This window comes from Rattus rattus, chromosome 1 (assembly GCF_011064425.1).
Source record: "Rattus rattus isolate New Zealand chromosome 1, Rrattus_CSIRO_v1, whole genome shotgun sequence".
Lineage (NCBI taxonomy): Eukaryota > Metazoa > Chordata > Mammalia > Rodentia > Muridae > Rattus > Rattus rattus.
The window spans coordinates 249,419,135-249,707,492 of record NC_046154.1 but is presented as its reverse complement, the minus strand read 5'-3'; the positions used below and the strand labels follow the sequence as shown (position 1 = coordinate 249,707,492).

The 288,358-nt window shown below is 44.2% G+C and overlaps 1 protein-coding gene and 1 non-coding gene across 26 annotated transcripts; both read left to right on the top strand.

Moving 5' to 3' along the window:
• The first annotated feature begins 45,312 nt into the window (after positions 1 to 45,312).
• Positions 45,313 to 286,800, top strand: Rbfox2 (RNA binding fox-1 homolog 2). 25 transcript variants are annotated; one of them, XM_032917914.1, is made up of 16 exons: positions 107,600 to 108,227; positions 126,719 to 126,769; positions 131,603 to 131,723; positions 230,970 to 231,194; positions 248,287 to 248,433; positions 251,588 to 251,641; positions 259,855 to 259,947; positions 262,581 to 262,641; positions 265,510 to 265,563; positions 265,680 to 265,772; positions 266,931 to 267,075; positions 270,548 to 270,587; positions 275,201 to 275,232; positions 279,786 to 279,874; positions 280,259 to 280,331; positions 281,604 to 286,800. In XM_032917914.1, exons 4-16 carry the CDS (start codon positions 231,003 to 231,005, stop codon positions 281,656 to 281,658), a joined length of 1,128 nt encoding a protein of 375 aa, XP_032773805.1. In that variant the 5' UTR covers positions 107,600 to 108,227; positions 126,719 to 126,769; positions 131,603 to 131,723; positions 230,970 to 231,002; the 3' UTR covers positions 281,659 to 286,800. The 25 variants fall into 25 exon arrangements, 24 of the variants coding, with proteins under 24 accessions (XP_032773773.1, XP_032773790.1, XP_032773658.1 ...); XM_032917767.1 differs by lacking the exons at positions 107,600 to 108,227; positions 131,603 to 131,723 and adding an exon at positions 45,315 to 46,017 and having other exon boundaries at positions 248,290 to 248,433; XM_032917783.1 differs by lacking the exons at positions 107,600 to 108,227; positions 131,603 to 131,723 and adding an exon at positions 45,316 to 46,017 and having other exon boundaries at positions 248,290 to 248,433; positions 266,943 to 267,075.
• LOC116890613 lies at positions 110,770 to 110,927 on the top strand. The gene has a single exon (XR_004386764.1). It is a non-coding gene; the product is annotated as a U1 spliceosomal RNA (small nuclear RNA).
• Positions 286,801 to 288,358: the final 1,558 nt, after the last annotated feature.

The window sequence follows — 288,358 nt, the reverse complement described above, 5'->3', positions numbered from 1 at the left end:
ACAGAACATGGTGACTTGCAGAGGCTGGCTCTGCTCTCCTCCCTCCCTCCCTCCCTCCCTCCTCCCTCCTTCCCTCCCTCCACTGCTGCCTGCCTGTGCCTCAGCCCAGAGATGGGTGGCAAGAGCTGCAGTCCGGCTGCAAAGCCAGTTTTCTCCAAGGGATGCTAACTGGCCCATGACCTTGGCCTCATTAGCTTAGAACTCTCCACCTGAGCTGCCTGGATCAGGGCCAGCCAGAGAAATTAGCTCAGCCCACAAGCCCCCGGGAGAGGTAGCAGGCAAAAATAGATCAGAGAGAACCAGAGACTCCTTGTGCAGCAGGGCCCACGGAGCCTATGGGCTCTGGCAATGTCCTACCTCTGCAGATGGAAGCTGAAGTCCGGGAGAGGAAGGTCATATTGTCCTCAGTGCAGGCCTGGGTGAGCATGGTCTCCAGACGGCCAAAGTCACATTCCTCCCTCACCTGGGCATCCCATCAAGCCATGCTAAGGGAGAGATGAAAACTACCAGAAGACAAGACTCTCAGACAACGGGATCATTAATTACGAGCCATTTGTTGGTTTTGCTTTTATTTATGAGCCTGTACACGCGTACACACACACACACACACACCACATACACATACACACACATACACACACCACACCACACACACACACATACACACACACACCACACACACACACACATACACACACACACACACACACACACACACACCACACATACACACACAGACACACACCACCACACATACACACACATACACACATCACACACACACACACATACACACACCACACACACATACCACACATACACAAACACACATACACACACCACACACACACAAACACATACACAACACACACACACACACACACACACACACCACATATAAAGAAGTGAAACCAAAAATGCCCTGTAAGAAAATGGCTGTTGGTTATTAAATATATAAAGAGAGGCGGTGAACTTGATATGCCAAGGCAGGCTGATATCCTCGGGAGGCTTCCCCTTCTCTGAGGAGAAACGGAGAGGTATGGGAGGAGAGGGGGAAGGGAAGCTTCGATCAGGAAGTAAAGTGAATAAATTAATTAATTAGTAAAATTAAAATAAGAGAGGCAGTGTCATTGTGCTAGCTAAAGGGGACCTCCACCTCCACGGCCTGCCTTAAAGCCCCAACCTCCTCCGTGCTTTCCCTGAACAATGGGGAGAAGAGCGGAGCCTGCTGAGGCTGAGAGGGAGTGGGAGGCAGAGCTCCCCCAACCCCCACCTGCATAGAACACTAGAAGCCTGCACCGGGTCAAGGTTTGCCAGGAATGCCAATGCCACAGACGGTAATCAAAAGAGGAGTAAATTTGCTAACCCAGACCGCAGGCTCGAAGGCAATCAGCATTGGCTGCTCTCTTGGAGCCTTAGAGGAAACAAGCTGTGCAAGTGTGCGTGCAAGTATGTGTGTGCGTGGGTGTATGCGTGTGCGGGACCATATGTGAGTGTTTGTATGTATGTGTGTGTGTGAGCGTGTGCATGTGTGCATGCGGTTGTGTGTTATGAGCATGTGTGCATGCGTGTGTGTGTGTGTGTGTGTGTGTGTGTGTGTGTGTGTGTGTGTGTGTGTGTTGAGAAGTATCCTCTTTAGGGTAGTGTCAGAGCATCTGCTTTATCCCGCTCCTGCATCCTGCCTCATCCCAAGGGTACCACATCCAGGTATTTTTCCTCTTCTTCCAGTTCTGGAGCATTCAGTTTAAAGGCTCCACAGAACTCAGCCTGTTATTGGCTCTGTGTACCCAGCTAGACCCCAGGAGAAGAGGCTTGCAGCACAGGGGAGCTCTGCGCAGCTGAGGCAGAGGAGTGCGCTGCACAGAAGCGGGTGGAGGGAGAAAATGCTGTGGCTTCGAGGCTCAGCTACGCAGCTTGGCGCGAATGAAGAACTTTGCTCCTGGACGGACACCACTCACCTAGCTCACGGCAACTGCCTATCGTTAGAATCTCACTTGTGGTGACGACTAGGGCTGAAGTCAGTTCTCCTGGATCACACCTTAGCAGAGCCAGAGCGGAACAGTCACCCCAGCAGTGGGCCGTGGACTAATGTCTGCACTTGATCCTATAGGAAGTGACACCCCCCCCCAAGCTGCCTGCTCTGATGGGCCCTCTTGTCAGATCCTTTTCTGCCCCTAGCTGCAGCTAATGCAGTGGTTCTGGGGTCAGGGATGAGAGAGGTCCTCTGAGCAGTCTGAGTGTGCTCAGGGCCATGAGGAGGCAGGCTTGTGGGGCCAAGGGCAAGGCTAGGCTTCAATGAGAGCTGGCAGTAGAGAGCTTGGGTCCTGCTCAGCCCCCAGTCATTGTCCAGTCTGATTTCAGACCTCCTTTGGAAAGAAGCTCAACTCATCAGCTGTGTATCTATAGGACCACTGTGAGATCACCATGGTTACCAAACATCCCTTTCCTTAATAAGGTCCCTCTTCCCACCCTGCAGCCTCACCTAAGGGTTCTCTCCTGCTTGATCAAACCTACTGTTGGATCAAGTGTGTGGGGTGGGACACTAGCCCTGGACCATGCTCAATTTTTGAGTAACCCCTCCCCTGCACAGCTTGTCACAGCCCACCCAGATCTCTAACTTAGGTGTATTTGTCAACCTGCTAGGTGTGGATCCAGAGGGGAAAACGGAAGCAGATTCCCTACCTCACATTGCACAGACCCGTTCCAGGCAGAAACCTGAAAGACAAACCCTGTAGCCTCCTAGAGGAAAAATAATGTAAAATAAACACTCCGTGACTGGACCATGGGACAGGGACAGATTTCTTGGCCCTTTTCTTCATGGGTTGTGTTGTTGTGGTCATTGAGAAAAGATCTCCCTAAGTGTCTCAGATTGGCCTTGAACTTGCGGTCCTCTCACCTCAGCCTCTAGAGTACTGAGACAAAGCTAGAATTTCACTTGTTTGTTTTTTATCCATTTATTTCTTTATCTACTTTTAGGGCACTGGGGATTGAACCTACGGTTTTGCACATGATAGGTACTGGTTAAGTACTCTGACACTGAGCTATGTTCCCATCCAGTAGGGAAGAACTCTCGAGGGGAAAAAAAGAGGCATAATTCATTCAATACAAAAGCTTAACAGGAGGCAGAGAGATGGCCCAGCAGGTAAAGGCACTTGATGCACAAACATGGCAACCTGAGTTCAACCCCAGGACCCACAAAAAAAAAAAAAAAAAAGAAAGAAAAAGGACAAACAGACAGATAGACAGAGAAAAGAATCATCAGTAAGTGTCCTGTGCTCATTCAAACCGCCTCCTTCCTCAGCAGTCTCCATTCCGCCTCCCCTGTGTGCTGCAGAAAAGCTCTCGCACTGGCCGGCTCTGGGCGTACTCGTCCACACACCTAGTCTGTTCACTGGCACAGGGGCAATTTAAGCACAACCTGCTCTGGGCAGGAACTTTTAATTTTTTAATGTACATGGGTATTTGGTCTGCATGTATGTGTGTGCACCTCATGCTTGCTTGTACTCATAGACAGCAGAAGAGGGAATTTAATCTCCTAGGGACAGTTACAGCCTGTTGGGAGCAGTCGTGTGGGTCCTGGGAACCGAACCCAGGTCCTCTGAAAAAGCAGCCAATGCTCTTAGACCCTGAGCCATTTTCCTGCCCTTTAGTAGCTTTTGTTCGACCCCTGTGCCCTGCTGCTTGGATGTAAGTTTCTTTCTCAGCTCCCTAACTTACTTTTTCTCTTTTCTCAAAAATCTTCATTTAGAGCTGGGCAGTGGTGGTGCACACCTTTAATTCCAGTACTTGGAAGGCAGAGGCAGACTGATCTCTGTGAGTTCAAGGCTAGCCTGGTCTACAGCAAGTTCCAGGACAGCCAGGGCTACACAGAGAAAACCTGTCTTAAAAAAAATATATTCACTTGCATTCAAAAGAATAATACAATAAAGGTTGGGCCTTGGAGTCATCATTGCCTGACATTTGTCCCCATTTCCTTTGTCCCTTCTTGTTATTAGTCTTATTATCATCATCAAAACAGGCTTTTTGACCCTTCACCCATGGACACTTCCCTGTGTGTCTCCTGGGAAAGTGGCTTACATGCATTGGATATCTGTAAGACTGCAGTGTACGACACTGATAGTACAGAGAACTTTGGTGTGTAATCTGCTCAGTATACACACTTGTGTAGCACGTTAATCAACACCACCAGGATACAGCACACTCAGCATTTGCTCAGGAGATGTTCAGGATGCAGCTCTCTCCTCCAGCAGCAACATCTTCGGGGTAGGGAGTGGAAACCACTGTCTAAGCTAGCCTTCTAGGGGAGTGCAGAGGAAACATCTCTTCAAAGTGAACCAACCCCAGCCTCTGACAGCGGCTTCCAGCACAGGCAGACAACAGTAAGAAAACCATGCCAATGTGGTCATTGGGGCTGTTCTGAGGTGGGTCAGCCTCTGTTAAACACACAGCCCCAATGACCACATTAGCACCACACCATGAAACCATCTCACCAAGGCAGGCAAAAATTAATGTATTTTTTTTTTAAATTTTGCACTTATATGGGTGTGTGGAGTGGTTATATGTATGCATGCATGCGTGTGTGTGTGTGTGTGTGTGTGAGTGTGTGTGTGTGTACATGCATCTGGAGGCTAGAGGTTAATGTCTGGTGTCTTCTCTGATTGATTCCGTTTTACTTACTGAAGCAGAGTCTCTCCTGTGGATTAATTAGTGTTCTTTAGAGAGGCACCAGAGAGGTGACCTTTCCCTCAGCCATGTGAGGTTAAAGCAAGAAGCAAACGGAAGCCTTCACTTCATTCCTTCAGGAACTAAATTAGCCAGCTCCTTGACCTGGGTTGTCTGCCTTCAGAGTTCTAAGAACTGCATGCGTGTCATTTAAGCTGCTTGGACTGTGTGACTGTAGGCTGTGTCACATTCTGAGCTGCCTGGGACAATGGTGACTAAATTCAAGGGCTGTGGAGAGGAGCTGATATTTTTTCACTACTAGGATAGTCAGACCATAGCTTAGGAGAGTCTGTGGAGCGGAACTAGAGTCCACAGGATGCTAAAGCAGGCTGAGCACCATCCCTGTGGATCATTGCTGACCAGAGGAAATCTAGAAAACATACTCTCACTCACACACACTCACACTCACTCACACTCACTCATACACACACATACACACATTCATGCACACACATTTACACACTCACACACACATACACACTTACATTCATGCACACACACCTGTACACACATTTACACACTCACTCACACACATACACACTTACATTCATGCACACACGCCTGTACACACATTTACACACACTCACTCACACACACATACACACTCACACTCACTCATACACCCACATACACACTTACATTCACACACATGCATATACATACTCACACTCACACACACTCACACACCTGCTCACACATTTACACACACTCATACTCACACACATCACACACTCATACTCTCTCACACACATACATACATTCACTCATACACACTCACATTCACCCATATACACACACATTCACTCATACACACACACACACTCACTCACTCTCATACACCCACATACACACATTTACACACACGCACACTCACTCATACGCACACACTCACTCACTCTCATACACCCACATTTACACACACACACACACACACACACACTCATACTCACAGTCTTTTTTTCCCATACTTGCTGCATTCTTAACTGATCTCACAGAGGTTGGCCTGTAGCTGAGAGAACAGGTTTCAAACCCAGATCTGCAGCCCAGAGCCTAATCACCCAAACCCATCAATTTAACTAAATGATCCACTTAGGCACAGCCAAGGTATAAAGAAGCAGCCAGCATTCAAGGGAAGCTGCAGACGCTGTACCTGCATCTGGGAAGTGACATTCCCTGGGGCCGCTGGGATTTGAGCTGTTTTCAAAGGCAGAAAAATCTATAAGGTCAGAGCCCTGCAAACTTGAGAAGAACTCCCTGAGCCAGTGGGAGGATCAGGGTCCCAGAGCTCCAGTCAACTGTGGTTGCGACTTTGGTGAGGTCACTTGGCCTCTCTGGCCCTCAGTGTCTTCATTGGAAAAATAGGAATGATAATGTGTTCCATGTGCCCTGGATCCACACTGTCCTTAGTCTAGCAAACTCACAAGATGCCTGGAGTCATCCAGCCAACCAGAGAGAGGATAATACCAATACATGGCACAGGATGAGGCCCAGCCTAGTGTGCGCGCGCGCGCACACACACACACACACACACACACACACACACACACACACACACACACACACACACGTCCCTGACTTTTAAAGACCCGCCCAACCTAGTATTCAGGATACGGGCACACATAAAGGCTGGAGTCACACAGTGATCTCTAATCTTTGTCCTCAAGCATGAGCCCAGGGAAGACAGTGGCTCCATTCCATCTTGGTGACACTAAAGAAGGCCTGGGAACAATTATAAAACTGGACCAAGAAGGCGGGCCCAGCTCTGTCCTCCAGCCCCTTTGGCCCCTCCTCCTTCCCACGGGTGTCTCTGCCTTCGGTCAGGCCTGCCTCTTTTGGGTCTGTTTCAGGAATGCTGGTAACTGGAGATTCTCCACCTTGATCCTGGCTCCAAAACGCACTCAAAAAGAAACAGGCCCGCTGCCATAATATCCCAGTCTAGTAGGAAGCTGCCCGCGTGGACAGAGATTGGGGGGCGGGGTGGGGGAGAAGAAAAGCAGGCTATCCGGGTCCCAGCTCCCTTCTCTGAGCCTGTCCGGCTTCCCTGCCCTTCCAGACCTTCCCAGATCTTTCCTTTGGCTCTCAGCTACAGGGAGGGAAGTGTGGAGAGCGAATCCTCTGTTCTCTTAACCCTTTCCTCCCTCCCTTCCTGGGGCCTCTGCTTCCTCAGCACTTGGGTCAGGCACAAAGCCAGGACAGCCCAGAGCCCTGACAGCTCAGAGTCCTGAGCCCCGCACCCTCTTGCTCTGTCTCCACACGACCTAGGGAGCTCATCTGGCCACACTGGGGGCATGAAAAAGCTGTGGGGTTACCCATCAAGGGAGGGGCAAGTTTCAGCCGCTCAGGGAATCCTGACAGAGGCTGTCAAAGGGGCTCTGGGTAAGGGAAGATGGGCGTGTCCGCTGGCAGAGCGCCCCCAGCAGTGCTCTCCTTCTGAGGTTCCAGCCGCACCCACCGCTTTCCTTTTGTGGGGTCCTTGCCCCAACCCAGAGGAGGAACTACGCTGAAGTGTGCTTGAGGTGTTGCCTTCAAACTCCAGTAAGCTGCAGGCCACTGTTTTCCCTACCGCCTCTCTGTGGTTCCAGTGTCAGCTTAGTTCTTGCCGTGCTCTCTGCAAGTCTTCCCATCCCTACCCTGACAGCCTGGAGACCAGGAGACCAGGAGAGGCAGAGTATCATGGCCGTGGGATATTGAGGGGAGACCGTCACTCCTACAGCGTGGAAAAGCCAAGCATCCCCATCTCCAGAAGCATCTCCTCCCATGCACCTTCTTTTCCTGTCCCTCATCCGCTCCAAAAGTGGGCCCAGCAAGAATCGCAGACAACTGCATGAACAGGATTGACTGACTGGATTTGCCCTATCGGGACAGGAAGTCCCTAGACAGACACACAATGGGTCTCTGTAAAGAAGGCAGACAATGGAGGTATTAATAGAAGCACGTTCTGTCGCCACTGCTGACGGGCATCGCTTAAGCACCGACTGGCATTTGCTCTCCCACTCAGTGCCATGAGCTCAAGTTATGAACGCCTGGAATCAAGCAGTAAAAGTGACTGAATGCCTTGCCTTGCCCTGGGCTGTGCGATCTTAAGGTAGTAACTTAACCTCTCTGAGTCTCAGGCTAAATATCTATAAAATGGGGAGGAAAGAAAAAAAGATTCCCTTCCAGCCTTCCTCAAAATATCGCTGCCAGGATAAAGTAAAATAGGTGCAGACATCCACTATAAACTCTGTGAGTACGGACATCGCACATGCACTCTGTAAACTCCGTGGCCACAAACCTCACATCACTACGTGCTTCCTTTTCCAGTGTCTCCTTTGTCCCCAGCTAATTCTCATCCTATGACTCCAGTTCTGTTCTAGGGCTTTCTCCTCTGTGGCCTGAATTGCAGATGGGAGGAGGGGAGCAGAGGATACGGGACAGGACTGGGGGCGAGGGAAGACACAGGACCGGACGGAGGAAGGAGTTGGGGGCCTCTGAGGTCACAGCCCTTGGTTTGCTGGCTCCGTTGCTTCTGCCTATACAGAGGCAGAGAGCATCATGGTGGAGGATACAGTGATGTACTTTCTGACGGTCTGTTAGGATGCTGAAACCCCTTTCCTGGACACGCCCCCAGGGATTCCTTCTAGTTCCTGCCACTTCCCAGTGACACCATGAGGGCTCCTGGGTTTAACAGTACAAATCAGGAGAAGAGTAGAGAGGACCCTCTGGGAAAGCCACTTGGGCCAATGGGTGGGGCAGAGGAGGGATGGTAAGAGAAACCGTAGGAGTCCAGCAGGGGGCACTCTGTCTACGGGCAATTCTCAAAAGGGCTTAGAGCCTTTGTCAACACCCTCTTTGTGGTCCAGGGACACTTTCACAGAGGTCCCATCTCAGACATCCTGCATAACAGATATTTACATCATGATTTATAACAGTGGCAAAATTACAGTTATGAAGTAGCAATGGAATAATCTTACGGTTGGGGATCGTCACAACATGCGGAACTGTATTAGTAAGGCTGAGAACCGCTGGTGTAGGGTGACTTAGTTGGGGCAGAAGAAGGGGCAGTTCACCACACCATCGTGCTCTGAGAAGAGGGGAACTTGATTGTTTTAAAGCTTGGTGGATGTGTGACTGTGTACCGTTCTCCAACGTCTGCCATCTGCTCAAGGGAACTCAAGGGAAGGGTAAAACCTAGCAGCTTTTTGTGGTAAGCCATGCTATTGAACACATTTTAAAATTGATTTTTAATATTGATTCCAGATAGGCCCTCACATATTTCTAAATGCCTTTATTTGCCGCCTTGCATACTGTCTTTGACTGGGCATAGCATTTTAAGTTCCAAACGTGTCTAGGAGAACTTTGAAGAGATGGTCTTTCTTCCCTGAATGCCCATGAATTCTGTCAGAAGAATGATGCCTGCCTAAAAGAAGGAATTTAAAGGAAGAAATCTTCTACAAAATAACAGAAGAAAATAAGACTGTTTGTCCTTTTACTTGATGTCATGTAACTTTCCTGCTTTTTTTTTTTTTTTTTTAAGATTTATTTTTTTACTTTATGTATGTGAGCACACTGTAGCTGTTTTCAGACGCACCAGAAGAGGGCATCAGATCCCATTACAGATGGTTGTGAGCCACCATGTGGTTGCTGGATATGAACTCAGGACCTCTGGAAGAGCAGACAGTGCTCTTAACCACTGAGTCATCTCTCCAGCCCCAACTTTACTGTTTTCTACATTCACTTCACTGTTTTGTTTTGTTTTTTTTCCCTACATCTATGCTCATCGAGCTATTCACTCTGCTTGACCCAATTCTTTTCTCGAACCTGCCTGTTTGGGGAAATGGAGAGATGGTTCAGTGGTTAAGAGAATTGACTGCTCTTCCAGAGGTCCTGAGTTCAATTCCCAGCAACCACATGGTGGCTCACAACCATCTGTAATGTGATCTGATGCCTTCTTCTGGTGTGTCTGAAGACAGCTGTATACTTATATACTTACATATAATAAATAAATCTTAAAAAAAAAAACAAAAAACAGTTTCTGTGCAAAAGAGCATTTGGAACCTGATACCAGGCAATACCTGCAGGGCAACTGGGGCAGTAAGAGGAGGAAGGGAGGTACCAAGGAAGTATGTGTTGTCAAGTCAACAGCCGCAGTCAGTCAACCGTGCTAGGAAATGCCAGGATGGGACGTGATCGGACTTATTCCGGCCAAGGTGTGGGAGAACTGAGGTGTCTATTCCAGGTCTTGTCAACCATTGGCTGAGGGCTACTTCCAGAAGAGGAAGTCTTAATTTTTTGATGCATCAGACAGGTACACAGTTGGTAAAAGGAACCCTGAAGATGACTGAGGAAAAAAGTCAAGTAAAGAAATAACAGCGGCTCCCGGCTGTAATAGGGTCATTGTGAGCCAGAGTGGGCAAGGACTCATGAGCTAGCAATCTATACAATTGAATTAATGGCTTCATGGTTGTCTCTTAAGACTCTGAAGACAGTTAATGACTCCCATTATAGTCCTTCCTCTTTCCTTAAGTGCTGACCCATATGTTATGGGGCTTGGTGCTTGCTTCTCTTTAATGGTTTTGTCTTTTATTGCTTTGAGAGGCTTTTGTCACTTGCCTGGAGCCAGGGAGAGGATGAGACAAAGTGTGGCACTCTGCTATCAAGGCTGCCTCTGGGACAATGGCGTCCCTCAGGTCCCTCAACGCCAGTACATTTCCTATTTCTTCCATCCACCTCCGAGACTTGCCCCTAGGGTTTGGAATCAAGAGCCATTGCTCACTGCTTCCTTGCAGAGAGGGGAAAGGAAGGGGTTAACAAATCGAGAAGTTTCTCAAACAACTGCCTTCCCCTCAGATGCACTGTCGGATTTGGAAAACTCCAGGGACCCCCCCACAGTCCCCAGCCCAGCCCTCCTGTACACATTCTAAACCCCAGCCTTCTCCATGTTTCTGCTTGTATCTCCTTCAGGCATCTCTTTCTGCTCTCTGATGATATTCCTTTCTACCCGCCTCCCCCCCCCCCCCCACACATGTGTCTGAGTCTATCTTTTTTTTTTTTTTTTTTTTTTTACAGGAGCTGAGGGGACGGAACCCAGGGCCTTGTGTTTGCTAGGCAAGCGCTCTACCACTGAGCTAAATCCCAACCCTGAGTCTGTCTTTTGAAAGTATCTCTTTTCTGTCTTTGTTACAAAGTAGAGATGGATGTAGCTATAAAAACATGTGCTTGTCCTATTATCTTTAGCCAAATTCCAAGCATATATATAGAGAGAGAGTATGGATGAATAGATGAGTGTTATAAATGTGGGTGTCAGCCCAGTGTGGTAGCCACACCTGCAATCCCAGCACACAGGAGACTAAAGTTGAAGGGGCAAAGAGCTTGAAGCCAGCCCAGGTTACAGAGATCTCAAACAAACAAACAAACAAACAAGGAAACAAGGAAACAAGATTAGGATGTCCTCAGACTTGTGCTTCCTTTGAAGGAAGTATATTGGTGATATGGCTGGAACAGCTACATTTGCCAGCCACGCCACTCCTGCCGAGGGCTGGATCTCTGTATTTTCCTGTGAAGCTTCACGGGTCACACCAGATGTTCCAGGAATTAGGATCAGAGTCTCAGTTCCAAGGAGGGTCCATCAAGAGGGTCAAATAACATGGCGCTTAGGATATATTGTTTAATTTTTTTAATTTTTGACACGGGATCTCCCTTCACCCAGGCTGATGGATAACTTTGAACTTCTCATCTCTCTTTCATTTCCCAAATGCTAGAATTACAGGCATGGGTCAACATGCCTGACTTTTATGGCTTTATGTGGTGCTAAGGACCAAACCCAGGGCTGTGTGCATGTTAGGTAAGCATGCTGCCCTCTGCACCAAATCCCCGGCTTGTTTATTTAATGCTCTATGTATTGTATGGAGCATGTTAGCATGGTTAGCCAAATTCCATTTGGCTGAAGATGATAAAAATTATTTATTCGCTTGAAATTCAAAGTTAGCTAAGAATCCTGCATTTTATCTGGATACCATGTTGAGAACTGAGGTGCGGGAGACTCCCATGTGCCCAGGATAAACCAGTCCCTTAGTGGAGGTCTTTGTTCTCAGGATTCTTAGTTGTTTGTTTTGAAAAGGTCTCCAGCAGGGCCATAGGATATGCTGGGCATGCAGAAGAAGCACAGTAAATATTTACAGATTGATAGTAAGAGCTGGGTGCTAAGCACCCTGCCTCACAGAGGTCAGAGTCCACAGAGTGTGGAAGAAGAGGCATAAACCACACACCTTGTGCCTCCTGGGTTTCATGGCCAGGGCGGGAAAGGCTTCTAGGGTGAAGTCAGGCCTGACCTAGGAGTAGAAGGAACAGCCGAAGCTTCTGGAAGGTGGTGAGACCTGAGCTGCAGGCAGGGAGCAAAAGCAGGGAGCTGAGATTTTCCTGAGCTGCAGGAGACTAAAGGGAGTGTCAGGAGAGGGGTGAACTTGGAATCAGAGGGTTGGTAGAGCCAGTCAGGCCCGGAGGATGAGGTCAGAGAGTGTCACCCTGTGGGAGACAGCAGAAGGGCTGTGCACAGGCTCAGAGGAGGAGGATGTGATTCTCTCATCCTGAGGCAGGATTCTTAGTTGTTTGTGGGGTGGGGAGCCTAGCACTTGGGGTTAATAAGTCGATCTCTATGTGACATTTCTTTTATAAGCTCTCCTTTCCCACAACAACCTTCAGAGACTCTGGTACCCACAATCATTTTGTTTCAGGGAGGCAGATGCCCAGTGGGATCACAGCTGCTACCTTCTGGTACTGTTCATTAGGACACCCTGTGGATGCTACCCAAGCCTACCTTGTTGCTAGCATGGAGATGGTGGTGGTGATGGTGGTGGTGGTGGTGATGGTGGTGGTGGTGGTGATGGTGGTGGTGGTGGTGATGGTGGTGGTGGTGGTGGTACTGGTGATAGTGATGGTGGTGGTGGTGATGGTGATGGTGGTGGTGGTGGTGTTGGTGGTGGTGGTGGTGGTGATGGTGGTGGTGGTGATGGTGGTAGTGGTGATGGTGGTGTGCAGGAAGAGGCCCCGAATAAGAGCAAGGGACTTTATACTCCACATACTGCTGTGCTGTCACTCCACTTAAGCCATCCTCCTTACTTAACTGATGAAGAAAGTGTCTCTGGGGTTGGAGATTTAGCTCAGTGGTAAAGCGCTTGCCTAGCAAGCGCAAGGCCCTGGGTTCGGTCCCCAGCTCCGGAAAAGAAAGAAAGAAAGAAAGAAAGAAAGAAAGAAAGAAAGAAAGAAAGAAAGAAAGAAAGAAAGAAAGAAAGTGTCTCTGGCTCTAGGACAACCAGCCAGCAGGCACGGTTGCCACGCTCTGGTCCAGAACTAAGCTACCCCTGGTCTCGTTCGTTCACACAGTGAAAGACTAAGGGCAGGCTGAAATGTGGGCAGACCCCTGGAGAGCAGAAACCTAGAGGGGGCTACTGGTCACAAAGGACCCAGCCGACCATGCTCTGAGTGAGCAGTGAGTCTCAGAACCCAGGGAGAGTCTCATGAGGAAAGAAAAGCCCGAACTGCCGGGTGCAACGGACGCCATGCTGGGGCTGCTCTTCCTGATGCCAGCATGGTCATACCACTGCCTCGCCAGAGGAAGTCCCGCTGGCCCGGATAGATGCAACCCCTACTAAAAACGTAGATTCCGTTTGATTTTATATTTTACGGAGATGACCAGAGAAAAGAGAATGTGGTGGTTGGTCCAGGTCCTATTGGTAGGACAGGGGAACTTGGAGGGGGCCATACACATGTGTGAGATTATTGTAAGAAATGGGTTTATGTGCTTATCGGGGCTGACTGGATAAGTTCAAAACCTGGAGGGCAGGGGTTGGAAGGGCTGGAAGAGTGAGCATGTGCGAGCACTGCTGTTCACAGCAGAATTCCCTCTGCTCAGCTATTCTTAGATGATTCTTCCATTAATGAACTAACCTCCACCCCACCCCCCCGACTAGGTGTCTTAAAAGTAAAGGTACCGTAAGCCGAGAACAAAGCCGGCAAGTACCCCCAGAATAACAAAAAGAACGCATAAAGCCTGGGCGTGTGGAGACTGCAGCCTAGCAGACTTCACATGCAACACAGGCCTCTGGAGTGGCTTAGGCCTACACCCTGTTGGGAGGAGCCTGGGGTCCCACAGAAGTCCTGGGTTTGGGCGGAGCCTAGACGAAATGCCAACAGCTTGGATCTGCTCTGCTACCACTAGCCTTGCGATGCTGTTCCTTCTTGGTGAGCTCTCTCTGTCTCAGTTTGCCAGACTGAGAAATGGAGAGGGTTATAGTGCTGTCTGTGGGACGGCTGTGATGGAAATCAAAAGCACAAGAACGTGAAAGGGGCTTGAAACTAGACAACATAAGCTCATTGTACGACGTTGCTACTCTGAGCTCCTCACAAGCCGGCAGGCCAGGCTGCTCAAAACTGGTCCTGGACGTGCGTGTGCTCCCTAGAGGAAAAAGAGAAGCAAGAAGGGAACTCTGGTAGCTTTGCTGTGAGGCTTTGCAGCGCGGGCAGAGGGTTTCTTTTCTCCATCAATTCTGGGATACTTATGGGAGGCTTGTGATGAATCACCATGCTCTCAAAACAGAGGTGGAGGCAAGCCAGCACTCTCGCACCAGGAGGCAGGAGCCAGAGGAGAGCCGCCTCCAGGGGGCGCAGTAGAACTTCTGCTGCGGTCGCGGGCTGGAGGCGCGGCTCGCCCCAGCGGGCTTCTGGGCGTTCTTGGAAAACCCTTGGAAAACACTGGACTTCCTGCCACGAAATGGGTGGGGACCGCAAGCATTTGCAATCCCGGGTAACACTGCGCCTGTAACTCCATTAGCACTGCCAGATTGGGGGACACCCATCACGTGGCCTGTCTACTTTACAGGCCAGCCTGAATTTCTTGGAGCCAGGCTGGTTTCTCTTAGGTCCCTAGATGACCCAGGCTCTCGTTTTGGTCTATTTGAATGTGCCTGCTGATTTCCTCCCCCACACCACCACCCCCTCCCCCGCGGTAGCCCAGGCGCACTCCTTTAACTCAGCAAACCACACAGTGTTGCAGGACAGAAAGGGGGTCCTTTAGAGCTCGTAGGCGGTGGGAACATTGTTAGATGCCTCAGTGACTGACCTTGGCACAGCAGGCTAAAGGAAGGAAGGGGCTGAAGCAAAGGATCTTTGGTAAGACTTCCCAGTTAGGTAGCTGAACCAAAGCTGGTGCCCTTGGACTCTGAGCCCTGCGTGGGCGCAGACGAGGCAGCTCTCATCCTGGACTCTTTAAAAGCCATCGGAACCTCATGCACACAGATCCTCCAAAACTAGAAAAGAAGCAGGCTGGGGTCAGGAATGGAACTGGAGTTCTAGAAGCGAGCAGAATGAAACCAGGTCTTCCTGTTTCTGTGAAGGCCTCTTTGATCAGTTCCATGACCCTCAGTCTCCTCATTACAAAATGGGCATCATAATTCCTACTTAGGAAAAGGAGATGAGGGCTGGAGAGATGGCTCAACGGTTAAGAGCACAGGCTGCTCTTCCAGAGGTCCTGAGTTCAATTCCCGGCAACCACATGGTGGCTCACAACCATCCGTAATGAAATTGGTTGCCCTCTTCTGGTGTGTCTGAAGACAGTGACAGTGTACTCATACATAAGATAAATAAATCTTAAAAAAAAAAAAAAAAAGGGGGGGGATTTAGCTCAGTGGTAGAGCGCTTGCCTAGGAAGCGCAAAGCCCTGGGTTCGGTCCCCAGCTCCGAAAAAAAGAACCAAAAAAAAAAAAAAGGGGGGGGGGTTAGGGATTTAGCCCAGCGGTAGAGCGCTTGCCTAGCGAGTGCAAGGCCCTGGGTTCGGTCCCCAGCTCCGGGAAAAAAAAAAAAAAAGGAAAAAGAGATGATACTAGATAAAAATTTCGAGCTCCAGGCCCTACAGGATTGGTTGCTCAAAGCCTTCCGAAACCTCTCATCTCTATTGATCATGGTGAATGTAGCCTGTGAGGCCAAGTTCCCATTCTCATTATGACATAGATGCTGAGTCCTGGGGGCCTGCTTCCTACGTTACTAGACAGGTCAGGAGAGGATATGTGAAATGCTGCCCAGGATGGTACCATACAGACACCGTCCCCGGAGCGGTTGGTGATTTCTCAACCACTCAGGTCCCAAGCATTTGCCCACCTGCTCAGCAAACAAACACGGAGTGTCTACTGCGGCCTAGGTCCTGTTGTAGCCATGGGGGATCCGACTTCAACCGTCTCTGCTCTGTCTCAGAGAGTTTGTGTATGGCTGGAGGGAAGATGAAGGGTACCAAGCAGACAGAGGATGCTCTGGAATACACTGCTTGGTGCTCAGGATCCACAGCATGGGAGGGGGGTGATGCAGAGATGCGGAAAGCAATGTAGTCTGTGGGCTCAGGGAGTTCTCCCCCCCCCCCCCCCCCCACCCCCCCCCCCCCCCCGGAGCTGGGGACCGAACCCAGAGCCTAGGCAAGCCTCTACCACTGAGCTAAATCCCCAATCCAGGGGAGGTCTCTTAGATAAGGATGCCTTGGAGCAAAGATCAAAAACAAGAGGGCCAGTAAACAATGTAGATGGGGGGAGCTGCAGATTCCGGACGCCATGATGCTGAGGGGACAGCCAGTGTGAAGGCCCGGAGGTGGCAAAGATTAGCATGGTTAGAGGTCAACAAAGTTGGAAAGCAGGCTGAGGAGAGCAAGGATGGTAGAGAAGGTCAGGGGGTGGCAGAGGATGGTGAGATGTGCTTAGCTTAAGCAACTAGAAGGAAGGAGGGCTTTGGTTTTGTTTGTTGGTGGTGATAGTAGGCTTTTTAATTTGGTTGGTTTGGTTTTTTTTGTCTGTTTGTTTGTTTTGTATACAGAAAACTTCAAGAAGCACAAATCTAGAACCCACAGGGGAAGTACTGTACTGTAAGCTATGTGTCTGTTACAGGGCAGGCAAGACTACAGATTGAAGGTAGTGGTGGGGCGAAACTGTGGGGACGCAGTGGCAGGGAAAGGCAGGCTGACGGTCGGCACATCCTGTCATGTCCACTGCTGGGATTTCTTGCAAACACTCTCCTTGGCTGGTGTGACGGTTTGTATATGCTCCGCCTAGGGAGTGGCACTATTAGAAGGTGTGGCCCTGTTGGAGTAGGTGTGGCCTTGTGGATATGAGCTTTAAGACCCTCATCCTAGCTGCCTGGGAGCCAGTACTCTGCTAGCAGCCTTCAGATGAAGATGGATAACTCTCAGCTCCTCCTGCACCATGCCTGCCTGGACGCTGCCATGCTCCCGCCTTGATGATAATGGACTGAACCTCTGAACCTGTAAGCCAACCCTACTTAAATGTTGTCCTTATGAGAGTTGCCTTGGTCATGGTGTCTGTTCACAGCAGTAGATCCTGACTAGGACGGCTGGAATGTAACTCCGTCGTAAGGGGCTGCTTGTGTAGCATGCACGAAGCCCTGGGTTGGATGTCTGCACCACATAAACTGGGAATGCCCATGCTCCCCTGAAATCCCAGCATGTGAGAGGTGGAGGCAGGAGGTTCAACATTAGTCTCAGCTACATATCAAGACCAACTGTGCTACAGGAGACGCTGTTTACAGAAACAAATTCTCTTTCCCATCACTGTCCCTTTCATTTTCTTGTCTCAGTATATCACACCCCTTACTGCCTTAGCGGGGCATCTATTTCTTTGTTTACAGCAATAGCGCTCTTGCGCTCTCTCTCTCTCTCTCTCTCTCTCTCTCTCTCTCTCTCTCTCTCTCTCCCTCTTTCTCCTCTCAGCCTCTTTGTGATCTTAAAAATTATCAAAAACAAAACAGAACAAAAAACCACCACCACAACAGAAACAAAAAAAAACCCAAACAAACAAAAACCTCCAAGAGCTTGGTTTGTGTGATTTACATTTGCCAAAGGTTACAGTATCAGGCTGGGCATGTTCAACATGCGCTTTTAATTCCATCATTGAGGAGGCAGTGGCAGGCAGACCTCTGTGAGTTCAAAGCCAGCCTAATCTACATAGCAAAGCCCTGTTGTTGCTGCTGCTGCTGCTGCTGCTGTTTTAAATAACTATGCTATAAGTAAAAAGTGAGAGTATTTTTTACTTGTTTATTGATTTAAAAAGCAAAGAGTAGGGAGGGGCTGGAGAGATAGCTCAGTGGTTAAGAGCACTGACTGCTCTTCCCAAGGTCCAGAGTTCAAATCCCAGCAACCACATCGTGGCTCACAACCATCTGCAATGAGATCTGATGCCCTCTTCTGGTGTGTCTGAAGACAACTACAGTGTACTCATATATAATAAATAAATAAAATATTTAAAAAAAAAAAAAGCAAAATAGAGGCTGGAGAGATGGCTTCGCAGTCATGAGCACTTGCTGTTCTTATGGGGACGTGCACTGACCTCCTAACAGGCACTTGGGCGGTTCACAGTTATTTATCTGTAACTCCAACTCCATGGAACTCAGTACCATCTACCGGTGCAGGCATAGGTGTGGGCACACACACAAAATTCATTTTCTTTGACCTTTAAAAATGAAATGAAAACAGTGAATCCAGCACGTGTGCTATTTTTGTGAAGAAGTAAAAAGGCTCTGGTTGAGATTCATGGAGGAATGGGATCCACTCGTGCTTCACAGAGCCTCGTCCCTGGGTAAGAAGGAGGGCTTTAAAAGCCTCCCAGGTCACTGTAAACCAGTCTTACACTTCACCAGAGCTCAACAAGTGGCCGTTTCTACTTTGCTTAACTTTGTCTTAACTGTTTATATCGGTGTCTTGCCTGCGTGTATCTGTGCGCTCCACGTGTGTTCTTGGTACCTTTGGAAACCAGAAGAAGGTGTCAGAGCCCTTGAAACTTGAGTTACAGGTAGCTGTGAGTCGCCTTGAAGATGTTGGGAATAGAACCGTGTCCTTCGCAAAAGCAGTCAGTGTTCTTAACCACTGAGTCATCTCTCCACCCCTGTGGTAAGGTTTGTTTATTTGTTCATTCATTTCTATGTACTTATTTGTATGTTTATGGGTGTTTTGCCTGCATGTTTATCTGTGTACCACATGCATGCCTTGTGCCCAAGGAGGCCAGAAGAGGTTGTTGGATCCCCTGAGACTAGCGTCACAGGCAGCCATGAGTCACCATGTGGGTCACCGGCAATTGAACCTGAGACATGAAAAAGAGCAGTCAGCATTGGTCGGTGCTGGGCAATCTCTCCAGACCCCCAAGTGGTAATTTCATTTATTTATTTATTTATTTATTTATTTATTTATTTATTTATTTATTTATTTATTTATTGTATATGAGTACACTGTAGCTGTCTTCAGACACACCAGATCTCCTTACAGATGGTTGTGAGCCACCATGTGGTTGCTGGGGCTTGAACTCAGAACCTCTGGAAGAGCAGTCGGAGCTCTTAACCGCTGAGCCATCTCTCCAGCCCCAAATGGTAGTTTCTTAAGGATTGGTTGCAATGTGGACTGTGGCTCCAGTGTCACTGGCCCTTTCTTAGTGTACTACGTGATTCATTTATTTTGCAGTTTTGAGTTGAGGTTTGACACATGCATGGACTTACAACACTGATTCTCTGGAAAATACCGAGTGATCGGACCTCGCTACCACTGACAGAATTCATCACATGACTGAACGGCGAATCATATCTTCAGCTCCCATAACAATGGTTTCTATTGATTCTTTACCGGCAAGACCTCACATAGCCCAGGCTAGCCTCCAATTCCAAACTCTTTATGTAATACACAATGACTGAACTTCTGAATCTCCTGCCTCAATCTCCCAAGTGCTAGGATAGCGGGCGTGCCCCGCCACAGCGGGTTTATACAATGCTGGTGAACAAACCCAGGGCCCCAGGAGTGAAGAGCAAGCCCTCGACAAACTGAACCACACCCTTGGCCCTTAAAGTCCCTTCCATCAGGAAAGCAAAATGAAATCTCCCAGGGTCTTAGGGTTACTATCACTGTGATAAGTCACCATGATCAAAAGCAACTCTGGGAGGAAAGGTTTATATAACATGAATCAAAGTCCACTGAGGGAAGCCGAGGCAGAAACTCAAACCCAGCAGGAAACTAGAGGTAGGAGCTGATGCAGAAGCCATGGAAGGATGCTGCTGACTGGCTTGTTCCCCATGGCTTGCTCAGTCTGTCTTTTTGTAGAAGGCGGGATGACCAACTCACAGCGGCCACACCATAATGTGCTGTGCGCCCCCCCCCCCGTCCCAATCAATCACTAACATTTTAACTTTTGCTCAAAAGCACGGATTTTATCAGTGTCAATCGATTCTGACCGTCGCTTTGCCGGCAGCGCACCACATTATACAGGCTTGTCTGTTTATAGTATGATTTTATGGAGGCTCTTTTAGCCAGGTTCTCTAGAGCAGCAGTTCTCAGCCTTCCTGATGTGACCCTTTAATATAGTTCCTCAGGTTGTTGCTGCTTAATAGCTATAATTTTGCTACTGAGCAGTGTCTCAGTTCCTAAGACCTGAAAGGTGGGGCAGGGATAGATAGATAGATAGATAGATAGATAGATAGATAGATAGTAGATAGATAGATAGATAGATAGATAGATAGATAGATAGATAGGATTTATTAGAATATCTTACAAGTTGTGGTCCAGCTAGTCCAACAATGGCTGTCTACCAATAGCAAGTCTAAGGATCCAGTAGTTGTTCAATCCATGATGCTGGAAGTCTCAGTCAGTCTTCAGTACATGCGAGAATCCCACAAGTCGGCCCTAATGCCAGTTATGGGATGGCTTTGCTGTGGAGAATGAGTACAAAGAGCAAACCCTTCCTTTTTGCATGGCCTTATAATGAATGGGCTGCTGCCAGCTGTGGTCGATATGAAGATGAATCTTTCTACCTCCAAAGATCCAGAGAAGATGGGTCTTCCTACTGCAAGTGATTTAATTACAAAAAAAAAAAAAAAAGTACACCCAGCTTGAGTTTTAGTTCGTTCCAGATGTAGTTTGGCTGACAACCAAGAATGGCTCCCACTGAGGCATTGTCTCCAATGAGGCTCCCTCTTTCCAATGACTATAGCGTGTGTCAAGTTGAAATAAATTCTCCAACACAACTAGGTTTAGGGTTCTGTCAAATCGTCACAGTAGAAAATTGTCTAGCATTTTAACTTTTGCTCAAAAGCATGGATTTTATCAGTGTCGCTCGACTCTGACAGTCGCTTTGCCGGCAGCGCACCGCATTGCTTTAGAAGAAAGCCCCTGCCAAATACTCGTGTCTCAAGAAACAAGAGGGTTTGCTTGCTGCCCCTGACACTCAACACCTCCACGGACTCTCCCTGGCAGCAAGCAGTAAGCCCCATGGCTCCCCGTGTACCTCCCTTTCCATCCCACAGAAACATTGGGCTTCTTCTGGGCAGGGATCCTTGACTCTAGATTTCAAGCTACCTAGTGGCTCATTTTCTCAGGGAGAGAGGCACAGAGTGACATTGTTTTATGACCTCTGGAGTCTTGCCCGTGCAAGGTTCCTCCACCTAGACCTCCTCAAAGATGACCTCCAAACGGGGAGCCACGTGCTTACTCGGATCTGTGAGCCTAGGGGAAAACGTTCTCATTCAAATCACTCTACCATCCTGCTTAACCAATGCTGGGGTCAAGACCCATGCATCCTCTATTCCAACAGCAGCAGGGTTTACAGAATCAGTTGAATTTATAGGGGAATCTCCCATGCCACATTTTAAGAAGCAGGACTACAGCTTAGAACTTTCTGGAAATGATCCGATCCCAACGACTGGTTGAACATGGTAGTAATGGTATTAAACATTTTGGCATGGGGTTTCATCCCGTCTTTGACCCCGGATGTTTCTGGATGAAACACACACACATAGCCTTTATATATATATATATATATATATATATATATATATATTTTTTTTTTTTTTGGTTCTTTTTTTCGGAGCTGGGGACTGAACCCAGGGCCTTGCACTTCCTAGGCAAGCGCTCTACCACTGAGCTAAATCCCCAACCCCGCCTTTATATTTTTAAATATGTCTTATGTACCACGATAGCTGGGCAGTTGCCTACCCTCCACGTTGTTAGAATTTATATCTCTATATCTCTATGTATCTATATATCTACATATCTATATATCCATATATCTATATATCTACATATCTTCATATCTATATATCTATATATCCAACTATATAGCTATATATCCATATATCTATAGCCTGAGTTATTCTGCGTTATGTTTCATCTGGACTGCTCTTAGCTCTAATTGGTCAGTCCACCCGGCCCATGTTTTTATGGCTCAGCTCACCCATGAAGGCTCTCCTTCCTCCTCTCCTGCTTGTTCTCCTTCCCTGGCAGCCTCCCTCTCTCCTCGCCTCGTGGTCTCAATGCCTCCCACCCCCTACGGGGTACTAAACCCCACCTATGTCTCTTGTCCTCAGCTATTGGCTGTCAGCATCTTTATTCACCAATCAGAATTAACTTGAGGGCAGGGTCCTGCACTTAGCATTACAATTGACAGTAAAAGACAGAACCTCACACCAGATTTTGCCTTCTCCTGAAAGTTCACCAGAGTTTCTAGAAGGAAAAAGAAAAAAAAAATCAGCATTGAGAAAAACAGGATGGGGAGCCGCAGCTGTGAGAGTGGGTGGTGACTAAGCTGGAGGCCGGGGAAAGCCAAGTCCAGGGTGGTGGTGTGAAGAAGGTGGTGACTTACACAGTGGAGTCTGCCAGAGACAAAGTGGCTGGCCGCCAGGGTCCCTCTACAGTTGGGGTGGAGCTAAAATAAGGCCTGGCAGGGGAGCTAGGCAGGAATCAGTCAGATTCCTAAGTTTCTCTCCCAGTATCCACCCCACCTTCCTGTTCTATAAAACAACTGTAAGATTAATCTCCGACCTGGGAAGCATGAGGTCCTCTAGATGTGGCCATAATCCCAGCACCTGAGCAAGTGGGGGCAGGAGGCTAACCTGGGCTACACAGCAAGGCCCTGTCTCAAACACCAACAAAACAACCCCCCCAACTTCAAAGTTTAAAAATAATTTAAAAAAGAAAAAGAATGAACCAGATGTGGTGTCATGTGTCTGGAATCTGAGCACTTGAGAAACTGAAGCAGGAGGATTGCTGTGAATTCGAGGCTAGTTTGAACTCTCATAGAACCTTGTCTTAAAAAAAAAATAAAATAAAATAAAGAGGCTGGAGAGATGGATTAGCGCTTAGGAGCATTGCGGTTCTTTCAAGGACTCAGGTTTGTTTCCTGAAGTTCACGACTGCCTACAACTCTAGTTTCAGAGGATCTTTCCTGTCCTCTGAGGGCCCTGGACATGCATGTAACGCACACACATACATGCAGGCACTCTCACATATGCGGAAAGTTAAATTGGGAAAAGAGAAGAAGCAAGGTGTTTTAATTGCTGAGTAAGAAATCCGGACATTCGAATTGCCCCACCTCGCAGTTAGTGTGACCTCACCCTGCAGGGAAGGCAGTGGGGGGTAACCAGCTTAATGAGACTCAGAAGACAGGCACTCTCAGTTCCCAGAAAATAGCCACCCAGACCACCCTGTGGTGAAGCTCTAAGTGGACAGCCCATATGCTCTCAGAGCTGCCAAAAAGCCTCCAGGCGCTGCCCTGAGGAGAGAACCAGGGAACACCTCACAGCCTGGGGAAACCTGAGAGTCAGAGAGACCAGAACAAATACAACAGGCAACCTGGAAGGAACAGATGACGTGCTGGGAGGGAGAAGGGTGTGTGTGTGTGTGTGTGTGTGTGTGTGTGTGTGTGTGTGAGAGAGAGAGAAATGAAAGAGAGAATGTGTGTATGTGTATATGAGAGAGAAAGTATCTGTGTGTATGTGTGTGAGAAAATGTGTGTATGTGGGAGAGAGAGAATGTATGTATGACTGTGAGACAAAGTGTGTGTACATGCGTGTGTGTGCGTGTGTCTTTAGTTCCAGCACACAGAAGGCAGAGGTGGGCAGATCTCTATGTGTTCAAAGCCAGACTGAGCCACATGTCGAATTCCTGGCTAACCAAGGCTACACAGTGAAACCCTGTTATGCTCTTTGCCACTGAAAAAAGTAAAGATCTGAGTAGAGGGTGGGGTACAGCTCTGTAATTCCAACACTAAAGGATATGAGCAAGAAGATCAGGAGTTCAAGGTCAAGACCCTACCTCCAAAAAAAAAAAAAAAAAAAAAAAAAAAAAAAAAAAAAGGAAGGAAGGAAGGAAGAGGGGAGGGGGGAGGGAGGGAGGCATGATCATTTAAAAAAGTAAAATAATACTAAAAGTTTGGAAGAGCAAACTGAGTGAAGAAAGGAGCAAAAAAAAGCCAGAGACTGGAAGAAGGAGAGGGAAGGAAGTGGAAGGTGAGTCGAGGGGACCTGATGCTAGGTCATCTGCATTCTAGAAGAAAGCAGACCAGAGAGGGCCATGGATGAAACAGACTAACAAAACAATACAAAACCCTACAGACTGGAGTCCAACAAGGGCTGAGCATGATGGGTAAAAACTAGTTCACACGGAGGCCTGCCACGGTAAAGCTTCAGAACAGTGAGGGATGGAGATGAAGGGAGATGGGGAGTGAGGAGGAAGAGGAGGGAGAGGAGAGAGGAAGAAAGGGAGGAGGAGGAGGAAGAGGAGGAGGGAGGGGTAAGAGAAGGAAGAAGGGAGAGGAGGAGAAGGAAGAGGAGGAGGAGGAAGGGGAGAAGGAGGAGGAGTAGAAAAAAGAAGAGGGGGAGGAAGAGGAGGAGGAGGGTTCTCTAAGCAACCAGAGAGAAAATGGAAAACTGAAACAAGATCACTTCAGACACAGGATAACACTGCCAATCGGGAATGGCACTGTGCCTTTAAAGGTCTGAGAAGAACCATTTGCAAAATGTTTGGACAAAGACACCACAGAGCTGAGGCTCGAGTGACTGTTGTGCCTGACTGTCCAGAGGGCAGACAAGCAGTTCAGAGGGCAGACCAACAGTTCACCTAGTCCAGAGTCCTGAGAGTCCCCAGGTGGACACGGGTTTGGTTGTTATCTCGGGATCCTAGCTTGAGAAAGACACTGTGCAGATGAGCATGCTGGCCCTTCCTGGTCCAACTAGCCTGGGGCAGGAGCTCCTGGAGGCCCTGTTCTGCCTACACTCAGCACACTTCAGCTCTGTCCTACCTCATGGCCCAGAGATAGGCACTCAGCTAGGAAGCAAAGCAAACAAATCAGCGAAGACAAGAACTTCCCTACTCAAGCAAGAGCTTGGTCTGCCGGTCTGCACCTCGTTCTCCAGATGCCCTGTCCTGTGGATGGTCCTGGTTCAGAGCAGCTGAGCCAGCCTGTAACCGCTCTGTCCAGCCCACTCTGCTAGGTGACTTCGTCTATTTGTACTGTATTACCACTCCCTCACCACAAGTACAGATGGCTTCTTGGGTTTCCAGAATGACGAAGTGTGTCACTTCTGGAGACTCGAGTAGGTGGTGAAAACACAATGCAGTATGGGGAACGAGAACAGAGGGCTGCAGCCCGGTATTAGCGTGAGTCTGGCAGATAAGAGGACCTGGTTTCCACTCTCAGAGCCCCTCAAGGAGAGGAACGTCCTTTAAAAGAGTCAGAACAGAGGTCTTTTTTGTAGAAGCGGGAGATGAAATTCCAAGTAGACTCTCAAAGAATTGGAAGAATGTTTCTTTTTTTTTAAAGTGATAAAATCTTATACATTTATATATATATATCACAATAAAACATGATAAGGTAGGGTACATGAGAACATTTTGATTTCTTTCTTTCTGTTTTATTTCATTTTGAGTTTAAATGACATGTGAATATGTATAGGGCAAAGAAATATCAGATATTTGATTTATGCTTATCTATTCTCCCCACCCCCACCCCCATAGGGGGTTCTCTGTGTAATGCTGGCTGTCCTGGATCTCACTCTGGAGACTGAAAAAAAAAAAAACAAAAAGGAAGGACATGTCTGCTCCTAGGTATGGTGGTGGAAAAGGTTTATTGTAGATAAAAGGGAGAGCACAGTCAGAGGCAGACACATCTGGGAGAGTCCAGAGTGGACACGGCCCTGAGCCACATGAGGAAGGGGAGAGGGAAGAAGAAAGGGGAGGGAGGCAAACCAGGTTGCAGCATCCAAGAGGGCAAAAGGTGAAAGAGAGATAGGTAACCAAACTACCTGGATTATATAGGAAAAAGCCTCTGGGAGAAGGATAGCCCAGTCCCTGAGCTGAGGAGTTTGAGGTAGAGCAAAGGCTAGCCCAGCCACATCCTTAACCTGCAACAGGTAGAGACTAAAAATTGCCTCTGACTCCCAAGTGCACAATTAAAGGCCTGTGCCACCTTCACCAACTTAAAACTTCTTTTCCTAAAGATGTATTCTTATTATTTTTATTACGTGTATGTGTGTGGGTGTGTGCACCTGAATGCAAGTGCCCACAGAGGTCCAAAATGTCAGAGACCCCCAGGAGCTGGGGTTACACACAGTCGTAAGTTGCCGATGTGGGTGCTGAGAATCGAACTCAGGTCCTCAGAAGAGTAGCTTGTGCTCTTAACCACTGAGCCGTCTCTACAGCCTTATTCAATATGTATAGATCCTTACTTAACACTGCATGCCGCCTCTCCTCTCCGTCCCACACGGCCCCTGCAGCCCTTCTCTCTTTCTTCTCCACCTTCTCATGCTTCTCCTGAACTTCGTACAGTATCTACAATAACAAGGATCTCAAAGTTTTAGCCGCCCAAACACATTATGTTCTTAAACCTGATGGAAAGCCACAAAGACTTCATTACAGGGGTTCTTATCTGTGGCTACTTACCGGGTTAGAAATAAAGCCAGCTGAGCCCGAGCCTCTCACTCGCCATCCCGGCAGTCAGGAGGCCGAGGGAGTAAGTTAAAGTGAATGGAGTCTTATCTTAAAAACAAATAAACAGTGTTTTCTAAAGGCCAGTGAGGTACTCAGTAAGTAAAGACACTTCTGGCCAAGCCTGACAAGAGTTTGGTTCCTGGGACCCACGTAGTAGAAGGAGAGAACTGACTTCTCACATTGTCCTCTGAGTTCTGTACACGCCGTGGCACACGTATGCCCCCAAACCGTAACATATACACCTACACAAAATAAATGAGTGTAACGGAAATCATTAAAAGGGGGCTGGAGAGTTGGCTCAGCAGTTAAAAGCCTGCAGAGGACCTAGGTTTAATTCTCAGCACCTATGTTGGGGCTCACAACAGTCTGTGACCCCAGTTCCAGAGGCTCTGGTGCCCTCTTCTGACTTCTCAGGGTGCAGAAACACATTCAGACAAAACATCCATACACATAAAATAATGAAGTAATAATGTGAAAATCCTTAAGAGATTAAAAAAAAAAAAAAAAACCCAAAACCGAAATAAAACAAAATTCAAAGACTTGGGAAGCAAAGCCTCAGAGACATTCAGTCTGTGATCTGTTTTGTCAACTCCCTCAGAGCTGTCAAGTGTCTTGTGGCTTTTGGAAGTTCTGCTGTGACTGAGGAGACAAGAATGCAAAGACGGGCAAAGTTTGGCATGTCTCTAAAACTCCTTTCATCTCAACAACCCTCTGAAGGGGTGTTAAAAACTCTTTCAGGGGCCTGGACAGTACTCTGAGGGCCTTTGTTTAGACCTGTGCCTGGCTCGTGGTGGGCGCAGGAAGCCCTAGGCCAGGTCTTATAGATGTTTCTCACATAGAAAAGACCCCCCAACCCCCGCCCAACTCACACCCCACTGTCACCTTCTGAGGTCCCTGGTAGAGGACAGTATGTCAGTCTTCCCTTCCTTCCTAGTTTTCTTTATCTGTGGATTCAGCCAACCACGAATTTAAAATATCTGAATAAAAGATTGCATTAACATGTACGGTACCCCCCCCCCAATAGCTCTCATTACAGCTATGTACACACCACTCACTTGGCACTAGGCAGTGCAGGTTAGCAGAGAAGACTTGAAGTGTATGGGAGGAGCTGGACCGGGTGGCGCATGCCTTAAATTCCAGGTCTGTAACACCAAAGCGGAAGGATTGCCAGCCAGCCTTCTACAAGGCGCTGTCACACCATCTTTTTGTGTGAGGGTCTTAAGAGTCCCTTGTGTTTGAGTGTCCCTGTAGAGTCGGAGAACTATGGACACCAAGGGCGGCCATATTTGTGTTCAAATTCTGTTTCTGGAGAAACCCCGTCGGGGCTGCAAAGCTGGTGTTAGAGAGTCTACAGCGTCAAGGCTGCTAAAATGGCCCAGCTAGGAGCCGTACTTCCGCATGAGACCGGCGACCTGGGTTAGAAGCCCCAGACTCATAGAATATAAAGACGGAAGAAGACAGCTGACCCCGCATCCAGCCTTCGCTGTTCCCATCTGCGAGGGAGGCTTTGTAGCATTTACAGGTACTGCTCACAAAGACCCGTCTCTGCTCTACAGATGGCTAGAGCTGTGTTCACTCCTGCTGAGAGATGGGGAAAGAGAAGCCACACAGGATCAAGAGTCCGAAGGCGTTAGGGAGAAGGTCTCCTGCCAGTCAGTTTCTCCCTCTGCTAATTAAAGCTTCAGACTTGTTCCTTGGTGACAGACACTCGGGCCTGTTTCCTGGGTACATAACCTACTGTTCTAGCAGTGCCAACAGTGTTACACTTAGACAAGTCTGTCTCATGACAGCTCGATGCAGCTGAGCCTCCTGGGGAAATTAGTCTGTTTTGGAGACATTCGATCTCCTGACCAGAAAGCCCCCGGGCCACTCAAGTCATTTGAGACTGTGGTGTCGTGAAGAAAACACTGAACCCCGTCTCGTAAATCTTGTACAAGATAACAAAGCCTGTACTCTGTCCCATTGGAATCCAAACTTGGCCAAATGACACTGATTTAAGTCTTAGACCCCGTTGAAATGAGCTGGCGAGATTCATTCTTGGGTGTGGAATATGTTTCCTTTTTTTTTTTTTTTTTTTTTTAAAGGGGGTTGGGGATTTAGCTCAGTGGTAGGCGCTTGCCTAGGAAGCGCAAGGCCCTGTTGGTCCTCAGCTGGGGGGGTATTCATTCATTTAACAAACAGTGTTTAGCGGCTACGGTCTCTCATTAATTATGTGACATACTGTGCTGCTTTGAATGAGAAACACCTTCCATAGGCTCATGTATTTGAACACTTGGTCCACAGAGGGTGGTAATTTTTGGGAAGGTTATGGGACCTTTAAGAGGTGGGGCTTGCTAAAGGAAGGGTTTCACTGGAGATGAGCTTTGATCCTGGCTCAACTTCTTCCTGGTTCTCTGCTTCCTGTGTGAGAATGAAAGCTTGATCCGCCTGCTTCAGCTCCCCGCCGCCATGCCGTCCCTGCCGTGATGGACTTTCCTTCTGGACCCATAAGCTGGAACAAGCCTTTTCCTTGCTCCAGGGAAAGGGTTTATGTGCTGGAAGCCTGGGCAGCAGTGAGGCGGCAAAACCTTTATGGAAGGTTCATTGTGGGTGCTGCCCAGGATGGCATTCGTGCCAACCTCCTCTCAAGTGGTTGTAATTAGAGGGGCCAGATGAGTACTGCAGTACTCTGGCTGCCATCTTGCCGAGCGATCCCTCACCATTGTGATGGCATCGGCTATCATGTGCTCACCAGAGATCTTAGATTTCAGCTTCCAAACTGTGAGGGTCAGGCTTGCCAGATGGCACAGGAGGAAAGTGTGCTTGCCGCCAAGCCTGAGGACCCGAGTTCAATTCCCAGAGCCCACTTGGTGGGAGGAGGGAACAGGCTCCTGCAAGTTGTCCTCTCACCACAACACATGCTCCTGTACCCTCCCACCCCCCCACCAAAAATCCAAATAAGTGTAAACTTTCTCTCTCTCTTTTGGATATAGCAACAGAAAACGAACTCGAGAGCACACTTAACCCTTCAAAGTACTTAACTAATTCTAACACTTTTTTCATACTCCTAGTGTAATACTAACACTTTACTATCTGGAGAGTTCACACACACGCAAACATCCAGCTTCGTAGATGAGAATCGAGTTGATGCTAACCAGCTTCCCTCATGAGTTACACGTACCCCATCCGACAGACTTTCCTCCATCTGGTCCTCGCTGTACAGAGAGGAAGCGTGTTAACGACAAAGATTGTGTGCCATGCATACGCTCAAGAAGCCCTTCAGTCTGCATTTCTCTGCATACCTGTTATGTGTTCAACATTTTCCTAAAAGAGGGACAAGAAAGAGTGATTTTAGCTCCTATAAAGCCCCAGGTACTTCCCTGAGCCTTCCAGCATGGGGTTCTCTTTCTGTGGCATGTACCCTCTCTCTGTTTTACAGTAGTTAACACCGACTTGTATTCTGCCTTATCCTAAAGGCAACCCTCACAGAGAAGACTTCTGTGGGCTTCCCATCAAAAACAAGCCAATTTCCACCAGTCTTCCAGCCTGTCTCATGCCCTGAATAGTACTCACCTAGAACCTAGATCCCACGTCTTCTCTCTCTCTCTCTCTCTCTCTCTCTCTCTCTCTCTCTCTCTCTCTCTCTCTCTCTCTCCTCAGTAGTAAAATATTCTCCTGAGAGCAGGGCCTCTTTCTTCCTCATGGTCATGTTCCCAGTGAGGACCCACTCAACCTCGGCTGAATGGATACGAAGGGACAGTTGACAAATCCTAAATTTCATGCTGGAAAGAAAGCAGGGAATCAAGATGTTTAAGTCGGGTTGGGGAAAACAAAAAAGATGTTTAAGGCAAGACTGGCTGGCACCAGCACAGATGGCTCTGAGGTCACAGTGGTTTGACAGGAAACCAGACGTTTTCTCAAGAGTGTCCACAGTGAACTGGAGTCAGATGCTTCTTGGCTACAGAGACCAGGGTCAGGCGTACGTGGCCAAAGAGACAGAACGTTTCCTGCTGAATGACATGAGTTTTTGTTTTTTTTAAAAGGCCTTTTAAAAGTTTGTGTTTATTTTTTAAATGAACAGATAAAGTTATACATATGTGTGGTATACAGTATGGTGTTTTGATGTGTGTATATTGGGAAATGATTAGAGAAAGCTAATTAACATATATTCCTCTACTACTGTGTGTGTGTGTGTGTGTGTGTGTGTATGTGTGTGTGTGTGTGTGATAAACACTTCAAATCTGTTTTCTGAGCAATATTCAAGTCTCGGAGACAGCAAAACCACATGGTGCTGTGCAGAAGATCTCCAGACTCATTCCTCCAGTCTACCTCAAACCCTCAGCCCTGACACCAACAATCTCCGGTCCATCCGCTCGGCCTATGGAAGCCAGCGTTCTGCATTCTGCTTCTGCTGGTCCCGTTTTCTAGACTCTAAGTGCTCCTAGTCTCCCCGGGCCTGACTTGCTTCACTCAACACAATGTCTTCCAGATTCATCCATGTGGTTCAAGCGGCAGGATTTCTTTCTTTCTTAAGACAGACATGAACCTGTCAGAGGTGCTGTATGCCTTTAATCCTAGCACTCAGCAGGCAGATTTCTGAGTTTGAGGCCAGCCTGGTCTCCAGAGTAAGTTCCAAGACAGCCAGAGCTACACAGAGGAACCCTGTCTATGAGGTGGGGTGGGTAGAGACAGGCATGAGACTGGAGAGATGGCTCAGAAGTTAAGAGCAAAGAAATTTGATGCCCTCTTCTGCTTGTGCAGTCATTGCATGTACATGGTGCACTTACGTGCTGGCAAAACACTCAGACACATAAGATAAAATTAATTCACTAAAACAGGGGGACATGTATACTGACATATTGTTTCTTTTGTTTTCAATCCGCATAAAGAACAATAGGTTTCCCCGGGGCATTTTCATACATATTTACATACATACTTAGATTTGGTTGATTCTGCCCATCCCTGTTCTTCTTTCTCCCCATCTCCTCCCTCTTCCCCACTTAAAATTACCTCCCCCAATATTCACCTTTCTACTTTTATGTCATCTGTTTATTACCCTCTTGACAACCACCCCTTAAGACCTCTTTTTCCTATCTCATGAGCCCCTTTCTAGTTTCTTGACATCTACCCACAGTCAAATACACATACTTAAAATGAGAAGCAAGGTCTGAATACGGAAGAAGACACAGTATTTATCCTTCTGAGCCGCACTCAGTCACTTCACATAATATTTCCAGTTGTTGACTATTTTGTTTTCAACGTCATAATTTCATTTCCTCGCAGACAAACAAGATTCCACGGTGCAAACCTACTGCATTTCCCATCATCCCCTCACCTGCTGATGACATCTAGGCTGGGTCCACATCTTTGCAATTGTGAGTAGAGCAGCAATAGACATAGATGGGCAAGTGTCTCTGTGGTAGCACATGGAGCCCTTTTGGAATATGCTCAGGAATGGTATAGCTGGGCTCTTAGTAATTCTGTTTTTAGTGTTCAGAGGGGCCTCTAACACCCCACTTTCTTTTTCCTTTGTCCAGGAGCTAGGAAACATCCTTCCTTGTTCAGTTGGGTTTCTTTAAAATTTCCCTGGAGTCAACAATGTGGGTGCCACCGTGGTTTATTTGGTGGTAGCACCATGGGGCAGGAAGATAGAAGGGAGGGGAGGAAGGAAAAACTATTTCCAGTACGAGCCATTTATATACTCAGAAACTCCTCACAATGTTTCCTAACCAAGGAGGGAAGGAGCTGGGAACTTCATACAGAATTCTCTCTGCGTGTGATCCAGTATGGTTGCCGGCATGGTTGACCCCAGCACACATACCCAACAGGCCCCACAGTCACAGATTTGCCAGGTTATGACAGTAAATGACATATGTGGAACATGTGGGTGTTGCCTACAGAGCAGCAGGAGACTTCACAGTAGGGCTAGAGGGTGTGTGTGGGGGACAAGACCAGCTGCTGCTTCTCTTTGGCTCTCCGCTTATGAATTGGGAGAAGCAAGCCACATCTTTATTCCTCCACCCATCCAGGTGAAAAAGGTGTGTAAGCCTGTTCCCTCAGAAGAACTAAACACCCAGTCTTGGTTTCGGTTTTATTGCTGTGAAGGAACATCGTGAACAAGGCAACTCTTATAAAGGACAACATTTAATTGGGGCTGGCTTACTGGTTTAGTCCATTATTGTCACAATGGGTCGCAGGGCAGCTTGAAAGCAGACATGATGCTGGAGAAGGAGCTGACAGCTCTACACCTTGATCTACAGGTAACCAGGGAGGAGACTGTGTTCTACACTGGGTGGAGCTTGAGCTTATATGACCTCAAAGCGACAAAGGAAGTGACACACTTCCTCCAACAAGACCACACCTACTCCAACAAGACCACACCTCCTAACAGTGCTACTCCCTATGGTCAAGCATTCAAACACACGAGTCTCTGGGAACTATACCTATTCAAACCACCACACGCCCTACCCCATAGAAGACAGACTCGACCAGTGGAACAAAGGCAGAATCATAGTGCCTCCTGTCAGCAGAGTTGAGTGAAGATGACAGATAGCCAATCACAGTGCCTACAGGAACAAGAAGCCTTAGAGGCTGCCAGTCGATGCTACTGTTCTTTGGTGCACAGAAGCAGTGATTTATTGGATTTCTGACTTTGGAAGAAGAAACTGGACAAGGCCAGGCTCAGTTCTTTCTTGACCCTTTTCTTCAAGTCTACATGACAGTTGAGAGGGGGAAATTCCAGCTAGCTTTTTGCTCTGCTGTAAGGGACCAGTCTCTGTTGGGGACAGCTTGCAAGTCACCAGCTGTGCCGACAGGTTGGTGGTTGGGTCTGTTTAGATGGAGGACCTAGCTATTCTATTTGGTTACACACTAGGTCTAACTACACAGAACTTACCCCCACTGCTTATCCATAACACGTCGGATGCTCTGACTTCCTCTCTCCTCCTCTGTGGCAACGTCTAAGGCAGTTCCTGATGTAACATGAAAGGGAAGTGTGTATGGAATTCCTTCAACGCTCCAAAATCTCCTGAGCGGGTTTTGTTTGGTGCTATTGTTGTTGTTTACTTCTTATTGATTCTTTGTGAGTTTCATATCATATACCCCAATCTCAGTCATCTCCCTGCCCCTTCATATTCATCCTATACCCTTGCAATCTTCCCCCCAAAATAAAATAAAATAAAATAAAATAAAATAAAACACCAACCAGATAAACAAACAAGACAAAAAAACCCATCTTGCCCTGGGAGTGTGTCATGCAGTATATCTTTTCGTCTGAACAGCTTTGTTCATTCATTGCTGCGAGTCATCTAGTTCAAAGCCTTGGGCTGCCGCAATGCCATCAATACTCACCAAGACTCCTCTCGACATCCTCTTGTTGCTCTGTGTTGTCTGGAGATCCCTCAGCCTTGGTTCTACAGGACTGGCCCCTTCATGCACTCTAGTGGTTCATACATGGGGTAGATGCTGGAATGGGGCAACTCAGAGTCCTGAATCTGGGCCTGGGTGGAGGCCGAGTTGGTCAGCATGCCAGCTCTCCCACTTTTCCCAGGCAAGGGGCAAGGCCATGGGGCTGGCTCGCCTGAACCCCTGCCACCAGTGCCAGCTCTACTGTGCTGCCCAGGTGAGGTTCAGGGTCCACTCTCCCATGTGCTGCAGCTGGTGAAGGGCATGCCTAAGGCCTGAACATCCGTAAAACCCTTGGACCTCAGCATGGCCCTAGGAAGCAGCTCAAACCAGGGATGTCTGTCTGACTTTTGGTGGTAACATAGGCCATGGACATCAACACAGGCCCCTGCTGCTGCAGGGTCACTGACCCAGACATGGCCCTCGATGGCAGCCCAGGCCAGGATGTTGCCATGGTGTCAGGTGACAGCACAGGCTGCTCACATCTGGTTGTTCCTCAACACCCACCTGTCTCCTGTTCTGCTTCTCCTCATTGTAGTGGCTCAGGCTACAGGTGGGGCACACGAGGGCCTCTCTGTTTTGTTTTTTAATGACAGGGTTTTGTTACATATCCAGGCTGGCTTTGTATTTTGACAGTCTTCCTTCTTCAGTCTTCCAAGTGCTAGGATCCTGGCACGAGCCTTAGATGCCAGCACTTGAGAGACAGAGGCAAGTAGATCACTGAGTTCAAAGTCTGCTTTGTCTACAAAGGGAGCTCCAAGTCAGCCAGGGCTACACAGAGAAATCCTGTTTTGAAAAACAAACAAACAAACAAACAGAAAATAACCAGCTTCTGGTCCCTCATCTCTGATACATTGTAAATAGAATAAAATTTAAATATTTTGCTGGTGGACAATGTAAACTGGTGTAAAATAAAACAATAAAAAACAAACTTCTGGGCTGGAGAGATGGCTCAGTGGTTAGGAGCACTGACTGCTCTTCCAGAGGTCCTGAGTTCAATTTCCAGCAACCACATGGTGTCTCACAATCATCTGTAATGGGATCTGATGCCCTCCTCTTGTATATCTGAAGACAGCCACAGTATACTCACATACATAAAATGAATAAATAAATAAATAACCCCAAAACAAATTTCTGGGTTGGAGAGATGGCTCAGTGGTTAAGGACACTCCTTTTGCAAAGGACCCTGGGTTTGAGTCCCAGCACCCACATGACGGCTCACAACCATCTGTAATTCCAGTTCCAGGGATCCAGCTCTCTCTTCTGGTATCTGCTGGTCCTGCACAAGTTTGGGACACAGACATACATGCAGATAAGACACACAAATAAAAGTAAATAACTCTTGGGAGATAGAGAGCTAGTTCGTCTGTGGAGAGGAACACTTACTGTTCTCCCACAGGATGCCAGCTCAGCGGCCTTCACTCACACTGGGCAGCACATCACCATTTATAACTTCAGCTGCAAGCAATTCAACGCCTCTGGCCTCTGAAGGCACGGGCACTCACATGCACATACCCATATGCAAACACTTATATAAAAACTTAAAAATAAGTAAAAATTCAAAATAAATAAATCTGTTTCTATAAGTTAGACTTCAGCAGTTTAACCAAGCAAGAACTTATGTCTTGCTTCCTCCCAAAGTGTTATCCAGAGCTCCCTCCATTTGATGACTAAGGTTTGGGTCCCTTCCTCTTGTGGTGTTCCTGTCTTCAGATCCAGGTCTCCCCATCAACCGTGGAAGGAAGGGAGAGGGCAAGAGGCCTGGCAGGGGGATCTGGAAGAGCTTCCATCATTTTATCTACACTCTATCGGCCCGAGTTGTCACACATCCCCATCCTGACTCCAGGGGAAGCTGGGACTGTCACCTGGCATTCACAGGGGACATACCCAGAGTTGCCTTCTCTTTGCTATCCTAGGTATCTTTTGTCTTTCCCACCCTTCTACTTTTTGCCAATAAAACTGCTACGGTAGGGCTGGGGAGATGGCTCAGTTGGGAAAATGGCCACTGGAAGCAAGTAAGGACCTGAGGTTGGATCCCCAGGACTTGAAGAAAAGTCAGGTAGACTTTTCCATAACTCTAGAGCTAGGAGGGCAGAGACAAGAGCACCCTAGTGCAGCAGTTGATGGTCAGGCAGGGTAACTAAATCAATCTTTCCAGGTTCAGTAAGGGACTCTGTCTCAACCAAGCAAGCAAATAAGCAAGTAAGGTGGAGAGTGATTGAGGGTGACCCTGACATTAACATCTGGTCATTACACACACACGTGCATACATAGTCATACATTAATACATGTATGAATACACACGCATACACATACACACATATGCCACATGTGTATACACAGTCGCGACAATGAAAATGCGAAGAAAAATATTCAGGACCTAGCTTTTGTATCTCAAAACACACTTTTGTAATGATTGTTGAAAAAAAATCTATGTTTCAGAAACGCCTGGTCTTTTTCACTGGCCAACCTAACCCTGTATGACTCTGGACATGACGTCTATGCTCTGGAAAAGACAGAGGTTCAAAACAGTGAGAATCAGCTGGACCAGTCTGGCATCCCACTCAGAAGAGGCAAGTGCAGCCGGGGCTGCAGGGAACCAGGGCTAGGGCTGGTGAGGATGTCAGGAGGACCCTGATGCCTGTGTCCTCCTACGTGGAGCCTCAGAGAGGCCAGAGGGAGATTCAGCCCTCCAGGTCCCTGGGCCAGAGGAATCCTCTTTGTTCTTGGGATCCTGGGGGCAGCAGCTTAGCAGTTCCACTCCAGCAAGGCATTGGGAGCAGAGATGCCTAATTGTCTTCATAATAGGGCCTGAGTCAGCAGCTTGGAGTTCCAAGGTCCCAGAGCCTGTGCGGAGGCCATGATTTTTTTGGTGCCCTTGACTGAGGCAACCTGAAAGGATCAAGGACAGCCGATCAGATAGGCGGCTCGATGAAGGCAGATGAGATTGATACTGACAGCCAGACAGGAACCCAGAGAGGACATCTGAGTGGAGCCAGCAGCATCAGCGAAGGCAACAAAGACCTCGCACCTTGGCTCAAGTGTACAGGAGCCCACACCACCAACTCAAACTTGATAAAGACATGAACATTCTGTATCTGCGAGGAACATGTTAAGCCTCTTTTGGTCTCTTTTTCTCCTTGTAAGATTTGAACCTGCCCAAATGAAGACACACTTAAAGGTCCTCAAAGAGGGGTTTGCAAAATCCCAGCACTCGGGGAGCAGAGGTAGGTGGATCTCAGACTTTGAGGCCAGCCTGGTCTACAGAGCAAGTTCCAGGACAGCCAAGGCTACATGGAGAAACCCTGTCTCAAGAAGAGAGAGTCTGCAGACCTGGAGAGATGCTTCAGTCAGTGGGGAAGATCTGAGTTCAATCTCTAGAACCTGTATCAAGAACAAACAAAAGCCAGACGTGGGTTGTGCATAAGTATACACTTAACAATCCCTGCACTTGGGGGTATGGAGATAGGCCAGCACATTTGGCAAGGTCTGGGTGGGGCCTCGTGGCATATACTTGGTCCGAGGCAAACCTGGTCCTTGTAGCAAGTTCTAGGCCAACTAAGGCCACATAGTAATATGACTCTGGCTCACTACAAACAAACAAAGTTCCGGGAATTGAAGTCAAGATTGACCTCTGACACTCCACACTCTCACGGACGCACTTGCATATACTTGCCCGCACCACACACACACACACACACACACACACACACACACACACAGACAAAGACAGGGCTGCACTGGAAGGGACAGAAACGGAATAAAGGGACAGGAGCGTCTTCGTCATTTATTATCCCGTGTGACCTTGAACAGGCCATTTCATCTCTCTGGGTCTCCATTTCTTCACTTATGGAAGATGATGTAAAGCTACCTATGTCATGGGCCTTTTGTGAGAATTAAAAGCAAGAAGAAAAAGGAAAAGAAAACCAAGTACAAAACTAGTGCAGGGCTGCCATCCACGAGGGACTCGGTAAATGCCCCAGCTCCCCAGCCCTTCCCTTCTGAGGTCATTGCCAGTATTGAAAGCCCGCAATTCTCTTCAGGAAGGATGGGTATGTGAGGCTATGTATAGCTGCGCCTGGAAAATGAAATAAAATAAGGCTTCCCTCCATTCTGTGAGGAAGCAATAAAAACCTAGGGCCAGGCACAAGTCAGACAATGAGAACATGACTTCAGAGCAGGGCAGGGGGCAGGGGGCAGGGCGAGGGCGGAGACCGCACTAAATGAAAGACAACAGCTCAATACCCTGCCATCATCCTGCATCAAACTACAGAAATAGAAACCAGACAAACACATTATGTGAAGGGCGAAAGGGTTGGCAAGGTCCTGGCCTGCAGGAAAAACCCAGGTTCAATAATGCCACAAGCAGAGAGGGCTTAGGGAAGCAAGGTCAGAGTCAATAGCAGCGCTCGTGTGCAAATGGCTGCTTTTACAGTTCTAATGAGGGTTAAGCATCCTTTGGTCTTTCTTTCTTTTCTGAACTCAGTTTCTCATTAGACTCTGTATCTGCTCTGGGATCTGCCAGCCACACGGCAGGACAGGAATGCTTCCACTTCCTCTGGCCTCTGAATTACCAAGGGTATTCGCTGTCTTTCCTTATTTATTTATTTATTCATTCATTCATTCATTTATTCATTTATTTATTGAGGAAAACGAAAGCTTTGGCTTAGAAAGCAGTTTCTTCTATTTACATCACCCTCCCGTCTCTGATTAGAAAGATAGTCAGTTCTGGGGATGGTGTGGACTGGGCTTTGAGAACTCTGTTTAAAGGGGTGCATGGTGGGGGCTGCAGTCTAGGTGCACCTGCTCTGCTGGAGGTCTCCATCTGTTCTTGAGGGCGGGGATCTTTGACCTGACTGCGGAGCGGCATGTAGAAGACAGACCGAAAAGCTAGCCAGCTACTAGCCGGAAATGGGATGTGGCTCAGCTTGTGGGTTCAAGCAGTTGCACCAGGACTCTAGAGAAATCTGTGGAGTTTGGTAGTGTGATGATCACTGAGCTTACCTGTCCTTTTAAATATCTTAACTGTGGTTGAAAGTGCTATTTTTTTTTCATGGCGACCTCACAAAACCTATATCTTGTGTCCCTGCTAGGTGCTAGGGACACGGGAAACAAGAAGGGACTAAGTCAAGCTCTAATGTTCTCTAAGAGCTTATAAAGAGACAGCATCGGGTTGGAGAGATGGCTCAGTGGTTAAGAGCACTGACTGCTCTTCCAGAGGTCCTGAATTCAAATCCCAGCAACCACGTGGTGGCTCACAACCATCTGTAATGGGATCTAATGCTCTCTTCTGGTATATCTGAGGACAGCTACAGTATACTCAATAAATAAAATAAATGAATTTTTTTTTTAAAAAAGAGAAAGAGACAGCATCAGCTTGTGAACGGCTTTTGGTAACAGTCACTGGGTTAACTAGTTTGGACTTGCCTTATCCTATGATCTTTGATCTCCTAGGCGCCTTGTAATAGATTTGTGGATGGGTGCTCTGGTCCCCACTTCCAGAGAGGAAGGCTGCTTGCCTCTCATAGTCTTTGTTTATTTGAAGACCGGCTGCCATTGCTCCAGAGCCAAACTGATAACGTCTGATTTCCTGCTGAGGAAAGGCAGGCGCCAGGAATTTACTTGGAATTTACTTCTCTTTCATCCAGAAACCATAGCCTGGGGCTAGCAAGGTGGCTAAGTGAGTTAAGGTCCTTGTCTTCAAGCCTGATGACCTGAGTTTGGTCCCCTGGGCTGAAACCAACAGGCTGAAAACAAAAAACAAAAACTAAAACAATCCCCCCAAAACAAGACCTGTAGCCCACAAGTTGTCCTTTGACCTCCACACACACACAATGAACATATAAGAAACAAAGCAAAAACAAAATAACAACAGCCACAAAACCCAACCATAGTCTGGAAAATCGGTCATCCTTAAAGACCCAGGTTAAACGTGGCATTCTGCATGAAAACTGGTCTATGTCCTCCAGCCAGAGGGAGTAGCATCTCTCTCTGCAGCCCTCTTGGTTTGGACACATGCAATAATCACGTTACTAAGGACGAGAGCTGGAGTGACTGGTACAAAGGTCTTCAGTACTGTCCGCTCACAACGTCTCTATGAACCAGGTGTCACGCTCACGGCTTTACATGCATTATTTAATGCTCAAAAGAACCCCAGGAGAGACACTACCTTTATCCTTTATAGATTGTATCAGTTCGGACTTGAGTTGGGCTGACTGCATGTTGAAACCTATCCACAGTGGCTTAGCCAACTGGGAGCTTCCTTTTCTCAAATAACAATGAATTACAGGTAGATGGACTTGTGCGGATCTGGTGGTTCTCCAATACCACTCTTACAATGTAGCCTCTTTGTCCTCAGAGGGTGCACTAGATAATAAACTAAGTACCAGAACAAGTACTGCACTTGATACTAGCAGAAAGAGCAGATGTATTGCATATATTTATTAACTATATTAGTGTATGGTCAATAATAATTTAATTGATTAAACAAATTAATAACTTGATATTAACATTGAATATATTAACTATAATAAAAATGTTCTCCCCCCATGCATACATATGCGTATTTGGCATGTGAGCATTTGTATGTGTGAATGTGCATGTGTGTGTAAGGAGTCTTGAGGGTGTTCCTCAGTCACCCCACACCTCATTTATCGTGGCAGGGTCTTTCAGTGGAATTCAGAATTCACTGATAGTCTCATCTCTCTCGTCTCTGCCGCTGCAGTGCCGGAATTACTGTGGACTGTCATGCTCAGGTCTGAATTCTTGTCCTCAAGCTGGTGCAGCTGGTACTTTATCCATGGAGCCATCTCCCCATCTTGAGAACCTTCTTTAATGTTATTTTCTTCCATACTATTGCTTGCTTCGTTTTGTGACTTTTCCTGGGTGATGTGAATAAACGTGTATCCACCCCAGATAGGGCACCGAGGATAGAGCAAAGAAACAATTTCACCCAGGTCTAGTTTGCGAGCCGGCGAGTTTCTAAGTTTACAAGGGCTAGTTACAGCAGCGTGGACGAGGCGTTAGCGTCAACAGCTTGGATAACTCAAAGGCAGATGCATCAAAGAAAAACCCCTTCTGGCATGAGTGATGACTCACAAAATCTGCATCCCTGGGGTTCACTGCAGGGTTTATAGGCTGTTCCACTGGTCAGGTTATCTCCAGAGCTCCTACAGCTTATAAAGCCTTGGAGGAGGGGGCATCGTGAATCCTTTAAGTTTCAGGAACTTCCTGAGACCTGGAAGCTGTTTACTTCTTGATTTTGATCCTCTGGGACGAAATGTTTACATTCAGACTGTTACACAATGTATCTGTTTTCAGAAAAGTAGCTTCAGATTGTAAGAAACACAGAAAGAGCTATCTTTTTACAGTTATGGCCGTGTGATAGACCTGGCCAACTATCAGTTTCCTCCTCCCCCTACACCCCCTCTTCCTCTTTCTCCTCTTCTTACATTTATTTTCATTTTATTTATATAGGTGTTTCCGCCTGCACACGTGTGCAGGTCAGAAGAGAGTGTTGGATCCCTTGAAATTATAGTTACAGACACTTGCAAGCTGCCATGTGAGTGCTGAAGATGAACCTTGCGTCCTCTGCAAGAGCAGCAAGTGATGGTAGCTTCTGAGCCTCTCTCCAGCCCGGGACTGGGGTACTATCCAGGTAGCTATAATTTCAGTGACAAGCAGCTCTGTTCCCAAAATCTTCTTTCTCCAGGATCTGACATCATTTAGATGACAGAATTTCAGCAAAGCAGATAGGGAGGGGATAATTGTTCTAAAGATACCGGTTTAGCAAGAAAAGACTATAAAAGAAAACCTCCAACTATTTATGTGCTAAGTTATTGTTGCTTCATAGGTCAGCTCCAGAGACACCGAGATTTCTTTCGAGCTATCGGGGTCAGGTGGACAGGGTCAGGCTCCATCTGTTCATTGTAAGATGCTGCCAGTAGGAGACCCCTGACTTCAGGGAGGCTGCACGTTGAGCTGGTAGGCAGGTGTGCTCCCGCTTTGGTGGTGCAAACGATAATAGAAAGAAATGTCTGGGTTTCCATTCCCAGTCCCATGAGCTCTTGGCCAGTAGTTTACTGGCACTGTATAAATTAGATGACAAATAATTCCTGCCTATTAAGGAGTTACTAAGCTAGGCATTCTGTCAAGTGCTTTTGTTTAATGCTCAGAAAAACGCTGTAACTATTATTACTGTCATCCTACAAAGGAGAAACGTAAGGCTTAGTAAAAATGAATAATTGGCTTAGCATTAGTGGTTAGGCCCTTGGCTGACTTGTGAAGCTTTGTCCATTCCCATCTGAATCTTACATAGCCACATCCAAGCAACCTTATATAGCAACTTCAATAATAACGATTAACCCTTTTCTTTCCCTGGACCTCTGAAGGCAAGATGGGTTATGGGGGGGCTCTTCTAGAGTCACCCCTGAGATTTCAGCCAGCCTTCTCACTCTTACTGGGTCTGTTCAAACTACCACAGTCAGGTCCAGACATACTGATTAAGCACGAGCCAGCAGTGTTTCTGTTAGTATGGAAAGGACGTAGGCTCATTAAGTTGGACCGTGGCGTGTCCTTTCTTGAATGGATTATTCAAGACTATCTACCCAGTAAAATAGATCATGATAGATCGTTGCACACAAAACATTTAAAAACCTTAAAACAATAGTGTATTGGCTGGCTTTGTTTGCCAACTTGACACAAGCTGGAGTTATCACAGAGAAAGGAGACTCCCTTGAGGAAATGCCTCCATGAGATCCAGCTGTAGGGCATTTTCTCAATTAGTGATGGAGAGGGGGCAGGGCCCAGCCCATTGTGGCTGGTGTCTTGGGTTCTATAAGAGAGCAAGCTGAGCAAGCCAGGGGAAGCAAGGCCGTGAGTAACATCCCTCCATGGCCTCTGCATCAGCTCTTGCTTCCTGCCCTGCCTGAGCTCTGGTGTGCAGATGCCTACATTCACATGCCATTCATGTGCCTACCTCCACACATGCCTGTGAGCACACACAGACACACACACACAGACACACACACACAGACACACACACACACACAGAAATAAAAAAAACAATAAAACTCACAATGGCAATAATGTTAGTAACACACCTGTTGAGACAGGCCATCCTGCTCCTGTTGGCCAGTCTTTCTGTCTCTAGGACAAAGCACCTGAGAAAACAATGCAAGGGAGGAAGGGTTTATCTTAACTCATTGTTTCAAGTCAGGATCACTCTGTGGCTTCAGGGTCTGAGTGAAGGAGGTGAGGCATAATTAGCCCCACAGCAAGGATTTCGTGGTGGAGCAAACTTACTTCCAGGTAGACTGGAAATGGCAGATGGAGGAAGAGGCTGGGAACTAGAGGGACACTTTCAGACCGAGTCCCTAGCAGCCCGCTTCCTCCCATCTGTCCTCACCTTCCAGTTCTTACCATCCTCCAACTATGAACCAGTCGACTGCACAGGTCACTGGGCCCAGCAGTTAGGTTCTCACGATCCAAACACTCGCCCCAAGTCTGTCAGCTGTTACTGCATGGTCCTTTGGGGGGACATTTTCCGATTCGATTCAAGTCATAACATGATCAAAGTTCTTAATCCTGATAACTCATTTGATCTTCATAATAATAATTTTAAAAACAGTATTATTATGCTAATTTCAGGTGTTGAAGCTAAGCTGGGGGACAAGAGCCGTTAATCAACTTCCTTCCGTGAGATGTCAAGACTTGTAAATGGCTAAGCCATTGCAGCCTACAACCATACAAATACTCAGTAGGAAATCCCAGCTTCAGGCAAGAGCAGTCTTTTCCAACTAGCCTGCCTGCTCTGTCTGAAGGAACTCTTAACCACCCACCAGTGGTCCAGCATTTCATGGGCAGTAGGTGGCAAGGTCTCACTGGGGTTGGTCTGGGTCCGAAGCAGAGATCTTCACCACTCTGTCCATTTTTAGGTGCTTAACTCAAGTTCAAAGGCCAAGTCATAGACTGGTTGCAAGTAACCCTAGAAGTCACCTGACCTGGGGTTTCGAAATCTCTGAACTATTGACGTTCTGGCTTGGACAAGTCTGTCTCGCAGGGATTGCTCTATTCATGGTAGAGTTTTGAGAGTCTCAGCCCCTATTCACTAGAAGCCAGAGGCAGGTCTCCATTTGTGAAGAACAAAATTTACCGTGTGACAAATACGGAAGTGGGAGATGCTGAAAGGGTCTGAAAGTTTTCCTGGCTGGAAACCACTGACCCAAACGATTATTTCAGATACTGCAGTTGAGTTCCAAAGGGAAAAACTAACTTGTTTGAGGTAGCAAGCAAGGGTAAGGCTAGAAGCTAGGTTATTGCACAACATCCCTTTACCACGTACATGTCACAGTATGGAACCTTGAGAGGTAGAAGCAGTTTCTATTTATAATCAGGTAGAGAAAATCTACTGGACAGACCTAACTGCATGAAGCTGATAAGCTCTGAAAGGCTTCTCGGGCAGCAAGGAATGAAAACAAGAGATTGCCTTCTTGACTGCCCATGTCTTTCTGCTTCAGGACTTGAGCAAATTCAGGTTCATCCATTGGATTATAACCATGTTTTCTACTGTCAGGCTCAAAGTGGTTCCATAAATTAACGCATTGTGTAAACTGTGAAGCTTTTTTTTTTTTAAAAGATATTTATTTATGTATATGAGTACACTGTAACTGTCTTCAGACACATCAGAACAGGCATTGGGTTCCATTACAGATGGTTGTGAGCCACCATGTGGTTGCTGGGAATCGAACTCAGGACCTCCGGAAGAGCAGCCGGTGCTCTCAACTGCTGAGCCATCTCTCCAGCCCCCAAACTGTGAAGCTCTTAAAAACACCAAGCATTATTATTAGTTTTGATTTTTTTGAAACGGTTTCTCTACGTAGTCCCAGCTGTCCTGGAACTCACTGTGTAGCAGGCCGGCTTCGAACTCAGAGATAGGCCTGTCTCTGTCTCCTGAGTCCTGGGACTAAAGGTGTGCACCACCATGCCTGGCACCATCAGGAATTATTAATAGCATTAGAGATGCAACTATTCCATTCATAGCAAAATTTCTCAGAAAAGTTTCATAGGAGCCTTCATTCTTAGACTTCCCAGTTCTTGGGCTGGAGAGGAAGCAGGCAGAGAGACCTTCTCCTCTCAGGGCGCTCTCTGCTTCCCTAAATCCCAAGAAGCCAGATGAGAGAGATCAGGTCAGTACTTCGCACTAGAGCTACTAGCCACAGCTGCTCCCCCGTACTCCAGCCCTTCAAGCTCCGCCCTCCGGCCACCGCCCTAAAAGAGGCGGACCCTTCTCTCTCCTTGCCTCCCTGAGCATCCCGGAGATTCCCGAACTTTTCCGATCCCTTCCCGGCCTCCCGCGGGCGGCCCGCGCGGAGGCGGCGGAGATTGCCGAGGGGCGTAGCCACGCCCCCTCACCACAGCCTCCTCTCGCGCGGGCGGCCCGAGTCCCACACATCCAGGTTCCTCCCTCCTTCTCTCCTTTCTCTCTCCCCGCCTTCCCTGCGCTGCCACAGTGGCGGGACGGAGGATCCCGACCAGTCAGCTCGCTGCGGCCTCGCGCTCCTCCTCCTCCCAAATAAACAGCCCTCCCCACGCTGGGAGCCCAGGCCGTCCCCTTCTTCGCACAGCCGGCGAGTGGTGAGGGAGCGCGGGACCGAAGGACCAAGGGACAGAGGGATCGGCGCACGCGCGTGCGAGCGAGCGAGTGAGTGAGCGAGCGAGCGAGCGAGCGGCCGGCGCGAAGCCGGAGCAGAAGCCAGAGTCGGGGCCGAAGCCGGAGCCATAACCTGAGTCGGAGCGGTAGTGAAGCCGAAGCCGAAGCCCGGCTCCGGACCGGCGCGCACGCACACACGCACGCGGGGGGCGGGGCCGGCGCGCGCCCGCCTGTCGCGACTGTCCGCACCGAGGCCCAGGGGGAGGTGGCCTGTCGCGGGTCGCCCGGCTCCCGGTGGCGAAGGGGGCGCGGGCGGATGGCGGAAGGCGGCCAGGCACAGCAGCAGCCGCCTCAGCTCGGGCCCGGCGCTGCCGCCCGGGGCATGAAGCGGGAGTCGGAGGTGGAGCTGCCCGTGCCCGGAGCGGGGGCAGACGGACCCGAGCCCGGCCTGAGCAAGCGGCCACGCACAGAGGAGGCGGCCGACGAAGGGATGCAGGTGACCGCGCGGGACGGGCGCCCGGTTACGGAGGGCCGCGGTGGGCTCGGGCCTCGGGGCGCCGGGTGGGCCTGGCTGGAGAGTGGGCTTGGGGCCCGGTGCAGGGGCTGGGCTCCTAAGGGGGCCCGGAGGCAACGAGAGGGAGTGGGATTTTTCCCTTTGGAGTTGCGATTGAACAGGATCGGGATGCAGTCCATTTCTTAAACCCGTCCTCAGTTCCTTGAGAAGTTGGGGTATCTTTGTGTCTATTTGTCCAGAGGAGAGCTGTTGGGTCGAGCCGAGAGCGAGGGAAGCTGGTGGGAAAGCTCTGGAGAAGAAGGGCGCCTTTTGGTTTACCCTGGGCACACACTGGGATGAGGAAAGGGGGAGCGGCATGTGGAGGACAGACTGAAAAGCCAGCCAACTCCTGGAGAGAGCCCGAAAGGGGATGTGGCTTAGCTTGTGGGTTCAATCAGTTACTCGAGCAGTCTTGAGAAGTCCGCGGAGTTTGGTAGTGTGATGCTCAGTCTCAATTTTGTGCAGCATGTTATTAAGTCTGGAGAGAGACACCAGGCATGCTCCTCCAGTGCTTAAATCATTGCATCCTACATTCGTAGGCTGCAGAGTAGCTCCTTAGTGTCCTGGGGTAGAAAAGAAAATTTATAGGGCTGTTAGGAGACTGGTTTCTGAGTTGTGGCCTCAAGGGTAAGCTTGACTGATGAGGGTAGGAAATGGCAAAAGATTGATACTGGCGGTTACTACTTAGTTTGAAGAAGGGCATGAGTCGTTTTAGGCTTTAGGCTTTGGTCTCTTTAGAAAATATTGGCTACGAAATGGAGAGGCTCACAGCAGCAATGGGATGCTTTCTAATTCTTTTAGAACCATAGAATGTTAGAGATGGAAGGAGCCAGAGACACCTTATCATCTTTTCCATCAGTTCTCAGCACTTGGAAGAGTTATGCAGAATGGCTTATGTGCACTTTCTGTGAAGAGTCAATACTTTGTATCTTTTTTTTTTTTTTTTTTTTGGTGGTGGTGGTAGGGAAGGGTGTGTTCAAGTTTCAGCGTGTTTTAACAGCCTCATTTTTATAGATAGGGAGTTAGAAGTCCAGAGAAAACTAGTAACTTGCCTAAAGCCACCCAGTTAGCTGGTTCTAATTCCTATTCCTTTGTTCTCTCCATTACACCACTCTTGGAAATCTCGGCAGTGCTGAGATGAGAGACTTCCCGTGCTCTGTCTGACTTCCTGTGGCAGGGAAGGAGCTGTACTTAAAACCTGGCATGTTTGCTGTGTGCCTCCTGCCTCCTTTGCAGAATCCATTCTGTTACCTCTGTTGATTTGGGCAAAAGGGACTCCCTGGGTGTTTATTTTTGAATCCTTTTGTTTGCTGGCTTTTATTTCCCTTAGAAGTCTGTCAGGCAGAGGGATTGTTAGGTCAATCTGAAAGCCATAGGAAGAATGGGGAGACTTAGTGGATGATAAAGAGGGACCACTGGATTGAGGTGTTGTGTGTTCACTTGGAGTGTGCACACATCTGTGCACCTTTTCCCCCTATGTCAGTCTTAGTTAATCGTGGGTTCTCATTGTTTTCCCTTTCTTCTGCCTGGGGCCTATTATTTGCTGACTGCCTTCACGTTGGCTAAGGATAGTAAAACTTGGAAGTGGAGTGGTGCATAGGGACTTTGGGATGTGCAGAGGAAGGAGAGAATTAGGCCCTTGGGGTGCAATTGGATAACAGAAGTATCCCACAGAGAATTATTTTACTCTGTATATTTGTGGGTAGTCTTTATATTTCCCTTTCTACATTCTTATGATTGTACTTTTTGTTGTTGGCGGTGGTTTTTTTTGTTTTTGTTTTTGTTTTTGAGACATGGTCTTATTTGTAGCCCAGGTTGGTCTGAACTCCCTGTAGTAGCTGAGGATTACCTTGAACTCTTGGACCCCTGGTCTCCCTGTTTCTACCTTCCCAGTAGATTTCTGAGATTATATGGGCATGCACCACCATGCCCAGCTGTTACTGTAGGTGTCTTACTCCATGTCACTTAGGTATTTATGTCATCGTTGACTTAGCCCTCTGTTTTTAACTAGCCGTATTGTTCTGGGGAAAACCCGTATTTGGAGGCCTCTGCTTTCTTATTTAGAAAAGTATTTGTTTAAAATAATTCCTAGGTTGCTTTCTTAGAAATGTAAGTCAAGTTCCCTTTGCTTAACTGTGCATGTGACCTGGGCAGGGAGACACATGAATGAAAAGTTAAACAAAAAACCTGCAGGTGTTTAATACTTATTTAAGTAATGTTTATCAAGCAGCTGTGACACTGCTTTTTTTTTGGAGACAGGATCTCTCTTTTTAGTCCTGGCTTTCTCGGAGCTTGTTATGTAGACCAGCGTAGCTTTGAACTCTCTCAGATCTCTGCTTCTGCTTCTGGTGGTGTTTACGCACTGTTTTAACCCTACAGGATATATAAAGAAACCCTACTTTTATTGGATATTATTCTATGGACAGAGACAAATCAGCAGGTTTTGGTAGCCTGTGAGAAATTAAGCAGGGAAAGGGATAGAGAAGCTTAGAGGTGGCTCAGGAAGTTCTCTCTGTAGGTGACCTTTGAAGTGAAGATGAGGGTCTTCTAGAGGGTTTAGGGAAGGGGATTCAGGCCTTTCAGTGGTTTAGGGAAGAGGGTTGAGGCATTGGGAAACCAGTAGCTTGGTGTGCTGACCAGGTGGCCAGGGTAGTGGGGTCAGAATGTGCAGGCATGGGTCTTCTCAGGAGATGCCAGCAGCAAGTTAGAAGGGCTTGCAGGCTCTAGTCTGCAGCTAGCTTCTCTTCATATAGGCTTTTTAGTGGATTGGTCTTAAAGCGTGTATTTTTTTTCTCATCTCTGAAGACAGCTGGGGTTTTTCTGAAGTCATAGCTTGGTTCTTTAAACTTCCCCGACAGCATAATTGGTGCCAGTTAGACTCAGCTATGCTGGTTGGTATATTTATTTGTACTTAGGCTTCACCTTTTATTGTCACTAGAGGCTTTATTGTGCCTACTTCCTTAGACTGTAAACTTCCACAAGGAAGAAAATGTATTTCCTTTATTTATTCTTCATAGTACCTGGGTTTATAATGAATGTCCAATGTCTATTAAATTGAAGTTGAAATTTGCCACTTACAAAAAACTTAGGGATTAAATCAATCATGAGATTCCTGAGTGAAGGAAGCATCACAAAATTATTCAGTACCTTAAGAATGTAAAGGATTAATTTTTTTTTTTTAACAGAATACAGTAGTTGACAGATTGAATTCCCCAAGACTACTTACTAAATGGAACTACAACCCTAAATTAGGTTCCAAGGCTGAGTCTTGGTTGGGTCACTAAACTTTTGGATGTCATTACTTCCAAAGTGGAGTCCTGGGGCTCCAGAGAGTCTGGCTTGTGTTGTAAGCCTTAGGCTCAGAAGGAACTTGGGGGAGAGAGAGGAAGACTTAGTGCTTTTTAGAACATATCAGCCTCCCGAGGGGAGAAGAGTCTACCAGCTCGGAGAGAGTGGAGAGGTGGAGACTTGGACTGTGCAGTTGGAGGGAAGCAGGGGTTGAGAAATGGAGCCTGGAAATAGTTACTGTGCTGTGGGAAGCTAAGTGCATCTGACTTCATCAAGCTGAGACACATGACAATGGAGGGTCTACCAAACACACCACACGTGGATCCTGTCAGACAATGTCATTATCAGAAATTGTGTTCTTATGGAACTTTCTAGGAATTTGGCTGCTGTGTAAGGCGAGTCTTAATTATTACTTAGAACTTTAAGCAAAAGTCTTTATGGCAGTGAAGAGTTGGTATGTGGTGATTTTGTGGCGTGGTACCTGTTTCTGACCGTAGTCATCAGTCTAGAGTAGCTACGTGAGTTCAGCAGTGTGAACAAGTATGTACATGTACGTGTGTGTTAGTATGTGTGTAAACATAGGCATGCTGGAGAGTGAATCTAGTGCTTGCTTAGTAATTGCCCTACCACTGAGCTACTTGGTAGTCTGTGAGAGCTGTGCTGTTTTGTTTTGTCTCTAGTACTGGAGAGTCAATAGTGCCTTCAAGCATGCTAGGCAAGCACTCCACCATCGAGCTCTTTCCCCAGCCCCATTTTCACTCTGAACTTTGAGACAGTATCTTACTACTTTGCCTGGGCTGGCCTTGAACTTACACTATGGCCCAGGCAGGCCTGCTGTCTTGTCAGCCTCGTAGATCTTGGCCATCAGGTGTAGCTCACTTTTTAGTGACTCTAGTATTAGGGAAGTTTCGGGGAAGGGATTCCAGGTACCCTGTTGAATTCGGTATCTATCTTCTGTTGGCTCATTTTTGGGTTGATTTCTTTCTAGGAAGGTATTGGGACCCTCGTTTGGATTTTTGGTTCTGAAGCTGGGCATCGTGCTACTTTCAGTAATGTTCCTGAGTAATGTGCTTTCCTTCCAGATAGCTTCATGGGCAGTGCCTCACTTAAATGACTTAAACCTGATTTCTATTTGCCTTAGTTTTCTCAGGCTCCATAACCAAATGCCATGGACCGGTGGCTCAGTAGCAGGCATTTATATCTCACAGCTGTTAACGTCCAAGTTGGTACCAGAAAGTTCAAGGCCTGGTGAGGGTCTGCTTCTTTGCTTGCAGATAATACCCTCTGGCTATCTGACGAGGTGGCCATTGCATCAAGGGTGGAGAAAGTGAGAGCGATGTAATCGGTTTATCTCAGCAACCCCACCCTTACAACCTCATTCAATCCTCATACTTTCCAAAGACTGTTACATTGGGTGCTACAGTGTCCACTGATTTTTGTTTTGTTTTGTGTTGTTTTTAAGGATAGGTTTCTCTATGTAGCCCTGACTGTCCTGGAGCTCACTCTGCCTGCCTGTCTCCTGAGTGCTGGGATTAAAGCTGTACCATCATTGCCATATCCTCTGAATTTTGGGAGAACATTTTTAGGTGGAGAAAACTGAGGCGTAGAAAAAAATGACAGAATTTTCAAAAAATTTTATTTTAATATGTGACATGGGAACCCAGAAATATAAACCTGGGGATGTATTTGACTTACAAGTAGAATTGGAATTATTCTTCTGGGCGACTCAGGCTGAGGGGACTGTGCCTGGGCTCCCTCCCCTCTTCTAACCCTCTAGTGATTCTTTTCTCTATTACACTGACATCTGAATGCAACACTAAGCTCACTAGAGATCGAACTTTCATTTTGTTATAAGGCAGACTAGTGCAGACTGGCCTCAAGATTACAGGATGGGGGAAAGAAAAGCTGAATCCTTCATTAAACACACACTTTAATGGTGCTAGTGACGTGCTAGTCTGATATCTCTCCGGCCTTTAGTGTGTGTTGGGCTTTAATTACAGAAACAATTGTTTAGTAAGTGGATTTGCTTGAGTTTTGTTAAGTGTTTTACACAATATCATAAACACCTTTATTCTGGGGTGCGTGTAAACTTCCTGTAGAGGTAGGGAGGAAAGAGCCGTAGAGTTGTTGGGAAGGGTGTAGCGGCCCCTGGAGCATGAGCAGACAGATGGAGAGAGGCAGGCCAGTGCATGTGGTGTTTAGGTGGCCCTGCAAGTATTGAGTTTCTTACTCTTTTCCCCTGCTGCCCCAGCAGGAGCAGGCAGCTTACATGGCTAAGGTTTCATTATCTAATCCATCACAGATGAGCTTGAATAAGCCCATTGGCCGATGCTGATCTAGTTAGGAGGGTAGTGCAAAGCTGCTTGAGCCAGGATTGGGACAAATCGGATCAGAACTGCCATGTGAATCCTGAACATGTTTCTGCAATTTGGGTTGGCAAAATGGTTTGGGAAATCAACTGAGACAGGGAGGGAACAGCAGGGCATTTCCTACCCAGACATCTTAGGACCCCAAGGGTAGTGTGTATGGGGGTAAATTCCTATACAGTATGGCCAAGTTGTTTTGATTATTTGAGCCTGAACTTTAAATTTTTTTAAAAAAGATTTATTTTACTTTGAGTGTATGATTGTTTGTTATGTATGTATTCATACCACATGTGTGCCTGTTGGGTCTCCTGGAGCTGAGGATTGTGACCCACAATATGGGTGCTGGAAATGGAATTCTAGTCCTCTACAAGAGCAGCCAGTGCTCTTAATGTCTAAGTTGTTCCTATGCCTGGATGTTTTGGGTGTTAATGTTCGGGAGTGATCTTTTTAGCAGCATTTGGAGGTTCCATTTGTTGTCATCTAGTTGGGTCTTACCTTTATGAATGTTCCCTTATCTGAGACTTTAAAAGGGTTACCTCTTCTTTGAAGGGTTATTATCAAACTTGTTGTATAAACATTTGTTATCTATATACTTTACAGATGGTATAGTAAATGCCATTCAGAGTTTCCCCTGTTTGCATTTGAGACCTGGCTTCTCCATTTACTAATTCTTGGCAAGGTCCTGAGTTCTTGCACACACATCTGTAACCTGGGAGAATTAATGCTTATGAGCTACTACAATGAGTAACTGAGATTATTTAAAGTGCCTGTCAGTGCTAAATGTTGATTCCCAGCTCTCCTTATGTCCTGCTCTACAGCACTCAGTAAGTTCCTGCTTACTGCTTGATCAGCATGGAGTGGTTAATGTGTTTCCGATTGATTAAGTGCCAGAGTTGGGGACTGTTAGAGATGAGTGGTGTGTTGAACTGGGAAACCTCATTTGCTCAATATCCAGGGGGAGGAAGAGAATGAACCTGGCTGATGTCTCCTGTGAGGGGAAGTCTTCATTCTTTGTAACAAGCAAAGGCTACTGAAATACCTTGGTTCTTGCTGGTGCTAAGTGTAGTGTAGCTATTCTGTAGAGTCCGGGAAGCCTTCTGAGGAGGTTAGTGCGCTTCAGACAACCTGGGATCAGTGAACATATGTTTGTTGAATAACTATGTTGCACCAAGTAGATTGATTGCTGTCTAGTTTATTTTGTTGCCACTTGGGTCTGTGGAATTGAACAGGGTTTGCTCTGTTTTCTCAGTGCCTTCAAAGCAGCTTCCGACTGTTGATAGTGATTCCCCAAAAGCTCATCTGCTGTTAACTCAGCTTAAAATATTGCTGGAATCTGTGCTTGACCCAGGCTTAAGTCCATTCCCTGTTGGGCCTACCGGGGTCCTTCTGGTCTACACCGGCCCAGAGTTCCAGCCCCTTCTTTTTCTACACTCCATGTCCATGTTTAGAGACTTGTGGTTTCTGACTGCAATGTCCCTCCACTTTGTTCTGTTCTATTTCAGAAAACTCCCGCCTCTTTCTGTGCCTTTTTTCCCTGCTCCTTACCCCTTATTTGTAAGGCCCAGCCTTCAAGACTTGCTTGAGTGTTGATTATCCCATCTACCCAGTGTCTGTGGTTTTTGTAGTTGTGTTTTCTTGGTGTGCATACATGTGTATACATGTGTATGCGTGTATGTGTATGCTCATTGATGCACATGCTGGTTTGGAATCCTGAAATTGATGTCTGTGGTCTACCATGGTTGCTGTCCATTTTATATACTGAAGTAGGTCTTTTGCTGAACCCAGGACTTGCCTTTTCTGCTAGTCTAGTTAGTGAGCTTGTTGGGGTCTAGTTCCCCATCTCTGCCTCCTCAAGCTCAGATTACAGACTGGCTACCAGACCCACTGGCAATTACGTGGGTTCTAGAGATCTGAACTCCAGTCTTCACACTTGTGTGGCAAGCACTTTCCCCACTGAGTCATCTTCCCAGCCCCCCATTATAGGACTTTATATATTAACATTTGGTCACTGCCTGCCCCTCCTCTCCTGCCTAGACTGAGAAGTTCTTGGGGGTCATAGGATTTAATACTGTACCTGCCTCAAGTGGCCAAGCAACTGTGATCGTGTAGGAGTTAATATTTGTCTTGTTCTCAGTTGTGGATCACAGATGGCTTTAATTGTTTCCCCAGATTTTCCCTGAGGGTCTGGCCCTTGGTCTGCCTTGCAGCTCCTGTGAAGGCTGGGTGTTGCATGCTCTGTGTTACTGAATCTCTCTTTTGGTATCAGGGTTAGAGGGGAGAAAAGGCTTTCTAAGAACAGAAGCTGGGGTGGAATTGAACTGCCAAATGTGTCGGGTGGGCACAGCAACCTGATACTTGGTTTCCTGTGCTCAGATACTAATTCACAGCACGTGTGTAGTGTAAAAGCGCCTTTGTAAGAGTAGGTTAAGGAAAACGGTATTTTGGAACTACCATGTTGGGTTCATTGTAGCAGACAGTTGGCCTGTCTTCTTACCATGCTGCCCAGAGACTCTGGAGGGTTGTGGCTGAGTGACATCACCACCATTGCCACTGGAATTACCTGCTCATTTGTGGACCTTGACCTTCTCTCTAGCCGTGAGTGAGGGTTGGGAGGATGAGTAAGCAGAGGCATTTACACAGTGTGCTTGTTTTTCAGATCACTCAAGTTGGGGATGTTTGGAAGTAAGGAAGTTTGACACAGTTCTTTGAAATCTCAGCTTTGGGGATACATTCATAGATGAATTTTGCAAACATTTTTTTCTCTGGCCTTTGTTCTCCCCTCTGCTTTTAACTTCGAGCTACTTGTACTGGTTCCTGTTTAACCCTGGCCTGCTTTCTGGCTTCCAGCCTTCCCCAGTTAGTGTAGTAGGTGCTTCCTGAGGGCTAGTGGTCATGCTCCATGGTGCCTGGCTTTTTAGATGGAGTCGATGCAGCAAGTTCTAAGGGAAGGAGTGAGAGCAGCCACAGAGCCACCTTTGACTTGTCTTGTTCTGTGTGGCTTCTAAAAAGTTCAGTTGAGTATTCACGATAAACACCATCACAAAGTTGCTAATATTCTTGAATTAAGATAGTGATTGACTGACTTAAAAACTGTCTTTCCAAGGAAGTAAACTGAGTTTTTGAGCTGTGTATGTTAAACCAATTTTGTTCCTTTTTCTTTTTTTGGAGCTGAGGACTGAACCCAGGGCCTTGCGCTTGCTAGGCAAGCACTCTGCCACTGAACTAAATCCCCAACCCCTCTCCCCCTTTTTTTTTATAAGTTGACTTTTTAGAAGATTTATTTTATGTGAGTACACTGTTGCTCTTTTCAGACACAACAGAATCCCATTACAGATGGTTGTGAGCCATCATATGGTTGCTGGGAATTGAACTCAGGACCTCTGGAAGAGCAGCCAGTGCTCTTAACCGCTGAGCCATCTGTCCAGCCCCTCTCCCCTGCTTTTTTTTTTTTTAAAGGACCCAAGTACCTAGTAACATTCTTTTTTTTTTTTTTTTTTTTTTTTTTTTTTTTTAGATTCATTTTATTTTTGTGAGTAACTTGATGCTGTTTTTCAGACACACCAGAAAAGGGCATCAGATCTCATTACAGATGGTTGTGAGCCACCATGTGGTTGCTGGGAATTGAACTCAGGACCTCTGGACGAACTCAGGACCTCTGGAAGAGCAACTGGTGCTCTTAACTGCTGAGCCATCTCTCCAGCCCACCTAGTAACATTCTTGTATGTGCCTGGTTCCTAGGTTTATTCTAGGCATATGACTATTTTTGTTTGTTTTTGAGATAGGTTCGGGATTGCGCTCGTGCATGCTCTCCCCCCCACCCCCCTCTAGGCCTGGTTGTCTTGGAACTCTTTCTGTAGATCAGGTTGGCCTGAAACTTGTTTCTCTACATCCTGGGTGCTAGGACTTAAGGCTTGTGTTATAATTTATGGCTCAGGCAGTATGACTTTGTTGTTTAAGACAAGGTTTCATTGTGTAGCCCTGGCTGTCCTGGCGCTCACTCTGTATAGACCAGGTTGGCCTCGAACTCACAGAGATCCTCTACCTCCTGAGTGCAAGTGCTGGGATTAAAGGCATGTGTCACCACTGCCTGTTTGGCAATTTGGCTTTTAAAGGAGACATTCTGTTTATTTTTCTTTCTGGCTACATTGATTCTCCCTGACCCCCATCCTAACTGAAACACCACAAGCAAAGTGTGATCATTTTGAGGCATGGGTTGGTGGCATCTTGCTCTGGAGGTGATAGTGGTTGTGGGAAGAACAGGGGACAGAGCTGGTATTAGCAGAGAGCTAAAGGAACTACAGACAGGGCTGTGGGGACCCACTGTGGCCTCCAGCCACAGCTTAAGTTGGAACACTTAAGGAACAGAGAGGCTCATGGGAAGTTCTTCCAACTGCTTTATTTTGAGAGCCTTTTCCTCTGCATATTGGCAGATGTTTGGAGGAGGGGACATTAATTGCTGACAGTCAGAATGTTTTCCAAAGCGGGCCTATATGGGTCTCATTTAGGGATTAGTTTCTGGGGATGAGCAGAGACAGAGGACTTTGGTTCCATTTCCCAGGAACTTGGTGAGGTCCATAGAAAAGCAGCTGCCTCGGTGCATGGAGCTAGTTGCAGAGATCACCAACCATCTCCTGGGACTTTTACACTCATGCTTTCAGCCTTAACTTTGCTTTCTTGTTCTCTCTGTTTTCTTCCTGCAGTTCAGCGTGCTCCATAGAAATTCTTTAGAGGGTTGGAAATAATCTTGGTGGATACAGGGATTGTGGGTCTATGCTTAGCTTCTCCCTTTCCAAGTTTTCATCTCCTGTGCAAATAGGCTGGATGTGTAGCTCTGGCAACCTTTACTGCTTCAACTTGATTTCTATGGGATGGATGGTAGGATCTGTGACTTGAGAACAGTCTGGCAAAATCATGGTGGTTCTCAGCAGCACACCGCTTAACTCCTTGGCTTGCACTGTAGACACTAACAGGAGCACTGTCACTGTCAGTGGTGGGCAGAGTGGGTTTGACCAAGACTGTTGGAACTTCAGGAGATCTCCACAATGACTGCCTCTCACATGGGGAGCTTTGGCAAAGCTTGTTGGGAATTAGTAATCCTTCTCTCGAAAGTGCCACCGGGTTTTGTACGCACATCTCTCCAGGATCGAGGTAGAGAAGCAGCTGGTTACCAGAATGGGGTGGCGTGCTAGGCAGGTTTCATATATCTGGTGTTTGCCGTACTCAGGGGCTTTACTGAGTGGTTTATATGGTGTGTTGGAACTTGATGCCATAGGCTGATTCACGTCTCCTAATAAGCCAGTGAAGACTTTAATAGCAGTGAAGACTGTGAGGTAGGTATTGCTGGTCACATTCAGGTTTTGCATCTGACTTTAGGTATTCCTTTTTTTGGGGGTGGCGGGCACAAGGTCTCTTGTGGCCCAGAACCAGGTGTATAGCCAAGGGTGAACTTCCTGCCTCCTGAGAGCTGGGATAATAAGCACCCACCACTATGTTCCATTTAGGCAGTGCTGGGTATTGAACCGAGGGCTTCGTGATGCCTAGGCAAGCACTATACCAACTGAGCTACATCCTGTGCCCTAGACTTTAACATTTTGACCACCCCTGCCCATGTTACCCACTGCTTATTGTAAACATCTTTTGGCTCTCTGCTTGTGCATAGTCTGTAGCTGCCTCCTGAAATACTAGGGAGGTCTGTTTGCTGTAGCAGTTTGGCATGTGCTGGCTGTGTTAGAGACCAGTTGGTTTACTTGGCACTACCTGCCTTCAGGCTTTAGGTTTTAAGGTGTTACTGTATGTGGCAGCATCATTCAGAAAGGTACTTATTGGGGGCCATTAATGATTCCTGTCAACTGGCTGAAATGCTGTGATGATAGATGACCCTGTGTCTGTCTGTGCTTCCTGTTAACTTTATGTCACTCTAGGTTCAGTTTTAAAGTCTATTTTAAGACTGCCTTTGGGCTGGAGAGATGGCTCAGTGGTTAAGAGCACCTACTGCTCTTCCAGAGGTCCTGAGTTCAAATCCCAGCAACCACATGGTGGCTTACAACCATCTGTAATGGGATCTGATGCCCTCTTCTGGGGTGTCTGAAGACAGTGACAGTGTACTTATATATAATAAATAAATAAATCTTTAAAAAAAAAAGACTGCCTTTGATATTCCTGGGTTTAGTGGTGGGCTCATTTACTTCTTTTGGATTTTAGCTTTAGTGTTAGTTTTAGACAGTTAATAAAAACTTAGCTTTATTTTAACAATATCTTTCCAGAGTTTGAACAAACCTAAACCATTTGTCTGGTCTAACATTGTTCTAAGCAAAGCAAATTATTTAATTTGGAATATCCTAAGCTGTATTTTGTTGATCTTTGAGAAACATAATAAATATTCTGAAAAAAGAAGAATCAAATCACTTGGGACTTAGAGTTAAACAGTTACACTGTACATTTCCAAGCAGATGTTGTAACTGTGAAGTCCTGTTTTCTTTTTTCTTTTTCTTTTTCTTTTTTCTTTTGAATTAGGGTTTCTCAGTGCAACTCTGTCTATCCTAGAACAACTTCTGTAGACCTGGCTGGCCTCAGATTCAGAGATCTACCTGCCTTTGCCTCCCAAGTGACTGTGAAGTCTTACAGAGCATTTTCACACTAGCTTAACTGAATCCGGATTTGTGCCAGGCTTTCTACTTCTAAGTTTATTCTTCAGATTTAATGAAATGCCCCCTTCTGTAGTGAGTCCTATCTGTAAGGCCTGTGTGAGACCAGGTCTAGTTTCATAACAAGGGACTGAGAAAAGCACTTTGAGCATCACACCCTTCAAGACATATGTGTGTACATTGTAGTCACCACTTGTTCTGCATTTTCTTTTACTCTACCAGAATGCAAATGCTTTTATAAAGGACAGTGAAAGTGTTCATTAATGCTTTGAGGAGTGTGGTGCTCACAGATGCTTAGTCTCCAGTTACAAAACTAGACTGGACCTCACACAGTCCTTCGCTGGTGGCTGAGCTTTTCCCCTCTGCCGTGTGCTTGCCAGTGCCATGTGCCATGTGCCAGGGGGAATAGTCATAATTCAGTAAATGCTTGTTGAAAACAGGTAAAACTGTGTATATCCCTGAACATATCTCAGCGATCACATCTCTGAATCTGAAGCCTGTTGCCTAAAGAAGGCTGAAGTGGTCATGGAGTCCATGGAGTGAGGGTTTGAAAACGGCCTCAGCCATTCCTACAGCAGTTCCAAAGGGTGGGACTAGGGAGCTTCAAGACAAGACTCTTGCCCCAATCTAGAGGCTCTTTATCGAGGCCTTTAAAGTTTGTTCTTCCTCAGGAATTACTGGTATGACAGATGAAAATGGAGCACATAGGTACGTCATTGTCCTTGAATGCCACACAATACTTCTGTCAAAAGCATTCCTCCCTCTTGCTTCAGATTCCCAAATGCTGGGATTGAGAGTGTTTCCCACCAAGCCTGGCTCTCAAACATTTCCAGTGATATTTGAAGCCAGCACTGAACTCCAGTGTCTTTCTTAAGTTGGATATAGCCAGTGTGTGTCCAAGTGCCAAATGTATCAGGGTTTCATGTGTTTATCTTGGTTTCCTGTGGTTTAGATTTATCGGAAGCTACAGGAGAGCATTGGTTGTGGTATGTATGATGGGCTGGGGTTTTTGTTGTTGTTGTTTTGTCTCAGAATTTACCTCATTTCTAATTTTATTGTTGATTGAATGGTGGATTAACAACACATTAATCAATAGATTGATCATGGAAGACAGACTAAAATCATCAAGGCTGAGAGCATCTGAAGGTAGCTTTCTTTTTCAGCCCTTGGTTTACTTAGGGGAATGGTTGATGTCCTTAATAATTAACTTTAGGGCAAAGTCTCATTATGTAGCCCTGGCTGGCCTGGAATTCACTATGTAGACCAGGCTGGCCTGGAACTCAGAGATTTGTCTGCCTCTGACCACTGGGTGATAAGACTTTAAGTGTGTGCTGACATACTGGTTTTACATTTATTTTTTTTTTAAGATTTATTCATTTATTATATATAAGTACACTGTAGCTGTCTTCAGACACCAGAAGAGGGCATCAGATCTCTTTACAGATGGTTGTGAGCCACCATGTAGTTGCTGGGAATTGAACTCAGGTCTTCTGGAGGAGCAGTCGGGGCTCTTAACCGCTGAGCCATCTCTCCAGCCCTACATTTATTTTAAAACCTATAGTACATTTCTATGGTTAATATCAGAACACAAGAGATTAAGGAATAAAAAGTCTGCCTTCTGCCCTTTCCATTCTCTTCTTGGCTAACTGCGTGGAGGTGCTTGTGGTTTCTGTACCACAGAGACAGTTCCTATACGTTCCTTACCTCTTTAACAACGAACACTGTTGTCTGCTGCTTTTTTCTTTGGGTGTCCTCTCCTGTGAGTTTGGTCACCCCATCCCCTTTCTATTCATTAGCTTTCTAGAATTACGATTATTTTGTTTTGGTCCTCTGTCCAATGTGGATGAACGGTTAGTCCTGGGCCTCATTTGGTACACTGCCATGCTCTTCATGTGTCAACCTAAGGCCAGCAGGGCCACTGCATCTTTATTCTTTGACATGAGTATGGAACAAATTTTTGACTGGTGACACCCACAGAGTTGTTGGAGTAAAAGACAAGTACCATCAGCTTTCTCCCCTCCCAGCCTGCTGCTTCAGGTTGTTTGTCTGTACTAGTGGGGCAAGCTGTGGGTCAGATAGCCTGTTTGTCATTGAGCTAGTTACTCATGGTCCTCAGGATCTGCCTTGAGTCACTGCACATGCTATTTGACCACAGTGACTTTTATTTCATATGACATCTTTTGTAGATCAGACATCTCCCATGTGCCCAGGTTTATTATGATTGAATGTCACTGCCATGCAGTGAACAAAATCCATTGTTGACTTGTGAGAAAAGGAGGGCTTAATTGGTAGGAGGTGTTTGTTATCCCAGCAGTCATAATTGCCATTAGCTACATGTCACCCCTGTGTTCGTGAGCCCCAGGTTGATGATGTTCTTCCCTAGACTATGGGCTCCCTGTAACTGCAGCATGATGGGAAGTGAGATTCAATATACAGGAAACTCTAGCTCAGTTATCTTTACAGACTAGTGCATTTAAAGATGTGAAAGAACTGATTTTATACTTTGTTTACAGACAAGGTTTCTCTCTATGGTCCTGGAACTCACTATGTAGATCAGGCTAGCCTTAGCTCACAGATTCACCTGCTTCTGCCTCCTGAATGCTGGGATTAAAAGCATACACTACTGCACCTTACTTGAACTGTTTTTAGAGTTGGCTTCTGTAGTAGATTTTGTTCCTATGAGGAAGAATGCATGGAGGGTCAGCATCACAGACATCTGGGAATTGAGAAGGAGACCAGTGGAGGTATGCCTTCCTGTCTAGATGGATGTCCTGCTCCCTTCAGCCCCCCCCCCCCAAAGCTCAATGGGTGAATCAGGTTTGCTCTGTCTTAATGTCCTGAGTCTTTTGCCTGAACAGTGAATGAAAGCAGATGGGGCACCAGATGCTCTGTTGTTTCGCCTATTGCTCTTTCCTTCACACCCAGTGTAAGGTTTCCAGGCGTTTGTGCAACCTGATAGCGGAAAGCGCCTGCTGTAGCAGTCTAGAGATGGGGTGGCTGGTGGCTCAGGTTACTTTGGATCTTGATAAGAGCCATCGATCTAGGTTGGTGGCCACTGGGGGTGGGGGATAAACTGCCAGTGTTGTCTCCACTGGGAAAGGTGATGTGGGCCTCTGCAGGACCTGTAGAATATCCCCTAGTTAGGAAGGTCTAGTCATTATCTCTAGGGAAGCTGCACTCACTGCTATCTCTATCTTACCTTCCAGAGAATGTGGCTTAAGAAATGATGGCATCCGTGAGTAGTTACCAAGTAGGAACAGGGCCTAAGGGACAGGACAGTTATTTTAAAATTGTTTACCTCTTAACCTAAACCCAGTGGCAGAATTTATTTGAATCATGGAGTACTGAGCACAGTAGCTTGACTTTTTAGTGGGGCTGGATGTGTGCATAGACTCCTGTTGGAGGTAATGCTTTGGTGACACAATGTATTTCTGCATCTGAACAATATGACATTGTATTAAAATCCTAAGACTAGAGACTCATGCTGGTTTGAGATTGCCTGGGATCAAATGCTGTCTCCAGTGACTTATCTTAGTGTCTTATGGGCGAGTTACTTCTGGTTTTAGTTTTTCATTTATGAACTGAAGATGTTGGTTCCTGACTCACAGGTGATTGGGTTAAGTGAGTTAATAGGCGACTGTAGTGCTGTTGCAAGGACTATGTGTTGTTGCTAGGGGGCTGTGACACGTGAAGCCAGGATACAGGTGACCATAGCCAGCACAGCTGACAGGTGTGCAGGGCTGAGTTTCTGTGTTACTGACAGAATATCCAGAAACAAGAGAGCGAAGCCTTAATGTGACTACGTACAGAGTTGGGTGGGGTGGGGTGGGGTGGGGTGTCAGTGTTTTCACATGGAGCGCTCGCTGATGGTGCACTTTGGGTCCTGTGATTCTTTCAGAGTAAGAACCATACTGTTTTGTGGAATCTTATGGAACTTTTGAAGGACAGCCTTACATTCTTTTTCTATGTATAACCTCTTTTTGCCCTAGAATTTTAGAGTTTAAATAAAAAAATTAAAAACCATTTAGGTTGGAGAGATGGATCAGCAGTTAAGAACACTAGCTGTTCTTCTAGAGGATGGGCTTAATCCCTACCATCCACATGGTGGCTCACAACGTCATGGTGTCTCTATCTTCAGTCCTAGAGGATCCGATGCCCTCTTCTGACCTCTATGGGCAGTGCACACATGTAGTCCACAGACATACAAGCAGGTGAAACACTGATACACATGAAAAAAAATTAAAAAGGAGAGAACCTATCTAGTGTAACTACTCATGACACACATGTAGAGGAGGTAAGCAGTCAGTTCATTCATGGGTCCCAGGGATTGAACTCAGGTTGTCAGACTTGGTGGCAAGTATCCTTCCCCCCCTGAGCCATTTCACTGGCCCTAAATTTGTTTTTAGAGAATTCCATATATTATGCAGTGCACACCGACTACTATCATCCCCCAGCTTTCCCCCACAAATCTTTCTCACATTCGTGTCTATACGTGTGACAGGGTTTGGAGCTACCCGTTGGATCTGGTGGACTCAGCAGAAGGTACACAACTGAAGACAGTGATTTTGTCCTCTCCCAGAATGTGAAGGGTTCAGAGGTAGAGGGTGGGGCTAGTAAGCTCCTTCCTTTCCTTGAGTACTTGTTGATGGGGCCGACTTCGGTGCTCACATGTGTTCTGAGTGAATGCTTGTCTCGGTCCTGTCAATTCTAGAGAGCGGTACGGTGCAGCTCTTCCTTTCTTCAATTCTAGAGAGCGTGACGGTGCAGGTCTCCATTCTGTCTTCTGCCTCTTACACTCACGTGCCTCTTCCACAGTGTCCGCTGCGCCTTAGAGGGGTGGTATAAACGTCTCGTTTAGTGTTGTTCATGTACATCTCAGTAGCCATGAACGAGTCTCTGCATTCACCACCAGTAATTCTAAGGAGAACTTCTCTGATTAAGGTGGGAAACCGGCCGGTGCCTGTGGGTGTTAGAGGGCAGTTTGCTGTCATGTCAGCTTAGTTAAGTGTCTTCAGTAAGTTCCTCACCTGCACCCATAACCTTCTCAGATACAGGTTGTTAGCTGGGCTTGCTGTGTCAGATACTGTCATGTGCCTCTTGTTCCTCCCTATGGAATGGACTTCAAGTCTAGGCAGAGTGCAGACAGTTGATTATCTCCTCCCATCCCCCCACAGTCAAGCTGCTATTGCACATGATGAGGTGGGCGCACATAGCTTGCCTGGTAGGCTTGCCTTTTGGTTCATATAATCAGTCATGCCCTTTCTCCCCCAGGGCTGTGTCCCTCTTCACCTTCTGGTGGTTTGAGTGCCAGGCATCAGGAAGTTCCAACTCTCTTCAGCCTGCTTACATCTTCTCCTCTAGTTCTGGTTGCCCCAGAATTTTTCATACTATTCTGTTTTATGTATATAATTTGTACACGATGGAAACATTTACTGGTCATAAATCATAAAGCGGTTTCTTTTTGGAGAGATGTCTCAGTGGTTAAGAGACAGGGTCTTACTATTTAACCCTGGCTGTCCTGGAACTCAGAGATCCTCCTGCCTCTGCCTCTCAAGTGCTGGGATTAAAGGCATGTCACTATGCCCAGCTCATTGAATGATTTTTAAAAATGAAATGTCAGCAGCTCAAAAAAAATAAAATAAAACCAAATGTTCCAATAATACAATCCAGAGATGTATTAATTTGATATGTTCTGAAGAATGATGGTAGGGAACTTTTAAGTCTTCATGATTAAACCATTTCATTTCTATCAGAGCAGTAAAAACACTATCATTTGTAACATTAAACAGCTTCCGTCTGAACTGAGGTATTTCAGGCAGTGTCTGTTGACAGGCATGTTCATGTGCATGATGTATACTCAGAGCCAAGGCTGCAGTGACCTGGATGAACACGGTAGACACTGTGTTTATTACATGTTGGATTTTGAGTTAATCTTTTGGTTATTATATTTGAACACCTGTGTTGCTGGCAGCAAGCGGTTCTTTTTTTTTTTTTTCGGAGCTGGGGACCGAACCCAGGGCCTTGCGCTTCCTAGGCAAGCGCTCTAACCACTGAGCTAAATCCCCAACCCAGCAAGCGTTTCTTTTTTTTTTTTTTTTTTTTTTTTTTTTTTTTTTTTTTTCGAGCTGGGGACCGAACCCAGGGGCCTCAAGGGGCTGCAGGCAAGCGCTCTACCATTCAGCTAAATCCCCAACCCCCAGCAAGCGTTTCTTTATGACTATGGCCTCCTCACTCACACAGCACCATAAGTTGTTAGATCACCACTTGAGAGGTTCAGGTTTAAGGTAGGAAGACATTTGACTATCTCAGATAGGTGGTGTCAGAGATTATTATAAAAGATAGGGTTTAACTGGGCTTATGGTTTAGAGGGTTAAAGTTCATGATGGTAGAACAAAGACATAGCTGCAGAGCAATCGAGAGCTCCCGTCTGGATCCTTAAGCAGGAGGCAGAGAACACAGTAGGAATGGCAACCGTCTTTTGAAACCTGAAAGCCTGCAGCCAGAGTCACACCTATTCCAACAAGGCCATACCTTCCACCTTCTAATTCTTCCCGAATTGTTCCACTCACCGCAGGCTAAGTAGTCCAACATAGGAGCTGATGGTGGGCCATTCTATTTCAAATCTCTACAGGTGAGAATCTTTCCTGTTTTGAAAAATCCTTAAAAAGAGTCATTTAAAATAAAAATTTATTAATGCTTTTTTTCCTCTAAAAGAAAAATTGCCAATGTTTTAAGTACTTTTTTGTTCTTTGCTATATGAATATATCTCTTAGCCTAATGTGGTGCCGTATACCTTTAATTCCAGCAGTGGGACACAGGGGCGGTTGGATCTCTGAGATGAGTTCAAGGCTAGCCAGGTCTACGTTGTCTGGTGAAAAGACTTTAATAAAGTCCTATTTGGAGGGCTGGCTCAGTGGTTAAGAGAGCTCCTTCTGCTCTTGGAGAGGACGTAGGTCAACTACCACACTCACATGGCAGTTCACACCAGCTGTAACTCCAGCTGTAAGGACCAAGCGGGAAGGTGGACGGTTTGAAACCTCAGGTTTAACAGTTTCGATTATTTGCCCAAATACCTGAAACTCTGACGTGAAGCAGTATACGAAGGGGGCTGGTTGCATGCATTGGCTAGGTGTGACGCTTAGTGGTTGAGTATTTATGGAGCATTCATGAGGCTCATCCCACCACTGCAAACAAGAACATTTATTAAAATCCTATAGCACTAACTACAGGACTTCGGGTCTGTAAACCTGTGTGTGCTACAGAAAATAAGTGAAGTGATGTAGGATGTGTCAGAGCAGAGGCACAGCGGCACTGCCAGGACAGCCGAGAATGGAACTTGTAGTGTTTGGTGTCACACACTCAACTTAATTTTTTTTTTTTTTTTTTTTTTTCGAGCTGAGGACCCGACCCAGGGCCTTAAGCCTGCTAGGCAAGCGCTCTACCACTGAGCTAAATCCCCAGCCCCAGTCAACTTAATTTGATGAATAAAAGTTTTGTGAGACCATGGAGTATTTCCATGCTTATTTTGCATATTTATGGTCTGTATGCTTTTATGCATATTTCTGCATATATTGTTAATGCTTTTAGTGTTGAAGTGCTTATGTACAGGGGTGGACAAAGGCAGAGAGGATTAAAGTGGAAAGTAATGTTAGAAAATTGAATGTGCATGCAAACGAATCATTTCACAGTACAGTTATAAAAGGCCAAGTCCAGATCAGGAAATGAGCGGAGAAGAAACCAGGTGAGTCAGAACCCATGCGTAAGCCTCTGCAGGTATCTGCATCTTCATTGGTTGGTCTTCTTGTTGGCATTTATGGGCAGATGGACTTGGGAGCAGCCTTTGGTTCCCAAAGCTGAGCTGATGGTAGATAGAGGAGCTTCTGCGACCGACCAACAGACTGCATGGGAGAGAGCACGGTGCCTGCAGGAGGGAGGCGGAGAGTCCTCAAGATCGTTTTGCTGGAGCTGCTACTGAGCGTTGACAGGGAGAGGAAGAACAGTCCATTCCAGGCAGAAGCAATGGCGTGTTAATGGACAGGGCTTGCAAGGCTGAGAGTGGGGGTTTTCACAGTGTCCCAGGCACCCTCAAGACAGTCTTCCCCTGACCACATTGTGCCAGTTCACAAAGCTAACTGCGTGTGGTTGTCATATCTCTCAAGGACTATGTTCTATAATGGGGCTGGTGGCATGATGCTCTTTGTAGGTTATTAATACAATGTGAGGGCTGGCTGGGGAGCTCAGTAGTAAAGCACTTGCCTAGCACTTCCAAGGCCCTGGATTTCTTCCCCTGCACTGCAACTGGTGCTGATGGTGGGTGTTCTTGTGTAGCCTCCAGCAGACTCACCCATTTTCATTTTTCTCAGCTTTCCTTGTCATAGAAGAAACTTTCCCTCAGTTTGGAATCACAGTTTGCTGTGTAGAAACAGCTTGGACTTCGTCATGTTTTATTAATTCATACAAAGCCCTTGCTCCCATGCAGGTACAGGGTTTGCACTTCATAGCCCTGGATGCGTCAGCCTGGTTTATCCCGAGAAACTTGAGATGCTCCTGAGAGCTGAGTGCTTCATTGACGTAGCACAGAGTAGGTGCGCTGGGCGAGTGGCTCGCCCTGAGCCCTGAGCAGTTCATGGCTATGACTGCCTCTTTTAGGGGAAGCTGTTTCTTTGGAGCTGAATGTTCCCTGCTTTGAATCCACTCAGAGACAGACTATTCTGGAAAACAAAGCTTGAGCTGAACCTGGTCAAAGCCTCTGAGTTATGAGACAGGGATTGAAATCAGCTTTCCAGCTAAAAATAATTTTGCTCACATGTTACCAAAAATGGCTCACTAGAACTGCTTTAAGACACTTGTCTAAGCTTTTAGGCCAAGAAAAAGTTTAGAACACATTTAAGAAGGATTTGGCTCTAATTTGCTAATTTTTTTGCCAGGCTGCTTACCCCCATAATTACCTCAGGAGACAAAAGGTAATAAAAAAGTGTCTGTTTTGGTTTCAGTAGGGGTCAAGTGACTCTTTTTTGGGTGTTTGGTTTTTGAAATGGGCACTCAAGTAATCCAGGCTGGCATGTATGTATATGTGTGTGTGTGTGTGTGTGTGTGTGTGTGTGTGTGTGTGTGTGTGTATCCTTGTGAATGCGAGGTTGCTGGGTAGGAGGAATAGCTGATAGCTGCTCTATCCTGAGCAGTGGTGGACAGACACATATAACCTCATACTTGGGAGGGTATAAAGCAGGAGGATTGTTAGGAGTACAGGGTTATATAGTGAGACCCTGTCTCAGAAAAGTAAGAGCAGTGCTTGTGTGGGCAGCATATAACACTGAAACAAGACGATGCAGAGAAGGCCAGTTACCCATACTCCTCATGGGTAACGTGCAAATTTGTGAACCTTTCCATATATTTTAAAATTGTATTTATGTTTGTGGTGTTTTGCCTGCATGTAAGTCTTTGTACTACTTGTGTGCCTGGTGTCTGTGGAGGCCAGAAGAGTGCGCAGGTTTCCCTGGGACTGGACTTGTAGGTTGTTGTGAGCCACCATGTGGGTGCTAGATGATGAGCGCTCTGAAGCAGTGAGCATTTCAGGCTCTGTGTTGAGTATTTTTATGACATGAAAGAGAGAGATGGGGCAGGGAGGTTATAAGGGGATAAGGGGACAGGGGAGTTGCTGATGTGAGGGGAGAGGAGGATCTTCTAAAACATACTTTGTTTGGAATGTCATAATTATATCTAACTCTTTGTATGCTAATTAAAAATCAAAACTGGGGGTTTGGGGATTTAGCTCAATGGTAGAGTGCTTGCTTAGCAAGTACAAGGCCCTGGGTTTAGTCCTCAACTCTGGGAAAAAAAGGAAAAAGGCTGGGGGGTGGAGGTGGGGCAGAAAACTGAAGCAGAGCAACAATGAAAAACCCCAAACAGAACAAGACAAAAGAGTAGTTGCTCCTCTAGTGTAGTAAGGGTACATGGAGGACTCTGGCTTGGAGTCAGGCAGTCTGGATAAAAATTTCCTTTCTAAAATTTTTATAAAGTATATAAATAATTTGTATATATGTGAACGATATGTATGTGTAGATATACATGCCGTAGTGTAACCTGTGTTGGTTATGAGAACTTTGTGGAATTGGTTCTTTCCTTCCACCATTATGTGATTCTAGGGATCAAACTGAGGTTGCTAGGCCTTCATGGAGAGCTCCCTTATCTGCTGGGCCATCTTGCCAGCCTCAGGTTTCTAAGTTCCTCAGACGGACCTATAAGTCCATGAGTGTTGTCTAGTGCCCCTACTCAGGACCAAGAATTGATCGGCTGGTGAAGGAGGTCGGTTTGGACAGACTCAAAGCGCTAGAGAAGAGGATAGCAAGGAGCTTGTGATCTGAGGGTCTGAGGGTGACTGTGCAGGGGACCACTGGAAATAAGAACTTGGAGTCTAACGTGGATATATGTCCGTCACTTTGAGTGTTGAACAAACCAGACTCAAGAGTGAGATCACTGAACAAGCTGTAAGTAGAATGCTTCGTAAGCTGGAGGCTGAAGAGGTGAAGAGGATGGAGGGCTGAAAGTCGCTCTGTTCCTGGCTAGACTTCTAGCTGTACAGATACTTGCGTCTAGTGGGTACAGGGCAGAGCTGCTGCATGACGTCATAACTGGTCCTCCGGTCCCACAGTGAAGGACTGTCCTGCAGTTTGGCGGTTGAAGCTGTACTAATTTACAGAACAGTTGTTGAGTTGAAATAGTAATTTATAAAATACGATTTTCTCTTTTTCCAGTCGTCTTTGTAAACCTTGCCATATCATCTGGTGACTGGTGTGGAGCTCCAGTTACAACTGGACACTGTGTTCTTCAGACAGAAGGACTGTAAATTTACTAGACATCACTTTCTTGAAATTTTTTTTTACTTTCATTTTTAAAAATTTAATTTAGATATTAAAAAAAAAAGAACCTTGCTTTGTAGACCAGGTTGGTGTTGGACTTGTGATCCTTCCTCCTGCCTCAGCCTCCTGAATGCTGGAATTATAGGTGTGCACCACATCTGGCCTTTAAAGTCTGTTTTTAATTTAAAATTAACATGCAGATTTGTTCATACAAATATTCCTTGTCCGTTCTCCACCACCCCCACCCCCATACAAAGCTAGTGGCTGGCGATCTACTCTGCAGTTAGAGGTGCCCATGTCAACAGTCAGCTGTGTTTAGCAGCAAGTGCGTGTGACAGTTGCTTTTTCCATTCTCGTTCTCTTCCATTCTTCGTTTGCTTACTTGTTTGTTTGTTGAGACAGGATTTTTCTGTGTATCTCTGGCCATCCTGGAACTCCTTCTGTAGACTGGGCTGGTGGCATCCCCCTGTTTGTACCTCCTGAGTGCTGGGATTAAAGGTGTGTACTATCACCACTGACTTCTTTCACATTCTTATTTGCCACGATAAGAGGTTTAGGGTTGAAGAGTCCTCTAGGCTGCAATTTTTAAAGGTAGGGCCAGGAGCTAGCCTTCTTAGTTCCTCTTTTATATTGGAACACAGTAAACATAGTCACTTAGTAAACATTTCCTATATAGTAGATGAGATAAACTAGTAGAAGAACTGTCAGTGGGGAATGAAAAAATACCAAATCCCAGTAAGGGTCTTGAGGCCCTCCCTGCTGGCAGGAAGTGTGTGCTGGGATGTGTGGGGGTCCTGGTGGGCATAGCTGAAGATACAGGAGATGCAGGAGATCAAGGAGTCTTTCTCTGTTGTCTTTCCTTTTTGACATAGTTTCACTAAGTAGCCCAGGCTAATCTGGTACTTCTGATAATCCTCCTAGCAGTTCTGGGATTATGGGCCTGAGCCAGGGAACCCAAGGAATGTAGGAGCTTTTTAGGATTAAAAGAATCCAGAAAGATATTTTTTTTGAAGATTTATTTATTTTATGTATATGAGCATGCTGTAGCTGTCTTCAGACACACCAGAAGAGGGCATCGGCTCTCATTACAGATGATTGTGAGCCACCATGTGGTTGCTGGGAATTGAACTCAGGACTTTTGGAAGAGCAGTCAGTGCTCTTAACCACTGAGCCATCTCTCTAGCCTTGTATTAGTTCTTTTTTAAAAGGTCAGCTTAGGACCTGTAGAATGCCTCAGTGACTTAGACCACTGACTGGTCTTGCAGAAGACCTGAGTTTGGTTCCCAGCACCCACATGGTGGCTCACAGTCCTCTTTAACTCTAGTTCCGGGAGATCTAGTGCCTTTCTGATCTCTGTGGGCACTAGGTTCTTGAATACATACACAATAAATAAGGGGAAAAAAATCAACTGCTTTAAAGAAGGTTAGTTTGTACTTTGCCCTTAGGTTCTAACATGACTACCTTGTTATCTTGGCTGAAAACTAAAAAACAGTTGTAGGAAAGATATGCACACTTGAATTGTGTCCTCTGACTTCTCAGCTAATGGTAATTTCTTCCTACAAACTCTCCTTACCTTTCCTACTCTGCAGGCCCCTCTTTAGCTGGCCTGGGCCACTCTAATTTGTTGGCTTTCTCAAGTTACCCTCGAAAACAAGACTAGATATATTAAAATGATCTTTTTGTTGTTGTTGTTACTGTGGCATTGATTCTTCCAGCCTAATTGGAGGAATTTTCTGTCATCAGACATGCATAAGGAAAGAGGCGGGATGAACAGTCTCGGGCTGTAGCTCTGTTTTTGGTCCTTTGATTGTCATGTGAAGGTGGAGAGACCTCCCCTTCCCCACCACAGCTTCCATGATTGGTCAGAAATTTTCTCCTCCATCACTGGAGTGTGACCCAGTTTCATCTGTTCCTCGTTTAGATTCAGTCTGTCCATCTGAGCTCTGCACTTGTGTGTGAGATATAACCCAGTCAGAGGTGTTACTTGAGGCTCTGCTCTGTGTTGAGTTGGGTGTGTGTGATGTAGGGCCTCAATTGTTGTTTCGTTGATGAGAAAGATATGATTATATTACACAAAATTGAACTGGAATTTAATACATGATCTTAGCTTTGTTGACACTGAGAAATAGAGAAACAAAAGAAAGTGGGGAAAGATGCAGAATGTTATCTAAAGTTGGAAAAATTCTTGTACTTTTTTTGTTTTGAGACAGGATCTTCTTATGAAGACCAGGTTGGCCTCAGACTCACTAGCTAGCAGAAGGTTAGACTTTGTGCTGCTGACCTTCTGCCCCTCAGATGATGGGATTATTAAAGGATAGCCTTTAGAGTCTTCGGTGAGGCTGTCAATAAATGTGTCCTACCTAACTTCGTCTTGCTCTGGAAACAGCCCCTTTTCTGGTTTCCCTCTTCTCTACTTGCCATCCACTGCTTATAGGATTTCCTTGACTCTGTTACTGCGAAATGTTTCATAACATAGTGTCATAGTAAATAACATTTGTGGAAGAAATAACAATCTGTAGAGAAAGGAAGAAAACGGGGAAGAAGGAACATGTATTTGGAATCATGTGTCTTGCTTAGGGATAGTGTTACTGATGGCAGGTGATAGGAGAGAAGGGCCTTTTCCCTGGCTATTTATTTATTTATTTATTTATTTATTGGTTATTTGCTTTTTGAGATAGTCTTGCCTAGCCTAGGAACTGGCTAAGTAGATGAAACTGGTCTTAAACTTAGAGATATCCACTTGCTTCTCCTTCCTGGGTTAAAGTATGTGCCACCATGTCTGGCTTTATTGGCTTTTAATAATGACTCTACTCCTTGTTTGAAGGCAGCCTTCCTTCCATTCTCGTAAGGGTTTGACTGTTGTCTTGGGTTTGGCCTGCATCTATCATGTGACTATAGTGGCTGAAGAATGTCAGACTGACCACCCAAGGAAAGTGTGGTCAAATTCATCTGAGTTGTAAGCCCGAGGTTCTGAAGGATGGCCATCTGGGTATAGAGAACCAGTGGAAGTGACTGCCCATTAGTTCTCAGGTCTCCTGTCCTGTGCCCACCAAGTTACTGTTAGTGTGCATGATGCCAGGAAAGTCCCTCAGAAGCTCTCTTTGGAGCACTGCAGTTCATTTTGGTATTGTAGCAGGGCCTGTGTCAGCCACTTTCCTTTTAGGATTGACTTCTGGAATTAATGTGTGACCAGCTTGTGGCCATAATGGAAAATTGATCAATAGTACTGATTCTGGTTGCTTAGATTTGTTAAAACAAGACAAAACACCCAAAAAACTACTTCTGAGTCTTTTTTTTTTTTTTTTTAACCAACAGAGTGCTTGTAAGATCTTTGTCATTTGAGGTCCAAGCGAGGAGCCGCTCTGCTCTAGAACTGATTCTCTGGGTGTCAGTTTTTGTGGTGCCTTCTCGTCAGGCTCTTTTTTCTTTCCCCTGCTTTTTTTTTTTTTTTTTTGTAAGATACATGTGCGTTCATGTGTGTGGGTGTAGGTTAAGTGTGTGCCCATAGTATGCATGTAGTCAGTGTCTTGCTTATCAGTCTTCCCCATCCACCTTGTTTGAGGTAGGGCCTCTTTGCTGATTTTTTTTTTTTTTTTGCTGTTGCCAAAGCCAGGCTAGCTGGTCTACACGCTTCTGGGCGATTCTCCCGTCTCCAGCCTCCTGATTTGCCAATAGAAGTGCTGGGATTACATTCTTATGCTACCACACCCTGCCCTTGTGGGTTCTGGGAACTCTAATTTAGGTCCTTAAATTTGTGTAGCAAGCCCATTATTCGAAATGGATATTTTTCTTTTCAAAGTTTTAGTTAAGTCAGAGGTGTTTGGCTTTAGCAGATGCTATTAAATATTAAAACATTCGTTTCTTACTTGGTGGGTTTGGGTCTGCTGTGTACTGTGGAAGACTCACAGTGGCAGCGCTCTCCCTCACATATCGGCTAGAACTCTCATGGGGTCTTTGGTTGTGAATCTGTCTTCCTTCATTAGGAAAAGAATCATAAAAAGAAAGAAGAAACAGTGTTTGGCAGAAGAAAAGATCAGAAGCAACTTTTTTGCAGCCAGGTGGGATCATGTGTGACGCACTGAATTCACCCCCTTCCTCCTGCTCTCATCAAATGGGATCCATCCCCTTCCTTCTGCTCCCACTGCAGTCATCTCACTGCAGCTGTTTCCAGCTGGCTTCTTTGTTTTGCCTAGGCCCCTTGGGATGGCTGCTGTGACTAACACATCTGGGCTTTTTCTGTCATGATGAATGTAGAAATAGTAGAGGAGGAGGCAAAGGGTGAGTTGGGTACACTAGAGTGGACTTTTAGTGGGGAATCATTGTCTCTTTAAGGACTCTAGGTTTTTTGATCTTTCTTTAAGGATCTAAGAGGTAGCAGCATTCATTGGTATGAGCGGTGGGCGGCAAAGGAGCCAATTGGGGAAACCCAGATGTGCCTCCTCTGCCTTTTCCCGTCCTGCATCTGTCTGTCTGTCTGTTTATCTTTTGTTATATATGTATGGATATTTTGCTTGCATGTATGTTTGTGAACCATGTGTATGTAATACCTGGGAAGGCCAGAGAAGGTGCAACATATCCCCTGGAATAGGAGTTATAAATAGTTGTGAGTCGTTGGGTGGATGCTGGGAATTGAGCTCATGTGGTCTGGAAGGGTAGCCAGTGCTCTTAACTCCAGGCCCCACTTTTTATTTGAGACACAGTCTCTATAGTCCTGGCTGTCCTGGAACACTCTGTAAACTAGATGTAGACCAGACTAGTAGTGAAACTCACAGAGATCCACTGGATGCCTTTGCCCCAAGTGCTGGGGTTAAAGATGCTGAGCTACCATGCCTGTCTTCCTCCGATTTTTACCCCTCTATTCCCTTCACTGAGTGATGGCTGAGGGAAGCATCAGTTACTAAAACTCAGGTAGTGTTTTCTATGCCCTTGGTTTTGGTACTTGTAGGAAGAATTAATTTCTTTTGTTTCTTTTTTCCAAGGGGTCCTTCCTTTTCCTGGTAGTAGATAGGGAAGGACCGTCTGCTCCCCCTTAGGAACCTGTGTAATGAGGTAGCCGAGTCAAGAGAAGAGCAGTCCTGTGGGTTTTTGCTGTTTCGTGTATTATGCCACTTTCTGCAGGGGAAACGAGCTGCAGAGAAGACACCATGCTAGACCCACCAGCCACATCTTACTGTCAAGGACCTGAGTTAGCTGGTTTGCACTGTAAATTTATTAAACATAGGCTTTGAAGAACTACTACAAAAATTGTGTGAAATATTTCATTATGCTTTTAAAATACCATGTTTTTATATCAATATGAATTTCCAACATTTTAGATACATTAGAGTATTAATAAAATATATTATTAAATCAATCTCACTTCTTTTTAACCTTTTAAATGTGGTTGCTAGAAAGAGTTGACTTACAGATGTCTCATATTTTTGGTTCCCATGGTTTTTGAAAGCCCATTCTTTGATAGAAGACAGTGTAGTATAGGCAGTGGCCCCAAGATCCAGAACCTTTGTTAATGGTTTGGCATTCCTGACTGATCACAGTGTCACGGTGATATCAGCTGTCTAATGGTGCATAGCAAATGGCACCCGTACTGACTGGCTTCAAACAAGTTTCTTCCGCTCACAAATGTGGTTGGTAGCACCACGGGTTTCTCTTGAGGTTCAGGCCTTCAGTTGGCTGGACTCAGTCACATGAAGGCTTGTCTGTAACAGTGTATTTGCTTGTTCATGCCCTGTGCTGTTAGAAGTAAGTCTAGCTCCTCCCGGTGGGAGGAGACTGGGCACCATGTGTTGAATGGACCGAGTAGCAGAGTGTTTGTGATGTGGTTTCCAGCCTGCCTGAACTTCTCTGGCTGATGATTATGGTCAGTGTAATTGCTTTACCCTCACCTGTCAGTTCAGCAAGATTACTTGGAATAATTGTTTATTTTGAGCTCTCAAATTCCAGCCTATAATAAAAACAGATCTTTAGTTGAAGGGCAAAGGTGAACTTGGCTCCACCATCGAGCATGCACATGTGTGGTGTCTTCCCAGCACCTCAGCTGAGGCTCAGGAGTGCAGAAATGCTGTTGAGGCTTTGCACAGGAAATGTATTTAAGGTGCCTGGGAGTTACCTGTTTGTGTGTCATATTCCTTTATTTTTTTGTTTGTTTGTTTGTTGTTTGTTGTCATATTCCTTTAAAATGAGATTCGTGGTCTTTAAAAATGCAGCAGGATATCCTGCTTTCTACACTGTGACTGGGGATATGAAGTGTGTTCATTTCCATGTGAAGCTGAGTCAAGGTAGGTGCAGAACGTAGAAGCAGGTAAGGCAGAGGTGCAGTTGTAGTTGTTGTAGCTCAAGGTGGGTCATGTGTGCTTCCTCTCCTCGTAGCTGTTTGTTTTGGACTCAGCCCCACACTTCTGAAGCTTACATTGAGGCAAGAGCTATAGGTTAAGTGGTCCAGGAGAAGCAGTCTTGAGAATAGATTGCTGTCTGCTTGGGTCGGAAAAAGAGCTTTAGTATAAAGTTAATAGGGGTGTGAGGATGAGGGGTGGGAAGGTATGGGGGTTAGGATAAGTCCAAGATTCAGTAGAACAAAGTATTCAGTTCAAACCACTTGGTTTTATGCTTTTCTAGGGTACCTTACTTTAACCAGTTATTTCCTAAGAAATTCCTAGTGGACTGTGTAAGTTTGCTATCTTCAATGAGAGTTAAGACGCTGTTAACCTGGGGGTCCTCTGCGTCCTTGTTCTGTTCCTGTTTTGCTACTCAGATTGAGTTGCCTGCCCACTTTCTTCTTTTCAGTTTAGAGATGGTCTCACCCAGCCCAGGTTGCCTTCCGGCTTTCTGTGAAGTGAGGGTGGTCTTCAGCTGCTGACCTTGTTGCTGCCTACTAAGTGCAGAGATTGCAGGTGTGGCTGATGTGATGCTGGGGTTGAAACCAGGGCCTACTGTGTGTCAGGCAGGCACCCTGCCAGCTGAGCTGCAGCTCTAGACCTTTGGTCATTCGTTATCTTGTCACTCTCTTCAGACTTTATTTTCTTACACTAATGCCTTGATGTACTTGTTCTCCCTGAGTTGTGTGGGTGAGGGGATGTGCTTAAGAATGTGGATGGCTGCAGCCATTCATGCAGTTCAGTGAGTGTCAGGCAGACCTCTGTAGTGAAGTCTGAAGTTGCTGGGATGGTGTGCATGATCTACAGAGTGAGTTCCAGGACAGCCAGGGCTGCACAGAGAAACCCTGCCTCAAGCAAAGTTTAGAGCCACCTGGCTTTGCTCCTGAAGAGTTCTTCAGGCTCAGTGCTGTCTCCCTCTTGCCAGTGCCTCATAGGTCTGTGGAAATTAAAAATATGTGACAACTGCAGCCCGTGGTACAGGGGATCTCTGCATATTGTTAGGCTGGCAGCATTGACTAATTTACTTTATTATTCATTAAAGGCACCAAAGCTCTTTAGTCATGAAGTAATAAAGCCTTGTTTATCTGATAGTTACTGGTTACTCATTGCTGCTGAAGGTGTCAGAAGTCTAAATGTTATTAGGCTATAAGTGACTCCATTTAGAGAGTCGTCTGATCTGGCCAAATAGAGAGGAAAAAACCCCACACAAAACAGTCCTTAAGGACTTTGCAGTGCACACGGGTATAACTCTGCAGGCTCCTACCAGCCTACAGAAGGCCTGGCCCAGGTCCCCTTCTCAGGCCTTTTCTAATCTTCAGTGGCTCCATCTGTCCACTTTCCGCTGTGCAGAGGGAGTCTCTTTACTGGCTCAGACCTGCTCCTCTTTCACGAGCCCTGTTTCTTTCAGAGGGTCCTGTCCTTGCAGTGGGTGCTCCTATAAAGGGAGGTGAGGATCTGCCCCCCTGACCCCCTTCCTTTTCCACTAGACATCCCTGAGCCCTCTACCCTGGGGCAGAATCCACTTGTTTGTCTTACCAACCCTGCCCCCATTTAAAACACAAACAACTTGTAGCTCTTGGAGTTGGGGCATTATTTTAGGAGCCTCCAGTGCCTCTGGGAAGATTTATCATCTTACTGACTGTAGTCTCCTCTGCACCTATTTTAAGGCCTGGCTTTGTAGGCTGGAGCTATTTCATTTTTGAAAAGGTTACAGAGTCCTTTCATTAAGTCTGCTTCATCTTGGCTTCAGATACTTGAAGCCAGCAGCCATCGTGCCTCCAGGGTCTGAGAAACACCAGGCTTTGTTCTCCTCTCAGCATGTTCACATTGCCGGTCATCGCTCTTTGCTTACACAGCTCCTTGGTTGTATCCTGCAAATGCTGCCCAGGTCATATGTCCACCTGCCTCTGCCCTCATGGTTCCAGCCTTTCCTTGACCAGGACTCCTGCTGCTTTATCCCTTTTCACTTAGATCTTAGGTTTTGAGTTCTTGTCCTTGGAATTACCTCACAGCCCACACATGTGTCTTGTCCTCCTTCTTTTTGCCCCATTTCTCCTGCAGTAAATGCTCCTGGGTCTTCTGGATTTTTTTTTTGGCCTGTCTTTCTGTTTCATTAACTGAACAGAATGGATAAAATCCACCATGTTCTGTCTCATGACTGTTGTCACTTCAGCTCCTGTCGACCCTCTCCCTTCTACAGCCGCCTCCTTCACCTTCTTGCAGTGCCTGTTTGCCCATTTGAACTTGACACAGTCTTTGTTGTTGTTTACTTTTGAGACAGGGCTTCTCTGTGTAGCTCTGGCTATGCTGGAACTTGCTTTGTAGACCAGGTTGGCCTCAAACTTACAAAGAGAGGTCCTGCCTGCCTCTGCTGGGATAAAAGGCATGTGCCACCACCATGTGGCTGCTAGAGTCTCTGTGTTTTTAAACCTCAGCTACTACTGTTTTTCTCCAGTATCACCTGTTAGGGTTTAAATCTCTGCTCGAGTTCAGACAGAGCACACCAAGCCAACATGGTTCCATGTGGAAAGGTTTAATGAGAGAAGAGTAGAAGAAGTGAGGAAAGGCCAGCCATGGGCGTATGGGGGGAAAGAGGAGGATGGGGAGAGAAGGGACAGGGACAAAGAGGGCATGAGAAGAGGAAGAGCAAGAGAGGAGTAAGAGAGGAGTAAGAGGGAGAGGAGGGGGCACTGTTTACCCTGTGGCTAAGTCTAGTGAATTTCCCATTCTGATTGCCTTCTTGTCCTTGCAGTACCTCGCTTCCACTGACTGCTCTGGCACTGTCCTTTGAAATGTCCCCTGTCTGCCTGCCATTGCGCCTTCTCAGTTCTCTCAGGAAAAGTTCTACTCCAGGCCTTTCTCTGCATTATTACATATGCTCTGTTTGGGCAAACATATCTGTGTATAGCTTTATTTATCTGTATGACAACAATTTCCAAGTTGGTTTATTTTTGTGGCTTGCCTGTGTCCTGTGCACTAATATCTGTACTTCATTACTTTGTAGCCACTGCAGATCCTGCATTGTAGAACTAGATGCTCCTTGTCTGTTTTCAGTGGCAGAATCCTACCAGTGTGTAACTCAGGGACCAATGCCATTCTGTGTTCAGTTCGCAGTTACTGCTTTAAGCTTCAGCAATGATGCTTTTATTCCCTGTCATTGCACTGTAGAGTTGACCCTTCTGAAAAATAGCTGTGACCACTCCCCAGCCCTTAGTGTTTCAGTGGTGACTGTGTACCTCCTCTGACTCCCACACGGAATGCTTTAAACTCTCTCTGTAAGGGCTCTTCTGCCTTCCATGGCTGACTCTGATTTCTGAGCCTGCAGTTTACGGACCAGTTTTCATTGGGTCTTCTCAGCAATGGCCAAGGAAGCTGGGAACTCTCCTGATTAGTGCCATCGCACTTTGTACCCTTTCTGTCTAGCATCTGTTGCCCTGGTGTCAGCTTTCCATTATGAGGGCAAATTATCCAAGATAATCAGCTCTCAAAGGAGAAAAGATGTCAGGCATTTCAGTTCATGGCCCTTGGTCCTGCTGCTTTGGGCACGTGGTGGCCAGAACATTGTGCTGAGAGTGTGTGGTATAGGAGGCCTGTTCACTATGGCAATGAGATGAGAAAGAGAGAAAGGCAGGCCAAGGTCTACTCCCAGTGACCTTCCACTAGGGCCAGTTCTAGCACCTTCCAATAATGCTTCTTACTAGGGACCAAGCTCTGGACATGTGACTTGGGGACACTTAAGATCTAAACTAGAGCAAAGTATGCTATAAAATGCCTGCTTATTTTAATATAGTCCACACTGAGTTTCTTAGGGTAAATAGGCCCCCTGCTTGATCATTTTCCCTAGTATCCAGCATAGCACCCGGTGAACAGTCAGCCCTACTGTTAAATGGCTAATGGTTGGATAGACAAGAATTACTTTTGTATAGAACACATCCATTCCAGATCTTTGGGGTAAGTGGTATGTTGTATTTGGTTCCTGTGCTGGAGATAACCAGTTCAGTGTCAAAGGCCAAAGCTGCCTATTAATGTTCGCCTCAGACAAAGCACCTTGTTTCTATCGATGACTAGTTTGCTTTAAGGTTTGTTTTTCAATCAATGTTCCTCAAAATGGGAGGGCTTATTAGTGTTGTATAAAGAGCTTTAAAACATATTTTTCTGGGCTGGGTATGATGATACAACAGAGACAGGCTGATCGCTATGACTTTGAGGCCAACCTGCTCTACAAATTGAGTTCCAGGTCAGCCAGTGTTACATTTGAGGCTAGTCTGGAGTACATGAGAGCCTTTATTTAAAAAACCAAACTTTTGTCTCAGTGTCACCACATGAGTGACAGAGTCAATTTTGTTTTGTTTTGGGAAGGCTGTCAATCCATTTTCCAGTGTTTTGGAGGTCATCATCAGTGGTTTTGTTTTTGTTTTTTGTTTTTCCCCTGAAAGAAAGAGCAGGGGTTTCTAGGTGCAGCCGCCATTAAGCATTTGGAAGTTCCGGGATCTTTTCTGTTTAAGACTCTTAGGAGTTTGCTTTATAGATCTTGGGTGTTGATCTGCAACACTTTGAACAAGTTCCCATCCTTTGTCTTCTCTAAAGGGCTCTGAGGGTTGAGTCGCTGTGGTTGTGTTTTACACTCTGTATAATGGACTGGCAGATTCATTCCCTAGACGCTGGCCGGATGTAAATAGGACGATTGGTTATCATCAGAAAGCAGGTTTTATTTAATTACTTTTCCATTTTAATGCTCTTTCTTTGCTTTTAGGGCTGAACTATTTCCCAATCAGTCTTTGAATTTTGAGAAGTTCTTTATGTCCGTTGATAACTTTGGGGAATCAGGTTAATTTTCACAATGGTTTCAAAAAAGATGAGCTCACACTAAGTACATGTATTTGTGTCATTAGTTGCTTGACAAGATACATTTCTTGCCCTTGGCTAGTGCAGTGGTTAGGATCTGCTCTTTGCTATAGAACTCGATCTCTTTAGAGTCTCGGGATTTGAAGTGCACCCAGATTCATTCTTAGCCCTTGATTGCTGCAGCACTGTGACATTATTGTTGTGGCATTCAGAAGCCAAATGTTCTTGGTATGTTGTTTACAAGTAGCATTTCACATATGCAAGCTGGAAAGAGTTATCTGCATCAATCAGTATTACACCTTTGAGAAGTTGAAGCACTTGAACCATTTTGAATAGTCTCCTGTTGTCATTAACAAACAAAAGTGAAAGTTAAGATGCCAAAGTGATCACTGTCATGTAGAAATGGACTGCTCACCAGTTTTCTGCCCTATATCACTTATGTAGTGGGTTGTTTTTTTTTAATCTTTATATAACCCCACTCACCAGTCTAACACTGGTGACTAATGCTCCAGCTGTAACTGGATCTCTAGTCTCAACAGGCCTGGGGGTTTTGGTTAACAGTAGTTGGGGTGTTCATAAGCCAGGGGTGGGCCTTGCCAGCTTGCAGATAGATGTTAATGCTAGTACCTTGTTTGTGCCTCCTGATAGTGGAAAGTAACCCTTTGTGTCTAGGTTTGAAGAGCGATTCCCCTTGGAGGCATTCTTAGAAGATGGGTATGAGTGAAGTACACGCACTCTTTCTTTTTTACACAACGGAATGGGAACACTTCTTACTTTCAGGTTTGGTCATTTATGATGTTAGCATTCAGAAAAATACACTTCTCCCACTCCCACAGCAGCTGCAGTTGGCTGTCTATTAGAGGGCAGTTCTTTTGCTTTTCGCTGAGGGAGCTCACACTAGCCACGGTACTCAGCTTGTCATGACAAGACTTGGTTAAGTGAATCAGGAGTCTGAATTATTCATTCTTCTCCATCCCACTGTTCATATCACATTCCTGCTGTGCCTTTGGGACATTTGCCAGTCTGAAGTGTGATTGATTTCTTCCTTGTCCTGTGTGGTGCGTACTGTGTCTGTGTACATGGGTTGTGCCTGTTTGAGCACCTGATTACCTAGAGTAGATGCATGTTGAGCACAGGTGGGCAAAATTGGAACAGTCCATGGTCGACTTCCTTTTCTGGTGACAACTTTGTTGCCTACTGAGCAGTGACAGTGATTTTCCTGGGGCCTCATCAGACATTTGAGGGGGGTTTGGTCTTTTTTTGTTCTATAGCCCTGTTACTCCCTGTTGCTGATTTTTGTTGAAGACCTGTATAGACCTTGGACTCAGTACTAGAAAGACTTTAGGGATGATGTGGCTAGGGGCAGTCGACTCTATAGCAGTAGATTGACTCCTGCATGGGAGACTGACTAACCACTTTCATTTGTTTGTTTTTGGTTTTGCTTTTAGGATAGGTCTCATGTAGTTCATAATTATTTTGAACTCATTGTGTAGCTCCCAAGGATGACCTTGAAGTTCTCATCTTCCTGCCTCCACTTCCTGAGTGTTGGTATTACTACCAGACCACATTATGGAGTGTTGTGGATTAAGCCCAGGGCCACACACATCTCATGCTAGAGGAACACTCTATCAACTCAGCCACCTCCTCACTCAGCCTCAACTGATGTTTTAGACATTGGATTTGTCATTAAAGAACTGGGAAATGTGAAATGTGTGTGTGTGTGTGTGTGTGTGTGTGTGTGTGTGTGTGTGTGTGTGTGTGTGTGTGTGTGTGCATGTGTGCATGTGTGCATGTGTGCATGTGTGCGTGCACATGGAATATAGCTCATGTAGCCCAGGCTGGTCTTGAATTTACTATGTATCTGAGGCTGGCCCTGAAACTCCTGTTACTCTTGTCTTTATTCCCTGAATGCTGAGATTAAAGGAGTGTGCCTTCATGCCTGGTGAAATTGCATTTCTTGTTTTCTCCACACAGTAGTTCCCATTCTTACGAGGAACAATCTGCAGCTGTGTAGACAGTAACCTTTAACTTCAGTTTTATGAAGTCCCTGTCTGTGTACTTCATGGTACCTCTGTGTGATACCACATAATACCTTGTTGTGCCTCCTGATAGTGGAAAGTAACTCTTTCTACGAAAAGGAGGGACGTCTATCCTTTAGCCCTTTGGCTGATATTTCTTTTGTGGTTTGGCCGTTTGGTTGTTTTGTTTTTTTCCAGATGGACTTGAACTCGGATCCAATTGCCTCTCTGCCTCTTGTGTCTAGGTCTGCCTGTCTTACAGAGAAGGATTTGCCTACAATCCCATAGGTGACAGGAACAACTCTGCTTCATTGTTCTTGGCTTCTTAAGCTGGGGTTGTGATTACTGCTACCAATTAGGAATTTTTACTTTCTCATCCATATTTTAAAATTTAATTTATTAAAAAGTAGTCATTATGATCCAGGCCTGGTGGTGGTGCACTCCTTTAGTCCCATCACTTGGAAAGAGACATTCAGAACTGTGAATTCGAAGCCAGCATGGTCTACATAGTTCCAGTGCGCACAAGAGAGTGCTTCCCCGCCTTCTTCTACCCCCCTCCTTCTCTCTCTCCCTGCCTCTCTCCCTCCCTTTCTCCCTTTATTCATTCCTCAGTTTAGGGACATCTAGGTGGTTTCCAGTTTCTGGCTATTTTGAATAAAGCTGCTGTGAACATAGTTGAGCAAGTGTCCTTGTGGGATGGTGGGACGTCTTTCGGGTATATGCCCAGGAGTGGTGTATAGTAGCTGGGTCTTGAGATAGAAGACATTTGCCATTCAGAAGCTTTTCAGTTTCACGAGGTCCCATTTATCAGTTGTTGATCTTAGAGCCTGAGCCACTAGTGTTCTGTTCAGGAGTTGTCTCCTGTACCAGTGAGTTCGAGGCTACTCCCCTCTTTCTGTTCTATTAGACTTACTGTATGTGGTTTTATGTCGAGGTCCTTGATCCACTTGGACTTGAGTTTTGTGCAGGTGATAGATATGGATCCATTTGCAATCTTCTGCATGCAGACGTCCAGTTAGACCAGCACCGTTGGTTGGAGATGTTTTCTTTTTCCATTGTATGGTTTTGCCTTCTTTTGTCAAAAGTCAGCTATCCATAGGTGTGTGGGTTTATTTCAGGGTCTTCAGTTCAATTCTATTGATCAACGTGTCTGTTTCTATACCATTATGAGTGTGGTTTTAAACTTCAGTTCATACCTTCCATGTGGCAGATCTCAGTGGCTGTTGAATGGATCACTTAAAGGAAGTGGTTGAAGGGTTTTTGAAAGATGAATAGTTTTCTCTGGGGACAAGATAAAGCTATTGCAGACAGGAGTTAGCATGTATAGGAGATCACATGAATGCATGGCGTATTCCTGTGCCTTGTTGGGGTTGGGTTTGTACATGTACCACAAGAAGCTATTTTTTTTTTTTTTTCTTTTCTATTTTTCGGATCTGGGGACCGAACCCAGGGCCTTGCGCTTGCTAGGCAAGCGCTCTACCACTGAGCTAAATCCCCAATCCCAAGAAGCTATTTTTGATGCAGAAAGACCATTTGGGTTCTTGGTTTAAAAAAAAAAAGAAAAGAAAAGAAAAAGTAAAAACTAGATGTTTGAGTGAAAAACCTCCCTTGCGGCCCTTTCTCCTGATGTGTTCTTTCAGTTTGGTAGGATGCTGGCCATTTGTTATCAATGAGCTTTGGAACTCTACAGACAGACTTGCCCTAGCGCAGCAAGGCAGCGCGTCCAGTGGGCCTTCTGTCTGGAGCTCCTCTGCCTTACTTACAAGTGCAGAACAGCTGGTAATGTTAGTGTAGGTAATGACCGATGATGAACATCTGAGGTGTCGGTGGAGGGTTTCTGCCTTTGCTGGCTGTGCATTAGAGCCTCCTTAGGACCTTAAAAAATTACAGGCCTTAGGCCAGCTCTACCTCACCAGACCAGTGAAACCAACACTGTTTGGATGGGGCGTAGGAATATGCATTTCAAAACTTGGCTGGGTTTTATGATGCCATTAGCTTATGAGGCCACTAAAAAGGGGAAGGGTCAGGCTTCCTGATGGTTTTCTAAGTTACTCTTGGGAAAATTCCAGAAAGGATTGTCATTAAGTAAAGATTGGTTAATTTAAAAAGTATTGGAAGGGACTCTGAATGGACAAAGAGGGATGTTTTAATTTAAATTTAAAATTTCAGTGTTATTTTTAAAGGATTTCATAAGAGGACTGTATTTACCTCACCCACTTCCTCTCCATTGATTCATTCCAAGCCACCCCAACCCCCAGTTCATGGAAGAGGGAATATTTTTTTAAACTAGCTTTAAAAATGTATAGTTTTTAGAGTAGTTAGAAGTCATGCTGGGAACTCAAGGCTGGTGTCAGAGATGAAGTGTGCCTGGATATTGAAGCAGGATGTTGTGGGCCTTGGTTGCAGCTTTCCCATGAGGGGTTTGTGCTCACCTGGCTCAGTGCATGTCAGGGTGCTGAGCACTCTGGGCAAATCAGGTACAGCTTTGTCATTTCTGGTTATTTGTAGCCTCTGACTCTGTGACCTGTTTCCTGTCTGCTGTTCAGGGTTGGGGTTGTAGTCTTTGACTCTGAGACCTGTTCCCCACCTGCTGTGCAGGGTTGGAGGCTATTTCTGTGGTTGCTTTTAGCTCTGATGCCCTGTTACATAAAATTTGGTAAAGGTGCGTCCCCAAAGTAACAGCTGTGCCTTAGTTTGGAGGGAAAAGCATGTTAAGCAAAAGTGCGACTGAGGATGCAGACAGAGGCAGCCTCTGACCTCTGCACTAGTGTACTCAGTACTCAGTAGGGAAGGTTGTCTGGCACAGCATGGAGTTTAGAGCTGGTGGTGGTAGGGTTAGCTCTTCTCAGGTAGCACTCGCAGGCCAGGTGCTCTTGGTGAGGGTGAGGGGATCCCTGGAGCTGCTGGAACCAGAGCTGGATGGGAGGCCTGTCATTTTGTAGGACGCACACCTCTGCTTTGTGCTTGAGAATATAACAATATGAGTAGTTTTTTTTTAAAAGTAAGAAATGCTCTTAGCTTTATCTTTTATTCTAAAGTTCTTTGTCAAAGACTGTTAAGAGCCAATTTTCTTATATAAATATGCTCACCACAACAGTTTTTCAGTGTAGACTTGAGTTAACATGGTTTCTGTGCTGATAGTTCTGTACTCTAGCACCTCAGATTACTGCCAACCTTTTTCATTCCACAACCCATTTCCCTGCTTATTCAGCACTTTTTGCATTGCTCTAGCACATTTTTGTTTTGTACTGCTGCCCTTAGCACCATCTGTAGGTGCTCGTAAGGATCTGGGTGGAGGAGAGGACAACCCTGTCCTGTAGAGCGGGGATGCCAGTAGTGCTCACGCTGCAGTGAGGGACAAAGTATCTGAGGAATGGCGAAGGAAGGGGGTTTCTAAGGCATCCAGGGGCAGGGTAGATGTCAGAAAGGGCTAGGGAGGTGGGAAATGGCAGCTCATTCGGTTGGAGACTTAGGACCTTTGCTTTTTGGTCTTTTGTGTTCAGAAGTATAGTGGCTTTCTTTGCTTCTTGTTCCTGGCAGCAGATTGTCTTTTCCTTTGAACTTATGTGGGCTGGAAAAGAATGGAACGGAATTGGCCCACCTGCACGGAGGGAAGGAGAGGGTAGCATTAGGGATGTGGGTGTTTTAAAGCCCTTGGCATGCTTGGCTCTAAGTACGATGGCTATTTGTGTTGCCATTATTGTAGCTGTTATGCCTACATTCCCTTCGGTGTGCCTCTCTACAGGGATAATTGTAGGGCCCTAACGTATATCTCTTCCTGCTGCCAGATAAAATGGATGCTGAAGTGTTATGTGCTGCAGAATATACAGTGAACTCTGTGTGGGCTGTCTGCTGCTGCTCCCTTAATCTTCTGGGGCTCCTGGAACATAAGAGAAAAATGTTGCATTTTTATAGCCCACATTGTTGAAAACATAAAAACAAATATATTAGATTTTACTGATGGATCTGCCTCCAAACAGAGCCAAATTAGCTTTGTGAATGTTTGGGATTTAAAAGTGTTAAATATGAAGGAATTGAATATTTAGGGGAGAGATTTGTTAGTGGAATCCAAGCCTGTCAGGTCTGAGAATAACTCTGAGGATGATAGAGCAGGAGGATAGATATTCCAGTCAGGCATGCATATTCTCTCTCTCTGTCTCTGTCTCTGTCTCTCTGTCTCTGTCTCTCTGTCTCTCTCTCTCTCTCTCTCTCTCTGTATGTGCGCGTGCATGCGTATGTGCATGTGTGTGCATACATATGGAGGATTGCGGTCAGCCTTGAGTATTGTCTCTTAGGGGCTGTCCACATTGACTTTTTTAGCCATAGGTTCTCTCATTGGCCTGGAGCTCCCCAACTAGGCTAGGCCGACTGGCCAGTAAGCCCCAGGATCACCTGCCACAGTACAAATGTGGAGGTCAGATGATAAATTGCAGGGGTTGGTTCTTTCCTACTAAATGAATCTTGAGGTTGAAACTTAGGTCACTTAGGCTCTTTCACCCGCTGAGCCATCTCATTGGCCTGTGTCCTTGATATTTTTGAGGAATTTAGATTTGAGTTCTTCAGCTTCTTCCTGAGGATGGTTAGTTTATTTTGTCAGGAATAGGGAAGAGAAGGTTCTGTGTTCTTCTCGCTACCTTTGATCCATGTCTCCCCGTGTCTCCCCCAACCAGTAATAACATTAAGATTACCTTGTAAAGTTGAAATCTGCCAAGTGTTTCCACCTAAATTCATTGTTTCCTCTCTTATAGTTGGTTATTTTTTTTTTGTGGAAAGGTATTTTGAGATTATACATTATCATGTTCTATAACAGACTGTTCCCCGAGAGCCTTAGGGTTTTGTGTTGTGGTGTTTACAGTGCTGGGGATTGAACTGGGCCTTGGGGATGCTAGAGTGTTGTCACTGAGCTACAGCCTCAGCCCTTCTCTCAGTACTCTTGGCAGTTCCTGCCTGGGCTGCCCCTTCTGTGCTATTGAGTGATGAAATGATCCTGTTTCTCTTAGTTTGTGTTTATCAGTGCTGTTGTGTTTGTTATAAGAGCTATTCTCATTGATTTCTCTGTGTATCTTTTAAAGTGGGTTATAATGCAGTTATACAATTCTGCTACTCAACCTGTCTTGCATTTGGCCAGTGAGACCACCTTAATCTTCTTTGCCTTTGGTTTGTCTCTGTCACTCATGAGACAGTTCCTTGCTTCCTGTTGTAAGATCCTCCCATGTTGTTTTATTCTTGTCCAGGCCCTGGAACGAGTCATTTCCAAGGAGGCCCTGTTCTTTCATATGAAGGATGGTAGTTGGGGCAAGGTGTGGGGGATAGTAGTTAGAAGCTAAGGTCTGGGGGCAGCAGCTCTGCGCATTGCCAGGCTGATCATTGCCTTGAGGCTCTCAGCAGACAGAGAAATGCTACAAATACTCCATGTATGTCTTAGGGTTTATTGCTGTGACGAGACACCATGACCAAGGTGGCTCTTATAAAGGAAGACGTTTAATTGAGGTTGGCTAGAGTTTCAGAGGTTCAGTCCATTATCATGGCAGGAGGCATGGCAGCATCCAGGCTGACATAGTGCTGGAGGAGCTGAGAGTTCTACATCTTGATCCAAAGGCATTCAGGAGACTCTTGATTTCACACTGGGTGGGGCTTAAGCATAGGAGACTTCAAACCTGCCCCCACAGTGACACTTCCTCTACACCTACTCCAACAAGGCCACACCTCCTGATAGTGCCATTCCCCGTGAGACACATGAGTCTGTGGGGGCCAAACCTAGACAAACCTCCACATTCCATTTTCATAGAAGTGGCCCCCATAGGCTTGTAGCTTTAACATAATGCAAAATGCATTTAGTCCAACTTCAAAAGTCCCCATAGCCTATCACAGTCTCAACAATGTTTAAAAGACCAGAGTTCAGAGTCTGTTCTGAGATTCATGCAATCACTTAACTGTAATCACTTACAAAATAAAAATCAGGATCACATACCTCCAGTATCACAGTATCTACATTAGTCTTCTAAAACATCATAGTAAGGGAATGTTGCACCAAAGTGAGACCAAAAACTAGCTGGGCAAACTCCAAACTCTGCATCTCTGTGTCTGATGTCTAACTTCTTTCTGTTTTGTTCACTACAACACAATTCTTCCTCTTGGGCTGGTTCCACTCCCTGTTAGCAGCTTTCTTTGCCAGGTATCCCATGGCTCTGGCACCTCTATAACCTTTTGGGGTCTCCAAAGCAATCCTTGCTTCACCTTCACAGCTTTTAGAACACAGCTTCTGCTGCTGCGGTTCTTAGTGTTCATCCCACGGTACTGGCATCTCCAGAATGATGCTGTAACTGGGCTGCACTCTCACCAATAGCCTCTCATAGGCTCCATGACCCCTTCATGCCTTCAAAACCAGTGCCACCTGGGTGACTCTCACACATTACCAGATCCGGCTGCCAGTGTGATGTTTATCTCTAGAACACAGCTTCTTTGTACTCTGAGATAACATTTCCCAGAAGAGTTCACCTCAGTGATGCTGATATCTTCTTAATCACTGCTGATTTCTTAGCTCCAACTAAGCAGCATCAGCTGTCCCAGTGACCCCTTCTGTTCTTGACTCTAAAGCCAGAGGCACGTGGCAGAAGCTGCCAAGTAGCTCTGTTTGCTGGGGCTGGAACATGGCCCCTTTGTTCTATTACATCTTCACCAACTTTCTGTTTCTGATGATTTCCTTTACTGCCTAAGCTTGGCTATTCTGGAATTTGTTCTGTATAGACTGACTTGGACCTCACAGATCTGCATGCCTCTGTCTCCTGAGGGCAGGGATTAAAGGCATGTACCATGCCTGGACCTGAGCTTTTCTTCACCTGGGACTTGCTTTGTACCAGGATGGCCTTGAACTCAGAAACTGCTTGTTTCTGTCTCTTGGGATTAACAGCATGTACCGCCATGCCTGGACTTTTAAAAACTTCCTTTTCATTATAAGCATGTCACAGTGCCTTAAGATCTGAATTAAAGGCATGTGGTCTTCCTGGCTCAAGATAACAGGTGTGCCTTCCATTTCTGGATCATTCATTCCAGATAGAGTCAAATACAGAGAGTAGCCATTATAGTTCATCCCATGTCAACTTGACAGTCACATCTTCTTATGTCCAGATGAAAACAGTAACTACGTCATAATAATGCCCAACATGATATGTGTTTCTCACATGACCACAAACACATAGTATATTTAGGATAGTTGGCAGTGTCCCTTTTCCAACATTGTTTTCACATGATGGAAGCTTCGCTGGGTAGGATTTGACCCCAGGGTCTCCACTCATTTAATCCGTTTATCTTCTTGAACACAGGATTCAGCTCCATTCCACTTCCTGGTGCCCCTTTAATACTTGAACCTGTATCTTGCATTTTTCCTTTCTAAGTTTGCTACGCTTGATCAGAACGCTCTTCATAAGAGTGAACCATGGGTTATTATCTGTGCTCTGCTTTTTTTGAGATTTCCTTCCTCAGTGCAATTCTAAATCTCTTCATTGTAGCCTCAGGCAAAAAGCAGCCACATTATTCACCAAAATATCATAAGAACAATTTCTAGGCAACATACTAAAATTCTTTCACTCTGAAACTACTTGAGCCAGGCCCCCAGAGTTCAGACCATCCGCAGCACCAATGTCTTCCATATTCCCACGAGGATGGCCCATTGAGCCCCCACTTCTAACCCAATGTTCCCAAATCTATGTTCTTTCAAACAGAAGGCCTATCAGAGCAATACCCCAGTCCCCAGTACCAACTTCTGATTTAGTTAGGGTTTTATTACTGTGAAGAGACACCATTGCCAAGGCAGCTCTATAAAAAAAGGGAATTGAGGCCGGCCACAGTTTCAGAGGTTCAGTCCATTATCATCATGGCAGGAAGCACGGCAACCTGCAGGCGGACATGGTGCTAGAGAAGCTGAGAGTCTTACATCTTGATCGGAAGGCAGCCAAGAGACTTTGATTTCACACTGGGTGGGGCTTAAGCACAGGAGACCTCAAACCTGCCCCCACAGTGACACTTCCTCCAACAAGGCCACACCTAGTCCAACAAGGACAAATACCCCCCAATGGTGCCATTCCTTGTGGGCCAAGCATTCAAACACATGAGTCTAAGGGGGCCATACCTATTCAAACCACTTCAATGTATATCTTTATATCTTTGTGTTCTATGCATGACCAGTGTTTGTACATATAAATGTTATAAACCATGCATTTTATATTATAAAGCCATGAGTTTCTACAAATAATTCTATTTAATGCCTGCTCTATTCCTTTCAGCAGGGAGGAACTTGACTTCCTTAGCCTTAGTTTAGTTAGGTTTTTGCTCAGTGGAACACATTGAGTGTGGAACACTGATCCCAGTGACCATCTCTTCCACCCCTGAAGCCTGGTTTCATGCCTGGAGTCCTGGGTCATGGACTGTTAGCCCATTAATTAATATATATATATATATAATATATATATATATATACACACACACACACACACACACACACATACACACACACACACACACAAAATCTATTAGGTATATTTCACATGCAGCGATATTCATCCTTTAAGATTTTATTTTTTATGAATTTTGACAAACTTAGTCATATAGCCATTGTCACTATCAAAGTACACCCAGTGTTCCTTTGGGCTCCGTTGAAGCCGGTCTCTCTTCCTGTTCTCAGCTGCTGGCCTTTCCATGACCTTTCCATGAATACTACACATACCCATAGCTTTTTGATCTGGCTTCTGGTGTAGTTCTTTTGGAATCAGTCCACTGGGTTTTGTGTACTAATTAGTAGTTTATTCTTTATTGTCTAGTGATTATTTATTTGTACACACACTACAGTTTATGTATTCTCTTTTGCCTTTTCTTTTTCCCCTTACTGACTGGGGATCGAATCCAGGGTCTTGTGCATGCTATACCACTAAAGCTACAATTCTGACCCTTTAAATTTTTTTTAACTTAAAAAGATTAATTTATATATTTTATATAGATGGGTGTTTTGTCTGCATATATGTCTGCACACCAGCAGAGGGCATTGTATCCCTGAATACTGGTTGTAGATGTTTTTGTAAGCCATCATGTGGCTGCTGGGAATTGAACTCAGGACCTCAAGAAGAATACAGCCAGTGCTTTTAACTGTTGAGCCACCTTTCTAGCCCTGGTTTTTGTTGTCTTTCTGAATTTGTTTAGAAAATCCTTCATCTTTGTTACCAGTTACGGGTTCCCCACAGGCTCAGATATTTGAAACCTGATCCGAAGCTGGCAGTGCTGTTTCGGGATGTTAAAGAGTCTTGAGAAAATGTGGAGGTAGGTCACCTTTGAACAGGTGACCCTGTCATAGTTCCAGTCCTTCCCATTTTACATTCTGTCATAGCACTATGTGACTAGCAGCCTTGTTTTTAATCCCCCCCAGACTGTCACTTGAATGTCTGAGCCTTTTCTGCACCCCTGGAATCTGCAGACAAAGTAGTCCTCCTTTGAGGGGCCTTGCCATGTACTTTGGCTCCTTGAGAAACAAGCGCCCCTTTCCTGTGAATCCTGTGTGCATTGGCTACATTTCCTCCAGTTTGTTACTAGTTTTAAGTAAGAATGTACCTCCCACCCCCACATGTGCACAGGGTTTCTCTGTGTGTCCCTGGCTGTCCTGGAACTTGTTCTGTAGGCCAGGCTAGCCTGGAACTCACAGAGATCCGCCTTCCTCTGACTCTGGAGTGCTGGGATTAAAGGCATGCACTACCACCGCCCAGCAAAATATAGCTTTAAAGTTTTTTCTTTTCTGTACACAGAAGTGTTGGAGTAGATTCTTCGGGGCTTTCCATACAGCCTGTATGCTGTGATTCCACGAGGGAAATGAATATCTGCTGGATAATTTTGTGCAGAGGTGGAGATCTTAGGGCATCCAGAAGTACGAACTGCTTCTCCTCAGTGTCTAGGAAAGGAAAGTCTCCACCAGAGAGTCTGAGATGGTAGCGTTCAGTATGCTAACTGCAGCTGTGGGAAGAAGGGCTGCTGACATCACTTAAATGACAGGTGGAGAGCAGGGTTGGATAAAGCACTGACTGAGATCAGCTCTTGTGGCGAGTTGTAGAGAATTTTAACAACCTCTTCATTTGATAGCCAAGACTTGGCCTTAGGAGGATGGAGCTCTTTGAAGATGAGGTGAGTCATGAACTGGTTAAGTTAGGACAGCCATATGAAGACTCTTGTGCATAAAAGAGAATCCAGAATATTAAATACAGTTCCGTTGTTTAAAAATATCCTTGAGCTGACTTAGTACTTAGTATAATAGCAATAATAATAAAGGCACAGAGGTGTAGTTGGTGACTGAACTGGGGATATTTTGACTAGAAATGAAGTTGTAATATATCTTGGCTCAAACGGAAGCTGTAAGAGATCAAGTGAGAATTCATGTTGGCAAGTAAGGAAGTCTGTTTTCCTGAGAACAAAAGGAGAAAGTTGCAGAGATGTAGGTCTGGATTATGCTAGTTCTAATTAGCTGAGAAAACACAAACTCCCAAGGTGAGGATTTGCTGGAGTCCAATTTGCCTTAGAATTAGCAGAGAGTATTGGAGGAAGTACTTAGGAAACCTGACAGTGGTCGATGCTCTGTAACCTGATTCAGGCAAGGTGCTGGGCTCCTTGCCTCTGCATTTTCCTAGTTCCTCATAGCACTGAGGGGTGTTTTGTGACATTATATTTCTATTTATAAATGCCAAAACTGGGATTCAGAGAAACGATATGATGTGGCCAACGTCATATGACCAGGAAGTGGTTGAGCTGAGATTCACCCTGAGGATTGTGAGGTATCCCAGCATGCCTTCTCTCTGCTGTGCCAGTGTTAATTAAGGTGTCATTTATAGGCTGGTATTATTTCACTCACTGTTTATTATCAGTTTATACAAGATAGGTGCAGAAATTGAAAGCACTTAGAAACTCATAGCGGTCTGACAGTAGTTTCATGAGTGTGTAATCCAATAAGGCCGTGATTTTGTATGTCTTTGGATTTTTTCTTTTAAAATTTGATTTCACATGTCTAGTAATACATTTTAGTATGTTTTAAGCAAACAAGCAAAAATGCTATTCACTGATGGTTAGAAACCTAAAAAGTAAAGGTTGCTTTTGTAGTTGCTCTGAGAAGCTCTACTGTTATAGACACCTGCTTCAGCAGAGTTTTACACTAACACTTGATTGGTGGAGCTCTGAGTGGCTGGAGAGTGAGATCAGAGAACAGGAGAGGCAGTAGGGGATGTGTGAGGATGAGGGAAGAATGTGCTACAGAGCTTAGCCCCTAGCAATGGCAGTAAGGTGAGGGATGCCCTGCCTTCTGTGGTCAGTAATATCCAGCTCTGTCTTTCTGTAGACTTGTTTTGTATTACACTCAGTGGCAATTGCTGGGAGCGATACAGAAGGGACCAAGTATAGGAGAAGAAACTCATAGAAATGAAGTTCAAAAGAATCAGACACACACACACATGCCTGCACATGCACACATGCATACAAGTACGCTCGAACACACACACACACACACACACACTCCCTAAAAGTGTTTCCCTTTATGGAAAAAGCTGCGGCTTTTTGGCAGAGCCAAGAGTTTTGATTGGCCCCTTCTTCTGCTGTTTGCCAGAAGAATCTCGACTGGTCCAGTTTTTTAAAGTTGGTTTGGGAGACAGCCCAGCAGCCAAGTCTCTGGATTTAATTTGAAGTGTATAATGTTTCAGGGAGGGTTGGACCTGGAGCGCCCCCTACTGTTCACTTTTCCACTGTGCACCAGGGAGGGTGACTGCTATTTTTGGAACATCCTTTCTGTACCTCACTGTGCCTCATGGATTCTTTCTGAATTCCTGAGGTTGTGCCAGTGTGGGGCTGAAGAAGTTTTGTGGCTGGTCTTTGCTACTTCGTAGGTTCTTTTCATTTTCCACCCTTTATCTCCTCTTCCTCCTCCTGCCCCCTTCCCATTTCACCCTCTATCACTAGATAGGAGAGAAATAAAGATGCAGGGTTTCGTGTGTGTGTGTGTGTGTGTGTGTGTGTGTGTGTGTGTGTGTGTGTGTGTGTGTGTGTGTCAGGGATCCTTGCGTATAAGTTCTTTCTTTTTGTTTCTTCATTGAACACAACTACTAACAAACCGCAGACAGCCCCACCTCTTAGGGCCCTAGCATTTACACACCCTCTGAAAAGCTTCTAGAATTCTATACATCACACAATCACAGAAACTATCTGCAGCTGGCAAAACCACACCTCAGCTAAAGCACAAGGCAAACCATAGTCATCTCCTGGGACAGTCCAAAGCAGCCCCGTATCTCACACCTGGAATTAAAACGAAAACATAGTCCTACAATAGTTCTGTGTTTTTAAAGAAACCAAAATTCCATAATTCTCACTACAGATGATAACTAATCGAGGTGTTTTTAGGGACCTCTGTGCAGTGGCTGTGGAAGAATTATTCATCTTACCTATTACATGGTGACATGAGCCTAAGGAGTGTGCTCTGGGACTGTACAAATTGGCTTTGTCTACTTCTAGATGCTTTAGGAGCGAGGTCAGCTTCTGTTGTGAAGAAAACATCTTAAACATTGACTAGAGATGAGAGCAGATGTTACATGTGTAGATGGACCTCTTGCCAATTGATCTGTGGCAATCTCTGCCTTCTTAGTGTGTCTGAAGGCAAGGCTGCCAGCAAATGGCAATTTAATCCCCAAAGTTTAGTTGCTGTCTTATCTCAAGCCCTAGAACTCAGCCTGAGGCTGGGAGCGGGCCCCTGGCTGCCTAGGTGTGACTGGTGCCCTTGGGGCCACAGTGGCAGTGATCAACCAAGTCTTGCCTGATATGCAGAAAGAGACTACTTGTTTAGCATTCATTGTCTCTGTGGGAAGGTTAGACAGTTTATAGTGCCAGCCTGCACATTTATTTCGTGGTGAAAGTCTTCAGGTTTGTTAAACCCTCATAACAGAATGCAGATTAAAAAACAAAACAAAACAAAACACTTAGTACCCCTTAAGGAAGGCTTTGGGGAATGTGTGAGTCACGGGACTCCAATAAGTATTGTTGAACACAACACAGATATCTCATGGTACTCAAGGGCTCCTTTCCCTCATACACAGGTCCCAGAATCCCTTGCTTAAATTCTCAGTGGTTGTTGTTAACCTGGGTATCTTCGTAAGATCACTTATTATTTTTAGTACGTTGTCATACTGTATAAATAGTGGCCACATTGTATTGTTTAGGGAATAATGACAGAAAATCTATTTCCTCATAGCAGAATTTTTGTTTGCTTGTTTGTTTCCCTCAAATGTTTGCAGTTGCTGCAGGTGTGGAACCTATGACTATGGAAGACTAACTTTACTAACCAACATTGTGAACTAAATTTGCTTCCAACCCCTGCGCCACTCCAGTAGCCTCTAGCCTCCTGGGGTGTAGGGCTGTTTCTTAGTCTGCTTTCTTCTCAGAGTCTGGTCTTGGTCTATTCAACCCTTAAGTGATTCAGTTACATAAGAGGCTTTCAAATTGCAAACAAAAGATGGAGTTCTTGCTGCAGCTTACTTGTAAATTTAGCTCTTCTGGTCTTGGTGCTGTACTTCTCTGACAGTTGCTGGGTCCAGGAATTGTAGACACCTCCTCTTCTTTAGCACTACCCACTGCCTTGGGTGCTGGTCTCTAAGCAACATGAGAAGGCCCTGCATAACTTTATCATCAGACAGGCAGCGTCCATTCTCCCACAGCACACTAACTTTCTGTGGTCTGCAGGGAGTAAGAGCCTGCCTTGAAATGATGTTCCACCTATTTTTCTGTTTGATGAAGTATGTAGAATTGGGAAGGTTTCTGTGGGTGCTGAAAGAGACTGCTGTGGACATTTAAAAGGGTTAAAAGATAGAGATGGGAAAGTTAAGTAACAGCTAATGAATGACTTCCAAATGTCAAGACTCAGATTTCCTGATCTGAGACCCAGGCTTTCTCCACTCTACCAGGACTCTGGTTTTTTAATAGACAACGTCAATAAGAATGGACCTACTGAGGAAACAAGTGTCAACAGTTAACTCAGGATTGTGAATGGGGAAATAATTTTCTTTTGAATGCCATTGCCAGTTTCTTTTTTCTTTTTTGTACTTGCACAATTTAGAAGTCAACAGTTTCAGAAAAGATAAGCTTCATTTACAGCTTTTAAAAAAGTGAAGCAATATTTGGATTTTTGAATATAGCATTTAAAGCGCTAATTGTTAAAAGGGGATTTTGTTTGCATGCATGCTAAAATTTTCTTAGGGTGGCTGGGCCCAGAGAAGATGGTAGCCACTAATCATATGGGGTTCCTGATTGTGACTCCCAGGAAAAGATGGAGAAACTGGCTCTCAAGTTATTTCCCCTTTGTTTCCCCTCTCCTCCCCTCCCCTCCCCTCCCCTCTTCTACCCTCCTTTCCTCTCCTCTCTTCTTCTTAAGAGTAGGCCAACTACAAGCCTTTGGTCCTAACTGATTCCAGATGGGCTTGCTAGAGTAAAAAGGGTTTCAGTGTGTTTGGGCTAGGGCTGACCCTGAGGCCCCTGAGCACTTCCTGAGCAGCTCTGCAATTGTACTCACCTAATAAGAAACAGCCTTAACTGCTTGAACCTAGACAGCCATGTTGGTGTCCTTTCTTTGTGCCTCATTCTATGAACCACCTTATCCTTTTGCCTGGCTTCTTCACTCATTTCTTCTGCAGTGTTTTCAGAGGACATTAAAGTACTCACAAGCACATGCATATTTCTCATGGATGAGCACAGAGAAGAAAAGGTTGGTCAAATAACGGCAGGTTTTAACTATTAGAAAAGCCCCTCTCCCCCTTTTTTTTCCTTTCGGGACCTGAGGGGAGTTGGTCGGCATGTAAATGAGACTGAGAAAACCAAGCAATCATTATTTTTAATTTAAAAAAAAAAATCCTGGCACATTCCCTGAATAGTTGAGAATACCATGTGTGGTGGTTTATTCCCACTGTACACTGAGTGTGGTAGCTGTGTCTTTGCTGAAGGGTGAGCGTGACCTTGAACCCAGAGGATGGTGTTGTGCATTCAGACCCTGTGCAGCATTGTTGCCAAGGGAGCGTGCCTGCTGCACTGTGACACTGGCTTGAATTTGGCTGTCCTCCCAGCCACTGCAGTGTATCTCAGGCCTCTGCACAGCTTAAAAGAGGACTCTGTGATGCTCTGTTGCAGGGTCTGTGAATTATTATTTGGGGCCTTCTAGATGACATCAAGAATTTATTTTATGTATATACTTCGCTTTTATTTTGTTTCAAGTGCCTAGTGACTGAGGGTGTTCTGGTGTCAGCTCTTAGTTTCTGGATCTAGCTGATGATTGCAGAAACTCTGCCATCCCTGGAGTTCATCTGGGCCTTGGGAGTTGCATTCCAGTCTAGTCAGAGGATAACCGATGGGAGCTGTTTCTCCTTGCAGTGTGTGGGTTCTGGTGATTGAACTCAGGTCATTAGACTTGGCGGCAAGGTCCTGTACTCATGAAGCCATCTGTGTGACCTTCCCTTCAGTGTTTTTTTTGAGCCAGACATGAAGTGTATTGTCTGATGAATTCTTATGCTGTTTCTGAGGAGTGAAGTTGAATATCTGGACTGTTTTGGTGTTCATCGTAGGTTGGAGTACTTGAAGTGGGTTGGCTTAAGACAGGTCGTGTGGTCACCTTTATTATGGCTGTGTCCTAGTTTGCTTCTGTATATTTCCCATAGTCAAACACCCGCTACATGTAACGTTCTCAGCTGACCAGTGGGATCTTTTCTTTATTCTCATTAATGGTGAAGAAAAGGCAGCCAAGGCAGGCACCTCTGGAGTAGCTGTCCTTTGTCCAGTGCCAGGCTCCTATTAACTCTCTCGTTAGAACCGCCAGGTAGGCAACCTTACTCCCCTTTCCACCTAGAAGACTGCATTCAGCGTTGTCACACAGCTGTGTCAGAGAGATAGACTTAACTCTCGTACTCTCGGTTCAAAGGTGGCATATAGTATCCTACTACATCTTCCTCAGACACTCCTGCAAAAGGATGTAGTGACTACAAGACATATAAATAATCTTAAGCTTATTTTCTCATTTTCATCATCTTTTCTTGTTAGGTTTGCTTCCTGCCTCAGATAAATAAAATGCTAACATTGGAGAAAGAAAAGAGGCAAGCTATTTAGCCATTGTTTATAGAGAGACTTAGGTCTCCAAAAGATGCCTTTTTTTTTTTTTTAGTTGAAAAATGTTCAGTGCAATTAGAATGACACATATTTATATTGTTGGTGTTCTGTCTAAGCTCCACCCCCACAGCTACCTGGCAACAGCCAGGTATGCTCCGCCCCACAGTTGCCTGGCAACAGCCAGCTGTGCCTTACACTATAAAAGGGGCTGCTTGCCCTCTCTTTCTCTTGCTCTCTTACTCTTTGCTCTTGCCTTTCTTCTTCTCTGCTCTCATGTCCTCTTTGTCCCTATCCCTTCTCTCCCCTCCCCCCACCCCCATTCCCTTCACATGCTCATGGCCGGCCTTTACTTATTCCTCTCTTCTACTCTTCTTCTCTCATTAAACGTCTCCACGTGGAATGATGTTGGTTTGGTGTGTTCTGTCTAGACTTGAGCCGAGATTTCTACCCCAACATACATAGAAAGTGATTTTGAAGTTGCAAGAGAGCAGAGGTTCTGACCTTGATGGACACACAGCCAAGTTGCTGTGCAGGGAGAATATATGAGGGGTTTTGGGGTACCACTTTAGGAGGTGTACTAGTCAAATACTCTGAAATGCTGTGCTGTGAGAGGTACCTAGTGTATAGCTCCAAACTCGGGCTCCACCCGGAAATTTTACCGATTCGCCTGAGCAGAGACAGCACTGAGAATGTGAGGCTAGGTCAGGTGGGATACAGCCATGAAACAATCGGGGTTGATGGGTTAGGTGGGCTCACTCCAAAGTCTCCTTAGACATTTCTCTTGTGCTTGCAGGGATTTTTCATGATTTACATAGTGTAATGTCTTCTGTCTTACCCTGACTGGACTTCAGGAGGACAGTCACTGGGCCCGCTTCTCAGGCACGGCTCATTGTGCTTGTTAATTGGGTTCTAGTCTAACCTTTGTCTATTATTTGGGGTCAGGCAACTGACTTTGCAGATTCTCTTGAGCTGGGTCTTGTGGTACAGACTTGTAATCTCCAGCTACGGGAAGACTAAGGAGGAAAACCGAAAGTTCAAGGCCAGCCTGGGCAGGCTAGAACCTGTTTTAAAATAAGTAAAAAGGCTGGAGATATAGCCCAGCGAGCTGAGCAGTAGATCCTCACGAGTGAGGCTGTAGATCCAAACCTCCTCTGAAGAGGGAGGGCGGAGTGAGTGTCCGACATTGTTACTCTCCTGAGCACTCAGGCTCACCAAAGGCTCTTGCTGGGTCAGAAGATGAACGTACAGCTTAGAAGCCAGGTGGGAAACACTTGCTCTGAAATTAGCAGACTCGTTTGTTCTTCCCCTGTTGTACATGTTTTAGAAGAGCACAAATTCTGAGTTATATTATAAAATGGGGGAGAAAGAGGATTCAGTAACTGATTGCTCTAAAACCTGCTCATCTAACAGAATCGGTTTAAATACTGTTCTTTTATTTAGCCCCTCTAACTTTCCATCTTGAATTGATCTGTAAATTTTTGTTTTGTAAAAAGGGTTTTTATACACTTGTCCAAGAGATTGTGTGCTTGTGTTTGTGTGTGTAAAATCTCTAGTTTACCAGTCCTTTTCTTAAGACCGTCACTGGAAAAAAAGAAATCTTTTTATTCCCCACAAGACCAAGAAGAAAGAGATAAGCAGTATGGGCAAGAGAAGTAGAAAGCTTTTGGAAGAGGAGTAGATTTTTTGGGTGCGTGGTGGCATGTATGCACACCGTGTTTTCCTGTCTCCGCTCTTTGGCTAGAATGACCTAGTTATTTTGTTTGTTTGTTTTTTTGTTTTTTTTTTTATATTGTGGAAAACATTGCATAATTTGTGGAGCCTGTTATTTTAGGTGGTTGGCTTAGAAATCACTGGACTCTTACACATTAGGAAAAGTGTTAAATGATGTGGATTTTAGACATGTGAGTTGAAGAGGCAGTTGCAGTAATAAAGGAGTGACTTTCCCCTCTGTTCTTTGTTGAAGTAGAAATTGCTCAGAGCTGAGGGATAATGGAGGATTAGTCATTATTTTGGACTCTGATGTCAGACTCCTGCTCAACACAACTAATGTTTGAGACACACTGTCAGCTGAGATTAACGTATTAGCTTGTCGTTGTTCCTGTAACGAAGCATTTAAGATTAGAAATGGATAAAGTTTCAAAGGCCCATGCTGCATAGTACTCCTTGTGGAGAGGCCCTTTAGCCACATTAGCTTGAGGCAGATGACTCCCTCCAGGTCCTGGGATAAAGTTTGACCTATATGGTAGAAGAAACTTCATTTATGAGTTTTATGTATACATATCTGATATATAATATGCCTAGAAATTTTTTATTTTCATTTTGTATTTTTCTCTCATATATTACATCCCGACCCATTTTCCCTCCCTTCTCTCCTCCCAGTCTGTTCTCCCTTCCATCCCCTCCTTCTGTCCTCTTCAGAAAAGGGCAGAAAAGGGCCTCCCATGGATATCATCCAATCATGGCATATCGAGTTGCAGTAAATCTAGGCACCTCCACTCCTAAGTAAGGCCGCACAAGGCAGCGCAGTGTGAGGAAAGGGTCCCAAGAGCAGATGAAAGAGTCATGGACGGCGCCTACCCCCACCGTTCAGGGGACTGTCACAAGAAGACCCAGGCACACATGTAATGTGCAGGTGGCCTAGGTCAGGGCCATGCAGGCTCCTTGGTTGGCAGTTCAGTCTCTGTGAGCCCCTAGGAGCTCATGAATTGATTCCTTGGGTTTTCTTGTATCCTGACCACTCTGGCTTTTACGATCATTCTTCTCCTTCTGCAGATTTCTGAGCTCTGCCTACTGTTTGGCTCTGGGTCTCTGCATCTGTTTTCATCAGTTGCTGGGTGAAACCTCTCTGATGACTAGTGGGCTAGGTACCAATCTGTGAGTATAGCAGAATATCATTAGGAATCAGTTCATTGCCTTTAAAAAAATAAAAACAAAAACAAAAAACAAAACATAAAAGACCAGTGTTTGGTTCTATCTTAGGTCTCTGGACTATCCAGCCTCTGGATCCTGATCCTCCAGGTAGTGTCTTAGGTGGGATCCGTTGTGTGACATGGGTCTCAAGCTGGACCAATTGTTGATTGGCTGGTCCCACAATTTCTGTGCCACCTTTACCCCAGCACATCTTGTAGGTCAAAGGTTTTATGGCTGGGTTGGTGTCCCAGTCCCTCCATTGGAAGTCTTGTCTGGTTGCAGGAGATGGCCATTTCAGGCTCTGTATCCCCTATTGCTAGGAATCTTAGTTGGGATCATCCTTAAAGATTTCTGGGAGTTTCCATTGTACTAGATTTCCAGTTCATCCCCAAGATGCCCCCAATTACAATTGTCTCTCAGTATCCTCTCCCTCCATCCTCCCCTACCTGATTTCTCCTGTTTCTGTCCCCACGCCAACCCTGTCCACCTGCAGTGTCTGTTCTGTTTTCCCTTCCCAGGAAGATCCATGTGTCCCCATTGAGCCCTCCGTGTTACTTAGCTTCTCTGGGTCTGTGGATTGTAGCATGGTTATCCTTCATAGCTAGTATCCACTCAGGAGGGAGTACACAACCATGTTTGTCTTTCTCGGTCTGGCTTACCTGACTCAGGATGTTTTTTATTTTTCTTCCAGTTCCATCCATTTACCTACAAGTTAAAAGATGCTATTATTTTTTTTAATAGCTGAGTAGTATTCCATTGTGTAGATATATCATATTTTTTTTATCCATTCTTCGGTTCAGGGACATGCAGGGACATGTAGGTTTATTTCCAGTTTCTGTCTATTACAAGTAAAGCTCCCAATGCCTGGAAATCTTAAATGATAAGTTTAAAATGTCACTCTATTAAAGTTTCTAGAAGAAAGCAGACAGATACTGTCTTAGTTAGGGGTTCTATTGCTGTGTTAAAACACCCTAAACCATAGACAACTTAAGGAGAAAGGGTTTATTTCAGCTTACAACTGTCAGTTCATACTTCATTGCTGGGAGGGAATTGAGGGAATTCAGGGTAGGGGCTTAAAATAGGCAGGAACCTAGAGGCAGGAGCTGATGCATAGGCCATGGAGGAGCGCTGCTTTGTCAGTGCTTAGGTCCACTGCCTCAGGAGTGGTCACCACCCACATCAGTCATCAGTCAAAAAAAAAAGTACTACGGGGTTGCCCACAGGTCAGTCTGGTGGGGTATTTTCTCTGTTGAGGCACCTTTTTCCAGATGACGTTAGCTTGTCTCAATTTGGCATAACCGGATAGCAGAGCTACCATTTCTCATTATTACTCTTTACTTGAACAGGACTATTTGAAAGACACAGGATAATCTGAGTATATTAATTTTAGGAAGAGCTATTTCTTTATGGGCTTTTACATCCCCGTTGTTTGAAAATACTGCTGGGTGTTTTTATAACTGCTGCAGTCCATTTTAACTCCTGAATAAAGACCCCGAGACCTGGTGTTTTTATAACAAGCAGCGAGCCTAAGCTGGGCAGGTTCTGAGTTTTCTACCCCTCTAAGGCTGCCTGTTTCCCAACTGCGTGGTCCTGGACCACAGATCTGAGCCTCGTCCTGGCTCCCCCTGGTCCATGTGTCCAGACTCATGGTCCTCATGGAGACTCCCTTGGTGACCTGCTCATGGTGACTCCGCATGATCGCTCCCTATGGTCTCTTCACACCTCTCCTCATGCTCCTTCTCTTTACTTTCCCTGGGACCTCTGACTCAGATCAGAAGTCATGTTCTATTCTCTTCTGTCCAGCTACTTGGCTGATCGGATCTTTACTAACCAGTCAGAGATAATAGAAAACCATCTTTATGTAACATTTAATCTGAACATGCTTGACCATGCTTGACCATCTGGACTGCAACTAGATGTGTCTGGGCATAGAAATCAGCATCTGAATACACAGTGCACAAAACCACTTCCCGACAGGTACTCATTAAGGGACACACTTAAGAAAGTAAAAAAGCCAAAAAAAAAGAAAGAAAGAAAGAAAGTAAAAAAGCAGATCACAATGTAGGAGAAAGTATTTGCTACACCCAGATTTGGCTGCTAACCAGAATACATCAGTTATTCCTGCAACTCAGCATATGAAAGGAATGCTGTAAAACATTTTTAGGAAACAACCTAGAAGCAAAGTGGACAGCATTGTATGAACAGGCACTTTACAAACAAACATGATATCAGCTGTTCAAAAGCAGTGACATGGTTATTCTCCAAGGTAGAGCAGATGGCCGCAGGCAAGTTCTGTTACCCTGCTTCCTGAATGGCTGAATGAAGAAGGCAGGCATTCAGATCCCTGAGCTTCATGCAGGGCTGGGAGAAACGTTAAGTACCATAGCTTTGGACTAGTAGTTAGTAGTGTCTCCCAAAGCTTTCCACTGCTTGGGACAGGAGTGGAGACATGAAGTGTGCACATACGATCACCAAGAGAGTGTCTAAGGGAGTGTCTCACTTTGATGTTGAGTCTTCACTACCAACTTGGCTGGATTTGGAATCACTTAGAGGCACACCTCGTGGTATTACTTGTCCTTTGAGGAAGGAGACCCACCCTGGACGTGGCCGGCACCAACCCTTGCTAGGGGTCTGAACTGAATTTAAAAAGGCAAAATGAGAAAGCCAGCTGATACTAGTGTTCACCTCTCTCTGCTACATGATCTACCCAGATGTGCACAGTATCCTGCCACCATGCCTTTCTTGCCATGATGGACTGGACTCTTAAACTGAGCCACAACAAACCCCTTCTTAAGGTTTCTTCTTTTAGGTATTTGGTCATAACCACAAGAAAAGAAGAGTGTACACAGCACCATTCTGAAGTGCCTTCCAGTATGTTATGCTGTATTTGTAGAATAGGATATTTACCACGTACAAGTGCTGTTGAGCACAGTGCTTCACAGAGAAAGCCAGAACAGAGGGGAGCATGGCATGTGCTCATTTATGTACAAGTCACTGCACAATCTGTGGTCTGTGGTATCTTTTACTGTTAACGAGCAGCTGAGAGTGACTTTGCAAAGGCACAAGATGGGTTCTAGGGTGCAATGCTGTGTCCTTTGTCTCGGTGCTGGATTTCTCTTGGGGCGTTCACTTTGTGAGACTGTATTACATTGTGTACATGGGATTTTGAGTCTATATGTTTATATATAATTAGCAAAGGGTTTACATGATGCATCCTTTGATGGCTGCAGCTGAGAGATGCTGGTCCCTCAGATGAGCTGTATGTTGCCTGTCCAGCTGGTAGGATGTGTGTGCACGTACATTTATGTGTTAGAATATCAAGTGGGAACGAAGGGGCTTTTTTAAAATTATAATGTCCTTGTCAAATATTCAGTGTGCTACTGATCTTTTTAGAGAGACATAAGAAAAGAGACATGAGAAAATAAACTCCTGTTTCTATGAGAACAGTAAGAAAGTGTTCACTGTTATCACCAGACATGGAATTTGGACTCGTTCTCTGGATGGAACACTTTCCATGAGTGTTCTTAGTTACTAGGGGCTTTATTTTGACTTCTACTTTTGTCATAATAAATTTAAAAAATAAGAACTGTCCACATGATATTAAAATATTTTGGAGGTCTAACAGAAAAAGACATTCTAGGCAAATCCAATCTGCTGTGGAAGGTCTTGAGAGAGATTTCCTATGCCTCCCATTCACAGGTCATTTCCCTTGACTTTCAACCTGGCCCTTACAATGTGCCCGAAAGTTCTCCATGTCTGCAGTGCTACTTTGCTCCCCTCCTTCGTCTTTAGCTTTGTTCTCTGTCCCTAGAATACCTCCATCTTCATTCTTTCCCTAAAGGAATCCTGCTGCTGCTTTACGCACCCTTGTAGGCCTTTGCTGTTGGCACGTCAGGCATAGGTGTGTTTATTTGCCTAAGGCTTTTTTTCTTTTGAGGGTGTTGACTTGTTTAATGAGTATCGGAAGTCAGTACCTGTTTTCTAAAGGATAAAAGCAGATGAGATTCTGTAGTATTGGAAGACGCATGCTTTGAATGTGTTTCCAGAGTGTGTGCTAGCTTACATTACATTTTAGTAAAAACAAGTGTATTTATAACTAGTTGTGTGTGGCAGTAGGAAAGAGCGATGCCAACTGGATCCCGTGAGTCAGACATGGCCTCTTTAGCATTGTCCTCTAATCACCTGATTTAATTTTAGTGGAATCCCTGCAGAAATGCTCTGATTGTGTATGTAGAATGAGGAAATTATAACTTTCATATGGATCCATAGGGTTTCTGGTTTAAAGCTGGTGAGGGGCTGAGGCAGAGCTCAGTCTGTGGTGACCTGCTCATATTTAGCATGTGTTAGGCCCTGGGTTCCATTTCAAACACCAAAATGACATTTACAACTTCTCCCCACCAGATAGAACAAGCAAATGACACTACATAGCATTGTGACAAATTGTGTGCAGCTAGGTCAGTGTAGGCATTAAGACTCTTGATACTTTTTTTTTTATCTCAAATATAAGAAAATTAAATTTCAGAATGTTATCTGAAGTTTTGTCATTTCACCTCATCATGTAATTTCTCAAGCTAATCTTAATTTTATAAGATCTGAGTGGAATCATTACATTTGTTCAGAAGTTTAGAATAATAGGATTAGAATAAGAAATTAATAAGTATTACATGCCCACTTACAGTTAACTATGGTTATTAATACATCAAAGGTTTAACATTAACTTTGATATTCAACAACATATATTTTATTGATATAATTGATATAAGAGAACATAGACACAAAATGACATTTTAGATTTTTTTTTTTATAACTATGACTATGTGTGAATGGGAGTAGAAAAACTGCATAGGCTCTGGAGTTCAGACAGACCTGAGGTATATACTAGACACATTGACATTTTAAATTTCGTTTTTCATTTGCAGAGTGGAGGTAAGAATATATACAACTCACCTTTTTTCTTCTTATTTTAAACACCTTTATAGTAAAGAGTTCAGTAACTGATATGATGGGCAGTCTTAGAGGCCACTTGGGTCTTCTGATACATGATAAGGTGACCATCTGCGTGTGTGTTAAGAGTTATGCTCATCGTTAGCCCACGGAGCCACCGCCACAGCAATGTGTGTGAGAGTGGTTTCAGCCAAGGATGGATGTTAGGAGTGAGAGTTTACCTCCATGAGGCGAGCTAATCATCTGTGCCCTCACTGCTGGGCCAAGAGAGCGTCTGGGTGGTTTATGAGTGCATATTGCACCGACAGTGTCTTTCACTGTGCTTTTGAAGCACATTCTGGATGCTTCTTGTATTAGTTTGGGAATACTTTCTTTTCGCTGGGCAGAATTATGCTACTTTCATGTTTTTTTTCTTTTTTAACCCCTGGGAAACTGGTGCCTTGGTGCTGTTTCTGTCGTGCATCAAACCCACATTTCCCAGTGTGCCTTGTCTGGTGCCTTTCCAGTTTAGTTACAGCTTATGCTTTGGTTTTCAGGATCATAATGGCATACAGTAAGTAACTCCTGCCAGTCAATCACGTAGGATCTGAGAAAGAATTTCTTCCTAGGTGGGAAGTGGATAGATAGCTGGGTTGAGAAGCAAAGCCTTGGTTCATATTTACCCATTGTTTAGGGAGGATAGTGGGTGCCACCTTAGAATTAGAATTTGGATGAAGGAAGGAGGAGCTCAAATGAGCATTAGGCACAGACCAGCTCACTCTGACAGATTGGTGGGCACTTCCAGAAGTGGAGAGCTTTGAAGGGTTTGAGAGAGTATATATTGTATTTCATGCATGTCTACGATTGTGTAGTGGTTGTCTAGAAGTGCATGGCCTTCTGTGGCAGTTTCGGACATTATCTCTGCAGGAACTTTGCTAATCATTGTGCTAAGCACTGTACTCATTGCTCTGTCCTCTGGCTCAGGGACCTGCTACTTCTTACTTCTTCTGTCAGCAATTCTGAGAGCATCCCTATGTGATGACAGGTGTGTGGACCTGTTCCAGTTTCCACAGTAGGTCAGCCCATGAGGTAAGCACTTGGATACAGAGTTTGCGGTGAGCGGGCTTTCTATCTCACCTCTCCACTCCTTCCTCCCATGATGGAGAAAGTTCCGTTGGAGGGCAAATACTGTTCTGCCTGTAGGCATGGCTTTTCTCTCCCTGGATTAGGGTGGGAGGAGGTAGCAGAGGCTGATGTTCCCACATGAATTGCCCCAATGCTTTGTATGTTTTTGTTGTTCTGTTTTTTCCTCTCTTGATGGGAGGAGGTGAGTGGGGAATGTTCTCTGGGCCAGCCCTGTTTCTGGGGCAGGCGATCCAGTTGATTTTAAGACTTGGCACTTATTGCTGCTTGTGTTTGAGTTAGGGGCCAGAGAGAAGAAGAAACAAACACTTTGGGGTGTGGTTTAGGAGCTGGTAGAATATAGGAAGGAGTATATTTCTATGTTCTCTTAGTCATAAGACACAGAATCGCAAGTAGCTAAATTTAGCTCAGGTTCCTGTTGAAAGCATCATTTTTGCGGGCAGGCAGTGGGGGCAGAACGGAAAACCTTTTTGTGTATCCTGCTCCATGAAGCCAATAGGGAAGCAGGAGGAGGTGAGGTTGCCATGGAGATGGTAGCTGTGTGCAAGGGGAGAGCAGCAGGGTTTAGAATTCCAGGAAGGAAGAGAGAGTGATGTCATCAGATTCCATGGACCAGCCCAGGAACCCCTGCGAGGTTGGTGGGGCGTTGGGTGTGTGTGGGGTGGGGGTGGAGTGGGAGTTTGAAGAGGGGAACAGTGGCCTCAGTAAGGTGTGAGGAGTCCAGTTGAAGCGGAGAGGTTGGTTGTGTGGAATTATGCTGATCTGCATTAATGCCTGATTTTGAGGAAAAATTCTGTAAATCGTTTCTGAATTAGCAGACTATTTCCTTTGTTGAAAAGGACATATTTCTTCCACAGAGGAGCTCATCAGATATAAAAATGTAGTATCTTTTTATAGCTAGATCCCTACAGTATGTGTGCGTGCCTTTACCCCTTGTCTGTGAGGGTGTTTTAGATATGTAGTTAGTTACCCGTGCACAATTCCTTTATGGTGCTCCATGCAAGTAAATGATTCATTAATGCCTGGTTATACCGCTTACCTTTCTATGGACGAGGGAGAATAAATTCTGAATTAAAAATTATGAATCAAAGCATTGCTTTCAACAGAGGAAAACGGCTTCAGCACAGTTGCGAGTACCCGCATGTTTCTATTGATAGTCAAGGACAAATGCTTTGTCTACATGTGATTAAAAGGGTGATTTTAAAGAGAAAAATGTAGCTGAACCTCCGCATCTGAATGGGGACTGTCCTTCCAACAGTCACCTAGGCTCTGGTGATCGGAGCATTGCGCAAGACACGAAGAACTCCGGTTTGAGTCAGCCTCAGAGACCAGTGAGGAGGAAAACATTTTCCATATCTAACTCCAGATTTTCCACCTCCCTCCCCCACCAAAAAAACATAGTCAGAATTGGTTCTTTGTGATCTCATTGTGTTAAAATCGAATCTGTGCTTAAAATGAGCTTTTATCCCAGTTAAAGCTATTTCAAGTGCGGGTTGGTTCTGAAGGCATTTTGTTTTCTGAATGAGAACTGCTGTATGCTGTAGTTCAGCGGTGATGTTCTTAGTGATGGCAGAATGTGAGAGGAAGAGCATTAGCTTTCTCTGGGTGATACCTCTGAGGTGACCCAGCTGGGGCTATTTGTTCAAATGTGCCACTGGCCATTGCAGGGTTTGGTAGTGTGTATGAGAGCCTGGAGATGCTGGGAACAGATTGGCTCAAGTCTGGACCTGGGCTCTGATCTGCTCTAGCTGACCTTGGACGAGCGGCTGTTTTTCGCTGCACTGTTTTCCTCATATATAAATGAGCTGTGATGTAAGAGCTAGCTTCAGAGTGCAGCTAGAGGATTAAGCAAGCCAATATGGAAAACATTTCCACATTTTATGTGTTTTCAGCGCTTGCTGACTGATCATTAATAATAATGCATATTTCTTAAGCCGGTATGGTAGGACATTCTTAGAATTGAAGCACAGGGGAAGCTAAGGCAAGAAAGTTATGAGTTCAAGGACAGTTTGGGCTGCATTCAGAGGTCTCATATCATAAAACAAAATGGGTCAATGAGACGGATCAGTGGGGGCTGTCAAGCCTGCTGACCTGAGTTTCATATCTGTAACCTACATGGAGGAAGGAGCAGACCGACCTCCATAAACTGTCCTCTGACCTCCATATGCATGCTGTGGCATGCCTCCCCTCTCCCCTGAACAAACAAACAAACAAACAAACAAACAAAATGTTGCTTGAACAATATTAAAACCAAATAAGAACTGAGATGATAGCTTGGTAGATAGAGCATTTGCTGTGCAGGTGAGTACTGGAATTTGAATCCTTAGCACCATGTAAAACAGCTGTTGCCTGTGTTCCTAGCGTAGGAGGTTGAGACAAGATCCCCACAGCAAGCTGGCTGGCTTCACTGACCACAGTTTTTGAACCCTGGTTTCAGCAAGAGACCCTGCTTCAAGTAGAGGTTGAGGAAGACAATGCCATCAGCTTCAGTCTTCCACATGTACTAGTCAGCTTGTACCTACTACATGTGTGCATTCACACATGGGAAACTCATACATGTACACCAAGCAAAATGTCTTTCTTGAACTTTGAGGAAGAAGTTACTTGGGATAGTATAGCCTGGTGATCCCAGTTTGATATTAGAATCTTTTCTACACAACAGGAGTCCCACTAGCAAGGGGCCCAGAACGCATTAGTTTTTAAATGTTTGACCAATTATCACGTAGTATTGAGAAACACTGAGAGTAACTTATGTAGGACCAGGTACCTAAGCTTTATCACACATCACCTAGGAGACAGAATAGTTGAAGGTGTCACTCAGACCAGATCTGACTTCCAGAGCCTGACCTGTCTTTACATTAAAGTGTAAGAGGTATCATTGGGAATAACTGGGCAATAACTTAATAGGCTTTCTCCACTGCCAGAAGAGAATGAGTTTGCTAAGCCAGTATCAAGCATTTTAATTGTACACAGGGAACTGTGCAAATAGATCTCCCTACAAAATATCTTCCATCAAATGTGTACTCTTCCCAAGAAGGGCTGTCTAGGAGCTGCAGGAGCTGAATCGTTGAACGGATACAGGGCTCAAGTGTTTGAAGAGGAGAGTGGATGAGACAGCTATGAATTCCTGATAGTTCATCACACGTTTAAGAAAAAAGTTTATTTGTTTTTAGATCTTAATGTTGAAAGAATAAAAGATTGTCAGAGAAGGTACTATGATCGTGAAGATGTTTATCCATTGCATTTCGGATGTGCTGATCCCTGTAAATTCCCCAAATTGGGGAAACTTGACTGTAATTTGTGAATGAGGAAATTGTGTATGCACACCCCTACCCCCACTCGCCCAAATCAAATTCTTAGGTAGTTTTGTTTGATATTTCCTTGACTGGTCCCAAGCAAGAATTAGTGTGCTGGGCTGGAAAGACGGCTTAGCAGTTAAGAGTACTCACTACTCTCGGAGAGGACGTGGGTTTAATTCTCAGCATCTATCTGGCGGTGTACAATTTCCCATCCTTAATTCCAGTTCTAGGGGATCCAGCTGCTGCTTCTTTTAGCTTCCATGGGCACCAGGCATGCCTATGTAGTACATTTACACATATTCAGTAAACAACACAGAATAAGATTTAGCATGGCAATTATCAGCTGATCCTTGAGTCATCAGCAGTGAGTACTGCCTTCTTCCTGAACAGGGAGTCAATACAATGAGAGGAAGTTCAGGGAATAGCTCTAGGGACCCCAGGAGAGAGAGCAGGGAGTTGGCATTGGAAGTGAGTGACACAGGCGTGGGAAATAAGAAAGGCCCATTTGTACTTAGTCATGCAGATCTGAGGGGCTGGAGAGGAAGGGTGGTGGGATTATGAGTGCAAAGCTCAAGGTACCAATGGCTAGGCTTTTCCCTGTAAAGTGCTTTTCTCTGCAGGTGCTTCTCTGCATTAGGCTGAATCTTAACATCTGTGTACAGTACATAATTACATACATGTTACAGATGCCTGTAAGTCACCATGCCAGTAAGCACTAGAGCTGGTCTGACCTGTTGAATAGCAGTGTGAATCAAGAGACAGCTATCAAAGCTAAATTGAAACAGTCAGTATGGACCAAAAAAATTAGTTTTTGTCTATGTTGACTTTTAGGTAGAGTATGATATTTAACATGTTAGCCTATCTCATAGAAGCTTTATGAATATTACAGAATGATCATTTTGGATGTTTTATTTATACTCAGAAACTAATTAAGAACTATCTTTGCTTGTATCAGGGCTTGTAACCTGCCCTGTCTGTCTTGACTTGCTTTGTAGACCAGGTTGGCCTTGAACTCACAGAGGTTCAACTGCCTCTGCTCTTGAGTGCTGGGTTTCAAAGATGTATGCCCCAGGCCTGGCTTGAGGTATCCTTTTTTAAGTTTCAAAGCTTGTGAAGCCTTGGGCTCAGTGAAATACCAGTCTGAATTGAGTATCACAACACACACTAATTTGTTGGTAGTTATCACTTGGCTTATTTAGTCATAATAAGTATTGTAATCATGTCTGCTATTCTATTCAAATTCAGATGCAGATGATTATCAATTATTGCACAAAACAAATTTCATCTTCTTAGAGAGTTCAAAGTTTCAGATAAAGGAACCTCAACTCTGTAGTTAGAAAACTTAGGTTCCAGGCCACTTTGTCATTGACTGCCTATGAGTCCTAGGGCATGTCATTTAACCTCAGCAAGTCTGAGCTTGGGTTACTGTTATCAGCCAAGGGAACATCATTGTTCATCGGTGTCTGCAGGGACTGGTTTCAGGATGCACTTGGACACTCAAGATCGGCTCACATATCTAATATAAGATTTTTTAATGTCACCCTTGCATATATACCTGTATATTTTAAATACTCTATTAATTTGCAAGCACAGTATCCGTGCTGTGCAAATACTATCCTGGATTGTTTGGGGGAGTTTTGACAAGAAAAGTGTATGTCTGTGCTCAAAACAGGCAGTTCTCCCTACTCCTTCCTGAGTCTACGGTCAGGAATCCACAGATGCTAAAGTTATAGATAGGGGTTGGAAACTAGCTTAATGTTACCTGGCCACCAGGACTGTTTCCAGTAAGATGCTTCACAGCAGTGAGTCCTCCCTCTCCTTAGCTCTGTAAACACAGGGAAGGCATCTTAAAACCTGCTTTAGTTTCCCTGTGTATGTTGTGTGAGTTTGGTGCACATCAGAAATCTCAACCTGTACTCAGAACTGTCCACATTTGTATGTGTGGACATGTATACGGTGGAAGCATTGTCTCTCACTATCACTGTTCTTTAGCAGGGCCGCCCCATTAAGGAGCAGGGCCTATGCAGGTCATTTTGTATATAGTACATTGATTTTTGAAACAAGCAGATGGTGATCTCATTCAACAAGGGAAAAATTTGAGGCTAAACAAATAGTCTCTTCATGATCACAGTTAGTTGTGATGCAACAACTCTTCTCTCCTCCTGTAAGTCTCTTGTACCAGTTATGACCTCAGACTAAGGTGTGGTCTTATCAGGCCACAGACAAAACAGGAGTAAAGGAAGGTACTGACTTTATTATTGCACGGCTCATATTAACTGTTCATAGGCCCTCTCCCTTAGTCATCCAAGTTCCTTGAGACAAGAATCCCAGTGGCAGTTCGTTGTTTGCCTTCTTTTTGTTTTTGTTTGTTGAGATAGTTTTGTGTAGCTTAGGCTAGCTTTGAACTTGTGATTCTCCTGCCTCCATGTCCTTGGGGCTGAGATTACCGGTATACATCACCACACACAACTTGTGTTTGCATTCTTGGTATAGGTCTACACATATTTTTTACAAAAGTCTTATAGGAAATACTTGTTCAAAAGGCCACTAAACTGGTTAGATCAGGCTTAGAATGTTGGGAACTTAATCATATAAGATAAGGAGGGCTATTAATGCTGAAATGGTGCTGCCGTTGTGGGTGGTCTAAGAAAGCCATAGAAGGCTGTTTGGATGGATCTGCGCTGGACCAGTTAAGAGACTGTTCTTGTAAGGATTCAGAAACAAGGTAGCCGGTAAGTGGAGGGGAATGCTTTTTGCTTTATATCATGTCACTTGACTTGAGGAATATTTTAAAAAACAGGAACATCCCAATACTTGTAGAATCCCACATGTATTGTGTCCTTAGGATAGGCCGAATGCCAAATAAGGGCTTTCTGTCTGTTACAGGCTCCAGTCCTGTGTCACCCCAAGCCTCAGTGATATCAGGCTTCTTTAGTTTTACCATACTATGGCATGTATTGCTTTCAAAGCCATTTTAGTTGAGCAAGTATTCACATGATCAGCTTTATTTTTATTATTTTTTAAAGACAGCATTTGTTTGTTTACTGTTTTATGTATGTGGATATTTTGCCTGCATGGAAGTCTGTGCTTCATGTCCTGGCAGTGCCTGTGGAGGGCAGAAGGGGTTCTTGGATCCCTTGTAGCTAAAGTAACAAGACAGTTGTGAGCTGCTGCGTGGGAGCTGGGAATCAAAGCTGCATCCTCTATGTGAGCAGCCAGTGCTCCTAACTGATGAGCCATCTCTCTAGCCTCAAGATTAACTTCTTAAAATGAGAAATCTGGTGGCATATAGTACATTGTCAAGTCCTCCATATTATTCTGGCATTTTTCATGACTTCAGTAGAGATATGATCCTTTATTTCCTGTTAGCAGCCACCAGCCCATGTTCTGTTTCTAGGATTTTGACTGTTCTCCATACCTTGTGTGTGTGGCCTCCTCAGCGGTGCAGCATACTGATAAGCTGCTACATGGTGCACATGGGTCAGCTTTGCACACATCTCTCAGTAGCCAAGCAGCAGTCCTTTCACTATGTAAGGCACTCTTTATGCGTGTACTGATATGTGGGTGACAGCTGACAGTGGAGCTGGGGAGCACTGCATCCACCCTTTGTTTGATTCATGTGCATGGGAGTGAAATGGCGGCCATATGGCAGCTCTTCACTTAACTTCCCACGGAACTGGCAAGGTGTCTGCACAATAGCCGATCTTTCACATCCCCACTAGGACCGCTCAAGGGTTTATAAATGTGTAATGAAGAACACACTGAGACAGGGAAGGTAGAAAACGATGTGTGTGTGTCCTTTTGAGTTTATTAGAGCTCTGTATCTCAGATTTTTGTCTGATAGACTTATTAAATATTAATTTACCATCACTTCAGCACTAAGAATGAAATTTAGCTCAGGGAAATGTATCTAATCCACTTAAGTGGTGCACAGACTAAGAAGTGAAGACCAGAGAAGTGAAAGAAGGGGAATTTAAATAGCCTGTGAAGGCAAAGGACCTATTTCTCTGTCTACTCAGAGTAAAACAAAGTGAGTAGCATGTCAGGGACTTGTTCTGGGGCCTCCCAAGTATCTCAGGCCCCACAGGACTGCAGCAATAGTAATATCTGTAAGACAAAATACCTCAGACCCCACAGGACTACAGTAATAGTATTATCTGTAAGACAAGATATGTTGAATGACACCGGCTGAAGGAGAGGGTGCAAGAAGCCCCATGCTGTCTAGGGAGGGTCGAGCTCCCTTTTTCAGTGACATTGCTTGGGACTGAATTTCTCACAGTGAGTTGTGACAGTGCCTGAGAAGCTCAACTGGACGGGTGGTGGTGGGTGTTCACATAGGGAGTACCCTGTCCCCAAATTTCAGACTCTTAAGTAGGAAAGCAAGCATCAACCAATAGGAGCCACTAGGACTGGTTCTGAGAAAGGACCCTGCTCAGATCTGAGTTCTAGACTCCAAGTTCATTCAAAGGGTAGTAGTAGGACTTGCTATATCCTTCTAGGCATGTCTGTCTCTCTAGGCTCTGTGAAGAAACGTAAATAGCAGTAGATAACCAGCAAAAATTGGAGCATTAAATGGACCCAGATTTGTAGTACTGTAAGGAAATTACATGTTTCTCTGAGTCTGTTTCCTTACTGTAGAATGATGTATCACAGATTTTAGTGAGGTAATATGTTAAGACATTAGACACATTTATTCTGTATTAGTAAGTAGCTTTTAATATTTCACTTGTATCAGTCTGGGCCTGTTCAGGAGAGAGAGACTGTTAGAATTTGGATAAGAAATTTGATAAATACAATGCAGGATTGACTTAGGTTAATCCAAATAAAATCTAAACAATGGGACACATAAAAGTAGATGTAATGTACTAATATGATTGATATGTGATAAAACATAGTGTAGCTTTTTAAATTAAATATATTTTTTCACTATACAATCAGATATCAGTCCTTCCTCTCCTCCCAGAGTACCCTCATGTAAGTCCTCCCCCCATTCCTCTTAGAAGGGGAAGTCCCCCTTTCAGTATCAACCCCCGACCTCACTCCCCTATTCCACCCTCCACCCCTGCATATCATGCTGCATGACTCCCTCCCCTGAGGCCAAACAAACTTTTATAATAGCACCTATTCATTAAGTAGGACACCTGAAAAGCTGCCTCCTTCAGTGGCTCCACCTTTCACCCCTCCAGGCCAGATCTGGACTTTGTTAGAGAGGCATGGCTCTAGTTCTGGATGGCAGAGAATGAAGTCTTAGACCATTTTGTCAGAAGTTCACTCTCCAGGATGCTGTAGAATGCTCTGCACATGCTCTGCTGTGCATCAGCCTGCAGAGGGCTCCTGGGGAAGCTTCCAGCTGTTGGCTGCAGTGTAGGAGCTGGATGGAAAGCAAACTGTTTTTCCTATGAGAATCGAGAACTTTTCCTCCTAAGGTGTCTCTGCTGTGCCATCTACTGACAAAGTTTCACATCATGCATGCTAGCAAAGCAGAAATAACAGGCCCAGAAGAAAAGGCAGTTTGGAGATAGAAATCTGTGCAGATATATAGAATGGGTATGTAATTTCATAGTCTTAGAAATGAAAAAGATGGTAATAGATAGAGATTCAAGGGACCTTTAAAAATGCAAAGAAGTTGGATCCTTACCTGTTGTACAAAGCTCTGCTCAGGGTGGAGCCAAGACCTAGACATGAGGAGGTGAAATCTTAGAATGATCAAGAAAATCTAGGATGAATCTTGGGGTTGGGGATTTAGCTCAGTGGTAGAGCGCTTGCCTAGCAAGCGCAAGGCCCTGGGTTCGGTCCCCAGCTCTGAAAAAAAGAAAAGAAAAAAGAATCTAGGATGAATCTTTATGTCCACACCCAGGTTTAGCTATGGATTCTTGGGCATTACACTAAAAGCACAGAATACAGAAGAAAAAAGCCAATATGTTTGACCTTATGGAGATTAAAAACTTTAGGTGGGTGGGTGTGGCATCTCATGCCTGACATGTCAGTACTTGGGAAGCTGAAGCAGAATTGCTCAGAGTTTTAGGTCAGCCAGGGCTACATAGCAAGGTCCTATCCCAAAAAGCAAAACCAAAAATCCAGACATTTAAACACTTTTATACATCAAAGGACACTAGTAACAGAATGAAAGGAACTCAGTAATAGAAAAAAATTGCAAATCATGTGTCTACTAAGTGATTGATATCTAAAACACAAGGCCAACAACTGAACCTAATAGCAAAATAATCTTCCACAGCTCAATTGAGAAAAATATTTTAATAGACTGTCAAGATAGTTCTGTAAGCATATATTAATGACCAATAAGGACAGAAAAGATGCTCAGTTCACTAATCATAAGAAAAAGATTAATGCTATCATTAGAAGCTACTTCATACTCACAGGATAGCTATTATTAAAGAAACAAAGGGACAAGATAAGCCGGCGTTTGTGAGGATGGGGAAGAAATAAAAATCCCTGTGTATTATTGCTGATAGGAATGCAAGATGATGGTACAACTGCCGAGGAAAATAGTTGGTGTCAATTCAAAAAGTTAGAGTCACCAGTAACATAGTTCTCCTGGATGTAAATCTAGATGAGCCAGAGACAGGTGGCGAGCAGGTACTTGTCCGAATAGGTGCTTGGCAGCCTTCCCACAAGTGTACAAGATGGTGGAATATGTTGTCCATATACAGTGCAGTGCTAAGGGAAGCTTTGACACCTGCTATAATGTGGATAGACTTCAAAGATACTGTGACGTAAGCCAGCCACAGAGAGACAGATACTAAGATTCTGTTCATAAAGTATCTAAGTAGTCAGATCTATGATGACCCAGTGTAGAGTGCTATTTGTCAAGCTATATAGAATGGAGAATTAGTGTTTAAAGTACTCAGTTTCAATTGGGGAACCTAGAAAGCTAGAGATAGGTGGTTTTAAGAATATAACAAATCACAACTTTTTAAGAAAGGAAAAAAACTGCTTAATATTATGTATGTAGAATATCCTTCAGAGTTTAAGATTATTACATTTTTATATTTGGAATATTTTCATGTTTGTAATGAGATTTGGGGAATGAATAAGCATGAAGTTCACATTTTATGTACCCTTTACATATATAATAATTGGAAGGTGATTTTTATGTTGCATTTTAAGTAACTTTGTGCATGAAATAGTTTCATGGTTTGGCATTCTTCATTTAAGGCATCACAGTGATGTCATATGTTCAGATTGGGAGTTCTGTTTGTACCATGAGCATAATAAGCCTTAAATGTGGAAGGATAAACTAAGGGAGACTCTTATTTTTCTTTACTTTAAAGTAATATTCTGTTTTCTTGAACAAATATTACTTAAATAATAAAAGCAAAGATAAAATTAAGTGAATTAAAAAACCCAGGGGATGGCAGGAGCACGCCCTCCTCACGTAGGAAGCATAATCATTGTAAAAGGCAGAGCTGCTCTGCTCTTCTTAGAAATAACCTCATTCGCGTCTTCCTCAGATGTCTAGCTAATGACTTTACTCATTCGTTTTGTTTGTATTTTGTTGTGGTTTTGTTTTGTTGTTCCAGACAGGGTTTCTCTGTGTAGCCTTGGCTGTCCTAGAACTTGCTCTGTAGACCAGGCTGGCCTCGAACTCATAGGGATCCACCTGTCTCTCCCTTTCAAATACTGGTATTAAAGTCTATATCACAACCATCCTGTTACAGTTCTTTTATTTAATTTTTGTTTATTCAAAAGGGTCTCAAGCTGGCCTTGTGCTTTTTATGTTGCTGAAATTAGCCCTGAGCTCCTGGGCTACCTGTTTCTACCCCCTTGGGTGCAGTGGTTACAGGCATATGCCGTCATTCCTGACTTTGTTTTTTTAAACATAGTTTTGCTCTCTATACCTAAGTCAATTTCTGAACAGATTTTGCTGTGTCACCCAGGTTGGCCTTGTACATCACTCTTCCCCAACATCACTAATTTTATGAAATTTGTTAACATCTGTGAAGCTGGATGGTCATTTGCCACATACCTGAGGAACTGATGGGAGAGAAAGCTAAGAGAGAGCTTAGTTGTTTGGACTTGTGGGGAGTTGCAGAGTTCATATTCACTTGTTACATAGTTTCTACTTCGAGTTATTTTGTAACAAGGACATTATTCCTTTGAGCATCTCTTGTGTTAAATTCTGTGCCAGGTAATCTTGTCTGGTGTTCCCTAACCATCACTGCTGTGTGAGGTAGACATTCTGTTACATAGTTGACAAACTGGGGTGTGGTTGCTTGCTAGCATCAGGTATTGTATCCAGTATTTGAAAAATAAACTTCCTGACTTCCAACGGGAGACAGGAGTTGGGTGTGTAAGATCAGTAGTCAATAGATATGAGAACAGGGGAATTCTAATTTCCCAGCCAGAGCCTTTTACTTGGTACCTGTCTCTTTAAAAGATTAGAGACCTTTTCTCAACTTTATAGCCTTTTCATCTCTAAGGAAAGGGATTGATTTATCTTTTAGATCTCATGACTTATTGAAAAGATGGGGTTTGAGAAGCCTGTAGTCTTTCCCTTCCAATTTGGTATGAAATTCATTTAGACCACGGGCATTTTTAATGATGACAAACGAGTAGTAAACCCTGTCTTAGGGTTTACTGCTGTGAACAAACAACACGGCCAAAGCAACTCTTATAAGGACAGCATTTAATTGAGGCTGGCTTACATGTTCCGAGGTTCAGTCCATTATCATCAAGGCAAGAACATGGCAGCATCCAGGCAGGCATGGTGCAGGAGGAGCTGAGTTCTACATCTTCATGTGAAGGCTGCTAGCAGAATACTGGCCTCCAGGCAGCTAGGATGAGGTCTTAAAGCCCACGCCCACAGTGCTGCACCTACTCCAACAGTGCCACACCTAATAGTGCCATTCCCTGGGCTGAACATATACAAACCATCACATCCACCAAGGTCAGAGTGTAGGTGAGGAGTTAACAGAACTGCCATCCATTGTGTGGACCAGGAGGGACAGTGGATTGTGACTTGCATAGCAAGAACGATTAGTTTACCAGTTAGTAATTGAACCTTAAACTGGAAGCAGGCTGGACCTACTAAATCTATACTCCTTAGAAATCTTCATCCTATCTTTACGCACTTTAACCCTGTGATTTGGAAGCAGAGTAATACTTGGTTGCTTAGCCATGTTTCTCTTCTTGAGCTAGAGGGATTTTATTTGTTGCTGTGGTTTAGTTTGCATGGATTAGCACATGCAATTTAGGCTCATGTTAGTGCCTGCGATATTTACTTCCTTCTCTGTTTAAACTAGAACCAATGCTTGAAAAAGAGCAACTTGCAGTGAGCAAGGTAATGAAATATCAGGAGCAATTGCCCCAGTCCATGTGGTGTAAATAATTTCTCCTTCCATTGTTCCAAATGCATTCAAGGCAATGACTTTATTTCAAGCAGAGAATAAGTCATGGGCATTACCCAAGTTGTGCTGGTGGAAAACAGGTCAGTCCCTACCTTAATTTGCTTCCTTCTCCTGAAGCACAAGTTTTGTTTTATTCATAGTGTCCTTCCTCTTCCATTTTGTGAAATTGGTTTGATTTTGTTAGATAAAAAAGTAAAAAGCAGTGGTGCTGACCTGGGTTTATTTGTGCCTCTCCTGGGTTTCAGCATCACTGTGGCGGGATGGGGGCAGTAAAGAAACTGCTGGCATGCACACTCCATTATTAGGGAAGGTTTCATGGGGGAGGGGGAAGGTAATGAAGGAACATCCAGAGGCACTTGCAAGAGTCTAGAGCAGAGAGTAAGGGAATCAGACTGGATAAGGCCAGGGCTCGGGAGGTGAGTGAGCAGGAGAGAAGAGTGGAGACATGGAGGTAGAGAATGGAGCCTAGGAAGGGAACAAGAGCATGAGCGTGGGAATAGTAGAGACTGTGAGGAGGGTGATTGGCTGTGGGAAGGTCAGGAGACCTGAGTCTGGGGTTTAACAACTACTGTGAGTAGGGACGGAGGGAGCCTGGAGGGTAGAATGGTTTCTCACACGCAGGCACAGGTGTATGTCAATGGAGCCCTACGTCCCTTCTGTCAGAGGTAAGGGAGGGAAATGACTTCTTTTGGCAGATGGGAATCAGTTTCACAAGTTCCTAAGTAATACCAGCTTTTATGTAACCTCCTATAGACCACTGTGAGCTCATTTCTGGATATTCGGACTGCCTGAGACCTAACAGTGGGATAGCTTTTGGACTTTTTAAATTGATCAGCTTGTTGTTTCTGCCTCTGTCCCAGCCAGCCTTGATCAGTGATACTGACTGGTATGACATGCTTTCACACAGCCTTAGGTTGGCCAAGCGTGACCTGTTGAGTACGTTGGGCACTGTGATGCCTCCTGAGGCTCCCTGCAGGCTTAGCTTTAGTACTGTGTGAACGGCCCCTTGGGGTCTAGATCACGACTGTGATTGGGAGCCAGAAGCAGGACCTTTGGTACTCAGCATTGGTAAGTCCTCCTAGCAACTCCTAGTTGTATCTAAAATTGCTTTATGATGACTCCCCCATGCAAGTGTTTTTTGTAATTTTGCTGGTATTTTTGCACATATATTACCTAATCAATGGTGATACTGATAATTTTCAGAAAGCAATTTTTTTTAAAGTAAAACCATTTTATTAACAACAGTGTGTGTTAGAAAACTTGCACGGCACATATGAGGCCCTTGACGGATCCCCAGTCTTTGAATGAGGGCAGAACTGACCACTGCTGCAGAAAACCATACTGTTGTCTGTTCAGCGCTACTAGTCGGTCACACTGTTACTGGAGATCTTGTCGTAATAAAAGCTAGGGATATTAGGCTACTGTGCCCCTCCCCTTTCAAAAAGAGACCTGTGCTTCTTACCAGCTTCACTAACTTTGCCTTCTTAACAATCAGGACTGCATGCATCAATAGCAAGGCATTGGGGCCTTGACTACCAAACAGCTGATGCTCCTTAATCCTTGTTGTTCTGCTTAAGTGGCTCTATCACACCTAGGTGTGCCAATGAAGATAGGAAAGTCAGGGTCATTAGTCTCACTGTGTCACTTCTCAGTGTCCACTTGCATACTCAGCGTCCACTGTGGTTGGCTACTTGACAGTTACTTAAGGACCTGTCCTTTCTCATGTCCACACAGGTTTAATTGCTGGCCTCTGTAGCTGGTAAGCATTTCTGTGGTTGTAATTGTGCTTCTTATACGTGTATATATTTAATTAGTTAATTTATGGGTTTTTGAGACAGACTCTCACATAGTCTGGACTGACTAGGAATTCACTGTTACCAAAAATGGACTTGAATTCCTGGTCCTCCTGCTCCATTTCCTCGGGATTATAGCTGCTGAAGTCCTAGCTTCATGGCACCATGCCCTGCTTTTATATACTTTATTTCCATCCACAATGTTAACTCTTATAATCCAATCCCTGCTTTTAACCTTCAGTTGTTTTCACACTGCTTCAACACTGAGCCAGCAAGATACCTTTCATATCTAAAGTGCATGCCATGCAAGCCAAGTTATATGAGCTTAGATCGTTCTTAGAGAGTTCTCTATATTTTTAAACTGGAACACAAGATGTTGGAACTATGTAAATGATAACATTTCCCCATTGTAAGAGAAATGGAAGTTCCTCCTAAGAAGTTTTCACTGTGACTGACAAAACGGACACTCTGCACACGTTTCCTGAGCAGGTGTACTGGGGAGTCTGTAGAGCAGAGGGAACAGTGGGTCTAAGGTGAAGTGTGCGCTGGGTAGTTTTGTCCTATTGCCTGTCAGTGGCCCCTGTATACTCACGTTCCTACATTAGGTATGATGATTCCCGTTTGTGCAGTCTTGACAGTTAAATAGTTTCATTTGTTTTTTGCTGATCTCATGGATGGGAAGTGGTGTCTCTAAAGGATCCCATAGGCTGTGTGGTTAGTAAGCACAGAGTAATGGAGAAGAATTTCAGTATTCATCAAGAAAGTAGGGTGGGAATACCTGTTGGCATTTAGGATACAGTACTAGAGCAGCACTGAGAATGAGTGGATGTAACAGTGTGCATTAAGTGGAAAGGAGCCTCACGCAGTATTGAGTGAGTTGCTAGGAAACACATTGCAAGATTTGTATTTATAAAAGTCAAAGCCATGTAAAGTTAATGCATTGTTAGAGATGAGTGTACAAGAAAAAATTGAAAAGGAAAACCATGCATCTTCATTTAGTGTAGACCACTCTGAGACACAGCTCCAACACAGAGTTCCCAGTAGCCCTAGCCTTGTAGTACAACAGATGGTAATGTTGTTCCAGCTTTGCTCCTAGAGTTTTTAATGATACTAGCTCCCAGGATATCTCTCTCTCTCTCTCTCTCTCTCTCTCTCTCTCTCTCTCCCTCCCTCCCTCCCTCCTCCCTCCCTTCTCCCTCCTCCCTCCTCCCTCCCTCCTTCCCATACTGTTGGTCTCTAGCATGTCAGGACAGGATGTGTTTGTGGACTGTTGTTCTTGCTTCCTACCCTGTGGTTTGAGAGATGGAACTCAGGTTCTCAGGCTAGGTCTCAGGCCTCTTTACCAGCTGAGCCATCTTGCCGGCCCCCATCATTTTAAAGTGAGATGTTGACTGAGGTGCTCCTACACTATTAATCTCTTCAGAGGATTGATGGTTTTTGTATAACGCCCGAACTGTGCGTCTGTCACCAGTACCCAATTTCCAGCAGTTTCATCATCCCAATAGAACCTGCTGCTGGTTACTGCTTGTTTTCACCCTCTGCCTCTAAACCCACTCAGCTATTTTCTGTCCCCGTGGACTTGACAGTTTGGACATTTCCTAATGGAATGATGAAGTTTCTGGCCATTTTCTCTCTGGTCTTTTTTGCCTGCTGTGATGTCTTCAGGATTCATCCACATTTAGTCCCTTGTGTCTAATGGTGCTGCTGTTGATAGCTCTACTCTCTGGGCTGTGTGATTTGGCTGAGCTCACACAAGCTCTGTCCGAGTGGATGTGTGTTTTGTTTCCTTGGCTACATTCCCTGTTGTGGAGTTTCTGAGCCATGTGGTAACAGTGTGCGTAACTTTTTTTATTTTATTTTTCATTGTGTGTGCATACATGTGTGAATATGTACATATATGAGTGCAGACGCCCACAGGTGCTACAGGCATCGAATGCCTCAGAGCCGGAGTTACAGGCACTTACGGGCCTTCTGACTTGGGTGTTGGGAATGAAACTCAGGTCTTCTGCAAGAGCAGTCTGTCTGTCCTTAGCCACAGAGCCATCCATCTTACGAGTCCAGCCTCGTATTACCTTCTTGGGCCACCAGCCATTTGTGAGGTGACTGCTGTACTGCTTTCCATCTCACCAAGTCCTGTACAGAGTTCATTTCTTTTCTATCCTCAACTCTTGCTGTCGTCAGACTTCTGATTATAACTACCCTGTTGTGTGTTGTCCCTGTGGTTGGTCGTGCCAGTGGCTAATGACACTGAGCCTCCTTGCAGACACCTTTCCTACCTGCCATCTTCCATATCTTTTGATATGACTGTTCAAAGCCTCATTTTATCTTAAAGGTCTCCCCACCCTGCCCATTGCTGAGTTGCAAGAGTGCTTTGCATACTGGGAACATTTCCCTCATCAAATGTGATTTTGAGAGTATTCCCCATCGTGTAGGTGACCTTTGTTCCTGGAGGATGCTGGAGGACCAAAGTTGTACATTTGGATGGTGCTTAATTGATCTCCCTGCTTGTCTCCCGTGCTGTTGGTGTCCTAGTACAGAGACTACTGGTTGCCCAGAGGCCTTGAAGGTTTCCTTCACAAGCTTTATAGTTTTAGGTCAGTCTAGCTGGAGTAAACAGTACAGGCCTTTAACTCCTTTTACATGTGGATATCCAATTGTCTCATCAGCATTTTTTTTTAAATTTATTTATTTTATGTATACAAGTACACTGTAGCTGTCTTCAGACCAGAAGAGGGCATCAGACCCATTACAGATGGTTGTGAACCACCATGTGGTTGCTGGGAATCGAACTCAGGACCTCTGGAAGAGCAGTCAGTGCTCTTAACCGCTGAGCCATCTCTCCAGCCCTCAGCATTTCTTAAAAAGACTATTCTTTCTGCCCTTGACTTTCTTGGCATCCTTTCAAAACATTATTTTGGTTATAATTGTGAGGCGCGTGCGCGCGCGCGCGCACACACACACACACACACACACACACACCTTAGCCTTAAGGGTTTATGGATATTAAGAATAAAAATCTTGAAGGAAAAAGCTGAAGAATAAGATTTCCAAGTTCACTCCAGAGCTTTAACAATCAGGAGAGCGTGGCACTGGCCTAAGGACAGGCCTATCTGCTGCTGCATAAGGATGAATTATCCTTCCCTGGTGTCCATTTCTTTTTTAATGTGTATGCTGCTGGGAAGTAATCCCGGGCCTTACATGTATTAGGCAAGCATTCTACCACTGAACTACATCCATCCCTTTTACATTTATTTAAATAAAAATCTCTGGACTCTCAGAGGGGGTGGGGCAAGGACTAGACGTGGGTCACGGTTATCTCTATTACTGACCAGGAGGGTTGTTTTGTTTTGTTTGAGGAGACTATAAATATTTAAGTGTTCAAAAAATTATAGGTACAGAGAATAACTTGGAATTGCTAGCTTATGCAAGACCAATTCCATTTATTTGCTTAAATATTCTTTTAGGTGCCTACCACGTGTCAGTCATTGTGCTAGATCTTGGGAGGGAACAGGGTATGATGGACAAGACACAATAGTCCTGTATAAGCTTAAATTGACTCTACCTCTTATGTTTTTGAAGGGGGTACAGACTCTATATGAATATATAACCATGCTTTTGAATGTAATTATATCTTTGATGTAGCTGCCATTAAGTGGAAATTTTATTCTTTTCCCATGAAGCCCCATCAGTGAAAATTCTCTTCTCTTTAGAATGAATAAAAACCCAAGTGCTTGGAAGAGGGTGAGGCTATTTAAGTAGCTACATTGAGTTCTTACAAATTACAAAGAAAGTATGCGCTTTGTTTGTCCTTTGGGTGTGCATTGTCTCCTAAAGTTCCTTGCCTGTGAGGCAGGGCCTCATTTACTTACTTTCTCATGTTTTCAGACATTTAACATTAGTTTGGAATTTTTAGTACTCAGTATCTATTACCTGGATGATCAAGTGGGTCCAGTCAGCCAAAGTAGGTGCTCATGATTTGTGTGTGCCGTGGGGCTGAATTAGTGCTTCTGTTGGCTGGCACCTCTACCCTCAGGGATCTTGATTTTACTATTTGGTATGAAGAGGAAACATACTAAATGTGAATTCTAAAAGGAAAAATTAATAGATAATGTGGAGCAGAAACTGTGCAAGTAATGTAAGTTACACTAACATGTATGTATGCTAGCGGCCACTTTGAACCAGTTGGTGACTGAGTGGTAAGGGAGTCCTGAGCAGAAGTAGAACTGCATCTGGGCTAACAGAACTGATAGTTTAACTGACACTCCAGGTTAAAAGCATTGCTCAACAGGGTGTGTACACATGGAAACATGTGGAACATTGTCTGTCGTCCTGTGTCAGCCTCTGGGTCTGCTCAAACTCCAGGGACTTACTCCAGGGACAAAGTTAGGACTTACTCTTCCTTGTCTCAGTAGTACTCAGCTTGAGGAACACAGAAAAGGAAACAGTCTGTCTACACAAAGAGAAAAACTAGGATTTGTCTGTAGCGTGTTTGCATTTATGGCATTGTAGTGTTTAGCTGGAGAGAGTTTATAGTATGCAGGATCATTATCAAAATAGCAAATTTTGGGAACTTGGGACAAAATTTGTATTTGATTAGTTTGCATGATTTTGATTCTTAACATTTGCTTTTAAAGTTTGATTATTATTATTATTATTTTGTCTTAGAACGAGCCACTGACCCCGGGTTATCATGGATTCCCAGCAAGGGATGGCCAGGTAGGTATCTATGCTTCTAATTCTATTAATATGCCCTGAAAGAATGCATTAAGAGAGAAATGGTAATTTCTCCTGAAATTACATTTTTGAAGGTAGTATAATTTGTGTTACCAATGAATTTGCTTTTAGAGATTATGAATTAAGTACACTTTTTAATCCTAAAGGTATTATAGTCATGTTATTTAAAGTATGAGTCTTACAGGAGAAACGATCTCTTAGCAGTATAACTCTTCTGATAGTTATGAATTTTTAGCCTCATTTTCTTGGTACCTCCTAGTTCTTTTGTTTATTTGATTTTGTTTTGTTTTGAGGGGGAGCATTTTGAGACAGGGTTTCTCTGTGTAGCCTTGGCTATCTTGGAACTCACTGTGTAGATCAGGCTATGATTCTACTCAGAGATCACCCACCTCTGCCTCCTAAGTGTTGGGATTAAAGGTGTGTGCACCACTGCCCAGTACACCTTCTAGTTCTTAATACTGGACTTACCTTTTCATTTTCCATCATTCACTTGCACAGATATTTTTTAGTATTTGCAGCAATCTGCAGCAAGGCAATCCCTTGCTTCTCCCTGGGGTGTTCTTAGCCATGTGGGTTTTACAAGGGAAGGCTTACTTGAGAAAAAGCAGTTTCTGCTGCCTCTGTTCTTGGGTTGTTGATCCCAAGCTCTCTCAAAGCCTGGGCAGAAGTACTTCCTACAAGACATCCTCAGTATAGCTGATATGTGTTGGGGTCTAGGAATTGCCACACAAACCACTCAGACCCCAATCTCTGTGGTCTCAGTTAAGCAGGGATAGTTTATTGAATGCCACCCCCAAAGACTAATTGATCAGGGCTGTAGACCAGACTCAGGAGCTAGATGCCACCTCTAGCCAGGATCCTATAGATCTTTTAATCCTTGAAACCCACAAACATCTGTACCAAGTTATTTCACCAATCAATGTTTAGGGATAGGGAACATGTTTTGTTTTGTACTAAACCTGCCCCTATTGGTTGGGCATACAACTGTGGTAGGGGTCTTGTCTTGCTTAATATCATGTCTTAACTTGCTAAACCAAGATGTCAGTGACCTAAGTACCTATCTCTTTCTGCCAAGCAGGTGTTGGTTATGAGGGAGGTCTTGGGAACTTAAGGTTTACTTGACCCCTACTCAAAATGGAAGTCTTATTCCAAATAGCTTCTTAGAGTGGTATAGGTGTCTCTCGTACGTTGGGGTCCATCCCAGGAACAGCTTATAAAAACAAAAACCATAAAAGTTTACACATAGGTACAGGGAGTGCTGCCTGGCAGTTGGTTTGGTACCAACCTTATTGTGGCTAACTATACAAGACACTTACTTATACCTGACCTCTATTGTGATTGGTTTCCAAGAACACCAAAGCACAGAACATAGCAGAATATTTGATCACCTCGGGCATGAGAAAGTTTCCTAGTAACGACATTAGTAACAGCACAAAATGGCAGGCTAGATAGGTAACAGTTACCCAGGCCTTAATATTTTACCTATGCATTAACAGTGTGCAAAACCTTCAGCCTCAGTATAGCTGGCGTGTAATCTTCAGCATCTTTGTGTTATTTAAAGACTTGAGCAGATGAGGCTGTTCAGAGGTAAGGTAGGACCCAAAAGACCATCCCTTAGAGAAGTAATGTGGATGAGTTTCATCTTGCCTGCAGGATATTAACATTTTTTAGGGGGTTTGAAAGGATAATTTCTGATACCTTTGAAGACATACTCTTGGTTCTTTATAGTGTTGTTTTTAAAAAGCCACCCATGTTCTACTTGCCTGTGGAACACATGGAATGGCAGTGCTAAGTGAAAGGTTGAGTAGTTCCCAGGTCTAGAAGGAACTGAGTTTCATCAAAAGTGCTGAAGCTGATCTCAGAAGCTAGGATAATCAGCAGTCCTCTGCAGGGCTGCCTCCCTCATGAAAAGTTTTTGCCCAGTGCTTTCATTTTTGCTAGGATGACAACATCAGAGTGCCACAGGTGGGATAGGAAGGATAGAAGAAGAGTTGTTGTTCTCAGGGCTCACTGCCTAGTAGATTCTTCCTGTTGAAATAGAAAGAAGATGGGAACTTTTATTGAAAGATAAAGTGTCACTGGGCTACAGAGGTGGCTCAGAGGTTAAGAGCACTGACTGGTCTTCCAGAGATCCTGAGCTCAGTTCCTAGTAACCATATCTAGCTCACAGCCATCTGTAATGAGATCTGATGCCCTCTTCTTGTGTGTCTGAAGACAGCTACGGTGTACTCATATACATGAAATAATAAGTGAAAGAAAGAAAGATAGGGTCACTGGCCCTAAATCTAAAGAGAATGTAGAAGTCATGTGTGTTTTTCTTCTTAGTGTAGCCCTGCCTGTGGTATTTATGACCTTTGACAGACAGTTCTATATCTTGACCATACATCAGAAAGGAAATGCTGGAGCCTGGAGATGAGCCCCTATAGATTCTGACTGAGTAGGTCGAAGATTGGGTTTAGTGGTTCTAATGTTAGAAATCCCTGCAGGTGATTCTGTCATGCAGAATGAGAGCTGTACTGTTAAGGGCTGCTTTATAAGAAGACTTTCTCTCTGTGTCACCCTTTCTTCTCACCCAGGGTGCTAGCTAACATATGGGAGATCACATTCAATCTCCTAATCTAGATTTACATAGCAATGCACATAGTTCATTATTTATAAAATTGCCTATCTGAGTATCAGATGGCAGACTTATTGATGTATCTATAGAGAAATAAAATCAGAATTTTATTTTAATTTTAATTTAAAGACTCTGAAGAATACTGTCCAGTTCTGTGTTTCTGTGGGGATTGCAGATGAATGGGGCGCTAAGCAAAGGACTGAGGAAGAATTTCTTGATGCTCATATAGCGGTCTCTGCCCGCACTCCTTTATTGCTCTTCTTTGGTAGCAGGGATCTGTTTATGTTTCTGTGCGCCCATTGCCTGTGCCACTGTGCTATTGGCTGGCACAGACCCTTCGCTGTGGGGCAAAGCTGCTGGTTTTACTTGAGGCACATCCCAGTGGTGAAAGGTTTCTTTTCGTTTATTTTCTTTTCGTTTATTTTTCGGATACTCTGGCTAGGTCTGAGGGATCTTAGAAAAGTGCAAATATGAAAATATGAGCAGCTGCTTGTTGTACTGGATGGATAGAGAATGTAAATAAGTGCTGCTAATTAATGCCCTAACCCTGTAAACTCCCACTCAGTGTCTTGCGATTAGGGGGCTCTGATCAGTCTGAAATAGTGGTCACCTAGCAGTTTGTGCTGGGCAGGAGCTGAACTTGTGATCTTTACAGCTCCCAAGTGTGGATTTGGCTCAGCAAATCCAGGAGCTGGGATCGAGGTAGGGTGCTGCTGAGAATTTTAGTTGCGTGTCTTTGTTTGTTTCTTATTCTTTTGGGATTCTGCCTTACACATGTGAGAACCATTTCCACCCAGGACTTTGATCAGCATCTAATGCTTGTCTGCATGTTGTGAAAGGCAGTCACTTCACGTTTCATCCTCTCTGACTTCACTTACAGTAGACGATGCAAGTGTTTCCTTTGGGAAGGAAGATAAGGACACCAGTAAAAGCCTTCCCCAAGGCTGCAGTTCAAGTCAGCACCGAATCAGATCTTGAACGCTCTTGAGCTGTGCTCCATTTCAAGTGGAGGTGACGGACACGTGCTCACTTGCTCACGTTTTTACTTCCATTTAACGTCTCCCAGACCTTATGATGCTTAGCCATAGATCTAGGTAGGAGGAGTCCATGACCACTGGCTCAGTTCAGTATCAGCTTAGTACACCAGCTTTCACCATGTCTGTAGCACATTCATCTTGTTATAAATGGTAAGACACAGTTATGTTAAAAACCCATGAAGAAATGCAGAAGGAAGCCTGTCTGCTGGTAGAGGTTTCGCTCATTTGCTCGCTCGTTTGCTCGTTTGTTCGTTCATTCATTCATTCATTCATTTTTGGTAGTGGTTTACTTTTGAGCCAGGTTCTTTATGTAGCCCTCGATGTCCTGGAACTCTCTTTGTAGACCAGACTGGCTTAGAACTCACAAAGATCTTCCTTCCCTATTCCTCTCAAGTGCTGAGATAAAAGAAAGGGGTGCATCACCATAACTTGCAAGGTATTTTTGTTGCTGTTGTTTTAAGATTTATTTCATGTGAATGAGTGTTTTGCCTGCATGTATGTGTGCCTGGTGCCCAGGGAGACCAGAAATGCTCTCTAATCTCCTGCAACTGGAGTTACAGAGGGTCGTGCACTCCCATGTGGGTGCTGAGAACCAAACCAAGTCCTCTGCAAGAGCAGCCAGTGCTCTTAACCGCTGAGCCTTCCCTAACCCACTTTGGGTTTCTTAAGCAAGGTTACCATGGCCTTTTGTCCTGAGCAATCATGGGGATGGCAATGCTCATAAAGTGGTCAAACACACACTCGTACTTTCCAGTGTGATCTTTGAAGAAGTGGAGAAGGCGAACACTGTTTCAGTTTCACAGATATAGAATCAGCTTTTTAAAAAGCTAAGTATTTATCAAAGCCATGCAGGATTTTAGGCTCGTAATGTCGTTTAGTGATTTAGAGTTCTAGCTCCTGGGGGCTGGAAAGATGGCTCAGTGGTTAAGAGCACTGGCTGTTGTTCCAGAGGAACTAAATTCAATTTCCAGCAACCACATGGAGGCTCACAACTGTCTGTAACTCTAGTTCCGCGGGGTCTGATAGATCACATAGACATACATGAAGGCAGAACACTAGTGCACATAAAGTATACCCTTGTTGCTCTCTCTTGTCCCCATGTTACTGCTGCTGACCCCTTTCTCTTCCCAATTTCTTCTTCTTCTGCTTCATGTCCTCCAGCCCTACCTTAATGGGTTTTGTTAGAAGCCTGGGGTGAGAGGTTATTTACAGTCGCATGGTTGTATCACGGGACTCCCCCCACCTCCACCAAGACACCATTGACTACTTATAAATCCTAAAGGTAAGTGAACCTTGTGAGTCCCACCTTGCTCCTTGATGAACGTTGATGGCCCAGTCTCGTGCAGGTAATTGGAGCTTCTGTGAGTTCAGGAGTGGCACAAACATGTTGTATCTGGAAGATGGCACTCTATAATGCTCTAGCCCATTCTGAGTTCTCTTATTCTTTCTGTCCTCTCCTTTGTGATGTCTTGGATTTGGGTGACATAGATGTCTTGTTAATAGCTGTGTGCTATATGATCACTTATTCTCAGTTATTGACCAGCTATGTATGGGTCAACACTGTCCTCTGATCAAAGCTGGCAGCACCATTTATCTATGGAGATGAGCATATTTGTTTAGGTAGCAACTTGATGAGCACATCATGTCCTCTTAGGAAAAATAACAGTTGCACCTTCTCTGCTAGGATTTATGACTCCATATCATCCTTGAAGACTTTTGACCACATATATAGCACCAGGCATGGGTTCCTTCTTGTGGAGCAGACTTGACACTAGTCTGAAGGTGGTTGGTTATCCTTATAAAAGGTACGCCACTGCTGCACTGTGGGCACATCACCATGGCACATCCTGCCTGACCAGTGTCTCTATCACAGCAGAGTGAGTCTACTGCTAAGTGAGAGCGTTGATGGTATCTTCCCAGCACCTAAGCAGCAGCTTCTGGCACTGTATGGGCTAGCCAGTTGATGATGTCCCTCCATCTCACCCTCAGCCTGAACTCTTCATGATACACTGCATAATGTGCAGTTTCAGCAGCAGGGCCTGAGCATCTAATTCTGGTGGACGGCCAACTACAACTTGCCATGCATGTATTTGTAAATGCACCCTGGTACAGCAAAGTGAGATTGTTTGTGAGCCTTTTAAATGGGAGAACAACTGCGTGTGTCAGGTCTTAGTTCTTGTATAGAAGGGGCTTAGGAATGGTAGTTCAATTAGAAGAGGGCTTGGTTCTCTATAAAAACCTCATGGATCTGTTAAGATTGTTGATTTGGAACTGGCTTTCAGAGGAGACCTTGAAAATACAGCAGGAATCCTAAGACTGGTCCTTTGTCACCTCTGAGTATTGCAACTTTATACACCCACTATTATTAAGGTGACTATACTAATCTGTTGTTCAAGTTGGGCCACTTCTGAGAATGGAAAGGTAAGCTGACGGTTTCATTGACACAGCCCTGGACCAACTGGGTGGCATTGGATAAAGGCTCCTTTTAGTGGTGATTAAACAACACAGACCAGCAGGCCACCAAGGGTTAACTAAACATTTGGTTGAAGTAGGAAAGCAATTTTAAACTTTTCGTTTAAAATTTTATACAGATCTACTGATAGAAATGCTACTGGGTTGTTTCATAAACTAGCTTCACAAAATGTTCAGTGTCTGTTTTTTTGGTTGGTTGGTTGGTTGGTTGGTTGGTTGGTTGGTTGGTTGGTTGGTTGGTTGATTTATTTATTTGTTTGTTTGTTTGTTTGTTCGTTCATTCATTCATTCATTCATTCATTTATTTATTTGAGATGACTTCCCTGTGTGTTCTAAGCTCACTTCCAATTTGCGATCTTTCTGCCTTAGCCTGCAAAGAGCTGGGGTCACAGGCATGTTGTCAGACTTGGCAGAATGTATGCAAGACATTAATGGCATTCCTACTAGCCCCATGGAGGTCTGTTCTTGTTCCCTCCCAGTCGTTCTTTACATTTGTCTTGCCTGCATCCAATCCAACTGAGCAAAGATTTCTTGTGTCTTATTAAACGTTCTCAAAGCATTCAAATGTGGACTGTTGGCAAGGAAACTCTGTGATTTCATCAATCATCTCTATAGTATCTAGTTGTACTGTAAGGACTTAAACTTGTATGACTAGGTTACACATAGGCTAGGGGCTTTGAGAAGGGCTTGGAGGAGTATTGCAGAATTGTGACTGGGTTTATCAGGCAGGAGAGCTGGAAGCACGGCCAAGGAAGTGCGGAACAAGTGATCTGATGGAACGCACACTGCCAGCAACTGCAGCTGAGCTGGCTTTAGTGTCCAGTTCTGTCACCTCAGGTCCAGCAGATGCAGGTAGATGAACAGAGTAGCTTGTCCGAGACATGCTCAGTGCTGGCGGGATATTTGTAAACTAAGTGTTGTAGGCTGATGCTGCAGTGCCCTCTCATAGTCCTTTTGAGCTTTAATTCAGGCACATCTCAGTGTCTCACACTTACTCTGTTTGTGAATGAGTTGTTAACAGTGAGCATTTGAGACAAGAACAGACTGGCTTAGGTTTAGGTGTTGAAGTCTCTATAGAAATAGGATTATCAGAAAATTACAAAAACAAATGTTTGTAAAGTGCTCTGCGGCTTAAGTTTACAGAGCTCTTTGTGTCTTACTTGATTTTTAGAGTAGCTCACCCAAATTGGGCTTGTTCCTATTTTATAGAAAGAAAACCAAAGTGTTCATGCCCTAAAGTTCTGTTTCTGTCAGGTTTTCTTCTTGTCTTGCTTTAAAGGGCTGATGGTCCATAGTTTATTTCTTTATTTTAAAATTAGGGAAGAGGGATGGGATCCCCTGGAACTGGAGTTACTATAGATGGTTGTAAGTCCCCATGTGGGTGCTGGGAACTCAACCTAGATTCTCTGTGAGAGCAGCTCTTAATCACCTGGCCCCTCTCCAGCCCCTGAGAGCAGTTTTCATGATGAACTTTTCAGAATTTTAGTTACTTTGGCTGGGGAGTAAGGACAAAAACACCACCTCTTGTAGTCCTTGTGCAGACAAAGCCGGCTGTTCTGCTTTTGTAGGTAGAAAACTGTGGGTGGAAGATGTGGGGAAGGCTTCAGTTACATAGCTTAGTGCCTTCAAGCTTAAAAATGGACATAGCTCTGTGTAAAGTGCCTTTCAGTGTTTTCTAAGACAGCATGCAAATGTACACACACACACACACACACACACATATAAATGCACGGGCATGCGCTCATGCATTGATTGTGGTCAACAATTGATTGGTGGACATTATTTCCTAGACTTGCTAATGCATTATAGTCAGTGGTTCTGGAAAAACATTCTTGTCCTTCAGAATTCAACCTTAGGGCTGGGAGTGTAAAGGCTGCTTACTTAGCATTCATGAGGCCCTAGGTTTAAGTCTTAGCATAAACACAAGCAAAAACATATGAGGATGTTCATGTGTGTAAGCATTTACTGCCCCATCTGTGCATCCCAATCCCCAGCTCTCCCTGACCCCAGCTAGAGGCTAGATTAAAATGATGGGTTCTGGGGTTGGAGATTTAGCTCAATGGTAGAGCGCTTGAGGCCCTGGGTTCGGTCCCCCACTCTGGGGGGGGGGGAAGATGGGTTCTGAAGGTAAGTATTTCTTCTGTTCCTTACACTCCACCGTCCCCCCCCCCCCCGCCACCCACTCCTATCATGGTGTCGTCCCTGCACCCTCTAGTGGAGGAAGGGAGGCACATGCAGCAGTTTTCTTTATTTCTTTTTTTTTTCCCACGTGGAGAGGTTTAATGAGAGAAGAAGAGGAGAGGAAAGGAGGCCAGCCATGGACATGTGGAAGGAAGGGGTCAGGGTAGAGAGAAGGGTCAGGGACAGAGGGGAAGAAAAGGGAAGAACAAGGAGCAAGAGAGGAGAGTAAGAGCAGCAGTTTTTAACTCCGTGGGTTGTGGGTTTGCTCAGCCTTGGCTTTTGTCCCCAGGTCTCAGTCTTCAAGGGTTCACAAGCTGGGTTTCCTGTTGCTACCATCATGGATCTGCAGAACTTGCATTCTGCTGTTTCCTATTTATTAATTGTACATATCCTCTGGCTTCCTGCTGCCTAAGATAGGAATTACATTTTATAAGCATACCTTCTTCCATCTAATAAATTCAGTATATCATTGTTTTATAGGCTATATGATATATCATTAACACTAAATATTTTTATAGTCAAGTGGAAGAATAATATGATTATATTTCCTTTCTTCTTCTTCTTTTTTTTTTTTTTCTTTTTTCTTTTTTTCGAAGCTGGGGACCGAACCCAGGGCCTTGCGCTTGCTAGGCAAGTGCTCTACCGCTGAGCTAAATCCCCAACCCCTATATTTCCTTTCTTATATTATTTCCCCCCTGAGCTTACCCCCCTACACACACATACACAGAATATGAATCTATTTAAATGCACATGTGGCAGTTGTTTTTTAAAAGCTTTATTGAAGTATAGTTTCCACACTATAAAGTCTATCCAATATAACGTTCCATTCAGTGACTTTGTAAATGTGGAATAGTGGCCCTGTCACCATCCCCCAGTTTTAGGACAAATCCGTCACTCCAGGTATTCACTCAGTTGTTGACTAAAAGACAAACACTGTGATAAGCTTTCTGGCTTTCTGGGTATTTTCTATTGCTGGACTTGTGTGAGGTACCTAATCTATTGTCTATGACTCTTACCTAACTTTTGAGGCTCGCCCGGATTATAGTCTATATTATAGTATACTAATGCTTTAATCAACAATGTTTTAGTTTTCAGATTTTTGAGTCACTAGAATTGTACTGTAGCAAGTTCTCTATAATTAGTACTTAAAAGCACAGCTCTGACCTCACTGGGGTCTCACTACACTACTTAGCATGGCTCTGCTGAGCACTCCTCTCCGCTCCTCTCCCTCATGTAAGGGCCTCAGTATTCCAGCTTTACTGTAGGGCTGGGTGAGGGCTGGGTTTAAGTCCCAGGACCTTCCCTTAGGGTACCTCCCATGCTTGCATCCAGCCCATTCCCTAAGTCTCCTGTTAGTTGCTACCTCCATCATGAAGTCTCGCTGATAGGTTTATATGGACTGGACTTAGTGTCTGCTGTCCTCTGAAGGACATGCTTTCCTTCCATTTCTGTTGGTACTTATCCCTGCCATTAAGAGATCTTAAAGGTCATAACCCATACAGCCCTGCAATAAGGACCTGATATATTTGGACAAAGACGGGAACAGGGCAACTTTGGTCAGACTGCCAGATTTCATCACCTCTGCCTTGCCAGAACTTTATGAAAAATTAATACAGAGAAGCAAGATATCTGATCTTCCATGAGAGAGCACCTCTTACAAATTTAATGACTTTGGTCAAGTGGGTATTAAATGTAAATCTGTCATTTTATCTAACCCTTGAAGACTCTTAAAACACCCAATAAATGTCTTTATTGAATTAGTAGAACGTCCCTGTGTGTCTCCTGTTAGGATTGTCCCTTGTTCTTCGTTGTACCTGCAGCCAGTGCTCTCACAAGGGCCTTGACATCATGTGGGTCATAGACTGACTTAAGAATTCTCTAATTCTATTGTTTTATGATTGCCCCCACCCCCAACCAGAACATTAGTTTCAGTAGATGTACTTTACCCTTAAGAAAGCAGGTGGCCAGGCAGGGTTATTATAGTGAAGGCACTAACACACAGAGGACACAGTGGTGCCAGCACCTGTAGGAGACATTAAGTAATACTTCATACTGTATATAGATAGGTAAAGAAAGGAGTCACAGTAGGTTAAATCAGGCTCTGGAGTTCTGTCTCTGAATTAGACAATCAGAATTCTAAATCTAAAAGTGCTAGCTTTCAAATTTTATAAAATTTCAACTAGACATATTTTGTATTTCATCACTTCCATTTTGATTAAAGAAACAATGTAAAGACAACTTTTGAGATGAAGAGTTGTCTCAGTGGTTGAGAGTACACACTGATTCTCCAGAGCACTAGGATTTGCTTCTCAGTCCCACTGTACTTCTGAATATCGATAGGTGTTGACGGTTGCCACAAACTATCCAGGACGTTCATCAGGCCTCTGCAGGCCTCTGCACCCATGTACACACAACACACACACACACACACACACACACACACACACACACACACACAAACTAGAAACAAATCCTAAAAGAGTTTTGTTTTTACATTTGATTTTTCTGTATTTTGCCCTGTTTCTCTCTGTTATCTTCATACCAGTTCTCCTTTGATCTCAGTGAGAACCCCTAAGGAATCTATAGAATTGTAATCTTTACTGGCATATAAGGAAATTAAGATTTTGTGAGAGCTTGATAAGAAACTCTAAGAAGTGTTATAGCTGGTTTCTGTTTGATGAGATGTACTGAACTCCAGACCTATAGGCTTGAAGCTTTTTAAAATAGTTTCTCTTCAGATGTTTACTTAAGGTAGAAATAAGGCAATCAAGTGTGCTTTGGTGAGTCCTATCGTTTATTGCGACTCAAAGAATTTCATTTGAGGCTTACAGTGCTTAAAGAGGAGGCAAAATGAAGTGGATAAAATGCCATAGCTTATGTGCAGTAGACAGCTATGTTAACCACACAGTGAGGGAATTAGAATGGAGGCCTAACTAAAGTTCTTAGGAGATACCAGCTTGCTTGCCACTACATCAGAGATCTGGGCAGGACAGGGGTCCCAGATGCTCGAGAATTGTACTGTGTAGTCAGGCAAAGCTTTATAGCTCCACGGTAACATGGTGTTCCATGTGGCAGCTCTTGGAGGACAGAAAGAGAGTGTAGCTGCAGTAGCCTAAATGCTCAGTGCTAATGAAACTCTCGAGTTTGCATGAATTGTAGCCTAATAGTTGAGATCAGTGTGTGGGTATTGTTCAAACCTTTTTGGGTAGCATTGCTATAATGGGTGGGACCTAAATGTCACGCTCTAGAAGGGAGAGGGGAATGCATGCTGTGTAGCAAGCCATGTAAGTGTCTGAAGTCACTTCATATAGCCCAACATGAGCTACAGAGACATAGCTTGTGCGAGTAGGTAAGTGGTGGGTGGTTCTGGTGGAAAGGCGGGGAAGCTGCAGCCTGCCTCTTGGTTTCTTTCCCTTCGGAGGCCCTGAAGCTGACAGGAACAGTTTGAAAACCACTGGAGAGGGTTGGGGGTTAAGCTCAGTGGTAGAGCGCTTGCCTAGCAAGCACAAGGCCCTGGGTTCGGTCCCCAGCTCCAAAAAAAAAAAAAAAAAAGAAAGAAAAAAGAAAACCACTGGAGAATGGTTGTAGGACTTTGGTGACAAATCCAAATTTCAGTTTGAGCCTGTTGTTTTACCTCTCTGAGGTTTTGTTCCTTATTTGTAAAAAAGAATATTGAAAAATATCAGCTGGAAGCATATTAGCAACTTCCACAGTGTTTCTGGAGACAAGATGGGTCAGGTGTGCTCGGTGTGCTGAGTCCCTGGGCAAGCGACCACAGAGACAGAGACCTCACATGGACGGTGAGCTTCCTATGAAAACAAAGGCTCCCCAAACAATATCTCAGGGTTCATAACAGAGTAGGCTCTGCTTCCGTCAAGTATTAGGCTAGGTAAGTGGGCTCTGTGAGCCATCCTCTCTGTTCATTCTGAGGAAAGGAGACAGAAACAGAAAATTCAGCTCTGATAACATTGGTGGGCCTAGAAATAAGTATTTTTAACAAAAGTTTCACCTGCCTTTTTTTTTTTTTTTTTTTAGAGATTTATTTATTTTATATATGTGAGTACACTGTCACTGTCTTCAGACACAGCAGAAGAAAGGGCGTCAGATCCCATTACAGATGGTTGTGAGCCACCATGTGGTTGCTGGGAATTGAACTCAGGACCTCTGGAAGAGCAGTCAGTGCTCTTAACCATCAAATCATCTCTCCCAGCTCCATTTCCTGCTTTTGAATTTTGTTTTCATACCTTAAAAAGAAAACACGACTGTAAGGGGCCAGTTGATGATGGTCTGTGGGCAAAAATCAGCTTGTCATCTGTTGGTGTACTGCATAGGGACCCTAGTTTGAGCTCCCACAGTCATGTAAAAAGCTGGACATGGTGGCACTTTTTAAGTCTTACCACCAGGAAGGCAGAGACAGGGAGATCCCTGGGCTTTCCTGGACAGCCAGCCTAACCTAATGGTCAGACCCTAGGTCCCAGTGAGAGACTGTTTGAGGTGCCTGACTCCTGAGAAATTCTCAAGGTGGCTCTTGGGTCTCTATACATAAGGTATTCATATGGACACAAGAGAACCTGGAAAAAGGGGGGGGGAGGGAGATGGAGAGGGAGAGGAAGGGAGGGAGGGAGGGAGAGGGAGAGAGAGAGAGAGAGAGAGAGAGCGCACGAGAACACATATCTTACATATAAGCCATATGTGAGTTAGACAATAGATGACAAGCTGATTTTGCCGACAAACCATAGTTAACTGGCCCATAATTTAGATATTTCTTTTTAATAACCTATACAGCTTTATGGCCTGTGAAAAACAATAAAAAGAAAAAAAAAGATTGTTATTAGTAAAAGATTGTTATTAAGAAAAGCTTAGTCTTGATACTAGAAAAAGTAGGGCCCCACCCCTGTGACTAGTTAGTTATGCGTTTGTTGGTTTTTCTTATCTCCGATTCATAGAGATGGTTAAGATATGGCTGTCTTCAATGGCTGCATGAAAGAAGTCCGATTAGGCCTTGAATCCCTCCCAACGCTTGAGAAAGCAGAGGCAGGCCCCGTGTGTGAGAGTTCTCTGAGTTCTAGCCAGCCAGGGCCAGGTAGTGAGACCCTCAAACAAAAGAGGGATGTTCTAAATAACAAGAAGACCTGGGATCTTGGGTCCTGTGCTTCTTCTCATGGCTCAACATTTGTCATTTGACCTTGGGCCCACCAGTTTTCTCAGGTGAAGAACAGGAGAAGGTAGACTTGAAGATACTTTGTAGCTCTTACATTTTAGCTGGAACAGCACTGGGACAGTTCTCTCCAGTAGAGGTGCCCAAGATACCAGCTATACTTCACATTCTACTGGGCACTTTATGAGAGCAATTTTTCTCCTGTGCCACTTTTGAAGTTCGTGGTACACTCACAAAACCATTCTATCAAATGCTGGTCAGTTAATTCTTCAACCCGGAACCAGTTAATGTATTTGGAGACAAGATAGGGCCAGGCCATACATATGGAGGAAGGGCCTAAGAAAGCTGCCAAAAGAAGTCTGTCCTTCTCACTATGGGCTGAAGAAAAGTTCTTAACTGGAAACCTTTTTGCAATTGAGTCTTATGCTGTGGACTCTTAAATCTCCTGGGTGGGAGGAGGAAAGGGAAGAACAAAGGTGAGATGGCTCTGTCGACTTCTGTCAGCAGAGGGCACCCAGAGCCATTGGTCCATAGTGAATTTGCTACGCCAGCACAGAACAACTTGCATTTTCTTTATCTGCGCTAACATTCTCAGACGTTTTTTACCCACATTAGAGTTTGGCTTTGTTTGTTGCCCACTTTAGTAGAAACCCAGTTCCTAGAGTGTCCTGAGGTGCTCTATCCTATACTGTAGATGTGTTATTTAGAGCTGTTATAGACACTTTATTTCAGATCCTGTGAGGAAGTAGCCCTGAAATAACAGTGATTTAAAAAGGCCCTAAAGTCTGTATGTCGAGTGGTCTTTGGTGGGTGGCTTCTGGGCCAGCAGTGTCAGTACCACCTGAGCATCTGTGTAAATCGATGGTCTTCCTGCCTCCTAGGCTTACGGAACCAGAAACTAGAGGATGCCCAGCAGCCCATTCCAGCACGCTCTGCAGGGGATTCTGGCTTAGACTCAAGGCAGAGCACAGGCTGGTCCTTATTGGAGGGCACTGCCAAGTACTCAGCCAGGAGTTTCCCCTTCACTCTCTAGACATGGATTCCAAGCCTAGAAACATGTACTTATTTGTCAGTTGTGTAAAGTGCTGGGGAGCTGTGAGCTCCAGTCCTTGTGATTCACAGCTATGTGTTAGTTGCTGAGTCATTGAATTAATATTTTAAAGTCTTAAAGAAAATATATAATATACAGTAGATCAGTGGATAAAACAAAGTTCTCCTGGCGTATTGAACCTTTCTGTTCATTGTTCAAGTCATTTGTAGGCAGCTGCTCTGTGAGTATGCACATTCTAAAAATCTCCGCCCCCCAAATGTCAGTTGAATTCCAGCTCAAGCCAACTCTACTGGAACTTTCTTTTCATGTTATTAACTACTACAATATTTTTAAACAGCTTCGTAGTATTCTACTGTGAGAGAATCATGTTCCACTATTGAGTTACTCTTTTTTGAGGATACACTTAGGAAGAATGGAATTGTTAGAGCTGCACCAGGCGACAGTTATTCAGGGCGACTTAGAAGTGTCACACTTAAGATGATAAATACAGATGAGGTAGAGGAGGGGATATGAAGTTGGAGAGGCAGTTCTTCGCATGCATGAGGTTAAAAGTGAGTTGGAAAATAGGCAGATAGATTGAAGAGTATGCCAGTAGTACCCAGCATCCATCTGGGCTTAAGCAAGCTGGACTAGGTCATCTAGGAAGTGGTTATGACCAGGTTGGTGCTAATAAAGTGCTTTTATCACTGGCTTTTTGATACGGAGGCCAACCTGCTGGTTAGGTGACATGAGAAAACCTGGGTGTACAGTTTCTATAATTGGTTTTACTATCGAGTACTTTCGGGTGGTAGACACCATCAGAATTTATTATTCACGTAGACTTTGTTGTTTGTTTAACTTCTGTTATAGCTGCATATATTAACTGTGTTAGGTGGTGTTTCCAGTTTACAGAAGTGGGGGCTGAAAGGGAATGTTTTGCTCTTGGCTCTGGAGTGCTGAAGCACCGTGTGTTCATCAGCTTTCAGGTGGCAGGTCATGCACTCTCTCATGGCAGTGTCTGTCTCTGTGTGACTTTACTCCCTGCTGCACAAAGGAACAGTTAGGTGTGTGGGGAAGATACTAAAGTCAAGACTGAGCGTGGGCTGACTGTGACTGTAAGACCAAATCAAGCCAACGTGAGCCCCATTATTGGTTTTGGGCAAGTGGAAGCCTGACCTGGGTCCTGCAAGGAACAGAGTGGGAACCAGAAAAGCGATAGGCTGGAGCTGGCAGGCGCTGGAAGCAGAGGCAGCTGGGAAATCCACATCCCCTCAACTTTCCTTCCTGAAGAAAGATGTCATTTCTTAGGACATTAAAAACACCGGCTCTGAGATGTAACTTGTATGCTACACAGCTGAATCATTTAGCATATATAATTCTGACTTTGTATATGTTCATAGAGTTGTTCAGCCATCCCAGCATCAGATTTAATTTAGAACTATTTCATCACTTCATCTGAAGCCACTTCCTACTGAGTCATAACTTCCTGATTCCTGTATTCCACCCGTGCCCCAAGTTGTGCTCATCCACTGTCTACTTTTCCCGGCAGCTTTTCTTTTGCGTGCAGATAGGTCAGTGGCCCTTTGAGGGTGGCCTCCTTGCACTGCAGATTCACAGATCCATCCATGCAGGGTGGAGATGCCAGCCAGTGCTCCTGTTTTCTTTTGTTGTTGCTGCCCAGTCGTGTTCCTTTGCATGGCCGTGATATAAAATTTTAGTTATTCTGGAAAACATGGTTTTTTAATGCTAGAAGGAAAGGGCAAGTGGAGTGAGACGATAGGAAGTAAGCACTGCTAGATCGTGCGTGATAGGGGAACCGCTGAGTAAGACAGGCACCCGAGGCCTGCCTGAGTCCCTGTAACTGATAGCGGAAGAAGTGGGACACTGGCAAGGGCCTCCTGGTGGGTCATTTGTGGCAGGGCTTTAGTGCTTCTGACCTGGGCACGTGTGGTTTTCAGGGAACTTGTTGTGTAATCTTGTGTGTTGGCCAGCACATCACCCCTACAGACACTTTGTGTGGAACTGGAGAGGCCTTTGCTGATTTAATCTGAAGACATTTCCCTTGGTTCCTGCAACTCTAGATCCTTTGAGCATTTTTTAAAAAGAGCTGCCAGTTTGCTGAGAGCAGGCAGTTGTGAGATTGCTTATGACCATATGATTTGCCCAGTGCAGATAGCCCCCTTCGTTTAGGCCCTAATCCATTGGTCAGATGTAGCAATCATCATTTCTATGTGGGATGTGAAGGCTAACTCAGGCCCCTGTATGTCCTTCTGAGCTGAGGTGTTTGGGAGGGTACCTTTACAAGCCAATAGGTGCCCTTCCAGGCGTCAGGTGACTTTACATTGTCCTACTGTTTCCTGCTAGTTGCTTTTATTTTATACTCCAGAGATGTGTCTTGACTGGACCTGAACTACAGTCTGTCTAGGGAGTGTGCTGTAACTACTTGTCTCGACGCCCTGGCTCTTCGCTGGCATGTTTCTAACAGCCCAAGTAGGAATATCAGCGGGGTCTTCAGCTCACTGAAGGTCAGAGCTGACTTCAGTCATGTCATCCTGGTTCTGCAGTTGGGGAAACTGAGTCATAGCCAGGTCTTACTATGCCTATACTCTAGTAAAGAGTTGGGCTTGTGATACAGGGAGGGCCCTTATTATCAGTATGCACTTTCCCCAGAGCAGTTTCCTGATGGACATGTACTGTCACGACCAAGACTTGCCTGACCCTGCTCCACTCCAGCACTGCAGGCTTTGAGGTGTGAGTGGGTGTGAGTTTCTCAGGTTAGGGTTGTGGTGATGAAAATCTCAAGAGATGACAATGGCAAAGGCGATGGGTTCTAAGCTCAGGATCCAGACTGACAGCACCTCCCCCTGTTTGTCTGTGATGACATGATTGTAATTCCTTGAGAGTTTATTTCTATCGGATAAAAACATGTGCTGCTGCTCTAGTCTAGCAAGCAGCCATTCTACAATGCTTGCCTAAAAAATGTTGGTTATGTTGTCAGCTCCATGCCTGGTAGAACATGAAGAGAGGAGATCAGAGTCCTTCCCCTTCTTGTCCTTATTTGCTGCTCCATACCCCATTTTCTTCAGGTGTACAGATCCAGAAAGGTCTGTTTACTATGGCAGCACAGTACAGTAGTACATGTAAGCTGGGAGCTAACTCCATATTGAGACCTCCTCACTATGTGGCTTCATGTAGTCCTTTTCTCGGGCTTCCACCGATGAGTCTGGCAGAGATGGTGTGCTGCCTTGAGTGGTCTGTGGCATCCTCATGTTGCTTGTGTTTCACCATGGCATGGGTGAAGTGCAGAAATGCTTTAGTTAGGATGGTTATTAACTGTCAGGGCTACTCCTTCACAGAGTTGGTTTACAGACCCCCATTATAATTTATAGCAACAGCTACTATTTATTGAATGCTTACTATGCATCAGATACACAGTAAGTACATACACCTATGTACACATCCCTTCAACACCTCATTATCCTAACGATCATTCTCTTTCCAAGGCAACTGGTAGAAGCTGTGTTTTGCAGATACATACATAGACTGAACTTAAGTGAGGTTGAGTCTTAGAGGCTGAAAATGGTGGAACAGGTATTTAACCTTAGACCTGCCTGACAGCCAGCCCATGCTTCTAACAGCTACGTTCCTGTCTCCCTTGAGTAGTTAATTTGCTAAACATTCCTGAGAAAAAACTGCCTGGTCACCAGTGCTTCTAAGATGTATACAGCAAGCACCTGTGTTAGCAAAGGGCGTCAACAACACAGTGTAAGCTAACTTGGCTTGGGCCACAGAGCCAGCACAGAAAGGAGCTGTAGGAAGACTGCTACTCAGTTCCTCAGCTATGTTGAAGGGCCTTTCTGTCCTTGAGGTCAGAACGATTGCAGGTCTTCCACAATCTCCGTTTCTGGAGAGATAGGGCTGCTCCATTTCTGGTTTATTTGGTTGGACAGGGGAGGATGTGCCTAGCCCTGTCTGAGGCCACCCAAAGGTGGTTAAAGTTCATTCCTGCACTGACTCGGTTTAGGTTCCCAAGCTTTGCCACCGAGCAGAACACCCCCCCCCCTTTCCTAGTTTAGAACGTGTGGTGCTGTGTAGGTACAAAGGACACAGCTGTTTTCTGTGGCTCCTCAGTGCATACATAGCATGTGGAGTCCTCGTCAGCTGCAAGGCAGAACAAATGCTGCTCCAGTTCTCTCCATAGAACGGGTGTACTCCCTGTAACATTGTGAAATGGGACAGAGAAACTCCTGGGGAGAGAGTGGAGCTAGGGCTGAAGGGCATCACCTCACCTAAGTCAGTTAAGTGGCCCCAGCCTGGCTCACTGACTTGGGCAGACCTCCCAAAGGATTTGGCATGCTGTTAGGTTCTCTTTCTTCAGCGTGTGTGCACTACACCGTTACAGAGTTATAACTCGCAATGAGATAGAGTTCTTCCAAAGTCAGTCAGTCAATCTATCTACTATTTTTCCTTTCCTTTCCTTTCGTTGTTTCTTTCCTTTCTTTTCCCCTGGCTTTCTTGATAGGATCTTTCTTAAGGAGTAGAGACAAACCAGAAGAGGGAGTGGGACTGAGTAGCCAAGTCATGTTTCCAAGATGACAGAGCGGAAAAAACGGCCGAGTTAAACCGGCTGAGTCCACTCCATAAGGGGGATGCAGGTGTCAGCTTTCAGCTCCAGAGCTGATTGTGGCCACTGTGGAAACTGTCCTAAACGCCTGCAGTCATCCCGACTTAACTCTTCGGAAGCTTCCTTGAACAGCGGAAGTTTACTTTTTGGTGAAGGTCGGAAGTTACCATTTCCAGAGCTTGGTGGTCACAAATATTCAGAAATATGGCACAGATTTACTGCAAAATCTGAGCAGATAGATGCTCCTGCTGTTGTTTACTGTGGAGATCAGATGATAGTCTTCTCTCTTCTTCTTCCCACCCCTTTGGGAATCAACCAATCACAGGGAGGAATGGATTTCAGTGTTCCTAGCTTCATCCCATAAGGCCCTGCTTGGCATCTCCAGTCCTAGTAAGGCAGAGTGTTAACTCTTGGGTGTCTGAATCACAAAAGAGACAACTAAGAGGTGTTGATTCACCGAGGATTCACTGAGCAAGGAGGAGCTGCGTCCGCTCATGTTCTGTCGCTAACTAGTAATAGAACCTTTGGAAGGCTAGTTTGTCTTTCTGGGTTTGATGCCTTATTCTACAAAATGAGAAGGGGAAGAAAAGAGACAGGAGGAGGATTATGGCATAGTCTCATACAAACCACCAGCATTTCATATTCATTCATTTATATATATATATCCCTAGGGTCTGAGGTGTGGTGGGGAAACCATTGTCCTACAGTAGGTGGCTATTCTAAATAGCTTACTTTTTGTTAAATTCTCACAACTCAGCAGGGCAAATACTGCTCACTCAGTTTTATAGATGAGAAAATTGAAGGCTTGTGAGGCTGTCCGACTTCACTAGGAAGGCCCATCTGGCTCTAATTGCCCAGACTAGATTCCATGGATGGCAGGAAAGCCCTGGATGTCTCACTAACCATTTCATTCTGGTACACTGAACGCTGAACGCTTCAACTCCTAGCTTTCAGCCCTGTCCTGAAGAGCTGTTACTGCTTGCTGCTGGCTAATATCCTCTAGACATTCTTCATGAGCTAAGCAGCAGCAGAAGCTGGCACAGAGGCTGGGAGAGTTATATTTCATGTCTGTTAGGGGAGGGGCAGACACGTACACACACCATAGTGCATATCTGGAGGCCAGAAGACAATCTGAGGGAGTTGGTTTTTTTCCTTCTACTGTGGGACACAGAGATTGAACTCAGCTGAGACATTTTTCCCAACCCTGCTTATTTTTTTTTAATATGTATGTTTTAATTTTTTTAACTTATTTTTATGTGCTTTGTCTGCATGTATGTTTACCACTTGCATCCCTGGCGCCTGTGGAAGCCAGAAGAGGGATGTGTTAGATCCCTTGAAACTGGAATTAGACTTTTGTGAGCTGCTGTGTAGATGCTGGGAATTGAGCCTGGGTTCTCTGGAAGAGCAGCCATCTCCAGCCACACTTTTTTATGGTCTTACTATATAGACCTGGCTGGCCTGAACTTTCTGTGTAGACCAGGTTAACCTCAAACTCTGCCTGCCTCTCCTCCAGTGCTGGTGCTAATGCCATGGGTCACTACAACTGACTACCCCACCCCGCTTAACCTTTAAAGTGAGAATGTAAAGGTGCCAGCAGCTCTAACCCTTGAGATCACGGCTTTTAGCAAAATATTAGTCTCTTACATGTAGTCTTTGGTTTCCTTGCTTAGCTTTTTAAAAAGTTAGACAATATATTATGCTTTCCACTTAGATACTGTGACATTTATTCTCTTGGGATGTTTTGAGACAGCTTCACAATGTAGCCTAGGTTAAGGATAATTAGAATGAGATCAGGCTGGCATGAGGGCACCACAGGTCCGGTAGCTTTGTTGCCCCGAGAGCGGCTCGCTGTATATATAGCATTGCTGTGGATGGCCGTGGTACATCCATGGAGTTCCCAGCCACAAAGCATTCCAGAGGAAGGAGTCCTTTCAAGCTCTCAGAGAATTTACCGTAAACTTTGCTGTGGGAGAAGGCTTAGGGGAAGGAGCTTCTTTCTCCCTCCTCTCATCCTTGCTGGCTTCACTTAAGTACCTCAAGATAAAGATAAATGTGGAGACTTGAGATGACCCAGAGGAGTCAGGGGAGGTCATATCGGCTGAAGTGGAAACTATGTTACAACCTAAGTGAGGAGCAGCCGCTGGGTCTATTAATAGGGTTTATCTCCTCCAGGAACATTTCTGGCATGGTTTGTAGCTTCCCATGTGGGGGATATAATATTTACTAAAAATAAACTTTTCCAGAAATAATTAAAACAAATCACAATAGATTAATTTGTGTTGTTAAAAGTATTGTCACGGCCTGAAACTAGTGGTCTGTACTAAATTTTAGGAACTCTTTGTTGTTGAAACCATTGGTTAGATCTGGGATAGAAGAGTGTAGCCTATCCAGTGTGGAGATAGGCTATCTTCTTAGAAACTCCAGTCAGTTCTTGCTAGCTCAAAAGACACCACTCCTTCCTCTGCATTCAGACCCAGGAGTTGGTGCTGTAAGTGTTTATCTGGGGAGGTAGGGCTGGCCCTGTAAAGCTGGATGCACGTGGCAGTTCAGAGCAGAAGCTCCACAAACCAGCCCTTCCATTGGAGAAGCAAAACCGGCTGTCAGGAGCCCATTTCTCACAACCCTCTTATCCTGATTGTAGCTCTTTGCATTGTGACAGAGTCCTGGCATCTGCCTCACTGACAGCTCCTCTCTGATACCCCTGAGTAGTTTGTCTTCTGTCTACCAGTATTTGTAAACTTTGTTAAAAACTCCTATTAGTTATTAAATTGGAAAAATAGTAAAATTGCTTAAAGTATAATTCTCCGCTATTTGACTCTAGAATATTTTTACACTGTACTAGATTGAACATGACAGCAGTTGTGTAGTGCATATGGATTAAGATTTACCACAAGTGCCCCAGAAAAGAGGTGATTTCATTTACCCTTTCAAACTGTAAAGTACATTTTGAATGTTAAATAATTCAAAGGAGTATAAAAATTTTAAAGAAACTAGGCCAGTTTTGCGAATAAAATTCCAAAATGTTGAAATGAAATATTTAAGATTTGTTTACCATCAAAGTAAACTGCATTGTGATCCAAGTTGAAGGAGCCCATGTCCCTCTTCTTAGGTGGTTTGGCTCTCACATACAGAGTATAGCTGTACATGTACATGGCCTTTTTGATTTGAAAGAATATTTTCTAAAGAAAAATGCTATGATCATCAATCGAAAAATTCTTAGGGGGCCGAAGAGATGGCTCAGCAGCTAAGAGCTCTTGATGCCCTTCCAGAGGACATGGGCTTGGTTCTCAGCCCACACATGGCTGAACTTTCTGTAACTTCGGTTCCAGGGGGATCTAATGCTCTCTTCTTACCTCTTTGGACCCTAGGCTTACAAGTGGTGTGTGTGTGTGTGTGTGTGTGTGTGTGTGTGTGTGTGTGTGTGTGTGTGTGTGTGTGTGTGTGTCTGTGTGTGTGTCTGTGTGTCTGTGTGTGTGATGTTTACCTCATACATGCATGTGAACATACACAGACACAATGGATACCTTGTAAGATGTTAGAGCAGCTTATACAAGTCAACAGAATGCATTCACAGGGCATTTTAGGCCATTAACTGTTGTTTCGTTTTATGCTCATTTCCCTTCCCTTCCCAGCGGCTCAGCTCCTTGGTGCTTTGCAGAAGAGAACTGAAGTAGAATAGTTGGGGAAGATGCAGAAATGGGAAAGCTGATAAAGGAGGCTGGACAAAGTCACTGATGTATTTGGCCCCAAGTTTCTGCCTACTTAACTGTTTTCATGCAATTTTTGTTTGTTTTTGTTTTCTGACATTTACCCATGATCTGTTACAGTGGTAATGGTGAACGTGTGAACATTTAAATATATGTGCGCACACTGCTGTCTTTACAGAGTTTTTAGCACAGCTAGAATCTTTCAGCATTCAACTCATTCTGGGGGTAGTGTTTTTATTTTCAGATAAAGAAAATGAGAATAAATATTTTAATTTATAAAGGTGTGTGAGAGAGAGAGGGGGGGGTGTTGAAATTATGTGTGGGTGTGGCTGTGCATGTGGAAGTCAGAGGACCTTCTGGGAATCAGTTCTCTCCTCCCACTCTGTGGGTTCTTTGGATTGGCCTTTACCTGCCACACCGACTCCCTGGCCCGTATTTGATGGTGTCCTCTTTCCCGTACTCAGTAACGCTGTATAAACTTCACTCTCAGCTCTTCAGTGAGAGTGCTCAGCGGGAGGGAGTTAGGGGATTGACTGGGTGGGTCACTTCTTGGCCAGGATTTCCTATGTAGACATTTCATGATTCTAGGACAGACAGTTGGTTAGTCATTCATTAAATTTGTGCACTTTTGTTATGTATAGGAATTTCTGTGCTATGAAATGAAATGGAATTTTAAGTTAGCATGAAATAAATCATTTGGGGTAAAGGTTACTGTGAATAAACAAACAAACAAACAAACAAACAAACAAAAAATCCCAAACATATACAAACAACTTCTCAAATAAGAGAGGTTGGTTACTTACATAAGAGAGGTTTATTTGTCTTTTACCAAAATAAGTCTGAAATACATGTGGCCCATGGCTGATAGAGTGCCTCATTGTTGCTGCTGTTTCTTTTCTGCTGGTGGGATGCAGCCAGATGGTTGCTACAGCTCTCTTCTCCCCTTCTCTCCCCTTCTCGCTCCTCTCTTCTCCCACCTCTCTCCCTCTTCCCTGTATTATTTTGGAGTATATGTAAGGGGGGCACATTTGCTTAGTGAAGCCAGAGGTCAGCATCAAGGATCTTCCTCTTGTGCCCGTCACTTTTTTTGGGGGGACATTCTGACTAGACTGGCAGACCAGTAAGCCCGAGGGACCTGCCTGTCTCTACCGTCACTCCCTAGCACTGGGATTATTGACATAAACTGTCACACTTGACTTTTTATGTTGGTCCTAAGGATCTGAACCTTGGTCCTCACGCTTGCATAGCAAACACTTTATCCATTGAGCCATTTCCTCCGCCCCTTATCTTCCTTTTCTACAAATTAATTCAAATGGAGGTAGGGAAAGGCATGGTTCTACTTCAGAGGACAGGACTTAAGTAACTCTTCTGAATGTACTTCCTGACCAGAACTTAGTCTTCTATCTGTACCTGGCTGCAATGAGGGCTGGGAAAAATAGTCTAGCTGCAGTCAGGTTAGAAGGAAGAGCCCACTTCTGAATGGTATCCATGGTCATGTGCCAGAATGAAAACTCAGGTTTGCTTACTAAAGAAGGGAAGGGGTATTACTAGATTTCTCAGCCTCGGTGCCTGTCAGAGTGGTCTAACTTGCGCAGCCATGTAATGTAGAAGACCTTCTGTAGACTCCTTGGGGGTTGTTTAACCTGTTTGTATCCAGTGAGCCCCATTATCCAATAAGATGACTTAGGTCTTAAATCTACACATCTATGTGCAGTTAGTATTATTTTTAAGTTCAGTAACGTGCATAACAAAGGTCATTGCAGCTCCTGTTTTAACTTTAAAGAAAACGTGCACGTGTTTGTATGAGGTGTTGGGAGAATTCATGCCACTGTATATGTGCCAAAGTAGGACCACTTCGTGGAGTCAGTTCTGTCTTCTCCCACCTTACATGGGGTCTGGAGGTCAAACTCTGGTGGCTAGGCTTGTGTAGTGAGTGTCTACCAGCTGAGCCATTTGTGCTGGTCTCAGTTTTAGTGTTTAAAAATATGTTCAAGTGATAAAAGGTGTGAAACATTTAAATATCTGATGAAGAAAAATGTTCTTCAAAAGGATTGATTATATTTTTTAAAGCCTGGATAAGCCATTAGAGTATACATTTTGTGGGCAATACAGACTTGTTCTTAAAAAAAAATATCTTTTTTGTTAGTTTTATTTATTTGTTTGTTTGTTTGGTTTGTTTTGTTTTTTCAAGACAGGGTTTCTCGACGTAGGTCTCACTGTCCTGGAATTCAGTCTGTAGACCAGGCTGGCCTTGGATTTAGATCTTTCTGCCTCTGCCTCCTAAATGCTGGGATCAAAGGTGTGTGCCATCACTGCCCAACCTTTTAAAAAAAATTAAGAAGAATATATATTAGTGGGTCTCTAAGAAGCACACAGTGGGCACATGAAAGTTGCCATCCCATCTCTTCCTCTAAAGTAGCAGTTCTCAACCTGTGGGTTCTGACCCTTGGGGATGTTGAACAACTCTTCCTCTCTCAGTGGTCTCATATCACATGTCCTACATATCAGGTATTTACATTATGCTTTATAACTATAGCATTACAGTTACGAGGTAGCAATGAAAATAATGTTATGGTTGGGGGTCACACAGCATGAAGAACTGTTTTAAAGGGTTGGTTGAGAGCCACTGCTCTAAAGGTATTGGTGTTCGGGCCTTGTGTGTGTGTCTCTTTTTTTAAATAATTGGTAGTGGTTCATTGCACCATTCTGAGCCTTTCTCTGTTCACCTGTGGTGTGTATAGACTGTTTTGTGTGACACTGTTTAACATCCCTCACCCTCCTTTGGTATTCTGTCGTGTGGCTCAGTAACAGTTCAAGACAAGTAGAGGTCCTGTCCTACTCTCACAGAGGCCTGCTTGGTAAGCAGCATCCCTCCTCGCATTAGTTAAAACTGACTGATGCCCTAAAATTAACCATTCAGAACATTTTTAGAATAGGTTTTTTTGTTGTCAAGTATCTTAACTAGCGGAGAGGATTTCCCCTTTTAAAAACCAAGATATTTAAGAATAGTCATTGAAAGTAAGTCCTTTAAGAAAGTGCTACATAACTGTTTTCAACAGTGAGTGCAGGCATTTCTGAAAATGGACTTTAATACAGCTGTGGGCATCGCGATGGCTGGGCATGTTGGTGTGTGTGGCAGTGGTTGTGCTCCTTACTAATGCGGAGCCCCCTTGTGCTTTGCTTTGTTTCTGTCTTCCTTGCTTTTTGGATCTTTCCCTTTGGGTTTTCCTTATATCTAACACAGTTTTTTATTTCTCACTACATATGCTTCCTATATTCCTTTCCTCATTTTGAAACTGGTGTGCAGTCAGCCACATCACCAGGACAGAAGTTCTTCTAACCTAAAAGTCGCATTCAGAGAAAAGGCCCTGGGAGTTTTCTTGCTCAAAGATACACACAACAGTGTCATTGTCTGTGTTCTTAAGAGTCCTGCTTCCAGGTTGTTACCATTCTGTAACAGCTCTGTCCATATAGCTTTGTGTTGGTGAAAATGTTTTGTATTTGCTGTGTCCACAGTGATGTCTACCAGCCATGTGTGACACTTAACAGTGACCAAGGGACTAAGCTTTGATTGAGTAATTTGAATAGTCACATAGGACCAGCTCATAGGTCTGGACTTGCATGTGCCTAATTTGATTAGAGTGCCCTTCAGTTGGGTGGTTTTTATCGTATTGTAATACATTTACAGCATTGGAAATGAGGCAGTTTGGAATGTTGATAATTAAGTTAGCTTAGAATAAATGGAGCTGCTTCTAGTACTAGTGTTGTGATGATTTCCACCTATTATACTTAAACTCACTGGCGCTGATGTTTGTTTGTGGCTTGTAGTGTTGGTAAAGCTTTCTGTTCTTTTGGTAACTAGGAGGAGTTAGTAGCACTCTAATTTATTTATAGGACTTGATTAAATAGTTGCTGAGTGCCAAAAATGCCTACGAATAGCTTTGACCTTACACAACAAAAAGTCAAGGGACGAATGTTCCATGATAGACACAAGAAGCGCTGCTTTCTATGAGAAACTAACCATAGCCAGGGAAAACATGTCCACAGTCAGTTAGTTTATGGAGCTGTCAGGGAGAAGCAGGGCATGGTGGTAGAGGGCCGAGGGTTGGGAGGCTGGGCTCATGAGGATGGAGTAGCTGGGGAAGATTATTTCAGGGAAGGATGGTAAGTTAAGACATGAAAGATAAGAGGAGACAGTCTTGCCACGGACAGAGACCATACAGAGAAACTGGGAGCGGAAGGAATGAAGGATTCAGAGTTTGGGGGAGAGGGATGGGGTTTACTGGGTTGGGAGCTGGCATAAGACCCCAGTGTGTTCAGAGCAGTGATTGAGAGGAGATAATGGCTCGAAGTGAGGTTGGAGGGTTGGCAACCTAGCTGAGCATAGAGGACGTTAAAGGGGTTTGGATAGAAAAGTCCCTGTGTTTGCTGACACTGTAGATGGGTGGGGGTGGTGGGGGTGGGGGGTGGTGGTAGTGGTGGTAGTGCTATGATCTTGTCTGTGGCTGCAGTGTGGTAGATGTTTTGAAGGGGAACACTAACAGAAATGGGGAAAGTACTGTGAGGACCATGAAAGAGATGTTTCCCTCTGGGTACTGAGAGAGACATCAGAAGTCAGAGGCCTGGTTGTATAAGAAGGGTCCTCGTTCATGTACTTGCAGCCTGTGCCATCCACTGAGGTAGGGAACGGCAGGGTGGAACATGGGAAGGGAGGTGGTTGGGGCTTGGTCCATCACTTGGTCATTAGCAGTGTTGACAATAGAGGAGGAAATGTGGAGAGAACGACCTAGATTGAGTAATAAGGAATATTATCTGGTTAAGGAAAAAAAAAAAAACCCACTCCCCAAAAAAGTCACCAAGGAGTAACCAGTGGTAATGTTAAAACAAACAGCGCTACACAATCCCCAAGTAGCATGTTCAAAACTAGGGGAGAACATATTTAAAGTCTGTCAGCTTAGTTGACTATCGCTGAGACGCTAGATAACTTGGTTGGGTTAGAGGACACGGAAAAGGGTGGCTGAGTTGTCTTAATGAGTGTTGGAAACTTTGATGAGATGGAGGAAGGAAAGGAGGGAGGTAGAGAAGGGCCAGAGCCAGAGCCTGACAACTTCTTTGAGTTTCACTGTGAAGTAGTGAGCAAGAAAGTGGTGGGATGGCAGGGGGCTGCGTGGGCGTGAGAGACGGGATGAAAGGAGACCCTTCAGTGACCTTTCCCCATCCAGCCCAACCTGTCACTGGATGTTAGGCTGGCCCTGCCTTCTACTCACCGAGACCGAGACAACAAGCTGCACTCACACTGGAGTCTGCACACGCTCAGGTGGGCCTCTTGAGGGGCTGTGCAGTGCCACAGGCTGACACTTCACAGTTCACCGGGCGTTGCTAGACTGGCTTCCAAAGTCAGGACTGATTACCATGTTGCTCATTGGTGATGAGAGCAGAAAGGGAGGTTTTCAGAAGGTGAGGTTAGTTTTCTTCTCTGATCATGATCAACGAAGAAAAGAGGTTCCTGTAGTGATGTAGGAAAGGGTAGATAGATGAGAGAAAGTCACACTCTCACCTAGGCACTTAGGGCATAGTATACATGGACCGCAGGGAGTGGTACAGGGTGGGAGAAAGATCTCCTTGTGTTGGAATATAAGTGCATATGTGCATCTCTGGGCAGAACTGAAGCCGTGATAGTGGGAGGACACTTTCTTCTCTTTGAAAATGACCTATATTAGTAGGGAACACCAGCTGAGGTGGTGGGGAGAGAATGATGACCAAAAAAAAAAAAAATGTCATCTTAGAGAGTGCAGAAGCCTACAAGGGCAGCCTTAACGTCAGCCTGTTTGCAGTGCAGTTGTGAATACACAGTGACATTGGCTGTGAGATTTGCCTCTTGTTACATCAGGTTGTATGGTGCTCACTCAAAGGAGACAGAGTCTTGTATTCAACCAGGCAGTGATGAGAGCAAATGCTTGAGGGTATTTGAAAGGTAGGGGTTATAATTATGGTTCCTGGAATCGAAGTTGGACTGAGGCCATGGAGACAGAACTGGAGTGTGTGTGTAGGTAGGGAGGCTTCTTGAGGTCTACAATTGTGGTGAGGGAGACACCAGAGACAGTCAGAAGTTAGGGAGGTTCTTGGAGAGAGAGAGAGGTTTTCTGTTTCTTCCTTTGGCATTGGAGAAAGATTTCCCCTTTCTTATGTATATGGTAGAGCTTATCTTAGCTGTCTAGAACATGGCCACACCTCATTGGACCTTTTTATCACCTACTGACTGCTTTGGCCAGTGCCACAGCATGTTTATTCCAAGTCACAGTCTTCTCTTTGCCTTTGTTTTCACGCTGTAATGGGCAGAGGCAGAATGCAGGGTGACATCCAGGGGAAATTCCCAGTATCATAGAAATGAACATATCCTCTTTCTTCTCTAAGAAGCTCCTCCTTGATAATGTTGTGGGTGCTGGCCATGGGTAGCATGGGTAGTCATTTTGTGTAGCACAGTTCTTTCTGAACTGCTATTTTAAGCTGAGAGGAAACAGGTAAGAAGAGACTCGTTATTTTGAGCTTTTATTAAAAGTCAAATTCATCTGGACATTCAATCCGGTATCTCTACTTACTTATTTTTCTTTAAGGCAGGATCTCAGTTTTGTAGCCCTGGCTGGCCTCAAACTCATGTTGATAGACCTGGCCTCTTCCTCTAAATGCTAGGATTAAAAGTATACTTACCACCATGCCCAGCCATCTAGCTTTCTCTGTTGTAGTGAAAGAAATATAAAATGTACATGGATATTTGCCTCAGGTACGTCTTAAATCAGTACCTGAGTTTTCAGGTGTGTTCTCTCCAGATGTAGATACTTTAATCCAGTCACGATGCAGGCCCATGGTAGCATTGTGGACAGCACCCACAAGCTGTTATGGGTTACCTTTCTTTCCCAGAGTCAAGCAAGCTAGAGATCTCTTCAGACCTTTCCTGTAAGAACACTTCCTCCAGTACTCAAAATTACCCCCACCCACCCTCCGGACTAATACAGAGGCTGATAAAATTTGGAGCACAGACACACAATCTGTGTGGGTTTTTAGGTAGCTGCATATGTGGAATCATTAGGTCCTTGTGTGGTAGTACCCAGGGTCCCACACATGCTATCCAAGCAGTTTTATTGTGCTGTGTGCTCAACTCCTTAACATGAGTCTTCTGTGGCTGTAAGCCACAGGCTTCCTTATTTGACTCTGGTGATTGGAAAGACTTCTCCCCTGCGTCTTTGTTTCTTTTGTCTGAAGGTAGAAATGTGAGCATGCATGGGCATGAACACAGGAGTTTCCCTCAGTTCGGCTGCGTGTGAAGGAGCCACACAGGAGAGTCACTTGTGACTGTCCACCCAATCAGGAAAGTTATCATCAGGAAATACATTTAAAACAGATTTTCTTATGGATTCAAATAGGTTTTTAAGTGGTTCTACTCGTGATAACTGTAAAGGTGGTTTTCCCATTTTTGTAACATATTTAGATTTTTCTTGCTTCATTTTGAGGAATTGTTTCCAAGAATCTTCTCATGCTTTGCTGCAGATATATATTTTTATCTTATCCCATAAAATGAGAGTATGAATATTTGACCTTGATCATGTTTGCTTTACTGATGTCACAGTTGACAGATGATTAAAGAGCAACAACAGTTTTAAGCTGACATTGGCTGGTACTTATAGATCTTGGGTTACTGAAGCAGGAGGATTGCTATGAGTTCAAGGGTAACCTGGGCTACATAATGACACCGTGTCTTACTCCTCATCTCCTACCTGCAGTCTCTTAGTGTAATGTTAATGTGTTTATTTCTCATAGAGAGGGGCAGGACTGGTGACTTGAGACTCTAAACTACAGCTTAAGATTTGTTTTCTTAGGACTGGAGACTATCTCAAAAAATATTCAGGTTTTTGATTTTTAAAAATTAAAACAAAAGTTGGTCCTAGCTTCAAGTTTAGGCGTTCTAACTCTGCTTGTATACTAGGAGGAGGAGGAGGCAGCCTTGGCCTTAGGAGGCAGAGAGAGGTTCTGTGGGAAGAAGGAAAAGACTCTAAAGCTGAGATTCCTGCCCAGCCCACTGAGCCTGACAGATCTGATCAGGGGAGGAAGGGAACAGAATTGTTATAGGCTCCCTCCAGGGCCATGCTTAGAGTGGAGGGGAGGGGAGAGGATCTGAGAGGCCCCACTCAGAGAAAACTGACACAAGTGCCAGAGAGAGCTTGCCTTGCCTGTGACTTGCAACCCTTACTCAGAGATTTCCCAAGCTGGAGGGAGCTGTTTAAACGTGTCAGGGAGGGAATGTAAACCCTGAAGCATCTGAAAGGCAGTATACTGTTGTTTTTGTTTATTTGCAATTTTGTTTCTCTTTTAATAAGTTAACCAAGCAGAACATTCCTCTAACAAACAAACAAACAAATAAAAAACAACATTTTAAGAATATTGTATAGCTCTATGCCAGTCACTATGCAGATGATTGCAGATGGAGAAATAGATAAATTGTACCCTAGAGGATGTGAAGAGAAGAACGGTGTGGAAATGCCTGTTGTTGTGGAGGTGGTGAATGCTGTGCTACATGCTCCGGCCCACGAGGAGTTTGAGATAGGGCTTTACTTTGCAGGCTTGGCTGGGTAGCCTGGATCTTCCTAGCACTCACTTATGAATGACTGGAGTGGGATAGCCTTTTGAGTTATCAGTGAGGTCAGGACAGAATGTGAGCATTCATTAGCATATGGGGCAAATTTGCTGGTTTTGGAATGAAAACCAACAGGTGATTCAATAGTAGTAGTAGTAGTAGTAGTAGTAGTAGTAGTAGTAGTAGTAGTAGTAGTAGCGGGTTGGGATTTAGCTCAGTGGTAGAGCGCTTGCCTAGGAAGCGCAAGGCCCTGGGTTCGGTCCCCAGCTCCGGGAAAAAAAAAAAAAAAAGTAGTAGTAGTAGTAGTAGTAGTAGTAATAATAATAAACAATGAGTGATTCAATAATATTTATTCATCGGTGATCATAGTAGGTGGAAGATTTGGCATGCAGAAGATACAGTGTTTGAATTAAAAATTAAAAAAAAAAAAAAAAAACGTAGCCAGGCGGTGTTGGTACATGACTTTATTCCCAACACTTGGGGGGTAGAGACAGGTGGATCTCTGTGAGTTTTGGCCAGCCTGGTCTACAGCAAGTTCCAGGACAGCCAGGGCTACACAGAGAAATCCTGTCTTGTGAGGGAAAAGGAAAAAGAATGTAGCGACCAGGATTGTGATAGAGGTTTGCACAGTATATGCATTTTCCTAATCGTATCTCCAAAAGTATTAACACCTGTATCTTATGGTTGGGGAATGTGGACCCTACTGTGTCCACATACTCAGGTAAATAAAGAGTCTGTAGCATGCTAGAAACCCAAGAGCTATGTGACTCTAAAACCCTCATTTCTGTCCTTTCAGACAGAAGGCTATGTTAAGTAGGGACAGTAGTGATGGCAGCAAGAACTAATGATGACGAAAAGCCTTTAAGTGTGTGTCTGAATTTTCCTGTATTTTAAAATCTTACAGATTAATAGTTTTTAGTGATGAAGTGACAAAAAGCATAGTGGGCCCCAGACCAGTTGAAAGTGAACGTAGAAGCCCAGCCTCTGTCATGGACCCAGAAGAATCGGGACAGGCAAGCTCGGTGTTTCTGCCTTGATCTTGGAGGGCAGAGTCTTGGTCTCATTGCTCATGTTTGAACTGATTTTTGTCCAGCACTAGAATCAGGTGCCACTTGTTCATTACCAGCCCCGCCCAGCCCTGCCTCTTCAACAATCTTTGTGAGTCTTGATTTTGCTTCTAGAAGGAGAACGACGACGGAGAGATTCCCTGAAGGCAAATACGGAGAGTGTGTGCTGTACACTCTGGTTTAGACACTTGGGCTGGGAACTCCCTGAGAGGGGGGGGAGGAGGGAGGGTGAGAGGGAGGAGAGAACAACAGAACAGTCTGCCGGAGAGAAGGGAGGAGGGGGGAAACTGGTAGGGATTTTTTTTTTTAGGGGATTTTTTAACTCAAGTGATTTGAGGTGCTCTCCCCACTTGATCTCTCACCCCCCTCCCCCCATTCTACTATCCTTTTTCCTCTGCCTCACTGAAGTGCCTTTTTGCAGTCCAGGCTCAACGCCAGCTAAGTCTGCAGCGGCTCTGCCATGATGTACCTCTGGGTGAGTAGATGCTGTGGTGAGGCTCGCACTTGCACATATAAGGAGTGGAAATCTGGGGCTCTGCTCCGCACAGAGGCTCGAGCACAGACCCAGCCCTTCCTTGCACAGGTGTGAGGGCCTTCCAACCTAGCAGCAGATCACTGTGTCGGTGTTTGCTTTCTAAATGTTGTTTATCTTGTTAGACTTCATGCAAGGGCTGAGCTCCCAGAGCAGTGCTGTCCCCTGGGCTTGGTAGGTTTGGAGAAGGCAAGTGGGCAGGTGACATGAGCTAGAGGCTTCAGGAGCAGCAGTCCCCCTTGTGGGTCAGGATGGACTTGTGTTGAGAACACTGACCTTGATAATTCAGCCACATCTGTAGATAGCACCAGTAGATGGCACAGTCCTTAATTAGGAATAAGCTTTTGTAAGTTTAAAATCTAATAACTAATGTCCTTCACAGTTGTCTTGTGAAGTAAATCATTGTTGTTATTAAAACTATATGAGGGAAGTAATTAAGTCACAGAGTGACTTGCTCATAGTTAGAAATAAGGCCTATGGCAACTGGAATAATAATTAATAACCAGCCATTATAAAGCATTTTATATTTGTAAATCGAGAACTTATTATGAACCTGACTTTATTTTAATTTACTGGTAATCCTGGCATTGTAATTTGGGGTAAAGAGAACATTCTATAGTTAGAGAAGTTTATAAATGGTGAAATATAAAATTTTTTAGAAGAATGTCAGAGAAAATGATACAGAGCCCCCTTTCCCTTTTCTTTTGGCTATAAAAATACTAAAATCAGTAATCCCTTGAGCAGACAGCTGTTTTGTGTTGCTAAGGGAGCCTAGTAGCCCTTGTGATGCCTTTGGCTACTAGCCAGCTTTTGGAAGTTTCGCTTCGCCCTTTGCCCTTCAGCCCAGATGTCTGGAATTGCAGGAACCTACTTGGCTCCGGGAAGCTACATTTGTAAATGCCGGAAGCCAACATTTTAATGACGTTTGTGAGGATGGAGCTGGGTCATAGTGCGGATCTGTATAGTGTGTTGGGGAGATTTCTTTATTGGTTTCTCCTTTCACATTTGAATATGACCTTGAAATGTAATTTCCTCCCCTCTATTGATTTATTTTTGTAGTTCTGTATTTCTGAGAACTCAGGGGTTGCTGGTACACTAATGTGCACTAAGTAGTTTTTGCTGGGTGGGGGATTGATCCCATCCTCTGCAAGGATGGTCTCTATCTTTTGATTGTTTCTAAGAAATTGTAAAGGGATATGAGTTGAGTTAATCTCATTTCAGCTTACTTAGACTTCTTGAAACCGACAATGACTGTCTCCATTCTTTCTTCTGTGTGTCTCTTATTGTTACACATATATTTATCTTAGTCCCTTTACTTAGGGCCCCAGAACAACTTGCTAACTAATATACCACATGTTGGCATTGAGATACCATTGTACCAAGAGAATTAGAACAGTCAGAGTGTCTTGTGATTTCCTTGCTTGTGTTGACCATCTGAATCTGCAGCTGCTACTGTGTGCCATGATCCATCCATCCATCCATCCATCCATCCATCTCTCTCTTTCTCTTTCTTTCTCTCTCTCTCTCTCTCTCTCTCTCTCTCTCTCTCTCTCTCTCTGACTGACAGGATTTTTTTATGTAGTTCTGGCTGTCCTGGCACTCACTGTAGATCAGGCTGGGCTTGAATTCACAGAGATCCTCCTGCCTCTGCCTCCCAAATGCTGTGGTTAAAGATGTGCGTCATCACACCCTGTTTATAAAAATGTTATTTTTCAGAACTAGAGAATGGCTCAGTGAGTAAAGTACTTGTTTTATAAGTATATGGTCCGGGTTCACATCCCCAGCAGCCATGTAAAAGAAAATCTAGTTGTGGCTGGGGAGCGGACACAGACAGATTGTGGGGAACCAGTGGTTCTCCAGTTTAGTTAAAACAGGATCCCCAAGTTGTGTGAGAGACCCTGTCTCAAAATATCAGGTGGAGAAATGATAAGGAGGAGACCTTGATGTCATCCTTTGGCCCTTACATCACTCATGCACACATACTCATTCCCATACCCCAAGCTATGTTCTATGTGTATTGTGAGCCCTGAATCACAGACAGAGTGTTGCCATCAGCCCCAGAAATGTACATTCCCCTTACTGCCTTCATTGTCTAGCGCATAGATATCCAGCAGAACCATACCTGCACAACTCTGAATATGAAGGAAGCTAGCTATGTAGTCAAGGGTTAAGCAGGAATCCCTGAGCTGCTGTATGGGGGAAAGATTAGAGCTAATACTCTATGGTTAGCCCGGACCAACAGTAGTCATGGAATAACAGTGTATAATAGTTGAAAAACTGTGTACACCTCAGCTTCCATACTCTTGAGACAGTAGGGTTGACCTGGAATGTCCCTGATTCTGAGAATTTTAAATAGCAGTAAGCAAGCCCAAAAGGTGTTTCTTTGAATACAAGAAAGCTATGCAGGTATAGCATACATGTCCTCTCCAGCTGCCTGCCTGATTCCGTGTTAGTAATATATTAGCAGCACTGTCTCTAGTGTTGCAGAAGGGTTGTTGAGCTAGGTTTGGTTGTCAGCACCTCTGAAAAGCGTTGGCCATTCATCTAACCTGGAGTTGAGAGGTAGAGGTTGAAGACCATCTAAGTGTTTTAGTTTGTGTAGTCAGCACTTTGTAGGCGCAGCTCAGTAATTTGCCCATGTGTTTAGAACAATGAGAGAGACTGCCTATTTGCCATTCTCCTCTTTGGTGAATTTGGTGATGTTAGCGGGTGGCCTAATCTGGTCCAGAGTCTAAGTGTTAGAGACTTCTCTATAGGCTACTTGTAGCCTTCCCAGTTGTGTGGCTGTGAACAAGTTACTTAACCTATAAACCTTTTCCTCATTTGTTGTGCAGGAAAAATTAATGTATACTATTGATTATCGTGATTTGAGATGACCTATGGGACAAAGGACATGGTGTAGGTAGTCACTCAGTAAATGACTAGCACACAACTTGTTTGTTTGTTTGTTTCGGCAGTCTCATGTAGCTCAGGATGGCTTCGAATTGACAAGCTGGCCTAGAACTCCTGGTCCCCTTCACTTCAGTTTTCATTTGCTGAGATTGTAGGCATGCTTCATTCTGCTCAGCACAGGCCAACTTTTGGCTTTGAATATTTGCACCAATAGACTGTAAAACACCATTGTGTTGAGTCTGCCCTTGAATTCATGTGGGAGAACTTTGACAAACACAAATTAGTTCTATGTGAAATATTCACCCCTTATTGATATTTGAAGATGGTAGGGAGCCCTCGTTAGGCTGCCTTGGGAGTACAGACAATGCTATGGAGACTCCTTGTGTCATTTACTCACCCTGGCTTCTCTACAGAAGCTCAGGTGAGGAAGACAAGGCGAAGAAGACAGAAAGGCCTGGTGCCTGAGTTGAACAGACATGTTTGCTTGATGATTATGCATTTTTAAATCAAGTAAACAAAATTATACTGCATTTTCCAAACTCCCCAGAAGGCATGGCATATTCTCCAGTCTGTATTGGGCTTGACTAGGCTGTGGGACCGTGTGCTGTGTGACTGCACCTCCAGATCTCACTTGAACTGTTGTTTGATCATCAATCAGTCCTGTAATAAATCAGTTCACCCAGTGTTTAAGGAGTGACTGCAAAGAATGGAGCCAGCTGTTGCAAATACAGAGATGGTCAAAGATGTCGTGCGCGTGCCTTAAAGAGTGCATATACTGTATGGAGGGTGTGTCTAATAGTAGGGATTGTTGTATGATGTTATTCAATTAAGAACATCCTTCTATGTGTTACCTGTTGTATTTTATTTTTACAACATTGCTAAAGGATGTCTCTACTACTCAGGTGAGGAAAGAGAAGAGATCAAGAAAGAGTTCATGGCACATGGCAGGCTTGGAGACTCAACATCATCTCTCTTAAAGAAAGGCTTTATTCCTTTTCACAGAATCTTTTGGGAAGAGGCTGCTATTTTTTTTTTTTTTTAAAATAGCCTATTGAGTGCTGACATGTCTGTCAGGAAAAAAAATATATATATATGTATATGTATATATATACACACATACATACGCACATATATACATATACATACATACACACACACATACTGTTTCCTCTTGGCATCATGGCCACCTAGGATGACACAGGCATGGGGTGGGGGCGGTGAGGAGACATGGATTGTGTTCTTACCACCACTGCTTCCTTGAGCCATGCTGTGGAGGCTGTGAAAGAAGGCACAGTGCTAGGGAACATTCTGAAACTGTCCATGGAGTTCTTAGAAGACCCTCCCTGTTGGCCATCTTAGCCCGTGCCTTCACATGAACCCTGGATGTCTTAGAATGAACCTTGGCCTCACTGGTGCTGTGGATCAGTGTGTGACATTTCTGAGTATAATGTTCACATTTCCAAAACAGAGTGGATAGCCGATTGGTGTAATTTCTGTGAAAGTTTTCTCGAAATTATTTTGTGCTAAATAAATATAAGACATCAATAATAGTACCCTTCAAATAGAAGTTATGTGCTTTTTTCTTTTTAGTCTCCACCTTCCAGAAATCACTTACCATTCTAATTGATCTACAAGGCTAGAGAATGAGACACAACTAAGTTTGTTAATATAAATATAGAAACCATTCAGCTCAGATAACATAAGGCTAGATACTACTAATGGATACTAGGCAATGAAGTAGTATATAAAATAGAATATATAGTAGTTGTATTTTTATTTTTTAAAGCTATCTATACAGATTAAGGCAGAATAAAAATGCAGATAAGTAAAGTGACTAGTGAAGTGGTCTCAGGGACAGGGCTGGTATAAGTGGGAGTCTGGGAGAGCCTCAGAGATAAAATAGCAAGGTATGGCCATGATGTGGATGAGTGACAGGTTTTTGTAGGAGGAAAGGTGAAGGAAATCACAGATTTTGGATTTGATATTTTGGGGTAACTTTAAGATGCTCAGAGAGGAAATACTTAGCAGTCTACCCAGGACCAAGAAGTATGGAAAGATAGAGGTTTAATTTGTGAGAAACTACATAAAATGTCATACAACCTACATGCTTAAAATGAAATGGCCTGAGGACAAAATGTAGGCAAGAAAGGACGTTAATTCCTGGCAGAGTGGGATTAGCCCTGATAGGAAATAGGAAGCCTGTTTTTCAGGAATAAGCCCAAGGTAAGTGACTGGAAGTCAGCAACATAGCAGTTTAAACAAACAAACAAATGCCCAGAAAACTGGATTTGGGTGATGGCTCGGTCTATTTGATGATTAGATGAAAAATGCTAGCTATGGTAATGGAGCATTTTTCTCACGAGGGAGTCAAGACAGAGACAGTAGAAGAGTAAAGTTCAGAAAACTCTTAGACTATTATGTTAATAAGCCTTACTGCATATTAGTGGAGTTTATCATGTTGTGGGTGGCAGAAGAGCAGCAAGCAAGGGTAGGGCATCCTTCCATACATGGTTTGTTTCCTGTTTTAAAGTGGTGAGAGAAAGCAACTGAATATTTAAGAAGAGCTTTGGGAACTCTTAGGTACTTAAGGAAACAAGGATGCCCTGGATGGTTGCACTGCACTAAACAAGACCTCAGTGAAGAGAGCTCCCTTGAGGCCTACAGGAAGAAAGGCCACCAGCCTGGGGTCAGGGAAGAGTAAGCTGGACTTGCTGGAGTAGAGAGACAGAAAGATGATGGTCTGAAGTGGGGGGGAGGGGAATACACACACACACACACACACACACACACACACACACACACACACACACACACACATTATACTTAAAAACCTGTCAAAGACAATTAAATTTCTGTGAAGGTTATCATTGAAGGTTTAAAAAATAAACCCTCAAAACCAACCAACCAAACAAACAAAGGTGTAATGGTCTGGAGAGCTTGTGCAAGCCACCTCATTCACTGCCTGTGGGAGACATCTGAACTTTGTTCAGGTTTAGAATGGCCAGTGGTGTCAGATTGTAAGAGCATGGCTTTCTTAGGACAAGAGACGGGAGAGCAAGTGGAGGCTCTTGCCAGAGTCTTAGGCAAGAATCTGGAGTCTGGAGGGCAGCTTGCTAGGATCCAACAAGCAGGCTTGGATATGTGCTAAAATGAGGGAAAAACCTGGATACTCAGCTGTTGGCTTGAGAAATTAGAGTGGAAAGGACTATTTGTTAGACTAGAAAAGAGAAGCATACACTATACACACCACAGTCATTTTTATGGCTTTTTTTTTGTTATAATTGGTTTTATTGTTATTTTAGTGTGTGTGTGTGTGTGTGTGTGTGTGTGTGTCTGTCTGTCTGTCTGTCTGTCTGTCTGTCTTAGATATCTGTTAGATAACCAAAGTGGATCTAGAGCTCAGAAGAGACACGTGAGTTGCAGGCAGGTGAGGTTCATTGGCTGCACTGGTGACTGTTTAAAGCCTGGAGATTGAATGTAATAGAGCAATGGTTGACATCAAAGCCCTGAGTCATCTCTGAGAGTTACTGACAAGAGTGGGGTTGGGTTGGAAGAAAACTGGACAGATTTGCCTAGAGAAGAAAGTGCTACTAGGTTTGGGCAATAAGATCAAATAATTGTTAGTGACTAGGAAAGGCTGTTTTGGAGAATATAGAAGTGAACTGCATTGTTAATTGGCCGGTGCCAGTGTTGAGACCAGGAATACTGTTGTGGAGCAGAAACAAAATTGGGTAGTGACTGCAGGGAGTGTAGGATGGAGGACTTTGACAGTGTCAGGCGCGTTTCATGCCACTTGGAAAGGTCGAAGTAGAGATGAAGAAACAGTAGATGAAGAAAAAGGCTGTTGCAGGAGCAGAGTGTGCTCTGTCCAGCCTGGCATAGAGGTCTCTAATGGAGGGGACAGAGTGCATGCATGTATAGCCAGGTGGGGTGGAGTACTGGCTTTGAGGAGGACTTGTTTTGCCTTCTTTCTCTGTATCATGTCTGGTGAACACTGCTGAACCTTGAGCAAAAAGCGTGACAAGTACTGCAGCTTAGGCCTGAGGGAAGGTGTGAGTCTTCTGGAAAGGATGAGGCGTGTAGGGCCACCGCATATAAACTGCTCTAAGAAAGGACGTGATGAGCTAGGAGAGTAAAATAGGGCGGGGTCACTTTGTAGACCAGAAAGCATAAGAAGGTTCGAGAATTGCTATAGTGGGAAATCAGCACACACAAACTCTTTCTGATAGGAAAATAAACCTTTAGGCACTTCACAATTTAGAGGTGATGGTCATGTTAGCCTATGAGTAGGTGGTTGAGGTGAAAAATATATTTGGTGCTAAAAGCATTGAAAACAAATCCTGGGAGGCCAAATGTTGGTTCTGTGTGGTTGCTGAAGTCCTCAGAAGAAAACTAACAATGGTGATGGAGACGGGGCTAAGACTAGGAAGTCAGCAAGTGGGGCCTCTTTTTAAAGATCCACAGGTCGGATGGAGAGCAGAGTAGGGTTTGGAAGGTGTGCTGGGAGCAAGGAGGATGCTTGCCTCTGCCAAAGCAGGTAAACAACTTTTGCTGCAGAAACAGCCATATTCTCAGGGGTTTTATTTAAATCAGAGGGGTAGGACACATTGTAGAGCAGAGAGTGGCTTTATAGACAAGTGTGCTGAGGGTACTTGATGTCCAGTCCAATCTCTCCAGAGAACGAGGAACTTTAATGACCCTATTGGTCAGTAGCAGCCATCTTAGATATAGTCCTACATCAAGAGAGGCAGATAGCTGAGCTCTGCCTCCAGCTTTAGATTTTTTGGATTTGGGTGAGTCTGAAACTTTACATTTCTAATAAGTTTCCCACAGTGCTAATGCTGCAGGTAGAAAAGACACTTTGAAAAACCACCGGTCTAGAGAGATGGTTATGGTTAGCTGTGAACTATAGCTCATAGTGGTGAGTATCCTGGCAATAGGCAGAAGAGTTGACAAAATTAGATATGGTCTATTTAGTTCTAGGAATCTAGCAGATCTTCGTGTATGGAAAGGAAAGCACTGTACGACTGACTATATTCTCAGCCCTAGAGTAATCTTTAAACACCATGTATTGTTGCTATTCTCACCCAAATTCTGAGTAGTTTATATCTCAGTCTGCGTTGTAAGTCATATCTTACACTGGACTGTGTGGTCCTAATGTTTTCTTGTGCAAGTGTGGGGTCACTTCTTAGAAGCTTTTCTCTGCTCTGCAGTGTCATGTGACCGACATTTATTATTTGAACGGATCAACCCTACTGTTACCTCCGGGCCTTAGCACTTGGCTATTTCTCTGCCCTTTCCTCAGATTCATCTGTAAAGGAGTCACCTACATATGTGCTGATCCCGCCTTGTCCATCTCTAGTTTTAATTTTTGTTTTCTCTACTGTGTCTACTACCAATTGACATTCTCCTGTCATGAAGCTACTGGTTATTGTATGTTCCTAGAAACATTCCTGGCACATAATGCACATTTGAAAAGAAGCAGAAAAGCAAAGTTTGGGGGGAAACTTGAGGAGACCAGTTATCATTAGAAGTGACAGGCGTGGGAGAGACATTTAGTGGGTATGCTGGAGGACCTTGAACATGTCACTGTTGAGCATAGGGAATTCTTGAAGGGTTTTCAGCACAGTAGCACATAGCATTCCTGAAACTGCTTTCTTAAAATTGGGGTTTGTGACAAGGATGCTTTGAAGAAAGATGAGTACCATGGAGACCTTTTCCTTTGTACTCACATGGAGAGGAAAAAGGGTTGGAGATGAGGGGCTGGCAGTGATGATGCATTTCAGCTAGCTGAGCATCTTCTGTAGAAATGCTACTAGTGGCAGGCTTCTGATTCAACAAGAAAGCTGTTTCTGTGATTGTTCTAATGTGTCCTTTTACCTTAGGAATATTTGCCATGTTTCAAACTCGTATGTAGTACTCTGTTGTTACATATAACAATTTATAAATTAGAGAAGAAACCAAGTCCATAGAGACTCAGTTTTGGATTAAACTGTTTGGAGGACTAAAGCAGCATTGAAGTTACATGGGCGCAGCCCCTCAGTCACTCCCTAAGGCCCTCTGCCCCAGCAGCAGTTCAGGAGTGGTGGTAACACATGCTCCTCCACTTTCTTGGGTTTGCAAATATGAATCGTTTTTAAAATCCATACTATTCCTGTCTGAACACACACTGCACATGAGCTTCCACTGCTCTCCACATGCTTCTGGCATTCATCACTTCTGTTAGGGAAGAGGACACAGGCTGCCTAGAATACAGGCCTAGCGTAGACTAGGCACTTACAAACACTGCATGAAGGCTGGTTAGACATTACAGGCATAACAAACTGTCAGTGGCCACCTGAAATGCTTTGTTGTATTCCACGTACTGAAGCCTTTCTGCTCTTCACTGCTGTGTGTCTGAAAGCCTGTGGGGTTTGCTTACTTACTTGACTTTAGACCATTCAGAAGTAAACAGGATTAAGCCTGGATGTTCGTTATTTAAAATAAATGTCGTATTATTTTTCATGAGTATGAAATGAACTACTTCATAGGTAGCAGTTTTAACAAGGTTCGTACATTCCTGAAAATCAGTCCCAGTGGCTGTGGCTCCTTTGTGCATCACATCCCAAGCTGGTTACATCTGATCGCTGCCTCAGTCATTAGTCTGCTCTGTTGACCTTCAGTCATATGGTCTCTAGGCTTTTGTCTTACATCTACTCTGGGTGCAGTTTCTTCCCAGTACTGTTTTAAAATGCTATTCTTCACGGAAGTTGAAAGAAAAAAACATTTATTTTTGTGCATGTTTGTGTGTCAGAGGACAGAGTTGGTTCCCGCCATGTGGATTCAGAGATTGAATTCAGGTTGTATGGCTTGGTGATAAGTGCCTTTACCCTGTGCTACCTCATCAGTCCAGAAAAGCAGATATCTAACTAAAGATTCTTAAAGTTTTATTTTGTTTAATGTAGTTATAGTTACTGCTATAAAAATGTTTTGGGTTAGGATGAGCTGAAGTCTCCCTAAGGGAGAGGTGTTGGCAGAATATAGGTTAGGGGAGGGGGTAGCAGTTGCTACTGTGTGTTCTTCCTGTTAGGTCTCATTATTTGTAGATGTTTATTTTTAATTTTATTTTATCAAATATCAAAATAAATTTTCTGAATTCATTGAAAATTAAAGTCATTCTGTATCCATTGCCAGGGAAAATGTTAAGATTGTTAAGACAGTTGAGAATATTGTGGAATAGGAATTGTGGACAGTTAGAATAGAAATTGCCAGATGCTTCCTAGAGATGAAATAATCAGATCACCTATTTGCACAACTGTTACCTTCTTCTTGCATGAGGAAGCAAGATTCAAATCTAAGCTGAGTATGGTGCCTGTACTCCCACTCAGAAGGCAAGCTGAAGGCCAAGACCTGCCTCGTGACAGGACTCATCTTTTACAAAGATTCTGGCCTAGTCCTGATAATTGATGGGTCGCATCTGGAATGTGTGTGGTGATGCTTGCTCACATTCATGCCCGTGTAGACCGACCATACCTCGTAGCTTTGCAGGACTAGACCATAGCAGTAAATGTGGGTGTGGAGACCAGCTTTGCTCTTTAGAGCTCATCTTTCCAGTGCTTTCTCTTTGGGTCCATCTTTTGGGGGAACAACTTGCTGTCTTATAAGTAGTCCCATGGAATAGCCCATGTGGTAAGGAGCTGGTGATCAGGGCTCATAGCCGGGTCACTGTCAACACATGGATGGCAGCTCTGGGAACACCCGAGCATAAGCATCCCACTAACCCAGTTGGGTTTCTCGTTCACATCAAGTGTGAGATGATGCTGTTGCTTTAAGCCACTGTGTCTAGGAGGAATTTGTCAAACAGAAATGTGGAACTATGGATTTTAGTAGCAAAAAGGGGTACCTTACAGCATAAGTCTAAAATACAGGCGTGGTTCCAAGACCAGGTGGTGAACTTTAAGGTTATTGTAACTTGAAAGGATTTCTAAAATTTAAGGTTTTGAGGAGATTGCCACAAGAGCTATCAGGGACGAAATTGGAGGACCTTGCTGTGCAGTGGCAGAGTTTAGCAGTACTGCCAGTTGTGGGTTTGTGCACAGAGCTGGGAGTTAGAACTAAGGCGGCAGCCAAGCCAAGCACTGAGGAAGATGCCTGCTCTTGTTTTACTGCTATAGAAAGATGGTGGGAGGGAGTGAGATGAGGGGAGAACTTGACTGCTCAACACACCAGACAGCAGAGTATGATGCTTTTGAAACTTCTGTGCCTTTCTAGATGGTAAATGGTAGTAATTTCTAGGCAATGGCAGTTAAAAGGAGAAGATGGTCTGAAGAGAAAGTCTACAACTGTGAAACCTTTCAGCAAGGCCTCACACAGACCAAAGGTATTAGCAAGGGCTGATGGCCATTTTCGCAGGAGCTGCCTTTTCTCTGATGCTGAGTAGTTTGCTGGACACCAGCAAGTCTGAGACAGGAGAGAAGAAACTGTTTGCAGGAGAAGAGGCTGTGGACGCGCCTGTGTTTCTGGCAGGAAGCAGGCTGAGAAAACGCCTTAGCTGTTAGCACATGCCACTTTTCACGAAGATGGAATGACTCAGAGGTTGGACCTGAGTGTTCAGACAATGGAGGTGAGAGTCACGGAGAGCTTTTCCCTGCCCTGAGACTGAGCCAAGGGCCTTTAAGTTCTGCCCAGATGTACTTTGGGATCAGTGGGGACCAGAGGCTCCTTTGTGCCTGCCATTCCCTGTCCCTTTCTTGAGAAAGCATTCTGCCCATTGATTTCAGAGCGGGTGCTGCAGTCTGCGCCAGAACACCACACTTGCTATTAAATCAACCCTAGGCATGGGGGGCGAGAGAGAGCGCCCTGTGGTGTTAGAGCACATGTGAGAAGCTGAAACAGTGCGGACAGGATCTCCTGCTCCCCGCTAAGGCCTGCCTGTGCATTGACTTGGAGCCAGCCGCACTGCCTTTCCTCGAGCTTCCGAGCTTCCAGTCTGCATACAGTATGCCGCTCTCTCACCTGTTACTGCACACGCCTCCCACCCTCTTATTTCTAACAGCAACTGTGGATTTGCTTTGCCTTTGAATCGAATGCAGTAGGGCTGCTTTCATGCCCTGAAACCACACAGTCAGGTTTGTTTCTCTTACCCTTTTACTGAAATGCCTCTTTCAACATGGCCAGCAGCCTGCCAGCTAGCGAATCTGTTGGTCAGATCCTATCATTTTTGTGCCCCATCTCCCTCCTCAGCCCCCTGATGAGCTTTTCTGGATATTTACTGTCCTGGTTATTTGTGAAGTTTATCATTCTCAGTTTCAGGCTTATAATGCCCTAGGCCAAGCCCTTGCTTTCCTCTGTCATTAGTCTCTCCATTCATGGCTTTAGCAAATAGTTAAAAGGAAAATATTTCTTAAAATGATTAACACCTGAATCTAATGAGCCCTTAATTTTTGTTTAATTTTTTCTGCTTTATGACTGATTAGAAGTAAAAATAAAAGGAATAATGAAATAATTGAGCTGGCGAGATTGTGCAGACTTGAAGTTGTGGAACTTGGCAGGCTGGGGTGGGGGTGGGGGTTACAAGGTTAGAGCTTGGACTGCATAGCAGGACCCTGTGCATGCTTCTCCCTCCCTCCCCAGATACACACACACACACACGCACACACACACACACACACACACACACACACACACACAAGCACAGAGGGGGATATCCTTTTTTTCTTGTATATTTCATGTATGTCGCCTATACAGTCTACGAATCACATTTGAGCCCCTCTCCCCCGTTTTTCTGTTCTGGGGTGGGATGGAAATCAAGGCTTCATGTTCTCACCAACTACATCTCTTGTCTTTATTCTGTTTTTTTTTTTTTTTTTTTTTCTCGGAGCTGGGGACCAACCCAGGGCCTTGCGCTTGCTAGGCAAGCGCTCTACCACTGAGCTAAATCCCAACCCCTTTATTCTGTATTTTTAACTCCTTTGCAGTATTTCCTGTTTTCTTTTTCTTTTCGTTTTCTGTTTTCCGAGAGCTGCTGCTGCTTTGCTCGTGGGCCCATTTCCTAGTGTATGAGAAACTGTCTTATTTGTGATACTGTACTCAGACGCATTCTCTGCCTTAATGCACTCTTACTGTAGACTATTGCATGAGCTGCCCGCCAGCCATTCTTTTTGCAGTTGTGGTTCTGGATACCTTACCCATTTGTCTGTCGTCCCTTCTTCAGTTTTGTGGTAGTATCAGGTCACTTTTTTTTATATGTATTTATGATATGTATATGTGTGTATTAAAGACAGGGTCTCACATAGTAAGGACTAGGAAGGACAGTGTCAGATTCTTGATCCTCCGTCTCCATCTCTTCAGTTTTGGGATTATTGGTGTGTTCTGCCAGGATAGAGCATTCAGTGCCGGGGAGATCCCTGGTTTTCCTTTGGACAAAATTATTGAATCTCTTTGAAATCTGTACAGTGTGCCTCATTTTTCGTCTGTGAAGATGCATTAAGAAGCTGAAGTCCGGGGCTGGAGTGAAGGCTCAGCAGTTAGGACTACTTGTTCTTGCAGGAGAGAACACCCAGATTCAATTCCTATCAACCCCTTGGTGGCTTACAACCATTTCTAACAGCAGTTTCACAGGATCCCATTCCCCCTCTGACTTACACCAACACTAAGCACACATAAGGTGCACATACATACATTTTAGCAAAACACTCACAAATAAAATGAATAAATCCAATTTTAAAAACAAAAGCTGCACCCTGCTGTGATAGTGCACCTGAAGCAGGGTTCTGCTAAGCACAACTAAAGTCAGTTCCTAGTTTTGGAATGGCCACAGGCTGTTCCCTATGTGCACGTCTCACCACACCAGTTCTGTCTTCACAGGGATCGGATGCTGATGGGGATACGCCCAGGAGGAAGGTTATTTTAGTTCACACTCTCACAGGGTTTAGACCATATTTCTTAGGACAGTGCCACATTGTAGCAGCAGGCATATATGTATGGTAAGGAGGACTTTACCTCTTTGTAGATAGGAAGAAGAGAGGAAGAGGGGTGCAGGAGCCCCCTAGTCTTCCAAATAGGTCTGAGCTCTTAAGTTTCTAGAGACCCACATAATAGCACTACCATGAGCCTGGGGGGACATTTCATGTTCAAACCATAATCCCACGTTTGTCACATTGAACTACATGGGGAAGTTTTCTCTTAAGGATGTAATGAGATGAAAGAAGCTGGGTGTGGCCTTGAGGTCCTGAACTAAGTGATTTCATCCAGATCCCAAAGACACACTGTGTGCACACTTGCTGATTCTTAACTTTAGAAAAGTCAGCCGATACGATCCTCTAAAAACCATCAGTTTGAGGGAACGTGGTGGTTCATGCCTATAATCTCAGTACTTGGGAGCTGAGCCAGGAGGATTTCTATGAGTTTGAGGCTACATTGAGCTACAAAGTAAGCGACCAGCCATCCTGAGCTAGAAGTGTGACTCTTCACAGCCTTGAGATTTCACTCATAATTCAGTGTGTCCATCGCCACTGAGTTTAGAATAGTGTTTTCTTTGCATCTTATGAGTTATTCAGTAGGATTTGTGAAATGTGTACTTTGTTATTTTTATTCTCTTCACTGCTGTGAGTGAATAGCCTAAAAAAATTAAATTTGTCAGTTTTCAGAAAAAGCTACGCAACTCATAAAGACAGTCCTCAGACTTCTTCATGCTCTCTTGAAAGGTGCCACAAAGCTCTGCAGTACAGCGAGGAAGCAGCAGCATCTGTTGGGAGGGGTGTGCTCACCTTGCAACATTCTTCAGAGTCAGTGTGTGCTGTTGATCTGTTGTTCTGGTCTTTCCTTCAACACAGATGAGATTGGTTAAAGAAGTACAGGACAACAGAAAATCAGTGCAGGAAGAATAGATTCTTAAAATCTCAGAACAATAGGATGATCCAAAGAACAGTGTAGTAATTAAAGTCGTCAGGTTTTTAAAATAATTATTTTAGTTTTTCAGATCATAATATAATTACATCATTTCCTCTTACCCCTGTTTCCTTCCAACCCTCCTGTGTGCCCTCCCTGCTCTCTTTCAAATTCATGGCCTCTTTTTTTTTCATTGTTGTTTCACACATACTCATGTGTGCATCCATTCTACTGTATACATACCACCTACTCAGTCAGTTGTACGTGTGTGTGTGTGTGTGTGTGTGTGTGTGTGTGTGTGTGTGTGTGTTTGTGTTTTCAGGGCTGACAGTTGATGTGCTCTTCCCTGGGAAAGACTGTTTTCCCATTTTTGACAATTCCTTAGTTGTATGTAGTTCCTTGTCTAGAGTAAAATAGAATCAGGCTGTAGAAGTCTTTTCAGGTTATTTTGGAATAGTTTTATTTTTTAATGTTATAAAATATAAATCCTCACAAATAAAACCCTCATTCCCCTAGAGAAAATAAGAAAACCCTATATACTGATGATACACTAATAGAGCTGACTCCTGTGTGAATGCTGATGCTCTCAGGAGCGTACCGCTTGGCCACACCTCTCTTGCTTATAGATAATGTTTACATGACATTTCTGTTTGTCATTAAGTTTATCATTTCCAATAGTGAAAGAGAGAGAGAGAGAGAGAGAGAGAGAGAGAGAGAGAGAGAGAGAGAGAGCGTGTGTGTGTGTGTGTACGTGTATGTACACATATGTACTTGCCAGCACAGAACACTGGTGGAGTTCAGAAGATAGCTTGCATGGATTCTAGGGACAGCATTCAGCAGACTTGCTTAGCAAGTGCTTTAAGTCATCCTGTGCCTTCTGGTCTTCACTTGCCTTCTACTGTTCTCTGATGTGCCCATCACTTTCCTCCTCTCAGGTAATGACTTCTCTCAGCTCCTTGGACAATACAACACTGCAGTGACTGTGGTCTTCTCTCCCCTGTGCTGCTCCTACTGATTAGCAACTCCGTGGGCTTTACCTTTCAAAATCACGTGGTTCTGAGCCTGTCACTAGTGCCACATTTCTGTCCTGATTCAGGGAACCATCCTCCTTTGCCTGGGTTATTTTTCCTGCCTCTTTGCTTGGTCTCCTTACCTCCAGCACTGAATAATTCATCCCAGTCATAGCATATGAAGTAGTCTTTTTAAAATGTAAATGTGATTATGCTTAGAACTCACTGATGTGTGTCACTCAGAGCAAAAGCCATAGACACTGCTGAGGTCTGGTATGGATGACCCTGGCTACCTCTGCCTTTCCTTCTGTCCTTTGTGCTCGCTCTTCTGCTTGCATGTGCCTTACTTCCTCAGTGTTTTCAGAGCTCTGCTCAAATATGGGCCTTCCGATAAGTCCCTTTATAGCCTTCAAAATCTCCATAACACACAATTGTCTTCTAAATATAGTAAAAATGTCTTGAAAGGGAAACAAACAGACAAAAACAAAAAGAAATTCCTACTCATCAGGTCCTATGGAGATCTTGTTTGTGTGTTTGTTTTGTTGTTGGTAGTGGTTTGTTTTTCAAGATAGGGTGTCTCTGTGTAGCCATGGCTGTCCTGGAACTCGCTCTGTAGACCTGACTGGCCTGGGATTCAGAGATCTCCCTGCCTCTGCTGAGATTAAAGGTGTGTACCACCACAACCTTGCTTTGTCTTATAGACGTTTGTGTGTGTGTGTGTCCGTGTGTGTGTGTGTCCGTCCCTTTCTTTTACAAAGAGATATTAAATGGTGGTTGAGTTTTCTTTGTTCTGTGACTGGTGGCTCAGCCTGTAGGCCACACCTGCTTCGGGTTGGTGTACTCTGTCTGAATGGTGTTTGACAAACCATTGTACTTTCTTGACTATAAAGTTGCAACAATAGCATAGAAGACAGGCAACTGTCAGAACAGAAAGTTCTCAAAGGACCCTGGTATGCAGGAGATGCCAATACTGTGCTAGTTACCATACTTGATACTTTTGTGGCCCCAACCAGCTGTGGGTTGTCAGCTGTGCTTCTGTGCAGCAGGACTGAGCAGGCTCTCTACCACCTGTTTTCTTCCCTCTTCAGGGGTACCCTAGTGTGTTAGGTCCCTTCCTCTGCTTTCTTCCTCCACCTTTCCCATGCCCTCCATCTTACCGCCTCTCCACTCCAGCTCTTTGGTAAGGCTTACCTGCCCTCTCCATTCTCTTCAGAATCTGGCTGTTTTGCTTTTCTTGCCTCTCTTCGCTTTGTTTCATGTGTAAAATGAAGTAAACCCCCCACCCCCATAATTTGATTGCCTGGAATTGTATTTGTATATTTAAAAATGGAAATGTTATAGGTATCCAAACAAAGGTAAAATTAAGTTTTTTTAAATAGAGTAGAAAAATCCCCAAACTTAACCTAAAGGCTGTGCAGGCACTAGAGCCCTTGGAGCACCCCGCTCCTTCCTCTGCTTGCCACACTCTTACTCCCATAGCAGGTGATTGACTAAGTCTGCTACCACCTGAGTGTGGAATAATGCCCTGTGTACCACATGAGCACTGCTGGAAGCTTCATGCTTGCTTGCCCGATTGATTGATTGATTCTGAGACAGGGTTTCTGAGTCTTATGTTCAGCTGATATATCAGCTCAAGGGTCTCAAAGCTTCCCTCTCCCTCACTTTATTGTATCTGTAGTTCTTATGGCCCAGTCTCTAGATGTATATGGGTGTGTGAGTTTGAGCTTTTTCTCCCAGTGATCAAATGTAACCACTATTCTAGACCACTGAAGTAGAAAGTGCGCTTTTAGACTGTGATCGATTTTGTGAATTTTAGACATTATTGAACATCGGAAGTGAACACCTTTCAACATGTGCTTTATTTTGAGGGCTAAATGGTCTTTATCTGTAAGGTAAGCCACACTGTTACCTATTGTCAAAGTATCACGAGAACAATTTTTTCTTTGCTCCTTGGTATTTTTATGTGTATGAGTACTTTATCTCAAAGTATATCTGTATACAAAGTGTGTGCCCACTGCCCTGGGAGGCCATAAGAGAGCATCAAATGCCCTGGAACTGGAGTTTACAGGTGGTCGTGAGGCCATGTGGGTACCGGGAACTGACCCAGGTCCTCTAGAAGATCAGCTTGTTAAATTAAGCACTCTCTTGACTGCTGAGCCATCTCTCCAGCACTCTGCTCCATTTCTTGATGGATGGGTGTGTGTGTCCATATACTTTGATTTAATGGTAATTTATAATTTTCAGTAACATTCATTTTCCTTTGAAATGCTAAGATTAGCTTCTTTCATATAAGAAGCAAAATTTTAATCTATAATACTTTTCAAAAATTATATTGTAATTGCACAATAAAGCTCTATTTTAATTACTTCTCTCTTGTCTTGGACAAAATACCTGACAAATTAAGGAAGGGTTTCTTTTGGCTCGTTGTTCAGGGCTAAAGGCCATCGTGGAGGGAAAGTGTGGGAGGAGTGTGAGGCAGCAGTCACATTGGGGCCACAGGGGAGGAACTGACAGTCAATGCTGGATGCCAGCCCATGGGACAGAGTTGCCCACAGTAAAAGTGGATACTTTCACCTCACTTAACCCAGTTGAGCAGTGTGTTCACAGCTGTGCCCAGAGTTGTCTCTGATTCTAGGTCCTGTCCACTGCAGTACCAGCATTTGACTTGTATGTCTGCTATCTCTTTAAAATATATTAGGAAGATCACTGAAGCTAATGAAATCCTCACCTTTGTTTTGCCAACGAAATGTAAGTTTTAAAATATGAAGATATAGGAAGGGGTCAGCAAAATAAACAGGTCAGAAAAATAAAGACTTTTCCAACATAGTAAAATTGCATTCTGTATGATATGAATGTATGGAGGGAGGGAGGGAGAGAGAGAGAGAGAGAGAGAGAGAGAGAGAGAGAGAGAGAGAGAACGAGAGAACACTATACATACAACCAGAGGGAGAGAAGGGAGACAGTGTCTCGTCCCATCCTACTGTGAGCAGTTGTTTAGGAACTACTTTAAAGCTGCGTCTGTTTTAACAGTTCATTGTTGAGTGAAGGTACTGGGCTTCTGCTGTGCTATTAAAGAATTTATGTAAAATCCTCCCGTATGCATACCTGTGACCCCAGCACTTAGGATGCAGGAACACACAGGAAGACACAGGTATGAAGCAAGCCTGGCCAGTCTTTGAAAGTTCAAGACTATTCTGGGTTATAGAGTGAACCCCTGTCCCAGACAGATATAGGTACATTGTCTAGATTTTTGCTAAAACTAAACGTGGCTAGTAGACCTCTGGTACCATTTTTATTCTTGTAAACAGGAAAAAGAGGGTAAAGCATATGTTTGTATTTTAAGTTAAAACTGCACCTTTTTGAATGCTTCAGGGCTTACTGTCTTAACCCACTAGGACTAACGTAAAAAAGTTATCACAGACTGGTAACCCAGCAGAAGCTCAACCTCAGGAAGAACAACCTACTGGCATGGTCTACTTTATTCCAAGGTTTTTCTCGTTGCTTATAGGTTTTTGCCATTTACCTTTTGGGCCCATTTCTTATGATGTTTTTTGCTCTGAAGAGACACCATGACCAAGACAACCCTTAAAAAGGACAACATTTAATTGGGGCTGGCTACAGTTTTAGAGGTTTAGACCAACATTTCCGTGGTGGGAAGCATGGCAATCGTGCAGGCAGATAGGGTGCTGGAGGAGCTGAGTTCTACATCTTGATCTGCAGACAACAGAAGGGACTGTGCTCCACTGTACTCCACTGCATGTAGCTTGAGCACATAGGACCGTAAGGCCCACCCCCACAGTGACACACTTCCTTCAACAAGACCACACTCGGAATCGTGCCACTCCAAATGGGCCAAACATTCAAACACATGAGTCTATGGAGGCCATTCCTATTCAGACTACCTCATCTCACACCCCTTCTTCATGTGAATGGGGTGGCCAGGAAAACACAAACAGTTCATAACACTTGTAATTCACAAAGAAATGGAATTTGTTAGTTACATGGCTATAATATAATCCCAGTACCTGCGACACTAAAGCAGTGTACTCCTTTAGGCCTTTAGGCCTTTAGTCCTTTAGTCTAGCCCCTTACACTTACTTTAAATGAGATTGTTTTTAGTTGTAGCACAAACTTTGTTTTCTTGTTACTCGCTGACTGCCTTTACTAAATACATTTTCTTGCACCATTGTTCCCAGATGTTGTTCAGAGGTTGCTGGAGATGCTGGTGTTTATACACACTTTACTGAGGCATTTCATCCTCCTCCTCATCACCATCATCCTCTTCTTCCTCCTCCTCCACTTCCTCCTCTTCCTCTTCTTCCTCTTCCTCCCCCTCTTCCTCTTCTTCCTCTTCCTCTTCCTCCTCTTCTTCTTTCTCCTCTTCTTCCTCTTCCTCTTTTTTTTTCCTCCCTCCTCCTCCTTTTTGAGAATTACACCATTTCCCCCTTTTCTCTCTCCAAATCTTCCCATATGCCCCTCCTTGCTCTCTTTCAAATTCATGGTCTCTTATTTTCATTACTTGTGCATACATATGTGGGTGTATATCTATAGCTTTTTTTTTTAAGATTTATTTATTTATTATATATAAGTACACTGTCGCTGTCTTCAGACACACCAGAAGAGGGCATCAGATCCCATTACAGATGGTTGTGAGCCACCATGTGGGTGCTGGGAATTGAACTCAGGACCTCTAGGAAGAGCAGTCAGTGCTCCTTACCACTGAGCCATCTCTCTAGCCCGTATCTATAGTCTTAAGAACATAAATATATATTTCTAAATAGTACATAACTATAACATCTTCTGTTCAGAGTGTGTGTGTGTGTGTGTGTGTGTGTGTGTGTGTGTGTGTGTGTGTGTGTGTGTGTGTGTGTGTGTGTGTGTGTGTGTGTGTGTTTTTTCAGGGTTGACCAATTGGTGTGTTCTTCCCTGGGAAAGACTGTTTCTCCTGCTCTCAGCATTCCTCAGTTGCCGTGAGTTCTCTGGGTAGGGCTGAGGCCTCATAGGCACCACCTACCACACATACTGAACTTTTTAAAGAAGGAACAGCCCAGATGAGGCTAGCTTGATCCATAAGACTTGCACATTTGGATCTTAGCTTCTCTCTGTGGAAGACCTGTCTGTCTTCAGCTTCTCCTTTGACTAGCCTTCATTTCGCTCTCACAACTCTCGCCCCACAGTCTCCTCTTTCCTGTTCCTGATGCAGTTAGAAGCCACTCTCGGTGGGAAGAGCACTTTCCCTTCTGGACTCGCACAGTTGCCTGCTTTTACCATCTCTGGTGTTCACGTCTTTTGTTTTTCTACCCTGGCTACCTAGTACACAGTATTCGGAGAAAGCCAGTTATATTTTGGAGTGTGGCCTTAGAAACTGTTCACTGCCCAAGCTGTTCTCCTTTATTCATCCACTGCCCCCAGGTAATTATCACAATTGAATTTACTGACCTTTTGGAATCTCTTTCAAGGGCGGCAGCCAACGTGCCAGCTCCCCCAGGAGACTTTGGAGGGAAGCCAGCTCCGTGAAGTATGAATGTGTGAGTCTTTAACAGGAGCAGTTTCAAAAGTATGGAAGCAATAAAGGAAGCCTAGTAATGTTGTCCCTTAGCATTGAAAGGGTTAAAAACATTGAGCTTTTTTTTTTTTTTAATTTTATGTTCTGTATAGTTGTGTCAAAGTATTGGTAAGTGCACTAGATTCATATTTAAAACTCAGTTTTGCACATAAAGTTAAATACAATTTGTTAATTCTTGCATGCTATCACTAAACAAGCCCTAGAACTTAAATCACTAGATGTCAGAATCTAAATATACCCCACTGCTTTGAGGGAGGAATGAGAAAGTTTTTTTGTTTTTTGTTTTTTGTTTTTGTTTTTTTTCAACCTTTATAGAAAAAGACATATGCTCTGTGAATCTGGCTTTGTATCCTACCTACACTGGCCGGACGTCTTCTCACAAAATAACTGATATTCACAGCGAGGTCCTAATGTTTTCAGCACAGTTCAGTTAACCTAAAAGTCCTTGGATGTTCTTTTTTCTTTGCTGTTTTTTATTGTTGTTTGTTGAAAGTGTCTTTATTATTAGAGTCACAAACATGATTCTAAAATGCCTGCTGTAGCGTGAACATGTCCTGTTATCACTAATCCCTAGTCAGTGGCATAGGGGCAGCCCCCGAGACCACAGTGTCACTCCTGGCAGGCAGTGATTGCTCACTTAAATAATATCCTGCTAACAAAAGCTTGTTTATTACCCAGCTGGGCTATGACTAGCCTCTTCCACGCGGTTGTTTCTCATGTAGCCCAGCAGCTGTTTTCTGGTAGCCTGACTCTCCATATGGGCTACTGTTCTGCACCTTGCCACACCAACCTATTGTATGTTTAGAACCAAGGTCCCAGAACGGAACGAGAGGGTCATGGAGACCAGAATCTTGAAGGCGACACTCCTATTCTACAGTTCAGAAATGAAGGGGAAATGGTGGCACATTCTTTTAACGTAAATGCTGAGGCGGGCAGATCTCTGAATTCAAGGTCAGCCAGATATACAGAGTGAAACCCTGCCTGTAAGAAGAGGTTTAAACCTGCAGGTCACAGTCAGAAAATAGCTGGTACGTGATGTTGTAGGCCGCTGGAAGTCTCAGAAGATGAAGTGGGTATTATGAAACGAGGCCTTTCAGTGTGGCTAAGAAACACTGGTTTAGAGGCTTTCATTTTCTCAGACTAAAAGAATTTCAGTTTTGGTAAGTCTGCAGTAGAAACATGTCATTAGAACTTGTTCTGACTCCAAGATGTGGGGTAACATAAAATATAGGCGCGGCCCAGGGGTGATGCAGCCCTAACCCACATTTTCACATGGAGATCGCAAGCCAGATTAGTTCAAACTGTTAGCCACCCAGCTCTCTGGGGGTGGGGAGCATCTTGGTAGGGGTGTCCCTGATTAGACACTGGCAGTTGGAGTGTGTCTCCCCAGTTTGTCCCTACCTTGAAAGAATCATGACTTGGTAGGCTAGGGTTTAGATCTTGGGCCTAGCCATTAATAATTAATGTGAACAGAGGCAACTGTTATAAATGAGGCTAGAAGCTTTTTTATCAAAGGGAGCCATTGGGAATGGTAGGACTAGGAAGCAGACTTTGGAAGAGTTAACCAAACTAGAATTACTACTCAGTGTATGGCAAATTAAAAATATAGCGTTTGATGCCCCCCTTTAATCCCTGCACCCAGGAGGTATAAGATGGATTCTGTGACTTCAAGACCAACTTGGTCTAAGTAGTGAGTTCCAGGACAGCCATGGCTGTCTCAAAAAAAATAAAATAAAAAGAATGTTTGAACAGAATGTGTCCTTGAATAAGGAATTACAAGCTTGTTAATTCCCTGGTCTATTGGTTTTTAAGCTATATTTGTGGTCTTGACATTCAATGAAAGCTCTGGATGGAAAGGTCCTCAGAATGTGCTATACATTTCAGTGTCTTCCCTGGTTTTAGGGGATCACATGTAGAGTCCCCAGTTCTTTTAAAGGCACAAATTCTTAAGTCACTTTGCCTAGATTTAGTGAAAATACAGCAATCCTGGTAGCCCAGGAAGTATTTGCAGGCTAAAAGATGATCAGCATTGCTTGGCATACGAATACGCTCAGAACAGAATGGTCCGTGTGCATGGGGACTGTACTCGTGGCAGGGTTTGAGGAATTTACCTTCTTTTCAAATCTGTTTAGTCAGTATAAGACATGTTCTCTAATGGATAGACTAAGGAGCTTCGAGGACCGTCCGCAGTACAGACTTCACTGTGGTCCTGACAGTTTTCTTATGACTTACCTTGCTGTAGAAAGGGAGGGAAAAGGAAACTACAAGTAAACAGAACAGTAGCAGACACAATGGCTCCAACTCCAAGGACATCAACTTGGCTGTGACACCAGAGCACTAGGAGCATAGCTCAGTGCTCCAGAGCTTCCCATTGGAGGAATATCCCCCCCCCCCCGCCCCGCTTGGTAGTGTAGATGTAAGATGAGACTGCAGAGGCAGCTGTGAGGTCGGACGCTTAGGTGCACTGTAGACTTGTGAGCTTGAACACCAGAGACTCAGCTTCTCCGTCCAGTGGGCTTCAGATGCATTTATTTTCTCTTACTTAGTGCACATCGTGCAGACCTACTCTGAGCCACTGTTGTAGTGCTGGGTGGTTGAGGTGCTGGTCATCACAGAGCTGCTTCTGTGCATTCTAGTGAAGATGGGATGTGTCCCACCCTGCTGAGTAAGACAAGTAGGCTGGGGTGACAGGAACAATATGGGGTAGCTACATCTGTGTATAGCCAAGACGAATAAATCATAGGCTAGTTCCCGAAGAGCGAATGGAAATTATTCCTTGCTGCCTCCATAAATATTTTAAAATTAAAGGAAGGGTTTTCATGCATTGTTTAGTTTGGAATAGTGAGTAACAGGGTTGAGGTGGTGGTTTATTGTTTTGTTTTTATAGTTGTTGTTTTTTGAGACATGGTTTCACCATGCACCTCTCTGGCTGTCCTGGAACTCAGTACTATGTAGCCCAGGCAAGACTCCAGCTCACTGAGATCTGTCTGCCTCTGCCTCTGTCTCTGTCTCTGTCTCTGTCTCTGCCTTCTGAGCAATGAAATTAAAGGTGTTTGCTATCATGCCCCGGAATTACACACACACACACACACACACACACACACACACACACACACACACACACACACACACACACACACACACACACACACTTGTCAGGGTGTCAGATTTTGGTATTACAGACAGTTGTGAACTGCCATGTGGTTGCTGGGAATTGAACCCAGGTCCTTTGGAAGAGCAGTAAGTGCTCTTGACCACTGAGCCATCTCTCCAGCCCTGTAACAGTTTTCGACAAGGCTCAGTGGTAGATCTTTTCCCAACACTGTCTCAAATGAGAATAACAAGCACTGTGGGATTAACGAAGACTCTTTAGGAAAATGCTGCATCTTACTCTTGGTCCTAAATTTTAACCAGAACCCCTCTAACTTAAATTCTCCTTTTAGTTTTAAATTTTTAGATAATTTAAAATTCAGTTTTAAAAAACTGGTTGGAGCTGGGCATAGTGACACATATCTTTAGTCCCAGCACTTAGGTGTTCAGCCTGGTTTGTGTAGGAAGCTCTGGTCCATCCAAGTGGCTAAGTGAGATTCTGTCCCAACAGCTCAAAACCAGTTAACTCAAGCGTTATGTTGTCTTTGATGAAATGATCACTCTGGAAGGGAGTCTTCTGATAGTAGGATTTTGCCTTTAAGCTAATAACAAACTGCACACAGAGTGTGTGCTATGGGTGAAAGCCAGGGCCTGGCACATACTAGGTAAGTGCTTTGCCACTGAGTCATATTCCTAACCCTAAACAAAAGTTTTAAGAGAAGTGTATTATTTTTAGTTGTGTCACACAGCTGCATATAGGTATGTATTACCTGGAAGTTCAGGTAATGTGAGCTACCTGGAATGGGTTTAAGAACCCAACTCAGGCCCTTAACCACTGAGCCCTCTCTCCCAACTGCCAGAGACATAGTTAAAACTCTGAAATTCTGATGATTAATTGGCAGCATACCTATATTTTTTCCTTCAAAATACTTTTCAAAGACTTTTAATTAAATATATAATGAGACGTAGCAGTGGAGGAAGCCACCTGAGTTCAGGCACCCTTAGGAAGGCTGTACAAGATCCCGTTGACAAGCTGTTTATGCAGGCTTGGGACCAGAGGGTGTCAGATTTGCAGCTCCCGTGACTCTGGGTGTTTGTTGCTTCAGCCTCCATAATCTGAGGACTTTAAGAATCTAAAAATTCTCAACAGGCACTTGAAAGTTGGATTATTTTCAGTTTTTGGATTGCCATTATTTGACAAATATCAAAAACGAACAGTAAACCAAAGGGTTGTTATGGGATCTGCATACTGATATGTTTGCATAATTGTATAGCCAGCGAACACAAAGAATGTAGTTTAGATTTCATAGAATGTTTTGTTAGCTCCATAGAAACACGTCATAAAGACCATTTGTGAAGTTTTGGGCGACATGAAACATAAAAGTGCAGACAGGTATACTCAACTTATTCTTGATCTCAGTGCTAAATAATTTTTTTATTAAATGTTTTGTTCTGAGATAATCCGTTGACCATGCTTGAAGTATCGTGTTGATGAAGTTTTGATAAGGGCAAATACTCATGGCCCATTGTATTCAAGATTATGAATATACCCATTGGCCCAAAAGGGTTTTTCTTTTTCCTTTGTCTTATTTGTTTTTACATCTTTTAAAAATCACCTGAAACTGAACTTTAAATTGTGTGTGTGCAGAATGTCTTGAAGGTTCCCAGTAATTCTATATCTAAAAAGAGTCCAGCTCCTTAATTTTATTAGCATGTGAATCAGACTGATAGATTATAGTCTAATTAGGGCTGGATGGCTTTCAATCTGTTTTTTTTTTTTTAAATAGACATAAAGTGGCAGATATATGGTCTGCAAATACTTTCTTCCAACAGTGTTCTTAGCAATGACAGACTTTTCCTGTAATTGAACTTTGTGTGCATGTGTGGTGTGCGTGTGTGCACAGGCTGCGTAAGTGCTTATAGAAGCCATAGACAAACATTGGGTGCCTTCCTTGATCACTCTACCACATTTTTGAGACAGGGTCTTGCAATGAGCATGGAACTTGTTGGTTGACCTAGGCTAGCTGAGCTGTGAGCTCCAAGGACCGCCTTTCTTTTTCAGTGCAGTATCACCGACAGGAGCCACTGTCAGATAGCTCTTGGGTATTGTCACTGCTTACAGGCACTTTACTAGCTAAGTCATTTCCCCCACCCCTTGGTGAACCTTTATTTCAAATAATTATAAATTCTGTACAGTTTCCCAAAGTACAGAGAGCTCCTGTGGGCCCCACCTCTCCTGTGTCTCCAGCATCAGGACCCTGGCAGTGATGCCTTTGAGACACAGACTTTATCATTGTAGACTCCTCTGGTTGCTCATCTGCAGCCACGCCCTCTGCTCTGCTTGAGTGACTTGCCTTGTCCCGAATCTGTTGTTCATTTCAACAGCCTTTTCCTGCTGGGTGCAATTTCCATGCTGTGCCAATGAGAGATAATAGAGTTCTTTCTGGGACTGAATTTTTAAACTCAGGGGAGACTCTGAAGAGTTTCGGGGTGTTGCGGGTGTCAATCACTTGTTTGTCTCTATCACTCGGTGGCCCTTCCATGGCATAGTGTACCAGTTTTTTAAGTGGTCGCATAGTAGTACACATCTTTGTTTCTGTTCTCTCTGTCTCCTGTTTCTTCCCCACCCCTTTCTCTCCTCGTCTGCTGTGAATAATGGTATTACAAACTTTTGTACATAGGTTTTTGTGTGACTATAAGCTTTTATTCTCTGGGTAGATGCTTAAGAGTGAAGTTGTTGAATCATGTGGTAATTTAATGATTTTCTTTCTTTTAGAGGAAATATCCGAGGTGTTTCCAAAGCCCCAGTACTGTTTTCTATTCAGCAGTGGTATACGAGTGCTTCCATTGACCCAGGTTCCACATTTGGTATCCTTGCTCTTTTTAAGCCTTTCTGGTCGGTGCATGTAGTGATCTTGCTATAGTTTTAATGGACATTTCCATGTTGGCTAAAGATGGCGAGCCCACCTCCATTTCTGTTTAACGGACTATGTATTTTTGGTGAGATGTCATTGTCCACACTAATCAGATGATATCCATTGTTGAATCTTCACAGTTCTTTTTTTTTTTTAATATTTTTTTTTAAAGATTTATTTATTTTATGTACAGCATTCTGCCTGCATATGTGACTGCAGGCCAGAAGAGGGCACCAGATCTCATTACAGATGGTTGTGAGCCACCATGTGGTTGCTGGGAATTGAACTCATGACCTCTGGAAGAGTAGTCAGTGCTCTTAACCACTGAGCCATCTCTCCGGCCCAAATCTTGACAGTTCTTATATAGTTTCAGATCTATGGTCCACAAATACTTTACTTCATTTTGTCAATTTTCTTGTTTCATGTTGCAGAACAAAAACGTTTAGTTGTGATATAGATCAGTTTATTCTTCACTTATGGGTCATGTTTCTGGTGTCTACCTTGTCCTCATCCTGGATATTTTCTGTCCCACCCCCATCCTTCTTAATAACGTCTCCAGGATAAATGTCTGTGACACCTCAGCAGACACCCTCTGGTGCCTGGTGAGAGAGAGGCCAAGGCAAAGCACCTAGCATCTGCCTGTTAGGTGGAGCAGTTTGGCTGCGTTTCAGAAGTCTTGGGCTTTGCTTACTGCCCTTTTGTTAGAGAGGCAACACTTCATCTATGCCCACACACACACACACACACTGAAAACTGTGGATGCACCTTCTTCCTGGAAGCAGAAGTCAGTAGTTTTCTTTGCTAATTGAATACTGCCAAACAGAAAGGTACATAAATTAACATGTAGATATTCCAAGAGAAATAAGTAATGTTTGGAATTAACTCACAAGCAGATGAGTACAGAGGCCAACTTCGTGACACAAATGTTCCAAGAGAAATAAAGGGAACACACAGTATCTTTCAGTAACCTTTGTATGTTTTTGTTTGTTTGTTTGTTTTGTTTGTTTGTTTGTTTGTTTTGGTTCTTTTTTTCGGAGCTGGGGACCGAACCCAGGGCCTTGCGCTTCCTAGGCAAGCGCTCTACCACTGAGCTAAATCCCCAAACCCCCCTTTGTATGTTTTTTTTAAACACTGAAAAATCATAAACATATTCAGCAAATACCCGTTTATCCACTTACACATCATCAGAAGACCGTCATGTTGCCTTCCCTAGGATATTCTACAGAAGCTTTTGTTGTTCGCTTTTGATTGGCAGCAAGTTTGACAGCCTGGTCCCCATCCAAACTTGAGTGGCTGCTTTTCATCCCGAGTGAGATGTAAAGAGCAGTGAAGCCCTGCTTTCAGCGGGACAGGTCTGCCACACCCACTGACAGCCATTGTCCTGCATGTTGTTGCTCATGGATATGCCATCAAGTGAGCCACTGCTACCTTCTGTATAGAGAGCACCGTCCTCGCAGAGGCTCACAGCTCCTCCAGCTTTCAGGGCATGGAAGTACCAGAATCCTTTGAGGCGTTTAAGAGTTTAGGTTTAGCCCCAGCCAGACACATCTTGCCTCTTAAAAACAATGAGCCAGTACTCAGTACTTAAGAAGCAGAGGTAAGCAGATGGATCTCTGAGTTCAAGGACAGCCTGGTCTGTGTAAAGGGAGCCTGTCTCAAACCAAACAACAAGTAACAATCAGAACACTGGTACATTTAGAAACCAAATACAGACCCATAGCCTTTACTTAAAACACTCAGGGCTATGGTCTAGGTGCTAGGGTGCTGTTTCTGAGTTTATATTTTAGATAGTCACACAATGTCTGCATTGGTTTAGCTCATATTTGTTGTTGAATGAATAATCTCTCCCCTACCACCTCACAAAAATGGAGAATGAAAAAGAAATTTCGTTCTAGACTTTTGGACTTTGGAAATAAGAAGGGGTTTTGGACCCTGAAGTATGCTCATTAGCAGGCTTCGCCCTGTCCAGCCCTCAGTTCTCCTAACCCAGGAGGAGATGCAGCAGGCCTGAATGTGCCAACTGTGATTGTTTGCATTGTAAAAACAAAAGAAGCTATTGATTTAATCCTGTTACATGGTGTTGATCTTCAAAATCATTGGATTCATGCTAGGATTTGGGGTTTAATCCTGTAAGGATCAGACTTTCTCATCTTATTTATCCTAAGTCCCCTTTAATCTTATTAATTATGCCAGGCTATTTTCCCAAAGGGCTAGTACATGCATGGGTGTGTGGGGGTGTGTATATGCAAGTGTGTTGTGTCTGTGTGCACATAATGTATGCATGCATGTGTGTGTGTGGGGGGTGTATACAACTGTTTTTCTAAGACAGACACGTTGTCCCTCTTTTTGTCTTTGAAAGAGAACTCAAGCTTTCTCATGAAGAGCTACAGAACCCTTCACAGGTCTCTATATTAGCATTGCTATTGTAAGCATGACGTCAGTTTTATATCCGTACACCTAGAATCAAAGTAGGTCTTGTCAAGTTTCTAGAGAGGGACTCTAATCTTAATCTTGGATTTCCTAAGAAGGCATATGGTACTTTGCTGAAGGGCAAGTGCGTGCGTGCGTGCGTGTGTGTGTGTGTGTGTGTGTAAATTTAGAGGCTCTTAGTGAGAAATACTAGTTGAATTAATTATATATGTGATACAATTCTCCTGTGATGGAACAGAAAACCAGTTCTTGACTTTTGACTTCATGCTAAAATTGTATTGAGTATGTTAGGAAGCAAAAATACACATTTAGTCTTGGGGCTTTGGTACTCACTTTGCAGACTATAACTAAATGGAACCTTATGCTCTCTAGTTCATTTTTTTTTTCTCTTTCTTTTCCAAAGGATATTATTATTGTCCACCCCAGCGATCAAAATGACAAATTTTAAGCAGCCACAGTTATTATTATTTGGGAGGTAGGAAGTTTCATAATTGAGTCAGCAGTGCTATGACTGGCTCAAGAGCTACCGAGTGTGCTCCGTGGTGCAGGCCCCCAGGTCCTGGGTGGTTTGCACTCTGGTTATTATAGAGTACGTCAGTGTCTGATTAACTAGCATGTCCCCATTATGCAGGGTTTTTTTTTCTTTAATTGGGAGCAGGCTGCCACAGTACGTGGGTGGAGGTCAGAGAACAATGTGCAGGAGATGGTTTCCACTTGTGGATCTGGGGGATGCGCTCTCAGGGCAGGCTTGGTGGCAGGTGCCTTGACCCACAGAACAAAGTATGCGGTTTCCAGCAGGAATGTTGTAGGTAGAAAAGCCCTAGCGGATATTCTTAGTTCTTACATGATTTAAGGGTTAAGGATATCTTATAATAATCTTAGGACTTAAGATTTCCATATATACAAAGCATGCCATAGCAAATTGCCTGGGTGGGGGGCAAGAGAGCCTTTATTTATTTTTCAATGAATTGAGTCATTTCCCCTATCCCCTTTTAAAGACAGTATCTCACAAGGTAGCTAGTCTTTAGCTTGTGTTCCTCCCAAGAGTTAGAGTGACAGACCAAGCTACTTACCTGCCTACAGTGTCATTTAGGCATCTCGGTGTGAATGTTTACTTTGCTTGTTTATTTAAAAGGAAATTAAGGTTAAAAAAAAGAGAGCTGAATCTTTAGTGGATTCTCTAATGCTGACATCATGATTTTAAAAAGCAGAAAGAAGATTCTAATTATATAAATGAGGAAAAACTTAGGGTTAAAGGACCTCCTTTAGGTATGGGTAATTGTATGGGGGAGGGTGTTAGTTTCTAATCCTCTTTGGGGATGCTCTGTATCAGGCCTGCACAGAAACATTCACTGGAGCAGCTCCTTTATCATAAAGGGAATTTTAATTTAAAAATGTTCTTGCATCATGAGCAGAGTAAGCGACAGACAGCTACACTGGGCATTTATCTCCTTCAAACCACATTACCAGTAATTGCTGCATTAAATCAAAGTCAGAAGAGATTACAGGTCTGAATAGAGCAAGGGGCTGGTGCCAACCTAAGGGTTCCCTCACTGCTCTGCTGCTGCTGTCAGCCCTGCCCCTCTCTCAGTGGTACTGAGAGCTGCCCTGGTGTCTGACTGTGCATATGCACCATAGGGTGCAAAGTGATGAATGCAGTCTGGGAAGAGGCGGCCACACTTCCAACACCTTACAGTCCCTCTTTCTGTTAACTCTTTATAGCGGACTCAAGGGGGTGCTTCTAATTTATTTGGTACTACAGGTAAATAAGAGGCATAAAAAAGTCCTGTTTTCCTCTAAAGTCCCATGTAGGTAATATTCCCTCCTTCCTAAATTGTCAGAGATGATGCTGGGGCTCATCGCTGTGTGCTGGGCTTGTTTGTGCTTATGTGAGGTTCTTCTTCTTCTTCCAGAGGAAGAATCAGAGGCAAAGATGGTGCCTTACAAACATAAGGATGAGAGCCATCTAGTCTGGCCTCACAGCCCCAGTCTCCAGCGCACACTCCGGGGTAGACCGTTCAGGAATTCTGCTGAGTGTGGGTCGGGGACACTCGAGGAAGAAAGATAGACTACCCCTCTTCCCAGGATCGGGGTAACAGAATGAAAAGGTCATGTGCAAGTGCAAAGGGAGGGGTCTGCCAGTGACACAGCCTTGGTGATTAGTAACTTCCAGAGCAGCCTGTCTTTTCTCCTCTGCTGACATTTGACATTTTCCCCTAATTTCCACCATATCCTCTATCTCATTCCAAGAGGACAGGTTGATGCTTTCCTATTTCCCTTTGCCAACCCTTCCCCTAAAAGCAGATAACTGACCTCCTAAAACCTCAGCACTGAGGAGGGTGGGAATTAAGTCTTCTATTGACAGTTGTGCTGAGATATAATTGATGCACAGTAAGTGGTATACGGCAGAGTCACAGTTCGTTAAGTTTTGAGAGACGCACACCCATGAAGTCACACCTGAGATAACAGATTACAGATCTTCAGAAGATTCTTCATGTGCTGATGGACTTCCCTGCCAAGGACACTAGCAAGTGAGCAGTGATTTGGTTTCCACCACTGTAGATCAGTTCGCACTTTTAGAATTTGACAAAAATGTAGTCATACAGTAAAAAGCCCTGTTACCGGGCTTCTTGTCCCTGGCACCATGATTTCGAGGTTCATCGTGTACACACTAAAGGCATTCATTTCTGCTGCTGAGCCATGGTGTTCACTCGTGATTGCGGCAGTTGCTAAGCTTTGTCTCCTGGTGGGTGTTTGCGTTTGCACCCTAGGGTTCTTGTACAGGTGTGTATATGAATATAGTTCCCATTTCCCTTGGGTAAATTATTAATACTAGCAAGTAGACTGGGTAGGCTATATATATGAAAGGTATATGTGATAGTTTAAGAAGTTACTAAGTACTGACTCTAGATCAGTTGTACAACTTTTTAAAAATGTATTTTGTTTTTAAGCCTGTGGTGGTTTGAATATGCTTGGCCCAGGGAATGACACTATTAGGAGGTGTGGTCTTGTTGAAGGAAGTGTGCACTATGGGTGTGGGCTTTAAGACTCTTGTCCTAGCTGCCTGGAAGCCAGTCTTCTCTTGTTTGCCTTTAGGACAAGATGTAGAACTCTGAGCTCTTCCTGTACAACACCTGCCTGGCTCGTACCTTGATATTAATGGGCTGAAATTCTGAATCTATAAGCCAGCCATAATTAAATGTTGGCCTTTATAAGAGTTGCCTTGGCTATGGTGTTTGTTCACAGCAGTAAACCCTAAGACAAAGCCTTTTATCAAATACATAGAAGTGGTACCTTTTGGGCTGGTGAGATGGCTCAGCAGTTAAGAGCACTGACTGTTCTTCCAGAGGTCCTGAGTTCAATTCCTAGCACGGTGGCTCACAACCATCTGTAATGGGATCTAATGCCCTTTTCTGGTGTGTCTGACAGCTACAGTGTACTCATATAAATAAAATAAAAAAGAAAGAAAGAAATGGTACCTTTAAATTGTGGCTTGTTTTCCTCTCACAGTGTCCATTGGTGAGGAAAAGTTTTTTTGTTTTTTTGTTTTTTTTGAAAAGTTTTTAGTGTAGTCTGATTTGTTGGTTTGTTCTTTTTTTTTTTTAATTTATTTATTTTATGTATGTATAAATACACTGTAGCTGTCCTCAGACACACCAGAAGAAGGCATCGGATCCCCCGTTACAGATGGTTGTGAGCCACCATGTGGTTTCTGGGATTTGAACTCAGGACCTCTGGAAGAGCAGTCAGTGCTCCTAACCGCTGAGCCATCTCTCTAGCCCCTGGTTTGTTCTTTTAAGGCTTGTTTTTAATCTGTGTGGTGTTAGAGATCAAACCTTGGGCCTGGACCATGTTAAACATGCACTGAGCAACACCCACAGGCTATGTCATAGCTCTGAAGTCTTGCTTCAAGGAATTTTACTCCTGAAGTTTATACTTTCATGTTTTGTGTTTTAGGCTTGTGGTCAATTCTGTGTATAGTACAAGTGTGTACATCAGTTCATTGTTACCATGTGTGATTGTGCTGATGTCCAGTTCCAGATATTCTGATACTTTTCTATCGCCAAATTGTCTTTATACCTCTGGATGTGTTTCTGGATCTCTGTTCCTCACCCCCACCCCACATCAGTATACTCATTCCTGTAGGGATCTGAATATTATGGAGTCTAGTAGTCTGAGGAAAGTGGTCTGTATCATGATGTCCAGAGGGAAGTTAATTCTAATCCCTGCCTGTATAGAAGACATGGGTAGCTCAGGACAGTGGGAGAAATGTGCTGTGCAATGACTCTGTGCTTGGGATAGGAAGTCAACTCAAACTTGAGATCATTGGGTGTGATCTCAATCAGAATGCCAGCCACACTTTTATAGACATCAACAAGCCTATTGTAAAATTACCATGGAAGTACCAAGGATTTGGAATAGTTAGAATAACTTGAAGAGGAAGAAGGGCTTATTTTTGCTTACAGTGCCAGAGGTTTCAGTCCACAGCCCTTGGCTCCGTTGCTTCTGGCCTGTGAGAGGTAGAAAGCTATGGTAGAGAGCTAGTACGGGAATAAAGCAGTCCACGTTGTAGGGGATGAGAGGGAGATGGGGTGCAGGGATAAGACACAGTTACAAGGATACACTCCTCTGGTCTGTTTCCTCAGAGAGGCACTGGTGCACAGTACCATCCTATTCTAAAAGGGAGGGATAAGACAGTAACAAAAAAAGATTAGACAGAATCAAGACTGTCGGGAGGATGAACATTGAATCCTGTAGCCTCTGCCTGGCATCTTGGCCATGTGCTTTTTGTGATACAAGATCAGAAAGGCAGGCAACCCTGTCCCGTCAGCATGGCTACCTCAAGACTCCTCTCTTGGGCTGGCTGTCCTTAACTGCTTTTTCCTTTGGGAAGGATTTCATATTCCTAGTCATCTTTTATCTTGTGGGTCTCCATTATATCTACTCCTTCCCTCTCATAGCTTCATATACCATCCTCTTAGGGGCTGGAGTCCTATGGAGACGCCAACCCTGTCACACATTTAGTGCCCCCACCCCCGGCTTTCTGTTATAATCTTGATAGAGGACTTTATGACCCCAGAACTCTTTCTACATACCTGCCAAGCCAGTATCACACACATGACAGCAAAACTCCTACCAGCTTGAGTAGTAGTTAGAATTCCAGAACCAAAGTACTGAAATTTCTAAATGCCTAGATGTCTGGATTTGGGAAACATTTCTTAAGCTGTCCTGTGTAAACAGGGCACCTCCACAGCTCTCTCTTCTCAAGGAGGCCATCCTCTCAAATAAGGTGCACCTTTATACTCTTGAGGTTGGGAGACGCCTCTGAGGCGTTTCCTGTTCTCTGGTGCCAGCTTTGTTTTCCATCTCTTCCTCAGACATACTTTCTGAGATCTTAACTTTATGCAGACTCTTTTGTTGGTCAAACTACAAACTTTAAAAATCCTCATGCTCTACATGTTACCCCGATTCTTAATTTAAACCCAGCTAAAAGCAGTTAGCAATGATCATAAAATACTCTACATACTGGACTGCTTTGGAATTTGTTCTACCAGATTAGTCTGTAACCTTTAAATAAGCCTTCCACAGAGTTTCAGGACACAGACAAAATGTGTAGTTTCTCTTTGATAAAGTAATATGAGTGATCTCTAGTCCAGATGGTATGCATCTGAAACCACATGGGTACAGTCTTTCATGGCCGTATTTCTGTGGTATCCAGTCTTCTGGCTTCCTACCAAGAGCTGCACAGTAAGCATCCTTCTTAATTTCTCTAATCTATTAATTTCTCTAATCTGCTCATTTATTTTCTTTGATTTTCATTTTATACGTCTGGTGCTTTGCCTATGAGTGTTTGCGCATTGTACTTGCAGAGGTCAGAAGAGGGCATTGAATCCCCTGGAACTGGACTTGCAAACATGTGGGAATCAAACTCAGGACCTCTGAAAGAACAGCCAGTGCTCTTAACCTCTGAGTCACCTCTCCATCCCTAGCCTGCAGTCTCAGGGCACATGATCTTGAGATAGAATACTTTTAAATTATCAACTTAACACAATCTAGAATTGGCGAGGATAAAATTTTCCGTGAGGGATTGTCTAAATAGGTTTGCCTGTGCACATGTCTGTGGGGATTGTCTTGATTATATTCATTGAGTTGTAAAGTCTTGCCTGTTGTAGGTGGCTCAATCCCTAGGGTTGGGTTCCAGATTGTGTAAGAATGGAGAAAGGGAGCCGAGTACCGTACATATACGTTTATTATCTTTATGCTTTTGATTGTGGATGTGACTAGATGCTTATGGTTTTGCTGCCTTGACTCTTCCTCCCCTCCCCCCATGATGGATTCTAATCTATAATTGTGAGCCAAATAAACTTTCTCTTCCCTAAAGAAACTTTTTGAGTCAGTATCAGTGACCAAAGGTTTTCAATTTCATAGTTTTAGATTAGGGATTCTCAGACTACACCAATTTAGAACAACACCATCAAGAAAAGGGCTGTCAACTTGGCTTACAGTTGACTGGCCCTGCCTTTCATTCCTGAACAAAATGCTGTGTTCCATATGCCAGTTTTGTTACTACCCCCGTTTTTATCCTATGTGTCATGCAAAGGCATGTTTCTACCATTTATTGTGTTCTGTTCTGGTAGGCATCCTTTCAAGCCTTTCTCTTGATGCAGAAAGCTCAGTCATCTCATGCTAGACCAACAGAACTCTTCTGCAGACAGTGGCACATGCTTTGGCTCTGTGCTATTTACCTGCTCTTCCGTGGGCACTGAGTACAGCTTTGCTCACACAGTGTGTATATTCACTTAGAATGCTGCCCTCCTCGCAATCCCTTATTCTTCCCATTTTATCTACCAAACTTGGTAAGCCCTCTCCACTTAGTTAATGATTGTCATGGACTGTTCCTCATCTTCCTCACCCCGGAAAATGAGGGGGTGACAGTAGAGAACAGCAGGTTACTGATGCATTTGACTTTATCCCAGCTGTCTTCAACTAGATGTGGCATTCATCACATGTGATCCAGTGTCCCTTACTTTCTCCCCCCTTCAACTCTTTTGGGAGCCTTCATACTTACACCACGTGGGATGCTGTGCTGTTAGGAGTGAATACTGACTGAATGAAGAAAATACGGATGGGTCTTACCCTCTTCTTCTTACTGTGATCAAAATACCTGGAAGGGCAAGTGAATAAAGGAAGGGTTTGTCTGAACTCTTGGTTTGAAAGGGATTGTAATTTGTCTTGGCTGGAGGGAGCTGGGGTGGGAATGGCTCAGCCTTGATGGCAGAAACTTGTAGCAATGATTTATACCAACTACTTATATCAGTAATTTTGAGAATGGGTCTTGACCTTAAGCAAAGGATCTAATACAAGCATTCCCAGGATCACACAGAAAGCGCCCTTTATACTCAGCAGATGGTCCTTACTGGGCAGGAGGAGGAGAAGAACCTGTTGTGTGACAAGTTTGCTGGAAAGGACAAGAGTGGATCTCTGATTGTGCCTTTGCCTGTCCTGTGCTTCCCACCTGGGTTCAAGGCAGAAAGTTTTGGTGAGATTTAAATGCTGGTGTGGTTTCTACTTTTTATTTTGACCCACCTAGTGCCAGTGTCACGGGCCAGCACTGGGAAGCAGACCTGCTTTCTGGTAGTGCAGTCACATTTCTGAGTCTTTCTCTTCAGCCTTTGCATGTTTGTTGCTAGTGGCATCAGTAAGGATTGTAAGGTGCAGAAAAGTAGCAGATGCTTTCTGTGTTTGGGTTCTTGTGAGGACTCTGGGGCCCCACTTCATCTCGGGCGTCTGCTCTCTAGAAGTTAGGATTCCTTAAGATTCTGTTTACAGCTCTTTGTCTTCTCTCTGAGTGTTTCTACCCATTTCCACCCTTCCTCTATTGGTTGTTATCTGTTTTAATTTGGTTTTGTTTGGGGGTTTTATTGGGGGGGGTTACTTTGTTGGGAGTTTTTTGTTTGTTTGTTTGGTTGGTTGGTTGGTTGGTTAGCTTTTGTTGTGTTTTTGTTTTTCAAGGCATGGTTTCTCTATGTAGACCAGGCTGCCTCTGCCTCCCAAATGCTGGCATTAAAGGCATGTGCCACCACTCCAGGCTTCTTCTGTTGTCTGATGAATACCACCCTAGTATTTCATCTTACAGCAGCATCAAACTGGACGACTGATGAAGCTTTAGGTTTGTCAGACAGTTTATTAGTGTGGTCCCATTATCACTTTCAAGTCTTCACATCAAGAGAGATCTTAGTTACTGAGCAGCTATGCTCACCGCTCCACCACCAGTGCAGAATCTCGGAAGATTAATAGTGACTTAAGGAGCTGATTGACACGTGCCTGTGTGCCTGGTGATACAGTGTTGCTCTAAACAACACAGAGTGAGGTTAAGTCGTGTAGAATTCTTTGATTTAAGAGTTATTGCAGAGACCTGCCCCTGCCTCCCATACCTTCTCCTACTACCTTAGGATAGAACCTAGGACCTTCTGCCTGCTAGGCAACCGCTTACCACTGAGACCTTCCTCCACCCCCTTTCTGTTATTTATTAGCTTCAGAGGGGACAATTAAAATGTACACAATAAACTTTAAGATGTGGCCAGGCAACTGTAAGATGTTAGGAGCCTCTAGTGAGCTTCTTTCAGAGTTGATGAACCAAGTGTTAGTTAGAAGCAAGAATTTAGCAATAGGGAGCACTGACAAGTGTCTGATGAGAGAGAGCACATGTTAACAACGGTGGCCCGGGTGTGGTAGATTGCTCATAGTGCTTCTTAAATTTGCACTATGGCAGTATTTCACCTCTGACTTCACCTGTACCTTTGAAGTACTTTGAAATACCAGACTGCTCTTATAGTTTCTCTAGTACTTAACATAGCACCTTCTGTAGAGTAGATGTAAACAACTGCCTTTTGGTATGGAATTGGGTGATTTTGCTGTCTTATGCCATGCTGGCCTTGAACTCTAATCTCCTTGCCTCTAATTTTCAGTAGCCGGGGTTTACAAACATATTCCATCGCACCCAACTGTTTAAATACGATTAAATTGGTTTATTTTTGGTCCTCATGGAAAATCAGTGCTGGCAGGCTAGAGGTATTGTAGTATTTTTTATGGTCCTTGCAGGCTGTTTGATTGATTTAAGATACATGTTGTATCTGGAAGACCATCTCTAGATATGTCATTGCCAATTTGAACCTTAAAGAAAAGTTTCTCCTGGATACCCTTGCACTTAGCTTCGATGGCTGTAGAAGAAAGCTGCACTGGTTTGGTTGGGAGCGTCCATACCAGCACAGGCCCTCACTTACCTCACTAACCCCATGAAGGCTGTCCTAGCAGTACTGACTCTGCCTCAGTAGATTAGGAGTTCTCTCTCACACTGAAACAAACTTAGAGTTATCATTTTGAATCTTTAAAAGTTTGTCCCAAGTAAAGGATGTTTAAAGAGAAACTGTTTTGCCTGTGTCTCTACAGCAGTTGATTTATTCTCACCTTTTGTACATGGTGTGTTATTTTCTAAGGACTACTTAGTTCTGATTGTAGATGAAGCCAGCCCCAGCTTGCTGTGGGCTGACTGTCAGCTAACCTCACATCTGTCTCTATCTGTTACTGCTTTTAATATCGGTTACAGAAATATGTATGCACATGTGTGTGCAAACAATGGTGGGGTAGAGAAAGCCGCTTCCTAAAAGGAGAAAAGCAACTGCTTCTCAGTAGCGACCTCTCCACCCCCACCTCTTCACAGGCAGCCACAGTTAATCCCTCCAAGTTTGACTGGAACAGCTGAGAGCACACCCCACATATTTGCAGGCCTCCAGTGGACTCATGTTGCTCAGAGTTGGGGCCACCTTCCTCTTTTCTAGCTGACTCCTGCCAGCTGTCCTCGCTCCTGTTAAATAAAGCAGGAGGGAGCTGTGTGTTAGATGATACAGAAACATACAGTGTCATGAAAGGGCCCTTTACTGCATGTATCAGTGTGGCTTTTTCTGCCAGTTCTTTCTCTGGCTGGGCTTCATGCTGTTAATCCTAACACCTGTCTCCACCGGAGACAGTGAGAAGGAAGAGTGTGTGTGTGTGTGTGTGTGTGTGTGTGTGTGTGTGTGTGTGTGTGTGTGGTGCGTGCGTGCGTGCGTGCGTGCGCACGCACATGCGCATTCCTGCCCAAGGGAGGGCTAGAAAAATTATACAGTCCCATTTGCCTCCAATGCCCTAGGTTGGGAGCATTCCCTTTGACACAGAGCCTGGGACATTACATTACTTTGGCTCTGGATGCCTTGTGCTTCTGCCGTTGTTTGCTGCTTTAAGAAGCCAGAGGTCTATTCTCTGGTTGTCGTCTTCTGCCTCTTGCCCTTCTAGTGGAGTTGTCAGTTAGAAACCAAACCCTAGTGCTGTCTTTAGTGTGTACAGCTAGCTTAGTTGGAATGTTTTGCTTTTCTTTGAGCATCTCCTATATGTACTGCTGAATCCTTTTGCTCTGAACTAAACTCTGACTTCACCGGCTGAGCCAGCACGCCTGCCTGTGTAGACGGGGAAGAGAGGCAAGGATTTTTTTTTTTTTTTTTTGAGGGTGCTTTTAGTTCCCTTGACAGGACACATAAGACTAGACAAAAATTTGAGGTGCTTTCTGTGCGGTCCAGATCTGGAGTCTCTCCCTCTGCTATGTATGGTGTATATTGCATGGACTATCAGTATCCTCTTGTCCAGGTAAGTAGGTTATGGCTCGTTTTTCAAACAATATTTGATTGACGAGAAAATTTTATGATAGAGGATACAGGTTTCCTCTCATACGACATGGTGCATTTGGGCGGTTTCTTTTTTTTTTTTTTTTGGTTCTTTTTTTTTCGAGTTGGGGACCGAACCCAGGGCCTTGCGCTTCCTAGGTAGCGCTCTACCACTGAGCTAAATCCCAGCCCCTTGGGCCAGATTTCTTGTTTTTTTTTTTTTTTTTTTTTCCAATTTGCTGTTGCAAGAGATTTGATTAAGTGTTGAATAACTATACAAAAGTGGTTAGCTTTTCAGTATTAGAAATTCTGGAGCTTCATAGAACGTGGGTGCAGGATGGACTGGGCAGTATAAATGTAGTATTTATTGTGCCACCATGATGTAATAAACTTGAGGATCTCTGGAGGCAACTGAGATGCAGTCTCCAAATGTAACTGTATTTTCAAAAAGGTAATACACAATTGAGGCTATGCCTAGACTATTTTAATTTGGTTTTAGTCTACTATTTCCAATTATTCTGTTGTGGAATTAGTGACATTTTCATTGTTAACTTGTTAAAATCCAGAAGCAGAAAAGGTTAAGCCATATAAAGCATATTGCATTGTGCAAATGCCTTTCTGTTGTTAGCAGGGTAGGGAGTAAATGGAGACGAGTCCTGGCTTCTGGCTCTGCTAGGGTATTCATTCTACATAGGCATGCTCCATTTTTATTGATTCTTTGAATTCTGGACTACAGATGCTTCATGATCCTTAATTGTTGTCCCTTCTGACCCTATTTCTAGTAACTAGCTCCTAACTTGTGGGTTGAGTAAAAATACACAGGGTTAAAAGAGATCTTAACCCATTGTAGGTAAACTCACTTTCTTTTCAAGCCTCTAGGTCCCAGTCCTGGAACCTGTGGAGGTTGTGTTCTGTCTCTCCTTAACTGTGTCGTGACATGTTGGTCTTGTTGTTTTATGGGCAGACATAACCTTCCATGGGTTTTGATTTCTCAGCTGAAGTGCGGTGCACATCACATTTGCCATGACAAGAATTGCAGCATTTATGGACTTTAGCTGGAGACTGTTTCTCTACTGACATCAGGGGTTTCTTACAGCCTAAGGCTGGACGTGTCATGAAGCTAGTCTAAAAGCCCATCTTCTTACTGGTAAATACTGGTGGTGGGTCTTGGTAAGCCCCAGCTGTGACCAGCAGCAGTAACCGCAAGCTTTAATCACTCGGTGGAAAAGTTCTCTTCAGACTGTGACACAACTGAATAAAACAGTGAAACTTTGATTCATTCGTGATAAGATGAATTGATGTACTCTCAGTCTTTTTATTCACTCGGATTTACTGTTGGTGAATGAATATAGCGTTTAGTATTTTAAACCATACTTTCCTGGCCGTGCTGTGTTAATGTTTTATTCTATCTAAAATTAAGGCAGCTCAGAGACTCGGGGGCTGAGATGTTGCAATTAAAGGTGCTTTCTCCATTCTGCCACACCAGTAAATTAATGGATTGAAAGAACAGTTTTACATGGAAAAATTAAAAGCTATTTTATGAACTTATTTACTAATTTTTTGATGAACAGTTTTGTTTGTAGTTGAGCAATAGATGGTCGTTTTCTATGTGTCTTACTCTGACCGTGAGGTGCTTTGTAAGAAGTTTCTCTAGGATCATAATACTTGTTTTATTTATTCAGAACTCATTGCATGATGCCTAGAGTTGTGTACCAATGTATTATACAATGAACATGTTTAAGGACAAGACTGAGTAGTGTTTTTTCTTAATGAGAAGATTTTAATCTATTTTTTAGTTGAGTATCTCTAGAATTGCTAACATTGAGGTAATGAGACAAAGTGAGTTCTTTTCAAGTGAAGGTAAGAAAGTGCCTGACCTTCCGTTGCTCATAACATTAATAAAATAATGCCTGCCTAAGAGCGTGCAACTGAAATTTATTATTTTATTACTTAGAATTCATGCAGAACCCAATCTGGACCAGATCACTTTAAAAATACAGGTAGGTTAAAAAGATAGAGGATTGCTAGAGAAAGGTGTAAGAGACACTTGAGGTTTTTGCCTACCAGAGAGAGAGACAGAGAGACAGAGAGACAGAGAGACAGAGAGAAATTTACCTAAAATAATTCTTTTTCCTTCATCGATTTTATTATTTTATTCTTGTAGACAGGATTGCACTGTGAAACTTGCTGGCCGGAGGTCAAGTTCCATGTGCATGTCCTTAACGCTGGGATCGACCAGGCCAGGCCCTGGCGCTCTCATGGATGGTCTACTATTAAACACCTATCTCCTCTGGCTGGTCAGTTAAAATGTAGCTATTGTTGCAAATTAGGAGTGCTGTTTATGGTCACAATTAGTACTTAGTGAAGAACTGTCACAGACTACTACCCTGTCACCCACTACTAGTGAGGCAGTTAGAGGAAGGGAAACACAGTCTTAAACCATTAGAGATGGCTAAATGTACTGATCGAGGGTTTAGGACAGCCAAGGGCAGCCCAAGGATGTTTGGCTTATGGACAAGTAAGACAGACTTACCTATGCAAATGATACTATAGATACTTAGATGGGCTTGGGTTTGCAAAGTCCCTAAACATGAATTAGTGCCTCTGCTTTGTAGTTCTCCGGGAATAACCAATAGTGATATACACACACATACACTCACTCTTTAGTTTTTCAGTCTGAACTAGTTTATTAATTTTTTTAAGTACCTACTATGTGCCAAGTACTTTGCCAGACAAAAGAAACAGCAACAACCAAGTCAGCATAGTCTCTTGTAATTTAGTAATAGATACAGGGCATGTTTAAGACTGAAATATTACATGGTATATACCTAATGCCAAATTATAGTTAATGGAGTAATATGTTTTAATTTGTCTGGCCTTACCAGGGTGCTAGTACATGTTTTAATGTTTCTTTCTAAAGGTCGGATTTGGACATATAAGAAATAAGTGTGAGGATTTTGTATGTATATAAATGTACAAGGTTTAGAACCGTTTCCAGATTCTACTCTCACCACTTTATTCTGACACGGGCTGTCTATATTGCACCCTGCAGTATGGGGGTTGGGGAGAACTAAATCATGTACATCACTAATACTGAAAAGAATATTGGAGCAGAGGAGAATATTGAAATTGTGTTGTGAGATGCTTCTGGAAAGGTACCCAGTATTAGGAGTAAATTGTCACCGAGAGTTACCGCAGGGGTGTGCTGTGGAGGCTTTTGTACTGCCGAGGTTTCGTTGTTGGAATTTTAATGTTGCTCTTCACTTAGGTGTCAAAGGCAGCCTGGGAAAGTATGAGCGAGCCTGCCTCTAGTCAGGTACTCTGGATCTGCCTTTATAGCATAAATGGTATGTGGGTGAAAGGTAGGGAAATTGAGTCACAACCACAAAATTATAAAGAGAGCAGAGTATGTGGGCTGAGTTTTTAGTTAGCAGGTATTCTGTCTACAGTCTCAGGTACTCGAGTAATCTTTACCTCGCCTTACCTTTTTGTATATTCTTCAGCTTCATGTTCTGAAAGATACTGAAATAAACTTATAACTTTGAAGATATTGCCAGAGATATTCTTAGAATGCTTTCATAATACTTCAGTAACTACTAAGATTTCCATTTTACTTGCCTAGATAATGGCTAAAGACAGATTGAGTTATTATTTTGAATTCAACAAGCATATCACCACCACCACCACCATTCATCCAAGCATGAACAGAGCTGGGATGTGACATAAAACACTATTTCTACCCTTAGACTGCTCACAGTATAGTCAGAACCATGCAGACTTATGTCGGTGAGATAGATGTCAAGGTAAAGCATGCACACAGGAACAGGTCAACTAACTGGGAATGGAACGCTGACAGGGCTGGGGACATCTAAAGTAAGCCTTGGAGAGTAGAGGGCTACTTCAGGGCTCTAGGAAGAGGAACCTGTGAAGTCTCTCCATGTGGCAGGCAGGGTATGGTACGTACCGAGGGATAGGGAGCTGGGTCTCTAACAGGTCTGCTAAAGCAAACAAGTGGTGCTTTCGTGTCCTACTTAAAGAGTTGGGGTTTCCCAGGAAAATGCCCTCGTTTACACTAGCCTTGTAAGGAAGGAAAATAAGGAGGCACTGATAAACCACCCAACAAAAATGTAAGCCGCCAGAGAAGGAAACTGAAGAAGATACTAAAGATGGAAGGACAGCCCATCCTGATGGATCTACAGAATTAATACAGTGAAATGGTTATATTACCCAAAGTAGTCAATGAAATTACCTCAGAACTTAGTTACATTCTTCACAGGGAAAAAAAAAAATCCTAAAATACACGTGGGAGCTCAAAGATCCTTGGATAGCCAAAGTAATTCTTATCAAAGAATTACTTATCAAAAAGAGTAATACTGGAGATAACACAGAACAAACTTCAAATTCTACTGAAGATCCATAATCAATATGGCTGTAGCATACGAAGGACACGTGCACTGAAGAGAGGACCCAGAAATAAAGTCACACATTTGTAGCCACCTGATGGTTCCTTGAAGAGATACCAGAAACACAGATTTCAGAAAAGCCAATGTTCAGCAAATGGGCCTAGGTAACCTGGATACCCATAGGTAGAAAACAGACATGAGGTCCCTTTCTTTCACCCTGTTCAAAGGTCCCTTCAAAAATAGCCCAAAGGCTTTAGTACAAGATCTAGAACTCTGAAACTACTAGAAGGGACTATTAGGGAAATCATTTCACATACAGGCACAGCCATGGGCTTCCTGAGTAGGACCTGGTGACTCAGGGATGAACAGCAAGGTCTGAAGAAGAGCGGTTCAAGGTAAAGAGCCCAGACAGCAGAGAAACACCTACCACAGTAAATTGAAGAGAGAGCCGCAGAGCAGGAGATTTCTAGCTGCTCATACCAGAACAACACGAACAATGCAAACACTAAGCCCTCAAAGAACAAATCTTATAAATAAGGAAATAGAGTAAGTAAATGAGTGGGCTAATTAGTGAAAGAGACAGTTGTCAAAGAAGTACAAATGGCTAACAAATACACAAGAAAACGTTCAATATTTCATCAAGGAAATGCAAATCAAATATAGAGATTTTTAGCTGGGAGGTGGAAGCTTGTCTCTGTGTACAATTAACACTAATTTTGACAATACCAAAGAGTACTTTTCCTCCTGTAGAAAAGTGGCAGGATGGAGATACATGTTTAGAAAGATTTTTGGAGGGGCTGGAGAGATGGCTCAATGGTTAAGAGTACTTACTGACTGTTCTTCCAGAGGACCTGAGTTCAAATCCCAGCAACCACATGGTGGCTCATAACCATCTGTAACAGGATTCAATGCCCTGTTCTGACAACTACAATGTACTTACATAAAATAAATAAATCATTAAAAAAAAAAAAAAAAAGACCGATTACTGGAACAGTGAGATGCTTGGAGGATAGGCCAGGGAGGCTAGTAGAGGACCAGCTACCAAGACATCTGTGAGCATGGGGATGGGCAGATGGAGAGCACAACAGAATTTACCCTGACTTAATGCAGCCTGGAGTAAGGAGCCCTCCTGTGGGTTTGAGTTTGACCCTGATTTCTTCAACTTCCTTGCCTATCAGCAAAATGCTTACTCTCACCCTGCTGAGTTTCCATCATCTCTACAAAGGAGAGTCCATTATCTCACCATTGTCCTGAGGATATAGTGAGCCTCTCAGAGTAAGTTCTTCAGAAGCAGTAGCTGTGTAATCTACCGTTCACCAATAAGACAGGCATGATAAAATGCAAGTCACAGGGAGATTCTCTTCTGCCTTGTCCTCTGCTGGAATATGAATATGCATATACACACACACACATATACACGCATATATACATATACGTACATATCCATAATTCCCTCAGGGTTAGAGGGATGCTTAGCATAGACACAACAGGCACCTGCTTTTCTGTGCATTGATGGTTCAGCTTTGAGAACTTGGTCCAGTTTTGTATTTAAAAGCTGGCATGTTTTGTGTGTGTGTGTATTGAGGGCTATAGACAGACATGTGTGCCACACAACATGTGTAGAAGTCAGAGACAACTTGCAGAGGTCAGTTCTCATTGAACATAAGTGAGGCTTGATGGTGAGCACTCATATGTTGCAACACGCCATCCCTGTTTTGGACTTTAAAGAAGTCTGTGCGCCCATTTTAAAGCAGAGTTGACTGTTCAGCTCTCAAGTTAGGAAAGCTGTGGGGTAGAGTGAGAAACAGGGCCTCTGAGTTCTGGGTGTTATTAACTGAAGCAGCAGAGTGAGAACAAACAACCTAGACAGGTATTGTCAGGGCCAGCCTCCTGGAAGTTTGTACCCTTTCTCTGCACCAAAAGGAAGGAAGGAAGGAAGGAAGGAAGGAGGGGGAGGGAGGGAGGGAGGGAGGGGGAGGGAGGGAGGGGGAGGGAGGGGAGGGGAAGAAAGAAAGAGCCCACATATTTTCACTGGGGTGCTGCTGTGAGGAGCTATGCACTTTAGGTGTATAAATTCCTAGTTGTACTAAAAAGAGAATGAGGTGGCCTCTCATGCGGTAACAGCATTCAGAGGGCGTAAAGGGAGGGAATGAACAAGGAAAAGGAAAAATTAGGAAAGACTGGATATTGTTCTCCCCCCACCCCCTTTGAGGCGGGTAAACAGCTGAAGGAGCCTCATTGCTGGAGCGCTGCCAAGGGACAGCTGTAGTCTGAGGGCCAGCAACAGCAGTGCCCAGGCTCCTGTGTGGCTATGGCTGGCAGAGTGGCAGGAGATGAAGCACCATTTGAAGCTCGGGTAAGTTTCCCATAGTCAGGAATCCACATGCCACAGAAATGTCAGAAAAGACTTGACATGTCCATTGAATATGGTCATCACCTGGAGATCCTAATTGACTCGCCAAGATGAATTTCAGTTGAGCAGCAGATAAGAAAGGAAGCTGGACTTCTGAAGACTGAAATGCCAAGGAAACAAACCATTGAGAAGCTGAAACACAAAGTACCCTGTCCTTTGTTTGTCTAGTCAGCAAATCTTTCTTGAGTACTTCCATGTCCAGGCAAACTGCTGAAATGCAGAGGTTATTCCACCACGGAGACATGCTCTTCTTTAACTGGCTATTGTACTCTGTTCAGATGCCCCCCACCCAACTCCCCATCCCTCCAACCCCATCTGTCCTTCCATTCCAGGAGAGAGACGAAAACAAACTGTCAAGTGAGCTTTTTCTTGGTACATTCAGCCACCGGAGACCTCAGCAGTTTTGCTGGGTCAGACCCGTGCTGTTGAATTGCTCTTCCGTCTCTTGTCCTCTGTAGCAGCCTTTAAAGTCAGGGACACGCTTTAGAATACCACTGGCCAGTGCTCACAGTGCTTGTTAATCAAAGTCTTCATAAGAATCATGTCTGCATATTTTATTTTTAGCTTATATTGTCCCTTGTGGTAATGAATTTTTAAGCCTATTATTTGCAGTATAAAATATTAATCCTGTGTATAAAAATGCAGTTTAAGTTTCTGGACCTGCAAAAATCTTTATCAGTTATCCAACACTTTTGCTTATGGAACTTCATTTCCCTGTTTATTAAAACAAAAAAAAAAGTCCCCTTGTCTTTATAGGAAGGGATTGAAGTGACACTCAAGAATCCAAGTAGCTTTTCTGATGCTTGCAACTTTTTGTTTGTACAGGGACCTGTGAGTTTATTTTATATATCAAAGCTGTAAACACGATTGTTTCATAAATACGGCTTTTTCTTAAAGTACAGGGAAGATTGCAAGCATTGCTGTGCCCTGCTTTTGCCTCCCTCCTCCTCCTTTCTTACTTTGCCTTTTATAACTTCTGCTGTCTGGATGTTCAGACTTCGGCATGTTCATAAAGGTGTTAACTTTATGGTCTTCTGCTCCTCTCCCATTTTTGTTTGCTTAATGTTGTGCTTGAAAACCCCATCCCTTAAAAAAAAAAGTGTGTGTGCATATGTGTGCTACATGTATGTGGGTGCCAGTAGAATGGGTAAGAGGGTGTCAGATCATCCAGTGCTGCCCAGAACAAGTGCTAGGGCCTGAACTTGGGTCCTCTGCAAATGCAATACAAACTCTTAATCATTGAGGCATCTCTCTAGCCCAACAGGATCCTTTTGCAGATTTTTCTTCATATCTGTAAACTACGAGAGCAGCTTCTTCCCAGTTACACAGAGCAGACTGCGGTCGGACTCTGGATTTTGTTCATGGTTCTGTAATCTGTTCATTCTTTTTAGAATTACTAAAATAATTGGTAACTGAGAGAACATGGTGGTGTTGTGTTGGCAAAGTGCTAACCAACATATTACATGGTGCATATTAAAAACCTGGTTCATCATCCAGCCAGACAGCCCTGGTGAAGACAACAAGAAACTCTACTGCTAGGATGACTGACTCACAGTTTGAGTATTTATTTTAAAAAAAAGAGATAATTTTGCAATTGGTCTTTTCTACCTTTCAATGAATATAGAACTAATATATGTAATCTGTAGGATAGGATCTTGTCAGAATACATTTTAAAATCTTAATTTTTATGAAATAATCGGCAAAAGGCCTAAATTTATCAAGTATTTACATAATTGAGTCTTTATATAGAAATGATGACATTATATTCAGGATTCAATATTTTTTTTCCTGAGGTCACTAGTATAGAACAGAATGGGACCTGGACCCTGGCCCAGTTCACCACTGTGAGCTTTTTAATGTGAGGACTGAAAAGAAGCATTTGTGTTGAGTAAACATTCTCCTGAGCCGTTGTATTCTCTGAGCTCTGTGGTAACTGTTACTGTTTGCAGCAGTGACGCAGGTACCCATGTGGGTATATAGCCAGGGTGGATATATCAGAAAGGAGTTCTTTTTTACTATAGGCTAAAACACATCGTAAGCAGGAAAAACAGCTCCCACTAATCTGAGCTTTATGAAGTGAGGTGCTTCAGCAGCCAGATGTGCACACCTTGCATCTCTCAAGCAGGCAGATTTATGGTGACACCTTTTTCAGAATCTCTAGGGTTTTTAGAGGAGAAAAAAATAGGCACATAACTGACCTCCCTTCTCTCCCAGTCCTATGCCCTCATTACATCGCCTCTGGCTTCTAGCACCATTCTGTGTGTTGCTGTCCTTGAAAGCCTTCCTGTCACGAGCAGCTTTTCGCTCCACACCTTTCATTAGACCCACTCTTATCTATAAATGTCCATCAGTAAGGGAAAAAAAACCTTAATTTTCATTTCTTCTTTATTATCAGATATTCATGGCTATAATCTCGTAAATCTGTATTAACTGTAATAAGTTGTGGTAAGTGCTTCTAGAGCAATATAATTAATACTGCCATCACAGCCTTATAATATGCTAGCACGTGGTGCCTACCCCTCCTCAGTCTCCCCCTCCTGCCCTGTGTACACACACAGGAGAGAGAGAGAGAGAGAGAGAGAGAGAGAGAGAGAGAGAGAGAGAGAGAGAGACACGCTTGCGCACAGTAAAGCACAGGCCAAACTGCCATTCTCCAGCAGGCCTGCTTCTGGAGTCGGGAGCTGTCAGCCTGCTGGGAGGGGTAGGGGGGAGGAGGAAGAGGTGGGGCTCTACTCTGATTAATTACCTTAGGCATTCAGGGGTGGGGCTTCCTTCAGCCATCTGCCTGAGATATGGGAGGGAGCTGGAGAAAGAAGGAGGGGGAGAGACTGCCGGAGAGGAAGAGAAAAGAAAGGAAGAAACACTAGAAAGAGAAAGGCAGGAAAACGTTTAAAGGGAGGCCCATCGCCCGCCCTTCGCCAGCTAGCTGGGGACGGCGTGGCAAAGAGCCACTGAGGTGTGCCCCACTACGGCGGCTTTCAACTGGTTATCATCTGCTTCTTCTGGTTTATGGAGAAAAAGAAAATGGTAACTCAGGTAAGACTTGTTTGTCCTCCACACATTTCTGTCTCAGGGATCTGCAGAAAGGTCTGGGGTTGGAGTGTAGCAAGCCAAGTTTTAATGAGGGTTGTTTTCTTAAAAAGGCAGATTTATTGTTATCATCTGAAGTGTCGGTCCTTTGAGCATGTGTACTATATCGTGCCTTTTTCTCCCCCTCCCTCGGCTCCATAGCCGATCCCAGTTTCCTGTAGTGTGCAGCTGTAGCTCAGGAAAGAGCCTGTGGGGATTTGTCTACCTCTTTGTCTTGGTTCTGAGAAGAGGGAGGGAGAGAGACTGCAGAGGTAGGAAGAGATTCTTGTAGACTGCCTGAAAGGGGAGAGGGAGTGACTTCCTTTTAAGAATTGCAGAAGAATTTGTGACACTGGGAAAGCTGATTCACTGGGGTTTCTCAGGCTTGGCTAGAGAATTGCAGTTTGCTGCCTTCTTTCTAAACGGATTATCAAAAATGAAGGCTAGGAAAGACTGTTTCATTTCCGTGGCTTTGTCGTTGTCAAAGGATGTTTTCCGTAGGAATCATGGAGCATCTTAGGGTAGCAGAGGCAGGTACTGCTTTCCCTGATAGAATAAATGTGTACATGTAAGTGACGATTGCCCGATTTAAAAGACGTTTGAAGGAGATGGAGTAGGGAATGGAAGATCCTCATCTGTCTTCTCTCCCCACCCCCTTCTCTGCCTCTCTGGTTGTGTCAAGCAGAGTCTGCACTGCATTTTAGCAAGTCATTCCCGGCAGATGGAAAGGTGAGGTTCTTCCAGCCCGGTAGGGCTGTTTAGTTGCCACCCTACTGTATGCCCCTTTACTCTCCACCACCCTACCCCCTTTTAAAAATCTGTGGCTTGGGGAAAGTGGTGAGACTGAGACTTATCAGAACGTCTTTTTCCAAGATAGACTTTCAAACCCTTTGGTCACGAACTTGGGATCAGGTCGCCCCATGCTTCCCTCGCTGGACAGTGCTTTCCTTTTAAGGAGGTTGCCCCTTTTTTGTATTCTCTCCCCCTTTTCTCAAAGAGCCACCACCGGAGGGCGAGAGGCAGCAAGCTATCAGATAGAGGCATCGCCTTTGGTGCTGGAACACTGTTTAGTTAAATGTTATATAATGCCCTGCAGTGCTGTTTGGAAGGAGGGAAACCTGTAGAGATGAATCGGTCTATCCTGACCCAGAGAAGAGGGAAATTTCAAAATATAAATACTTTCAAGAAGGGTTTTCTCCAAATCTGAGTTAAGGGATTATCAAGAAGTTCCTCTGGAAAGTGGAGAAACTCTTAATTTTTTTTTAATACTTCTTATTTCTTTGTAGAATCTTAATTAATGGTTTTGAAGTACCATTTTATTTCTTCAGGATCTCCATAGGGGGGAAACCCAGGTCTTGATTCTGATGCATGTGAGATGCTGCTCACTTCACCTTGGATCCACATCCGTCTCCACCAAGGGGCAGTGTTAGATTGCAGCCCTCAGCTCTCACGTAGGCTTTTAACGCTGCAGCTCTCACATGGGTTTTAAAATCAGTGAAGGACTTATCTAAACAGGGACTGTTAAAATCAGACTGTGTAACCTCGTGGAGCGTTGCCCCTTGGTTTTGGGAACATTGAAGTGTGACAAATAAAATGTGCTTGCTTGCTTCTCCTTCAAATTGTGTCCTAATCATCAGGGGAGGTTGGAGAAATAAGTGGAACCTGGAAAGAGACTTTTTAGTGGTTAAAGATTCTAATAAATAAAATTACTCTTTGTGCTTTTTCAGATGCACTAAAGTGCTGAGGGAAAGACCTCATTTTCTCATGTCGAATCCATAGACCTGAAAAGACAGGTCTGTGAGGTTCAGAATTGTGATGTTTGTTTCAGTGTCTGCAATGAGGGTAGTTGTTTGTAATCTAGAAAACACACTCACAGGGCATAGTAAATAGGATCAAGCCTTTGGTCCGCTCTGTGGTTTGTTTTTCCACTTTGTTGTGTAGGTTTGTGTGTTTTGAGCCAGACATCATATCCAAACCCTTGATAATGCCCTATCATCTGAGCATTTTCAGTATAAACTGTCTGCCACTGGTCAGGGGTAGCTGATGGAGTGACCCGAATAGCAGTGCTCGCTGTCTCTTTGCCTTGGACCCCTTCCCCCCCATCACTGGGTGGAAGAAGTCATCGTCATCATTTGTTATTAGATTGGCGTGTGCACATCCGAGCTTTGTTATTACTTGTACTCTAATTTTATATGGCTCTTCCGTTGAATTAGCAAACTGCTTTATCACTGACAGTAGAGAGAACTTGGCTTTTTAATAAAAACAATTTTAATGGCAAAATATTCATACATTAGTAGCCAGACTTGCTCATGTGACACTTTAAATTATACCTTTATCTCATATTCATGTTCGTATTACAGAAGTTTTTGCTGAAGTCTCTAACTTGATTCATACTCAAAGATAGTGTTTGTCCTATCTATAGATAAGCTCAGTGGGATAAAAGAAAAGAAAATCCTTCTTCTAATATGTGTAAACTAGAAAAACAAAGTTGAAGACTGACTTTCACCTAATTAATTTAAAAACCACTTAGCAAGACACAAGCTCTGTCACACTAAAGGGGAGGGAAAGCTCACACTACAAACTGAAAGCAGACGCTCGCTTGCCTCTACAGCGGGGCGAGCCTGCCAGCCCCTGGAACACGGGCCCTCCCTTTCTTGGACAGTCCAGTGCTTTGCTGGCATTTTCTTCAAAATCTGTTTTCCATCAGAACCTGGAGAGAGGTGTTAGGAATAGGCGAGGCTGGGAAGAGGGTTGCTGTTCCTTTAAATAGTGCTGTGAGCCCAGAGGCAGCAGGCTGCAGGCCTCTGGAGTGTATTCTTTTGTAATGAATCACCAGCTCCATTGTCTGCTATCTCCCTTTGTAGCTGGAGACTGAAGTCTTTTACCTGAGCTGTGCCCTCTCAGTCCCCGGGTAGTTGGAGGAGAGGAGTGGGAAGGGGTATTTTCTGCTTTAATTAGAGGCAGCTATGACAGCAGGTATGTTTGCTTTGTTTCCGTTTCCCTCCCCTCTCCATTTGTGCTTTCTGTAAAGCAAGCACTGGTGCTGGGAGTCTGACCTATGAATTTTCAAAGCACATCCCATCTCTATGAATCTGGGAGTCCTGCCCTTCATTGAGTTTCCATTTTGTGGCCTTCATCTGAAGTAATTCCATTCTCTTGCTCCTTTCCACACAGCTCCCCCCCCCTCCCCACAGAGTGGAGCCCACACTGTTTGTTTTGGCACACTTTTCACTTTCTATGGGCTGCACAGGATTCTGGGGAAGTTTGGGGATAGGCGGGGATGTGGGTTGGAGGCTAAATTTATGTTCCTTTACAATGAACCAAAAAGAAAAAGAAAAGGCCTTACTTTTTCCAGTGACTTTCTTCTGAATTCTTCAGAAAGCATCTGAGTCCATGTCTTCAGTTTTAACCATTTCCTTACTAAGACCAAGACTGACTATTAAAAAGTATCACTATTGTAAAAATTATTTATCTTTCCTGGAAGATAATCAGAATTCCATAAATGGGGATGTTAGAACTCTGAGTGTTTGTAATTCTGTAAATGTGTTCATCTCCATCCCATACATCCTAGCCTGGTGTTTGACAGATTCCTGCTGAAGCTTGCATTGCTAGAAAACAGCCTTATGCTGAAAAGTAATGACAGCCCTCCTCTTCTCCTCCTCTTCCTCCTCTTCCTCCTCTTCCTCCTCCCCCTCCTCCTCCTCCTCCTCCTCCTCCTCCTCCTCCTCCTCCTCCCTCCTCCTCCTTCTCCTCCTTTTCCTTAGTGCTTCTGTTCTTCCCTGAAGAGATTGCAAAGTCGCATTGGTATAGATGGCTATCCGGAACAGTCTCATCTCTCTCTGACTTGTGCTTCAGCTTGTAACCTCTCGTGATAGAATGCCTTTCTTTAGGTTGTCTTATGGGAAGTCACTAGAATCAGTCCCATTCCAGGCCTTCCTTCCACTGACCTCAGCCTTAGGGTCTACTGCACATGCTTGACTGTAGAGCCACACGTCCTCTATCTCAGTGTCCTCTGACATTCTTTCCTTGCCCGTTTCCATCACACAGGTTGTATATGGACTCTGCCTCTCTCAGTCACCATGGATTCCTAGGAAAAACTCTGCTGTTTGGATGGCAGCACCTTTATTCTTGAACTCAGATGCTCAACTTCTTCTAGGCAGTCAAATGCTGCAGCCTTCCACTGAGGCCTGCCATTCCATTTCCACTGAGGCCTGCCATTCATTCCTTTTCCAGACTTGTGTTCCTTTGTTACTTTCAGAATGATTAAATTCAGGAAACCTTGGAGTCACATAACTGATTTCTTAGGGGACACTGCCAAGTGTTATTCACCTAAAGTGGTAGTCTGATTTTTGTCAATTTTGAGCTTAAAACTTTCAGACTCCCAAGTAAAATCACGTGTCCATTCCAATCCCCCAAGGCCCTACATGGTCAAGAACCTGTTTATCCAGCCTCATCTCTGTCACCCAGATTCCACTCTGTTTGTACTGGCCCATGTCTGTTTCCTTGAAACACCTCACACACACCCCTGCCCTGCCAGGTCTTTCCTCTTGCCTCCCTGCTGTGTTCTTCCCACCTAAGCTACCAGGCTTCCCCTCACACTCCATCAAAGCTAGCTCTCTGCCTGCTTCTACTCTCCACCTTCCTTTCCCCCTCTTGCTACTGGTCTTACTGCTTGTCCTGTCTCTCTCCTCCGCTCCTAAGCTTGTGAGCTCAGGAAGCTCATAAGTGGTCCTCTCTTCCTTCTGTCTAGAACAGCCGGTCATCCTAGCAGTGATCCCTTTATGCGAGTATGTGATATTATTATCAAGCACCAGTCTCAGTGCCTAAATTACATCACTGAATTTGGCAACTCAGAAATTTGAATAAATCCAAAGAGTTTATGTTCAGTATTCTTGTTCTTAAGTACCACCAATAGACCATCGTTAAAATAGCTACATTTACATACTTAATTTGTACTGATATATGTATACGACGTTTACGGATGTGAATTGTGATTGCTCGCCAGTCACCTTCTGAGTAGTTATTTGCCACACACAAACAAAACCTACCTGTTGCATAGTTATGTGTCTGTCTCTCACCCTCTCACTCCTTTTTGCATGAAACATTAAGATTCTAGAGGTCAGACAACCTAGTAAGTCTTGAATACAGAGAGATTTCACTCTGAGAGCTATTAATTCCCACTTCTATGCTGTTGGATAATATCATTGGCCTCTAAGCTGCTGGTTCCACCTCCATGGTGGTGGCTGAAAAGTAAACATGCTTTCCTTAGCGTGGATTGAGCCCTCTTCTGCTGTTGCCTCCTCCTCCTCCTCCTCCTCCTCCTCCTCCTCCTCCTCCTCCTCCTCCTCCTCCTCCTCCACCACCCTCCTCTTCTTCTTCCTTCTCTTCCTCCTCTTCTCCCTCCTCCTCCTCTTCTCCCTCCTCCTCCTCTTTCTTCACCCTCCTCTTCCTCCACCCTCCTCCTCTTCCTCCTCTTCTCCCTCCTCCTCCCTCCTTTTCTCCCTTCTCCTTTTTCCTCTCCTTTCAAGGCACCTGAGTTAAGTTTTCATTGCTTTTTCTTTTTTACAAAAAAAGAAGTCACTGAAGGAACTACTGCTTATTCCCTCTGTTGTCCTCACTCATTTTACATTATTTTCTGTTCTGTTTTATAGCATGCCACCACTTTACTGGCAAGAACCTATTTGTTACTTAGCCTCTGAGCCTTGCCTCAACTCCTGAATGGGCAATTGAGACTATTGATTGGTCAATAGTGTCATGTGTGTGCATACACCTATCTATGAGCACTTGGACACCATGACACGTGGGTGGAAGTGGGAGGAGCACTTGAAGAGTTGGTTGTCTCCTTCCACAGTGGAGTTGTGCTCATCAGACTCAGGTCAGCAGGCTTGGTGGCCAGCACCTTTACCTGCTAAGCCATCCTGATGGCTTTTCTTGCAAGGCGTTGTAAACAGACAATCTGATACTTAAGCAAAGGAGATTAGATTTTGAAAGAGTCTTAACTTGAGCCATAAACTTCCTGGTACGTTTAGTAGTAATCACTGTCCGTGGTTCAGCTGTTTGTTTAGCTTTGTCGCTGAAGCACTGAAGAAGCCATGGACAGCACTTGATGATTGTCTGTGTTCAATAATACTTGGTGAACAGTAAGATTGGAATTCTATGTCATTTTCATGTTGCAAAATGTTATTCCTTTGTACTATTTTTGCTATTTATAAAGATAAAAGTTTGCTTGTTATCTTAGTTATTTTTCTAATGCTGTGCTAAAACACCATAACCAAGGCAACTTATAAAGTCAGAATCTACGTCCGTCATGGCAGAGAGCTTGGCAGCATGCAGGCAGATAGACAAGCATGGGGAAATAATGCCTGAAGGCTCACATCTTGAGAGACAACCTGAGGCAGCAAGGACAAACTGGGAATGTCCTAGGCTTTTGAAAACTCATAGCCCACCCTTAGTGACACACCTCTTCCAGTAAGGTCACACCTCCAAACAGTTCGGGACTAAGGACTGGAATTTGGGAGCCATGGAGGTTGTTCTCACTCAAAGCACCACACTTGTTCTGCTGTACAACTAGGTGGGTCAGCCATTGGACCACAGCCATAGCTTGATGACCTCTGAGAAGTACAAATCCTTGCTATATTCTTAGCATTGGTTGGGTTTCCCTGCGTCAATTGATCATAGTGACATAGTTCTAAGCAGTTTGGCAGTCCTCTTTGACTCTCTCTTTAAACAAAAGCCTTTAAAGTCTCACCAACATGAATGCCCAAGTATGAGCTGAACAAGGGAGGACACCAGTGGACATGTCAAAGTGGACAGAGAGAAACTCACAAGAACTCAACCCTACACAAAGAGGAAAGCTGGAAGCAGGAAAGGAGGTCTTTCCAGTGCCAACTGGTCAGCCCTAAAAACATACATACAAGCAAAGTATACAGACTAAGTAGGTTTCATCTAAGAATGTATATACATATGTATTCAATACAATTTGTGACAAAAGAGGCCATGAATTTAAAGGGGAATGGATATATGAGAAGGGTTGGAGTGAGGAAAGGGAAGGGAGGGGTGTAATTGTATTGTGATCTCTCTTATCATTAAAACCATAATCCTTAACAGAAAAGAAACCCTTGACCTTTAACCCCCACATGAATATTTTTCTTCCACCTAGAATCAGCTTTTTTATTACTTTTCATATATCATTATTTTAACCCACAATGTTTCTTTCCTTTCAGTTTTACTTTGGTCATTCAAGAGTGACTGTAAAGCTCCCCTGGTTTAGAAAACTTGGCTAACACAGGCGTGCCATATCCCCCCTCTAGCAGGCCACTCTGCTGACATGCCAGACTCTTTCAGGATGAGAGAGAGAGAGAGAGAGAGAGAGAGAGAGAGAGAGAGAGAGAGAGAGAGAGAGAGAGAGAGAGAGAGAGAGATGCTATGTGTGGGGCCATAGAGCTTGTGGAGAGTCCAGTAGAAGGCATAGTATATCCCAGGGCAGTGAGACTCAGTGGGATAGGCCCTTCAGCTCCCAGAAGTCAGCAAGGAGGGGAGAAGGGAAAGGCGTGAAAGAAGCCTGAGGGGTGACAGCCCAGGGTAAGGGTACGAATGTGACAGGCTACATAGTCAGCCCCTTCCACCATTCAAAGTGCCTTAGAGTTGGAGCCTTTGTCTAGGACTTTACAAAGCTGCCAAGGTATGTTTCCGATCATCTCTCATTATTTTCAGAGCTCACTGTTCTTGGGGGCGGGGTGTTTGTGCCTTCCACCCTTATGTTTACTTTTACAGTTCTCCCTATGGTGTCGTGTGCACTGATCTCTCCGCTGTGCAGAGCCTGGCATTAGTGGAGTCAGTTTCCACATTTAGAATCATGACGTGGATCTTTTTCTGTGCCTCTCATTTCACTTTACCATGCTGTGTTTTCTCTTTACATCTTAAACATAGGGATATAGATGCCTTCACTCCCTTTGCTACTAACTCTGGATGTGTTTTGATTCTAGGTCTGGTCTCAGTATGACATGCTTGTGTTTTCCTGTTTCTTTGCATGCCTGTGAACTTTTTAAAAGTTAGATTTTGGACATGGTAAATTTACCTTGTGCGTGTTGTTTTTAATTTTATAAATACTCAAACTTTATTTTTGAGTTTCACATAGCTCCATTTCTTGCAAGTAACACAGTCCTCTTGGTCTTGTTTTAAAGTGTTGTTAGACATGGCCAGAACTATGTTTAGTCTCTGGCAGATTGTCCCTGCTGCAGAGCAGAACAGGGAATTTCTAACTGATGCATCAGGTTTTCTGTTCTGTCCATGAACAGGTCCTCTTCCTGGCACCTCAGTTCCCTAGCCCTGTTCTCTGGGTTTCTTTCAGGTCTTTCTTTTCCTAGCCTCTTATGCCACTCATGCAGGTGACAGCCAATGGTTAGGACATGTGGTCTTTGAGTCTGGACAGCATTAACTTGCCCAGGACACCCACAGTGACCTCTAATAGACCTGGCTCCCCAAGGCTCCTCTTGTCCTGTTCTTACTTCCTGGCAGCAAGCAAGGCGGCTGAACAGCCAGCCCACCTTCCTGCCCTCCTAGCTGATGGATCATGGCCTTTTTTTTGCCTACTATATAGTCCTTTGAGTGTTCTTATTTTTTTTATATCTTAATCTATTTAGGTATTGGAGTAACAAGACTACAAACAAAAGAGTATTTTCAAATAAAAATAGTCTCTCATTTAATGTATTCTTAGCTGATGCATGGAAATCAGTTGAACAACAATTTCAAGGAGCATTGAGAGAGATTCCTAAGACACAAGCACAGCAGTAATCCAGGGGCGTTCATTTCTCTAACTTCATTTTATATCTTTAGTAAAGAAGAGTTGGGTTCCCCTTTCCTAGGTTTCTATTAATGTCAGTGTTTATGGGGAAGAGAACACAGGATTTTTAAGCGTCTAGCTCAGTGACTGGCTTGTATTTTGGACTGTGTGGTCTTATCTTAAATCACAGTGATAGTGACTAATGTCTCAACCGCCTGTTTTGTTTTGGTTTTTGATGTTATTGTTTTGTGTACACCTGATCTTGGTGCTTACATGTACATTGATGGGCAGGATCCCTTTTTCCATTTTACAGATGAAGATCTTGAGACATTGAGGTATTGCATGACTTATCCAAGTTCCCAGAGTCTGGGTTTAAACCTAGATTTATCCCTCCAATGTCTTGCTACCCTCCTCCTTTCACCATGGTGTCCTCCATTATGTCAAGTATCCATTATGTCAAGTATAACATTTGGAATGTAGATCATGGGCTGGGCTGTGACTCAGCCAGTAGAGTGCTTGCTTAGTGTGTATGACATCCTGAATTTGGTCCCCAGTGTACATAAAACGGTATGGTATACATACCTGTAATCTTAGCACAGGAAATGGAGGCAGGAGAGTCAGTAACTCAGTGTCATCCCTGGTGTATATGGAGAACTGGAGGCTAGCTTAGGCTATGTGAGACCTTTCTCAAAACAATAATCTAGGCGCTGATATTTAGCTTACTTAGCAGGAGTTTTTTCTTGCCTTACTAAATGTCTTTAAACCATTTTATCCAATACTTTGAGAAATGTGTAACTTTTCTGAAAGCCTTAAGTTCTTCTGTGATAAATGGAGATGTTATTGGTTTAACTATTTCTTGACATTTTGTATCAGCACAATGGTTTAAGAGTCTGAGGGTGTAGTAATTCATGTGGAGAGCACTGTACAATGTGCTGGAAAGACTAAAAATGCTCAACCACCTAACTGCCTCCAAAGAGTTGGTTCCATTCCACCCCTGTGAGATGTTTATGTAAAACCTATGCATGCCATCAGACTAGCCCTGGGTTATACCTGGGTTATAATCCCTGAAGCAGCGTAAGTGCTGTGAACGGTTGCTGTCCTTGAGTCTTCGGGGAATAATGATAAGGGAAAGTCTCTGCATCTTTAGCTGGCTCATCTTTTTCTACATATTGGGAATAGATGTGCCTGCAGGTGTGGCGGACTGACTTTATTGGCTCTCTGCAATAGCTTGTAGCTATTTGAGCTGGGGAACAAATAAACTGTTTAATAACATTTTGCTGACTCTCTTACAGAAGAAAATGCTTACGTTTACATGATAATATACCAAACACATTTCTTCGTTTTCTAGAAACTTGATTTTTTTTCTCTCTCTCTCTCCGAGTAAGATCCCTTATCACAGAACTACAGACTGTTAAATCCCAAGTGAAGTTCATTTAAAAATCAGAGTACATTCCAGAGAAGCTGTGGGTTGCTCAGGCACATGTTAAAGGCAGAACTGAAGCCAGAACTTTTGTTCCCTTGTTTGTGTCCCACTGCCTAACACGTGGCTGACCTGTAGTGGTCCAAGTTTCAGGGAGGCATTCTTGCTCCTTTCTTCTGAAAGAGAGAAGCAAGTAAGTTAAATGTGTGTGTTATGCTTGTGTATGTGTGTGACTGTTTTGTCTGCACGCATGAGTATTGTGTGTGTGCCTGGTGAACCTCTAGAACTAGAGTCACAGATGGTTACAAAGCACTGTGAGTGCTGGGACTGAACCGCAGTCCTCTGGAAAGGGCACTAGAACTCTAAACCACTGAGCCACCTCTCCTCCAGCCCTGCCAGTCATTCTTTGCTAAAAAATAATTTATATACATTTCCCCCCCTGTGGTACTAGGGTGATTCAAGCCCAGAGCCTTGCACTTTGCTGGGCCAGTATTCCACCCAACGACCTACATCTCCAACCTGAATTTTAATTTTTGAGTAATAACTGTATAGTTTTGATATGGATGATGAAATTCAGGTAAGGAGAAGAAACAGTGTCCACACCACTATCACCTTTTAAAATTGAGCATTTAGTTGATTGTCACAGAAAATGTAGAGAAAAATCTGGGTGTGTTTCACATCTTAGATGCATTGAATCCAAGGCTGGTTTTCAGTGTACCTTCTTTCTGATCCACATGTCTTCCTTTCCTTGGACACAGGCTACCCTGATGAGGGGAAGCGGCCTGCTGGTGGTTTCTTCTTTTCTTCTTGTAAACAAGGATTAAATCTCGCAATCACTGGTTTATATTTCCTGGCCGTTCCTGACTGTAGGATCAGAGTCCGTGACATGCCTTATTGATCCATTTGTTAGATCAATGAGGCAACAGAAATAATTTTCCTCTTTGGTCTCCATTCTTGTCTGGGCCACTATTACATTCATTGAGGAGGAAACTTTCTAATGAGTAAATACTTGATTTTCTCTTGTTTTCTGAGAGTGGTTAAACACTTGCCAATCTTCTATGTCTGTCAGTGTTTAGAATAACTGCTGGTGCATTGTTTGGGGCATTAGGACTGCAAAGCACAGCATGCACTGGACTCTGCTCCTCTGAGGTGCTTTGCTTCCCACACACTCACTGTATCTGATTTCATCTTTAGAATATATATTTACGTTAAGGGTATGTATGTGTTCACAACACATGAGCGTGCATGTTTGTGTGGAGGACAGAAGGCAGCCTCACTGCTCACCTCCCGTGTGTGAGGCAATGTCTTTCCTATTGTTTGCCACTGAGCTGTGCATCTCTCCCAGACTAGCCCTCACAGGCTTCCAGAGGACCCCCAACCCCATCTACCTCCCGTGTGACTTGTAGAAACACTGAGGTCATAGACACACATCACTGGGTCTGGAGTTTACACAGATTCTGTAAAGTGATCTGAACTCATTTGCACAGCAAGTGCTTTTCCCCACTAGCCATCTCCCTGTCCCATTTGCCTAATTTCTTGAAGCTTAAGTACAAGGGCAGTCTCTGGAATTGTAGCAAACACTATTCTTTTCCTTTGAAGCCCCGATTTGTTTTTAGGGAGCCAGTTTTTCTCATTACATAGTCTAGATTTGAAAGCTTGCTTAAAGTTGTCTTGAATAATGCAAGGCTGGTTACTGGGTTAGGATGCTTTCCATCGTCTCCCATCTGATGTAAGACCCACGAGTAATACAGAAGTATGAAAAAGTATCCGTTGGCAGAAGAATGCAGAGAGGTGCAGAACTGATAACAAGGGCTAAACAGAGCTCTAGAAAAATTAACGCAGAGGGGGAAAAAAGATAGGTTAAAAAGGAGGAGGCCAAAACCTGGCAGCAGACATGAAGCTGCTTTAGTAAAGACAGGGCATCTACCATAAAACCAAGGTGGGAAGCAGCCAGAGACTCTGTGGGCATGGGTGGCTAGCTGTTTGGCACTGCCCAGGCCTTTCCAAGCACTTCTCCAACTTACTGTGCCACCCTCTTTCTTTGGCATGAAAGGTAAACAAACGATTGCTTCTCTCCAAAGAACCAGGTCAACATGTTTGGGGAATTTAATTATACTCTTATTTTATTTTATTGTTGATGTTATTGTCTGTTGGTGTTTTTGTTTTGTTTTGAGACTGGGTCTTATTATGTATCCTTGACTGTCCTGAATCTCCTTATGTAGACCAAGCTGGCCCGAAACCCGTAAAGATCTGCTGGCCTCTGCTTCCTGAATGCTGGGACTAAAGGCATGTTCTACCACATCAGCTGTATTTTTTTTAAAGATTTATTTATTTGTTTGTTTGTTTATTAAAGGTACACTGTAGCTGTTCAGCCACAACAAAAGAAGGCATCAGATCTCATTACAGATGGTTGTGAGCCACCATGTGGTTTCTGGGAATTGAACTCAGGACCTCTAGGAAGAGCAGTCAGTGCTCTTAACCACTGAGCCATCTCTCCAGCCCTCAAGCTGTATTTTTATGTGTTTGGAGAAATGGAATGTTTTGCCTGCATGTATGTCTGTCTACCATTGTACAGTACCCACAAGGACCAGAGAGGGGCAATAGATCCCCTGGAACTAGACTTATAGATGGATGTGAACAGCTATGTATGTGGGTGTTGTGAATCAAACCCAGATCCTTTAGAAGAGCTACAGGTACTCTTACCTGCTAAATGACTTATCCAACTCCTTAATTATTTTTTAAAGTTTTACTATCATTGTGTATATGTATCCTCCCTCCTCCCCTCCTCCATCAGAGGCTGGCATAGCACTGTTTTGTGGCCCATTTGCCTGTCATTTGTTCAGTTTGCATGGAACAAACTCACTTGTCCCTTCCTTCTTCTGGGGCCTCAGGTATGGGGTGCACTGTACCTTGTTGGGCTGCCTAAGGCTAGGAGCATCCCAAGCATCTGCACCTCCTGCCTAGGACCTCTGCCTCTTAAGAGATGCTAAAAGAGGACCACTTCCCCTGAACCTGAGGGACAGAGCTGCTGCTCACCCCAAGTCTCTGAGCATGCCTGCATGGGCATTTTTAATAAAAACAAAGGGTTGTGGGGGTTGGACATGGTGGCTCACAACCATCAAGGGTTGGAGGGGGTTTGTTTTTGCTTTTTGGGGTTGTTTGTTTGTTTTTGGTTTGTTTGTTGCTTTCTGTTTATATATGTGTACTTGTGTCTGATGTTATGGAGGAGCCAGATCCTAGCTCTGGTGTTATAAACAATTGTGAGGGGCTGGAGAGATGGCTCAGCAGTTAAGAGCACTGACTGGGCTTCCAGAGGTCCTGAGTTCAATTCCCAGCAAACACATGGGAATTGAAAAAAATCTGGAATGGGATCTGATGCCCTCCCTTCCGGTGTGTCTGATGACAGCGACAGTGTACTACTCACCTACATAAAATAAATAGTTGTGAGCTACTCAGTGTAGATGGTAGCTACCAAACTTGGGTCCTCTGGCAACCAAGAAATGCTTTTAAACCACTGAGCTATCTATCCAGCCCCCAAAATAAAACTTACAAAGGGAAAAATGATTTGCCAACTACCCCTTTGAAATAGCTATCAGGGATCTTTCTGAGTTAGAAGCCTTTAGTCTAAGACACTTCTTCCTTTCTGTAGTCGCCTGTTTACCTTTGCCGAGTTTTGTTCTAGTCCATATTCAGTATCACTTCGGATATTTTTCAAAATAGCAAACGTTTATATGCACAAGATTGTAATTCTTATGTCTAAAAAAAAATACCCCTGGAGAGATTGAGAAGGGAGGAGGGAGGGGGAGGGAGGGAGGAGGGAGGAGGAGGAAGGGAGGAGGAGGGAGAAGGAAGAGGGGGGAGGCCCATGGAGTCTAGAAGAGGACTTCTGGTCCCTAGGATCTGCACATAGGAAGAACTGGAACTAGGCACTTACCTGGTTATGGAGTTCCTGCTCCATGGAAGACCCATAGGCCAGTGGGTCAGCACACAAGTAATGGTAATAGGGTACAATGCTTAGAAAGTTAAATACCGGGGTAGGGATAGGAGAGGAGAAAGAGATCTGTTTTGGGTGAGTAACAGCCCAGAAAAGAGTTAGTGTTTGAACCATGCATTAAACACTCTGTGTCAATTAGCCAGATAGGGAGAAGTGGATAGAATAATTGGTACAGAAATTGGGGAGCAACACAGGATGACGTCTTCTCAGGATTTCAAACATGTGGGCACCATGTCTTGGGTAGAGGTTTGAAATGGGTCTACTTGCTCCTGCCTTTGCTGAAAGAACCACATATAGTCTAGCCTCTCCACACCACCTCTCTGCTTGGACTCTCTCAGACCTCAGAAGCCAGAATGCTGGCTGACTGGCTACAGCTTTCCCAGCTCCTCCCACCTGTCAGTCTCTTCCCACCACCACCTTCCTCACTTCATCACCTGTCACTGTGCCTTGCCTATCTATTCCAGGCTGGTCACATGCCTCTGGCTCTCATTCTGGACCTCTATACTGTGTTTCCTTTGTCTGCAGTATTCTTCCATCCAAACAGACATCTTGCTGCCTTATTTCCAAAGAGACCTACCTGACCAGATGTCACTTTCTGTGGCCTCCTGCAGATGGTAGAAGTCCCCCTGTCACCTGCCTTCCGGCAGTCTACCTGGTCTTTGCTTTGCTTGTTTTCAGTTACTTTTCTTTTTCTGTCCCTACTAAAAAGTAAACTCAGTGCAAGGGCTGGGTGGCTAATCACTGGTGGTTGTCCTCTTATGACAGAGGCATGGTCAGAATGAGCTGAGTGGGCAGAGCAGGCAAAGCATAACTAAAGTATCATTTTGGTAGCTTGTTAGAAATGAGTCAAGTTGAGGTTTAAATTTTTTTACATTTATTTTTAAATTTTTGAGAGAGAGAGAGAGAGAGAGCGAGAGCGCGCGCGCGCATGCAACGGACACATACCCATGGAGTCCAGAAGAGACTTCTGGTCCCTAGGAGCTGAGGTCACAAGCAGTTATAACCTTCCCAGTATGGTAACTGGACATAGGCCCTCTGCAAGGACAGTATGTGTTCCTAACCACTAACCCTTTAGTTCTCTATTTTTGATACAGTCTTATGTAGCCCAGGCTAGCCTCAAACTCTATGTACATTCTCAGCCCTCACACTTTTCATTCTCCCATAGTACCTAACACAATTTCCAGGGCTCTCACTTCCAGTGATTATGTCAGCTCTTGGTACAGCTGATAACTCGCTCCCTCCCAAGCTGACAGGAAAGAGAAGTTGTCCTTTTTTTTACAGATGGTACTTCAGAGTAAGGAAGCAATTTAGTAAGCATTCTCTAAAGAAATGCTACTATGTGCCCATCGATCCCTTATTCAGGGAGGAAATTAGAATGAAGAAGTGTGTAGTTCATTTCTGACCAACTTAGAAACTTTACTTGTAAAATAATTGGAGAATGTCCAAACCAGAATAGAATTGTGACTGTAGACAAATGCATTTTTTTTACAGGACAGGAATAGGGAAGATTTTTTTCCCACCTACTATATTATTTATATATCTTATAATTTTTTCCTCATCATGAAGAAATTGGCTACAGGGAGCACCGCCCATAAAACATAGTTCTTTTATAATTCCAAAGACACTCTAGAGGCCCTGCCACAGTGTTTTATTCTGAGCCAGAGTTGTTATTATTCCTAATAATATTCCAGTTTTGACATGAAGGATGTAAAATTAATTATCCATGAAGAAAAATAATAAGTTAAATTGTAGTGGGAATTTTGTTTGAAAAAGTGATAATCATATATAGATTGCATAAACCATCAATCACGTTGCTAACACTAGATTTGTAAGCCACAGGAAGGGGTAGGGAGAGGCTTCTGTTTCCAAGCAGCAAGTGATACAGAACCAAAGTTCATGGTCTTGTTGCTAATGGAAAGCATGGATGTTTGGGTCTCAGGGCGCTGCTGTACAGGGGAGTGGAAGAATGCTTTAGAGAGTTGGGAGACATTGAAACTGTTACAGAGTTGCTTCTTTTACTAGGAGACATTGAAACTTTGTATTTATTTATTTCTATGGGCATTGTTTTCCCTGCACTAATGTCTGTGTAGGGGTATCAGATCCCCTGAAACTGGATTAACAGACAGTTGAGTGCTGACATGTGGGTGCTGGGAATTGAACCTGGGTCTTCTGGAAGAACAGCCAGTGCTCTTAATCTCTGAGCCATCTCTCCAGCCCCGAGACATTGAAACTGTTAGAGTTTGCCACTTTTAATCTAGGAGACTATTGGTTCAGATAGCTTTATTCTGAAATATTTATTTTACTGTTTAAATATTCATTGATGTGTGAGACAGCCAAGTTCATGGGGGAGAAGTTTGTATTGTCATTTCTGTCTGAGCAAGTCAAAAGGTGTGTTGGGGAGGTGATTCAGACCAACTTCGGTCATTTATTTTTATTGTAAGCATGGTAGAAAATGCAATATGTTGTCTGTTTACCTTTATCGTATTAACTGTTTACAGGTGTGTGAGATTGCTCTGGTGCCTTCAGCAGTGCACATGGAAGCAACACTCAACCTTAGTTAGGTTCAGTCCTTTGGTTCTCTAAGGCAGTTAGGCCTGCCCTTTGGTGCATTTGCACTTTTGGGAAAAGACAGTGCCTCTTCTCTGTGAGCACTGTTAAGAGGCTGGTCCTCTACTTGCAGGCTGTGCGCTTGTGCAGTTGCTGTTACCTTCCTCTTACAGCCATTCCTTCTAGAAGCACAACGCTGGCACTTGCTCTCTGAGGAGAGGCTGCTGCTGTCTCCCTCTCTCTCTCCTCTGAAGCAGTGCTTCTGAATAGCAGAAAACCTTTAGCCACCATATCCCACCAATGCTGCCCTTCTGGGAACGATAGCAACCCTAGGTTTTTAAACAGTTCCTGAGTAGGCCAGTCAGATACGGACATGCCTGATATCAGGAAAGAGGTGGAAGTGGGGAGCTGGCTATGCGGCACAGGTTCCTGACGTGTGGTCAGTGGAGACACCGTGTTTAGATATGCCGCCAAAGCTCCTCAAGTTACCTAACATCTATCTTACATCTTTGTGTAGAATTACTCTTCCCTAAGCTTTACCAGAAATACTTCAGGATTAGATACCAGCACTCCCACTGTGTGTATCAGGCTATGGAACTTTGATATTGGCAAGGAAACCATACTTGTAGCCTCTTCCTCTAGATTTTTCAGGCAGTTATAAGAAAATAATAAAATATGAAGGGCATATTAGGTAATTTGACTGATTTCAGATTTTTTTAAAAAACAGAATATTTTAGATACGGACCAGGTTTGAGGGTAGCACAGTAGATTTGAGCGTGTAGTTGAGACCAGAGTTGATCTGCCGTAAGTCTATGCTTCACTGTTATTTTGTCTCCCGTGTTTTACTCTGCTTGTTCTCTTCATCACTCTTCTATAAACTGCTTTTGAATTGTTGTATGTGTATGGGTGTTTTGCCTGTACATGTACCATGGGTGTCTTGTGGCCGTGAAAGGCAAGAAGAGGTGTTGGCTCCCCTGGGATTGGATTAACAGACAGGTGTGACCTACCTTGTGGGTGCTGGGAATTGAACTTGGGTCTTCTGGCAGAGCAGCCAGTGATTTTTAAGTGCTGAGCTATTTCTTCAGCCTTACAAGCCGCTTTTTAAAATCGAATCTAGATTTTCTTTCTTTATGTATCCGTGTCTGGTGTGCATTATAGGTGTGTGTATGTTATTATGTGGGGGATGCACATCTGTGTGGGTGCACATGTGTGCACATGCATGTGAAGGTCCAAGGGTGATGTCAGGAGTCTTCTTCACTTGCTTTGCCACTGTATCCTTAAAGTGGGGTCACACTCAAGCCTAGAGCTTGCAACCAGGGGCAGTCTAGCTAGTCAGCATGCTCTAGGAATCAGTCTATGCTTTCAGGCCACCAGGACAACGAACTATTACTGTGCTCTGAGTTTCCAAACTTGGCAAAACTCGTACTTGCCAGACAGGTGCAATGGTTGTGGAGCCATCCCCCCAGCCCTGGTAGCAGTTGTTCCATGCTTTCTTCCTTTTAGCTCTAATGGGCCTCTTCATTCAAGTTCCCGGGTGAGAGCCTTCATACATCTTCTCACTGCTCACCTGTGCTTATGTATGTCTATGTCTGTGGGTGCATACACAGATGTTCTTCTGTATATGTGAATGCATGTGGAGGTTGTAAGTTGACATACAGTGTCTTCTTCAGTTGCTTTCCACCTTAGTTTTGAGACAGGATCTCTAATGTAACCTGAAACTCATCTTTTGGCAAGACTGGCTGGCCAACAATCCCAGGGATCCTCCTGTCTCTGCCTATCCAGCCCCAAGCACTTCAGCATCTGAACTGTCTTCCCTGTGTTGGTTTTAGAAAGGCAGGCCAAGTTTGAAAGCCTACCTAAGCAAATCCCAGGGAATAAATATGTAAAATGCTTAAGAGCAAAACTTTTTAGCATCCTAGTTAACCTGGGGGATATTCTTTTAAGCACTTGTTTTATGATTGAGGGCTGTCTGATTGGGGAGCCTTAGGATCTGCGGCCCGCTGTTTAGATTATGTTTGTAAGTTGGAGTCAAGATTACCAAATGGAAAAATTAGAATGAAGTCAAAAAGGAATGGAAAGACAACAAAAAATACCTTCTCTTTTCTTCATCACATGGACTTCACCCTAGAAAGACTAATAATTTACCTTTCCAGGCGCCTAGCCCAGAGTATAAAGCGTAGGGGCCAGAGATGCGCGACTTGATAAGAAAACTTGCTCATTGGTGCTGCTTAGTCTCTGTCAGCTTGACACAAACTAGAGTTACATGGGAAGAGGGGTCAACTAAGGAATTGCCTGTCAGGCTGACCTGGAAACATGGCTGTAGGCCAGTGTTTTATTAATGATTACAGTGGGAAAACCCAGCCTACTGTGGGCAGTGACACTCTGGGTAGGTGGTCCTGGGTTGTATAAGAAAGCAGGGCAGAGCAAGCCAGTAAGTAATGCTCCTCCATCAATTCCTGCCTCCAGGTTGTGTGTGCATGTGTGCACACTCATGCTCGTATGTGGTGGGTCCACATGGATATGTGTGCACATTCATGTGGAAGTCCAAGGTTGATGTCAGGAATATTCTTCACCACTTGATTAAGTCAAGTGTACTGTCTTACCTCCATGACAGACTATATAAACTATAAAGTGATATAAATCCCCCACCCCCTAAATTGGTTTTGGTCCCAGCAAAAGAAAGAAAAGTAGGACATAGGTCTTCCAGAGAGTCTGAGGGGAGTTCCCAGCACCCATATCAGGAGCTCACAATACCTACTCCAGCTCCTGAATGTTTGGTGCCGTCTTCTGGCTTCTGCAAGGACATAACAGATGTATACATATACATACATTTTAAAAATAATACAAATATTTTAAAAGCATTTCACATATGTAGAGGTAATCATATCAATTATGATAAGTTGGCTGGAAGCCATTGTATTTCCCTTTCAACTTAAAACTTTGACAAGTGGACTGAAAATTGATTTGAACACATTCTTAAATTTTTTTTATTATTAAGAATGTTAAATGACTTCATATTTCTAATAAAAACAATAATTATAATATATTTGGTAGAGTAAATGCTATAAAACATTGTCCACAGTCTGTTCTCTTAGCATATAGACAGCTATTTAAGTCTTGCTATTAGCCACATTTCTCTAAGTAAAATGAAATCCTGACACACACACACACCCCCCAATGGAACCCTCAGGGAAGACAGAATCTGACTGTGGTTGCATCTCTGCGGTGCTTAGACTATGGGTATACACTAAAAGCATTACCTTCTCCTGATCCCCACCACTCGCTGATGTGTTTATTCAGCTAGCTGAGCCAGCTCTGGCAGAAATAGCCCCACAGGATGATTCATGCTGTGTACTTGTGTACCAGAGTCTCACTCCCATCAGGGATGGGGTGAAAAATGGAGGTTAGAGTTCAAGAAGAGCAGTGTCAGAGCCAGAGGCAAGTCCTTTGCTTGCTAATCTGAACCTGGAAGCTGTGTCTTTAAACCTTCGTATGTCTCTTCATAGACCCTTTCTGGAGATTTCTGAAAGGTGATCGATCCTTAGGCTCTGCTCATCTATTAGTCTGCCTGAATTTGAATTTTTGTCTGTTGCACGCCTGTCTTCATATTAATCAATCCTCTAATGGCCTTGGAAGCAGGATGTCCTGCCAACTGTGGGAATAGGCAGAGCACCAAATGAGATGGAAGAGATGATTAAATATTAAACTCTTGGCTATCAAGGTGGCTCAGCAGGTAAAGGGACTTATCACCAAATCTGAGTTTGATCCCAGGGACTCGTGTTGAAAGAGGGTGTGGAATCAAGTTGCCCTCCTACCTCCACACTACTGTACCATAATTCTCACAAGCAAAACACACATAAAATTAAGTTAATCAGTTGATTTTTTTTTTTTTAAAGAATGATGATCCCAGCAGTTTTTTTCTGAGTGGGGACAGTGAGAGAACATGCCAAAAGACCTGTGTACTTACCTTGAAAGTCATTTTATGATAAAGATTTATTCACTCACTCCTTTCTCTTCTCTTGCTTGCTCTAGGGTAACCAGGAGCCAACAACAACTCCTGACGCAATGGTTCAGCCTTTTACTACCATCCCATTCCCACCACCTCCACAGAACGGAATTCCCACAGAATATGGAGTGCCACACACTCAGGACTATGCCGGCCAGACCAGTGAACATAACCTGACACTCTACGGGAGTTCACAGCCCCATGGAGAACAGAGTAGCAATTCACCCAGCAACCAGAATGGATCTCTCACGGTATGTGAAGTCGGAGACACAAGGTGAAATGTTCACCTTCTCAGAAGACAGACAGAAAGCCTTGAGTTAGTTTAGCCTTGCTATCGGTTGCCCAGCGTGCATGTGCTGACTGTCCTTTCCTAAGCTGCACAGTGCAGAGTTTGAACTAAGCCTCACCACTGCTGCCTGGAAGCAACCTTCCTGCACCCTCCATTGTATGAATCCGCTCCCAGCCTCATCTGCACAGTCGCACAGGCTGCCTCACACAGCCTCCTCCTTGCTCCTTGGTGCTCTAGGCCATTTAAATGACTTGTACTTCCCTCCTGGTTTTCCTACTCAGCAACGGGTGTTGTGATGCTTCCTTCCCCTCTTGTTCAAATTTCAGATGTGGCAGCGTTCTGAGTGCCTTCTCTGCATCCTTACACCACCAACTCACTCGTTACTTAAGCCAAAGACAGGTGTCACCGGTCCTCACTCTTCATGTCTACCCTCAGTCATGAAGGACGTTAGCAAGCGCAGTTCCACAGTGGTGTAAAGTACAGTAGTGCACAGCTCAGTTCTCGTCTTCTCCCAGGCGGAGGACGGAGGGCGGAGCTCTTCTGCCAGCCGCTTGGGGTTGATTCAGCTGACTAGAGATTAAATCACAGCCTGGCCTCAGAAGAATGAGTTTAGGCAAGTTATTTAATGTTCCTTTGCCTTGAAATAGAAGAAAAGGAAGGTCATAATGCCTACCTCAAAAGCTGTCAAGAACATTACAAGAGTTTCTCATGAACTTGGTGGCACAGGCTTGTATCTTTGCAACCCAGGAGTCTGAGGCAGGTGGGTTGCCATAATTTAAGGTGTACTGGAGCTACAAAGAGAATTCAAAGCCAGCTATGATTCATTAACAAGATCTTGTCTGAAACTTACAAGTATAAAGGGTGCTGGACATGCACACTGCGCTCGCAAGCTGCCACTGCCTCTGTTTTCTCAAGCACAGTATTTATATTGATTATTTGGGAATTTCATATAATGACCCTGATTACTCACTTCCCAGTCCTCCCAGGCCACACCCCTGCCACAGAACCCATCAGTGATGGAGAGCTGACCTTCAGCATCCTTATCACAGCTTCTAAGAATTTTCTTAGTTTCCAGTCTAGGCTTCATAGCAGCCACAATGGGGTGGGTGTGTGTGTGTGTGTGTGTGTGTGTGTGTGTGTGTGTGTGTGTGTGTGTGTGTGTTTGATCTTTTGTTTTTTCTCGTCTATGCTATGGGTGTTTCTGCCACCTCTTTAATAATCTAGTACAGTTAGAAAAACATCCAAGCTCTGCACTTGGTTTTCTAGTCTCCAGCTGCAACCCACCTCTCTGACTTCACCCTTACCACTTGACAAAGGGAAGAAAGTGTCCCAAGCGAACCAGATACACACCTACCTCACCATAGCTGCAGTCACCGATGGTCTGTGGGTGGGGTTCCAAGTGAAATGCACGCTTGTCGGCATCAAGCTGCTGTCCTGTTTAGAAGGCACCAGATTAGCACAGGGCACCTTATTCAGACTTCAAGCATCTGGAAAAGACTCACTTCTAGAAACTAAACTTCTCCCTTGTATCATGTGCACAGAGCCTGCAAAGGCTTTCACTTAATTTTCAGACAATTAGACACCTCCATGGGAAAAACAAAAACCATATTTACTTGAAAACATGCCATCTTTCCTATGATGGCTACTTCTGTGTAGACACATAATTTTACACCCATAAGTAACGTGCAGTAATGGACAGTTGGTTTGAAGGAAGAGTCTGGGTCTGAGAGTTAACGAGAGGCTTCTTGTAGCATTTGTTTGGGTGTGGGCTGCACAAGCTGCTCTGTCAGCTGTGTTCCGTGCCTTTCAGATGACAGTGAGCTCACAGACTCACTAGAACAACTGCTTCTACCAAAGGACTAGAAAGTGGAAAAATCTATCCCAGTCTTATTGATATTTTAGCACCCACTCCAGTTGTAGGATAGTCAGTGGTCTTTGTTATTGCTGTTTCTTCATTTCTGCTTTTGTTGTTTTGTCTTTTATCCTTTGGGGAACAGTTTCAGTCTTTTGTGTGTCTTTTTGGGAAACTATTTTCTCTGAGTCAATTTTCACAAGTAGAAAATTACTAGAGTTGATTTTCACTAATACAAAATTACTGGGCATATAAATCAGCTTATGAGTACGTGCCTTACATACATGAAGCCATGGGTTTCATTCCTCAGAACTGCATAAAACCGGACATGATGGTGCATACCTATAACCCAAGCCCTCAGAGGTGGAAGGAAGCTCACAAGTTTAAGGTCATTCCTGGGAGCCAAAGGAATTCCAGGCTAGCCTTGTTCATAATACATGATCTCAAAACATAATCATAACAATATATGATTCCTTTTTATTTTCCAGAGATCATAATAGCCCCTTATATTTTAAGACAAAGAAGTGAGGTACATCCTAATGGATGGGAATAGTGGCTCTTGTCTCTCCCTCACAGGTGCTGAGACTACAGGAGTGTGCCACTGTCCCCCAACTCCTTCACACACACTCATACATGCATACATTTTTTTCCTTGAGACAGGATTTCTCTGTGTAGCCTTAGCTTCCTTGGAACTTGCTATGTAAATCAAACTGGCCCTAAGAACTCACAGAGGTCTACCTGCCTCTGCTTCCTAAATGCTGGGATTAAAAGCATGTACCATCATGCCTGTCTGTAGACGAAACTTTTGTACGATGTATGGACTTTTCAGTACATTAAGTCAATAAAGATCCCTTTGGCCAATAAGCTGAAGCAGAATTAGAAACTGGACATCCAGGAGAGAGGGATTGAATTTCTGGGATAGAGACAGGTGTAGGGAAGGTTTTCTCCAAACTCTGAAAAGACAGTTGTATGAAACTGAAGACCTGGTAACCCACCATGTGGCATGACTTAGAGTAGAATAATGGGTAATTAAGTTATGAGCAAGCTGGGGAACAGAGCCAAGGCTGTTGGCCTAGGCATTTATTCATATTTAAGAAGTCTCAGAGCTGTTATTTCGGGGAACTCATATGCAGGTGAAAAGCTCTTAGTTACATGGCTCTCCTCAGTTTTAATGATTTATGTCTTCTCTGATCAGTCTACAAAATAAAGTTTCTATTTGTTTGTGTGTGAGTATGTAGGTGTATGTTCATGTAGAGGCACATATGTACCATACATGTGTGTGTACCTGCAGGTGGAGACCAGAAAACATCGGCTGTGGTTCCATGGGAGCCACCTATCTTGTTTGTTCCTTAGCCTGGAACTCACTGTGTAGGCAAGGCTGTCCGACCAACAGGGTTCCCCAGAGCTGAAATTATAGGCAGTTCTGGAGATTGAATTCAGGTCCTCACACTAGCGAGGCAAGCGCCTACCTATCTGAGCTGTCTCCCAATCCTAAAGCTTACTGTCTCATTCTGACCTTCACCGTCTTCCTCCTTCCTGTTTGGTGTGTGACTCCTCCTCCTTTGCATTGTATTTTATATGTTGGGTGTCTGCCTGCACGTCTATACACCACATGTGTGCTGTGCCCTAGTAGGCCAGACAGGCATCAGATGCCCTAGGACTGGAGTTACGGGTGGTGGTAAGCTGCCATGTGAGCGCTGGGAATCTAACCCAGGTCCTCTGTAAGAGCAGATAGTGCTCCACACTGAGCTATCTCTCCAGCCCATTTTTAGTTTTTCAAGTTGGAAGCTAAGACAGTTGATTTTTCAGGGTTTCTTCATTCTGTGTTTAAACTATAACTTTCCCTGTAAAAGTTCTTTTAAGTGGAAACCAAAAAGGAGGTAGACTGTTCTATTTTTCCATTTCAAGACATTCTTAAGACTTCTTTGATCTTGGACTGGGTGATGGTGGTGGAGGAACTAAGGGACAATGGACTCCATCTTGTTTCTGTGTCTAGTGAATTTATTTATATTACTTCTCAATTCTGGAATTGCTTCTCTCATGATACGTGTGTGTGTGTGTGTGTGTGTGTGTGTGTGTGTGTGTGTGCACTTGCTTGTGATATTTTCCTTTAATTCCTTAGTTGTATTTGTATATGCTACAGTGGCATCATGCTCAATCCAGCATCTGGGCCTGGGTCCACTTCTGGTTACTGCTAATGTTTTGAATCTGGGTCATACTTTGCAGTTTCCTGCTTTCTATAAGTAGTAACTCTGTCTTTTTTTTTTTTTTTTTTCCCTGAGAGTATGTAGTTTGTCCACAGTAGAACCACATCCCCATTGCAAGGACACTGATGCTTCTGCCTGGTACTGTTCCTCCCTCTCCTTCCCCTCTCCTCTCCCCCTCCCTTTCCCCCTCCCTTTCTCTCTCCCCTTCCCTCCCTCCTCCCTCTCTCTCCACCCTCCTCCCATCCCTCCCCTGCTAGAAGGCAGAAGCATCTCCTTCTGGAGTACACACAAAGTTGAGCCAGCTCATTCTCAAGTCTGCCCTGGGTTCCTTCCATTGTTTCTATCTTCTCATCCCTTCCCCCTCTGACCTGTTATTTTGCAGCCTCCCAGGAAAAGGAGGGTTTTTAGCCTTTCTGTGGTCTCCCCACCCCACCTCCACCCTGGGATCTCCCTTTTAGCTGTCTGACTGACTCATTCCTCACCCCAGTCAGCACAGCCACAGCTCCCACTGTGTCCTCTTAGGTTCTTACTGATTTGCCACCTGTTGCTGCCAGTATCTGAGTTCTCTCCTCATCCTCCTTCCACGTTTGTAGGAGATGGGGATGCATTGCTTAGGGATTAAGTAGAGCTGTAAAACTTAGATCTAACATTTATTCTACTAAACTTTTACCATCTGCTTATGTGTCTCATAAAACAGTCTAGCAGTTCATATGGCCAATTAAATCCAAGAGGCAGATAGGAAGCAAATTAATTAATCATAGCCTAAGTTTGCATAGCACCTTTCAGTTTAAAATGCTTCTTCAAATTGTTTGACTGTGGCTTGTAAAATAGCCCAAGTGGGGAATTCTGGATCTTGTGCCTTCACCACTCGGATCCAGTGAAAATAGATTGTATGCATATTTATTAATCTTTGCAAACTGCGAGCATCTTGTCACTCGGCCTGTATAGGTATCATTATTACCAGAAAACCTTCTTGGCATTCTGAAGCCTCTAAAGAAAAGTTTTATTGTGTTCATCTCTGCATCCCATAATATCTCAAAGAGTGCAACACTCTATGCTGCTTGGAGAAAAGATGCAACAAGATACAAATGTGCTCAGGAGGGAGAAGCTGGGCTTCCCCATAAAGATTCTAGTTGATCTGGGTCTTACATTTATGTCAGCAGTAGAAATTCAGGCCTGAGTAGATGTTGGTACGAAGGATTAAGAAAATCAGTTCTTGGTTCAAGGTTGGAGAGAAGAAATCAAAATGTCTAGACTAAAGAATGGATTCCCATTTGGTCAAAGTTCGGTGGGGGGGGGGGGCTGATGAAGGCCTGTAGGAGAAAAATCACAAGCACAAGGAGCACATGTTGGTAAGAGCTTTTGAACACTGTGATGAGAATGCGGGACTTGGTTGGAGGTTTTAAGGAAGGGTATGAAATGAGTAGAACATGATCTTGCAGCCAAGGCAGGAATGCAGGCAGTGGAGTGAGAGTGGCCACAGGTACAGTGAGTCATGTGTGGTTTGTACTAGGGGTCATGATGACTATATAGAGGAAGTAACTTCAAGAATCCAGAATTGGACAAGTAACGTAAGTAGGCAGGTAGTTAGCCATGAGTTGGTTGAAGAGTGTCTTGAGTAAATTGTGTTAGCTCTGGGTTTCACTTTCCTTCTCTGTGAAATGAAGCGGATGCAGTCACCTGACCTGGAGTATAGTGAACGTAAACTAGAATGCATGAGCACCTCAGGTCTTCTCATCATGGCTGGGCCACAGATTAACCCGGAACTTTGATGACAGCTAGGCAAGTGCTTGCCTCTGAGTTACATCCCCAGCCTCCTGAGCCCTGGGATTGAGGTGTGCACTACGCCTGGCCTGTGTTGGAGCTGCTTATGGCTATGAGCTGCACTGTTATAGGTACAGCTCTTGCTTGGGTTGGGTTGGATAGTCCTGTCTTGTTGGAAAGAAAGGACTTCTCATTCAAAGACAAGAACTGGGCACTGAGTTCTAGAGGTTTTCTTTTTTAAATGAATTTTAGAAATTAATCTTAACATCAGGCTAGAAATTTGGTCTGCCTTTAAGATGACAGCGTGTTCTGATGGTCATCTGGCCTCTTGTTGTGCTCTGGCAAAACACTAGCAGTTAGGGGCTGCCCCCTGGCCTGCAGAGAGGACATGAGTCCAGTTCCTGTGTGTGCCGATATGTCTCTAAAGGACAGCAAGCTTAAGTAGCCAAAGCATTTGAAGTAGTTGGGTTTTAAAATTCTATCTAATGGATTATATTTTTCTCAAAAGCCTAATGCCTACCCCTTTTAAAAACAAAACAAAAGACTTTTAATGGGAGAGACCTTAGTTGTAAAATTAACTTCTGTGACTGCTTCGTAGTAAGGTTTTAGAAATACAGGATCAGGGTTGGAGAGGTGGCTCAGTCAGGTCCTGTATCCCTATACCTGACAAACAAACAAAGGAAAGCCTGCAGTGGGTCGGAGGAGAATACAGGGTGGGGCATTTGTTTGTGGCAGTGCTTTTCCTTGTGTGGTCACAGATAACTGACAGTTCCCAAGACTTTCCTAAAGGGACTTCTGGGTTAAACAGTTTCCATGATTTTACAATGGAACACCTGCCATTTTCACTACATTTGTTGGCTTTTGCCATCAGTCAAAACACAATAGTAAGTCAAATTGCCAGTGCCTTAGCAGGAATCCAACAGTGACAGTGAACTGTGCTGGTGGCAGTAGCTGTGCTCTGCATGTCACAGATGCACAGAACAAAAGGAACAAACTCAAGAAGGTCCTTGGGGAAACAGAGAGAGCTACTGATGCCTCAGTTCCCACCACCGAGTAACTGCTCTTTTCATATTCCCTATAGGAAAATGAAAGGTGTTCATATTGTCTGTTTTCTATTCAAAATGCTGCAAGCGAGAGCATTGTGACTGTGCTGCAGGCTGAACTCAGGCTGTCTTTCCATACAGGAACCACTGGTGGGCAAACTATTTGAATATGTGGCAGACATTTTCCTGAGAATGAGTAGACTCTCATTAAGGAGGAAATTCATTCAAACTTCCCTACAAATATCAGAAAATTTTGTGTCCCCTGTGAGCTTGGTATACTCAGAAACAGTATGGCAATAGTCAGTGATGGGCCAGATGTAGGACTGTGGTCCTTTAAGATTATCTCAGGGCTGGGTGTGTCAGAGGCATGCGGGTCTCTGTGTCTGAAGCAAGCCTGGTCTACATAGCAAGTTCCAGACCAGCCAGGGTTATATAGTGAGACCCTATCTTTAAAAGAAAAGAATATTATAATGGAGCCAGAAAATGTCTATTACCCAGCGACATAGGTGCTATAGAGTCCTGCTGAAAGACGCTGTGTATTTGGACTGATCTTGGCGTGAACACAACCCTCTGTGTTTCTGTGCTGTCTTCTTCCAAGATCCACTGCTCACTCGGTCCCAATTTTGTGTCTAATTTGTGCTGCTCATAAACCAGTGAATATAGAGACATCCATTTCAGCATGGTCAGATGAAAAGCAACTCCTCCTCAGCCAGGGGGCAGCAACTATCAGTAGCTCCTTAAATGTAGCTCTGGGCTCTTGAGCCCCTCCCTGCTTCGTACTAGACTGTTAACTGCTTGGTCTTGTGTGTGTCTTATACAGGGAACCACAGAAGGTCTGAGTTGATGTCGTGCCATGCCAGCCTGTATTGTAGTTTGCAGAACAGACATCTAAGTAAGACTCTCGTAACCCACGTAACCACCTGAAGAAGACTCTGTTGTCTTAGAAGATGACATTTTCATGTTCTTAATTGCCCCTGGAGACATTAATAGTAGGGCAAGATATGGGGATATTTCAGTACCTGATTCTGTGTTGGCCATGCAATGATGTGTGTTGTCTGTGATTGGGATTTTTTTAATTTATTTTATGATTTTATGTGTATAAGTGTTTGCCTGCATTTATGTACCATATATGTGCTTAATGCCCATGAAGGCCAGAAGTGGGTGTCAGATCCCCCGGAACTAGAGTTGGAGACAATTGTGAGCCACCATGTAGGTGCTGAGAATTGAACCCAGGTTCTCTGGAGAAACAGCCAGTACTTTTACCACTAAGCCAATTCTCTAGTCTTGTGTCTTAGGTTCTAATAAATAAGCTTGAAATATAATAAAAAGCTAAAATTTTTAAGTAAAGCAGTGAATAAGGATTGTCTTAGTCAGGGTTTATTGCTGTGAACAGACACCATGACCAAGGCAAGTCTTATAAGGACAGCATTTAATTGGGGCTGGCTTACAGGTTCAGAGGTTCAGTTCATTATCATCAAGGCAGGAGCATGGTAGCATCCAGGCAAGCATAGTGCAGGCAGAGCTGAGAGTTCTACATCTTCATCTGAAGACTGCTAGTGGGATATTGACTTCCAGGCAGCTAGGATGAGGGTCTTAAGCCTATGCCTATGCCCACAGTGACACATCTACTCTAACAAGGCCATACCTCCAAATAATGCCACTCCCTGGGCCAAGCATATTCAAACCATGACAAGGATATTATCCTAATTTATTTTCTGTAGTAAAACACCTACCAAAAGCAACTTGGAGAAGAGGGTATATTTCAACTTACAGTTCCAGGTTATAGTTTATCAGTGTGAGGAAGCCCAAGCAGGAATTTTAAATAGCCAGCCCACATTGTTATATTCACAGTCAAGAACTGAGAGAAATGAATGTATGCGTGCTTACTTGTGCTCAGCACTTTCTTTACTCTTCTACAATTCAGGACCCTGGCAGGAAGTGATGTCACCCATACCTAGCTGGCTGGGTCTTCCCATGTCAATTAACTTAAGACAACACCCCCTTCCCAGGTGACTCTAGGTTGTATCAAATTGACAACATTAACCATTGTAGATAAAAAGAAAATGTTCAGTATGGCTGTACAGTGTTTGTTTTTAAACTTTAGTGTTATTCCAAGAGTTGTTAAAATATACCTTGCCATGGTGACATGTTTTTATTCCAGTTATTGAAAATGGAGGCAACAGGGTCAGAAGCTCCCAGCCAGCTTCTGCTATCAAGTTCTCAACCTGTGGGTCACTACCCCTTCAGGGGTCCAGTGACCAACCCTTTCACAGGGGTTACATAAGACCATCTACATATCATATTTGCATTATGGTCCATAACAGTAGCAAAATTACAGTAATGAAGCAGCAATGAAAATAATTTCATGGTTGGGGTCACCACAACATGAGGCACTATATTAAAGGGTCGCAGCATTAGGAAGGTTGAACCACTGCTCTAAAGCCTAAGTATGCAGTGGGCTGTTGTAGCTTTGATGTAGCTTTGATGTTTGCATAGCAATGAAATTGCCCCACACTCTGTATGCCTATCATTAGGGATCTCTGACTGTACTTTGAAGAGTTTCCCAATGGGATCAGTACTGATATTAGCAAATAGGGTGATTGGGGGTGATATAGTGAAATATCCAGTGGGAACATACGCCTTTAGTCCTGGCACTCAGGAGGCAGGGAGGGTGGAGCTCTGCGAGTTTGAGGCCAGCTCTACAGAGCTAGTTCCAGTACAGTCAGGGCTACACAGAGAAACCATGTCTTGCAAAACATAGATAGATAGATAGATAGATAGATAGATAGATAGATAGATAGATAGATAGATAGATAGATAGATACTGCCTAATTAGCAAACCCAACAATTTTCACCATTTACAAACATTAAATGTTACAAAATCATGCATGAGTGAAAGATGCACACAAATTACTGTCCAGTCAACAGTAGCTTAAGAAATAGCATGAGAAGTTTATTGGCTTGATTTGGCATTGCCATTAGCCTTCCAGAGACTGCTGCTGAGGATGTAGGCTCAGCCGTCGAATGTTTGCCGCTTTAGTGTGTGTGAGTGAGGCCCGGAGTACATCACCAGCAAAAACCACAACTTGTCAAGTGTGGGTACTTTATCCAAGATGATAACCCACAGTTTTCCAAGAGGACTGTTAAATCCCTGACTCCCTTTCTCAGCAGTCTGTGGGTCAGAACAATGTATCAAGTAGAACAAATGCTCATGTTGTGAAGATCACTAATATTTAACTAATATTGCTTTGGAAAATAGTTGCTTTTTCATAAAAATGTTATGTTAACAGTAGACTTGTGACTTCAATGTAAATTTCTGTTTTAAAATATTTCTCATAATGAAAAATACTCGTGGGTATAAAAATCCACAGGCTATACCTTGTAACGTAAAGTTAGTTGAAAGGGGCCAGGCTAGAGAGTAGAAGTAAGAATGTACATGAATCCTTTCTATTGATGCTAAAGCTTGGCACATGCTTAGAGTTACAGCATGCTGTTCTGAGTACAGTGTATTTGGTGTGGACAAGGCTTTTCGGAAACAGCCATGCTCAGTGTGAGCTTAGTAGAGACTCAGCTGGAGTAGGCCTGGATGTAAGGCCCAGTATCATGTGTCAGTGTAAATTTGGAGTTTGATTTTCGGATGGATAAAGGCGTTGCACTGAGTGATTGATGAGTTAAAGGAAAACACTGAGGAAATGGCTGCATAGCCATATACATTAGCCGAGTCTCCTGGGCCAGGTCTCTGCACACACTTCTAACTGACAGGAACCCAGACCTCTTACTGTCTGCCCTCCATCCTCATAGGTTCTTGGCTCTGCTGTGTACCGTTTCTCTGGGATCAAAGCCACTTTCTCATAATTGGCTTACTAACACTTGGACTTGCCTGTATCTGATGATAACACTTGATGATGCCTTGTAGATCGTTGGCCTGCTATCAGTGCAACCAAAGTGTAGCACTTAGCAGTCGGCTCCCTGCTTCCATTCTTCCGTGCTTTCTGTTCCTGGGTCCTCTTACCTTCAGCCTGCAGAGGAGCTCTCATTAGTATGTTTCTGGTCTGTCATTAGAGGCTCTCACTTCTCAGGCACCCATGGGTCTTGTCTGCCTCAAAAACTAAAAAGTAGGTAGAATACATTAAGTCTACATAAAATACCTACATCCTCTATCAGTGTTCTCATAAAAAGAATGTTTTGTATCTTTCACCGTCTGAAGCCTGTGAGTCATCTGGCTGCTTCAGTGTGGGTAAATAGGGTATCCATTTCCTAGTGTGGAAATCAAGAATTGCTGCAGAATGTTACAACCAGGTGATAGAAAAAATGTCTTTGGACCATGTGGGAGCCGAGATACTATTGTAGTTATGAGAACTATCTCCATACCTGCTGCTCTGCTTGGAACACCATCGTTGCCACACTCGCCTGCCCTTGCCACTTAACGAGACCAAGCCAAAAGAATTACTAGAAACAGTAATGCTGTGGCTTACCAACCCATTCTTCTACATCTCACAGCCAGGGCGATAGAACTATAGTGAACATTTAGGGGCTTTTAAAAGGGTTTATCAGAGTAGGGTTGACTGAGAAACATAAGTAATGGTCCCTCCTGGGAGGGTTTTCTGGATTCACTGGAGAAGTGACTCACATTCTTATCGTGGTGCATGGCACAGACAGCACTCAGCACGGTGGCTAAAGTACTGTTTGTATGTGATGTTGTATATGAATTTCTGACTGTCCTGGCTAGTTTTTTGTCAACTAGACACAAGCTGCAGTCCTGGGAGAAGAGGCCTGGTGGTCCTGAGTTGTGTCAGAAAGCTGGCCGAGCAAACAGTGGGAAGTGAGTGAGTAGGCAGCACCCTCCCTCCATGGCTGTGCATCCACGCCTGCCTCCAGGCTTCTACCCTGTTGGTTCAGTGATTTGTGTAGGTGGCTTTCATCTCTCTCATGGGGCTCACCTAAGACCATGTGCATAGCAGACATTTACATTACAGTTACATTACATTACAACATAGCAAAGTCACAGTTACGGAGTAGCAGTGAAGTAATGTTGTGGTTGGGGCTCACCACCACAGGAGGAGTCACAGCATTAGGAAGGGTGAGAACCACTGTGTTGTATAGTGAAATGAGCCCTTTGCTTTCCATGTGGCTTTTGATCTTGGTGTTTCGTTACAGCAATGGTGATCCCGACTAAGACACTGACATATCAGTGCAAGTTACTAAGCTGTCATCATCTTGTGTCCTAAGATTCATTCTGGTATCAGGATTTCCATAGTGGGTTTTAAGATAAATAGGTACATGATAATGCATTTCAGAAATCCCAGCGCTTTAGAGCTAGAAACAGGAGGATCGTGAGTAAGGCCAGCCTGGGTTATAACAAGGCCTTGTATTTATTCCAAAGTGTGGGGGGTGGGGTGGATGACTGAGCAAACGGGTGATGTGTGTGAGACATGCAAGGTTGGGAAAAGTGAGTTCACTTCTTAGAAAGCCAGGACCCCATGACTGTGTTTCTTAGTGTCCCCAGATTTCCCACAGAGCACCAGCTGATGTCTGATACCACAGGCTTTTTCTTAGAGGCATGCTGCTTTGTGCTTTTCAGTGTGTTCATGTGTGCATTCATAGATGTTCTAAAGTTATCACTTACCTGCATTTAAAGGCTATGATCTTTCCAATTGGTTTTACATTGGCACTAAACTCATCACAAGGCTGAAATGGCACTTGCTCTGTATGCCTAGTGAGTCCAATCCTGGGCTCATAAAGGAGGCACCATAGCACATTCTTACTGTGTGCACACACGTGCATCACATTCTGGACTTGTAAAGGAGACACCATAGCCCACACCTAGTGTGCGCGCACATGTGTGCGTGTACACACATCACATTCTTTTTTTTTTTTTTTTTTTTTTTTTTTTTTTTCCGAGCTGGGGACTGAACCCAGGGCCTTGGTTGCTAAGCAAGCGCTCTACCACTGAGCTAAATCCCCAACCCCCACACATCACATTCTTAACTCCAATTGGATTGGAATAATATGAGACTGAAATATAAAAGTGTAGATTGTGAATCTACCCAAATAGAAACTGTTGATAATTACCTAATCTCAGCCAGGGCAGTGGCAAGTACTTGGGAGGCTGAAGCAGGAGGACTACATGAGCCAGGAGTTCAAGACTAGCATGGAAAAAACTCCTCTAAAGAACAAGCAGTTCAAAAAAAAAAAAAAAAGAACAAGCAGTTCACATGATAGCTCCTGGGTGCTGACTCTCCAGCAGCTTGAACCCCTCCCCACCTCTAGGATCTGTACTGAATTATGCACTTCCAGAACCAGTTCCTTCCCATTGTGCTGCCGACAGTGGCGGTAAGGGCCCTGTAGAAAGGACCCATATGGAACCTTGACCCCTCTACCCACTGAAAACATACATAGTACAGGAACCACGTATGCTTTTCTTCATACAGCCATGAGCTCTCTCAAGGGAATGCTACAGGAGTTGATGCCAGGGACTGAAGCTGTAGATTTGATTCAACTGATGTCATCTTGGAGGCTTCCCGTCTGTCTGCTAACCTAGGCCTAGTCCTGGAAGCTTCTAGACTCCATACAGTCTTATCTAGGCCTAGAATCCTTTCAGTCTCTGAGACTTACTGGTGAATAAGTTCATCCCTTCCTCGCTCGTTCTGGTCTCTGGCTGGCTGATTCAACTCTGCTATTCTGGCCCAAAGGCCTCTCCACACTAACTGATTCAGTCTGGCTTCTTTGGGCCTCTCCTGAGTTGTTCTACTTCACCTCATACAAACTCTAGCTATCTGCTTTGGCTCCTCATTCGCTGGCTCATTCTCTTAGTCTTTTGTTCCTCAAACTCCTTGTCAGGAAAGTGAGAATGAAAATAGCACCTACCATGCTTGAGTTACCTAGTATGTAGGGTTATTGAAACTTTACATTAAAATACTTAGCTAGCATCTGACAGCTAGTAAAGTTATGTCGGGTCTAGCATCCTGTGTGCATTCACGAAATAGTTCCTGTTATCCTGTAGGGAATTTCTTCTTTAAAGTAAAATCATGTAAGAGGAGCAGGGAAGGGATCCAAGTGATATAAGAAGAGAGGAAAGACAATCTGAAGCCCTTTCCCAGGAGACAGAGCCTCACTACCTGGAGGCCAGTGTTGAGATGACTGGGGAGATAGACGAGGGCAGCCCCACACACAGCACACATACACCATTCACACAGTAAGTAAAATAATCGTTAGAGTCATTGAAGCACATGTATTTATGGGCTCATTACTTGTTTTATAAAGAACATCTACAATCATAAGCAAAATCTAACATCCCAATTGAAAATGGATAAAGGATTTGTATAGGTATCTCACAGGAAAGTACCTGTGTCCCAGAAATGTATGAAAAGCTTTACCGTGAAGCTGTCGATTCCCCTAGAATAGCTCCAAGAGCTGTGTTGCCTGACCTCCAGCACATGCCAGCAGGGATGAGTTCAGCATGGCAGAGCCACTTTGGATTGGGTGGGTTACTAAGGCTGAATGTGCACATGCCATTGACCGAACTGGCCCAGTCCCGGGTGTGTATTCAGCCAGTACCAAAAGGCAGGAATGAGATGCTCACAGGAGCATTACTGTTAACAGGCTGCTGCGACTCAGATAGATGGTGTTTGTTTATGCAGCGGGGCACCTTAAGGAAGGGAAGGCAGGTGTGCAAATTAGCACAGTGATGACTTTGGCAAGAACTGAGGGCTGGAGTAGGCCCTGCTTCTTACTCTGATTTGTGAGTGTTTTCTGATGGAGATTCATGCAGCCCTGTGCTTATGATTTCAGTGTCTTGAGTGTCTCCCTGCATGACTGTAAGTACACCTGGCACCTGCAGAGGCCAGAAGAGAGCATCAGAATCCCTGGAACTGGAGTCACAGAGGGTTAAGAGCCACCATGTGGCTGCTGGAAACCAAACTCAGATCTTCTGCAAGAGCAAGTTCTCTTAACCACTGAGCCATCTCTCCAGTCCCTGATTTGTGTATTTTTACTGATGCTAAATATTTATTTGATTGTTTATTTCGTTGGTTGATTGCTTGCTTGGTGTTTTTTGAAACAGGGTCTCACTCTCTAGACCAGGCTGACCTCAAACTGGGAGATCCACCTGCCTTTGCCTTGTGAGTTCTGGGATTAAAAGCCTATACCACCACCACCATAGCCTTTCCAGTAAATCTCCATTTTAAATTACCTTAGAAGACTTAAAAATTCTGGAAATGGCTGTTACATTTTTCTAGAGTTAATAAAGTGTTAGCTGCCGACTGCAGAATCAGCCACGGTAGCTTATAACCTTCTACAGTTTAGTCTTTAAGACAGAAAAGAGCCCTCAAGAACAACAGTTAGGAGCCTCCATCAGCAGCCTCAGAAGTAATCATTCCTCCCTACTTACCCTGCCAGTATTCGTGCACCATGGCAGGCTACATGTAAGTCATATGTAAAACTGGCTAAGAGCTTGCCGAACCAATCTTTTAGTTTTGTGTGGCACATTGGCTTTCTGCAGATTAAATCTGGTGCTTTTAGGGTTTGGAGAGGTTTATGTGGTCCAGCTGTGAGAGAGAAGAGGCAAATGGAAAGGTGTTTGAATACGCTTTTGTTACAGTTGATGTTTCTTGCTTTGATTGTGCTGGTACCCATGATGCTATTTTGTCTTTGCTTGGAGTTTGTTTTTACTCTGCCTTGTGCTCCCATTGGCAGCTGAAAACCTTACATTTTCCCAAAGCATTGTCCATCCTTCTTTGCTATTTTTTTTTGTTGTTTTTTGTTTTTAAGATTTATTTATTTATTATGTGTAAGTACACTGTCTCTCTCTTCAGACACACCAGAAGAGGGCATTAGATCTCATTACAGATGGTTGTGAGCCACCATGTGGTTGCTGGGATTTGAACTCAGGACCTCTGGAAGAGCAGTCAGCGCTCTTAGCTGCTGAGCCGTCTCTCCAGCCCTTTTTGCTATTTTTTACATTATATAAGCCATTTCACATTTAAGGCACCTGCAAAGGCCTATATGTAACGAAGTACAAAGTTGCCATCTTTAGACTAATACTTAAAAATCAAATGTTTGTTCTAAGTTAATTCTTGATTATCCTTTATATTTTAAGTCATTGACTTCCAAAAAACACTTCTGACTCAGGGTCTTAAACCTAAACACAAGCCAAGAGCCTTCCTATGTGCCCAGAAGAATCACTGCACTCAGCCTGTCTCAAGTCAGACAACAGGAGCAGCTGTTTCAGTCCTCAAGAGCAAATTGTCAGGGTTGGCATGCACTGTATATGGAATGGTAAAAATACAAGGCTAAATTAACCAGATGAGGAGTACAAGGAATGTGTATAAAATGTAAATGCCTATCAAATAGTGCTCATCAACTTAGGAACTTAGAGAACTTTGTGTGGAGAAAAATTAGATCAGACTTGTATCTGCTGTGTTCCATTGAAACTGTTTACTCCCTGAGGCAGGCGAGATGGTTCATACCCATCCCTGTGCATGTGCTCAAAAAGACACAGTAAGATTTAAAAGGAAAGGGTGTTCATGCTCTGTCACCATGGAAACAGACCAGTGTGTTGTCTAATATCGAGGGTCCCATAAAGCCTTAGAGTGGAACCATGAGGAGGGTCCCTAATACCAGAGTGGAGAGAGATGAAAATAAGGATGAATTCCAAGTGTCAAGCTGCCCACGTTTTAGGCAAATAGACTGCCATCGGCATGTTTTCCTACGCTCGTAAGAGATACCTCACAGTACTTTTGACAGCAGCATACTAAACTCTAAAACCCGTCAGGAGTAGAATAGAACGTTAGAGCTCTGTCCCACTGGTTTCCTTGAGAGTCTGAGGTGATAGAGCTAAAGAGGCAGTGACCTCTACAGCCAAGCACAAAGGATGCTTTGTTTTCAAAACATAAAGGTCTCAAAATAGAAAGCTCTACTCAAAGCCTGAGAAAAGAAGGACTATTTTTATGTCTCCATGTGGGCTTCAGCAAACCACATAGAGTTCACTACCTGTACCCCATTTTGCTAATGTACTAAAAATAATAAGAAGACCCAAATTTTGTTTGTAGACTAGAAACATTTTGAGCAATGACATCTCGGGCCTTTTCTCCTTTAAAAGGAGTTACTGCAGTGGAGCAGAAATACATTCCCAACGTCTTAGGAGATCACTGCAGGCTTTCATTGTTCCTTGTTTACTTGTCTCTTTAGCAGACAGAAGGTGGAGCACAGACAGACGGACAACAGTCACAGACACAAAGTAGTGAAAATTCAGAGAGTAAATCCACGCCCAAGCGACTACATGTCTCTAATATTCCCTTCCGCTTCCGGGACCCTGACCTCCGGCAGATGTTTGGGGTAAGTCTCTGTTATCATTTTATGTATTTAATTAAAACAACTTAATCCACCAGAGGTATTGTTAGTCACTAGAACTTCATGGTAAAACAGTAAGGAAGTTAAGAGAACCTTGACTCACTGTTGTCTGTCTGGAAACCTTTCCTGGTCACCTTACCTGCCCCAGACAATTGCATTTCTGGTTGTCACATCAACACACAAGCTGCATGCAGCTATTGTCTAGGACCAAGGTGGTTCTTGTAAGATGTGACATCCAGTGTCTAAAACACTGAGATGGCCACCTTCCTCACACACCAACTTTAGTAAACATGTCAGTAATAGTCTTGGTTTCACTAGAAGAGCAAACATCCAGTCTTTTACAGTGTGATTCCTAAACCTATAGGTGCATTAGAAACCCTCTGGGAGCCTAAAGAATACTGCACAGCCCAGAGTGCAGTGTGAGCTATGCACTGTACAAGGTCCTGTCACCTCCCCCCTCACTGTCCTCCTTACTTCTCTTGTTCAGGGTGACTAGTGCAGCTGTCTACCTCTGTACTCTCTCAGGACACATGCAATGCTGATAATTCAGTTCTGCAGGAGACCCATCTAAATGCAGCAGATAGGAATGGGATTTTAAAGAGCCCAGGATCAAATCCTAGTTACTTAGGACCTTAGGAAATTTATATAATCTCTTTTTAAACCTTGATTTGAAGTTTATATCTAAAAATGGAGTGTTTTTTAGATGATATTTATAATTAAACATCTCTACCTTGAGTGTTAGAAGAAAATGAAGTAACATCTGTAAAAACAGGTGATACTCGGGGCTTTCGTTCCTTCCTCCCTCACTGGTGTCAAGGCCAGTGTGTAAAATATGCCATGGAGCACTGGTTCCCCACCCCATGAGCTTCTTCAACTCTTTATATCCTCCACAAATCACCATCAAACACAAAACTGTCATAGCACGAGTTCATGTTGCTGAAGGTGAGTGGCTGCTGATTTTTTCTAAGCCCGTCTGTTTTATTTTGGCAATTAACTTGACCTGGGACAAGAAATAGTCAATAATTCCCTAAACAGTTCATGAGGACAGCTGACTGGCTTTTTTTGTCAGAACAGATGCCCTGCTCTGTATTGGCCATGCTACTTCATGGTGGTAAGATGCAGAGCCAAGGTCTGTTACAGCTGAGTATCTGGGTATACTTTTGCCACTAAAGAAAAGGTCAGAGTTGAGGTGTAATGACATTCTTAGAGTACTTAAAGAACTTTGCCACATACCACAGTGACAAGCTGTTTTCCATCTTTAGAGAGAAGGGCGATGGAAATAGAAAGGGGCAGCTCCAGGTCTGAGGTCACGTGGGTGAAGGCAGCCCTGAGAGGATGAGCTGCTTGTTTCTCTTCTGACCATCAGAGACAGAAAGAGCTGATCTTGAGAGTAGAGAATGGCAGGCAGGGTTTGCTCCTAAGCCAGAAGGATGGTGGCCACCCAAGAGTTGCCTAGGCCCTTCAGCCATTCTGCAGTATAGCTCATACCTTTTCCTAAAGCATAAAGTGGGAATTTCCTTTTCATTTCAAAAGACATCCAGGTGTCTCTTTTCTCCCACATGGTTGAAGTCCATCCTTAAACAGTAACCCTGGGAAAGAGCAGGAATTCATGCTGCATTCAGTTAGCTCTGTGAGCTTCCTCTACACCTGCCTCAGCTCTGTTCTTCTTAACCATAAAAGGAGGGCAGACCTTGCTCCAAAAAGTTGTTATGAAAGAGCTGGGGAAATGGCTCAGCTGTTAGAGCTCTTGCTGCAGTTGCAGAGATCCAGAGTGCAGTTCCCAGCACCCTGTGCTGAGTCACAACCACCCATGACTCCAGGCCCAAGAGTTCCAACACTGTCTTCTGGTCCTCATGGGCACACACATATAAACACACACACAAATAACAAAACTTTTATATAAAAAAAAACTTACAAGAATGCAATGGAGGCAGGGCTGTGGTGGTGCATGCCTTTAATCCCAGTGCCAGAGATGCAGGGGCAGCAGAACTCTGAGTTCAAGGACAGCCTGGTCAACAAAGCAAGTTTCAGGACAGCCAGGCCAGGACTACACAAAAGACCCTGGGTTGTGGAGAGTGCAATAAAGAAAGGTTTTAAAAATGCTAACACTCCATGTTAGTTCTTACAGACTGGGCACAAAATTGAGCACGTTTTACTGATTGAGACACTAACACTTTAGTATGAAAACAGCATTTCTGGCTTATGTTTTTCTATTTTTCAGAGCTTTTTCTCCAACCTCTTATAATTTGGTTTGAAATTCAAATGAAGCAGTTAATGGAGGGCAGATCAGGTTCAGTGCTGCCAGGGAGGTTCCCACGGCCTCCCCCTCAGGCTGTGGGTCAGCAGGTTGTCCCACTAGTGCCTCCTGGGCATAATCTCTGGGTAGGTGTACATGAGAATAGAGCTTTGTGGCTTTGTATCTTTTAGCTCTAAGATAATTAAATAATTATTGAACAGATCACTACTTAAAAATATTCCTGATATCTGTTACAGAACTAGTAAAATGGCAAATAAGTGGAATCATCCTTTATGTCCAAATGTTTTAAGTACTACAGAACATTGTGTCACCTATAGAAATTGCAGCAAATACATATTTATTGGGATCAGTCATCCACAGTTTCAAAAGACAAAAGCAGTGTGTGACATCATCTGGTGCCATGTCTGTATGCTTCAGGAACAGCATAGAAGGCCATAGTTCATCTCTTTTTTTCTGTTTTCTTTTTCCATTTTGTTTATTACCTAAATTTTGTATAATTTTTAAGGGAGGTGGGACAGCAGCAGATCTCCCTGACAGTGTACCGATTCTACGTGGTAAAATAGAACTTTTTAAAATTGAGACAATAAATTAATTAAGGCAGTAGTTAGAAAAGGGCCAGGCCTTGGCCACACAGGTGTAGTAGGGCAGCTTGGTGAGGTCCTCGGACAGTGGCCTCAACAGGTGTATGTGGGTGCCCCTGAGGGAATGGAGAAACCACTCGCCCTGCCTCAGGGGTGGGGATGGGAACTTGAAGTCAAATGAGCACTAGTTCAAAGAAGAGAAAAGCTGTCTCCTTCAGAAGAAAAGCTAATGTCTAAACAAAGGCTAACCTTAAATAAATGGTTTGGATTTTGTTTTCTGTTTTTGTTTTTGTCTCTGCAGCAGTTTGGCAAAATCCTAGATGTGGAAATAATCTTTAATGAGCGCGGTTCCAAGGTAAGCCCATACCTCACTCAGCTTCCCCTAAGACTGGTTTCACTGGAGCAGGGTGCAGAATTGGGTCCCATGCTGCACAAAGTCTACCAAGTGTCTTCCTTGGGTTAGGTTCTCCAGAAAGGCTGTTCACATTGAGAGGGTATCAGGAGGCAGGAGAGCTAGAGAGGAGTGTAGACGTTCCCAGGACAGGAGGCAAGGTTCCTCAACCAGCCTGGGCTGCCTTAAAGTAAAAGGCACCAAGAAACAAGTAGCTTGGGAAATGCCTAGGTGGCGCTGAGAACAAATCAGTGAGGATTTTTTTTCTCAGTTAGCCAAGTCACTTGTTCTCTTTGAATAAATTTTGTCAAGGCTCCTCCCAGAGCAGTGAGGTATTCTGTCTCCTGGAGCCACACCCAGACAAATGAGCCTCAGGAAGCAGCCACTCTGAGCTCATGAGTTCGGCTTTATACTAAGAGTGAGAGTACTGCTGTGCCAGCCGCTATAGCTAGTCTCTAACGCGTTCTGTGTTGGGCTCACATTGCAGTCTCAGTTTTTCCTTATTCAGAGTAAGTTTAAAACTAATTTTTATTTGGTCATATCTGCTTCTTTCAAAATAGTTCTTGGCCACGATTGAAGCCCTAAGAATATAACTTAAGGAAAAGCTGAATACAGTAAATGAGTTAACATTTTCCTTTTTCAGTCCACTGCAGATTCCTGTGCTTTAGTAGTTGCTAGTCCTCACCTCCCGCCCACCTGCAGGGACGCACACACGCACGCTGTCCTGAAGCCCCAGTACTCTTGCATCCCTTAGAGTGACTGATAAGTGGTATTTTTCATTGTTAAAGAGATAATTATACTTTAAGCTTCCAGCTTTCAGTTAAAACAAACAGAAAAAAGATTAATATGTCTATACAGACCTTCCTCCAGCACTTAACCTGGTAAGTATCTTAAAGTAGAGTCTGTTAACTAACCCATAAAACTTGTGATGTTTGTACTTCTGAACAGGTATTTTTGTTGAACATTTATTTTTATTAAGCATTTAGCTACAAGTGGGGAAATACCCCTGGCCTCAAGGCTGAAGCCCATGAATGAAGACGAAAGTGAAGTCAATAAGTACGATCATTGACCACACTGATTACCAAAGTAGTTAGTTAACTGAGACACTTTTGGTTTTAAGTTGTGTGTATTTCAAATAACCATTGTTAAGCTATCCCAGCCAGAGGGCCAGTGCAAGTGTGCCCAGGCACTAAGGAATTGCTTCTTATAGAAAAGAGTGAATTCTTGTGAAGCAAAGGAAATGATCTTTCTAAAGGCTTTTCACTGATTTCAGGATTCACCTGCTACCAATACTTAATCTCACCTTAACCAGTTACCTCTCCCATGTAATTTCATTTTAAAATAATGGCACCTGCCTGCCTGCCTGCCTGCCTGTTTTCCCTCTGAGGACTGACTCTAAAGCTGGGTGTTGTCTCTGTAGCTCCAGCAGTGTCTTCCCTGCTCCCGAATGTCTTTGGGACGGCAGTGTAGACATGACTGACTGGCAAGTGTGTCCAGAGTGAAGCACCCTGGACCTGCATCAAAGGCTGGGAATCCTGCACGGGACCTTTGCCTTCCTGACACCCGGGAGGCCTTCCCAAAGTAGTGCTCCTGGAACTGAAGCTGACAGAAATGGGATTGTGGAGTCAGACCCCTAATGTCTCCTTGGGGATCCACCTAAAAGAAAGAATAAACATTTCCTTTCCTTTTTCTTTTTTGGTTCAGTTTTTGTTTATTATTTGTTTTATTTTGTTTTGTTGAGACAGGGCTGTCCTGGAACACTCTGTGTAGACTAGGCTAGCCTTGAACTCACTGCCTCCCAGAGTGTTGGGTTTAAAGGCATGCACTGTAACACCTGGCTTCTCATTTCTTTTATACATTTGGAGTTGACTAATTTCAGAAAGACTTTATTGTCATACTGTGGTTTTAGCAATTGCCCTGCGCTGGCTTTTAAACAGAGTACTTTTCTGTGCAGAAATTAGCTTTATTAAAATTTTTAGGTAGTAATGAAAAAAATTAGCCATAAATAAGTCTGAGATAAGTGATAGTGGCATGTAAATTAATGTTTGAACAAATTATCCTAGAGGGGGAAAACTACCCTCCCCTATCTGCGCTGGGTCTGGAGCCCAGGACCTTACGCCTGCTAGGCAAGCACTCAGCCAGTGGACTACATCTCCAAGCTGTCTGCTTTAGAGTGAGTTCATTTGGAAAGGTGGTGAGCAGTGCTCCCTGCACCCTCAGCTCACCCTCTCTACCACTTCCTGTGGCGTCTGCTGTGCTCTACAAAGCACTGATTGCCTCGTGTTTGGCTGTTGCCGTTTGCTTTGCCTGTCCTTTGAATTATGCAAAGGATAATGGGCTGTAATCATAGTATTTCTTAAATTACTTTGTGTGAGTTGATTGTCCGCTTTTTTCTATTCTCTATAAAAACAGCTGTGTCTAAAAACTCTGAGCAGCTGAAACAAAGATAGTCTTTGCCTTTTAAAAATGTGTAAATCAAATATGTGAGAATACTCCTGACCCCAAAAAAGAGCTCATTTCCCCAAAAGGAATCCAGAAAAGTGAGTGTGAGTTATACATAGCTTTCTTGAGTCTCAAATTTGACTAGTAACAGAAGGATGTTAATATAATCATGAAGTAACCTAAGTAGACTTATCATTTATTTTAGATTAGCTCAAGTTTATTCCTGTTATCTTATTGCTATTCATAATACTTGTCTTCCTTAAAATGTCACATTTAAATAATAAACTACAATATTACTCTCCATTAGGTTCTTTAAAGTATCTTTTTAGAAGGAAAGCAAAAATCCTTAATGAGAAATAGAAGTCAAAAGCAAACAACAGAGAGTGTCCACCCATGAGTCTGATTTTTATTTCCACCCTGGTGTCTTATGGACTCTTCAGCACAACTCTGAGTGATGGCTGCCATTTAGCCCTAGTATCCTCGAGCTGGTAGCTTGTGCTAGCAGCACCCCATGCCCAAGAACTTTCTCCTGAGTCCATCCCGTTGTTGAGCATGGGACTTGCACTGTCTTCACTCACTGTCACCAGCTGTGTAGCTGTCTCCGTGCTGGCGGCTGCCATGTGTATTGACTGTCCCAGATGTGCTCTCATCCCTCTCCCAGGTGGATCCCTTCTGACCGGCTCCAGCTTCAGGGTGGGCTTTTGTATAGGCCGGAGTGTAGGAAGATGCCACTCTCTACCTCCTCAGACACAAGAACGACGCTCTGGTTTCTTGACCATTGCCTTGGCTTTTGATTTCACATGAAGATAAATTGTTTATTTCCAAATATGGTCAAAAGATTGTCTTTGAAGAATACTAAGTTGGTCTCTATGGTTTTCAGTAATGTTGGTAGATAATGATGGCGCAAAGTGTTTCCACTGTACTTGAAACTGAATTAACAATATGTATGTCCAGAAGGCTTCATCTATTTTTCTTGTTACCACTTTATGAGTTTTAGTTCTTTTTTTTCTTTCTTTCATTTACTTTTTAATTTCTGTGTTCTGGCAATACCCAGAAGATCCATCTGCGTTTGATTTCTCCCCTTAAAGTTACATGGTAAATTTTCTTTCTCATTCTTCTGAGATGGAAAAATTCAAAAATTATACAAAATTTAAAAGAATAAAAATATTTTACAATGTTTATCCTATTGGTACTTATTATTACTATTACAGCCTGAGGCCAGACCAAAAAGGTGACAGTTACTCGGCTCCTGTATGTCATGATAGATGGTGCCGAGGCAGGCACGAACACACTCTTCCTCCAGGTGGAAGTTGGACCACAGCGATGCACCTAACGTGATGCTCCATTTCTTTCTTTCTTTCTTTTCTAAGATGTATTTATTTCATGTACACTGTAGCTGCCTTCAGACACACCAGAAGAGGGCATCAGATCCCATTACAGATGGTTGTGAGCCAGCATGTGGGTGCTGGGAATTGAACTCAGGACCTCTGGAAGAGCAGTCAGTGCTCTAACCGCTGAGCCATCTCTCCAGCCCGCTATGGAGAGCACAGCTAAAACAACTGGGAAGCTGCTAGTGCAACCCTAGCAGTTTCATTAACATTGAGAGGACCAAGAACCCTAAAACTGCTGTCTGCTGTGACAGCACCAGTTGGAACCATGAAGGAGTCGAAGCTGAGATTTACACTATACGCACACTTGAGACTACAGAGGCTTAGCACAGAGAGAACACCAGGCACTTCATGCATTGGAGGGTTTTCATGGTGCTGTCATGTTGAGATGAATACATGATATACACTAGGTCCAGTGTGTAGTTAAAATTAATCTCTGTTATTTTAATGTGACTATCAAGATTTAAAATATATGTGGTACACATGGTTCTGTTGGGTAGTGTTAGTGTAAGCAAATGTGGCATCTTAATGAAAAACAAGTTTACTTTTTGTTACCTGTTTTTATCAATGGGAATTAAATAAAAATCATTGCCTTACATACTTGAACCAAGAATTTAATAAATTGGGTGTGGTGGTATACACCTTTAATCCCAACACGCTGGGAGGCAGAGGCAGACAGATCTCTAAATCCAGCCTTGTTTACATAGAGTTCTAGAATAGCAAAACTACATAGGTTGTAATCCTGTCTCACAAACAAACAAAAGATTTTGTGAGTATTACCTTTATAAGTTATATGGTACATTTATTATACTAGTGACTAGTGCAAATTCAGCTCTATATTTCAAAATTAACTTATGTTCATATTTAGCCGCTCAAGTGAAATGTGTTGAATTTAGACATGGTTTTATTTTTACCTCATAAGACTAGAGATTCAAGTTGAATTTACTCTCAGTTCGTGTTGAAGGATAGAGGTACATGAAAGCCTGGCTTTCTAGAGCAGGTTTTCCTGTGGGTGACCCTTATGCCCAGAGAAGCTGTGGCCATAATCCCTGCCTTGCTTTTCTGGCCTCTGGAGGATGCCCGCTGCTGCTGGACTATGGCTCCCTCTGTTTCCAGGGCCAACACGATCAGCCTGGCCTTTTTGAAGCTGCTGATACTGGATTCTGGAGTCCAGCCTCTTGTGTTCCTTTCCTTATAAATACCTTGGGGATTACAGCAATCCTTCTCCATACCTTATTTAATCTAATCCTATCTACAAAATCCCTTTTGCCTTGCAAGATAACATATTCTGTGGCTTCAGGGATTAAGACATGAGGAACTTGGTAGTGGTGAACATTACTCTGCCTACAAAGGATCCATTTATCGTCAAAGAATGAAATCTTAACCTGTGTTTCCTATCAGCCCCAAACCATCAAGCGAGTCCTCCTCATCTTCTCACCAGGGAAGACTTGCTGGAAAGTCTGTGGTATCTTGATTAGCATTTCATTTAGCATGTCATCATCTTAGAATAGAAAACACTTTAATATAGTTGGTTGAAAATGCAGTTTTTCCCTCAAATAGTCATTATTTGGAAAACCTAACATAGATACTAATGTTTAACTTTCCCATTTGCAAACCAAGAATTGTCAGTGCCTGTGATACCATGTCTATTCTTTTGACATAGTTACTGTGTTGCTGGTGTCTCATTCACACATCACAAAAGAGAAGATGTCAGAGACATTTCTCAGTTGGATTTGCAGAATAATGTCACTTAATAGAGTCCACACGCAGACTGGCCAAGTTTTGAGTTTTGATTTCGTTAGCACTCACTGAATGTCAGAGGATATTTCCCTCTCATTTGAAATCATCTCTTTCCCTTTAGAATGACTCTATTCTCTCTGCCCTTCTTCCCCGTTCTCCATATCTATGCTAGGACAAGTATATACAGTTTGGTGTTAGCAAACAGCACATATAGGCGTTCACAATGTAAAAATCAAGTGTGCACTTTCACATGAACTTTAGGGTCAATTTATAATTTATTAGCTTAACCAAAGACATGAGAACTATGACTGTGAGAATTGGTAGCAATGTAGTTTATAATTCTTCTCAGGTTGATATAAATACTTGGGATGTAGAGATGGAGATGTGGGTCAGCAGGTTATAGGTTACTTAGGGCTCTGTGTGTTACTTTTGCACAGAGCCCTAAGTTTGGTTCCCAGAACTCAAGTCAAACAACTCACACCTTCCTGTAGACCCAGCTCCAGGGGGACCTGATGGCCTCTGGCTTTCTCAGCCACCGGCACCTAATGTCCACACAGATACACAATTAAAAGTAAAGCTCTCCCAAACTCAACCCTCACTCTACCTGACCTTCTTTAAACCAGCCTACCTTGCCTGCCAGTTGGTAGATTCTTGTGTAGAAGAATTGGCTTCTTGTCCTCAGAGTCTGTTTATCTTCAGAGAAAAGAAAGACACTGGCATCCTTCATAACTTGCCTTCAGTACCTCGAGGCTGTCAAAGTGGCTGTCAACATGCTAATATTAAATTTGTTTCTGAAAATACTTTCCTATTACTATTTTCAACCAGTGTATACATTCTGTAGGAAAGTGTTAAAAACAGTTATCCTAGGGTCCACTACAGTAAACATTCATTTGTCCTGTCAACAGAGCATGCCCTCCTGGGGTACTTGTACAGGTGTGGTACGCAGGCGTGAGCAGAGATAATTCATTAGAATCTTTCAGACACAGCCTACGCACATGACCAGTTAGACTGTGGAGGGATCATCATAGCCTTGATTTTATAAAAGTTTGTTTGTTTGGTTTTTTGTCATTGTCATTTGTTTTGTTTTTGTTGGTTGGCTTGGTTTGATTTGGTTTTTGGTTGGTTGAGACAGGATTTCTCTGTATAGTCCTGGCTGCCCTGGAAGTCACTCTGTAACCATGCTGACCTCAAACTCAGAGATCTGCCTGTCTCGGTCTCCCCAGAGCTGGGATTAAAGGAGTACACCACCATTTCTGGCTCTGTAAAATCTGTTTAAGATGGGGTTTTATATATGGAGGCATGCCTGTGTTGTTAGGCTTCAGTGACTCCTCAGAGAATCCTGAGAGGTTCCCCTCTGCAGGTGTAAACTGCTAGAGAAATGACTAAAGTTACAGCTGTGGGGAGTGGGCAGTGCCAGTGTACCTGTGGTGAAGGTGGTGGGCACTTGATGAGGTAGTCCCTGTGGTGAGCTGCCTCTGGAGATGAGCAGGGGGTAGGTTAGCCCCTGGCCTTGTTTGTGTGCTCTCTTTATATCCAATACAGGGCACGTTATACTAATCCTGACCCACACGGCAGCTGCCGCATTACCTCCTTCATGGTGTCTTCCTGTCAACAGCAGACCACCACTGTTACTATCATTCCTCACTCCTGATACCTGATTCCTGCTTTTCCTCATGGGGAAGAATCTCTAATTTGCCTTTAACAGCAGAGATAGACATCAACAGATGTATGATATAGGTATTTTTCTGAAATTCAGCCATACACATAAAGTGGGAGAGTTTTCCATAAAGTGCCAATCTGATCATTTAAAATTGTTGGTGAAGAAAAGTCCCAGTTGTCCATTTCCAGTGATATTTAGGCTTGCTTACACCGCTGTTACCCACAGAACTAGACCTTACTACTGTCTTCAGTTACTCTACTCCCAAAAATCCGTGGTGTAAGACACAGGTAAAGCAGGACTGAACGAACTCCTTCACATCTCGTTATGGAGCCGGTAACCTTGAGTGTGAGTTTTTACACAGCAGTTAGTGGAGAAGTATAGGCTTCAGGTCAGAGAGTCAGCTGAGAGAAGAGCGGGATCTAGAAAGATGACTTGGTTTGTAAAATGTGTGTGTCCCTTGCAAGTGTGAGGACCCGAGTTTGACCCTCCACACTCACATTAAGAAAAGAGACATACGTAGAGAGCTGGCTCATTGGAGCAGTCAGTGAAGACACTGCCCTGCCCTCCACTGCACCAGTGCATACGTGTGCACACAATAATAACAGCTTCCTGGGTTTGTTTTGTTTTGTATGTTCAGATTTTTGGTTGAATAGTTTGACCCGAGTAGCTTCCTACCTTAATCTTGGTCTGGCCTCACATACTTCATATTTTATCATATTGTTACTGCGGTTAATTAAGTTACTGTTATTATTGCAGTTCTTTATCCTTTTATTGGGTTTAAATTTCCCTTTACAAAATATGCATGGATCAAAAATGTGCCTTTGGAAGAAATTGCTGGTGTTAGTTGTGCTGACGTCACTTCATACTGTGATGTTTTCTGTTTACCAAAAGATGAGTATTTCAATATAACGATGTGCATGTTTTCCCCCTTCTCCCGCTGCATGCAGGGATTCGGGTTCGTAACTTTCGAGAATAGTGCTGATGCAGACAGGGCCAGGGAGAAATTGCACGGCACCGTGGTAGAGGGCCGTAAAATCGAGGTGCATGTCTTCAATAATTCAATTTCTTGTTTATATTTTTCTTTCTCTTTGTGTACTGCCTCACTTCACCTTTGGACCCCTGTCCTGTCCATGTGTGCACTCCTGTCTGTGTGTGTACTCTGTCTGTGTGTGCACTCCTGTCCGTGTGTGCACTCCTGTCTGTCTGTCTTCACCTCCTTGCACTACACTATAAAGTAACAATCTGTCGGCTTCTCCCCTGCTCTTGGTTGTTCGAGGGTTAATTTGGAGGGCGGGGATGTATGCTTACCTGTTTTCCCACTTACTTTTTTTCCCTCTTCCAAAATGTTCATCCTTCTGCTCTCTTGAGTTTTTTTCCTTTGCTTCAGTTTGCAAGACTCTGAATTCCTATAATGAGGCCTAAGCAAAACTAACTTCAAAAATGTCTAGAACCTATCTAGCTCTAGCATTGTGTGTTGGAGGCCAGTTCCCCTCCAAGTACGTTTGGTACGTGTGCATAGATGATTATGGGGGGGGGGGGTACAGAATCTAAAATTCTGGTAGTTTTAAATCTTAATACCGAGAATTTCAAGGCTTGCCTCCAAAGTTGACAAATGCAGTCTCAAGAGAGGGTTCAAGGGCAGCTGGTGGCATTGATGGACAGATGTGGTGATTGCAAAATCAGCCCTTGGGCTCACCAGCATAGAGTGACGAACAGATTGAAGGTTAACTGGCTCCTCTCCCCTTTCCCAGTTTTTTAAAGTATTAAATATAAAAGCCACCATTTGAGTAAGATGTCTGCATATTTTGCTTTTTTCCCCTTTCCAATGGTTTAGCATTTAGGGCCCTTCACTTGCCTCACTCTTTCCATGGTAACTATACACAGTGCTGGCGATGGTGCCCGTTGGCGGTAAGTGAACTGAAAGTGCTAGCGAAGAAGCTTTTAAAAATGTAATCACAAAACAATTAAGAGAGAAAAAGTCCATCTGCCATCTCACATTAACACTACCAGATGTGGTTTGACTTGCTTCTCTCCCTTCCTGCCCCTTTTATTTTCACTGCTGTGGGGTGATGTCGCCTGGACTTTGGATGTACATCCTGTCTTGTAGCAGTCTGAGCTGTTTGGTTACTGACTTCATGGTGATTTTTTTTCCCCTTGCGCATCTTACTCAGAGTTACTGAACTCCAGTCTGGCTGGTTTTATTAATGCACTCTGCCCCCTTTCCTAAACCCCTGTGCAGCTCTTTCCTGCCGACACCCCTCCTGTTCTTTCCTGTTCTCCCCTACCACGCTGTTCAGTTTCCCTGGCTTCCCATTTCAGCCCCTTCCTTTCTTCCTCCCTGTCCCTCTCTGTCTGGAGCTGTGGGTGTCTCTTGCTGACTGGTAGTGTCTGCTTGGTTCTGGCTGGTTTCCCTTTGAATTGCTTGGTGGCTTTCTGCTGTAGCAGCTGGTTCAAGCCCTTGCTCCATTCCGACCTTGCTGCTCACTCTCCCTCTTCTTTCCCAGTTGTTTCTTTCTTTTCTTTGTGTGTGTTAACTGCATGCTCTCAATCTCATCGTTGTTGTCTCCCATTCTTTCTTTGTAAATGTGAAATGTTTACATTATCTGGTGGTCAAACTAGAGTAAATGAAGTTTCAAGCTGTCTTCATGAAGGAAGAGAGAGAGGGTCATAAATGTTTTTAAATTCCAGTTTTACCGCAAATTGGTCTCCTTAACATAAATCTAGTACAATGTATATTCCTAGAGGCAAAGTAAGCTGATCTTGGTGGCACAAGCCTATAATCTCAGGAGGCTGAGATAGGAGGATCACAGATTTGAGGCCAGCCTGGCTACATAGCAAATTCCAGACTCAGCCTGAGCTTCCTAATGAGACTTGTTTTTAAAAAACAGATGAGACATATTTATATTTCATAAGCTCCAAGCTCAAGGCAAGCTGCAGTTAAGTTTATGATGAGGCTCTGAAGGTGGTCCCGAGACCACCCACAGTGTCCTAACTTCTGCCGCTCCTGTCCTTTCCCCACCTTGGCATGGAGAAGCCTCATACATGCTTTGTCATGGATAGAGGACCACAGGACAGGAGAGCTAAGCAATGACTCTTCACTGCCCAGCACTTGTGCCAAAGGCCCTCAGAAGCTTCATCTTAAATGAGTGATCCACGTGATCTAGAACATTGAGGATGACCCACAGACTGCCACCACAGGAATCTTTAGTCCCTCTATTTATTTTCTAATCCCAAGTAGTTAAGAAAAGATAGAGAACATCAGGACAGGATATGACATCAGCATCATGGCTCAGGTGGCAAGCCTCTGTTTTATTAACAAGCTTCAAAGTTCTTTTGTAGATATATTTGTTCCCTATTTCCTTTTTTTCCAAAGCATCCTCAGTAAAGAGACATCTTAAGGCTGTCCAGAGAACTTGTAACTGCACGGTTTCTCTGCAGTGCTGACAGGTAGAACAGCCACAGTTTTCTATTTGGAGACCAAGAAACTACATTTTACTCTTGTTAGCCTCATTTAATAAAACACTTACATTAAAATTCTATGACTTTTATAATGCTATGTTAATTATCTAAATGCTATCAGAAATTTACATTTTAAATGATGTACTGTTACTGGATGCTCAGTAATGTCCCTAATGTGTCTCTCTTGCCCCTCTTGTCTGCTCATTATTTTTAGGTGAATAATGCTACAGCACGGGTCATGACCAACAAGAAGATGGTCACACCATATGCAAATGGTGAGGAGTTACAAGCTGCCTTGGGGGAACCTTTGTTCTTATGTAGACATAGGAAATTTTCATGACTTTCTAGGACTATCAGCTCAATTCACATTTGACCTCTTAGAAAAATGTTTTATCTTTACAGATTCATTTTTTCCCTTAAAATTAAACTAAGTATTTAACTTACAAAGCTGTTTTGATCTCATTAACTTTGGTCTTCTACACAGTACATGCCACTTTAAGAAGTTACCTGCTAAAGCAGATAGATAGCCCATGAGCATCCTCAGTCTCTGTAGCTCCTTGTAACATGGGAATTTCCCATGTAGCCCTGAAGACCCAGGAGTGTTTTCCTACTGATTCCCCTTCATGTGAGTGTGATCTGGATTAGTGGGAAGGAAAACCTCCAGTCTCTTTTATAATTCTAGATTCCTTGCTTTCCCTAAGACCTGTCAGCAATGGCCCTGGGGCTTTAGGGTGTAGCTTTTTATACAAGTTATACAGTGAGTTTAATAAACATTTGTGAGAGTGGGATTTTCAATGATGGGCTGGAAAAGTGGTTCCTCAGGAAAAAAACACCAGCCATGCAAGCCTGAGATCCTGAGTTCAGAAACTGGAACCTATGTGAAAAGCCATGTGTGGTGGTCCACATCTGTAATCCAAGAACCTTAGGCAAAAGTTTGGGCTAGCCAGCCTAAAATATGCCATACAGTGGCAGAAACAACAGGGAAGTTGTCTTCTCATCCCCACTGCCCTCCATAGCATACCTACACCCATACTCAACACACAAAATAAGTTTAAATTGTTTTCTGAAATGCAGAATTTAGCCCTGAAGTAACAACTCAGGACCCAAGGTCAGTTCCCAGAACCCATGTCAGGTGGCTCTGAGCTACCTGTAACTCTGGGGGCGGGGGTGCACAAGGGCACACAACATGAGCATTTTATTCATTCTGGAAGGTGTGTGTGTAGGTCAGAGGATGCCTCAACCCACATAAGTCTGTTCTCTCCTTTCACCATATGGGACCCAGGCATCAAACAAACGTGGTGGTAAATGCTTTTACTCACTGAACCACTGTGTTGGCCTTCATGAGCATTTTTATCACTATAAGGGATTGTCTTGAGAGTGACTTATTTCAGCCAGATAATGGTGGCTCACACCTGTAACTTGGCACTAGGAAGGGTAAGACAGAAGAGTAATGAGTTTCAGGGTACTAGCCTGGACTACATAGGGCCCAGTAAGTAATTAAGACACCTAACTCCAAGCCTGACGGCCTGAATTCTTCTCCCACATCCACATGGTAAAAGGAAAAAACCAGCTTCTGTATATTGTCCTCTCACTAATACACCTTACTAATATACATGCATAGTGGCATTTATGCACATGCATGCACTCACACACACACACCACGCGAAAGAGAGAATGAGAATGAATATGAAAATGTAAAAAAGGAAGGAAAATCTGTAATTTCAATATAACTGGCCTTTCCTTCTCTCCATCCCTACATTCATAGCAGAGCAAAGAGCAGCGGCAGTGTAGGGAGAGAAATGGATAATCCGTGAAGAGCTAGCCCTCCAGAATGGCAGGGTGTGTTGCTTCCTGTATAGAAAAGTCAGTAGCTACTTCTTAAGTTCTTCTGTAGAGCTCTGCTCACTACTAGAGGGGTAGCATGCACTGCTTACAAACAAAACACTTGGCTTATTCCTGTAAGTACATACAGGGCTAAACTGTCACAGCTGAGCAGTAGTGGTTAGTCACAGTGCTCAGGAGAGGAAGTAGGACACCCAGGGCTACACAGAGAAACTGTCTCAAAAACAAAAACATAGGGGTTGGGGATTTAGCTCAGTGGTAGAGTGCTTGCCTAGCAAGCGCAAGGCCTTGGGTTTGGTCCCCAGCTCCGAAAAAAAGAAAAAAAAAAAAAAAAAAAACATGTCCCAGCATAGTATTTGGAAACTCAGCATTTCTAAACCCTGAACTTGGTGTTTGACATCTAGTCTGGTATCCTTCGGAGTCTTGAGTAACATGTTCATTAAAATGTTAATTATAAATTAAAACCTGAAGCCATGCACAGAACATAGGAATAGACTTCACATTTCATTACTGCCTAACTTTCTCTGTCTACTTGGTGAACCCCAATTTTTACTGTGAAGAGAGATTTCCATTTACCAACAAAACCTGTGTGGTAAAGCTGAATGATGTGCCATCAAGTTCCAGGTTGGTTTGGTTTTGGTTTGGAGTATGGGAATTTTTTTTTTTTTTTTTTTTGTAGGTCACCACCACACACACGTGTACACTTGTTTTTGAGACAGGGTCTCTCTGTATAACAGCTCTTGCTGTCCTGGAACCACTTTGTAGACCAGATTGGCCTCAAACTCAGAGATCCGCCAGCCTCTGCCTTCTGAGCACTGGGATTAAAGGCCTGTGCGCCACTGCCCCTGACTCTAGGTCAGGCTTTAATCCAATCTGAGGGTGCCCTAGTGAGGCCCTAGTGTAAAGCACTGTTAAGAGGGCGTGTAAGGAAGTGTGCTGCCATGTGGTACCAAATGATAGGTGTTCAGATTTTTTTCCTCTTCTAAACTCAGGGCAGGCTGTATTTCTGGTTCCTCCTCTTCCTCACGTTCCCTATCCGTCTTCCTCCCTCCCTCCATTTTGTTTTTCTGATCTAGTTACAGTCTGATGCTGTGATAAGACAGACAAAAAGCAACTTTGGGGTCACAGCTTTATCATTAAGGGAAGTCTGGGCAGCTTGCAAGCAGAAACTAGAGAGGGCACTGCTTAAAGATAGCACCATTGCCCTTTCCTGTGACTCTGACCTGGGGAGGAAAAACAGCACAGAGGTGCCTGAAGTCATCTTGGCCTGCAGAGCTCACTCCTGTCCTCTTCTGTTTCAGGCTGGAAGTTAAGCCCAGTAGTTGGAGCTGTGTACGGCCCTGAGTTATATGCAGGTACTAGTACACTGCTTCCCTGTCTGCTACTTAATGGTGTCTGTGGTGTCTCATTCGGCTATCTCTTTGTAACCTTTTGTGGTTTTTGTTTTCTGTTTTGTTTTTAATACGCTTAGCATCCAGCTTTCAAGCTGATGTGTCCCTAGGCAATGAGGCGGCTGTGCCCTTGTCAGGAAGAGGGGGCATCAACACTTACATTCCTCTAATCAGTAAGTAGCCTACACTGACCTGCCATGCGTTTTCTGACTGTTGCCACATGTGCTAGTTTGGTCTGGTTTTGTTCTAGCATAATGCAGAACTGATGGGAAAAAACATTCTTGATAGAGTAATAGGTAGCATAGTGCCCTGTTTTCTGTAACTCACACTAGAAGCGTCCACAAAACAAAACTCACTGGGAAGCGTACAGATGGACATGTAACTGTCCTATCTGTGTGACCGTCAGGACCATAAGGAAGTCAGAAGATAAGAGCGTGTGTGTAGCCTGCACTATTCAAGCCCGCTGTCCTGCGGGGAACACTTAGCACAGCTGCAGTGTCAGTGACAGGCCACCTTCTTCCTACTCTAACGTCACTTGCCGCTTCCCCTGGCAAAAGGTGTAACTAAACCGGATTCCACAGAGCAAGTTGTTTGTACATGGCTTCCAGAGCCAGGAACACTTAGAGCCAGCTCTGTCTGTCTCGATATAGGGTACAGGGCAACTGAGGAGGTTAAAATATTTTAAGACACCAGACAGCGTCAGTACACGTCTTTAATCCCAGCGCTGAGGATGCAGAGGCATTCGGATCTTTGTGAGTTCGAGGCCAGCCCGGTCTACAGAACTACTTCCAGACCAGCTAGGGTTATACAGAGAAACCTGTCTTTAAAATTCCTGTTTGTTTATTTATCTATATTAAAGAAATTAAATTAACAAATAAATTCTCTAAAAACTATTTTATGCCTGTACCATTAAGAATATAAAGAGGTTTCCTTTTGAGGAATAATTACTACATAATAACAGAAATGAAATTAATAGTTGGCCTGTTGAAGAATTTATATTGACCTGATTTAAATCACCCACAGAAATTAATCTTGTACATCTTATTATGATACAAATTTTTTTATCAGTTTTCATAAAACTGGAAAATTTTGCAAGAAACAGTAAACTCACGATCTGTGACGAGTGAGGCGTGGAGTCATGGTTTGGTCATCCCGTATCTCTCTTTCCGTTTCTTACCCAAAGCCCCAGAGTCACTAGGGTATTGATTAGTATGCTTGCTACCTTTTCAAGAAAGATTTGGTGCCTGTCCTTCTGCCTTTTCCATAGTTGAGTCCCAGTCTAGCTTTGTATCAGCTCCTGAATGCAAGTTGAAATTTCTGTCATATTTTGGGTCTCCCTTTAGTTCCTGGCTTCCCTTACCCAACTGCAGCCACCACAGCAGCCGCTTTCAGAGGAGCCCATCTGAGGGGCAGAGGGCGGACAGTGTATGGTGCAGTGCGAGCGGTACCTCCAACAGCCATCCCCGCCTATCCAGGGTAAGCATTAGATTCCAAAGTCATCATTCTGAAATAAGCAATTGGATACAAACAGAAGGGAAGAAAGAGTGTTCTGGCCCTCCCTGATTTCTAAGATGTTGCTTGGCAGCATTTAAATGCTATGTGAATATTTGCAAATTAATGGACTTAAGGGCAAGAACTAAAATACAGAATTTTGACCAAGGGTCAATTCATTATATAAAGCCTCATTTTGGCCACCTTAAGCCTTCATGGTGACGGCTTAAGACAGTGGCCAGAGCCGTCTTGTGTTTGCTAGCAGTGTGTTGGCATGGAGTTCACTCAGCAGCGCACGAGTGTGGATTAACACTACTACAGAAAACTGAGGAGGGAGCTGGAGATCATAGTGCCAGACTGTGTCTGCTGTGCTCACCTGTCTCACCTCCCCATGCCGGGGCAGAGGCTGGCACACGTGCCCACCCCATGGTTTCACTGCCTGGGTAGTGAGCAGCAAAGCTAGTTACCCACAATGGATTTGCTTTCTTCTTAGGAAACAGACTAAAAGAGGTGACTTCAAAGACAAACCGAGTCCAATTGAATCAAGGGAGAGAGGGAGAAGTAGGGATCCAGCTGCGGTTGGCTTCTGAGGTGGTAGCAGCTGACACAGTGGAGCATCCCTCGCCTTCAGTTTGGAGTAGAGGGCGCCTCATGCAGTGGAACGATTCCATAGCAACAAACAAATCCTTTGTTTTTGAAAGGGGAGAAGGAGGGAAGATGGCAGATTGGCTTTAGTTGTTTACTTGTGTCAGCCTGACGTGTGTTTTTATATGACGTGAACTCCTCTAAGTCAGTTATACCAAGAACTTTCTCAAGAGTTGACATTTCTCTTCTTCATCTTTTCTCTGCCTATGACAGGTTTTTTTGTTGTTGTTTTTTGTTTTTGTTTTTCCTGTATTGTGGAAAGATATAAACAGCTGCAGAAAAACCAGTTAGTTGCTTTTTAGTTAAAACATAATGGAAGAGAGGGTATCCCTTTCTGATAGCAAAATAGGCTTCATCAGAAGGTATACTAATTTAACATTCATTCATTCATAGACCAATGGACATACCATTAGGAGTCCTCCATGCCACAGAATTAAAGCATTTTTATTAGACAAGGCAAGTATGCATGCTGAAGTGGGCAGACTCCAAGACACTGCAAGGGAACTGCTTCAGAAAATAACTTTCATTTGCAATTTATAGATAATTAAATCCCATGCATTCCATCATCTCCATCTTCTGCCATGACTTGCTTTAATTTATCCTTTTTTTTGTCTCAACTTGACCTTTGACCTTCAACCTCTGACATCTCTTTTAAAAAAAAAAGTTAATGATACAGCTTTGTTTCATTAAGAAATATTTGAGTGAAACATGAAAGTGACTCTTTTACAAGCTTAGCACACTAGAAAACTGCTCATGACCTACCTCCCATTTCCACCCAAAAGCATTGACTGTCACATATGCAAGGAGAGAATGCACAGAGACACGTGGAACTTCCTGTTTTGTAACTTCCTGAGCTACTTCACAGCCATTCTCTCCTAAGTCTGTGCCACATAAAGATATATAGCTGCATAATCGTATCTTATCTTTTATGTCTGATCATATCAGTACTCCAAACATTAGTTTCCTGTGTATTCTTTTTTTTTTTTTTTTTTTTTTTTAACTAAACCACCAGTTTACATGGAAGATGACAAGGAATAAGTCCAGTACTTCCTGGGGAATGGCCTAGAATGGCTCTCTTAGAATCGCTTGTGAGCGTCTGTGCTCTTATTGCATTGGTACAGGAATTATCAGAATTCTCGTAGAATCAGTGAATAAGTGATTTGCCTTAGGATAAAATATATCCATGTTTCTAATGGCAGCAGTCTCTGTAGAAGGAATGTGTTGTAGTCTTTGCCTGTGCACCGCACTGACATTGATGGAGATTAGCTCCCCTCAGCCCCTGTGTCCCCCGTTCCTCAGCCTTCTCCTATGCAAGTCTTTTAGAAAAACGCAGTGGAGAGGCAGATTCTTCCCAGTACCAGACCTTAAGTACGTGGAGACTAACGCAGGTAAAGCCTGCCACAGATGCCAGAAGTTCAACTGCTTTTCCTGCTGTGCAAAAACAGAAGTCTAGTGTTAGGTGCAGTGTAAGTGTGACCTGAACTTCTAGATGTAAGGCGTAGCAGCTCTGCTTGTTAGCTCCTCCATTATAACGGAAAAAAAGAGATTGCCCAGTACTTAGCTAATAAACCAATAAACAGATTTTAAATATATATTTATATAAATATATATATATATATATAACAGCCAAGTCTTGTCCTGACAAATGTGGAGAAAATTAGTCTTTTCTCTCTGCCACTGTTAATGTCTTTTGCTCCCAAAATAATATTTGGGGGGAAATCTATATATATACAAGCACTTCATAAGACTGGAGAAAAATTTTAAGAATAATCATATACTGCTGCTCCAGATTTTTTGTTTAAAAAAACTAATAGTGCCTGCTTGGCAAACCCCATTCCCAAACAGGAGGGTGAGCTGTGCCATCAGCTTCCCCAGGTTCACCGTCAAGGACAGGCCTAGTCATGACCAAAGCTTCAGTCACCAATTGTATGTTTCAGAATTCTTTAAATACTCTGTTTAGTTAAACAAGAACCCTTAAAATCTTCCAGTTGCTCCTTCCCACTCTGGATTATATTGTTACTATCTGGGATCCCACTGCACCTTTCAATTCTTGGACCAATCACCTTAACCTTGAGCTCATTACCTCTGCTTGTGAAAGCAATGCATTGTGGGTATTTTTGGTTGTTTTGTTCTTTTGGTTTTTTTTTTAATTACATTTCTCTGTTTACTTTGGTCAGAATTGATTGACTTGTTTTTCCAAGGTGTTGCATTGGTTCTTAAAAATGCTGAATAATAATACTTTGCATGCTTGTGTGATCAGCAAATCTTATCGCATGTCTAATGTGCAGGGTAAAAAGCAGGTGATGTATGGATAACAAGAAAATCTACAATTTCAAAAAATAAAAATAACTACACAGCATCATTTGAAACACACTTAGCAAATAGCTCCTGTCCTGATGGCACTCACCTCATTCACTCTCTTCCTGAGGCTAAGCCCTACCATCTCGCTCCTCTGCACACTGTTAAAGAACAGCAAATGTTTACAAGTACTCCAGACACTAAAGGTGGTCTGTGGAACCCAGCAGATCTCACACAGCTACCTGCGGCCCTGCAGGAGCACGGCTTCTCTCCCTAGTCTGCGTTATCCAGGGCCCAGGTGCGCCATCTAGCTCTGCAGACCCTCAGCCCTCCTCACACGTCCTGGAGCCATGGAACACACACATCTCTGTCACAGCTTGCCGCAGCCCCGTGTCCAGGTCACATTCATACATCACCTGCCTATGTAGCGCATGTGCATGCTGCCGTCCTCAATAACCGGAATGTGTTTCTGTTCTTTTGTTTTTTGTTTTTGTTTTTGTGTGGATTTCTGCAGTGTGGTTTACCAGGACGGATTTTACGGTGCTGACCTCTATGTAAGTACACACACTGGGGCCTCTTTGACCCCATCCCCTGACAAGCCAGCCTTTTTTTTCTGTTTCTTTAGTTTGTTTTAGGGGTTTTTTGTTTGTTTGTTTGTTTGTTTCCTTTTTAAAAATATAATTTGATTTTTGTTTTCCTTTTTCCTTGTGGATATATATTTATATATTTATCTATTTTAAGAATGCAAGCATGCTTCTCTGCCACTGCGCTTGCCCCTGGGTGCAGAAACTAAGTCTTTGGGTCTTGTGACGGTTGCTGGGGTCAGTCTGCCTCACATATTCTCCCTTCCCTGTGCCCATGGATGCTCTAGGTATCTCTTACCTTGTGGGAGGATCAGCAGGTTTAAAGTCGTATTGTTGCTGCATCATCTGCATACATACATGACAGGACTAGCTTACCTGACACCAGCTCCTTTCCATCTCTTCTCTCCATCCCACACCCTCTTTAAAGTGTTAGGGCTTTGATTTATGTGACATCAGGAAGCTTTCTGAACTGTGTGCTAACTTCACGTGACTTAAAGAGCATAAGCTGTGACAGTGACGTCAGCAACTAATATCATAATATAGTAGTCAGAGTGCGCGAGGAGTCACAGTACAGTATTTGAGGAGCACAGATATTCAGTGTCAGTTTACCTGGAAGTCCACAGCCAGCGCGTCTCTTTCTTAGGAGGCAAGCCAGGGAAACTGGGGAGTGTACATAGCAGCCTGAACTCTGACGTTCAGTTACTGGGAAGATTTGCCAGTTCCAGCAGGTACCCTGACATTTAACCCATCATCCTTCCAGCTGGAGATAAAGTTCCATGTTCCATGATTTGTTGGTCACATACCTACTTCAAAGGAATTTAGCTGCCATGGGAAAAGCTTTTGAGAGTTAAGGTCTATCATTAGGTGCCTTCCAAATGGTCTTTTCCTGAATGCCAGCATAGTCAACTGGCCCAAATCATTAAGACAGTTCTGTAAAGAAGACAGCAGGAGAAGTTATTCTGAGGTAGGTCTGTGTGTCCAGGAGGCTCTCTCTCTGCCCTCTCCTCTTCATTGTTAAGAGGCTGTTGTGCCTGTGTCCTCAGCAGAATGATGTCAGGCCACTCAGAGACCCTGAGGCTGCTTTCTTAGGCCAGCTGAGTCTAGCCGTGCTACGTAGAGTAGGTCTTCAGAGTGTGTCTTCCTTGTACGGGAACCTTAGGTAGGAGTCATTGGCCCATCCCTTAGATTGTGATTACTAGAATTTCCCAAATAGTTTACATAGCTAAGCGTGAAGATCCCCTGTTCCGTGTCTTCTTACCTTTCTTTGTATTTTAATTAAAATCTAACCCTTGCTCAACAAATTTTTAAAAAGCTTTTCCTCCTGTGTTCGCAGTTGAGGACCAGGCAAATCTGGCTTACTGCCCAGCACATTACACATCTCTGGATGTGCATATTTACCTGTGGGATTCTCTGTATTCTCATGGAGTTCACTCTCATTTGTTTTTTTTTTTTTTTTTTAATCTACTGTAGTTGAGTTATTTCCCCAACTGAGGTTTTGGATTTTGGAGGGTTTTTTGTTTTGTTTTGTTTTGTTTTGTTGTTGTTGTTGTTTTTATGTAATATCTTCCTTATTTGGGATTTTTTTTTTTTTTAAAGCATATCCTGCTTCTATCCCAGTTTTGCCTGCTTTTACCTTGAACCAACCAACTAAATATTTGGTTATGGCTTTCCTGTTGCCTTATTTTGCATTGTAACATCTTAATGAATGGTATTTTTCTATGCCCATCAAAAGGATTTTTTGTTTTGTTTTTTAATCTAAATGAACAATCTACAGTAGCTTTAGCAAGTAATCCAGTGACTTGATCAAAATACCCTCCCCAGTGACCCCTGCCAGCTAGAACCCCCTGCCTGCTTCCCACCTCTCCCTCTCCCCCATCTAAAACAGAGTTGCTGGGAAGACAAAGGTTGGTCACAAGTGCTGAGGTAATGTCTGAGCCTCGGTGAAAACAGGAGTACAATGTAGTGTTCTCGCTGGAGCTGTTAAACTGGATAGTGCACATGTGAGGGGCTGAGGCGGGTTCTTTAAAGCACACAGGAAAACTGACTGTTGTCCTCCGAGTTGGTTCTGCTGCTGTGCACTTCCTAACTGGAAATCCACACTGCTCCTTTCCGTCTGCTTTCCTCAGAAGTGCGCACCAGAATGGGGTGAGTGCAGGGTTTAGTGTCAAAAACTACTCTGGCCCAGACAGAGGGTGAGTAGAAGAAACTCGGAGGAGGGGCTTCAATGCAGGAGCTACTAAGCCTTCCCTCTGCTGCTCTGAGAGTGGTTCCTGGGAGCCATTATTTTTTTCTTTCCTTCTGCTTCCTTCTGGCTTCCTTTTGTCTAGAGACAAAATGTCCTGATTCAGCCATCATGTCCTCCATCTGCAAAGAGCCCTGGCCCTCCAGAATAGCTGTGTCCACTCCCCACCCTGCTGCCTCCCCTTTCCCATTAGAAAGGCTGTCATTGACCCTCATTTGTCTTTAAGTGGGATAACAAACTCTCCTGATTCTCACCCTGTGAAAAGCATGCTTGCATCCAAAGGAAAGAAAAGGCTGGCAGCCCATGCGGGCTCTTTGTATGATTGTTTTCCTTCCACAGCTGTGTTTTTGAACTGCTCTTCCTGTGTTCTGTTATAGAATAGTGTTACAGGAACCAATCATTAGCGCTAAAATACCTCAGGTAGGAGTGCCAGTGTGACCTGCCAATCAATCAGATTGTGGATTGCAGTGAAAAAATTGAATTATACTAACCATTCCAGCTCCACGTTAGAGATGGGAACAGAGGCTTTTTTGGACAATCAAGACTTGTGAGCGTGTGATCTAAGCCCTGCTACCTCAGCAGTGCCCATGTCACATCCACACATCATGACACTTCCTTCAAAATGAGCCATCCGGTCCCCTCACCACACTTGGTCACAGACACATCACATGTACAATCTACGATCCGACCATCACTGCCTCTTTCAGCCTCAGTCACAGTTGCCTGTGCCAGTTAAACTCGTCTTTTATTCTGGAGACCTTAGCAGCTGAGAGTGCTAACAATGAAAGAGATGGCAAAAGGAAGCAGACCGAAGTCTGCCTGCACGGGGCTTTAAGTCCCATGTTTAGGTCCCTAGTGAAACCAGAGGCAGAAGTGTGGAGTTGTGACAGGTCTGCACAGGCCCGGACTCAGCTCCTGTGCCCTCTTCCCTTCCACCTGATAAGATCAGTAAGTGTTTGGATAACAGCATGCTTGTTAGACACTTTTCCCAATAGCTTGACGCGCAGAGAAGAAAAAGAGTCCATAGTTTAATAACCCAGTTACTTCATGTAACCCAGTGACACTATAGAAGTGAACTAATTTGGAGAAATGTGGAATAGCAAAGTATTTGAAAGATTTAATTCTTTAAAGTTCTTCTCATAAATCATGTAAGTCAAAGATAATCAGTTTCTCTCCTTAACCCCAAATTTAAATGATGATGAGGTGGAACTTACATGACACTTTTGGAATATATAGATATGCCATTCAGAGCAGAAATTATATATTTTGTACCAAGCCGGTTCTGTGTCTGCATGAGAACTCACTGTCTCCTGTGGCTGAGGCTCTCAGCTGGCATGGGGGAAGAAGGCATTAGGACCATCCAGGGCCAAAGCCATTGGTTCTAGAGGCCAAACATCAGACCCTTGCTAAGTAGAACAGATCTCACTCCTCAGTGGTGATGTTGATCATCACGCCTGCCAGCCCCTACACACACACGTGCACATGCACACACTTGCCTTGCTCTGTCCATCTGCACACTACATGGGATAACAAGCTTTCATTTGTCTGCTGGTCTTGAGCTACACACTTTCCTCCTCAGTGTCACATGTCATTGTCTTCCAGGTAGAAAGAAGGTGTCTTGACATCACATGCTCACCAAAGTCCTGTTTTAATGTAAATCTAAAGCAAAAATACAATAAAATTAAAGGCAAGGTTAAAATCAAGACAAGATGAAAATCTTAGGTATCCAGACAAGGTTCACGTGCAGGGGAGCAATGGTTAGAACTTCTGTTTTGTTTCAAACATACCTGCAGAAAAACAACAGAAGAATCCCAGTGGTGCAGAGTTAATTCGATGATAAATCTGATTCAGGAAAGAAGAGTAGAAAACCTCAGTGGTAACACTGGGTGGGAAGCAGGCTTTCCTTTAACGTTTTGGAAAGTCATTAGCAAAGAGGCTTGAAGTAGCAGCATTTAGCTCTGAGAAGAAGCTGGGAGTGGGGGCAGAAATATGACAAATAATTGAGGAAAACAATTATTTCTCCAATACAGGAGAAACTTGGAAGAACACTAGATAAGACTATGCAGTTGCTCCCAGAGCGTGCACGCCTGGTGAGCTCCCTTGTCAGAGCCAGGCAGGTCGAATAGTGACTTGGGCCACCAGATGGGGTACCAGGCATTATTTAGAAAGGTTACAAAGAAAACTGTTTTTCAAGGGGCATGTGTGGATTTGAACCAGGCTTAGCCGTGCCAGACTTAGGCAGCTCTGAGTTCCAGAAGCCGTTTGTGTGTGCCCTCCTACACTCTGGTGTGCTGTGGCCATGCTAATCCCCATTTTTTGTTTTATTTCAAATCACACACAGATAGAATCTGCAAACTGCTTCAGATCAAACAGGTCTGATTGTGTGTAAATACATATGTCCTTTTTAATTTTTATTAATGGTTGCTTCAGTTTTGCATCAGTGCATGGTTAAAAGCAATACACATCAGCTATTCATGACTTCATATCTCCAAATGAATTATTTCTCCTCTTTTTTTGTTTGTTTGTTTGTGCAGTCAGCTGAAGAAATGTTAACATCTCACTCTAAATCTCTCAGTGGAGTCTCTGTTCCCTTCTCTGATATAACAGATGGGTTACTGCTTGTTATAATTATTAACATTGTGGTATGGGCCAAGGCTTGGGTGGGCAAGATTTATTCCTCCTTTGGGCTGGGGAGGGCCAGTTGTTAGGGTATGGAATGTTAACTCAAGTGGTGACTGACTGTTTCCGTAATACCAGGTCGTTGTGGCTGCACGCTCTAGTAATTGAGGCTGTGTACTTCACCGAGCTTGTGGTAGACCTAGGGCAAACCGCTGTCCCAAGAGAATGCTGGGATAGATAGAGTTAGCCAGTGCCAGTCTGGACGTGGTGGTTTTGCTGTTGTTTTAGCTCCGGATGTCGGCATGCTCAGTTTTAATGTGATTAATATTAATGTGGCGCCACCCCCCACCCTACCCCCACGCCTGAGCCCTCTTCTCCTTCCTCCCACCTTGTTCTTTTTGAAAATTTTAAGAGACAGTAATGAAAACCTTGGTGTTTCAAACTGCACTTTGCTCTCATGTTCTATATATAAGTGCCTTCAAATTTGCTGGTTAAAGTAAAATCGGGGTATGGGGACATCTTAGCCCAAGATCTTTCTACACTGTAAAACCTAGAATGCAGTTAAGTCAGTTGTATGTTGTAGATTTTGTCCTGAGTTTTATGTAAGGTTCTGGTGGTGTTCGGCTTTTTTTTTTTTTTTTTTTTTTTTTCCCCCGGAGCTGAGGACCAAAGCCAGGGCCTTGGACTTGCTAGGCAAGCGCTCTACCACTGAGCTAAATCCCCAACCCCTTATGTAAGGTTCTGTAGAATGCCCAATTTCAGCAAAAGCAGAAAGACTCTGGAATAAGATGTATCTAAAAGGGATTACTTCCTGGTACACGGTGCACATTTCCTTAGACATGGGTGAATTACCAAACTGCTTTGGTAACGTATTACCCATCAGCCCACATGTAGCCCTCCTGTAAATGACTTCTGTTAAAAGACCTCTGCTGATCAAAGGCATTGATGTAGTTTTTCTTGTTGCCAGTATTCTCCAAGCCCATCATCAGTATCAATAAAATATTTCATCCTGTCCTGTACTTAAAGCACAGAGAACTTCATCCATCAGACCCCAAAGTCAGAACCTGCTTGTGAAAGTGGATTACTGCAGATGGAGAAGACCTAAGCCACTGAGGGAACCACTGCTGTCAGTTGCCTTGCTTAGGAGTCCTTCCTCCCAGTTAGCAGCCACAACCCAGAGCTGCGATTGAGACAGCATGTGGAATGTGTGGCCCACGTGCTCTTGAAGCTCCCAAGGATCAGTCCTGAATCGGAACCATCAGCAAGAGCCTGCACCCCTGCTCCAAGCTGTAAATGCTGGGCCTAGCTAAGCATAGATCACATTTAGTTACTTTGACTATTTGAGAGTCCTAAAATTGAAAAGATTATCTTGGTGTTTAAAGAAATGCTGAAGAGAAAGCACATGGCGCCAAAGTACCTTTGTTACAAAGAAGCCTCACTAAAGGTTTGGCTTCCATTCTAAAAACTAGAACCATTTCTAAATAGAGTGAACAGCTGAGCCTTCAGGGTCCAGATAAAGACTGAACCGTATATAAGGATGAAATGTTTGTTCTCTCACCAATGCTTTGGTCACCCTGTGCCCTCTTTGGAGACTAAAGGACTAAGGTAAAGAAGGACTGGGGCAAGCCCTGAGGAGCCAGTTGTGAGGCATTGTGGGGGTAGTCCAGCCTGCTCTTACAGTAAACATGGCTGAAAGTCACAGGGATGCTTCCTGTTACACTCCACTCTGGCCATGTCACTGCAGGGTTTGATAATGGTAACTCAGACTGTCCCTTATAGGCACCTGTGAGTGACAGCAAAAGAGTGTTGCACAGCAGCTGAGAGCCGGTGCACTTTAAACATGTATTTGGAGCTGCTGACCCTGACTTCTTACAGCATAGACTCGGAGAGCCCCTCATAGTGCTGCTGCTTTACTAGAGAAAGCTTAGAGTTCATAAAATGATTCCCACAGTAAAAGTTATCAGGAACCAAAGAGGCCATCCAGAGCTGCTAAGTAGGGTGGTAGAGAGAGAAGAGCAAGGATCCTATTAGAAAATACTTCTTATGGGTATATGCCCAGGAGTGGTTGGTATAACTGGGTCCTTAGGTAGTACTATGTCCAGTTTTCTGAGGAACCAAATGGAGGAGTTAAGGGAAGGACTGAAAGAGCTAAAGAGGTTTGCAGCCTCATAGGAAGAACAGCAATATCAACCAACCAGACCTCCCCATCCCCGAGCTCCCAGGGACTAAACCACCAGCCGAATAGTACATGTGGAGGGACCCATGGCTCTCTAGCTGCTTATGTAGCAGAGGATGGCCTTATCCAGCTTGGGGGTGGGGAGGTATCCTATGGAGACGTGATGCCCCAGCGTTAGGGGAATGCTAGGGCAGTGAGGTGGGAGTGGGAGGGTAAGTGGGGGAGCACCCGAATAGAAGCAGGGGGGAGGGGGAGAATAGGGGTTTTCGGAGGGGAAATTTAGAAAGGGGATAACATTTGAAATATAAATAAATAAAATAACCAGGAAGGAAGGAAAGAGAAAGAGAGAGAGAGAGAGAGAGAGAGAGAGAGGAAGGAGAGAGAAAGAAAAGAAAGAAAGAAAGAGAGAAAGAGAGAAAGAAAGGCAGGCAGGCAGGCAGGCTGGCAAGCAAGCAAGCAAGCAAGCAAGCAAGCAGGCAAGCAAAAAAGACAGACTTCTTAGCCAGGCGCGTTGGCACATACCTTTAATCCCAGCACTTGGGAAGAAGAGGCAGGTGATTATGTAAGTTCAAAGCCAGCCTGGTCTACATAGCAAGTTCCCACACACCCTAAGGTAGCTCTGTCTCTAGACTAGAGATATCATTTCCAAATATGTGTGTTTGTGCGTGTGCCCACACGTGCATGCACACACACACACACAGATACACACACATGGTTACACCCATCTTTTCAACCCTAAAACATGGCCCCCCCAAAAAAAAGGAAATGTGAAATGTCTCTTGGAAAGTTAGCAAAAAACTGACATTCAAAGGGAAAAGCGTGGGATACTTCAGCTGCTGTGAGATGTGGACCTTCTGCAGAGTAAACACTGCTTTATCTGTCATTCATGACTGAAAACAACAGAGCACATATTTTTGACAGCCAAAGGATGACAATAAAAATGTATGACTGCCAGTTGATGTTGGCACACACCTTTAATCCTAGCACTCAGGAGACAGAGGCATGTGGATCTCTGAGTTCCAGAGCAGCCAGGGGTGCACAGAGAAACCCTGTCTCTGGTTTTTTGGAGTTTTTTTGTTTGTTTGTTTGCTTGCTTGCTTGGTTAGTTGGTTGGTTTTGTTTTTAAGTATCTCTGAATTAGATCTAGATAAAGTGAGTGGGTTATGGAAGGATACAGTAAGGACCTTACCAGTTGTATTGGCCTGTCTCACTGTCCTTGAGTCCTTCCAGAAGGGACATCTCTGTTCATACACACATTGATTGCCTTCGTTTAGTTCCTAAAAAATGCAGGTGGAGTAGCAGGCTGTAATGGTTCTGAGTTCCTCAGGACTTCTCATGAAGATCTTGGGGAAAAAGCTCCCAAAGGCTGCTGTGGGAAAAGGAAACAGTGAGGCCTGTCTGACCTCATCAGAGCTAGTCAAACACACCTAAGCTAATTGCAATCTGATTTCCCCAAGTCTGGAATGTGGGCTTGAGTTAAGGTTTTCCGAGAGAACTAGGGTTAAGCGTTTAGCTTTTAAAGCCACAGTCTCTGTCCCACCGCTCTGACAAGCAGGTGGTAGATTTTTTGATTCACAGGCAGTTCTCTGATGTCTGGTCTGCTTGAGCTCTTCCTTCTCAGTGTTGCTCTTGACAGACATGCTCTGCCAAGTGGAGCCAAGCTCTGGGTTAGATCTTCCTGTGACCTACTGCATTCTCTCAGTAACAAGCCAGTCCCAGTACAGAGACTCTGAAATTGACACTGATGGACGAAGTAGATTTTAATTCTCTTAACTGTTATATACACATTGACTCAATTCTCCTAATATTTCAAGAATATTTTCCCTGTCAAGAGTTCTAAAAAAAAACACTGTGAAGTAAAATCCAAAATCATATCTGTATTTCTTAAAATCACTAGGTAGTACCCATGTACTTTTTCTGTCACAAATTGGAAAGCAAATCCCTACATTGGCTAAAGCTTAATTTTTCTACCTTAGGAGGAGCATGCAAACTGGTGCAGTTTGAAACATCTCTTTCCATGTGTGTCTATGTTTGTGTCTGTCCTTGTGTCTACACGTGTGCGTCTGTATGGGGGGAGGGTGTCTGTCTCGGGGAGAGGTAGCTGTAAAGTCAGTTCTCTTCTTTCCTGTAGGGTGGATATGCAGCCTACAGATATGCACAGCCTGCTACTGCAACCGCAGCCACAGCTGCTGCAGCCGCTGCAGCCGCTTACAGCGACGGGTATGTACAGCCAGAGCAAGCAGACCCTGAGCACCGTGCTCCCTGCAGCATCCCTCTCCCTCTTCCTCATTTCCAGAATTGCCCTGAGTCCTTGACCTCCTGCCAGCCTGGCTCTTTCTGGAGCCAGTTTTCCATGGCTTCCGCCACACAGCACCCAGGCCTAGCCTCTTCCTGTACTTGTGCTCTTGTTCTGTCTCTTCTTTGGCTGTGATCGCAATTGGTCTTTTTTCCCATTTGACCCCTTCTTTGCCATTTTATAGTAGTCAGGACTCCCCAGTTACTGCACTCGGGAACAGAGACAGGAAGGCTTCTTCCGTCTGCCATTTTCCCTATGAGTAGTCTTGGTCTCCCCTGCTTCCATCTGACCCTGCTTCTCCTTTCCAGTTACGGCAGGGTGTACACAGCTGACCCCTACCATGCCCTCGCCCCTGCCGCCAGCTATGGAGTTGGCGCTGTGGTAAGTTTATACCTTTTTTCTTATCCTTGTTCCTCCTCTATGGGAAACAATGTGTGGTCATTTCATCCACTGCCAAAGTGTGGAAGCTGAATGAGACTGGGAACTTATGTCACTTGCTTTACCTGTCTATCTGGAAAGACAGTAGGAAGGAGGGGTTGATGGTGACAGTCTTCCTGAGTAATGACTTCGTTTAGGAGAGGACAGGGAATAATGGGCCCCTTTACCAGGAACATACATGCCAGTAGCACAGTGTTCTTGAGAGTACGGAAGGCGTGGGATGGTAAGGCTTCCAGTCCTCACAACATGCTCTTGGTGTACTCAGTTTTTGATTGCTGATGCCTGACAATGTGCCTGCTGCTTCCTGCCTGCTGGCAGTAGCGCTGGGACTCAAGTGTTGTGAACACTGCAGAGGCAGTTCCTAGTAGCAGTTGTAGGGAAGTATGGAGAAAGTACATAGAGTGAGTCTAGAATAATCCTTAGGACTGACGTACTTGCTGTAGCCTTCTTGGATTTGGCCTAGATGCCTTTATTGCTGACTGGTATTCATAGTTACAAAGGCAGGCCACTCCATAGTGATGCCAGCTGGAAATTCTATACCCTGAAAGAAAGACCCGGACAGCATTCCTGGGAAGGATCATGTGACACACCAGAGAAAGTCAGTTGATCATGTGTAGGCCTGTTCCCCTTGTTAGCCTCTTAACAGCACAGTGTGACAGCCACTTACAGAGCACTGGCCCTGGGAGTCTTCCTGCTGCTGCACAGATGAGTCCTGAAGGAGGGCCTGTCTGTTGTGTGCGCACACTAAGCCTTTCTGACAAGAGACTAGAGTTGCTGCTGCAGTTGGGCACCTGTGGGCAGTTCTTGAATCAGGACCCATGGATCCAGAGATGCGTGTGTTTCATAGATTGTACAAGAGATCTGCTTCGTCAGTGGAGAATTTGGCTTGGGTTTAAATGTGGCATCATTCTAAACACAGGATGTGACCATCTCTGCCAGGAAGTAGTCAGAGGTAGCACACTCTGACAGGTCATGTGTTTGAAGGGAGCTCAGTAATTTTCTTTCAGCCAGAACTGTAGTAGCATTACAAAGACAGACAGACAGACAGACAGACACCATATCAAGTCTACCCTCTGTGCCTAGTCATATAATTATGAAGTCAGCCGTTATGATGTCTCTACTGCCAGAAGAGAGAGGTGATCTCTCAGGACATAGCGTGTCATTTCCAATGCTTTTCTCATCCTTTCAATATTCTTATGTCTCTACCCACTGCAGGCGAGTTTGTACCGAGGTGGCTACAGCCGATTTGCCCCCTACTGAAGTGACGTGAGACCCCTGCAAATGGGACAGCCCCCAGTTCATGAGGCCTGGCTATTGCAATATTTACTAGTAGAGGACTCTATAGCAAGATGAAGAGGAAAACAAACAAAAAAGAGAGAATACTTTTTATACCTCACTGTGTTCTTTGAATATGTATTTTTCCTTTAAATTTCTGCCTTTAATTCTTTTGTTCCAAAGATTGTGCTTTTTTTGGTTTTGTTTTTGTTTTTGAATTTTTGTTTTTGTTTTTGTTTGGAGGGGGGGTTGTTTTGGGGTTTTTTGTTTTGTTTTTTGTTTTGGGGTTTTTTGTTGTTCTTATTTTTGCTTTTTTTTAAAACTGTGGTTAAAAAAAAAAAAAGATAGTGCATTTCCACGTCTGTATGTCCACGCTCAGCTTATTCTGTCGGTCACAGAAGAGGCAGTGGAGGAGGAAGGAGCTGATACATGCATTTGACCAGAAGCCAGCAGACAGAATTACCAAAGTGGATCTGGTGCTGATGGCTGGGGGGACAAGCAGAGTGGAGGCCAGCTCTGCAGCAGTGTGCCCTTCTGGCCTGACTCTGGCTGGAGGCTCTGACTGGCTGTGGCTGGAATCCCACATGCCTTTAGGTAGGAGTTTGTGCTTACAAAGCAAGAGAATTTAAAAGACGCTTTTCTCTCCTCTAACCTCCTGCCTTTCTATTCGTTTTACAATCATTGACAGGTACAGCCTGAGAGTGTTGTCATGGCTTTTGGAATTACAGTGCTGGTATTCCCAAGCATGCTCTCAGACTGTGGATGAGAAACACCTCAGTACAAAAATGATCTTGAAGTGAGCTCCCAAATAGGAAAACACTTGTTTCTTTTCCTTTCAGAAATCTCAGCATCCTTGCTGGGCTGTTGCCCCTTTAATTGAGCCACTGTGCTGCAACTCCTCTGTTCTTTTATTAACATGCTACTCCCATGTCCTCAAGATTCAGGAATCGGGATCTGGGAATGGAAGAATGAATAGTCAGTGGCCAGATTTCCCCCCCAGATATCTGGGCACAGTATGAGGATTAAAAGTACAAATTGTTCAGAGCCATTAGAGTGTGTAGAAGAGGAAAGGGGATGTTCAATCTGATATCCCTTCATTTTCTTGTAGCACGAAGTCAGTACAGAGTAAGAAAGGCATCGGAAAGCCTCTGCTGGGGCAGGATAAGGAACCAAGCCCTAGGCTGGCTGTCCTAACAAGTGTGCTGATGAGGACCAGTAAGGGCAGGCAGAGGCAATTTGTCCTCACTCCAAAGCCATAGGAATTTCCATCTTCCAGAGCCTCTGTGAGTCTCCAGCCCTTGTGGCCACTGCATCCAGCTTCACGGTGTCCTCCAGAGTCACAGCCAAGCACCTGGACCCCTTGGGGAACACTAAGAAGACAGGCCGTGGACTTTAAGCCTACCTTTGAAGGAGGATGTAAAATTTCAAGGGTCCTCCTGCACGGGCCATGGCAGTGAAACCTGGCTTCAGTTTTGTTTCCAAAGGACTTCTTTCTCCCCCAGATCTGAGATGTATTCGAAAGGCAAGGGTCCCACAGAGGCTCCAAAATGAAGGCATTAGGAAACCGGAGTGTCAACTGGCTCCCTGGTCAGTTCACCTGAGGGATCGCTGCTAAGGGGAGTAGTTCAGAGACATGAGCTTGGGTTTTGTTAGGGTCTGTTTTAGGGTTATTTTATTGGGGTTTGGTTCTGTTGTTGTTGTTGTTGTTGTTGTTGTTGTCATTGCCTCTGCCTCTACACATTTTTGAGTGATAAATGATTCATGTCCCTGAATTAAAGTGGCTGACGTTTGACTGCATCAAGCATCCTTTTGTAAGCAGGGAGGCCTTGGCCTACGGTTGACATGTACCGTCTTGCTCTCAGATCCTATCTCCCTTTATATCTGAAGAGACAACGTGGAAACTAGAGAGCTCAGTGTAGTCATTGATTCTGGGACAACGTGTGAAATAGGAAACCAGACAGACTGCCTGCCACTGGCCACTTATGGAGTCCCTTCCCCGAAGCCAAAGTTTGGTTTGTTGTTGCTGTTATGACAGTTTTCATTGTATGTGCATAAATATTTTAGTTAGGGGAAGGGATAGTCTGGGGCCTCTTGGAGTTCTAGAGAATGGGGGCAGAGGGATTTTCCTTTCTTTTGTTTCTTTTTGAGAAAATTTACTGGCTAAAGGAACAGACATTTTGGGTCTTTGTTTAATAAGGGCCATTCTCACAAAAAGGCAAGCCCCTTCACCTGGTGGAGACTAGGCCAGTCCCTCGACAATTGTATCCACAAAGGGCAGAAAGGGAGGAAGAATTGAAGAAGGCGTCTTTCTTCCTGGACAGGAGTAAGGGTGGTCATAGCAGGGCGAAAAGGACAGTCCCCGTGGCCCATGCCGGAGGGGCCAGAGGGGCCTTCATGCACTTCAGTTCAGCTGGTTCTGGCTGAGGCCTCCAAGGCCAGTCTGTTTGCCAGCACGTCTCTGCTGCATGTACAGGGACACTCTCCGGTGGGTGCCACTTCCTCAAGCTCCTTCCAAGGAACACTAGATGGAGTTGGCTTTTTATGCAAGGGTCTTTGGATTTCAGGGTGAGCACTGAGAGTTTGGCTCCCCCAAGTGTCTGGGTTTCACTGTATTGGCCTCATGGTTGGTCCTCAAGGCCACTGTGCTGGTGTGTTGGACTGATTTAGGAAGCAGCAGGCTAGAGGAGAAAGGCATTTTGTGACTCTGTTAGAGGATTCTGGGTGATGATTTCAAAAAGATGGCTGACGCTGAATCGCAGTGAGAAGGGCGTTTTCAGTTTCAAAGGCTTCTGCAGCCTGGACTTTTCTATGCTGCAAATCTTACTAGAAGCTGGGCTCCTTTAAGGAGACTTGTAGTGAAAACGTTTGTCTGGCTGTTCCCCTTTCAGCCCGGAGAGCTGCCTTAGGTCTTTTCTAGAATTTCTGTGTTACTTAGTTCAACCTCAGCCCAGAAGCACCTTGCTACTACTTGTCATTGTAGGGCTCTCAGGTTTCCAGGAACCTCTGCCACTGTCACCCTGCAGCAGCCGATGTCTGAACTGAGCCCGAGTTCTTCCTTCCCTTGGAAACCGCCTGGAGCTCAGCTCATAGTTTAAGGAGAGCTTGTGGCTGTTCCTCAAACATGGACTCCTCAGGGGCTGAACTGTTTAGTTTAGGCTGTGCTTTCTTAGAGATGCAGCCAGCAGGAGTGGCCACCTGCATCCTGCACCTAGTCATGTAGCTTCCAGACACGAGGGGCTGTAAGATGAGAAGGGCACGAGGCTATGCAAGAAGAGCATGATGTGCCCCTCCCTCTCTGTGCCAGGTAAATGAGGCCAGCCAGGGGCAGTCTGGACCGCGGGTGTCGGGAAGGCAGGAAGCTGCCTGGCGATCCTTCCCCTTTGGCCAGCCAGTTCTCCACTACTCAAAATCTAGCATGGCAGTGTCTGCAAAATCGCAGGCTTTCCCCCGGCTGTTAGGAGCAAAGGGACTTTGGGGGGTGGGGACGGGGTTGTGGTGTTTTGAAGCATAAGTTACCTGTTTGCACTGTTTTCAGATAGGAAACAATAGTGGGCACGGTGAACATCTAATGTAAACGTGTGTTTTATTTTGTCATGCTCTTGAGAATGTCTGATCATTTGTAGTATACACCAGTAACACTTGATTCTCTGTTGCATAAAACACTATATTTTTGGAAATGTTGCTGTCCCACCCTTCCCTCTCCTGTGTACCTCCTTTACCCTTGCTTCCTCATCAGCCAGGCAGTTGCCATCCCTGGGCTAGAGCGGGAAACAGGGCCCCACCCCAAGCGGGCTCTGGGTGTCCTAAGCCAGCATGTGCCCTCTAGGTTACTGAGTGCAGGACAGTCCCTTGGCAGCTTTCCTTTTGAAAGGCTCACCAACTACCACAGGTTGCCAAACTCTTCAGCAAGGCACTAGAAATGAGCCAGGGGGCACGGGTCCCTGAAGTCTTGTGGTTGGCTGTGGAAGCCATGTTCTTATGCAAGTTACCGAAACTGTAGCCAGTTACAGTGTACTCAGGAAAAACGGTGGATGAGCTCAGCCATGGCGGTGCTGGCTGGCAGGGATGGGAACTGAGGACTGCCCATCAGCCAAGACCTCCCACCCAGGGGGCAGCCCTCTGTACATGCCAGCGCTGGGGGGTGGGGAGGGCTGCATTCACCCTGGCAGGCAAAAAGGGAACAGCGATGCTCTTTCCTTCCCTCCCTCTTCCGGTTACCAATGCCAGATTCCCAGGGGCACGCAAGTTTTTGAGTTTTTCAGAAAATGCTTTTGGTTTGGTTTTTCCGGGGACTGATGTGCTTTAATCGCTGTCTGTCCCCATCAGGACGCCTAGCTTAGCTCTTTTCTCGTATTTTCTGTTGACAGTATTTTTGTGTGCCTGCTTGTTGGGCAGCTCATTTTGGCTGCATTATATATGGAGTGATGAACTGATCCTTTTCTTTCCCTAAGAGACATGACTTTCCCTGTGTCAGCATTCAGCTTGTGAATAGCTAGAGACACCCTGGGGCTGACACGTGTAAGTTAGAGCTGCAGAGCGAACTGAGGCGCTCTCTCAGTTTTTGAGTCTCCATCTTCTCAAGGCTCAAAGTACCACAGAACCTCGCTCTCCTCCACACCTCTGTGGCAGGGAGTGGCCTGCCTAGCACGTGTGGTTTCCCTGTGGCAGGACAGGTACCACTGGGACATGGGGGCATACTCGGATGCTTGTCCAATTGACCACCCAGCTGTGTCTCCTTCCTTCCCATCCTCTCCCAGAGTCACCTCCTAGGGCACCCGAGCTGCTTGCCCAGGGTCCTGTTTCCCTGCTAACTCCAGAGAAGCACCCAGGGCTTTGTGACAGTCTCTAACTCCCTCTCTCCCTCTCTCCCTCCTCCTCAAGAATCATATTGTATAGTAGCTTTCAGACCATACAGTATTCATTGGGTTACTCCTATTATTATCAAGTAGCTGGAATTGTGAAGGTTGGAGTAGTTAGATCTTTAGCTTTTATTCATTATTTTTTGTATTACTCTCCATGTGTATAAATTATTGATCATGTTGCTGGCTTTTATAAACTCTTAGCAAAGGAGGGGCCCTGCCTCAGCCTTTGCAAATGGTAACGAAGCACTGTTTTTAAATAAAAGAGAGAAACACCACCTCTGGCTGTTTTTGGCTCCTTTCTGCCTGAACTCCAGGCTCTGACCTGGAAAGAGGAAGAGAAACCACAGCACTGCTTCCGGGGGGCTTCTAAGTGACCAGAAGCTAGGAGGGAGGGACCCTGCAGCTGCTCTCCAGCTGGCAGCAGACGTCCAACTGAAGTGAAGTGCACTGCTCTTCCCTTCAGCCTCCCCCTGCCCACTTGCAAGGCCTCAGGCACTACATGAGCTCCACTGACCTGAACCCCCCGAGGTAAGTGCCTGCTTCCCAGCTCCTGCTCCTGTCCCCATCTTCACTGTCACTGTGTGGAATGCCTCTGCTGTTAGACTGGCCTTCCACTACCCCTCACTAGTGCTTTCCCTGCCAATATCCCAGATACCTAGTTTCCCCAGTCACTGCCTTCCTGAGTCGTCGGGAGCATGGAGATCCTCTCGTAGACTCTGAGTGGATTTCTGCTCTCAAACGTGTAAACCCGGGCTTCTTCCTTCTCCTTACCTGCCCTAACAGTCTTCAGCTCTCAGGCTAATCCTCACCCCACCCTATGCTCTGCACCTAACCTTCCTACTTTATCGGCTATGGGCCCTGTCTCCTCTCTTGGCCTTTTCCTGACTAGGGTCTTCAATCTTATAGTTTCTAAATTTTTCCCCCACTAGAATCCCAAGGTCTCTTCTCCATGAATAAGCTGCCACCCACCACCTCTGCTTGCCCTTCTCCCTGCCACCTGACCTTCCAAATGAGGAAGCAGCCCCCTGAGGAGAGGACAGTCCCCGGTGGTGTGCCTGCACGGTGACCTCTGGCTTCTCAGCTGCCTCCGAGGGCCCTGGAACTGGCAGATCCCCCAAACACACAGCAGCAACACATGCCTGGAGAGCTTGGGGCTCTCTGGACTGTCCCTTGTGCTGATGCTCTTACCACCCACACTGCCACTGCCACTAAAGGCCTTTGACTCTGACCAGGCTGTGTTTGTGACAGGATAGTGCATTCACTTCAAAGGAAACAGAAACTGAGCCTGACCATGTCTCCTCACTAAACACTGAAACTAAGGATCGTGTCCAAAGCCACATGGGAAGGGGCAGGGCAGGAGCTTCTGGCCTTACATGTGCCTCAAAATGTCACTAAGTCCAATAGCGTCCTCTACCCATGAACTAACCGTGGAGAAGCTTGTTTCTCACCATTAGGGGAGCATCAAGTCGCCAGGCAGTCTGTGTAGTAAAAGGGTGAGAGGTGGCTCTCTGGGGCTTGATCCTGGACATGAGGATTTCAACATCAAAAAGGGGGGCCATTCCTGCCACAGCAGTCCCCTGGGGCTGTGAACTGAGCAGTGAGTGGTGACCGTGGCGACTGAAGCCTTTGGGGAAAGAAGGCTAACGGTGAGATGGAGGCCAAAAGGGGCTACTGACCAAAGCAAGGGCTTCACTAAGAAGTGGCATAAACCTGTGTCCTGGCCAGGCGGGGTGGTGAACACCCCTGACCACAGCTGTCAGGAGGCAGAAGCAGGTGGACCTCGAGTTCAAGGCCAGCCTGTTCTACAGAGCGAGACTGTCACAGAAGGAACAC

Coding starts and splice junctions, on each gene's coding strand:
- Rbfox2 (XM_032917760.1), top strand. CDS start 45,838: ATGGCGGAAGGCGGCCAGGCACAGCAGCAGCCGCCTCAGCTCGGGCCC. Junction 265,564..265,679: donor CGGCCCTGAGTTATATGCAG/GTACTAGTACAC, acceptor TAATACGCTTAG/CATCCAGCTTTCAAGCTGAT. Junction 265,773..266,930: donor CACTTACATTCCTCTAATCA/GTAAGTAGCCTA, acceptor GTCATATTTTGG/GTCTCCCTTTAGTTCCTGGC.